This window comes from Chlorocebus sabaeus, chromosome 7 (assembly GCF_047675955.1).
Source record: "Chlorocebus sabaeus isolate Y175 chromosome 7, mChlSab1.0.hap1, whole genome shotgun sequence".
Lineage (NCBI taxonomy): Eukaryota > Metazoa > Chordata > Mammalia > Primates > Cercopithecidae > Chlorocebus > Chlorocebus sabaeus.
This window is the reverse complement of record NC_132910.1, coordinates 91,604,780-91,812,768: the sequence shown is the minus strand read 5'-3', so window position 1 is coordinate 91,812,768 and position 207,989 is coordinate 91,604,780. Positions and strand designations below refer to the sequence as shown.

The 207,989-nt window shown below is 41.3% G+C and overlaps 2 protein-coding genes and 1 pseudogene across 2 annotated transcripts; all 3 read left to right on the top strand.

The window, feature by feature from the left end:
- The first annotated feature begins 2,541 nt into the window (after window positions 1-2,541).
- On the top strand, window positions 2,542-141,595 carry TBC1D9 (TBC1 domain family member 9). Its single transcript, XM_007999858.3, has 21 exons — window positions 2,542-3,525; window positions 59,020-59,130; window positions 73,710-73,828; window positions 80,872-81,100; window positions 81,507-81,768; window positions 83,600-83,807; window positions 90,664-90,870; window positions 91,784-91,954; window positions 92,515-92,665; window positions 99,387-99,601; window positions 101,446-101,563; window positions 103,391-103,676; window positions 103,970-104,099; window positions 122,886-122,984; window positions 123,158-123,226; window positions 128,168-128,408; window positions 133,980-134,045; window positions 134,868-134,954; window positions 137,988-138,062; window positions 138,157-138,260; window positions 139,454-141,595. Exons 1-21 carry the CDS (start codon window positions 3,396-3,398, stop codon window positions 140,174-140,176), a joined length of 3,801 nt encoding a protein of 1,266 aa, XP_007998049.1. The 5' UTR covers window positions 2,542-3,395; the 3' UTR covers window positions 140,177-141,595.
- On the top strand, window positions 109,455-120,870 carry LOC103236298 (trinucleotide repeat-containing gene 18 protein pseudogene; annotated as a pseudogene).
- A 50,369-nt stretch (window positions 141,596-191,964) lies between the features above and the next one.
- UCP1 (uncoupling protein 1) lies at window positions 191,965-202,601 on the top strand. The gene is made up of 6 exons (XM_007999857.3): window positions 191,965-192,404; window positions 193,015-193,213; window positions 198,502-198,702; window positions 198,808-198,909; window positions 199,654-199,834; window positions 202,020-202,601. The coding sequence occupies exons 1-6, from the start codon at window positions 192,279-192,281 to the stop codon at window positions 202,132-202,134; spliced, it is 924 nt and encodes a 307-aa protein (XP_007998048.3). The 5' UTR covers window positions 191,965-192,278; the 3' UTR covers window positions 202,135-202,601.
- Window positions 202,602-207,989: the final 5,388 nt, after the last annotated feature.

Sequence of the window (207,989 nt, the reverse complement as noted above, 5' to 3'; positions counted from 1 at the left end):
ACCCGCCTCAGCCTCCCAAAGTGCTAAGATTACAGGCATGAGTCACCACGCCTGGCCTTGTTCACTTTTTATTCCAAGGCCTAGGGTATAGCAGGCATTCAATAATTATATGTTGAGTAAGTGAATAAATGAATGCATAAATTGTATAAGTAAATAGCATTTGGTACCAGTATATAAAAAAGGCCAAAGTAACTTACATTTTGGGGCTAGGGTATAGGTTTTGGTGTGAAACCACAACTTGAAGCAGCATGCCAAGGGAACGCCAAAAGATTGTTGTAGGCCAGGCATGGTGGCTTCAGGCACTTTGGGAGGCCCTGAGGCGGGCGGATCACTTGAGGTCAGGAGTTCACGACCAGCTTGGCCAACATGGTTAAACCCCGTCTCTCCTAAAAATACAACAATCAGCTGGGCGTTGTGGCTGGCACTTGTAGTCCCAGCTACTCAGGAGGCTGAGGTGGGAGAATCGCTTGAACTGGGAGGTGAAGGTTGTAGTGAGCTGAGATCGTGCCACTGCACTCCAACCTAGGTGACAGAGTGAGACTTTCTCCCAAACAAAACAAAAACAAAAGATTGTTGTAGGGGAAAAGGTGTGATATCTTTCCTTCCCATAAGGGTCATAGCCAACACACCTATAACAAAAGACAGGTTAACAATAGAAAAGCATAACACATTTGTTTAATCAAAGTTTTAGGTGACATGGGAACCTTCAGAAATGAAGACGGAAAGACCCAGGGAAACCTATTTTTTAAAACAGAGATAGGGTCTCTCTGGTTTAATAGAGATGGGGTTCTCCTGGCTCCGCCTACCAAAATGCTGGGGTTGCAGGCGTGAGCCACTGTGCCCAGCCTGTTTATTTTTTTGAGACAGAGTCTCGCTCTGTCCATTTTTGTGCTTAGGTTCAATGAAGAGTGGGCAGCCACGTAGATGTGGTTGGACAGAAGGGTAAGATCCAATGGTTCTCGACTGAGAACAGAGACCCAGCCTGTCTTTTCAGATTCTTCTTGGCCTCTCCATGTAACTTTCCCTCCTGCTGGGTTTAGAGCAGGACTCCTTTGGAAAGGAGACCTACTATCAGACAAGGTAGGGTAGATAATTTCTTTATTTCTCTATTCTTTATGCCTGTTCTTACACAGAAAAGTGAGGAATGGTAATATTTCTAGGTTTTGTAGCTTGCTTTGGGGAGAGGGATTTTAGTTTCTATGACTGACCTTCAGTTTCCATGACTCACTTTGGGGGAGAGAGGTGGGAGACAGGAGGGCAGGAGAAGGTCAGAGAGAAACTGCTTCTGAGGCCTTTCAATCTCCTTCAGTTCAAAGTACTCAGCATGCCAAAGCACCATGCTTTGTGGTATCATTTTCCAAACCCTGACATAGTATAAAGGCACTTAGTTTTTTAAAATACCAATTATATCAAGTAAAAGAATACCTATGGAAACACTTCAAAAATATAAAAGTTACATGATATATTAATTTTTACATATGTATGACTTGTAATCTTATTGTTTGCTTTTCATTTGCAGATTTTGTGACTGAAGGCACTGCACTGTGACCAAAAGTGCCAAATGACTTTTTTGAGTCTGTGTTAAATATATCAGGTTTCCACTGATGCCTGGAAGAGGTAGATCAGTCTGTGTGGTAACATCAAGGGAAACTTCCATTCCTTGAGAGCCCAAGGGGTAGGAAGCGAACAGATGCAATGGCAGTCTCATTAGAATGGCTGGTGATTTGCTCAGTCTACTATTTGAAGGAATTCAACAATTCAAGTCGGAGCTACAAAAGTCACAATTTTGAAGCCCACACAAGAAAGTCTCATTTGAATCTTTACTCATTTGGAAAGGGAAAAGTCCCTAGGATCGCCCAGCATCCACAACAAAGCAGGGTCTGCTAAATTCCCATCATTTGAGAAGAGGAGCCTTTTTTTTTTTTTTTTTTTTTTTTTTTTTTTTGCCTAAACTATCTTCCAGATCTCCTGGACGGGATGGCAAAAAAAAAAAAAAAAAAAAAAAAAAAAAAAGTCATCAGATATGCAGGCAGATGGGCTGTGATCACCACAGGAAGCTCGAAGTATTTGGGGAAACTGAAACTGTCTAGGGATAAAGCTGGCCTGCTTTGTGTGTTTCGGGTTTCACTGATTAAAAAAAAAAAATCCATCTACCAAGCGTGGATAAATTTTAAAATTCTGCCATGCCCAGTTTTCGAAGCCCCAAATGCGATATAGGAACAGCTGTGGTGTGAATTAGTTGGTCTAAGCTTTTGGGCCGCTTCCAACTTCGCTATTGCTCATGCCCTACAGGTCAAGGAAAGAAGTGATGTAATGCACTTAGCTAGGCCACTTTAATTACAATGGAATGGAGAGGGGGAGGGGTCACAAGCGGCGACAAGTTTAGCGCATGACTTGCCCTGGGGATGCAGGAAACAAAAACATCGACGACCATTGGCTGCGTTGGCTTCCGACCCGGGTCTCTAACCGAGCTCCAGGTCTGGAACCTTGAAACACGTTTCCTGGGAAAAGGGGTGGCGCTATCACACAGAGCGTCAACCTTAAACACAAACAGCACACACACACCCACGCAGGCTGGCGGCGTCCTCCCTGCTGGGATGGGCGTCGGGCCCAGTGCTTGGCACACGGTCCCCAGGAGCTTCCCCCGAAGGTTCCCCCGAAGCCAGCCACAGCTGCCCAGCTCGGCGCACAGAGCCCGCGGAGGTACCGAGTCCGCGGAAAACCGGACCCGCTCCAAGTGAGCCGCGTTGTCGTCATTCATTCGCAGTGTCCGGAGCGTCCTTCCAGCTGGGAGCTGGGCTTCGCTAGTGGCGCCACTGGTCCCGACACGGCGCGTTAAGGCGCGGCCACTTCGCTAGCTCCAGCAGGTAGAGACGGCAGGGGCCCTGGAGCTCCGGTCTGCGCCGCGGGAGCAGCAGCGCCCCAGCCCAGCTTGGCCCTGACCGCGGGGCCGAATCCACTCGGGTGGCCCGCAGCCCTGCCCGCCGCCGAGCCGCATCCCGGGACTGAGCTATACCACTTCCTCCTCCTCCCGCTCCCTTCCTCCTCCTCTTCCTCCTCCTCCAGCTCCTCCCGCCGCCGTGGGCCGGAGCCGGGCTGCAGAGCGCCAGGCCCGGGCGTCTGCGGCCGCGGGCTCTCGCGGGGCGGCGGCGCTGCGGGGAGGATGCTGCTCGCCGCGCCCGCGTCCTCGCCGTCCTCCCCGGCCTCCTCCTGGGGCTTTGTTGTGGCCCGGTCGCCGCAGGCCGCCCCCTGAAGTCGCCTGCCGCTGCCGCCGCACCTAGCGGTCGGGCGGGCGGTCGGGCGCGCGTGTGCCCAGGAGTGCGCGCCTGTCGCGGTGGTGGGTGCAGGACCCGACCCACGGGCCCATTGTGCGCCCGCCCGCGGCGTCCCGGACCATGTGGGTGAACCCCGAGGAGGTGTTGCTGGCCAACGCGCTGTGGATCACCGAGAGGGCCAACCCATACTTCATCCTACAGCGGAGGAAGGGCCACGCCGGCGATGGAGGCGGCGGCGGCGGACTGGCGGGTAAGGACCCTGGCCGATCCCTGCAGGAGGGGAGCCGGGAGCGCTGCGGCGCCGCCCGCGGCCCTGGGCTGCAGGCTCCGGAGACGCCGCCCGGTCCCCTGGGGCTGGGCGACTCGCCCTGCCTCGTTGTGTGCGAGGCTTCGAAAGTCGTGCTGTTCAGGTTGGGCAGAGATGCTTCTTTTTTGACTCTGTCAGGCTTTGGGGCCCTTAGGGTACTGAGCGATCTTTAAGTGGATGATGTTGAGGAGAATGGAAAAGAGTGAGTCTGGGGCGGAGGGAATGTATTATCCTCTATAAATTGAATGCAGCATTCCCTTCCCCTCCCCCCCTTAAAAATACTGTTTTCCAAATGGAGAAGACGGAAGGAAGAAGGTTAATTTTTACTCCACTTTCTTTACTGGCAACAGCAGGATCAGGTGTAAAATGCTCTTTTGTTTCCAGGGAAGCGATCAGTAAGGAACTGATGTGGTCGTTTCCTAGATGAGTTATGACCAAAGAGAATTGATAAGGAAACAGGAATTCTTTTGTTTCACCTGATTAAAAATAAAGCAAAGCAAGCTGTCTGGTTCTAGTAGTAAAAATAATTGGCTGTATAACTGCGTTTTAACTATTTTGGCTCAATCACATCTTCCCTAAACCCCCTTCCTTCAAGGTATTATTGTAATTGTTGCTGAAGCCATATCATATCATTCAGGATAATAAGATCAGTTAGACCCATATCCAAAGTAGTGCCATATTCGAAATAATCTTGAACTCATACCATACTAGAGAAATTGGACCTTCTCCCTCTTTGCGTTATTTAGAACGAACAGAACTGGAATACTTTGTACAGTGAAAAAGTTAGTAGAAGAAATAGTAGAAGTTTCACTAGGAAGGAGACTGCAAAAAAGAGATGAACTTTGACCTCCTCAGAGTTGAGCATTTATCAACCTCATATATCACCTGGGGTTTGCACACTAGGTAAATTGTTGCTTTCAAATGCTGTGCTATGAAATGAAGATTCTTGATATATGTATTTACTTATAATTATATTTATAAACTAATTTTCTCAAGATTAAAATTCAAGTGTCATGTGGTACAATATATACTGGTATGTTTGAAGGATCTTGCTTCTACCGGAAAAGATAAATGTGCAGAGCTCCAGGCCCCATTCTGGAAATACTGACTAGTGATCTGATACCAGGATTTTCCAGTTCACTTTGTAGAATTTATCTAACTCTAAATGTTAATGTGTAATTTACATGTCTAATATTGGAGTCAGCCTACATTGTCCTTTTTTTTTTTTTTGAAACAGAGTCTTGCTCTGTTGCCCAGGCTGGAGTGCAGTGGTACGATCTTGGCTCACTGCAACCTCCTCCTCCCGGGTTCAAGCGATTCTCCTGCCTCAGCCTCCTGAGTAGCTGGGACTACAGGCATGAACCACCATGCCCAGCTAATTTTTTTGTGTTTTTAATAGAGACGAGGTTTCACCATGTTGACCAGGCTGGTCTTGAACTCGTGATCTCAAATTAATTTGCCCACCTTGGCCTCCTGAAGTGCTGGGATTACAGGCGTGAGCCACCTCGACAGGCCCACGTAGTCCTTTAAGCCTAGGACAACAACATAGAGTAGATAATTTACTGTAGTAAAAAAGATCATTTCCTTCTGCAGTTAACCCTCCTACACCCTGTAAACATTAAGCATTCATTTACCTGTATCGTTTGCAATAGGATGTGAAAAATTCAGGGATTCAGAGCCTTCTTTTTCTGCTTAACATTTGTATTGTGTTCTTACCGGTTTTTAGAGCTATAACTGACTACAGTCCACTTGAAATCTCATCTTGTCATCAATGACTTATTTCACATAGGTAAAATTACATCTTGTAAATTGAGAAATCACAGCAATTACACTTACTAATGGAATCATTGAAATCATTGTCATGGAAAGATTAGCACAGAAAGCTGTAAAAAACAATGGGTCAAAGTTGAGGACACTTAACATTTTTTAAAAATTAAGATATTCTGGGTTCCTGATTCCAAGCAATATGTATAGGCATTGATGCAATGAAGTCCTTCTTCTATTGTGGATGCATTTGATTGATTTATTTAAGTCCCTTTGACAGATTTCATACATATACATAAAATTACAGACATCAGATGCAAAGTGCAGTGATCTAGTACAAAGTGAACACTTGGCAACCAACACCAGGATTAAAAAAATAGAACACTGCTATTGTGCCAAAAGCCCCCTTGTGATTCTCAGCCAATCATTGTCACCTCCCCCAAAGATAAAAACTGTCCTCATGTTTTTTTTGTAAATACTTCCTTGATTTTCTTTATAGTTTTTCCAAAGAACATATCCCTAAACTCTATATTTTGGTTTCGCCTTTTTTTTTTTTTTTGGCAAGAAATGAAATGGAATTATAGAGTATGTATTTGTTTGTGTCTGGATTCTTTTGCTCAGCCTTGTGCATGTGATATTCATTTTGTTGCTGGTGGTTGTAATTCATTCATTTTTCTGTTCTGTGTAGAAAACTATGATATGAGTATACCACAATTTATTTATGTGTTTATCAACTGTATTGTTGGTGGACCATTGGATGGTCCATTTGGGGGCATTATAGATCATGTGGCTGTGGCCATTTTGGGACATGTTTCTTGGTGCCTGTGGGCATACATTACTATTTGCTCTATAAACAGGAGAGGAATTGCTAGCTTATAATGTATTATCAACTTCAGTAGATGATACCAAACAGTTTTCCAGAGTAGTTGTACCAATATAATCCCACCAGCAGCATATGGAAGTTTCCCTTGTTCCATCACATATCCTTGTCAACACTGTCAGTCTTTGTAATTTTAGCCATTGTTGTGGTTTTGGAGTAATGTCACATCGCAGGGTTAATTTGCTTTTTCCTGACTGATGAAGTTGAGCATTTTTCCATATGTTTATTCGCCATTTGGAATATTTTGAGATATGATTGTTCAAGTCTCTTGTCCATTTTTCAACTGGATTGTCTTTTTTCTTACTAACTTGTAGAAATTTAAAAAATATATTCTGGGTATGAGCCCACTGTTACATGTGTGGCAAAATCTTCATTTGTTCCTTACCTATTTACTCTGTAAAGGATGAACAGAGATTCTTAATTTTTAAAATTCCTTAAGTCCTTTTTAGATACTATTTCCTTTTAGATACCATTTCCTTTATGGTTAATATTTTATTGTGTTCTGTTCAATAAGTCTTTTCCTGCTCTGTGGTTATAAAGACATTCTTCTATATTCTAGAAATGTAACAGTTTTAACCCCCACCTTAACATGTATAGATCACTGGGAATTAATTTTTGCATATTGTGTGAAGTAGGGGTTAAGTATTGTATTTTAAATTTTTTGTGGACATTCATTTGCCCCAGCGTGATTTGTTGGGAAGGCTATTCTGTCTTCACTGTTCTGTAGAGCTATGTTTGTCATAAATCAAGTACCCATATGTGTGGGTCTGTTTTGGGTTTTCTAGTCTATTTCTTTTGTTTATTAGTATATTCTTGCACCAACACCACACTGTAGTTTTAATTTTCTTTTAAATTCAGGGATTACATGCACAGTTACATGGGTAATTGTGTACTGTACTTTTATAGTAAGAGTTTATATGCAGTAGATAAAGTTGTATTATCTTGTTCTTTATTCTCTACAGGTTTCTTGACTATTCTTTGAGTACAATACAGATGCTCCTCTACTTACAGTGGAGTTATGTTTCAGTAAGTTGAAAATATTGATGCATTTTTTTAACTTAAAATATCCTCAATTTACAGTGAGTTTATCCAGATGTGACCTTATTGTAAGTCAAGGAGCAAACCGAATTTGTATAGTTTCTGCATCATTATAAACTAAAAAAAAATTTGTAAGTCGAACCATTGTAAGTTGGGACCCATCTGTATTTTAGAATCAGCTTGCAAAGTCTCACCAAAACAAAACAACAGCAGCAACAAAGATGTTAAAACTATTGAGATTTTGATTGACATTACATTGAGTCTATAAATAAATTTGGGCAAAATTTTTACTTTTCTAGTATCAAGTCTTCTGGTCCATGAACATGGTATATTCCTTTATTTATTTAGATCTTTAAAATTTTTTCTCAGTGTTATAGTGTTCTTTGTAGAGGTTTTAAGCTTCATTTATTATATTTATTCCTAGGTATTTCATATTTTTTTCACTCTGTTGTATATTCTGTCTTTTTAAAATTTTATTTTCTGCTTCTTTTTTGCTGGGATGTAGAAATAGAGTTGTTTTATATATTCACCTATATCCAGAATGTAGCTAACTTAAGAAATGAATTCTAGTAATTTATCTGTAAATTCTTTTTTTTTATTTCCTACATAGACAACCATATCACCTGCTAATATTGACAGTTTATTTCTTTTTTAATTCCTATGCTTTTAAAAATTGTCTTTGCCTTTCTTGACAGGCTAGGATCTCATATACAATTATGAATTGATGTGGCAATTGTACGTACTCTTATCCCTTCCCAGGTCTTAAAAGAAAGACTTTCAACATTTGTTCATTGTTAAGTATGGTAATTTTTGTAAAACTTTTTGTTTCTTTTTTTTTTTTTGTGCTCCTTGCCTGTTTTCATTTTATTTTATTTTGAGGGGTTCTTATTCCTAGTTTGCCAAGAGTTTTTGATTATATTTGGATGCTGAAGTTTTAAGAAATGCTTTTCCATTTTTATCAATGTAATCATGATTTTTCCTTTATCCTGTTAGTGTGGTAACTTATAGCAACTGATTTTCAAGTGTTTACCTGAACTTGCATTTATAAAGCAATCCTAATAATATAGCATTATTGCATTATAATTGTAATATATTCCTGGTGAATTGAGCATTTTATCATTATGAAATATTCACATATATTTCCAGAATTGCTTTTGTCTCATTCTTATGGTTGGAATAGATTTATTTGGTTAGTATTTTTATAGTATCTCTTTTTCATACTTTTACTTTCAACTCTTCTCTATCCTTATGTTTTAGATATGTCTTTTATAAATAGCAGATAGTTGATTTATTTCCTTTTTATAATGTTTAATAATTTAATTATTTTTTTATAAATAGAGATGGGGTCTTACTATATTGGCCAGGCTGGTCTCAAACTCCTGGCCTAAACCAATTCTCCTACCTTGACATCTCAAAGTGCTGGAATTACAGGTGTGAGCCCCCATACCCGGGCAGTTGACTTTTTCTTATTCAATTTTGAAATTTTTTCACTCTTAATTGTATTATTTAGTTAATGTCCATGTGACTTGCCTTTTGGTGGGATATGGGAATAATTTTTTTTAAGTTACAATTTTTGAGACTCTATTAGCTAGAAGTTCTATATTCATTTTATTATTCTTTAGTGGTTATTCTGGATATTACATATGCAGTTTTGACTCATCAAATTATATTGTTAACCAGTCCTTTTTTTTTTAACCTTTTTTTTTTTAAAGGAAAGCCAGGGTCTCACTATGTTGCCCAGGCTGGTCTCAAACTCCTGGCTTCAAGTGATTCTCGCACCTCAGCTTCCCCAATTGCTGGGATTAGAGGTGTCAGTCACTGCACCTGGCCATTATTTTTTATTTTTTAAATTGACATGTTAAATCTTTTCTCATGTAATGCAAAGACCATGGAATACTTTAACTCCCCACCCCCAATTTACATACCATTTTTGTTGTAATAGTGTATTTTAATTCTTAACATATTTTCAACCCAAGGATATGCAGTTATTACTAATTTTAAAGCTTATATTCAGTTGGATCTCTACATGTTTACCGTTTTTGTTTTACTTTCTTCTTCCCTCTCTGATGGTTTTTCTGGAATCCGTTTTCCACTGCCAGGAAAAACATCCTTTACTCTTTCCATTAGTCAGGACCTGCTTGTCACCGCTTTTCTCAGTTTTTGTATGTCTCCAAATGTCTTCATTATACTTTCTTTCTTGAAGGATATTTTTATTTTGAAAGGTTGGCACTTAATATGTTTTTAAAAAGCGTGGTTGAGACATTATTTCTTTTGAGTTAAACTGTCACTCTGAATTGTTGTTCTTTTGTGAGAAATATGTCTTTTTTCTCTAACTCTTTTTAGGGTTTTCTGTTTGACTTTGGTCTTCTGCAGTTTTAGTATGATCTAGATAATTTGTGGATGTTTAAAAATCCTGCTTAGGGGTAGTAGGTGTTCTTTAATATGTCTTTCCGTGAGTTAGTAGACTTCTCATCCACTGTCTCTTCAAATATTGCCTTTCTTTCATTCCCTCATCTCTCTTTCTGGCACTCCAATTACATATATGTTAGACATTCTCATCGTATCTTCTATGTCTGTTACCTTTTAAGTTTTACTTCATTTTGGCTACTTTTTTCTGATCTCTGTTCCAAGTTAATAACTATCTCCTTAACTACATTTAATCTGTTCAGCCCAACCGCTTTTAATTATTTTTTAAATCAAAAATTTCTATTTGATTCTATTTCTATTTGATTGTCTAATTTTCAGTTCTTACAATTCTCAATCTTATTTTTTTGGCTTTTTTGAGCAAGTATGGTTCTTGTAAGACTTCAATTAACTTAAGTATCTCGAGCTCTTATAAGCCTGTTCTATTGTCTGTTTTTCTCTCCTAGTTTTCATTCATGCTCTGATGTCATTTTTTATGTCTGGCTACTTTTGATTATGAACTGGACATTGTACTTCTACTTTGTGAAACGAATCTGAAGGAGAAGATAATATTATTTTCTATGAGAAATTTTTTTTTTGCCAGTTGCAAACTAAAATCACTAAATTTTGGTACTGATATATTTTCTTTTCTTTCTTTTTTTTTTTTTATTTTGAGACGGAGTCTCTCTCTGTCGCCCAGGCTGGAGTGCAGTGGCACGATCTCCGCTCACTGCAAGCTCCGCCTCCCAGGTTCACGCCATTCTCCTGCCTCAGCCTCCCGAGTAGCTGGGACTACAGGCGCCCGCCACCACGCCCAGCTAATTTTTTTGTATTTTATAGAGACGGGGTTTCACCGTGTTAGCCAGGATGGTCTTAATCTCCTGACCTCGTGATCCACCCTTCTCGGCCTCCCAAAGTGCTGGGATTACAGGCGTGAGCCACCGTGCCCAGTGGTACTGATATATTTTCAAGCTGAGCTCTCACTTGAGTGGATTTGCCTACTTAGAATTTACAGTTATGATTAGGTCATAGCCCTCCATCGTCCCAACCCAAAGAGGAAAAGGTGGCATCATTAGCTGCCCTACTTCTTTGATGGTACTAACTCCTATCCTGGTCCCCCTAGTCCAGGATTCTGTTAAAAGCACATCCAGACTCTCAGCTGCTCAGCAGCCCCTTATGGAAGAGGCACATGCCTCCCAAAATAACTGTCACTCTAAAATACAGAGCTCTCCCCCTTGAGCCTGTCTTTTCTTCGGGTATGGTAATTTGTTGCTTTTTAATTTTTTGATATTTTAAAATATATTTTGTCCAATTTGTATAGTTGTCCTGATTAGTTGATGTTGGTATAGATTATCTTCTCTGACATTATAAGGTAGATGCTATTATTATCCTCAGTATGTAGAAAAGAAAACTAAGGCTTTAAAGAGATTGAGTGATTTACCCTAGGTCCCACACCTAATAAGTGCGAGCCTATTTGATTTTGTATGTATTTATTCTTTTTTTTTTTTTTTTTTTTTGACACAGAGTCTCTCTCTGTCATCCAGGCTGGAGTGCAGTGGCACAATCTTGGCTCACTGCAACCTTCACCTCCTGAGTTCAAGCAATTCTCCTACCTCAGCCTCCCAAGTAGCTAGGACTACAGGTGCATGCCACCACGCCCAGCTAATTTTTTTGTATTTTTTTAGTAAAGGAGGGGTTTCACCACGATGGCCAGGCTGGTCTCAAACTTCTGACCTCAGATGATCTGCTTAGGCCTCACAAAGTGCTGGGATTACAGGCGTGAGCCACCACATCCAGCCTATTTAGTATTCTTCATTATATGCATTTATTTATTTATTTATTTATTTATTTATTTATTTATTTTTATTTAATAGAGATGAGGTTTCACTGTATTGCCCAGGCTGGTCTCAAAATCCTGAGCTTAGGTAGTCCTCCTGCCTCGGCCTCCCAAAGTGCTAGAATTATAGGCATGAGCCACTGCACCCGGCCTATTTAGTATTCTTTACAAGACTGATATAGTTTGGCTGTGTCCCCACTCAAATCTCATCTTGAGTTGTAGCTCCCATGGTTCCCACATGTTGTGGGAGGGACCCAGTGGAAATAATTGAATCATGGGGGCAATTTCCCCCATACTGTTCTCATGGTAGTGAATAAGTCTCACGAGATCTGATGGCTTTATAGGGGGAAACCCCTTTCCCTTGACTCTTATTTCTCTCTTTGCTGGATGCCATGTGAGATGTCCCTTTGCTCTTCCTTCATCTTCCACCATGATTGTGAGGCCTCCCCAGCCATGTGGAACTGTGAGTCAATTAAACCTCAGTCTTTTGTAAATTGTCCCCTCTCAGATATGTCTTTATCAGTAGCGTGAAAATGAACTAATAGATTAATTATAATGGTGTATGTTAATCTTATTTTCCTCTTATAACCGCCCCCCATTTGAAAATCTAATAAAAGCTATGGACTCTACCTTGAGAAAAATGAAAGCACTCCAAAAATTTGCCTGCAATTTTAGGAGCTTAATGGATCCCAGGTGAATTAGAACATAAGGGCTTCAAGTTAAAAGATCTCAAGAGATTGAGATTGTTTCTCGTTACACAAAATCAAATGTGTGATTTGCTCAATAAACTGTTGTCTCAGAAATGTGTTTGTGTATCAACTATGTTTAGGGTGCTGAACTTTACAAAGATGTAAAAGAAAGAAAAAGCCAGTTTTTGCTGGGTCACATTATTAACCTTGAGATGAAACATGGGTGAACAAATTTGGGAGATTTAAGAAGATAGGCATGGAGATGATAAGAGTGCAGACGAATTAAGTCCATATCAAATTGTTCCATCTGAGCTGGAGCATTGGACTGTCCAGGAATTCGGCATACTGCATTCAGGGGAGACCTCCACAACTAGGGAGACTTTCCATTTCGTAATCAAACAACCAGATAACTCCCAGAAATGTAGGAGAAATAACAAAGTGATATTCATGAAGCTCTGACTGGTTAGGAGGTGTTTGTTTGTTTTTAGGATAAATGCTTTCATCTTGCCAGCTTGTAAGTACTGTATTAGTAAAGTTGCAACTAGTAGTGCTTGTGTATTTATTTATACAGTTGACCCTTGAACAACTCAAGGGTTAGGGATGCCAATCCCCCATGCAGTCAAAAATCTGTGTATAATTGTTGACTCCCCCAAAACTTAACTACTGTTGACTGGAAGTCTTACCGATAACATTAACAGTAGATTACACATATTTTTTGTTATGTGTATTATATACTGCATTCTTTTTATAAAGTAAGCTAGAAAAGCAAGTGTTATTAAGAAAATCCTAAGGAAAAGAAAGTATATTTACTGTTCATTAAATGGAAGTGGTTCGTCATAAAGGTTTTTGTCCTCATCGTCTTCACAAGGTTGAATAGGCTGAGGAAGAGGAGGTGGAGGGGTTGGTATTGCTGTCTCAGGTGGCAGAGGCTGAATAGATCCAGGCAGTAGATCTAGGCAGTTCAAACCCATGTTGTTTAAAGGTCAACTGTAATATAAAAGCAGTTAAAATTTATGTTAGCTCCTAGTGGAACTTAATGTTGTAATTCGTGTCAATGAAAAGAATCAAACTCTGTAAAATATTTAAAGAAGCTTATTCTGAACCAAATATGAGTGACTATGGTCCAAGGCACATTCTCAAGAGGTCCTGAGAACATGTATCCAAGGTGGCTGGGTTATAGCTTGGGTTTATACTTTTTAGGGGGATGGATATAAGACAACAGTATATGTAAGGTATACATTGGTTTGGTCTGGGCAGGCAGGACTATTCGAAGAGGTGGGGGCTTCCAGGTAACAGGTGGATTCAAAGATTTTCTGATGGGCAATTGGTTTTATTAAAGAATTATTATCTATAGACCTGGAATCAATAGAAGAGTGACTGGGTTAAGATAGGAGTTGTGAATAGAAAGGAGTGACTGGGTTAAGATAAGGTGTTGTGAAGACTGAGATTCTTTTTTTTTTTTTAAACAAACAAACAAACAAACAAACAAAACAGTCTTGCTCTGTTGCCCAGGCAGGCTGGAGTGCAGTGGCGAGATTTCGGCCTACTGCAATCTCCACCTCCCAGGTTCAAGCGATTCTCCTGTCTCAGCCTCCCAAGTACCTGGGACTACAGGCGTGTGCCACCACACCCAGCTAATTTTGTATTTTTAGTAGAGATGGGGTTTCACCATGTTGGTCAGGCTGGTCTCCTGACCTCAGGTGATCCACCCGCCTTGGTCTCCTAAAGTGCTGGGATTACAGGCCTGAACCATAGCTCCAGGGCCCCAAGGTTCTTATGTAGTGAGGTTGCACAGGTGGATGCCATGGCAGATGTTTCCTACTCAAACCTTTAAAAGGTGCTAGACACCTAGCTAATCTCTTTAGGATCAGAAAAAAGACCTGATCTCTGTTTTAATGTTAACGCTGGTCAGTTGTGCCTGAATTCGAAAGGGGGAAGGGTATAATGAAGCATGTCTGAAAACCCCCCTTCCCATCATGGCCTGAACTAGTTTTTTGGTTTCTTTGAAGTTCCCTTGGCTGAGAGGAGGAGGTCCATTCAGTCAGTTGGGGGTTTAGAATTTTATTGTTGGTTTCTATTGGTGATTTCTATGTGTTGGGGTGGGCAGTAGTCTATAGCTGTGTGTGGAGCTGGCTCATAATACTTACATATTATTAATAGGAAAATGCTGCTGGCAGGAAGCGTGACTAGACAAAAGCAGATTTTGCTTGCTTGTTCCATGAATCACCCCCCTCCACCCCATTATTATTATCAACTTTAAGATAATTTTGTTCACAGAATTCCATCATCCATACCAATTTGTCTTGAGACTGCCTTATTCTACAAAGAAACCGTGGGAATGAATGCATATAATTTGTGTGGGATTTGACATGACATTTGACAACTTCTGGGTGTTTATAAACTGGCCACAAAAAGTAGGCAAGAAAACATTTACTCCAAGCCTCCCTCTAGAAATCTGAGGAATTTGAAAGGTTGAGTCAGACTTGCTGCTCTAGGGACACTGCATATCCTTTCTGCTTTGCCATCCTCATGCACAGAGAGGACCCACTTTATGAAGGGGTCAGATTGTGAATTGTGGTATGGTTCCCAGGCCTGACCACAAAAGCCTGTTTTGTAGTTATGTACAGACCAGGATTTGTAATTATTTGGACCTAGGCAGCTTATAATGCCAACAGCTGTGGTAGGTACCACCTTGAGTTCTGAGTCTTGGAGGTGGAAGCCCATGCCTGCTTCATGGCACAGCAGCGTGCAGGGAATGCCACAGACAAAAACCCTGAGGGTTGCTCTTTGCACAGCATCTTTGTTTTCTCTACCTCTCTCACTGACTTCTACTCTTTAGTCCTTCACTTAGTAAGCTGGCAACTGGATTCAAATCACAGCTCCACCTGTTGGACATGTGATTTGTAAAGTTTCTCTTCCTTTCTGAGCTTAATTTCCTTATTTAAAATGTGGCTTAATAACCTTTTAGCACCCGTTATGAAGAATCTGAGATAAGTTATGTAAAATACAGGAAACATAAAGAACCATTCATAGATGATTGTCCCATGATTGTCCTCCCTTGGTGATGATCTCATTTAGGTATTAGGAGGCAACTGGCTCTAATTCACAGCAATGTGTGAGTAATGGAAGAGTTCTGCAGTTTACAGAGACATTACATTTTCTGAAGGATGCTGTTAAAGCAAATGGATATCTGTCTGATATTTAGGCAGCTTGACAACGTTGAGTCAAATACTCAGGCTTTTTGCAGAAGATAATTTTTGATCAGCAACCTTAAATTGTTTCTACATCATTTCCTTCCATCTGTCCTTCCTTCTTTCTTTCTTCCTTCCTCCCTCCCTCCATCCCTTCCATCCTTCCTCTCTCCTTCATTCCCTTCCTTTTCCTCCCTTCCTGATACTGTGTGTACATTTTGAAAGCTCTACCAGTAAAAGGTAGTTTCTTTCTTTCTCTTTCTCCTCCCCCTCCTCTCTCCCCTGCCCCTGCACCTTCTTTCTTCTCTCTTTTCTCTTCTGTCTCCTTTTGCACAAATGGTCCTCTCTGAGAATGGTGAGCTGGAATCACCAGGGAGAGGACTGGAGTGGGAGAGAGAGGAGGAAGGGTTACCTTTTCTCTTTGCAGGTTTGTGGGGAGTGTGTGTATATATAGTTATTATGAATTGTAATTTGAAAACATCCTCTACTAGTGAAACTAGAGAACTGTGAAGAAGTCAATAACCCACCTTCTGCTTTTCTTTTTCTTTTCTTGTCAGATGTGCATTCTAAAAAGCCCAGTGGATGAGTCAGTCTTTTTTTTTTTGAGACAGAGTCTCCCTCTGTTGCCCAGGCTGGAATGCAGTGGTGCAATCTCGGCTCACTGCAACCTCCGCCTCCCATGTTCAAGCAGTCAGCCTGCCTCAGCCTCCTGAGTAGCTGGGACTACAGGTGCCCACCACCACGCTTGGCTAATTTTTGTATTTTTAATAGAGATGGGGTTTCACTGTTATTGGCCAGGCTGGTCTCAAACTCCTGACCTCAAGATCCACCTGCCTCGGCCTCCCAAAGTGCTGGGATTACAGGTGTGAGCCACTGTGCCCAGCAAGTCAGTCATTTTTTAAAGGTGTTCTGCAATTGCCACTGGCTTCTAGTTGGTTTCAAATGGCATGTCACAGTTTTGCTGTTAGCTTTGTTGATGAAAAATCCAAACTCTGTAAAATATTTAAGGAGATTTATTTAGCCAAATGTGAGGACCATGACCCATGACACAGCCTCTGGAGGTCCTGAGAACATGTTCCCCGGGGTAATTGGGTTATAGCTTGATTTTGTACCTTTTAGGGGTGCAAGTTATAGGCAGACATGAACCAATACATGTAAGGTGTGCATTGGTTTGGTCTGGAAAGGTAGGACAACTTAAAAAGGGGGGGAGCTTCCAGGTCATATGTGGATTCAAAGATTTTCTGATTGGCAATTGATTGGAAGAGTTAAGTTATTGTCTAAAGACTTGAAATCAATAGAAAGGAGTTTCTGGGTTAAGATAAGGGGTTACAGAGATCAAGGTTTTTATTATGTAGATGAAACCTCCAGATGGCAGGCTTTAGAGAGAAAGATGGTAAATGTCTCTGGTTGTTTTTTCCTTTTTTTTTTTTTTCCTGGACAAGGTCTGGCTCTGTCGCGTAGGCTAGAGTGCAGTGGCATGATCTCTGCTCACTGCAACCTCTGCCTCCTGGACTCAAGCCATACTCCCACCTCAGCCTCTCAAGTAGCTGGGGCTACAGGCTCATGCCACTACACCCAGCTAATTTTTGTATTTTTGTGTACAGATGGGGTTTCACCATGTTGCCCAGTCTGGTCTTGAATTCCTGATTCCTGAGCTCAAATCCGCCTGTCTCAGCCTATCAAAGTGCTGGGATTACAGGCGTGAGGCACCACACTTGGCCTGATAAATGTCTCTGATCAGACCTTAAAAGGTGCTAGATTCTTAATTAAACCTCTCCTGGATCCGGAGAACACTTGGAAAGGGACAGGGATTCTCTACAAAATGTAGATTTTCCCCAAAAGAGATAGCTTTGCAGGGCCATTATAAGTATGTCAAAGAAATGTGTTTTGGGGTAAAACACTTTAATTTCTTTCTTTAGGGCCTGCTATTTTGTCATGTGATGCTATGCTAGAGTCACATTGGAGTTTGGTATCTCTTGCTACAAGAATCTGTTTTGTAAGTCTTAAGATCTCTGTTTTAATGTTAATGCTGGTCAGTTTTTCTGGAATTCCAAAGGGAGGAGATTATAGTGAGGTATGACTGACAGCCCTCACCACCCCGCCCCCACTACTCTTCCCACCATGACCTGAACTAGTTTTTCAGTTTACTTTTGAAGTCCCTTGACTGAGAGGAGAGGTCCATTAAGTTGGTTGCAGGGCTTAGAATTTCATTTTTGGTTTATAGGTTATTTACATATTCTTTCAGGGAACATTGGATTACTAGGTTTTCTAGCTGTGAGATCCAGGAAATCCATTAAGATATTCCTTCTAACTTTCCACTGAAGATCTAAGGAACTTTCATTTTGATGAAATTGACAACCAAAATGAGTGATTGAGGTATAAGTCTCACTCCTCTATATTTATTAAATCAGCTTTAGGGCATGTCTGGGAAAAACATTAGCACAGACACATCTGTGGCTGTTTTTCCAAAGAGGTTTTCCAGAGGTTTATATATTTAATATTTATGTTTAATATTTAATTATTTTATTTATATATTTATATAATATTTAATTATTAATATGGTTAATATTTATACATTTCCTTAAAGCAGGGGAAGGCATGTAGGAAGAGGGGAAGGTATGATGTAAGGCAGTGGTTACATTCCTGGGACACTTTGGTTAGTGCCCAGTGAACCTACATTTTACATAAGATAAGGTGAATGTTTGAAGAGAAAAAGCGAGTAAAGGCGGAGTTCATTATGTAGACCCTTTCTAGGTAGGTGGAGGAAATGAACCTTGTCTTTCTCCTGCACCCAGGAAGATAAGATTGTAATTGAATATTACTGGTGTGGAAAACACTTTAGTTTTAGGAGCTAGACTCAGACTGTTGACCTCAAGTTAAAATTGTCTGTCCCTGTTTATGGAAGTCCAGAAAAGAATTTGCTTATTGAAGATCTTTTAGGACAGTCCTTCAGCAGATGCCTGAGGCCTCTTACCTTTCCATGGGAACCTGGCTGATACATAGTGTTAGGAACAACTATTCATTTGGAAGAGGCCTGTTGTATGACTCAGCCTCTAGACTGAAGTTCAGGGATTATTTTTCCAAAGAGGTTTTCCAGAGGTTTAATCAGGGAAGATTATTATTCAGAGGCCTTAAAATCAACTCTTCTACTTTATATCTGGGTCCAAGGAGGACAAAGCTAGATGAAGATCCATGAGATGGTGTCAGAAATGCACACCCATGACTGCACCTCCACTCCTACCTTTTCAGCTCCATTATTCTAAGGCTTGCTGGGCAGATACTTGCTAGAGTGAAGATCAAGCAGAACATTAAGGATTTGATCTCTGTTTACACTGAATAAACAAAAGGGAACTCTTATTTATCTAATTCTGTTTCTTCTAGATTACTTTTAATGCCTCTGTTAAAAAAAATTTGTTTTAATATGATAGGGTCTTGTTATTGCCTAGGCTGGTCTTGAACTCCTGGCCCCAAGTGATCCTCCTACCTCAGCTTCCCTAGTAGCTGGGACTATAAGCATGTACCGCTGTGCTCAGCTTTAATGCCTCTAAATAAGGACAATTCTACATTTCAGTAGTATGTACAAATGAATTTTTAAAAATTCATTTTATAATTAGCATAGACAATATATAGACAGAGGAGCTAAAATTTGCCAAAAATCTGTGATTCAGGCATCCTGCTGAGAACTTTTTCATTCTCTAATTTGATTGTCATAACAACCTTGTGGGTTAGCTATTATTCCCCTTTATATGTGAGGAAGCTGAGTTCTCATAGAAGTATTTACCTGAGGAAACCCTGGTAGCATAGGCAGAGCTTGGATTTGTACTCATTTTTGACTGAGTTTAGAAAGAGAAAAGGATTAAAAAGGGAGATTATTTTTACAAAAGGAGGGAGGAAGATAATCTTACAATGCATCCTCTAGAAAGCTAAAGGAAACTGGGGCAAAGTCAGTTCCAGTCTTAAAAATTCAGTCTTGAGTCGGGTGCGGTGGCTCAGCCTATAATCCCAGCACTTTGGGAGGCGGGCAAATCACCTGAGGTCGGGAGTTCGAGACCAGCCTGACCAACCTGAAGAAACCCTGTCTCTACTAATAATACAAAATTAGCTGGGCATGGTGGCACCTGCCTGTAATCCCAATAGCTTGGGAGGCTGAGGCAGGAGATTCGCTTGAACTCAGAAGGCAGAGGTTGCGGTGAGCCGAAGTCATGCTGTTGCATTCCAGCCTGGGCAACAACAGCAAAACTCCATCTCAAAAAAAAATTCAGTCTTGAGTGTGGAAATGAGGAAGCTAGTAGAGTGAGGCTGTACCTTCTCCCGTGTTTTGATGTCATTGGCTATTGGTTGTCATGGATTATAGTTATATAACATGTGCCAGGGGGAAGTGTGAAAACTATGTGGATTTTCTCAAAAAAGTTTTCCAATCTTTCCCCATTTCAAGGCTTCTAAGTCCAGCTGTCTTTGGGACAACAATATAGAGCCATTCCGAGATACAAAATTAAGAGGGCATTGGGCATTTGACTGGAAGACTAGACAAGGGAAAGACTTGTTTGTATGAATGTTCAACAAAGACAAATATTCATGTTTATTGTGAGGGTGGTCACTCTCAAAAAGTTTTGTAAACCAAAAAGTGTCTAAAGCAGGTCTCAATTTAGAGGTTTATTTTGCCAAGGTTGAGGATGTACCAGGGAAAAAGAAACACAAGTCACAGTAGGATCTGTGTCTTGTGCTTTTTCCAAAGATGGTTTTGGGAATTTCAACATTTAAAGGGGAAAGAGCAAGAAGGAGGGGAGGAAAAAAAGGAGTAAAAAGGGAGAGAGGGGAAGGCCATGAGGCCAGTGGTTACATTCTTATGAGGCTCTGATTAGTCCTTAGTGAATCTACATTTTACATGTGAAAAGAAAGTGGGGGGAGTCAATTATGCATTCATTTTATGCTCGGCAAGTCTACATTTTACATAAGATAAAGTAAGCATGTGAAATTACAGCTATCTGTTTGAGAACAAAAGGAAGGCAGTTTTTGCATGACTCAGTTCCCAAGCCTAACTTCTTCCTTTCAGCGTAGTTTGCGGTCCCAAGATTTTCCTTTTATAGTTTCTAGAGAACAAGAGAGGAGAATTGCACATTTGACATACTGTATTGATTTTCATTAATGTAATTTGTGTTAAATGTCATAAAGATATTCTTTGTTTAATATGTTTGTTTTTCCTTGTGGATATAAAATTATTATTAAAGTTTTCATAGGATCATTACAACCTTGGCTTCCGAATCTATCTTTCCTTTTAGTAGTACTTGAAACTGGTAGCAATTTCAGGAGGTCCTTGAAGAACATGAAATTATATACAAGATTGATGGAATTAAGTGTGAAGGTGTGTTTTTCCGGAACTGAGGCTCCACTTTTTGTCAGCTTCTTAAATTAGATTGTGAATCAAAGAATTAAGAACCGATATCCTAATGTCTGACATTCCTCAACTCCAAATTTTCCACCAAAGTGATTTTCAGGGATTTAGTATTGTGCTTGCAGCAGGATTACTATAAATTGTAAGACATCTTATATTATTTCCAGGAAATTCTTTTAGCCTTTCAATCAGTTGAAAATGTTCAGTTCACTATATATTGTTTAAGCAATAGGAATGTATCACTGTCTGTAACTACAAAATGGTAAACATGTTAGGGCTTCTCTCTTACTCTTATCCTGGTACCCAGATGTGGAGCCCTTCAACCACAGCACTTAATTTCTTATTGTGGGGAAGACCCTACGGATGTGAGTGTGAGTGTGTGTGTGTCGGGGGGGGGGGGGGGGGGGGTGGGGGAGAGAAGGGAGGGTGCGGGGAGAGAGAGAGATTCAGGCAGAGATAGACAGAGAGATAGAGTACAGAGGGAGAGAGGGAACAGGGCATGGAATAAGAAAATGGAGGGTCTTTCCTTAATCTAGGAACTCATGTTGCCCTGGCTGTCCCTCTTCCTGCAGATTTTCCGCTCAGGGGCCCCTCACTAGGATTCTCTGTAATGTAGAGCAGGGGTCCCCAGACCCTAAGCCACAAAGGCGAGCATTACTTCCTCAGCTCTGCCTCCTGTCAGATCAGTGGCAGCATTAGATTCTAATAGCTCCAGCCCTACTGTGCACTGCGCATGCAAGGGATCTAGGTTGTGGACTCCTTATGAGAATCTAATGCCTGGTGATCAGAGGTGGAACAGTTTCATCCCGAAACCATCCCCACCCCTGCTGCCCCAACACCCCCGGACATGGACAAATTGCCTTCCACGAAACTGCTCCCTGGTGCCAAAAAGATTGGGGACCGCTGATGTGGAGCATGCAGTTCTGACAAGTGACTCCACTGGTTGCCTCTTGCTAATTCTGCTTCCCTACAGGGGAATGGAGAAAAGAGTGGGGTCCAGATACAGCACAGTGTGTTGGCATTTCCTTTCTGCACTCTGCAATTCAGCTCTCAGCCTAATCATTGTACAGTTCTGATTGAATAGCATGGCTAACCCTACAGATCATACTCTGCTCTGCTTAACTGTCAGGAGGCTAATCTTGGTCATAAGAACTACAAACCCCTCTTTCTTCCTGTTCTCTGTTTTGCAGTGGGTTCACCTCTAGTTTCTCAAATATGGCTCTGCTTGAGTGTAACCACTGATCTTTAGGAAGAGGGTGCCATTTGCCCTTTGACTTTATTTATTTATTTATTTATTTTTTGAGACATGGTCTCACTCTGTCGCCCAGGGTGGATTGCAGTGGCACGATCTTGGCTCACTGCACCTCTGCCTCCCAGGTTCAAGCAATTCTCCTGTCTCAACCTCCCAAGTAGCTGGGATTACAGGTATGTACCAACATGCTCAGCTAATTTTTGTATTTTTAGTAGAGATGGGGTTTTGCCATGTTGTCCAGGCTGGTCTCAAACTCCTGACTTCAAGTGATCCGCCCACCTTGGCCTCCCAAAGTACTGGGATTACAGGTGTGAGCCATTGTGCCGGATGCCCTTTGATTTTAATCTGTTTATCTGCTCTCACCTGTTCCTCTGAACTCACTGTCTCCTTCCCCCTCACTCTTTCCCTAATAAAACCCAATTTTCCTTCCTGACAACCTCAGCTTCATGGCATATTCTAGGGAGGTATCAGGTAGCTTTCTTTTTGTAAATGATTTGTAAATTTGTGGGCCATTATTTTTCAGAAGCCTGCTAATCTTGTCAGTATCATTCCAGTTTCAGGGTGTGTTTACCCAGAAAAGCACTCAGTAACTTTTTCACAACGTAAGTAGCTTAGGTTGTGTCCTTGATAGAACTATGTATAATGAGTTGTGATCCATCCCCGCTTTCTTAGTGCCAGTGAACACTCTGGTTTCTAGCAAAAGACAACTCTTATCTCTTGTTTTTGTGGTCATTACAGTTTGTTACAGGGACTGTGTACAATTGGATGTTATTGTACGCCACTGTAGGTCTTGCTGTTTACCCTGTGTTAACTGTACTAAACTTTGACATGTGCACTTTTATTTTTATTTACTTATTTGTTTTAAGACAGGGTCTCGCTCTGTCATCTGGACTGGAGTGCAGTAGTGCAGTTATAGCTCACTGCAGCCTTGAACTCCTGGGCTCAAGTGATTCTCCTGCCTCAGTCCCCAGGTAGCTGGGACTACAGACACATACATGATGCCCGGCTAATTTTTTGTGATATTTAGTAGAGATGGGTCTCACTATGTTGCCCAGGCTTGTCTCCAACTCTTGGGCTCAAGTGATCCTCCTGCCTCGACGTCCCAAAGTATTGGAATTACAGGCGTGAGCTACCATGCCCAGCTGACATATATGCTTCTAAAAGTCACTTGCAGATTTTTATTTCCGATGTGCCTATAACCCATTTCATTAAAGTTTACATGAGCACAGGATTTTATAAAGTCCTTAGATAAATACTTTTTTTTCACTCTTATTCACCAGCCAGATCTTTGTCTTAGAGAGTCCATAGTGATTATACAGAATTGGCGATAGTATTTTCAAAAAGCTTAGCAAATGTAGGCAGTTTCTTTAGGGTTAATCATCTTTCAAAGGGCCTTAGGAATGTCCTTCAAACAGAATATAAATGTCAAAGAGAATATCTCTTTCTGTTTGAAATCATTTATGCAGGTTGAAAGAGTTTGATAAAAGGAAATTCTATAATATAAGGAAACCCAGCAGTGATGTCTGCTAAATATGTGACTGTAGTTCTTAACTTCTTTGAGACTGCTTCTTATCTGAAATTGGGAATGGTTCCTCCTACCACCTCATGTGTTTATTGTGAGGGTCAAATGAGATACTGAAAGCAAAAAGCGTTAATTAGGTTTTTCAAATTTGTATTTATTATTTTTGTTTTAGAGACAGGGTCTTGCTCTGTCACCTAGGCTGGAGTGCGTTTGAATTGATCATAGCTCATTGCAGCCTCAAATTCCTTGACTCAAACGTTCCTCCCATCTCAGCCTCCAGAGTAACTGGGACTACAAGTACACCCCACCACATCCTGATAATTTAAAAAACTTTTTCTTGTAGAGATGGGGGTCTCACTCTGTTGCCCAGACTGGTCTTGAACTGCTGGCCTCAAACAATCTTCCAATCTCAGCCTTCCAAAGCGCTGGGATTACAGGAGTGAGCCACCACACCTGGCCTGCGTTATGTTGGGCCTAATATAGTATTAGGATTCTGTGTTCCTCAATGTAGTTTTCTCTTATCATAGTATCCACCATCTGACTGGGTGTGGTGGCTCATACCTGTAATCCCAGCACTTTCGGAGGCCAAGGTGGGTGTAGCTTGAGCCCAGGAGTTCAAGACCAGCCTGGGATACATGGCAAAACCCCATCTCTACAACAAATATGAAAAATTCGCTGAGTGTGGTGGCATGTGCCAGCGGTTCCAGCTACTAGGGAGACTGAGATGGGAGGATTGCTTGAGTCCTGGGAGGCACAGGTTTCAGTGAGCCATGATTTCAGTGAGGCAGAGGTTGCAGGGAAGTGCTACTGCACTCCAGCCTAGGCGACAGAGTGAGACTGTGTCTCAAAAAAATAAATACAAATCCAAAAAACAAAGTATCCTCCATCTACTCAACAAAATCAGGATCAGTGACAATGGCAGTATCAAAAATCTACAAAGTGGCCATCAGCTCGGTGACAGCATTTAGCATGTAAGGATAGTATACTTGCCTTGTCTACATGGAGCAGAGGTTCATTAGAAGGAAGGAAAGAAGGGACAAAGGAAGAAACGAAGGAAGGAAGGGAGGGAGGGAGGGAGGAAGGAAGGAAGGAAGGAAGGAAGGAAAGAAGGGGGAGGAAGAGTGAAGGAGGGAAGGAGGGAGGAAAGGAAGAAGAAGAAAATAAAAGAAAAATGTTGGTTACAGTAACTATTTGGAATGGTAAGTTGTCAGCCCATTTTTTTTTTAATCTAGATGAAACGGAATGACTATTGCATATTTCTTTGGAAATGGTATAGTGCATTATTTTTATATCACATACATAGTTAAACAGAAAGCACAGGCAGTTCCATATACCCTGAATTTTCATGAACCTTTAGATTCCATATACCCTGTGAAGATTTCATCAAGGACACTTAAACTAGAAACAGGCAGAAAACCTACTTAATAGATATCTGGAGGCCATTTGTGCAGACTGCCCAGGTATAGTCAGTAAGAGTATGACTTCATGGAAATAAGTATGTAAACACACATAATAAGAATATAATGTTTAGTTTAACGTTGCAGGGGTATTTGTTGAAATTAATAGGGAAAATGGAGGTCTAGGCATTAAAGATAATCAAATTTTTGTCCCAGAAAAACCCTGACAGGTGTAGAAAACATCTCTCAGATTTCTCTTCAAAGACTTTTTCTTTTCCTGGGCAAGTCTGGTCCTGACATCAGCTAAACAAAGGAGGGATTAATATTGGGACATTTAATAACTCTTGGCATTTTTTAAAAATCGCATAATTATTTTCAAAGGGGAGTAAGGAAAGAGGTACATTGTCTGTATTGTAAAGGTCAAATTTTCAAAACTTTAAAAAATTAGGAATATTCTTTATTGCATAGATAGATACCTTTTCCTAAATATTTTAAAATATGTAGTTCTCTTTATTTTTCCACCATGGAGGGAGATACAGCTTATGGTTATAGAGATACATTTCTATGAACAATGCTTGTAGTTTTAATTTTAAGAGTACAAGGTGATAAATGGAAACTGACACTCAGCTCTAATATCAAGGAGACGGTCTGGAGTGATGAGTACTGGGGAAATTGGAGAGTCCATGCTGTGACTGAAATCAGTAGTCAGAAGCTATTTTTATAGTGGCGATTGTATTGGACAGTGTCACCATGATGTATATTATTATAATTTACATATATATGGTATCTGTTGGATTGTATCAATAGGAATTTTCATTTCCTTATTTGTTAAGCATCCTTGAAATTTGCCCCAGAGTGTCACTGATTCAAATAATCACCCTTTCCACCAAATAAAACCCTGGTTTCCTGTTAACAGTGAAGGAATTCTAGGGCTTGGTGGAGTGTTGTGTTCCTTGGTACCGACAGCTGTGGAGGACTTGAGTTCTATGTTGAAACTGGTTTTAACTTGTAGTGGTGTGGCTGATGTTACCCGACTAACACCAGATTTCATTTCAGTTAATTAAATAAGTACTTAATGAGAGGAAGAAAGAACTGAGCAGTGTTTTATTTAGAACTTGGAGAACATGGGCAAGTAAACAGTAACAATGTCCTAAATGGGAAAGGTGTTCTGATTTCCCAAAAGTCTTCTTGTAATTATATTTGAGACATCTTACAATAGTATCTGGCTATTAAGGCAGAATGTATTTGCAGATTTAAATATTTTGCAACTGCACAAAGATATCCATTAGTGTTGGGTTTTCTTTCTAAACAAGACCTGTGACATGTCTCTGACAAAGACAAGCCACTGTCCATGGAGACTTGATGTGTTGGAGGTCAACTGGAGAAGATTAAGGTATAATATCTCCCATACCTCTAAGTCTCATTCCCATTTAATAAATTAAAACCACTGCATATTATATGTTATTCATGTGTTTATCAACACTCCTTTGAATTTGCATTTTCAACTGGTACTACTTCTAGGGACAGCAGACTAGTGAGCATAGACTTATGGTTAAGAGCCTGACTTTGGAGCCGTTACCTGAGTAGGGTCTATGTGGGCATCGTGCACTTAGAAAAAGGTATCCTTTCTGAGCTATGTCACCAGAAAGGCACAGACTTCCAGGCAGGGCTGGGGCTAGATTTCAGCACCACCCATCCCTCTCATCCAGGTACGTTTATGCAATGTGCACATCACTCAGATGGAACACCAATGTACCAGTTAAGGCACATTTTCTCTTATGGTATGGTGGAAAGAAGAGAGGTTTTAGAATAAGAAGACTTCGCTTTGAGATCAAATTCCACCAGCATGTTTTTTCATAGAGCTGTAAAGTAAGAAAAATTGTATCTGCTCCTCAGGATTTTTTGTGAAGATCAGATTTGTCGTGAGTGCACTGAAGTCCCTGCAAATATTTGGGGGTGTGTGTGTGTGTGTGTGTGTTTTAAACCTATGGTGCCATTGTGTAGGATTTTAGACCAGGTGTTCATTCTATAAGACACGCAACAGCTTGGAAACCATTGACCCTTTTGTGAATCAATCATGTTGGTGGTTCTAGAAACCTTTATTTTTATAGAGACAGGTTTTCACTATGTTGGCCACGCTGGTCTCGAACTCCTGGCCTCAAGTAGTCCTACCACTTCAGCTTACCAAGTAGCTGGGATTATATGTGTGAGCCACCTCACCCAGCCCTTTTTCCTTCTTTAATGGGTGGTCAGGAGACAATTTCTGGATTTGGGCAGTGAGACTCCACATAATAATTAGTGATCCTAATAATATGCAATATTAATCGACTGTTTACTGAGAGCCTGACATTGTGCTGAGTGCCTTACACATGCTTTCTCCTTGACCAACACAACAGCCGGTAAGTAGCATTTACCATCATCGTTGTGCTGCAGAGGATGGCACTGAGTGAGAAGCTCCTCAGCAATAAGTGCTTGAGCTGGTGGTATGTAAACCCAGGCAGTCTTCCTTGAGTCTACCCACTTAAACACTCTGCAGCCTACCTGCCTTTCCCCCTTGCATTTCTAGAACCTCAAAAGCAAGTTTAAATGGTCCCATGGTCTGAGTAAGAATGTGGCTGACTGTCTTTGGGTAAAGGACGAGTATCATTTAACTTGAGTCCATTGATGACAAGCAATTACTCTCTGATTCTTCGGAATAGTAGCTCAAAGCATCTTCAAAATGGACAGTAGTAGTTCCAGTAGTAAGAAGGTGTATCTGCAGGATTCTCTGTTTTAGAGTGCAAGTACTCACGCTTCATACTTGTTGCCTGTGGGCCTCAGCTCCATACCATTGTTGTGCATCAGGGGCTTCCATGTGCAAGCAAATTCATGTCCTATTTCTTTTTTGTTGTTTGTTTTTGTGACGGAGTCTTGCTCTGTTGCCCAGGCCGGAGTGCAGTGGTGAGATCTAGGCTCATTGCAACCCAGCTTCCCAGGTTCAAGCAATTCTCCTTGTCTCATCCTTTTGAGTAGCTGGGATTATAGGCACCTGCTAGCATGCCTGGCTAATTTCTGTATTTTTAGTAGAGACGGGGTTTTGCCATGTTGGCCAGGCTGGTCTCGAACTCCTGGCCTCAGGTGATCCGCCCACCCCGGCCTCCCAAAGTGCTGGGATTATTACAGGCATGAGTCACCGTGCCTGGCCCATGTCCTGTTACTTGATGTTTCAGTTAGTGCCATCAGATCCATTATTTGTCAGGGTATCTTTGAAAGTCTTAGACAACATCTGACGTCCCCTGGTACCAAGAATGTAAGGCAGAGGCTTTTTCCTGACCAGGTGCCCTTTGTTCTCAGAGTGGCCAGCTGACACACACCAGGCTATGGGATAGACATTAATGTCAGAGTGACCTGATGAGGAAGAGCTACCCATGATGGTCCCATGCAGGCTCACTTATCATATCAAGGATTGAACGCTCAGAAAAAGCTTTTTAGTGCCTGGAAGGAGAGTGGGACTCAAGGGTTTAAGCTTTATGAAGTTACACAAAGAGACATGTAAAGTGGATGAAGACTTTTTTCTGCCTGATTTTCGGGAGTCTATGTGGGGGAAGGCATAATCCCTGGCTCTTGCTAAAATGGGGAATTTTGGCCCAGCAGAAACCACAACAAAATATATGGAAAAGTAGGTGGTGATAATACATTCAAAACAGTGCTTTCTCAGTGCTGGGTACCCCCTGGGGGAAAAGAAGACAAAAAATAGTGCTTGCTCAGATTCAATGAAATAACCACTCAAGGGGATTTTTTCTTTTCATTTTTTTTGAGACAGAGTCTTGCTCTGTCACCACGCTGGAGTGTAGTGGTGCAATCTCGGCTCATTGCAACCTCCGCCTCCCAGATTCAAGCGATTCTCCTGTCTCAGCCTCCCGAGAAGCTGGGACTAAAGGCACATGCCACCAGGCCTGGCCAATTTTTTTGTATTTTTAGTAGAGATGGGGTTTCACCATATTGACCAGAATGGTTTCGATCTCTTGACCTCATGCTCCTCCTGCCTTGGCCTTCCCAAAGGGGATTTTTACAAAGGAATATGGCAAAGGAGAAAACCCTATCATGTCATTATTTTTTATTCTATTTTGAAAACCAAAAGGAAGGGAAGTGCAGCCTGTTATATGGAACTGAAATTCTTATCTCCTTGGTGCCTCCATGGGGCCCTTTGCTGTTGTGATGGATAAGTTGCAGTTCGAGAATGTGTTTGCGTGCAATTTCATTTTCATATCAACAGAATCTTCTGGGATTAGTTAAATCTCGTTGAAACTGGGGATTTGTTTAAACTATGCATATCTCTCATATCTTATGAAAAGTAAATTATCTAGTATACACATTATGTCTGTGTAATTTTACTTTTACGTAGAGCTTCACATTCTGAGATCCAGTGAGGTGGTTTCACCCTGTTGTTATGGGAAACTTGAAATGTCAACCTTCAGAGAAGGTAACCAATTAATGGCTGTGGCAAATGAGAACTGCATGGCAGAGAGAAAATCCAAAGAGGGGAAAGAGTAAGAAGTAAGAATAGAAAGATGTTAAAGCATTGCCAAGAGGATCTAGCATGGGCCCCAGAATGACACTGAGAATTTATTTACCTTCCATGTGTCTCAGTTTTTCATCCAGAGAAGTAGATTTCAACCTGATGCAGTGGCTCATGCCTGTAATCCCAGCACTTTGGGAGGCTGAGTCAGGTGGATCACTTGAGGCCAGGAGTTTGAGACCAGCCTGGCCAACATGGTGAAACCCCATCTCTACTAAAAATACAAAAATTAGCCAGGTATGGGTGGCTCGCATCTGTAGTCCCAGCTACTTGGGAGGCTGAGGCAGGGGGATTGCTTGAACCTGAGAGGCAGAGGTCGCTGTGAGCCGAGATCAAGCCATTGCACTCCAGCCTGGGCGATGGAGCTAGTCTCCTCAAAAAAAAAAAAAAGCTGGGCGTGGTGGCATGCACCTATAATCCCAGCTTCCCAGCTACTCGGGAGGCTGAGGCACAAGAATCGCTTGAACCTGGGAGGTGAAGGTTTCCGTGAGCCGAGATTGCACCACTGCACTCTAGCCTGGGTGACAGAGTAAGACTGTCTCAAAAAAAAAAAAAAAAAAAAAGTAGGTTTCTACTTTTCTAAGATGGCTAACTTAAATTAATTGAAAGCTTTGTTAAAATTGTTACTTTTTTTTTTTTTGACCATTTAAAGTTAAAAATTTGAAAATATAACCCAGAAACACCTGACTTTGAGAGACAGAATTTTGTTTCTTTTCCCCTTACATTGGATTTTGGCCAGCATTCCTGACTGGTGCAGAATATGGTATCAAAAGAATGTCTGCAGTATGTAGCCAGTGACCTTTATAATGACTGTGTGCACTGCATTTGGTGGAACAGTGTTTACCATCTTACCTTCTTTATTAACTTTAGGCCAGTAGAACCTGCTTGTTTTAGCTTTAGCCATGGCAACAGGCCAAATATCAGAATGACTCCCTATACTACATCTGCAAATACTTTAAAAATAAATGTGTCCTTCCTGCTATAGAAGCTAGAGTTAAAAGTAAAAAAATAAAGTAAAATAAAATAAATGTGCATGGGAGCTCTACTATATTTTTCTGGTAGACTATGATTCTTAAAGAGAATTTTATCTGGAGAAAGAATTTAATTAGCAAAAGATAATAGTCCTTCTGTGCAATTAGAGAAATTATAGACAGCAAAGAAGGGCCAACTGACTGCTCAGGTGGAGTTTACCAGTGTGTAGTACTTTGATGGGTGCTTTGCCATTCCGTTTTGTTTTTCTTTTTTTAACTTCCTGGCTAATTCATCACTCATTCATTCATTCATTTATTCACTTGTTCACTCATGGAACAGATATTAGGTGTTTATCACAGGTAGGCATCAAGGATGCAGAAATATATGACAAATTTCCTTGCTTAAGAGACTGTATTCAGCAGGAATCTGCCGACTAGCACATTCTGAATCAGAAGAATAGATTTTTAATATGGAAATTAGTTTCTTGGTTTTTGATAAGACTTAATGAGAGGCTTTGAAATGCACACTGTAATATATGTGCCCTTTATGGAAAATAGTTATTTGTGCTAAATGGGGATTATAGCATCACAAAATATCCACCCTTCCGTCCTAGGCCATAGGTGGTTTGGGACTCTGCCCCAGGCTGGGCTTTGAGAGCTTGAATGTGGGCACCATAATGGGGCCTGGCCTGCCCCACTGCTGTGGGCAGTGTTGCAAAGAGAGAATCAAAGGTGAAAGTAGATGCAGGAGCCAGGAGAGAGCCAGATAGTCAGGAGTCTGACCCCTCAGAGGCTTGAGAATCAGATCCATGGCAGAGTCTTCCACTGGGGCAGTGAATAGGGGCAATCATTGCCTTTCAAACAAATTACAGATAATTAGATGATAACTCATTACGGCTGTGTTTTGCACACTAGGCTCTGTGAACTGCTGGGGATCTGTATACCACTCAGAGTCTAAGTTCTCTCTGTAATTTTTGTATTTGATATTTTCATTTTTGTTATGATATTAAGAATGCTAACAAGATAACCTTGATACAAGTTTATTTGGGGTTATCGGAATGACCACCCTTATGACTCACCACTGACACCCAACTTTAGTGTTTGAGTTGGCACTTGGATTTATGACTTGGTTGACCGCATATCAGTTGTTATGAGATATTGAGTAAATGACAGAGGCAGCTTGACTATGTAACAGATGCATTTGGGCAAAAGAAGGGCAAATGATTTCGCAGCACACTAAGCAAAGAATAGAGAAAAGTTGTGGTAGAGTAACTGCTTTGCGTTACAAAAGATAATGTAGTATGCTGAATTCAGGAGAACCTGGGCCATGTTACTCTGTACAGCATTTCTGATCAAATCATGATTTAGTTTTAACAAAACAGTCTCATCTTGCACGTAAGTAAATGTGGTTATTTCAGACTTTCATTAGTTTTATAATTTTACCGCATTTACTTTGTAAATATAGTTTGGTTTTATAATTATATTATAAATGAGCTTTGAACATAAGAAGTTTATACTTGGTTTTATGTTTGTGTGTATTTAAGTAACACCATTTTAAGACAAGGTAGTACTGGGGGTAGGGGTGTTGTGAGAACGTCTCTACCTTCAAGCCCCATAATTCACATTTAAGAAAAGATGTAAGAGGAGAAAAGTTTGTGCATGTTGACCCTGAGCAGCTCTCCCTCAAGCATCCCCTAATTATTGAGGTTAATAATTTATTAGTGTTCTCAACAAAGAATATATTTGACACAGGCACAAATATACTTTTTAAAATTTTTTTAATTTTTTTTTTTTCTGAGACGGAGTCTTACTCTGTCACCCAGGCTGGAATGCAGTGATGTAGTCTTGGCTTACTGCAGCCTCCATCTCCAAGGTTTGATGGATTCTCCTGCCTCAGCTTCCTGAGTAGCTGAGATTACAGGCATGCACCACCACGCCCAGCTAATTTTTGTATTTTTAGTAGAGATGGGTTTCGCCATATTGGCCGGGCTGGTCTTGAACTCCTGACCTCAAGTGATCAGGAGTTTGAGGTGATCAGGACCTCAAGTGATCAAGAGACCTGCCTTGACTTCCCAAAGTGCTGGATATAGGCATGAGCCACTGTGCCCAGCCAATTTTTTAAAGTTTTGAGTAATAATATATTTATATGGTTCGAAGATACAAAGATATTAAACAGCATACAGTGGAAAATTTCTCAGACCTATTACTCAACTACCCCATTGTCACCCATTGTAGGTTGCCACTGTATTTATTTTTTCATGCTCCCAGATTCTTTCTGCATGTACAAGCAAATTACAATATGTAATTTTATCCCACACTTCCCTGAAACCTTTGTACAAAAAGGTTTTTCCATACCGTGCTTTTTTCAGTGAACAATTGCTGTGCCTGACCCCTATTAACTCCAGGAGGGACAGCACCAGGCTTGAGAGGCCAAAGAAAAGATCTGCATCCAGCAAACGAGATATGGGGTTTTACTAGAGGGAACTTATTTCCAGAGTGGTCCAGTGTCAGTGGGCTGGACAGGAGAACTGCCACCAGTTGTAAAAAGCATGCACTTGATATCGCATTTTAACTTAGCACTCTCCCCATAACAACCTCCACCCGGCAACCTTCATTTAAACCAAAACAAAGGGCCCCCATCCACTGAGCAGCTCTTGTTCCACTGGACCTGACAGGGGTTCAGATGTTCCTCATAGATAAGGAATGAATCTCCAGGTTGGTTCCTCTTGGATTCCTTAGCTTGGAACTCTGAACACACAATCAGGTGCATAGGCCATACAGGGTCATTCTCAGGGTATGCTTAAGTTATTGCTGTCAGGTTCATCTACCGTACAATGGTATATCTTTCTGTATCAAAACATAGCATGTCATCGTTCTTTTGCTTTTTATTGTTTATGGTTGCATATTCCATTATATGGCAATGCCATCATTTTATTTACTCCCCTGTTAAGGGACATTTATTCTATTTTCAGGCATATACTATAAAACTGATGGAATAAATAGCCTTGTACATATGTTATTGGGCTAAATGTGAAATATATTTGTGGAATAAATTTCAACAAGTGGAATTCTAGGGCCATTGGGTATATGCTTTTTCAGTTTTGATAGGTATTGCCAAATTGCCCTCCCTAGGGGTTTTACCAAGTTGCATGCTCACAAACCATGTGTGAGGAATGTCTGTTTTCCCAGTCTTGCAAAACAGAATGTGTTATCATATTATGGATTTTTGCCATTCTGACAAGTGAAAATGATATTTCAGTGTACTTCTAATTTGCATTTTCTTTTAAGTGATGTTGAACATTTTTCATGTTTACGAGCCATTTATAGATTTTTTCCTATAAATTGTACTTGCTCTTTGCCCACTTTGTTTTTGGTGGTTGCTCCTTTTCTTATTGACCAATTTAGGAACTTTGTATATTAGGTACATGAACCTTTTGTGTGTGATCTGAGTGGCAAGTCTTTTTCTTTTTTTTTTTCCAATTTTTCTTAATTTAATGGTGTTTTTGACATGTAGAAGTTTGAATTTTTGTGTAGAAGAATATATTAGGTTTTTCATGGCTTTGGGATTGTGAGTCACAGTTAGAAAGCCTTCACCACTCTAAAATTCGAAGATAATTTTGAAGAAAACTTTCAAAAATTTGTACGTATCGGTGTTGGTTAGGCTGCCATTGAGAAAATGGCCACTGTGTGCCTGGGCCACATCACAGCTATGTGAGGCTGGAAATTTATGGCTCATTCTATATCATTCTTGTCTATAGCATAGCTTCAGGGAGCTGGTGCTGGGCAAAGCTATTTCCAGTTGCCTATTGAACTATTAACAGACCAGCTCCATCCTTAGCTTGTATCCCATTTCTTTTTCTTGGTACTTTTGAGTGGGTGGTAAGAAAGAAGAGGTAGAGTAGAAATGACCAGCTGGTCCGGGACACTGTGCCATGGCCTTGCATTAATCAGGCCTGTTTGGTCCCATTTACAAATATGCCATCATTTGTTATTTTTGTGACTTTTAGTATCTCAAATGTATTCAGAAAGCAATGCCACCTCAATAGTTGAGCTTTGATCTTTTAACTTGACATTTTTGGCTGGTTCACACCTGTAATCCCAGTGCTTTGGAAGGCTGAGGTGGGAGGATAACTTGAAGCAAGGAGTTTGAGACCAGCATAGGCAAAATAGCCAGACCTTGTCTCTATAATATAAAAATAAATTAGCTAGGCATGGTGGCTCACACCCATAGTCCTAGCTACTCAGGAGGCTAGGTGGAGTGTTTGAACCCAGGAGTTTGAGCTATGATTACACCATACACTCCAACCTGGGCAACAGAGCAGGACCTTGTTTCTAAAAATAAAATTGATAAATAAATACAAATTAAAAATAAATACATGGCAGTTTGTGGGGCTTATATGTTAAAATTTTTCTCATTTCAGTAATTCTAAGAGCCTGTCCCAATTTGAAGGAATCTATGTTAAAGACTGGGAAGTAGGTCGGGCATGGTGGCTCACGTCTGGAATTTCAACACTTCGGGAGGCTGAGGCAGGTGGATCACTTGAGGTCAGAAGTTTGAGACCAGCCTGATCACTATGGTGAAACCTGTCTCTACTAAAAATACAAAAATTAGCCATGCGTGGTGGCGCACATCTGTAGTCCCAGCTACTTGGGAGGCTGAGACAGGAGAATCACTTGAACCCAGGGGGCAGAGGTTTCAGTGAGCCCAGATCACGCCGTTGTACTCCAGCCTGGGCGACAGAGTGAGACCATGTCTCAAGAACAAAAAAAAATTCTGGGAATCAAGACCTGAAGCCAGATCTGTGGCTGACACTTTCTCATATTAAACCCTTCAAGGACACTGGTAGTTTGGTAACGCAAGTTGAAGCCATAATAATCATAAGTTGTGGAACATGGACATCCTTTGTATTCATGCAGGCTACCCAGGGTCCTGAGAATAGAAGCTGAGAGTACATAGCATGTAACAGTAATTACTAAACATTATTAGAGACACAGTAAGGCCTTTCTTATTTGGAAGAACTCTAATGAGTGGGTACTATGATTTCCATTATACAATGTAATTTGATAGCCTAAGAAAAGATTAAACGTTTACTCCCTCACAAAGAGGTTGAATCAAATAAAGAGTGGGGAAGGGACAGAAAAGAAAAAGAGGGATTGAGAGATGAGAGAGAACCCCAAAGAGTAATAAGCTATAACTCAATGGGGAGGAGAACTCCTGGTGTAATCCATGTTCTGAGAAGGAAAGGACAGGGCAGAATCAGAGGTATGTCCAGGAGGGAGTGAGAGTGACATTTCAGACAAAGTAGTGATGAGAATCTTTTCCAAGTAAAATTTAAAAAAGAAATAACACCAACCTGGAGCAGAAAATACTGTTTTAGTTGTTTTAATAAAAATTGAAGAGTAAAAAGATAGTTTACAAGGGTATCACTTTTAATAATTATCATTAGGTCAGAATTTTAGTGTTCTCTTTCATTGTGTGATTTGCCAGCCTTGCTACTCCCTACTCATCCCAAGGTTCCTTAAGATTTAACACGGCATTACCAAGACTCAGCCCAGTGCCAGACACATGGTAAGTCAGTTAGCAAATGTTTCCCAGATGAACAGATGATTGAATGATAAATGAATTTGCTGTTGGAGTATATTTAGACCTCTGACCCAAGTTTAGGCTGAATAAAAATATTTATGGTGTTGGCTTTAAGACATTGATTTACCTGTCTATTTGTAGTACCAGATGGAAAGGTTAAGGGGAAGGATTTCAACAACCACACTTGGATGCAGTTTACATTGCTGCTTCTCTTTATTTCTGAGCTTCCTCCCCTCCTTTCATTTATGGAAAATGAATGAGTGGAATTTAAAAGTGATCAGTGAAATTTCTCAGGCATGTTCCTTTCCTTGTTTTCATGCCATTTGAAGCTATTATGGTTGAAGCTTCGTCTGAGTAAACATTTTCTTACCCTCCACGGGCTCCCTGCTACTATGAATTGCACTTCAGTTACTACTTCTATTGATTAAAAAACAGACTCCTATAGGAGTCACAGGACAGGGGTGTAAAAATCCTGGTCTGGTGATGGGACAGGCCAGATGTGGGAGAATGGGCTAGGTGTATGTAAATTCACCGAGGCTAGGCATGGAATCTGGTAAGGGCTCAGCAGAAGGCAGTTGTTTGAGGTCTAGGCCGAGATGAGCAGATGTTAGCAGACAGAAGGGCTACGTGCTCAGGAGATATGGGGTGTTGGGCAAGTCATCAAGATGGGCATTCAGTCGCAGGAGAACAATTCTAGACACTGGGTCAAAATGATCCTGTTATTAATAAAACCAGCAGGAAGATGGGGGTTTGGAATCTATTAACATTCCAGAAGTTACACAAGTGGGGATTAAGGAGAATACTGAAATTGTTATACATTATCAGCTAAAAATAATGAAAATGGGAAGGATGCTATGGAATCTGAAGTAGGTAGTGATTGAAATAAGGTTGAATTTTCTGGAAGCTAGAGAAAGTCCAATTATTCCTCTTTGTATTTGTGCGACTTCCCTCTGAGCATCCTCAACTCCCTGGAACTTATCCTAGAAGCTGATGCATCAATGCTGCCACAGGTTCTGGGGTCCTGCCGCCCTGGCCCAATGACTGGAGCTGCCACTTAGCTGCCACCCGGTAACTGCATGCCCCAGTGTCCTCATCCATCAAATAGGGATAATAATTGCATGTATGTTTTAGGATTGTGAGGATTAAATTAGAAAATGCATATAAAGTGGTTAGGAGCGTACCTGGCATAAGGTCACCACTGTTAGCTATTACTGGTGATATTTGGTGGTTGTTTCAAGGGTTAATTGAAATAGTGTATGCGTAGCCTATCTAGTACATTTTAGTTTCACTTCTGCCTTTTTGTAACAAAGCCAACCAGAATATAAACAAGATTTACAGTGCAAATGGGGACCATGTTCCCCAGACCCCGCTGCACCCTCAGAGAGGGGCCCCCAGGATCTCCAGTCTTCCCCACCCTTCTAGGTCCACTTATGTGCTGGCAGTCAAGTTCGGCACAAGTCTGGGAACCTCCTTCAAAGGCTGGCTGAGCTGAGTGAGGGCTGTGACCTCGGAGAAAGAGCACTTTCCAGGAGCCAAGAAAGGAGCTGCATTTGCCGATTGGGCCACAGTGGCTCCCGTCTGGGCGCACACACAAAGATCTGGTCTGTGGTCTTACCTACAAGGGCCATGTTGTTCCCTTCCAGAGAACCAACAGAAAATATTAAACCTGCTGAGGTTGGAACTTGTCACCGAGGTTAGAAGCTTATGGGTCACCTTAGAAACCAGCTCTTCAAAGGTTACTCCTCCAGGAAGAGGGTAGATTAAGGAGCCTTTCCCCTAACAGAAATAATAACAGCAGAGAACTTGCCCTCTTCTCTGGAGTGGCCAATATTACCACCCAGGTAATATGCTGCTGTCCTCACTCCTCTTGACGGGCTGTGTGTGGGAAGCAGCGAAGTGGATTGACTTGGACAGTAGAGCAAATCATAGCTTTGCTCACTTAATGTCTCAGCTCCCATTTCCTCATCTGTGAAATGGAGATAATAATTAGCTGGGTTTTTGTGCAGATTAAAGAGATAATTCTGTATTAGAAAACCTCCTAGCCTAAAAGAAGGGGCTTAATCAATCTCTTCTTCCTCATAAGAAGTTTCCTAGCTGGTCTTCTGTTCCTGTTGTCTCTTTCCTAACTACCACACACTGTTGTTAGAGTGGTTTTTATACAACACATGTGACTCCTGGGCCCAGAAACTTTTTGTTTTATTGGTAAAGTTTAAGCAGTTTAGCATGGGGCTGCCCGCCACAATCTGATGTCTACCCCAAGCCCTCCCTTGCTATTGGAAGCACTCCCTTGCTATTGAGCTGATGGACTTACTGCTCCCCACACATTCCCATGTGCCTTTCCACCTTGGGGGCTGCCTTGCCACACTTTAGCAACCGCAATCAGTGCTGTTTATTAAACACCTACTAAGTGCCAGGCGCTGTGCAAAATTGGTTCATGTGCAGTATCTCCTTTAATCCTCATTACAACCTCTCGGGAAGATACTATTATCTTCACTAAATAGGTGAAGAAATTGTGGTTTTTATCAATTATATAGCTTGCCCCAAGGTCATGACCCTAGGAAGCAGTGGAACTAGGATTCCACCCAGGTTCTTAAATACAAAGCCTGTGGTTTTGAAAAGCTACCTTCTACCAAACCCAGCTCCAGGAGGCAGTTCAAAACAGTCTCCTGCATGAGTACGCCAGCCTTGGGTAAGTAACGTGTAACATCTTCTCTATTACCCTTGAGCTATGTACCCTTGAACTGACTGAGCAAATGACTACTTTAATGATTGCTATTGTGTGTGCTGCTTCTTTCTTTGCAGCCAGATCCTATACTCAGCGACATCAGTGATAGATTATATTTCCAGTGCCCAGCAAAGCGTCCTCTCCACAGGTGCTCAGTGTCTATTTCATGATGCTAAGGATGAAATCACATGCCTCCGGGACTAAGGCCGTATTTTTCCTTCACCTCCTCTAGACACTAAAAATCATGGTGACTACTTCCTGGGATTCGGAACATAACTTTAGCAAGCACTTCCATTCAGTGACCAGCTTCCTTCTCTGTAGAAAAAGAAGATGCAAGTTTATGTCTTGAAGCTCCTTCCCTGCTCCAAAATTAAGCATTAAAGAAAAATCCTAGTTAGATTACATGACCAAGAGATTCTACAGTTTTTGAAGCACTCCCATACACAGTATGTCATCTGTTTCTTAACAACCCTGGGAGACTGGCAGGGAAGATGAAATATCCCTGATATAGTGGCAGGAAACTGTGACTCAGAGAAGCTAAGTGACTTGTCTGAAGCCACACAGCTTGTGAGTGGGGAAATGAAGACTTGAATCCAATTTCTTTTCTTTTTTTGAGATGGAGTATTGCTCTGTCACCCAGGCTGGAGTGCTGTGGCATGATCTCAGCTTATCGTCACCTCCGTCTCCTGGGTTCAAGCGATTCTTCTGCCTCAGCCTCCAAGCAGCTGGAATTACAGTCACCTACCACCACTCCCAGCTAATTTTTGTATTTTTAGTACAGACTAAAAATACAAATTTTTTTTGTATTTTTACAAAACTAAGAACAGCCTCACCATGTTGGCCAGGCTGGTCTTGAACTCCTGACCTTAAGAGATCTATCCACCTTGGCCTCCCAAAGTGCTGGGATTACAGGTGTGAGCCACCACGCCCAGACTGAATCCATTTTCTCTGATTACTTTACACAACACTAGGTAGGAATGTCAGGGACATTCTTATTGCTGTCATAGAAATAGGCCAGAACAAACATCTAAATGTTTTTCCTTAGACTGCGGGGTGGTCTTTCGGATTTAAGTTCAGTGAACTTAGTTTTTCTGGGGGTTTCCCTGGTGATCTTCTGGAAATTATTTGAAAATAACCATGTTGGTAATTTCCTAATCATGTGGCTCGTTCATTGTAAAGTGTTCAGTCATTGTCGTTGCTTATTCATCGGACTGTCTGGGAAGAGCTAAGGAGGTATGGGGCCCTGGATTTATGTGGGGTAATTATTACGTGGAGGATTATATAGGGTAGCTCTGACTCTATTTTCCTCAGAGTTCGTTCAGAGGAGAGAGGAATGAAGACCAGAGATGCTCACACTTTTGCAAAGAGGGGATTGTTCTGTCTAAATAAAAATGTTCCAAGAATTAGCATAAAGATCAGGCGAATGTCCTGTGAGTCACCTCCCAATGTGCATAGCTGAATGTACTTTTTTTCCTTAAAAAAGGAACAGAAAAAAACTAGGTATATCACATTTAAATAAAATAAAGCATATTTCAGTTAACTTTTTAAAAGCAAATTATGGGGAAACTATATACTATTAACTCAATTGAATCCCATCAGTATGCATTGAAATTAAATGTCTAGAAATATTGTAGTGTAAAGCAGTATTATCTAAAAGGCTTTTAATGCTTTATTTATTCTAATACAGAGCTTTCTACCTATTTTCATGTCATAGAATACTTAGAAAATGACAGTGTTTGCAGGGCACAAAAGGTACCCTAAGAGCCAATACAATAGGTATATTGCTAGCTTGTCATCATTTTCCGGGGTACCACTGGGAAGTTGTGGCCTGTAGACATAGAGAAATAAGTTGGGGGGCTCCGGGGATACCATGGCTTTCCAGTCTGTCTTTCATGACTGCACTATGTTATACCCATTTGGGAACCTTGAGAACATGAAACGCGTGCTTCTCCCAATCACATAATCTTCACGCTGCAACTGAGCTGTAGAAAGAATCTGTTTCCCTGATCTGTGTCCTAGATTTCACAGAGGACCTGGGCTTTGACCAGCAAAGGAAAAGTTTTGAAGCCAGCAAGTTCTGAGATGAGATGCCTAGTGCTGCCCTTGCTCATTTTCAGCTGAAAATGAAGGTTTATTCTACCCAGTATATGGTTATAGCTAACATGCTGTAGAGAAATTAATTTGATAGTCATAAATGAAATATTGTTCCAACAGGAAAGCTGAGTCATGTCTAAAAGGATTATGGATGGTGAATTAGCCATCAACAAAGAATCATTGCCATTATTGAATCATTTATGTCATAGCTATTGAACAGGAAGCCCTGCACAGTTTGAAGAAGCAGCTTAAATATGGTTGTTTTTAGAACTGGAAATTTTAAACAACAACAACTTGGGCTTTTCCCCTCTCCTCTCTCTTTCCTGACCCCCCTCCCAACCCCAACTACAAAACAACACAGGAAAGTTGGGCAAAAGGTCCTGTCTGCATCTCCTGGTTCAGGGAACATATGTTGGTTCTCTACATAAGTCATAATAAGGATTATGACTTATTAAGGGTGATGTAACAGAATGTGAGGAAGAAAGGGAAACCTTTGTTTATTCAAAGAGGATATTCTTTGAGAAACACTGGCATAAAATAAATTCTTGCAGGTGACTGTCTTTTTAAAAAGTTTAAAAATATTTATTTTGGTATAACCCAAGTCTTTCATTGCGTTATTGTTTTATTAAATGCAAAGATAGACTGAGACCAAACCTGGAGGTGTTTTTTTTTTTTTTTTTTGGTGGTGGTGTTGTTTGGTTTTTATTTTTAGAGCCCCCATTACTCTAAACTCAGTTTAAATGAGCATGTTTTAAATCAGCATAGTGGATTGTAGAGGGTGTGGGGGTGTGTGTGATTTTTGCTTTAAGGAACTAGGTGTAGACAATATAATTACGGGTGAAAGAAACATAAGTTCTTCATTACTTTAAATTTCCCCATTAATTAATAATATAAAATAATTTCTCCCACCTTGTGTTTTTGCTCATCAGTTTCTAACTGAGGATGTAAGGAGTGAGTGGTATCGTTGGTATCGTACCCCTCTGTTGTGACAAGTTTATAGCATGAAAAGTGAATGGTTTCCTGGAAATGACTTTGTAATTACTTTGCAAAGAAGGGTCCCCCCACTCTAGTACACTACATTTTTTTTTTTTTTTTTTTGAGTGCCAATGATGATTTCTTCTCATCCATTATTGATTTTTTTTTTTTTTTTCTTTTTTGAGACAGGGTCTTGCTTTGTCACCCAGGCTGGAGTACAGGGACACAATCATGGCTCTCTGCAACTTCCATCTCCAGGTTCGAGGGATTCTCTCACCTCAGCCTCCCAAGTAGCTGGGACTATAGGCAAGCTCCACTACACCCAGCTGATTTTTAAAAAACTTTTGTAGACACGGGAGTCTCACTGTGTTGCCCTTGCTGTTCTCCAACTTCTGGGCTGAAGCAATCCTCCTTCCTTAGCTTCCCTGTGTTGGGATTATGGGCATGACCCACTGTGTCCAACCTGTTAATCAATGTTTTTCAAAACAGGTTGCAAGGCTATCTTCAGGCCATGACTAAACTAATTCTTAAGAAATTTCAGTTGGGCCTAATGTATTCTGTAAGGGACTTACCTACATTTACAGGTTATTTACATTTATCGAAAACACATCGTGTTACAATAGACATCTTGATAAAATAGGGGTGTTACTGGTTACCGTACCTATGGTTTTCACAGTCAAATCATCTGTGGTGAGCTTCTTCGTTTCGTTTCTCTCCCTTGTTGGTGACACAGTGTTTTCTTTATTTTCAGGTCCTCCAAGCTCAATTTTCTCTTTAAGGCTTTATCTAGACTTTAGCTGAAGATTACTGTCACATTATCCATCACAAAATGGAATTTCTCTGTGAAGTCCCTCAGTCTTATCCAGGTGAATAAAGGCTAAGATAGAAGTGGAATGCAGGTGGAGTTGCGTGCCCTCAAAGTGATGAGGTTCCACGAAACTCCCAGGAATCAAGCCAGGCTGCTACTGTATCTCTCCCTTGCAAATAGCATGATTGTTTTAGTTACAGTCTGTAGCCACTATTTTTGTCTGTGTTAGAATATTTGGATGCAAGACTGGAAAATATTATTGCTATTAATGCCTGTGCACCTTCTTATATAACTTGCTATAGTGTAGAAGGGAACATTTACTCTAACAGTCTGTCCGGATAGAGCCAAAGGAGTTAGTTAGGGTTTTAGTTGGGCACTTTGGGTTATAAGGAACAGGACTCATTCAAGGTACTGTGAATTCAACTTGCTGGGATTTGTTACCAGATTGCATGCAAACTGCAGCCAGTCTGAAAGACCAGAAGCAAGATAACTGGAGGGTATAAACTGAGAATTCTAAGCCCCCCATCTGACTGATTGGACCTCTCCTGCCAGCCAAGGGGATTCCAAAGTAAACCTGAAAAACTAGTTAAGGCCATGATGAGGAAGTGGGGTTAGACATGCCTCAATATACTCTCCTTCCTTTGGAATTCAGGCACAACTGACCACTATTAATATTAAAACAGAGATCTTAAGACTGACAAAACAGAGTTTTTGTTTGTTTGTTTGTTTGTTTTGAGACAGGGTCTCATTCTGTCACCCAGGTTGGAGTGCAGTGGTGGGGCTACTGCTGACTGCAGCCTCAATCTCTCCTGGGCTCAAAAAATCCTCCCACCTTAGCCTCCCTAGTAGCTAGGGCTGTAGGTGCACAACGCCACACCCGGCTAATTTTTAAATTTTTTTGAAGAGACAGGATCTCACTATGTTGCCCGAGCTGGTCTCCTGGGCTCAAACGATCTTCCTGCTTCAGCCTCCCAAAATGCTGGGATTACAGGCATGAGCCACTATGCCTGCTCCAAAACAGACTCTTTAGCAGTAAGATGCCAAATTCCAACTTGACTCTAGTATAGCATCACATGACAGACAGCAGACTCTGAAAAAATTATTTTACCCCAAAATTTATTTCTTTAGCATGTTTTAAAATGGTCCTAGAAAGCTATCTTTTATGGAGGAAATGTACATTTTGTAGAAAGTCTTCCCTTTCCAGGTCTTTTTCTGATCCTGAAGAGATTAGCTGAGAGCCTAGCACCTTGTGAAGGTCGGAAGAGAAAACATTTGCTATCTGTTGCCTCTCAGAGTGGCCACCTATGAGACATCATCTAAATAATAATAATTTTGGTCTCCATAGCCCCTTATCTTAATCCAACCACTTCTTTCTAATGATTAAAAGTCTTTAGATCATAACTTTCAATCAGTTGCCATTAAGAAAATCCTTGAATCCACCCAGGACCCAGAAGTCCCCACTTTGAGTGGTTCCTCCTGTCCAGACCAAATTGATATACACTTTATGTGTGTTGATTGATGTCTTATGTACCCGTAAAACATATAAAGCCAAGCTGTAACCCAGCCACCATGGGCATATGTTCTCAGGACCTCTTGAGATTGCCTCAGGCCTTGAACACTCATATTTGGCTCAGAATAAACCTCTTTAAATATTTTACAGAGCTTGACTCTTTTTTGCCAACAAGGGAAGTGGCTCATCTTTTCATCCTAGGCCATGTTTTAGCCTTGTGTGTTTGCACTAATCAAAGTCCCAGGTGAAAGGCTGCACAAGGCAGCTTTATTCTGTGTCATGTTGCATTCACCTCTTCAGCCCCCCAGGCGTTATGCCAAGGGTTACCGAATCTGATTTTTGCCAGTGACCTTTACAGAAAGCAGTAGGGGCTGATTGGTTATGTGATTTCATCATTTATAAACTATTATAGTAGGATCTTTAATGTTTCATTGTTCCTATAGTATTAAAAACTGCAATTACTTTTTTTTTTTTTTTGAGACGGAGTCTTGTTCTGTTGCCCAGGCCGCAGTGCAGTGGCGCAATCTCGGCTCACTGCAAGCTCCACCTCCCAGGTTCACGCCCTTCTCCTGCCTCAGCCTCCCAAGTAGCTGGGACTACAGGCACCTGCCACCATGCCCGGCTAGTTTTTTGTATTTTTAGTAGAGATGGGGTTTCCCCGTGTTAGCCAGGATGGTCTCGATCTCTTGACCTCGTGATCCGCCCACCTCGGCCTCCCAAAGTGCTGGGATTACAGGTGTGAGCCACCGTGCCCGGCTGCAATTACTTTTACACCAACCTACTGGTTCATTATTTGATTATAATACATGTGCATTGTAAAAATTATAAAGTACAATGTTTTATAGTGTATAGTTCTAATAGTATAAAAATTACTTCAAAAAATATAGTTCTTTTTTTAAAAAAATAATTCTTTTTCAGAGACAGGGTCTCACTGTGTCTCCTAGGCTGAAGTGCAGGGTGTGGTCTTAACTCACTGCAGCCTCTACCTTCTGGGCTCAAGTGATCCTCCTGCCTCAGTCTCCCAAGTAGCTGGAACTACAGGCATGCACCACTATACCTTGCTTAATTTTTAATATTTTTTTGTAGAGACAAGGTCTTAATTATTGTCCAGGCTGTCTCAGAATCCTGGGCTCAAGCGGTCTTCCCACCCTGGCTTCCCAAAGTGCTGGGATTACAGTCCACTGTTCCTGGCCTAAAAATATAGTTCAAATAATAAAAAAAGGTTTCTGATTTCTGCCATATCATTCTCATTCCCAAGAGGTAACCATTATTAAATTTAATATGCATCTTTCCTGGCATTTCCTTTGTTAATATAAGCACAGATAGCATTTTTCTTTGTCTTTCTTATATATAGCTGAAGGCAACGCCATGGGTACTTACAGATTTAATGAATACTTAGTGGAAGGCCCATGAGGCGACTCACACCTGTAATCCCAGTGCTTTGGGAGGCCAAAGTGGGAGGATCCCTTGAACCCAGGAGTTGTAGACCAGCCTGGGCAACATAGCAAGACCCCCATTTCTATAAAAAAAGCTTAAAAATTAACTTCAAGACTCAGACCTTAGTTGTAGATTAAAAGAAGTTAATCACTTACAAGGGATGTAAAGGACCTCTTCAAGGAGAACTACAAACCACTGCTCAGTGAAATAAAAGAGGACACAAACAAATGGAAGAACATACCATGCTCATGGATAGGAAGAATCAATATCGTGAAAATGGCCATACTGCCCAAGGTAATTTACAGATTCAATGCCACCCCCATCAAGCTACCAATGAGTTTCTTCACAGAATTCGAAAAAACTGCTTTAAAGTTCATATGGAACCAAAAAAGAGCCCACATCGCCAAGACAATCCTAAGTCAAAAGAACAAAGCTGGAGGCATCACGCAACCTGACTTCAAACTATACTACAAGGCTACAGTAACCAAAACAGCATAGTACTGGTACCAAAACAGAGATACAGATCAATGGAACAGAACAGAGTCCTCAGAAATATTACCACACATCTAGAGCCATCTGATCTTTGACAAACCTGAGAAAAACAAGAAATGAGGAAAGGATTCCCTATTTAATAAATGGTGCTGGGAAAATTGGCTAGCCATAAGTAGGAAAGCTGAAACTGGATCCTTTCCTTACTCCTTGTACGAAAATTAATTCAAGATGGATTAGAGACTTAAATGTTAGACCTAATACCATAAAAACCCTAGAAGAAAACCTAGGTAATACTATTCAGGACATAGGCATGGGCAAGGACTTCATGTCTAAAACACCAAAAGCAACGGCAACAAAAGCCAAAATTGACAAATGGGATCTCATTAAACTAAAGAGCTTCTGCACAGCAAAAGAAACTACCATCAGAGTGAACAGGCAACCTATAGAATGGGAGAAAATTTTTGCAATCTACTCATCTGACAAAGGGCTAATATCCAGAACCTACAAAGAACTCAAACAAATTTACAAGAAAAAAACAAACAACCCCATCAAAAAGTGGGCAAAGGATATGAACAGACAGTTCTCAAAAGAAGACATTCATACAGCCAACAGACACGTGAAAAAATGCTCATCATCACTGGCCATCAGAGAAATGCAAATCAAAACCACAATGAGATACCATCTCACACCAGTTAGAATGGCGATCATTAAAAAGTCAGGAAACAACAGGTGCTGGAGAGGATGTGGAGAAATAGGAACACTTTTACACTGTTGGTGGGATTGTAAACTAGTTCAAGCATTATGGAAAACAGTATGGCGATTCCTCAAGGATCTAGAACTAGAAGTACCTAATGACCCAGCCATCCCATTACTGGGTATATACCCAAAGGATTATAAATCAAGCTGCTATAAAGACACATGCACATGTATGTTTATTGTGGCACTATTCACAATAGCAAAGACTTGGAATCAACCCAAATGTCCATCAGTGACAGACTGGATTAAGAAAATGTGGCACATATACACCATGGAATACTATGCAGCCATAAAAAAGGATGAGTTTGTGTCCTTTGTAGGGGCATGGATGCAGCTGGAAACCATCATTCTCAGCAAACTATCGCAAGAACAGAAAACCAAACACCGCATGTTCTCACTCATAGGTGGGAACTGAACAATGAGATCACTTGGACTTGGGAAGGGGAACATCATACACCGGGGCCTATCATGGGGAGCGGGCAGGGGGAGGGATTGCATTGGGAGTTATACCTGATGTAAATGACGAGTTGATGGGTGCTGACGAGTTGATGGGTGCAGCACGCCAACAGGGCACAAGTATACATGTGTAACAAATCTGCGCATTATGCACATGTACCCTAGAACTTAAAGTATAAAAAAAAAAAAAAAAAGTTAATCACTATGTCTTTAGATGAATGCACATTTACATGTAATCATATAGCTGAGAAGGTATATAAGCTCTGGAAAACTTTGTAATTTTGAATTGGCCTGGTGATAATTTCCAGGCCTTCTCCCTATAACCGGTTGCAGAAATAAAAACTCTCTTCCTCCCCAGTTCATCTGCATCTTGTTATTAGGGCATGAGAAATAGCAACCTAACCCTCAGTTTGGTCCGGAAACCATCATGCCACTGCCTTCCAGCATGGGCAACAGAGCAAGACCCCATATATCTATCTATCTATCTATCTATCTATCTATCTATCTATCTATCTATTTTTTTTTGAGACAGAATCTCACTCTGTTGCCCAGGCTGGAGTGCAATGACGCAATCTCGGCTCACTGCAACCTCCACCTCCCAGGTTCAAGTGATTCTCCTGCCTCAGCCTCCTGACAGCTGGGACAACAGGCGCCCACCACTACGACCAGCTAATTTTTTGTATTTTTAGTAGAGATGGGGTTTCACCATGTTGGCTAGGCTGGTCTCAAACTCCTGACCTTGTGATTCGCCCACCTCGGCCTCCCAAAGTGCTGAGATTACAGGCCTGAGCCACCGCGCCCAGCGTGTATGTATGTGTGTGTGTGTGTGTGTATATATATATATATATTTTTTTTTAAAGAGCATACTCAGAGAATACTTGGTGATAAAAATGATGAAATCAATTGGATTCATCTTTGCACTGTAAACTTCCTGACTTGAGATAAACTAGTTATTAAACATCAAGTGCCTGCAACTGGAGTAAGGAATGTGGTTCAGTGTGTATGAATATGTACCAATTTGTAGCATTGATGAACTCTGTATACCAGAGGGAAAAAATGAACTTTAAAAAAAAAATTTCTAAAATGTAAAAATCAGGTCCTTCTCCAAGGCAGTGTGTTTTTGAGGGAGCTTCTCATTTAGATATTGACTCTTAACTAGAATGTTGCAACCTAGCAACAAGATTTCTAACCTGTAGTTTTCTGTTGTGAAGTAGCAGCTTTAGTATAACCATGGTTACTGTCTGTTTACTTGATGGCATGAGCTCTTTTTGAGTAAAAAAAGCCCAAAATAAAAGGTTGGAGGTAATTATATATTTTTTGTTTTCTCATCATAAATGTATTGAATGCACATTTGAGAAATTTTTGAAAACACAGAAGACCATAAAATAGCAGAATTGTCATCTCACCTACTAATGTTAATATTCGTAGTTAGTTTTGTATTCTTTAAAATTAATACATGTATTATAATTTGTAATATAGGTTATATTATACTTTTTTGGACAAATTCGGATCATACAGAACAGTAATTAGTTTTGTGCTATTTTTCATATACTAGGTGCATTTCACCATGTCATTAAATAATTATTTGAGGATATGATTTTAAATGTCTAAATATTATATCAATGTACTATAATTTATTTAGACATTCTAGGTCATTACCTAAATGTAATTTTTAATTCGGAATTATTTCTATTTCATATTATTTCATTGTCAAGTTGTTCTTTAGCTTATAGATGCTCTGTTATTTGCAGATGTACTACGTGAGAGGATACATGAATTAGAAGAAGGGTTGACAACTCAGGACAGTGAATGACTTCTGCAAATGTGGCCTTCCTAAGAGAAGGATCTGAGGGGCATTGCCCCCAGGTATCCAGGAGGGGATTGATATAGCTAATCTCTTAGAAACAGAGGTGGGCTTCATAGCAATGAATTCTTCCTACTAGCACCAAAAAGGCCCCTCCTTCCTACCTCTCAAGGTTGACCTTGGTCAGCCTTGACCTTTGAGTTTTAGGTTTTTCAAACCCGCCTCTACAGCCAAGATTAGAATCAGTATAACTTCCTGTTGCACATGGAAGCAGCTGTAAATCTAAGAAAATAGCATCCACTTTCCTATTACGAGGCATGAGGGGAAATTAAATTAAGCCCCCACCTGTTGAGGGACTTCTTTGAGGAATTAGATCACACAAGGCTTGGGGTGATTTTTTAATAAGTTCAGTCCCATTGTCTTCATTGGTCTGTATCAGAGCAGAGTTGAGTCCTGCACAAAAGTCTGAAAGCAGCAAGCTTGTTTGTGGGGAGAGAATGAGCCAACACTGCTAGGGTCAAGGCCAGCTTCCTAGGTATGCTTGTACACAGGAACCTACATTTAGAAAAGCGCTGGGCTTGGCTTAATATTCTACTGCTGCTGCCTTGAAATTCTGAAGAAGTTTTTAACAAGGAGACCTGAATATTCTTTTTGCACTGGGCCCCACAGATTATGTAGCTGGTCCTGATTAGGGTGTAGAGTAAGGTATTGCATTAATAAAGTATTTGAATCATTCCTTCCTCAGACCCCTGCCCCAAGGGGATGGAAAAATCCATTCCAGCTGTTCTGACTTTATGCAGGAGCACGTGCTTGTGACTTTAAGAGATGGGCCTGCAGGGGAAATGGAACAGCTCCTGGAAGACATGGCCTTTTGAGGGTGCTTGGGAGATTTGAGCAGCACATACTAATTGGATACAGATAAAATGCTCTTCAGATTTCAGTTTTCTGCTCTGTTTGCTTAGTTGTAACCCAGCCTGTGTTTTATCTTTTGAGGTGGAAAATATGAAAGTCACAGCTTCTCTCTCCCTCTTGTTGAGCATTTATTTTGTGAGTACTTATATAAGCATGTATATCAAAGACCCTGTGATCCAGAATTACTGTTTGAAATTCTACAGAGTGGGTGCTCCACCTCTCTTAGCTTTGTCATTCTTTCCCCTGTAGCTCACTCCCCTCTTGGTAAGAAATGAGGCAGGGGTCTCTCGGGGATCACCTAATACACTAGTTTATATTCCCAGCACTTTTTAACCAGTGCCCCTTGGGATAAACATACAACAAAACCCTCACGCCTCCTTCATTCACGTATGTTGAGTTGTATGTTAGTTTGTTGAGTTTTATGTTAGTTTGCATTGTGAAAACAGTCATTTTTTCCCAAATGAAAGTTACAGAATTGCATGTACTCTGTAAAGCTATATAAATGATTCTAAGAAACACAATCTCAAGAACATGACTGCCCTAGAGCCTCCCCTCCCCTAATTTAACACTGTTTAAAGCAAAGGTTCCTAACTGTCAGGCTGCAGACAAGTACCCATCAGTCTGTGGCCTTTTAGGAACTGGGCTGCACAGCAGGGGGTGAGCGGCAGGTGAGGGAGCATTTGAGCTCCACCTCCTTTCAGATCAGCTGCAGCATTAGGTTCTCACAGGCACAAGAACCCTATTGCGAACTGCACATGCAAGGGATCTAGGTTGCATGCTCCTTAAGACAATCTAATGCCTGATGATCTGAGGTGGAACAGTTTCATCCTCAAACCATCCCCCGACCACCCCATCCCCCACCTCTGGTCCATGCAAAAATTATCTTCTATAAAACCAGTCCCTGGTGCCAAAAGGTTGGGGACTGCTGACTTAAAGTACCAAATTTTAAACTGTTACCAGTCTGCCTCCAGCTAAGAACAGATATTGAGATTAAGCATTTAGGAACCTAGAACAATTGTTAATTTTAATCAAAAAATTGGAAGCTTGTATTTTTTTATGTCATTTTTTTTTTTAGTATTCCATATGCATCATATTTTTACAAAAGTGTCAGTCTGTAAAAGATTGAAAACTAAAAAACAAAGAAAAACTGATTTTTTTCAGCCCTGTCCCCAAGTTGGCAAACTGATTCTTAACCACAGATGTTTGAGAAGCACTCTCCTCATTAAGAGTCAACAATATATTTCTTAGACTTCTTAATTCATCTTTCAACGAACAGTGAGGAGTTGGGGTGTGTGTGTGCGTGTGTGTGTGTGTGTGTGCAAGAGAGAGAGAGAGATTAGACTGGTTCCTTCCCCCCAGGTAACGGTGTCATCCTTGAAGGCAGCATGATACAGGGGCAGCTAGAATGGGGTTATGAGAAGCAGCTATTGAAATTGAGAGGAAAGAGTTGTAGATGGCCTGTTTAAAACAACAACATTGCATAGTAGGCTTGTTGAGAACCATTTTTATCTAGAGATGCTAAAGAATGGAAGAATGTATGGTACTTATGAAAATAAAATTACTCCCACCATTCGACACTGAAGGTAGCATCCAAGTATTGGGATTGGTTACATGTCTATCCATGCCCTTCTAATCTTTTTCCCCTATTGCCAATAATACCTGTGCCTGACAATAACTATAATACTCTTTGAGGTTATGGAACAGAGAACAATGCGTTGTACCTATTTCCTGTCCCAGCCACCTTCCTTGACAAACCTCCCACATCCTCCACCTCCTTACCCAGAGAACAGCCTCTGCCTATATTCCCCTTTCATACATAATGTGACTGGCCAACATTAGCCCATGTGTACCTTCACATTGGTTATGGTGCCTCTAGGAACTCTGGCGCATTTATACTTATGGAGATGACCCTCACCTGGCCATTTCAGCATTCTTCACACTTGCACACAGAGCCATTTTCCTAATCCCTCTCTTGGTCCCCTGGCCAGTATGGTGTGCAAACCGTATTTACCAATCTGTGTGTTGGGCACAAGGGTTTCAATTGGTTAATTAAACCTTTGAATTATCTTTGTTTTTTGTTTTTGACAACTGCCAATCTCTGAGCTCCTTTCCAAAAGTGGAATAGAGGCTTGTCTTTTCCCTGAATATCTCTGCTTTTGATCTAACTTAATTTCAGATAAATTTCAATACTGATTAAAAAGTGACAAATTACTTCTGAAACTGGAGAAATTGATTTCCCAAGGTAAGCAGTTCCAGATATGAGTTTGGTTTGCATTATTACCTCACAGTCTTTGAAATGGGATTTTTAGCCGCCTTCTCAAGTCTTGGTCTCCTTTGTAAGATTCATAGACAATTTTAATTATTTAAGGCAGATTTGCTAGAACTTGTAATATTGGAAACTATGGTACAAAGATGAATTAGTTCTTAAAATAATTCTTGGTTTCTCCCAATGTTCATCAAATTGAGAATTTTGTGGTCCACATTATAAATATTCAGCATAATGTGCTGAACATTATTGTAGGCTTTGAGACTCCCAAGATAAATATGGCAGTGCTTGTCCTCAAATTGCCCAGGGTCTGGTGGGAAGAAACCGTACTTTTTAATTTTTGAAGTAGAAAACAATGTAGTAATTATCTTAGTGTAATATAAGTCAAGATGGTTGGCAAAACCCAAAAAAGCGAAGTTAATTGCCAGGAGATTTGGGGGCTTGAGTGTTGAGAGCGTTGGTTGGGAGCACGCCGGAGAAAACAGGGACACATGCATTAGGTGACCTTGACTTGGATGTTGAGGGAAAGAGAAGTTTGCCAGAATGAGAAACACTTGTGCAAAACCTTGGAGGCTTTAAAAAGTAACAAGCAAACAAACAAGGCTCATTAAAGAAGTGTAAAAGTTATGGTATGGCTAGAGAGTTTATAGGTATGTCAGCAGCTGCTTCTGAATGTTTCCATGTAATTACTTTCTGCCCAGTATCATGTAAGTGTTAAGACTTCTAGAGAATGTAGCACTTACATCTAAGGAGCAGCAGCCAGAAGAACAGGTGGCAGCAGGTGGCCTACAGAAACCTACCATCTTCCCAGATAGTAAGCCAGGCATGGAAGTGATGTGCGGGAGAGCAAGTACTGAGCCAAAAGTCTTGCATGTGTATAGAAGATATATAAAGAAGTAAATCCAAGGATACTGCATCTCTGGCTTTGGGGAGATCGGTGAATATTTGCTGAAATGAATGGAAATCCAGTATGTATGTAAATGGAAGCTTCTAGATGGTGAATTCTGTCTAACTGTACCTCTTAGCAAATGTCACCACAATGGGAAAGGCAAATAACTCACAGAAAAGGAAATTGGAATGGCCAACAAACAGGAAAATCAATTAATAATCAGAGGAATACAAATTTAAATCACAAGTAGATACCATTTCTCACTCTAGAAATTGGTGAAAATAAAATTTAAAAACCTGGTAATGCTAAGTGTTGGAGATATTATGGAGAAACAGGTATTCCCACACTTTCTTGAGTGCTTTAGAGAGCAATTTTGTAATATCTAATGAGGTTTAGAAATGCATTTACTCTGGGACCTGACAATTCCATTCTAAAGAAATATGCTCAAGTGCTTAAGGATTTATGCAAACAGAATATGATTACAGTTGCATAATAGAGCAAAAACTGTGGATAAATCCAATGTCCTTTACTAGGAAAACAGATAAGTTGTAATATACTTACATAGTGGGATATTGCACAATGTTTTAAAATGAATGCATCAGATTTACAAGTATATTCTGGATAAATTTTACAAACATATTGATTGAAAAAAAATAAGCTGCAGTGTAACTTACAGCAAATTTGTAAAATACTCATCAGTTTTAAGTATCTTATATGAAAAACATATGAGTCAGTAAAAGTATAAGGACCTGGATAGGAAGAATACAAAACAATTTAAGAATGGTTAATGGAGAGAGGGAAATGGGATTAAGGGAGTGCAAAGGGAACCTCACTGTGTCTGTTACCTTTTCTTTCTGTTAAAAAAAAAAAAAAAAAAAAAAAGACCTGAAGCAGGTAAGGCAAAATGTTAAAAACAAACAAACAAATGAAACAGAGTAGTGGTACATGTATTTTGTAATTTCCTATACTTTTCTATTGTTTTGAATAATTCATCACACAATAGTGCTTAGTGCATACTAGGCACTTTCTAGGGTAGGTACTATTATTTCTTTATCAGGAAGCAGGGGCACAAAGAGATTAAGGGACTGACTGGTATGTGAGCTGAGGCTGAGCCCGCTCCCCTGACCACTCTGCCATGTACTTCCTGGATCTCTGCTTCATTTCAGACCAGCTTCAGGACTAATGGAGTAGGGGAAGCCAAGTAATCTTTAGGATCCTGTCCAGTTTACTTAGCCCTGATCACCAGTAGATGGATCGATCATTTCCATGAGCACATTTCTCCATGGCAGCACTCTCCTGACACAGCCCTGCCTGCAGAGGGCTGACGGGGGTTTCTCTGCAGCACTGTGGACCTGCCACCTGTACCAGCTCCCAGCCAGGCTGCAGCTGTGCAGTGGTGACTGTGCATCACACATCTTCCAGTGCCCACAACCAAATGGGAAGCGAATATGGAACAATTTTGCCAAGTGTTTTCTGAATCTCCTTGAAAACAGCACTTTTGCATTATAAGATGCCACTGTACTAATGTAATAGGTAGATGCAGATAAGAGTTATTTTGAGGGCTGTAATTTGATTTCGTTATCTTAGGCAATCAAGATTGTTTAACACCAGGAATAGCTGACTAGAACAGCTGCTAAAACAGCGCTTTGTGTGGGAAATGAAGAAAAGGTTCAGTATTTTGACAGCCATTTCAAAGGTATGAGTAATAAGACTTTTAAGAAAATCCTAATTGTTGCTCCTTTTGTAGGAGGGCGGGGGCGAGGGGATTCTCTAGACCAGATTTCCCATCTCCTAGTATTCTACATCGATAGAGGACAAAGGAGGGGTATTTCCTTTTTCCCAGGGTCTTGACTTCATGCACCAATAGAGTTTAGATAGCATGGTGATAATTTATTATTTGGATTTTTTCTTTTTTTTAAACACACACACACACCTAACTTGTCCATTTATCATCAAACATGTGTTTAGTGCTTACTGGGCTACAAAGTGCAGGGCCTGTGGATCCAAAATAATCAATTAGACCCTGCCCTCAAGGAACTCTCAGTCTGGAGAGAAGAGGAAAAAATGGGACAAGGCAAAATGTGCAAGTAATCTTAAACAAATGTAATAGGCATTATAGAGGCAGAACTGGGAGGAAGAGTACAGTAGGAAAAAGGTGGCATTCAAAGATTAGGAGTTTGCTGTTTGAGGTCGGGGGGGGGACAAGAGCAGACAGACAAGCACAACATTTCGAGTGATCGGTGTTATCCAGGCGGGAAAGGACTCAACACTTCTGGGTTAATATGGAAAGAGTCTATTTCTTGATTTGACTGGCCAACTGCGTACCTCAGTTCACAATATTACTTTCTGTTTGGATATCCAGTGCCTTAAATGTTCAGGGAATTTTCACAGAAATTTTCTCATTCAAATGTACCTAATGTGAATATCCTGATATACTTTCTGTAATTTACTTGAAAATATTTCAGCATGTACCTGTGCTACGTACATGTATATCTGTTAGTTTTCATCCAAGTCTTAGTGGAAGTTGGTGGCGCCAGTTGTGAATGCAGAGGTAGGGTTGGTGAACTTGCATCTAATGAGAAACCCTCACTCCAGGGGGCCTTGCTTTAAGCAACTCGGTCTTCTTTATCTCTAATTGACACCAGAGGCTTTGTTAATTAGAATGGTTTATGTTGAGGTTGGATTTTAATTGGGAACATTGTGGTGATGAAGATATGTGGATTGGGTTGGACCTTTTCAGAGGTCTTCCTTCTTTTGTGTTACAGAGGACAAAAGTTCAGTGAGCCATAAAGGATGATAAAACTGAGGCTCCAGGAGGAAGTGGCAGAGCCAGGATTGAAGCATTCCAGAACCAGGACTGCCCCTGTCCGCTGCTCTGCCTTGCCCAGTCAATTATGCTTGTCCTTGAAAGAGTCTTGGTCTGTGATCACACTCAGAGGCTTATTAAACCACACAGGCTGATTCTTTTGTTTGTTTGTTTGTTTGAGACAGAGTCTTGCTCTGTTGCCCAGGCTGGAGTGTAGGGGCATGATCTCGGCTCACTGCAACCTCCACCTCCCAGGTTCAAGGAATTCTCCTGCCTCAGCCTCCCTTACTGGGATTACAGGTGCACACCATTGTGCCTGGCTAATTTTTTTTGGATTTTTAATAGAGAAGGGTTTTCACCATGTTGACCAGGCTCTTCTTGAACTTCTGGCCTCAAGTGATCCACCCGCCGCAGCCTCCTGAAGTGCTGGGATTACAGGTGTGAGCCACCGCACCCAGCCCACAAGCTGATTCTGGATTGCAACCCTGTAAACCCAGACTAAAGTTCGTATGCCTTAGAACCAATATATATGACACTTGTTGTAGTTTCAGCATTTTATTTCTTATTTTGATTCAAGATGTGAGAGGTATTACAAACAATTATGGGTGATGCATTTGTGTGTCTAGTTAACAGAGAAGGAAATTTAGTGTTCTCGTCTAGCACTATTTCACTATTTTCTGCTTTTCGTATTATATTCTTCCATCTGTAGATAACTGAAAAGTCATTTAAGAAATTAGAGGTCTCTGTAGCAAATCCAAGTCACAGTAAAGCAAACAAAAATGTATATGTGTGTGATATAATGTGGAAATCTACCCCCTTGGAAGACTTTGCAGGCTGTAAAAATTTCATTTTTAATGTATTTCATACAGGCCAGAGCTAACAAGTTAATTTCTACTGAGCAAAAGTTTTTTTGTTTGTTTTTATCCTGGTATGTTGAGGTCAGCTAATGGTCACTGTGGTTTGGAGTGAATCTAAATGGATTTTTTGCCATTGGACAAAGACCAAGGACAACTGTAGGACTTCTGCATGGTCTACCTTACTTAGGCTTCTTGATTAATAACCCTAGTTCAGGAAGGCAAGGGTGATTATGACCACTTTAAAGCTGAGGAAATCAAAGCAACGAGAAGTTAAATGTCCTGTCCCACTCCACAGAACTGATTATAACAGAGTCAGAGATAGAATTGAGCTCTTCCGAACATGAGTTGACTAGATCATAGCTCCTTCCATGACACCAGGATGCCAGAGCAGAGGGAAGTGAATTTCAATGGCATTGTGCATATCAGGGTCTTATTTGGTATGGCCAGAACCAAACCTCAAGACATTATTACAAAATAACACAACAAGAGGTACCGGTGGCAACATTTTCAGAATTTGTGCCTCAGATTCAGCGAAACTTCAGGAAAAGCCTGCAATCTGGCACTGAGCTTTGCTGCTTTCAGTATCAACAGTTGCAAAGCAAGGGAGGCTGGGGGCCTTCAGCCTCCATCTCCCAGCTTCAAATACCATTAGTTCTATCCCAAAGTCATCCTCTATAAACGTGCAATCTAAATAGAGGTAAACTTAGATAAAAGTATCTTAGCAGGTTTTTTTCAGGTGGCTTAACCCCTCATTCCAAACAGCCTATTACCCCTAAGTCTTATTACCTTCAGTCTTCAAAAACAATCCTGGGGTAGTAATGATGTCTCCATCTGGCAATTGAGAAAAGCGAGATTTTGGAAATAAAATGTCTTGGGCTAATATTGTCAACTGTTCTGGGTTCCTAATTGGTCCTTCTGAGTCCAAGCCCTGCTATATACTGGGTTCCATGTAGCTTTAGAATAACTATGGGCATTTACATTATGGGAATCTTTTGGATTCATCTTTCCAATTAAGGGATCTAGTTTATTATACCTTGGAGAATGTGTGTGTGTAATCCGTGTTATTTTAAAATGCTGTAGAAAATGTTTGGTGTCTAATCCCGCTTAAGTGTGGTTCAAAGGTGGTTAAAAGAGAAATTTGCACTGATGACAGGCTCCAAGTTTGAAGCTGTCAGAATCCTTGTACTGCCACCACCACACCTGACAAGTTGTCTGGGAACACTGGAAAAGGATTGCTGAGTGAGAAACAGGGTTGTGCATTCTCCGCGTGGCTGGAGTACCTCAGCCGGGTCATCTGGGCAGACTTCGCCTTCAAGGCACCTTCCACCTTTGCTCACTAAGCTGCCTTCTGCTCTTAATTTCCTTTTCCTTGTCAGTTTTCCTCCTAGAAAGAGAAGGTACAGCCTGTTCTTAAGTGAGCATTGGTATACTGGGCATTTGTATTCCTTCCAAATAAATTGCTAAATTCATTTGCTGAACATTCAGGCTTGTCTGGACTTGACGATGTGAACAAGTTTTCACATGGGCCTGGTAAACCCTGGATAAGCGGGTCACTGGGGTTCTTGACTCAAAGAACTAAACTTTGTGCTAAAAATGCAGACCCTGATCCTCAACCTTATTCCTGCATCATTTCATAGCATAGACCAACTCTGGTTTGCCCTGGTTATCATGACTGATGTCACAAATGGCAGAGGACTCTGCTGTTGAAATGGGAAGATCCCTCTGTTTCCCGGCCCTGGCTCATCCTAAACACGGTGCCAAAGCACTGCCTGACCTTCTCCTCCACTCGATGATAAATGCCCTGGGGATGCTGTCTTATTCAGTTTTGTGCCCACAGGGTTTGTCTTGCACATAGTAGGAATTTAATTAGTGTTTGCTGAGCTGAATTGTACTAATTTTTTAAACATAAATGGAAAGTGGAGCAGATGAAAATAACATGTGGGGCAGCCTGGCAGACTGAATCGGATAAGCACGACTGGTTCTCGTGACCTTGTCAAGTTGTGCAGCTTGTGCAGAGCCAGCATCATCTTAAATGAAATTTTCCAAGGCGTGGTGCAATGGGAGATGGGGTTGTTGGGAGAGCTCATGAAAGGGCATGTTCACGCTGCCCCTGGGAATTTGTGAAAGTACTAAGGCAATTCTTACCTGTTTCTCCCCATGTTCCACCCTCAGGCCTGCTGGTGGGTACCCTTGATGTTGTGTTGGACTCCAGTGCCCGGGTCGCTCCTTACCGAATCTTGTACCAGACTCCAGACTCCCTGGTCTACTGGACCATCGCCTGTGGTAAGCAAATGCATCCTGAAATACGCAAGTTTTAAAAGAGACATTAGGGATAACAGCTTTTTATCAGAAGGAAAGGAGTGTGTACTTGCTGAATGCAATCACTGGTATTTTAGGGTGATTAACCTTAGCCATTTCAACACATGAACCCAGAGGCTCAGTGGTTTAACACAACGAAAGTTTCTTTCTCCCTCGAGTAGAGTCGTGTTGGGATTATGTGGCCTCCTCCATGTGTAGTGACACTCTGGAACACAAGGCCTCCAAGGTCAGCATACAAGGGAAGAGTGCGAGGGTGGAGCACATCTGTGTTTAACTTCCTTGGCCCAAAAGTGGCACACTCCGCCTTCCTTTCTACTCACACTTAGTGGCCAAGACTAGTCATGTGGGCCCAACCTCACTGCAGAGGAAGCTGGGAAATGAAGAAGGATGTGTGGAATACTTGGGTGTACTAAGTAATATTTGGTATATCCTAGCATAGTACTTCCTACTGAGTAGGGATTCTTTAGTTCTCCTAATGATAATCAGTAATGCTGTGCTGTGCTTAAAATAGTAGTCAACAGTCTTGCTTTGGCTGGTCCGATGGTCGTGAGCTATTTCCATTCATCACAGTCAGTTGCAGATGGAACTCGTTTTCTACTCTGTCCCCACTTCTCACTACTGCACTTGACTAGTCTTAAATTTTTTTGTTGTTGTTTTTTCAGATGAAGTCTCACTCTGTTGCCCAGGCTGGAGTGCAGTGGCATGATCCCAGCTCACCACAATCTCTACCTCCCGGGTTCAAGCAATTCTCCTACCTCAGCCACCCAAGTAGCTGGGATTACAGGCGCCTACCACCATGCCAGCTAATTTTTGTGTTTTTACTAGAGATGGGGTTTCACCATGTTGGCCAGGCTGGTCTTGAACTCCTGACCTCAAGCGATCTGCCCACCTCAGCCTCCTAAAGTGCTGGGATTACAGGTGTGAGCCACTGCACCCAGCCAAAAAAAATTTTTAATCTTGCTTTTATTGGATCTCTCATAAGAACTTCTAGTCCAAATCGGCCAAGTTTTTTGTTGTTGTTGTTTTTGAGACCGAGTCCTGCTTTGTTGCCCAGGCTAGAGTGCAGTCGCACGATCTTGGCTCACTGCAACGTCTGCCTCCCAGGTTCAAGCGATTCTCCCGTCTCAGCCTCCCAAGTAGCTGGGATTACAGGCTCGTGCCACCACACCCAGCTAATTTTTGTATTTTTAGTAGAGATGAGGTTTCACCATGTTGGTCAGGCTGGTCTTGAACACCTGACCTCAGGTGATCCACCCCCCTCAAGCTCCCAAAGGGCTGGGATTATAGGCATGAACCACTGTGCCCAGACTTTTTTTTTTTTTTTTCCCTACAATTTCTTTTTTTGTAGAGATGGTACCTCTCTGGGTTGCCCAGCCTGGTCTTGAACTCCTGCTTTGGCCTCCCAAAGTGCTGGGATTCCAAGCATGAGCCACTGCAATTGGCCCAAAATGGCCAAGTTTTTGTTTGCATGTGGTTTTTAAAACAGCCATAAGAAAAATAAGGTCACTATATGAACACTTTTTTTAACTTTTATTTTTTCACCTCTACTTGATTTATAGGAAAGTTGAGCAGATTGTTCAGAGAACTCTTATCTGTACCACCCCCCATGCAGAGTTTCCGCTATTATTAACATCTTACTGTGGTGCATTTGTTATAATTAATGAATCAGTGTTGATACATTATTTGTAAGTAAAGTCTGTTGTTCAGATTTCCCTCATTTTCTTTTTCTGTTTCAGTATTCCATCTGGTATAACATTATAGTTAGTCGGTCATATCCCGTTAGGCTCCTCTTGGCTGTGGAATTTTCTCTGATTTTCCTGGGCTTGGATGATCTTGACAGTTTTGAAAGATACTGATCCAGTATGTTTTGGCATGCTCCTCAATTGGAATTTGTTTGATATTTTTCTCATGATTAGACAGGGGCGGTAGATTTAGATCACAGAGATAAAGGGCCATTTTGTTTCATGGTGCCAAGTGTACATTTTATCAACATGATTTATGACTGTGGGCCTCCTTGATCACCTCCCTAAAATAGTGTTTTTTTAGGTTTCTCCACTGTAAAGTTACTCTGTTCTTCCCCTTTTCAAACTATTCTCTTTGGAGGGAAATCACTATGTGCAGTCCATACTTAAGGAGCAAGGATTTTTCTCTCCTTTAGGGTAGACTGTCTACATAATTTGTGGAGAATTGTTTTGCACAGTAAATTTATCTCTTCTCCCTCATTTATTTAATTATTTATGTCACTATAGACTCATGCCTATTTATTTCATCTTCTGGGTTATAATCCAACACTACTTTATTCTTTGCTCAAATTGTTCCGGCTTCGGCCATTGGGAGCTTTTTCGGTTGACTTCATTCATTTTTAAAATTGATGTTTACTTGGTAGGAGGTGCTGTGCTGGGATCTAAAAATATAAAGACAATTATATATGGTCTCTGCTCTTGAGAAACGTACAGTCTAGTGAGGATACAAGTAAATAGTCAATTACAGCCCAGTGTGAACCAGTGCCTTACGGTTCCATTGAATTTCTGGGCATCCAACTAAACAGAGGAATATAGCTGGCCTCCTACAGAATTAGAAGAGGTTATCTAGGTGTGATTTCAGGCTGCTGGCAAGCTCCATTGCCTGGGTAATTCTCCCTCAGGGATCTAGTAGTACCTGAAATTCTAACATTGTAATTATGTCTGTCCCACTCCCTGCCGGAGACGGAGTCTTGCTCTGTTGCCCAGGCTGGAGTGTAGTGGCACAATCTCAGCTCACTGCTACATCTGCCTCCTGGGTTCAAGCGATTCTCTTGCCTCAGCCTCCTGAGTAGCTAGGATTACAGGCACGCGCCACCCTGCCCAGCCAATTTTTGTATTTTTAGTAGACATGGGGTTTTACTATGTTGGTCAGGCTGGTCTCGAACTCCTGACCTTGTGATCCGCCCGCCTTGGCCTCCCAGGTGCTGGGATTACAGGCATGAGCCACCGTACCAGATCATAATTATGTCTTTTTAAATGTATTCTGAGATGCCAACAGCCCAATGAGAGACAATTAACTGTAACCATTGTTTACACACCCCATGAACGAAGGCATGGCTTCAAGGTTCAGAGCAGTGGGAAAACTCACCTAGAAGTGAAGAATGGGGATTGAGTGAGAGGAAGGTGATAAAGGATTAAGGAAGAGGAAGCTGGGACTCTGACCTGGACACACTTACCAGTGTAACCCAGGGTCCTGGAAGACAGTGTTCCAGTCTTCTCTGCACGTTTACCCACCACAGAGGGAGCCCGTAGAAGGGAAAGTACCATCTGGCCTGCCATAGTTGATTGAGTAAGCATCACATTTAGTTGGCAAACAATCTAGAATCATGTTTCGTAGCCAGCAGATGAAGAACTAAAAAGAAAGAAGTTAAAAGCCAGGGAAAGCCACCACCTCATGAGGGTGTAGAAAGGACGCCGCCGCCTCCTTCTCGCACACTTTCCAGCAATCCTGCTGCAAGTGCCCAACTGCTTGCGAGATCCTTTTGCAGGCAGGAAGTCTTCAGAGCCCTCAGATCTCTCGTTACAGCCCTCCAGCCTCCTGGTCTTCCCACCTCAATTTCTGGTGATTAAGGAACTGGTTTGTGTCTCCTGTGACTTTTCCTCTGACTCTGAGCCATCACCTTTGTTGTCACTGACATTTATAATGTCATTGCCTGATGTTACTACTCCTCAGTCTGATTCTGGGGCTTTGCCATGGTATTGCTATGAAACAGATCTTTCTGTGAATACTCCTATGGGATAGAATTGGGTGTTACAAATCTGAGTTATTCCTGAATTATTTGCTGAGCCAAGGCTAAGGAACACTAAGCTCTAAATGCTGATGGCATAATTTATTGTCCAAAGTGATGTGTAGTTTTCTTTTCCCAGTGGTACCTGTCACAATGAAATCACTGCATGATTTCATTATAATAAACCCAGAATGGTTTTAGTTTTTGTATATATTGATTATCCATAGAGATAGCTCCAGAATTTCTTTATGGAAGCCTGAGCGACAGAGCGAGACAAGTGTTGTGAAAGTGGTTTTGTGTTGTTGTTGTGTTTTGTTGCATTTTGTATTTTTTTTTTAGGCAATGTCTTACTCTGCCCCCCAGGCTGGAGTTCAGTGGCGTGATCTCGGCTCACTGCAACCTCTGCCTCCCAGGCTCAAGTGATCCTCCCACCTCTGCCTCCCAAGTAGGTGGGACTACAGGCAGGCACCACCGTTCCCTGCTAACTTATTTATTTATTTTTTTGTAGAGACAGGGTTTTGCCATGTTGCACAGCCTGATCTTAAACTCCTGTGCTCAAGCCGTCCATCTGCCTCAGCTTCCCAAAGTGCTAGGATTACAGGTGCGAGCCACCGCGACAGGCCACCATTAATTGTTCTTTCTTACTGATTTCCATTTAAAATCCAAGTTACTGGCTCCCTTTTGTAAGATTTTAAGAGCGGAAGCTACTCCCTTAAGATTTTTAAAATGTATCTGTACCTTATTGTTTGTAAATTTAATGTTATTTTTCATAAACTACAAAGTTAGTATGGGGTAGGAAAATATATTAAAAACTTCTGATTTGCTAGGATTTTATGAAATATTGCTATAAAAGAAACTTCTGCAGACAATTGGGTAAGTCTAACTCACTGCCTTGTGGAATTCGTGGGATTATAAAACCTTTTTCTGTAAATCTTGATCTTGTCATGTGTTTTGTAAATCTTTAATAAGCATAAATTGAATTAAAGGGAGCATCTGCCACCAATGTCTTGACATAGACCACATAGAGCAATAGTAGTGTTACTGGTAAATCCTAGCTGTATGATTTGCCTTAGACTTGACCCACATGAAATCAGGCAGGAGGACTCTTTCTGACCATCTTACTGCCACTATAATAAGCACCTGGCCCTGGGCAATATGAATCATACAGAAAGCGGGGTGGAGGTACCACGAATTATTTGATGAGACATTATTTTCACATGCCTCCTCTTTTTATCTTTTTTATTTTTTTGAGACAGACTCTTGCCTTGTCACCCAGGCTAGAGTACAGTGGCACAATCTCGGCTCATTGCAACTTCTGCCTCCTGGATTCAAGTGATTCTCCTGCCTCAGCCTCCCGAGTAGCTGGGATTACATGTGCCTGCCACCACGCCTGGGTAATTTTTGTGTTTTTAACAGAGATGGAGTTTCACCGTGTTGGCCAGGCTGGTCTTGAACTTCTGACTCAGGTGATCCGCCCATCTCAGCCTCCCAAAGTGCTGGGATTACAGGCATGAGCCACCATGCCCGGCTCGCCTCATACTTACTAACAAATAATCTTCTGTTAGTTTATCCAGACTGGTCTGAAGAAGTTGATCATTTACATTTCCTTGACATGGAGAAATTTAATTGGGAAAGGGAGCCAGAAAACTTTCCTAAACGATGACCATTTCATTTCACTAGTACCCAAAATGCAGTTTTTGTTCTTTTTGGCTAATATGCCATTATGTCAACAATTCTAGCCTACAGAAGGGCATTTTGTTTAGTGGTTTGTACAGTAAATTCTACGTTTTATCCAGCCAGTTTTGTTGAGCTGGTTATACTGTACTCTGACAATTGTGTCTCTCATGGTTTACCAGTGAATTGACTATTTTGCACCTGGGGCTCACATGAGAATACTAAATAGGTACAGGTATGCCCCCAGCAGCTCTTGTTTTGGATATGGTGTTCCACAGGCAGAAGAGAGCCCAGTCCATTGTCTTCCTTGGCCTTCGGTTGGCAGAGGTAGAAAGCCATTTGGCTTTCTCCCCATTATAAGGACCAGAAGGTTCTAACAGTAAAAAGGGTTGATTATGTGATCTCCATGGGAATATGGACACATAGGAATGTAGGTCATTCCAAGGATACAATCTCAAGAAAGGAGTTCTGGGACACCTCAGGAGAATTAGAAACAAAGATACAGAAGAGCTGCTGGCAGTTCCTTCTGGATGCATCTGACCTTCAAAAAGGGCTAATAAAGTAAAGCGTGGAGGGGATGTGTTTGACGGACACCTCACTGATGACAATGCTGAACAGTGCCTTGATTTGGCTGTGTATTGGTTTAGTATCCCTTCCATTCCAGAATGTCATCTGGGCCTAGATGGTCATTGTGTTTCAGAAATGAAAGATAGATCAGCCACCGTCTTGCTTGCCCCTCTTATTGTAGTAGGATGCAGAGGCAAGGTGAATTGTCCAAGTTCACATTCCTGGTTATAACTAGTTATGTGGTGCTCAGACCAAGTTCTCAGGTCTCCCCACTCCCATCCAGGACTTCTTAAGCGGCCCCATGGCTTTTATGATTAAATATTCTTTTAGTTAGCAAATGGTAAGACCCAGAGTTTAATTAAAGATTGCTAATTGGTTCTGCTCTTATTCTCTACTGTAAATAAATAAAGTGTTGGGTAATTTAGTTGCCTTCTGCATGAAGCAGACGTAATGTGAAAGTTGATAGATATTTTTGTAATTCTTTCTTGGTCTGTGTAAGTCAAGGACTATTCTCGTATCCTTAGAAACACAGTGAGTTAAGAAAGCAAACAAAAATAATTTCTCCTTTTTCTTCAAGCAATACATGTTTATTGCAAAAATTACAAAATATAGATACGTAAAATGAATAAAAAGAAAACAAAATACCATATCATAAATCATCACTTTCTAGACTTTAAAAAATCTCCAGTATACTTTATATACCTATATATACAAATATATAGCTGGGGCTACAGGTGCACGCCACCACTCCTGGCTAATTTTTGTATTTTTAGTAGACATGAGGTTTCATCATGCTATCCAGGCTGATCTCAAACTCCTGACCTCAATTAATACACCCACCTCGGCCTCCCCAAGTGCTAGGATTACCAGTGTGAGCCACTGCGCCTGACCTATCAATTTTAATAAGTAGATATTTTATGTGAATGTAACATAAATGATCTACTCAGTATGTTATTGGAAATCTAGGGTTTTTTCCCCGAATGTTACTGTATTTTGAACAATCTTAGTGAATATTCTCCTAAAAAAATCTTTGCATATTCTCTTAATTATCACCTTAGGATAAATTTATGGAAGTAGATATGTTGAATCAAAGAATATACATATAATTAAAATAGCAAAAATTAAAAAGTTAAAAAGAGGATATGCAGGTAATTAATATCTCTAGCCTGATTGCCCTCCAGAAAGATAGACATTTGTGTTCCCACTATCCAGTAAAATAAGGATGTTAATACTGATTCTTACTGCCAAGGCTGAATGAGTTACCTGGGACTCTCTGTTCTCAAAGTGATTATAAAGCTATGAGCATATTATTATGCCCATAAGAGATTATAAGCAGAGTTATGTCAGAATCTTATCATAGTTACACAAGGGCATCTAGGCATATAATATGTACCCTTTGCAGTCAAACATAAGAGTTCCAGGGCCCGAGAGGTTTGTGCTAAATGTATGTTAGTCGAGCAGTAGTTAAGCAGCTAGTTTCTTTTCTTGACATCAGAAGACAGAAATATTTTCTGAATCACATTTAAAGATGAGGTCTTTGTGTTCTGCTGCTTAAGATAATTCCAAAAGTAATTATTTGGTGTTTTCTGTGTTCTAGGCCTATGCTAAGGACTTGAAGTGTATTACCTGACTTAATCTGTAGCACAAACCAATGTGTTAAGTGTTGTTTCTTACATATTACAGGCAAGAAATCTGAAGGACAAAGAGGTTAAAGTAACTTACCCATGGCCCCAGAGTTAGCGTGTGACATTGTAGAAGTTTGAAACCAGGTGTACTTTTTTGACATGGTCTGAGGCATTAAGTAAAATTGCCTCACTCATAACCAGGCTTCTTCTTATTTCAGATAATTTAACCTTTATTCCTACTCGCTGCACTTGTAAAACATGATAGAAGGCAGCAAAGTGTAGCAATTTAGAGTGTGGACTTTGGATGTGCACAGTGGCTCATGCCTGTAATCCCCGCACTTTGGGAAGCTGAGTTGGGAAGATCACGTGAGCCCAGGAGTTCGAGACCAGACTGGCCAACATAGTGAGACTCTGTCTCTATTAAAATAAATAAATAAATGAAAAAAGATTATTAAAAAAAAAAAAAAGAATGTAGGCTTCAGAGCCAGAAAAATCTGGATATGTTTGACAGTTTTGTTGTTGTTGTTGTTGTTTTGAAACAGGATCTCACTCTGTAGTGGAGTGAGCAAGGCTGGAATGCAGTGGCACAGTCACAGCTCACTGCAGCCTTGATCTCCCGTTCTTAGGTGACCCCCTACCTCAGCCTCCTGAGTAGCTGGCACACACCATCACACCCTGGTAATTTTTGTAATTTTTGTAGAGATAGGGTTTCACCATGTTGCCCATGCTGGTCTCGAACTCCTAAGCTCAAGTGATCCACCTGCCTTGGCCCCTCAAAGTGCTGGGATTACAGGTGTGAGCCACCGTGCCCGGCCTGTTTGACATTTTAGTAGTTAAGTGTGATGCCTATTCTTGGTAAGCACAAATAATAGAGGACATTATCATTATCATCTTACTTAACCTAATTATAATTATAACTTTAGTTAGATGCGGATTTTGAAAAAGTATATTTTCATTTTTTCTAAAAATGTTTCAAATCACCATGTTATTTTTGGGTTTTGTCTTTTGCCCTCTCTGAATATAAGTTTGCAATTTTTCTGGGTGTAGAAAGTACAAGGTGGCTTGGTAAATACAGGGACAGGTTAAATTTTGCTCCTATGTGTGGAGTAGTACTCTTGCCTTCATTTGATATGGAAACTTCAAAATTATCATCTTTGTGGATAAGATTATATTGGAAAAGGCCATAATACAGATGATTTCTTCATTTGGTTCCCTTTATTTAATTAGCTTCAAGTGCTATTCATGTGAGCTCGGTGATCCACATAGCCTGCTCTGAATCTGAAAATACTAGGTCAGTTGCTTTTTAATCCTTTGGAGGCTTATTGGGTTTTTGGTTTTGTTTTCTGCTATGTGATGAGTGGTTTTTATTTTTATATGCACATACAAGTGTACCTACACATGTGCATACATACACTTATGATCAATGAGAATTTACCATTTTAGTTATTCTACAATACAGGTTTTTCTCAAGATCTGCAGTCCCAGAAACAAAATGTATTATTCCTAGGAGATAGAAAGGAAAAAAATGCATTATGAATCATGCATCATGCAAAAAATATCTGCCGAATATCTATCAATGGAGCCTTAAACCTTTGTTCTTAATCCTCAGAGGCCAGATGTGATGGAATCATTTTGGAGGTCCATCTTCTATTTATTTCAAGTACACTTCATGACTTTAAGATAGATTTCAAACTAGATGAATAATTAGACTAGGATGATTTCGTGTTTTTCTTCATTGCAGACAACATTAAAAAGTTTGCCCAGGTGTATATTTAGGGCCTCTGGCCATTACCCTAAAAACTACTCTAAATGATGAAGATTCTTATTTTTTAGAAATCAATGTCTAAACCTTAAGCCTATCAAGCGTTCTAGTTTTTAGCCAGAGTAGAATGCTTTAACTTGCATTTCCTGAAGGATTCTCATACCCAACCTCAGGGTTCTTTGTTATTCCAGCTGATTGCACAGTCGGGTCAGCTTGTTTTTCCTGCTGCATCTCTGTAAATGGGGCCTGTCCAGAAAATCTACAGCCAAGCCATTCCTTTCTCTTCTGAGTGTCCTAACACAGTTTCTTCAAGCTGCTGGATAAACAGATTAGTTCCTTGTCAGGGTCATGACAAAGGAGCTTCATACTATCTCATTTTAACAACAAGTTTTTAGACTTGAATTATTGCAGCACGTATACTTACTTACTTGAGAAATGGAAGAGCCATTTATAAGCAACATTTGGGATTCAAACACGTTTCCTTTGGAGTCTCACAGGTTACTAAGGAGTGGTCCAGAAAAAGTGGCATTTGCTCTGATATTGCTGAGAGGTAACTTGGACCCTTTTTTCTGGGGTGAGAAGTGACAGAAGTGGCCACCTGCTTCCAAAAGTATTTTTACTGGATTGGCATTTTCAGACGATAGTGGTGAATTCAGTCCTGGCTTTAGGTATCCTTATAGTTTTAGTGACCAGAACCTGGAGCTGGAACACCTGTCCTCACTGCTTCTTTGTGCATTTAGGAAAGCGTTCAGAGAATATGGTGCATTTGTGCAGTAAATATAAATTTAAAAACATACTTTGACATTATTCTCCCCAGAAAGTATCTGTTGGGTCTAGACAGGAATCCATAGTTTAATTCCTAAAGCTGCTGTTTACTGATGCTGTTTGTCTTTTTCGTTTCTAAAATAGCATATGATGATAATGGATTCATACAATGATATACAAAGTTCTTCTGACTCTTGAGTGGTGCTCTCACCATGTTCTGTCCTTTACCAAGTCATCACACCAGGACCTTTACTTTTAGAGTTCCGGCTACACTGGTCATAGAATCCAGTCTTCTGAAACTTCTTAGGCTTAGATGTAGCCAGAAGAAACCTCCAAAACCTCTTTTGGCAGTACTGAAACAGCCACAAAGCACTGAGCATGCCGAAAGGCTTGAAGATCCTGGGACTTATGGTCCCAGTACCTCTCCTGTACATGGGAGTAGTGAGTGGCTGGCGATGACTCCAAAAGGCCAGCCTTTTCATGTGACACAAGTATGGGAGGAAGGACAGGAGACAGAGGACAGAACAAAAACAGTACAAGCAGAAGCAATAGGTTTGGGGCTAGTGCTGGTAAAGGAAGATAGACATGTAGGCATTACCTACCTCATAGCGAGCAGTAGAGAAAAGAGCCAGTGGTGAGAACAATGTTGGAGGTGGATGGTGGGGATTATGGAAATGATGGACAGTGGGCAGTGTGGAACAGCAGATCCTGGGGCAGCAACGGAGGCAACAGATGGGGAAACAATGACAGTAAACCTGAACTTCAGTGCAAGATTACTCAGATGACTATTTGAAGATGGGGTGGGAAAGATACATTAACCATGTGGACCTTCATATAATGTCAGTGACGGTTAGAGGTACAAGTAGATGTTTAGTGAATGAGTGCATTCATATGGGCATATACCATTTCTGCTATGGAAGTATGTGTGTGGTGGGGATGTACATATAGAAATGTGTGCATAAAGAAACCTTCATCCTTTCTTTATGCATAAAGCACACAGGCCAGGCATGGTGGCTCATGCCTGTAATCCCAGCACTTCAGGAGGCCAAGGCTGGCGGATTACTTGAGGCCAGGAGTTTGAGACCTACTGGAAATATAAAAACAATTAGCAGGGTGTGGTGAGATGCACCAGTAGTCCCAGCTGCTGGGGATGCTGAGGTGATAGGATCTCCTGAGCCCCAGGAGGTTGAGGATGCAGTGAGCCAAGATCATGCCACTGTACTCTGGCCTGGGCAACAGAGCGTGACTCTGTCCCCCGCCAAAAAAAAAAAAAAAGGGGAGGAAGGGAAGGGGAGGGAAGGGAAGGGAAGGGAGGGAGAAGGGAGGAGGAAGGGAGGGGAAGAAGGGGGAAGGGAGGAGGAAGGGAAGGGAGGGGAGGAAGAGGGAAGGGGAGGGGGAAGGGGGAGGGAAGGGAAGGGAGGAAGGGGGAAGGGGAGGGTGGAAGGGGGAAGGGGAAGAAGGGGGAAGGGAAGGGCAAAGGGGGAAAGGAGGAAGGGAAGAGTAGAGGGAAGGGAAGGGAAGGGGGAAGGGAAGGGAAGGGGAGAAGGAAGGAGGAAGGGAAGCTTTGAAAGCAGCGTGTGCAAAACTGATAGGTCTTGTGGCTGACGGGGGCTTTTCTATCCATGACAACCAAGGAATAGTGTTGGATTCCATGGGATTCTGAAAGTAAAGTACCTGGTGTGATAACTTGGTAAAGCACAGAGCATAGTGAGATACCAGTCAAGAGCCAGATTATCCTGGCTGAGCCAAGGCTCAGACTCTACAAGGCACATCTGTGACCAATGTAGGCAGGGACAGATGAGAGGCAAAACAGAGACAAATTATGCCTCCTGGGTCTGCAGAAGTCAGTTCTGTGGTTCCCAGGAATACCTCTGTCCTAAGGTGCAGTCCATCTGACAGTGCCAACAAGCACAGATGGAAGAGCCGGGTGGAGGATTCATGGCCGGCCTTTATTCTGCACAGGGCTCTCTGTGTCTGCCGCATGTCACAGCTGGTGATGGTGATGACCTGGTTACAGACAAGGAAGCGCTCTGTATGTCTGAAAAAATGTTCCAATTAGTATTTAAAATGTTTAAGTTTAAAATATTTTAAAGCACTCAAACTCCAAAATGACTCATTCCCTAAATATTTCAAATAGGCATTGTACTTTGCATTTGAACAGTGTTTTTACTGTCCACAATGTATCTACAGACATTAGCCCTTGTGATTTTCATAGTATTTCTCTGAGACGGGTAAAGGTGGTTGTTGTTTTATTGGAGTCTCTCTGTCTCCACAGGGTCTCACTCTGTTGCCCAGGCTGAAGTGCAGTATCACCATCATGGCTCACTGCAACCTCAAACTCTTGGGTTCAAACTGTCCTCCCACATCAGCCTCTGGCGTAGCTAGGAGCTACGGGTGTGTGCCACCACTCCCGGCTAATTTTTTTGTTTTTTGTAGAGATGAGGGTCTCACTGTGTTCCCCAGGCTGGTCTCAAACTCCTGGCCTCAAGTGAGCCCCTCACCTCCCAAAGCACTGGGATGAGAGGAGTGTGCCACTGCCCCCAGCCAGTTTTGTGTTTTTAATTGATCTCAATTTTACAGAATTTGAGACAGAGATTAAGTACCTGTCTATAGTCACCCAGCTGACTGTTGGCAAAGAAGGAGGGGGTACCCGGGTGTCCTGATTTCAGAGTCTTGCCATGACATTGTAGGACAGTTATCCCACTACTTTTACACGTGGTAATCTATGGCCCTGAAAGAGCAAGTATGGAAAATACCCAAGAGGAGGAGCAATGTATTCTTCAGTGTTTTCACTGGACTCTTCTCCACTAAGAGACCTGCTTTTTTTTTTTCTTTTAGACAGGGTCTCAATGTGTCCCTGTCAAAGCTGGAGTACCGTGGTGTGATCATGGCTCACTGCAACCTCAACTTCCTAGGTTCATGTGGTCCTCTCACCTCCGCCTCCCAAGTAGCTGGAATACAGGCACACGCCACCACGTCTGACTAATTTTTCTTATTATTATTTGTAGAGACTGGGTCTCCCCATGTTACCCAGGCTGGTCTTGAACTCCTGGGCTCTAGTGATCCTCCTGCTTTAGCTTCCCGAAGTGCCAGGATTACAGGCATGAACCAGTGCACTCAGCCGATACCTGCTTTTTATTCTTCACATAAGCATCCCTTGTAGGCAATTTTAATGTTTAGTCTCAAAGTAAAAGAAAGTAAATGTGGGTTTTGTTTTGCCTTTCCTCAGTGTATCTGAAATTTGTCATTCTCTCTCTCTCATGAATTTCTTTCTCTCATTCTCTCAGAGATTTTAGTTCTGCCACAGTTCTGAGTATAATTGCAGATGCACTGTGTCTCCTGTCTTTCTTTGTCAAGAATCAGATTCTGAGATCTCACTGACAAAGAACAGAGAGAAAAGGCACTTTAAAGAAATCAAGTAAAATATAACTTGGAAATCGAAGGAGAATCCTGAGGGGTGAATCAATGGAATCACAAAATCCTTCTTTAGTTCTGGAATGAGCAGTGCATACTATATATATACACACACACATATATATATGACACACATACACACACATATATATGATATATGGACAAATTATAAAAAGCCATTTTTCTATAAGATCATTAACAGTCACTAAGGGAATTTAGTCCAGTATCTTTATACCCCCACCCTGATGGCATACCTGTTATGCCCTGCAGCTGTGAACAAAAACAGAGTAGTGATTACATATGCTGCAAAGCTGATTGTTTAAGTTTGGAGGTTGCCAGAAGAGGTATCTTAAATGCTTCTTATTATTGACCAGAATGTGGTGACTTGGTTGAGGCTACAAGGATGACCTCATCCCATTACATTTCAAGGCAACCATGCTAATGAGAGCCAGGCTGCTGTTCCCTAGTGATAGTCCATTTTCACATCTCATTCATAATTGAAGTGAGTGAGAGTAATTTTTTGGCCATTATAGAAGGTGGTTACATCAGTTCTCCAGTGGCATACCAAAGATCTCATATTGTTGCAGCTTAACAACTGTAACCTGGTATCATAAGATCTATGTTACTCTGTAAAGTGCAAATTCTAGAAGGGAGGAAAGGGGAGGGATGTGCTAAACTCTAGTCTAGAAAAGTGAATTTGAGAAGTGTTGCTGCCTTCTGATCTGAAACAGTGTCCTCAAAGCCTCTGCACTTACCTAATCAAACTTGATTATCACACAACTTGATTATAATATTACTCTTGCGTTTCCACATCCTTAAATGTCTTGTGTGTGTGTCTCCTCTGGAGGAGAGAAAGCATTTAAAAGCAGAGCTCTTGGTCCGATAGTCTCCTTTGATGGTATAGACTATATTGACAAAGTGAGCCTGGTTTTTAAAATATCTTTGGCATGAAATCTGACATGAATTATTATTTTCATTTGTACAGGTGGTTCCAGGAAAGAAATCACTGAACACTGGGAATGGCTTGAGCAAAATCTCTTGCAGACACTCTCCATCTTTGAAAATGAGAATGATATCACCACATTCGTGAGAGGAAAAATACAGGTAGTGGGATAAAAGAAAAACCTTTTTAATTGGAAATAATTTCAAATTTATAGAAATGTTGTAAAAATAAGAATTGAATAAAACATACCTGTATCCCTTTACCCAAATTCACCTGATAACATTTTACACCATTTGCTTTGTTGTGTGTGTTTGCCTCCTTCAGTGTGTATTTTCTAAGAATAGGGCTATTCTTTTTTTTTTCTTTTATTGATACATGATATTTTACATATTTATGGGGTACATGTAAGTGTTTTTTATATCATAGAATGTGGAATGATCAAGTCAAGGTATTTGGGGTATTCATCATCTGGAGTATTTATTATTTCTATGTGTTGGTAACATTTCAAGTCCTCTCTTCTAGGTACTTTGAAATAGACAATATATTGTTGCTAACTATAGTCACCTAGTCACTATGAAACATTAGAACTTATTTATTCTGTCTAACTGTAAGTTTGTACCATTCACAAGCCTCTTTGTTCCCCTTCCCACCTTCACAACTTTCCTAGCCTCTGGAATCTATCATTCTACTCTGTCTCCATGTGACCAAGTTTTTAAGCTCCCACATGTGAATGAGAACATGCAGGATGTTCTGTTAAATGACAACACTATATTTATCACCTGCAGTATTTAACATTATATGTACGTTTAACATTAATACTAGAATATTTGACACACATTCTAATTTCATTAACTGGCCCACTTAATGCCCTTTATAGCCTTCGCTACCCCCACTCCAGTACAGGTTATAATCTAGGAAGACATTGCATTCAGTTTTCATTTTTTAGTCTCCTTCAGCCTGGAATATTTCCATAGCCTTTCCTTGTCTTGTATGACATTGAGGTTTTTAAAGTATAAAATTCTGGTTTTCTTACTAGAATGTTTTCATTATGCATTTCATCAGATATTATGAATCGATTCAGATGTTGCATTCCTGGATAGAATACTGTATAGGTGATCCTATGTCCTCCTCAAGGTATTATTTCTTGAGGCACATGACACTCATTTACCCTTCTTTGGCATTATAAGCCCAAGGTGTTATATCCAATTTCTCCACTGTAGAGTTACTAATTTTGGCTTTGCAGATAATAAACAGTTTTCTGTAAGAAAACATTTTCAGGCCACACAAATATGTCACTCCTTGTCAAAATTTCCCTCTTGATTTAGGATCGATCCATTGATGATTTTTCATCTGAACCACTCTTTACTGTGATAGTTGACAAGATGGCAATTTTATAAAATAATGCTTGTCCAATTCCAGGCCTCTCCCACATTTACTATTTGGCAACTATTGTTCTACTATAAGTAAGAGCCTTCCCTCCATTTATTTATTATTTATTGATGATTGATATGGACTCATGGATTCCTATATTTTCCAGTTGCTTATGTTTCGTTACTGGACTTAATTATTCTGGTGCTCACACTACCCCAGATTTAGAGGGAGCCCCTACAAATTGCCTCCTTTGTCCTTGTCATAGTCCCCATTTATTTATTTATTTATTGAGACAGAGTTTCGCTCTTGTTGCCCAGGCTAGAGTGCAGTGGTGCGATGTGTGCTTACTGCAACCTCTGCCTCCTGGGTTCAAGCGATTCCCCTTCCTCAGGAGATCAAACCTGCAGTGAGCCATGACTGCACCACTGCACTCCAGCCTGGGCAACAGAGTGAGACTCTGTCTCAAAAAAGCAAAAAAAGAGCTGTAGGAAGAAACTAAAGCTTAGAAGTGACATTAGCCAGGAGAAATAAGTAAAACAAACAAGGACCAATTATGTCAAACAGGCATTTTCCTTTTTGTTTGTATTATACCAAAAATGTCAGATTTAATTCCCCTGAAACCAATTATGAGGAGTGATTTGCTATTAATGCAGTTATGTGTGAAAGAATGTCATTCATGTGCAAATGAATGGTTTAAGCTTTCACATATTGTCCAATAATCAAGGGAACCAACAAAGTTGTTTGTTTTAAGACCTAATTAACTTTTATAAATTATAAATGTAATAGTTAACTACAGATGCAACCTTAATCCAAACAACTTATGTAGCATTTTGCATATTTCTAACCAGACCCCCTTTTTCTTAACTATTTGTTTTATTTTTTTATTAGAGACAGAGTCTCACTACGTTGCCCAGGCTGGTCTTGAACTCCTAGGCTCAAGCAATCCACCCACCTCAGCTTCCCAAAGTGATGGAAGTACAGGCCTGAGCCACCATGCCCGGCCTCCCCACTTCTTATATGCGTATTGTCATAATAGTAGTCTCATGTACATATAATTTTGTTCTCTTCTTTTTTTCTTGATCAGTATCTACAATATTGTTATATAATTTTTAGTTATTATTCCATAATTGACTTTACCATTTCTGTCTTTCTAGAAGTCACCTTAGCTTCTAGACTAGTGGATGGCAGGTACAAATAAAACTCCAGTTAATACTTTTGTTCAAACAGTATAACTTTACCCACAGGCTGTGTTTTTCCCCCTTTGGGATAGATTACAAAATTTGAATGAATGGGTTAAGTAGTTTAAGTATTTTTAATAGACCTTAGTAGATATTGTCAGTATATTAAAATCTCTGTGTGATTACACCGTTGCTTGCTTTCGGCATTTTGGTTGTTTAAATTGTTTTTCAAATATAATAGGTAGAAGTTAAGGCCTTAATGTTTTAGTTTTGTCTTTGGTTATTATGGGGTTGAATAGTTTTTCATGTTTGCTAAGTTAAATTTCTCCTCTCTGTAAATTACCTGTCAATGTTCTTTTACATATTTAAATTTGTATTGAATATCTGATATAATAGGATTTTCCAAAGTCATAAGAAGCTGTTGCCTAGAACTGGAATGACCTATTTTATATTATGTGAAACCTGTAGAAAGACCTGTAGAACCTGGGAAGGAGCTATTCTATCCTTTGTTCCATATTCTAGTCTACCTGGCTAAAAAATTATAGCCAACTAAGAAAAGGTTCTACATTCTGGATTATTTCCTTTCTTAGAGTTGAGAAAGTTGGGATATTAGCCTTATGGAGACTATTAGCCTCACTGTTGAAATGAGCTGGCAAGGCCTTGTCTGTTGATACTAGTATATTAGACCCTGGAGTGTTTCTGAGTGATGGTTCTTGGCTGTATTTACTCTCATATATAAAAGCATTTTCTCTTTAAAATTTCGATGAGCGGGCTGGGCGCGGTGGCTCTTGCCTGTAATCCTAGCATTTTTAGGAGGCCATGGTGGGCAGATCACCTGAGGTCAGGAGTTCGAGACCAGCCTGATCAACGTGCAGAAACCCCATCTCTACTAAAAATACAAAAAAAATTAGCCAGGCGTGGTAGTGCATGCCCGTAATCCTAGGTACTTGGGAGGCTGAGGCAGGAGAATCACTTGAACCCAGGAGGCGAGGAGGTGGAGGTTGCAGTGAGCTGAGATCAAGCTATTGCCCTCCGGCCTGGGCAACAAGAGCAAAACTCCATCTCAAAAAAAAAAAAAAAAAAAAAAAAAATTTCAATGAGCATTCTAGAAATGTGGTATTTAATAGATCTTTAGATAGCATAGTTCTGCTCAAAATGTGTAGCTTTCATTTGGTTTGTTATGTGTCACTCATTCTCAAATTCTGCTCATTTTGACTTTAGATAAGAGTGCTACTGCAGCGAGCCAGGAGAATAGCATGTTAGCCCTCTTGAGGGTTTGCAGGCTTACCCTGAGTTGTTAGCCTTTGATGATTCCCTGGAGGCCCAGCTGCTGCTTTCTGTTAGCGGGTTCTCATTCAGTTATTTTTATGTACTCATTCATTTATTTAATCTTTCATTCGTAGATGTTTTTTGATCCTTCTCTAAAGGCACTGACAACTTTGAAATGTCACATAGGCCATAGGTGTGTTTGCCAACTGCGAAAGGCATTTTTCATCCCTCTTCCCTTCTGAATTGACTTCTCCTTCCCACCCACAGGTCCCATGCCCTCATGCTGCCTTCAGTTGTCTGAATTTCTTAAAGTAACACTACCAATGCCTGTTTGTCCCTAGAATAGTCTGGGTCCAAAATTGAGCTCCCTCCTGACCTTCATTGAGCTTAATGTCTTTGTTCTCTTGGTGGAGTGATATCAATAGTAATTAGAGGAAAATATCCTTATTTTAGATATTTTTCCAGGGAAGCACATCGCTACTTCTATTGCTATCCTTAATGCCCTCCAGTATGACCAAGGAACAGAAGTTAGCAACTTGGTACCTAATTTCTCAGGCATTGCTAACTCCAAAACAATTTTAGATTTAGAAATCTATGACGCTAGATTATACAATAAAGACTAAGATATGACCCTTTAAGATACCTTTTAATTTGGAAAAACAACATGGATTCATTTAATAATTTTGAACATCTTTTAGGTGCTAGATATTGGTGATTAAAATGATCAAGACACTCTTTTTATCTTTGGAATTCATATTTAGTTGTAGAAGGACACATAAACACGCTATTTTCAGCCAGCATGTAAATTAAGACAGCATAGATGTGAGAATGCGCAGAACCCATTTGGAATTGGGCTGGTTTCACAGGGAAGGTGGTATTTATGCTGGACCTGGAAAGGTTGACTTGGGAAGGTTGAGAGCAGATTTTATGGGTTAAGATTCAGTGCAGACTTCTTTTCTCTTTCACTGAGAGCCTGTGGAAGATTTTAAGGTGGGAATGCTATAGTCAGATCTCTGTTTCAGAAAAGTGGCCATATAAAGTAAATTAGAGTGTGGAGAGTATTGTCAGGATGCCATTTGAGAAGCTATTATATAGTAATTCCTGGACTGTGTAGAGGGACTTTGGGATGGTTTTGTTAGAATAGGATGAAGACTTGTCTTGGGGCTGTGCTTGCATAGTAAGCCCACCATTTGCTGTTACGGTTGTTGTTTACTAAGTAAACAACATGTTTGCTAAGTTAAATTTCTCCTTTCTGTAAATTACCCGTCAATGTTCTTTTGCATATTTACATTTGTATTGAATATCTGATATAATAGGATTTTCCAAAGTCATAAGAAGCTGTTGCCTAGAACTGGAATGACCTATTTTATATTATGTGAAACCTGTAGAAAGACCTGTAGAACCTGGGAAGGAGCTATTCTATCCTTTTTTTTTTTTTTTTTTTTTTTTTGAGACGGAGTCTTGCTCTGTCGCCCAGTCTGGAGTGCAGTGGCCGGATCTCAGCTCACTGCAAGCTCCGCCTCCTGGGTTCACGCCATTCTCCTGCCTCAGCCTCCCGAGTAGCTGGGACTACAGGCGCCCGCCACCGCGCCCGGCTAGTTTTTTGTATTTTTTAGTAGAGACGGGGTTTCACCATGTTAGTCAGGATGGTCTCGATCTCCTGACCTCGTGATCCACCCGTCTCGGCCTCCCAAAGTGTTGGGATTACAGGCTTGAGCCACCGCGCCTGGCCTATTCTATCCTTTTAACTAAAATTGAGCAGTGACAGAGATTACAGAAGACTGAAGCCCTTTCTCCTGCCGTCTACTTGGCAGCATCACAACTACTAGCAACAGGGTAAAAGGTCTGCAGTGGAAATAAGACTCAGGAAATGATTTCAATACATAATGCAGAGAGAATCAACATCATGTGGGGGGAAAAGAATGATAGTTGAGAAAAGGCTCACAGGAGACTTTGGGACTTGGTAGGATTCATGAAACAGAACAGTCCGATTCCAGATTTTAGGCATGTAGAATGGGAGGACCACAGGCAGGAAGGTGGGAAAGTGCAGAAATGACATGTTCAGGCCCCAAGGGTGCCTCAGGCTGGCTGGAGCACAGTTCCTAATGGGACATTTGGGTCAGATGTAGTACAATGAGAAAAAGTTGCAGCATTGGTTGGAATCAAAAATGTACATGGATTTAGGCTACTCTGGGCACATTGCCTGTGGATTACTCTGCTTCACAAGGAGCAGCCAGTCTGCAATAAAAATTAAAATTAAAACATTAAAACAAACAAAGTGTACATGATCTAGATTTTCGGACTTTATGCTGGTTGTGGTTGGAAACCGCTCAGGATTTTGGTAAGAATTTTGTGGTCAGATCCATTTTAGGAAGACAAATTTTTAGGGAGCATCAAGGATGCACTAGAAGCTTTAAGAACCGAAAAGCAGGAATTCTAGGTATGAGGAGGCAATTGCAATTTTCTGTCCTTGGGCTACAGAGGGCTTAGTCCTGTCAATGAGAATCTGAGAAGTTGGCCAAGGCTACACAGATAGAGTGATGCAGTGGGAACACGAACCCAAGACTTACATGCTCTAAAGCTCATACATTTTCAGTTCTACCTTGAGATCAGAGAAAATGAAGATGAGGCGGGAGTGATTTGAGGATTACAAAGTCAAAGGTGGATTTCAAGGGAACATTTTCTGTCAAGATATATGTAGAAGCCAATTTTCAGGGAATTACAGAGGAACTGGGTAACAGTGAAATGGCTTCTCAAGTTATTATAACGATTGAATGGTAGATTAACCTGGTCACTTGCTAGGCAGATGTTTCATTTCCTGTCTAACTGTCCAAAAATCCTGTGTCTAATATAATTTTTGCTCTCATATCTACCCCTTTTCTGCTCAGATGATTACTTGTTTTTCCGTATAGGCTCCCCAGTGTTATTCATGGCCCTGAGACAGTGAGTGTGGAGCTGAGTGTCAGTTAGTGACATGTGTTTGGTCTTTCTTTCCTCGCTTGCTCATTCATGATGAATTTTTATCGATCTTGGAGAAAGGCAGAAGTTGACTTTTGAGACTACTCTACCATAATAAGCTCAGTAAAAGCACTAGGACTAGCAAAATCTTTGTATCTCTTCATTTGTAAAGTAAAACTATAGGCTTCATTCCTAGTAAACTTAACAAAATTAGCACCAATAAAAGTATAATAAAATCTATATTATGTGAAAATATTTTAGTACACAAATACTACTTGTTAATTGGCTTAGAATTTGGGGGTTGCCATTGAAGAGCATTCCTCATTTTTTTTTTTTAATTCTAGCCTTAGAAATTTTTTCTTCTGGAAAATGTACATCTCTAGTCGTATTAATACCAGTTGTGTGCTTTGTGTTTTGTCCCTTATTAGGGCATCATTGCAGAATACAACAAAATCAATGATGTAAAGGAAGATGATGACACGGAGAAGTTTAAAGAAGCCATTGTGAAATTTCACAGGCTGTTTGGGATGCCGGAGGAAGAGAAACTTGTGAACTATTACTCTTGCAGCTACTGGAAGGGGAAGGTCCCCCGTCAGGGTTGGATGTACCTCAGCATTAACCACCTTTGCTTTTATTCTTTTCTTATGGGAAGGGAAGGTAAGTCATCTCAAATTTCAGTAGGAAACTTTGGAAAGTCTACTGAGGTTTGCCCTGAACTCATAAACTGCATCAAAATATCAGAAATAAATCTATAGTTATAACTAAGTCAATACTAATTTTTTTTTACTACTTAAGTGAATTTAATTATTTTTCAGTTCAAAATGGTCACTAAGTAATAAAGATTCACTAAAGGTGTAATTAATTAAGTAGACCTGGATTAAATCTATAATTCTGACCTCAGAATTCACATGGCCCAGATTTACCTCTTAAACAAGCAAAACAAATATGGTATTATAAATTCAAAGGAGTTCAGTGGGATGGGGGAGTGGGGTTGTGAGACTGCAGTATCTTGAAAGGATTTTCCGGAATCAGATGTTGACCCAGGTTTGTTCCTTGTGCTCAGCAAAACTGGTCATCCGGTGGGTAGACATCACTCAACTCGAGAAGAATGCCACCCTGCTTCTGCCTGATGTGATCAAAGTGAGCACACGGTCCAGTGAGCATTTCTTCTCTGTATTCCTCAACATCAACGAGACCTTCAAGTTAATGGAGCAGCTCGCCAACATAGCCATGAGGCAACTCTTAGACAACGAGGGATTTGAACAAGATAGATCCCTGCCCAAACTCAAAAGGAAATCTCCTAAAAAAGTGTCTGCTCTAAAACGGTATGTGATGGAGACTTTGAGTCTTCCAAACTTTAGAAATGAGAAACTCACCCATTCATTTATTTAGTGTAATCTTTTCTGACCAACTTCAAGGGTTCTGAACACTTTTCTGTGTATAGATACAAAACTAAAAAAGACTAGCTGAGGTGCTCCAGTTCAGAAAGTGAGACAGACATGACCTGCTCCAACACAAGGCAGCAGGCACTCTTCTGGTCCTATGAACAGAGTGCTGTGGGTGTACACATGGGGAGTGTTAGCCTCAGCCCAGGTGGGGAAGAGTGTGTAAGAAAGGCCTCTCACTGGAGGGTGCTTTGAGCTGGGCTCTGAAGAGGCGATAGAAGTTAGCTGTGCAGGTACATATCCATACCTGGATAGTTCAGCCAGAGGGAAGATGATGATGGGGGAAGCACAAGGGAAAACACAGAGCAAAGTAACTTTGTCACATGGCTAGGAGGTGGCAGGGCATGGGATGAGGAGAGGCTGCAGAGAAGCCTCAAAGTCTGAATGTGAGAGCAGAGCTAGAGAGAGGGTGATAGAAAGTTGATGCCCTGTATGCCTGGAATTACCCTTCGTCAACACAGGGAATGAGAGAAGGAAGAGCATGTCCAAGGGATACTATAGGTCAGTTTTGATTATGTTGAATTGAGGTGCCTGCAGCTCATCTAATTGGAGATCAGTCCAGTAAGATATACGAAATTGGAAATCATTGATGTACATTTGGTAGTTGAAATCTGACCAGAGTTCTTTGTAATTAAGATGTCCTTGGTGATTTGAGGCATGTTTCAAAAGAGCAGTGTAAGATAGATGCTGCTACTGCAGCGGATCAAATAAAAAAAGACAAGGAAAGGGAATTAGGCAAATATAGACTTCTTTTTCAAGAAATTCAGTGGTAAAGGAGGGGAGGATTGCTTTTTTTTTTAGAATGAAAAAGATTGGACATAGAATCAAATGAAGGAGGCAGATGAGAAGAGTATTTTGGTGAGGGTAGGTGTGGGGACAGGAAGGGACATAGAGATAAAGCTGTAAGAAAATTGATAATTTAAAAAGTGATATTTTGTAGAGAAAGCATGGAAAGGATGCTTGTGTGTCCTGATATACTACCTCTTCCTTTGGAACAGAGAGGAAGTAACAGTAGGTGAGGATGGAGGTGACTTTGGAGACAGAAGGGAGGGAATTGGAGGGAGCTTCTGCATCATGGCCCTTTGCTCTATGAAGTCAGAAACTAGAGCCTGATGTCAGGTAGAAGCTTGAGGGGAGAGGTTTAAATAACTGACATGATAAGCAAGAACAAAGAACTCATTAGAGACAAGATACTAGTTAAGAGAAGACCCAGCTAAGGTCAGAAGCCATAGTTGCCCAAGGTGAGTTGTTTCTGTGTCTTTTCATGCAGTTTTGTTATTGATCTGGGGTGAACAGTGAGGCCTGGTGGATTCATATGGCTGGTTTGCATTCTCATTAGGTCTTAAAAGATAAGGTCCCCCGACAAAGTGCTTGGATAAGAGGAAATGCAGTGACCTCTTTAGAGTGTATTGCATTTCTTTAGAAAGAGGAGGAGTTTCCTGTTGAGGCTTATTTTTGCTATGATTGTTTAACATTTACAGACATTGATGGTAAGTGACTATGCAAGGGGCTGAAATATGGTAAGATAATTTTATGATGCTTTTGGGTCATTAGGCTGGGGTTAACTCCAGTATGAAGAAAGCTGAGAAGGCAGGGATGAGTCTAACAAGACTGAGGAGGGGAAAAATGGGCCAGGGGAACTTCCGCTGCTGCATAATTTAGAAGGTATGGAAACATTTTTCTTATGTGAATAATAATTATTGCTTTCCAGTGATCTTGATGCCAGGGCAAAGAGTGAGAGATACCGTGCACTTTTCCGGCTGCCCAAAGATGAAAAATTAGATGGCCACACAGACTGCACCCTCTGGACTCCATTTAACAAAATGCACATTTTGGGGCAGATGTTTGTGTCCACAAATTACATCTGTTTTACCAGCAAGGAGGAGAACTTATGTAGCCTCATTATCCCTCTCCGTGAGGTAAGTGTCTGATAAAAATTGGTATTTTAAGTTTCATTTGTAATACTTTTCTGGGTGGACCAGGAGTAATTTTTCACCAACAATTGGTTGGCTTTTGAACACAGGAGAATGTTCGTGTGTCTTTGGTGGCAGCTGCACTCTTTATTGTTTGTTGTCACTGCTGTGACTCTGGGACCTATGAGATCGCTTCTTCCAGAAGCAGCGTGGGGTTTTTTAATGTAGGTTTTGTTTTTATTTTATTTTATTAGAGACAGTCTTGCTCTGTCACCCAGGCTGGAGAGCAGTGGCATGATCTCAGCTCACTGCAACCTCCACCCCCCAGGTTCAAGTGATTCTCCTGCCTCAGCCTCCTGAGTAGCTGGAATTACAGGCTCGTGCCACCATGCACAGCTAATTTTTGTATTTTTAGTAGAGATGGAGTTTCACCATGTTGGACAGGCTGGTCTCGAACCCCTGGCCTCAGGTGATCCACCCACCTTGGCCTCCCAAAGTACTGGGATTACAAACATGAGCCACTGTGCCTGGCCTAAATGTAGGTTTTATTACAATTCAGGCTTGATGAGGCCAGCAATCAGGGGGTGAGTGCTGTAGAAATAGCTTGTTTTATACACAGATCCTGAGAGGCAAGGGCATGCCACACTATGTGCTGGGCCACACATGGAAGCACCATGGTCAGAGGAGGCAAGAGGGAAAGAAAATGTGGGCAAGATCCTTATGGGATTTCAAGGGAAGAAATGGGCCACACCAAGTAAACAGGCTTAGGCTTGGATAGTTGGAACAATTTTGGTGGGCTCTGGGGCATAGGGGATGTCCCTAATTGTCCCTGGGTTAAAAAGGGCAGGGAAATAGTAGTCTTGAGTGTGAGCATTCAGTAAAGGAAGTGGTTGAGGTGTGGGCTCCAGGTTGGTTGATTTGCTTTGAAAGCAATTTTCTAGAAATTGGCTAGCTCTGGGAAGGGTAATCCCTCCAGGGTCAGCAAGGCCCCCAAGATGTCAAAGGATCAAATACAGAAACTAGGAAACGTGTTTACTGTACCTGGCTCACAGTCTGAGGGCACCCTGGTCTAAAGGAGACAGTCTAGGTTGTGAGTCTGAAAGCCATATGTTTGTTCGGCTCTGCTCCGCTGATTTCCCGTGTTAGAACCATCGTGCTGCTACTCACAATGGCAGCTCCCTGAGTCCATCCCAGGTCTTCTGAATCTGTATCTCTGCAAGCTTTAATAAATTTACAGGCCAATTCTTATGCACAGTAAAGTCTAAGAAACATTATTATCGTTCTGGGGTGGAGGTGGGTTCCGTCCTAACTCCAGGATGATAGCTTACTCTGGTACTTGTCTGGAAGCTTTGCCATGAGGCTTGCAGTTGACAAAGACCCCAGGTTAGGATATCAGAGAAAGGGCAATGCAGGGGCCAGCAGCCCTGCAGTTTCTAACCTGACCTCTTCCAACCTACCCTGGTCCTTTAGGGAAGCTAAGGTGGCCGGAAGCTTTGGATATTTGATCAGGATTGTCCCCTTGCTAACATCCCTTTAGCAAAGGATTCAGGTTTCTCTCTGCCTTCTTTTTCTTTTTCTTTTTTTTTATTTAGGCGTAGTTTCTTCTTATTTTCTTGTTTTAAGAGTAATATGTCTTTATCCCAGAATTTGTAAAAGTACAGACAAATAAAAAGAAAAAAGTCCCCCCTAGTTCCCCTATTCAGAGAAGACCACTGTTAACATTCTATTACACAGCTTTCTAGTTTTTTCTCTGCATTGCTGTGTGTATGTCATTTATGTAATTTAGAGGTAAAACTTTATAGGGAATTTTTATTTTTACTTATTTCCTTTAACATTGAGTATATCTTAAAGTGTCCTTCAAATCATTAAATATTCTTCGATAGGCCAGATGTGATGGCTCATACCTGTAATCCCAGAACTTTGAGAAGCCGGGGCAGGAGGACTGCTTGAGGCTGGGAGTTCAAAGACCAGCCTAGGCAATATTGCAAGGTCCCATCTCTACAAAAAATTAAAACTTTTAAAAAAGTAGCTGGGGATGGTGATGTGTGCCTATAGTCCTAGCTACTTGGGAGGCTGAAGTGGGAGGAACACTTGAACCCAGGAGTTTGAGATCACAGTGAGCTATGATCCAAGCACTGCATTCCAGCCTGGGTGACAGAGCAAGACCTTAACTCTAAAAAATAAAAGATTAAATATATATATATATTTTTATATAAATATATAAATATTTGTATGTATATATATTCTTCTACAATGTAATTTTTTTAAGAGATAGGGGGCCTTGCTCTATTACACAGACTAGACAACTCCTAGGCTCAAATGAGCCTCCTGCCTTAGTCCTATGAGTAGCTGAGATTACAGGCATACACCATCACATCCATATCACAATTAAATTTTAAATCCTGCAGTTTATTCCATAAAGTATATACATAATTTATTCATTCAGTTACCTATGATTGGACCTTTTCATTGCTTCTAGTTTTCTCCCAAACGTAGATATAATTTTCCTTAAGTTATAAATTGCAAACAGAAGTCAAACTGTGAATCAGAAAGAATGAAAAATGTTAGGCAACTGACAAATCTAGTTCTCCTTATCATAAGGTCAACTAACTGGGGTTATAACACATTTGAGGCCAAGATATGTTGTGGGTAAATTCTGACAGGAAAAATGTAACAGTTTTACATTTGACTGTGAAATGTATTTTGTAATTTTTTCTACCAAATTTACCTTCATTTTTTGTTTGTTTGAGATGGAGTCTCGCTCTGTCGCCCAGGCTGGAGTGCAGGCGCAATCTCGGCTCACTGCAGGGTTCACGCCATTCTCCTGCCACAGCCTCCCAAGTAGCTGGGACTACAGGCACCTGCCACCACGCCCGGCTAATTTTTTGTGTTTTTAGTAGAGACGGGGTTTTTCACCATGTTAGCCAGGATGGTCTCGATCTCCTGACCTTGTGATCCGCCCACCTCGGCCTCCCAAAGTGCTGGGACTACAGGTGTGAGCCACCACGCCTGGCCCAAATTTACCTTCTTAGTAGTTTTTGCTATAGGATGTTACTAAACATAATTTTCTTCACCTAATTCTGAATGTAATTTTCTTCATCAAGTGCTACCCAAATGTAGTAAAGCAGCATTACCTGTACTGGCTAGGGAAACCAATTCTGGGATTAAGAATACCATGAATGTGCTATTTATGACCTGAATGAGTCATCACTCTAAGTTTATCCAAAGGGAAATGAGGAGCAGAAAGGGTCTGGAAGCCGCTATGAAGACATCTGCTGTCCTGCTGGTCCTTCTGGTCACCACCTCCAGGGTGTTGGAGCCAGCTTGCTCTGTTTACGTTTTAGTGTGATTTAGAATACACTGTTGAAATCTTGGAGGAATTGAGAGAATGGTGATTAATATTCTCACCCTCTCTTCTGCTTGCTAGTTTTCTCTAGTAGAGCAGAGATAATAATAAATATGACTATATTTCAGGGTAAATCAGAAGAGAGGCAATCTGCAGAGGTAGAATTTAGAAATCAAGCTTGTTGTGGTTGGAAGACGCAGCTTTAAAGAAGCGCTCAGTGAGACAGCAGTGCCTTTTCTTTGAACTGATGACTGAGATGTATTAATGGTAGAGCCCCACCCCAACTAACGGAAGAAGCAAAAGACTTAATGTAATTTTTATTACCTTTAGGTAACAATAGTGTCAGAAGAGCAATGGGGGCGTCTCCACCATCCACGTGGGGTCTGAGTGGAGAGTGCCCTCCATGTGAGCTGGGTACCTTTCAGAACCAAGTCAGGCTGCTTGACATCCCTGGGAACATTACATCCTACACGGAATGTCCACTTTTAGGATTGTGTAGACCGAGAATTGTTTCACTTAATTTTTTTAAATAAATAAGCTGAAATATTGACTGAAGGTTTTTGTTTTGTTTTGTTTTTTTGAGACAGTCAGGCTGGAGTGCAGTGGCTCGATCTCGGCTCACTGCAAGCTCCGCCTCCCGGGTTCACGCCTTTCTCCTGCCTCAGCCTCCCGAGTGGCTGGGACTACAGGCGTATGCTGCCACGCCCGGCTAATTTTTTTTGTATTTTTAGTAGAGACGGGGTTTCACCATATTAGCCAGGATGGTCTCGATCTTCTGACCTCGTGATCCACCCGCCTCGGCCTCCCAAAATGCTGGGATTACAGGCATGAGCCACTGCGCCCAGCCAGCTGGAGGTTTTTAACATACATTCTACATATTGATTTTAGGTAGATCCAGTCAACAGATGCTAAGCATTTATCCAGGATCATGTTGCTATAGATTTTGAAGAAATTACTGAGCCAGCAAGAGAAGGATTTTTTTTTTCTTTTTTTTTTTTTGATACAGGGTCTCACACAGTCATCCAAGCTGGAGTGCAGTGGCACAATCTTGGCTCACTACAGCCTCCTCTTCCACCTCCTGGGATCAAACGATTCTCCTGCCTCAGCCAGCTGAGTAGCTGGAATTACGGGCATGTGCTACCACTCATGGCTAATTTTTGTATTTTTAGTAGAGATGGGATTTCATCATGTTGGCCAGGCTGGTCTTGAACTCCTGAGCTCAAGTGATCTGACCGCTTAGGCCTCCCAAAGTGCTGGGATTACAGGTGTGAGCCACATGTCGGGCCTTTGTTTTCATTCAAAAATTACTTTCCGGTATTCCATATTAAACATCAAGACTTGATTAAGTTGCAGTCTCTTTTAAGACTCAAATTGGTCATGAAAATATGTCTCATTATATTGTAGAACACTCTGATGTAACTGTTCTCCTTTCCTGGTGGCGGGGAGCTTTTGTGATAGAGTTCTGCCAGAATTCATTTATCAGTGAGAAACATTTTGTAAGCCGTGTGAGCATTTATGTGTTTTATGTGGAAGCTTTGTTTTTGCTGTATACATGCTCCAGCTAGACGAAGGAATTTTTCACTTTGACTTTATCAAGATTCACATAGCTATCTGCGTTTTAGACACATAATTTAACCTTTCATCTCCTTGGCATTTTCCATTTATCCCAGACACCTCATAACCAAAAGAGCTAGTAAAAATTTGATGTGAGAAGAGGGGCTTTTGTGGATTTTTAAAAAATGAGTATTCTTTAATACATGCCGTAAGTGTTATGGGAAAATTCTTTTCATGAAAAGGAGGTATTTCCCTCTGTTATCTAGCATTTATTTCATTAGAAAGAAAATCCTTATGTACAACTTCAGGTGTCTCAGAAGATTCCTTTAATATATATTTTAATATTCTATAATGTATGTTTAATATATAATGTATATTATATATGTCATATATTAATATGTATATTTAATATAGATATTAAGGGAATCTTGTATATACTCTAACATATATATTCTGAAAACAGAAGTCAGACGCTACACTTTTTCCGTCTATGGACCCCAAGCAGACCTGTTTTTTTAGGCATGCAAGAGTTTTTAGACAACTTCAATAGGTTACTTAGTCTTCAGTAGGGAAAACATTTCTAAAGTTGTGCTTTGGAGGAAATATATTTCACATGAAAAGGCTAATGAACAGCTTAAAGTTTAACCTGTCTAGACTACTTGCAGGCAGAAATGAAGAAGGGGAAAAAATCTTAGCTTTAAGTATATTGTCAGAGCTGCTGCAAGTAAACCATTTTTCTAGTGCTTGCCTTGAGATTTGTTTTCTAATGTGCTAAAGAGAAAAGTTCTAATACATTTATCCCAGTTTCCAGTTTATGAAAATCCTATTATAAATCACCCATATATATGTCTTCAGTTTAGAGCTAAAACAGATGTCTTCCTTTCCTTTCATTTCCCCAATGTGGTAGGCACACACATGTGCACATGCGCACACACACGGTCTGGTAGTTCAGATGGGGTTGCAATTAAGCTGTTTACATTCTTTACATGTCTGTTCAGAACAGAACCTTTAAAACTTTGCAGCGGTCAAAGGTGAAGGATGAAAAGCCCTGGAGTCTACATGAAACATTTGAAGGATTGGTGGTGTTTTGAAAACCATTCCAACATTAAGCTTGGTAAAAGGAACCAGTATCCTGGGTTGTTTTCTGTCTCTTATGGCTGATGAAGCAGCTAGGAGCCTTCTCTCTTACAGCTCCATGAAATTTTAATGAAAATCAAATAATTCCTTTATAGCAAGGTTTCTCAACCTGGGAGCTATTGACATTTTGGGACGGGCTTTCACTGGGGTGGAGTGGGATGGCAGGGGCTGTCCTGCGTTCCGTAGGATGGGGGTGGAGTGGGATGGCAGGGGCTGTCCTGTGTGTACCATAGGATGGGGGTGGAGTGGGATGGCAGGGGCTGTCCTGCGTGTACCATAGGATGGGGGTGGAGTGGGATGGCAGGGACTGTCCTGTGTACCGTAGGACGGGGGTGGAGTGGGATGGCAGGGGCTGTCCTGTGTACTGTAGGATGGGGGTGGAGTGGGATGGCAGGGGCTGTCCTGTGTACCGTAGGACGGGGGTGGAGTGGGATGGCAGGGGCTGTCCTGTGTACTGTAGGATGTTTAGCAGCATCCCTGGGACTCTACTACCAGATGCCAGTAGTTTCCCTCCGCTTGTGACAACCCAGAATGCCTCCAGATATTGCCAGATGTCTCCTGAGAGGAAAAAAGTCCCAGTTTTGAACCACTGATTTGGAAAAACCAGCAAGACAATTCCAGTTTCTGCTATAAGCTCCAGTTTGATTGTTTTGAACTGTTTTATTTTACTGGAACAGAGTCAAAGAGTCTCAGTTTTGCCTCAATAAAATATAGGTGGTTCCTACAGAACAATGAAAGTGCTGCCTTCCTCCTTTAGTGCTGCTCATAGGCTGCTGTTGGGTAATTCTTGGAAAATAATGCTCTTTGTTTCCCACTTCTTTTCAGGTGACAATTGTAGAAAAGGCAGACAGCTCCAGTGTGCTCCCCAGTCCCTTATCCATCAGCACCCGAAACAGGATGACCTTCCTATTTGCCAACTTGAAAGATAGAGACTTTCTAGTGCAAAGGATCTCAGATTTCCTACAACAGACTACTTCCAAAATATATTCTGACAAGGAGTTTGCAGGAAGCTACAACAGTTCAGATGATGAGGTCTGTGGAAGACACCTGAAAGCATTTTTGGTTTATCCTCTTCCTGTGCCCACGTGTGTTCCTTCCTTGCCCATTTTGTTTGATCTTCCAGCTTTGCATCTGATGCCCAGAGTGATATCTCAGCAATATCTCATTTAAATCTCAAGGACTTTGTATTTGGGGGTCATAGATTTGGAAGGAACCTTATAAATCACCTGGAATAACACTTTTATTTTATACTTGAAGAAATTCTTAAGTAATCTGTTCTAGTTACATAGCAAGTGACTTGGGTCCATATAGTGACATTGTTGAGAATGGTACAGAGGTCACTAAATAAAGTCTCAAATCTGAAATACAAATCATTATGATGATTTTATTATGATAAAATATATATTGGGTCCCTGTGGAATTCTTCCCTGGACCAACATTCAGGAAAACCGGAGGCCTGAAAAGACAGGCAACTAGCTGAATGGTTAGAGGAAGTTACTGGCAGGTAAAACATGTTTTGAAGGTGGTAAGCTCACACATAACATCCCTGTCTCCGTTCACCTGCTCCAAGCTTATATGGGCATTTTTGAGGCACCAGAAACTCAATGGGGTGATGAGGCAGCCATAGCTGCTGATTCAACCATGAATGCTTTGCATACATGCAAATCAGATAAACAAACGGGCAAGCACTTTGTTGCAAATATACATCTAAAACATGAAGATTCAGAAACCTGTTGTGAGCATTGAAGTGCTGCAACCTGGGACCCAGCCACCTGTCTAATCCCTGCCTGAATGATAGCTGGCTGCTTTTCTCCTCTTTCTTCACATAACAAGAAACATCCTGGGAAAAAATGATGGAGCTTTTGATAACCATACAGAAGACACTTAAGAAGTAGGTTATATTGCCCGTGTCCTCCCAATGTCTTGTTCCTCTCTGTATTGACAGGTGTACTCTCGACCCAGCAGCCTCGTCTCCTCCAGCCCCCAGAGAAGCACGAGCTCTGATGCTGATGGAGAGCGTCAGTTTAACTTAAATGGCAACAGCGTCCCCACAGCCACACAGACCCTGATGACCATGTATCGGCGGCGGTCTCCCGAGGAGTTCAACCCAAAATTGGTGGGTGCCTCTCACTTTTCCATGAAACTTTGTAGATTTGAACAATGCCACTAACACTATTTTTTACTATAAGTAAATTCACACATGCCTGTGTAAATGGAGATTTTCCTACTAAGCAGATTTTGGTCTAAATATATTATAACTTTCACAGTGGGTTCCTGGAAGGAGGTGAGTTACAGAAGGTACTGGTGACTTCTTTTGGTCTTGTTTGGTTTTTCACTCTTGCTTAAGTTAAACCAACAAATAAATACCTGATTTCTCAGCCCATATTTGAACATCATTAACTTACCTTCACTTGGGGATGTAGACATAAAACCATAAATACAATCTCAGGTAAGTAGGATTCTGACTCTGGGCCCAAAAGCTTTGTGGCAGAGCTGCAGGCCATGATAGATGTGTAAAATTAGAGAACTCCAGAAAATCTGACTTCCTTTTTCTCATGAGTTCTTTCTGGAACTTGTCACTCCATTCAGCAGGGAACATGTTCTGACCTTCCATCACTCTTCTCTTACCATCCTCAGGGTACTTTGGATGTCGTAATGTTTCATTATCCCTTTCAGGCCAAAGAGTTTCTGAAAGAGCAAGCCTGGAAGATTCACTTTGCTGAGTATGGGCAAGGGATCTGCATGTACCGCACAGAGAAAACGCGGGAGCTGGTGTTGAAGGGCATCCCAGAGAGCATGCGTGGGGAGCTCTGGCTGCTGCTGTCAGGTACGGCCGCTGGGCTGGGAGTGCTGGCGTCAGAGTCTGTGGGACTCCACGCCAGGGCCTCTCTGTGCCTTCAGTCATGCCTCAGGGGTTCTTTCAAATATGCATTCCCCAGTTGAAAGCTACGTCATGTTTCCTCACCAGAATATTGAAGTCCCTCAGTTATTGTTCCCTTTATAAAATTATAGGACCCATAGGAAGTAGACCAGTTGTTGAAGCCACCATCCTTCGAGTCTTTATAAGTACTTCCGTTTCTTCAGTGAGGCTATTTAGGAATAAAGGAGAACCTGAAGTAAAAGAGCAGAATAATTTGTGACTTGGATAGTTCTTTTTTCCTTTCCCAGCTACGTCAACTTCATTGAGAATGTTTAAGTGTGACACATCCTCAGAGCAGTCACCGGGTGGGGAAGTGGGAGGAAAGAAATGAGAGGAATGAAAAGGCCCAGGTGTTTGATTTTTGCCACCTCTTGAAGTCTTTGGTCGTCACTGGAACCATAAAGGTGAGGCCAGAGTCTGCACTGGAAATAAAAGCCTACTCAGATCAAACCTTGTACTTCAAGCCAGAGATGCCAGGAAGGACAGAAGGGGACACGTCCATGGACCAGTGGTGAAGAGGCATCCATCTTTATTGGTCCACAGAACTGGCTCTTGTGACTATCCATCGTTCTGTCACATCAGATCTTTGAGCCCTGCTACAGAAACCAGAGATCCTTCAGGCTAAGCCCACACTGCTTCCTCCCATCCGAAGCACTGAGTGTGTCTCGGGGATCTTTAGTATCTCAGACATCAGAGCACTCCTTAGTTTCACTAACTTTACTTTCACATGTAAATCAGTTGCTCTATCTAGATTGAAGCCTGAAATATAATCATTCTAAATAGGCTTATGTGAATATTTTTATTTGAACCTAAGATGGTCTGACACAAATGCTGTTATTAAAAGCTTTTATTCTTAGAAAGTGATATTAAAATTAATAATTACCAGACTCACAGGAAAGCCTTTAAAGAAACCTATAGCTCTTTGTAAAAGTAGATGTAAATGCCCATAATGAGATGTATAAATGTCTCAGAAATAGGAACATATAATCCTGAAAAATAATTGGTTTTGTCTATTTCATGTAAAACTAGTTTGTTCTATATTTATTTAATACATGTCTTATTTTTCATTTTTCTTTCCTTCTTTCTTTTTGTAGAAATAGACATCTTGCTGTGTTGCCCAGGCTGGTCTCAAACTTGTAGGCTCAATCAATCCCCTACCTCAGCCTCCCAAAGTGCTGGGATGACAGTCATGAGCCACTGTGCCTGGCCTCATTTTCCCTAAGTAGACCAGCCATAGCTCCTCATTTAGAAACCTAAATTTGAGTCAACTCATCTCTAATTATAATTCAAACCCAAGAAGATCATTACCATCCAGTCTTCTCTTGTCTTCCCTGTGTTTGGTGAACTAGTCACCTTGACAACCAGATTCACATCACTGACAGAGTAAACAGAGTTCCATTTTCATCTTCCTTGTTCAAATTAGAAGTTATTTATAGCTGTGTTTTAAGTGAAAATGAAACTCAAGACAAGTACTGGGAAACTAGTATATACAACAATAGTACACAGCCCTATCTCAGAGATAATGTTGAGAGTTAGACCCAGCGTTTCCTTTAATGGCAGCATTTCCTTTAATGGCAGCCCTCTTTTGGGGCGATAACTGAGCCCGTATTTCCACATCCAGGAATGGGGTTTACCTGAGGGCCAGCCTGTCATGAAGAGAGCACAGCTCCAGGCCAGAGCCCAACTTGGGTCTCACCTGCTCCCTGTGACCCTTAGGGCGACGGCCTCATGACCTGAATTCTGTACCCACTGACATGAAATGCAGGTGAGATGACAAGAAATCACAGTATCTCTCCCACAGCAACAGAGCAAAAGCCAGCGTTATGTCCCTGTCAGCCGGGTTGGCTTTTCCAGGGCAAGTGTGAGTGGTGAGGCCAGCTCTCTCAGTGACCGTCAGAGACAAGGCCTGGGCCAGTCCAGGAATCTTGGGACTCCAATTTTCTGAATTATGAAATGTGAGTGTATACCCTGTCAATATAGATATCATTTATATATTTTTATGATATCTTTATTGAGATACAATTCACAACTTACCTGTTAAGGTGTACAATTCAGTGGCTTTTTTTTTTTTTTTTAGTATATTCACAGAATTGTACAATGATCACAATTATAGAACATTTGTCATCTCCCAAAAATACCCCATACCTTTTATCCATTTAGAAAATAGATATAAACTGTTTGGAAATACAGACTGGTAGTTCCATTCCCCTCAAGCCCCCTCCCAGCCCCAGGCAACCACCAGACTACTTTCTGTTGCTAGACATTTTGTGTAAATGGAATCATATAATATGTAGTTTTTTGTGACTGGTTTCTTTCACATAGCATACTGTGTTCAAGGTTCCATCATGCTGTAGCATGTATCAGCATTTCATTCCTTTTTATGGCCAAATATTATATCATTGTATGGATATACTACACTTTGTTCATTCGTTTTTCAGTTGATAAACATTTAGGTTGTTTCTATTTTGTGGTTCCTATGAATAATGCTGCTATGAATGTTCATCTACGTGTTTTTGTGTGGGCTGGGCACGGTGACCCATGCCTGTAATCCCAGTACTTTGCGAGGCCAAGGCGGGAGGATCACTTGAGCCCAGGAGTTTGAGACCAACCCAGGCAACATAGGGAGACCCCATCTCTACAAAACAAATTTTTTTAAAACTAGCTGGGTGTGGTGGCATTTACATGGAGTCCCAGCTACTCAAGAATCTGAGATGGGAGGATCGTCTGAGCCTGGGAGGTTGAGGCTGCAGTGAGCCATGATCAGACCTCTGCACCCCAGCTTGGGTGACTCAGCAAGACCCTCTCTCAAAAAATAAAATACAGATTTAAAATTTAGAAAATTAGAAAGTTTAAAATTTTTTTAAATACAGGTTTTTGTATGGACACCTGCTTCTATTTCTCTTGAATGTATGAATGAAGTGGAATTTCTGGTTCGTATGGTAACTCTATGTTTAACCTTTTATTTTTCTTTTTTTTCTTTTTTTTTTTTTTTTTTCTCCATGAGACATTTTATTACAGGCAAAATACAGGGGAAACAAGATCCAAGTTATGGAAGAATTTCCTTTTAAATACAACTTTTTGAGTACAATAATTAACCTTTTAAAGGTTAAACATTATTTTGATTTGCATTCTCCTGAAGGATAATGATGTTGAGCATTTTTTCATGCACTTACTGACCACTTCTATATCTTCTTTGTAGAAATATGTACTCAGATCCTTTGCCTGCTCTTAATTGGGTTATCTTTTCATTATTGAGTTGTAAAAGTTTTAAACATATTTGAGATACAAATTGATTATCAGATTTTTTCTAAAAAATGCTCCCATTCTGTGCATTGTCTTTTCACTGTCTTAATGGTATCCTTCGAAGCACAAAAAAATTTAATTTTAATGAAATAACAATTTGTCTATTTTTTCTTTTGTCACTCTGCTCTGATGACATGAAGATTTACACCTATACTTTCTTCTAAGAGTTTATGGTTTTAGCTCTTACAGTTAGGTCATTTTGAGTTAATTTTTTTTTTTTTTCCTGGAGACTGAGTCTCACTCTGTCGCCCAGGCTGGAGTGCAATGGCATGATCTCGGCTCACTGAAACCTCCATCTCCTGGTTCAAGTGATTCTCCTGCTTCAGCCTCCTGAGTAGCTGGGATTACAGGCATGCACCACCATGCCTGGCTAATTTTTGTATTTTTAGTAGAGACGGGGTTTCACCATGTTCGTCAGGCTGGTCTCAAACTCCTGACCTCGTCGTGATACACCCGCCTAGGCCTCCCAAAGTGCTGAGATTATAGGCATAAGCCACTGCACCCGACCTTGAGTTAATTTTTTATGTGGTGTGAGATGAAGGTGATAGTCTAATTCATTCTCTTCCGTATGAATATCCAGTTGTCCTAGCACCGTTTGTTGAAAATACTATTCTTTCCCCCATTGAATTATCTTAGCACCCTTGTTAAAAATTAATAGACCTTAAATGTTAGGATTTATTTCTGGACTCCTAAATCTAGTCCATTGATCTGTATGTCTGTCTTTATGCCAGTACTTCACTGTCTTGCTTACTGTAGCTTTGCAGTAAGCTAAAATTGGGAAGTGTGAGTCCTCCAATTTTCTTGTTCTTTTTTGAGTCTCTTGAAGTGGCATATGAATTTCAGGACCAGCTAGCCAATTTTTGCAAAACGGACAGCTGGGATTTTGATAGGTATTGTGTTGAATCTGTAGATCAATTTGGGAGTTTTTCTATCTTAACAACATTAAGTCTTCCAACCCATAAACACAGAATGTCTTTTATTTAAGTCTTTGTCAATTTCTTTGAGCAATATTTTTAGTTTGCCGTGTGCAACTCTTACATGTGTTTTGTTATATTTATTCCGAAATATTTTATTCTTTTTGATGCTGTAGTAAAGGGAATTCTTTTCTTACTTTCATTTTCAGATTATTCATTGCTAGCCTATAGGTTTTGTGTATTGATCTTGTATCCTGAAGCCTTCATGAACTCATTCGTTTTTTCCAGCATTGTTGAGGTATAATTGACAAATACAAATTATATATATTTAAGGTGTATTAATTTGACGATTTGATATACATTGTGAAATGATTACTGTAATCAAGCTAATTTAACATACCTATTACCTCACATTGTTACTATGTTTTTTCTTTTTGTCTTTTTTCCTTGTTTTTTTTTGGTGGGGAGAGTTTGGTGAGAGAATACTTAAGATCTACCCTCTAGCAAATTTCAAGTGTACAATACAGTATTACATGAGATCTTCAGAACATTTTCATTTCTTATAACTGAAGCTCTATACCCTTTAACCAACATCTCTCCATTTTCCCCCTTCCTTAGCTCCTGGTAATCACCATTCTACTCTCTGTTTCTATGAGTTTGACTATATTAGATTCCATATATAACTGAGAACATGTATTACTTGTCTTTCTGTGCCTGGTTTATTTCACTTAACATAATGTCCTCCGGGTTCAACCACGTTATCAAAAATGACAGAACTTCCCCTCTTATAGGCTGAATATAGTATCCCATTTTGTATATATGCCCCATTTTCTTTATCCATTCATCTCTTAACGGGCATTTAGATTGTTTCTATATCTTGGCTGTTGTGAAAATGCTACAATAAACACGGGAGTGCAGATCTTTCTTCAGGATACTGATTTCACTTATTTTGGATATATGCTTAGAGTGGAATTACTGGACCATAAGGTAGCTCTATTTTTAGTTTAGGGAGTGTCTATACTGTTTTCTATAATGGCTGTAGCAATTTACATTCCCACCACAGGGTACAAGGGTTCCCTTTTTCTCCACATCCTTGCCAACACTTGTTATCTTTTGTCTTTTTGATCATAGCCATTCTGACAGGTATGAGGTGGTATTTCATTGTAGTTTTGATTTGCATGTCCCTGATGATTAGTGATGTTGAGCACTTTTAAATCACCTGTTGGTGATTTGTATACCTTCTTTTGAGAACTGTCTATTCATTTCCTTTGCCCATTTTAAAATCAGGTTGTTTGGTTTAGACTATTGAGTTCTGTGAATTCTTTATATATTTTGTATATTGACCCCTTATCAGACATATGGTTTGCAGATATTTTCTGCCATTAAGTTGCTTTTTGATTGCTTCCTTTGCTGTGCAGAGCTTTTTAGTTTGATGCCATCCCACTTGTCTGATTTTTGCTTTTGCTGCCTGTGCTATTGGTGTCACATCCAAAAAATAATTGCCATATCAGTGTCAAGAAGCATTTTCTCTCTATATTTTCTTCTACCAGTTTTATGGTTTCAGGAACTGTGTTAAAACTTTAATCCATTTTGCATTAATTTTGGTACATGGTATTAAAAAAAGGGTTCATTTTCATTCTTCTGCATGTGAATATTCAGTCTTCCCAACAGTAATGTAATTAAAATTTAGATTGAGAAGTAGATACGTGCATATAGGGCTTTTCTGTCTTAAAGAATCTTAAAGTGTAAGTATCTCAAGTGGATGAGGTTTAGTATAATTCTCCATCCTCATCCCCACCACCCAAGGAACTTCCATCACTAATGATGACTCACCACTGCTAGGAATACTCTTACCACTCTCTGCAATTTGAAAAACCCCACCAAGTATCTCCACCTTCTCCTCAATATGGCTGTTAAACGCTTCAGAACTAACAGGTTAGCAGGCAGTTTTCAAACTTATTTTGAGAGGCAGACCCTCCTTTTTCAAGTGAAATCTTAATGAAAACCACAATAAAATAAAAGCAAAGCTGCTGGGGTTGAAGAGAGCGATGAGAAGGTGAAGCCTCAGCCTGGCTTGTTATGATGAACTCCCCACCTGTGTTCCTAAGCGGCCTCTTGGGACTGACTATCTGTGGGCATTCCGCGGTGCATGGTTTTGTAGCTTGGGAACCTCTACCTTAGGAAAGTTTTTAAGTAGCCAGCCTACTATGGAACTGAAAGAGGGAAGGAGGCCACAGGAAAATTCACCAGTCTAGCCACGATTGCAACATACCACATCTGTGATTTCACCTTCTCTTGCAAGTTTCCTTTGAGAGGTAGGGAAGTAAAGCAGTTCAAGCGTAAGCTGTAGTTGCAAACCAAAGGGCAGAGTGCTCACATTTTTGATATTGTATCTTTTGGATATATCTCAGGTGCCATCAATGAAAAGGCCACACATCCTGGGTACTATGAAGACTTAGTGGAGAAGTCCATGGGGAAGTATAATCTTGCCACGGAGGAGATTGAGAGGGATTTACACCGCTCCCTTCCAGAACACCCAGCTTTTCAAAATGAAATGGGCATTGCTGCACTAAGGAGAGTCTTAACAGCTTATGCTTTTCGAAATCCCAACATAGGGTATTGCCAGGTAAATGTCACAGGTGGTTTATGCTAAAAAGTAAAATAAAATTTCTATTTATTTGCCAACACATAGTGGGAAGGAAGGTTTACGGTTAACAGAACTATGACTTCACCAGGCCCTCTCAACCTTGGCACTGTTGACACTCTGGACTGGTTAATTCTTTGTTGTATGGGCTGTCCTGTTCTTTGTAGGATGTTTAGTAACATCACTGGCCTCTACCCACTAGATGCTGGTAGAAAATCCCCAGTTGTAACAACCAAAAATGTCTCTAGATATTGCCAAGTGTCTGAGAGGCAGAATCATCCTGGGTTGAGAACCACTGCACTGAGCGGAGGAGCCCTTTCTGGATTCACCACTGTCTAGCTAGGTGACCTGGAGAAGATCCTTCTGATCACTCTCTGCCTCAACCCTCATCCCACCCTGGAGTAAGAGAGAGCATCCTGAGCACCAGGCCTGTCACTGTGGTTTGCCACAGTGTTCCTACTTTGCATCCTCTTAAGTAATAATGTCCTTAAATAGAGCTTTTATATGCTAGGGTTATGTCTTAATACACACTAAAATAAATGCTTAACTTAGTATTAAGAAAGGTGCCTACATACCAACAAAAGTCATCTCTTGTACTGGTATAGATGCCAAAATTTGGGAAGCTCCAAAATAACGTGACCTTAGAATCAAAGGCTATATCGTCATAGAGGCCTTCCCTGACCATCCAGCAAAAGCTAAGAGAGGCTGAACTACTTCAACACGCAAGTGCACGTGCCTGCACATGTTAGTCTCCCTCTACTGCATTAGTTTACCTTTTTATAACTTTCCATTTAAATAACCCCCCACACAGACTAGTTAACCTTTTCATCTTTGTTTTAGCTAACACCAGCATTTAGGACCTGCAAGATATCACCACTGTGTCCCTCATCTTCCAATACCTAGTCCAGAGCCTGTTTCAAGGTAGACCCCAAAAAAACCTATCTCCACTGAACTGGCAGGGACCATCATCATGTACTAGGATCAGCAGGTTAATTCTCAAGTGGAATTTCCATGATGATGTCACTTGGGAACAAAATGAGTAAGACTTACAAAAAAGAGCCTATTAAACCAAAATACCTTTTTTGAAATTATATTGTAGAAGCCTGATGAACAGTTACTGGTTTCTAGGAGATCAAAAGCATAGGAGGTAATTGGCCTCTAATATAATGAAGTTCATATTTATCTTTTAATCTTCCTCTTTTTAATTAAGAAGACTATTAAAGTAGTTGGGTCTAGAGTGGTTATGAGGTATCTGATAATATCTTTTAATAAAGTACAGTTACTTTAGAATTTAAATCACTCTCAGTTATCACTACCATCTCGCTCCAGATGGAAATATTGGGTGAGGACTCCAAGTCTGAAAGGTTTCATTGTTCTCTGAGGAAAGCCTGGAGCCATGTGTACCTGATTATAGAAACCATTATGGAAAGTTACAAAGGAAATGTTTACCTCACTGAATTAAGAACATTGAGAGATTTTAGCAGGTTAAAAGCTTTGTGAAATAGCCTTTTGGCAAATTTTTGGAATAGGGGTTTGCCAGTAGGAGTTCAGGCTCTGTCTGGTGCATATTGGTGCTGAGGAAGACTCTGCACACTTACTGGTTCAAGGACTCAGGATTTTACATTTATTTAAAAGGTCATAAAACAAAACTCAGGAGAATATGTGACAGAGACTGTGTATAGCCTCCAAAGCCTAAACATGTTTATCTGGCCTTTCACAGAAAAGGTTTGCCAGTCCCTGTGAGAATAACTGAGTAATTTTAATATGCTAACAGAATTTCTTATATTTTAAACTGTATTTGTTGACATCCTCTTTCACTTTTCTAGGCCATGAATATTGTCACTTCAGTGCTGCTGCTTTATGCCAAAGAGGAGGAAGCTTTCTGGCTGCTCGTGGCTTTGTGTGAGCGCATGCTCCCAGATTACTACAACACCAGAGTTGTGGGTAGGTGGAGATGCATTTAACATTTCAACCTATGTCTTGTCAAAAAGATGTTTTTAGAGAGGTACCAGCCGGAACACTATTTCTGGTCACCATAAGCCAGAAGAGTTTCAGACTACTCCAGTTTTTCAAAATGGAAATGAGAGAGGTGGAATAAATATAGGTTGTATACAAAGGAGCCCCATGGAGTTTAAGGGACTACACACATATCACTGCTCCAGAAATTATTTTAGAAAATATTTGATGTGTGTGTCACTCTGACATGTGAGAGCTACTCCAGGTATACGTACCATCAACACAAAGAGATTTGATAAGAAAATTAATAAAGAGGATGGAAACCTATGAAATACAGAGGTATTCAAAAAAAAAAAAAAAAAAAAAAAAGGCTATCTGGGGTGGAAAAAATAGAATATAGAGGTTTATTGAAAACTAGGTTTCTAAGGTATTTTTCAGGACTGGTTTTATTGCAGAGCAAACACCTGTTTTGAGGATTTAAATTATTGCTGTAACTCCTTGTAATTCTCTCAAATATCAGTGATTCATTTTAGCAGGACAAACTTTTCATTGCTAGGGTCATACAGTATATTGTTTATGCTTCTCGCTTGCGTTCTTTCTATATTTCTAAACATTTGCACATGAATTTGATTATTGAAAATATTATCAAAAATGTCCGTAAGTTGATCATGAATGTGTACAACAGGAATACTTTTAAGTTTTAAAAGAAGTAATTTTTTAAAAAAATGATTAATATATGGGCACCACGCATCCAGAAGTGTGATTTTTTTTTTTTGTTTTTTTTTGAGACAAAGTCTCGCTCTATCGCCCGGGCTGGAGTGCAGTGGCGTGAACTTGGCTCACTGCAACCTCTGCCTCCCGGGTTCAAGCGATTCTCCTGCCTCAGTCCCTGAGTAGCTGGGACTATACAGACTCCTGCCACCATGCCTGGCTAATTTTTGTATTTTCAGTAGAGACAAGGTTTCACCATGTTAGCCAGGCTGGTCTTGAACTCCTGACCTCAGGTGATCCACCTGCCTGAGCCTCCCAAAGTGCTGGGATTATTATTATTAATATTATTTTGATAAATAAAAGTTTGCCAGCTAAGCTGCTTAGATGTACATTTGGAACTGTAGTCATGTGTTGATGTTCTGGCTGATGATGGACTGCATATACAACGGATGTCCCATTAGATTATAATACTGTATATTTACTGTTTCATTTCTATGTTTTGATACACAACTATTTACCATTATGTTATAGTTGCCTACAGTATTTAGTACAGTAATGTACTATACAGGTTTGGAGCCTAGGAGCAATAGGCTATGCCATATAGCCTAGGTGTGTAGTAAGGCTCTACCGCCTAGGTTTGTGTGAGTACTTTCTAAGATGTTGACATGACAGATTCACCTGACAACCCATTTCTCAGAACATGTCTCCATTGTTAAGTGATGCATGACTAGACATGGATGTACATTTCATGCCAAACCAAACATTATGTTGCCAACACAATAACTAATTGTATGTCATGAAAACTTTATAAACTGGCCTTCTTAACAACCCTTATAATTGTCATGTGATTGTTCTTTTTTGGAAGGGAAAACGGGGCAGGAAGAGCCCCGAAAAAGAAGATGCAGCCAGAACTAATCTGGTGACTGAGCTGTGTTGACGCCTTGGTCTAGTAACAGTCACAGCAGAACAGTTAGCAGAAAGGAACAGAGTCCTGTGCTAGCAGTCATTGTGAACTGGATTATTAGTCAAGGTGTTTGAATGGATTCTTTAGTTACACTGTGTAGTTGGCTAAGCTGTGCCTTTTTGTGTACCTCGCTGCCACAGGTGCACTGGTGGACCAAGGTGTCTTTGAGGAGCTAGCACGAGACTACGTCCCACAGCTGTATGACTGCATGCAAGACCTGGGCGTGATTTCCACCATCTCCCTGTCTTGGTTCCTCACACTATTTCTCAGTGTGATGCCTTTTGAGAGTGCAGTTGTGGTTGTTGACTGTTTCTTCTATGAAGGAATTAAAGTGATATTCCAGTTGGCCCTAGCTGTGCTGGATGCAAATGTGGACAAACTGTTGAACTGCAAGGATGATGGGGAGGCCATGACCGTTTTGGGAAGGTATCGTACTAAGCCTCACTTTGAAAACCACCTCCGATTTTCTTCCTCATGCTTTCTCTTCATTTCGTGAGTCTTAACTGATTTGATGGTGGTCATAATACCGTCTTCTTCCTGTGGCTGATGATTTATTTTCATATGCTTTTTCTTTAGAAATTAACAGAATTTCTTTCTATCTTTAAAGAAACTCTAGTCCTTTGTTTTAAAATGTAGAACTTGCAGAAAACGATTGGAGAATTATAATGGGAGGATTCCAGTTTCTTCTCCCTGTGACTTCTGATGCATTCTTCTTCCAGGTATTTAGACAGTGTGACCAATAAAGACAGCACATTGCCTCCCATTCCTCACCTCCACTCCTTGCTCAGTGATGATGTGGAACCTTACCCTGAGGTAGACATCTTCAGACTCATCAGAACTTCCTATGAGGTAGGTCTTGTTTCCTAGCTGAGCAGAGCTTGACCATGCATTCCACACTTCCATTGCTGCCTGTTTTGTGCTGATGTAACAGAATACCACAGACTGGGCAAAGAACAAATATTTATTTCTCAATTCTAGACTTTGGGACACCCCAAATCAAGGCATTGGCAGGTTAGGGCCTGGACTTTCTGCTTCCAAGATGGCACCTTGCATGCGGTGTCCTCCGGAGGGGAGGAATACCACGTCTTCACTAGCAGAAGAGAGAGAACCCATGCTCATAAGACCTTTTTATAGTGACGTTAATCCATTTGTGAAGGCAGAGTCTTCATGACCTAAATGTTGCAGGTGATTGGCAACTATCTGAGGCTGGTATCATGTGGACAGTAGGAAGAATTTACCAAGGCAGTTATAAGTAAAGAAAAGCAGATTTATTAAGGAAAGCATGAAAATAAATTTCAAGGATGCAATGGGCAAGTTAGCAAGAGAGGAGTTAACTGCAAAGAGACAAAGACTTGCTGGGGATTTTATAGGATGGTTCTTGTGCTGTGTGCTGGAGAGGGCTTTGTGCAGTACTGAGAACGCCGAAGTTGTAGTGAGCTAACTTGCATTTTTCTGTCAGCTGAGGGTCTGGTGATAGCTGGGCACAGGAAGATTATGAGTTATTTGTACAGGAGAGCTATGTGTCCTTGATCATGAAGAAGGGTAGACTTATAGCTTATTTGTTTTGTTTATTTATTTATATATATATTTATTTTGCTTTCCCTAGCCCAATTCCCTTTCCCTAATTAGGACTCCACACTAAATACCTCCTATGAGACCCCACTTTCCAACACTGCTGCGATGGGGATTAATTTTCAACATGCGTTTTAGGGAGAATAAAAACATTGAGACCATAGGCTTACCTGCTTCCTTCTACATTGTGAGAACTACTGGTCAGAAGTAAGTAGTTCTGTGCTAGCTGACAGCTTTGACCTCCAGAGATGGACACTGAATGGAGCCTGGATGTCTTGATGATTACATAGTAGCACATGGCAAGACAAGCTGTGGCTCTCCAGCGCTTTACCATTCCCATCCTGAAGCCTGATCTAGTAGCAGCTCAGTTTCAACTCTTTGTAGATTAAGGAGGGGCTGTTGAGAGTGGGCATGGGGAGGCTGACCTTCACAAATCAATTTGCTTTCTGTTCCCATGCTAAGTACTTAGGGCTTCTTTGAAGTAGACAGTCTGAGACACTTAGAATAGCCTGTATAGCCCAGAGTCGACCAGAGTCCTAGGATTCCTCTAAAATTGCTTGGCCTGGGTGGAGGAGGATGCTTTCTTGTCCATCATGACCCTGGAATCAGCCTGATCTGCTGCTCAATCTCACAACAGAACTAATACGCTTCTTGGGGTGAAGGAACCACAGTGCCACTTGCCCCTTAAGCACCTGGTGGTTTGTGAGGCCCCAAGTGCTCATAACACTTGATGGTTTCTTCATTTCCTGATCCTTGATTCTCTAAACTTTTATAGAAATGATCGCTAAGAAAGAGAAAGCGTGAGTATTCTGCTGAGCACACTGTGCTCTCTACAGATGTTTGTGATTTTGACTGGTGATTGTCAGTATTCCAGCTAGCAACAAAGTGGATAAGAGAGAAATAGTGAGGAATGGAGTGAGATCAGAAAGTCTCTCTTAAAGTAAAAAATTTAGTGCTTTAATAAAATTGCTATGGATATAGAAATCTTTTCAGAAATGTTTGTCCTTAACTCACAATGAGACAGACTGGTAATTATTTTTTTAAATCTTCATTGAAACTCCATATATATTGAAATCAAAATATTTTGTTTTAGAATCATAAAAGCAATACATGTTTATTTTAGAAATTGTAGGGAAATAGGAAGAAAAAAATAAACTGTATCCTATAAGCATTTTACATTTCCCTTAAGTATGTTTTTATACTTAGAACATACACTTTTTTAAAAAAGGTCCTTCTAAATACTGCTTTGTCATTTTCTATGTATACCATGAGCATTCCCTAATATATTAAATATTATTTGAAGGCATGATTTTACTAAATTGTATTCTGCTTTAATGAGGTAACAAAATTTATTTACCTAGTTCCCTTTTGTTAGACACTTACTTCGATTTCTTCCAAATTTTCAGTATTATATAGCATTCTGAGATAAACTTGTACCCAAATATCACATCTCTGATTATTGTCTTAGAATCCTAGAAATGAATTTAAATTAAAAGTTTGGGTTAAAAAAAATTAGATTAAAAAAAAAAGAATGATCAAGCTATTGGCACCCACTGTCAAATTTCCATAAAGTATGTTTCAATTTATGTTTCCACTATTAGATATAAAGAATGACTATTTCACCTTACTGTCTCCAAAACTATTTCCATATGCATTTAAAAAAATCATTGTCCCAGGACTTTGGAATAGTACTGTATGATGTAAGCAAGAGCTTTTCTATCTGTGGGTTGCTTTTCTAAAGGAATCCTCAGACCTTTATTGTTAAAAGAATTCTGCACCAAAGTATTGTGGGATATAATGGGGTTTCTCTTCCAATTATCTGATCAATCTTTTATTCTTTAATTCATAGTACGCCCCGCCTTTTTCTTCTTTTTCTCCTTTTTCTTTTTGCCTTTGTTAGATGCCTAGTGCTGCCTCAGTACCAAGCGTTATCAGTACCAGCTCACATTCCTTTCCTTATTTGGAAGGAGGACTCACTTTCTTGTTCATTACCGACACCCGCTTCCTTGTTCTCTCCACTTTCTTTTACGTTCCCACCCTATCTAAAAAAATCAAATGTTTGGCCAACCGGGATTAGTTTAGATTGTATGACCCAACCCCAGCCAATGGGGAAAGGGTACAGGGGCAGGTTCTGCATCAGGAATAAAGGCTCTCATGCCCTTTGTTCAGATGTGCTCTCATGGCAACTGGCCAAGGAGGCACAGAAGTAAAATTCTTCTTCTCTGAGCAGAAGTAAAATTGTTTTGCTAAGAATCTTTTGTTCAAGTGTTCAATTTCCTTAGGATTTTGAGCATTATTCCTAAAAATTAAAGGTTAGTATGTGGCAACTCAGCTTTATTCTCAACAGCAGATAAGCTAGCTTCATGCTGAAGTCAGCACTTTGCCCCTTTTTAAAGGGAAAGCAAAGAAATTGAGACAAGGCCAAGGGCTGATTTCCATTTACATCCTCTTGGGCTGATCCCTAATGGTGGCCCTCAGGCTGCCAAACATCCTATGGTAACAGGACAAAGCTGCAGTTCCTCCTCTGCCTGGAAAGACAATCCTTTTAATTTATATCAGTGCCTATATTACCAGGTCTTTTGGTGCATGGTAACTGGGTTTTTGTTTTCTCTTCTCTGCTTAAGTGTCACTACTCTGCTCATGTTTCCAGTGGCTCTCTAATGCCTTGTAGATCAACTTTAAGAGAACACCACGAACTCTTGCTGATCGTTTTCTCCCTCCTAACCAGTAAATTGGTGGTTTTCAATCCTGCCTGTGCATTAAATCACTTAATTTTTTTTTTTTTAAGCTAAGCTTTTAAAAACAAACTCCTAGGCTCCATCCCAGGCCAATTAAATCTGAATCTAGGCATGAAGCCCAAGAGTATGTATTTTTTAAAAAATTTCCCAGGTGATTCCAAATGTCCAGTGAGGGTTGAGATTCACTGCACTGGCAGAATGGGGCTAATCACTGATGTGGATAAGAATCTGGTTTGGGCTCAGGCATGACACCTGAATGTTCTCAGGTACACAATGCATTTCTTTCTGTTCCTCAAGATAATTAGCTGTGACAATTGAAACATAGGAAAGAAATCCTGAAAGCACATTCATCTTTTGAGATTTAGTTAAGGGCTCCCGAGGTTGCTAGAAATCAGTCTGATATTGATAAGTTCACTTCATAAATACCTCGTGGGGAAAATCTTACCCATTATAAGTTCCCCTAAGCCTCTGTTGAAAGGAATTGTACAGGTGGTATGAGACTCCAGTTTTCTTCTGCGTAGACCCTTGTGTGAAGCCCTGCACTTTGGGCAGAGTAATATAGAAGTAAAAGACAAAGTCCCAATCTTTAAGTTTGATTCATAGACTGAGATGCCCCTCCTGGAAGGCACAAGAGGATGTTAATAGGCCTTAAAGTGGGTACACAGCTGTCACAGAGCCACTTCATGTTCGAGATGACCCAGCCCAATGTGTTTAGTCTGAAAAGTGTTAACCAGGGAAAGGATGTGGCTAATAAAACAGAAGGCACAATCTGTGAAGATGGATAGGCATTTGTGAAAGCTTAGAGTAATGTGTCTCTGGCTTATTAATGATTACTATAATAGCTATTACTCATCGAGAGCCTGCCATGTGTGGGGCAAGGTGCTGGGTGCCTTGTAGGCAGCCCTGCCATGTAAATGTTAACGCATTTCAAGGTGAAAATGTAAGTTAAGAGAGGTTGAGCTAGTTTTTCGCACAGCTAGAAAGCAGCAGCCAGTATCCAAGTAAGAGCTCCCTTGCATTAAAGTCAGGACCAAGGGAGTTTATCTGGATTAGAAGAGAGATGGAATTATGGATGTACCGATGGTCATGAGGTCAACTGGTCCAGTGAAGCTGGTTAGTAGGGAGTCTTGAAATCACTAATTGACTTGGAAGGCATCCAACAGCCACTGGAGACTGAAGAGCATTCTTCTTGAAGTACGTTATCTCTGCTTTCTGTGCAACACATTGGAGGAGGGGGAGAGCTGAAGGAACAGACAAGCAAAAAAGATAGTGTGGTTATATATGGGAAAGACCCAAGAGATGCAAGAAACAGCGTGTGTCTATTCATGTAGTAACAAAATCTTTTTTTTTTTTTTTTTTTAAATTTGAGACAGGGTCTCCCTCCGTCACCCAGGCTGGAGTGCAGTGGCTTGATCTTGGCTCACTGCAACCTCCACCTCCCGTGTTCATGCGATTCTCATGCCGCAGCGTCCCAAGTAGCTGAAACTACAGGCGTGCACCACCACATCTGGCTAATTTTTTGGTATTTTTAGTAGAGATGGAGCTTCATCAAGTTGGCTAGGTTGTTCTCAAACTCCTGACCTTAAGTGATCCATCCACCTCAGCCTCCCAATGTGCTAAGATTATGGGCATAAGCCACTGTGCCCAACCAAGGAAATTTTTATTTAAGATTGTATAGGCACCTTTCTTATACCAGGTATGATGCTCAGCCCTGGGGATACATTATCAGCACTAGATATTTTCTTTTTTTTTTGAAATGGAGTCTCGCTCTGTCGCCCATGCTGGAGTGCAGTGGCACGAACTCAGCTCACTGCAAGCTTCGCCTCCCGGGTTCAGGCCATTCTCCTGCCTCCGCCTCCGGAGTAGCTGGGACTACGGGCGCTTGCCACCAAGCCCGGCTAAATTTTTTATATTTTTTAGTAGAGACGGGGTTTCACTGTGTTAGCCAGGATGGTCTCGATCTCCTGACCTCATGATCCGCCTGCCTCGGCCTCCCAAAATGCTGGGATTACAGGCGTGAGCCACCGCGCCCGGCCAGCACTAGATATTTTCAAGCACAGTACAAGTCAAAAGGATAACATAATACATTTCCTTTAACCCATCATCCAGTCCCAACAATTATCAACATTTTTCTGATCTTTGTTTTATTATTCCTTCCCACCGTTTTTTCTTTTTTTCCTTGAGTAACTTAAAGCAAACTCTAGACAGTATGTTATTTCACTGTAAAATAATGTATCTCTAACAGATAAATTCTTCATTATGTGTCTCTAACGATAAGGTGAGTTTGGGCGTGGCATATTTTGCTAATCCATGACTTTGAATTTTAAGTTTAGTTTTTAAAAGTTTGTTTATACCTCAAAAGAAAATGTGGACTTATAAGTTAGTTCTCACCAGTTGTTGATGGAACCTCACTTATAACATTAGCAAGTTTTGCGATTTTTTTGTTGTTATTGAGACAAAGTCTGGCCTATCACCGAGGCTGGAGTGCAGTGGTGCCATCTCGGCTCACTCCAACCTCTACCTCCCAGGCTCGAGCCATCCTCCCAGCTCAGCCTCCTGAGTAGCTGGGACTGCAGGTGTGCACCACTACACCTCGCTAATCTTTGTCTTTCTTGTGAAGATGGCGTTTCACCATGTTGGCCAGGCTCGTCTGATGAGCTCAAGTGACCTGCCCTCCTTGGCCTCCCAAAGTGCTGGGATTACAGGCGTGAGCCACTGTGCCTGGCCGGGTTTTGCTGATTTTAAAACGTGTTTTTTGTCTTCTCTTCATCTGTCTCTTTCTCTTATCAACAATGCTAGGAATAATAAAAGCTACCATACTAATTGCTTTACCTATGTGTGCATAAAATTCTTACACTATTCCAAAGAGGTAGGAATTATTTTCCCTATATTGCTGATGAAGAACATGAGGCCATCAGTTTTTATAAAATTTCTGTGAAATCTGGGACTTGCTATGTGTCCCACTTGCTACATGTGACTATGAAACTGTGCCCTTTCTACAATGCCCAGGTGTCAAAAGCATGTCTCCTTTATAGAGGCCGAACTTTACATTATTGGTGTATATGTAAAGAAAATAGAGGCCAGGCGTAGTGGCTCACTCCTATAATCCCAGCACTTTGGGAGGCCAGGGTGGGTGGATCACCTGTGGTCAGGAGTTTGATGCCAACCTGGCCAACATAGCAAAACCACGTCTCTACTAAAAATACAAAAAATCAGCTAGGCGTGGTGGCGGGTACCTGTAATCCCAGCTACTCGGGAGGCTGAAGCAGGAGAATCGATTGAACCCGGGAGGTGGAGATTGCAGTGAGCCAAGATCTTGCCATTGCACTCCAGCTTGGGCAACAAGAGCGAAACTCCATCTCAAAAAAAAGAAAACGTAAAAGAAAATACTCTAGAGCAGAATTACAAATTCACGTGACTGTGGCGTCACTCAGCAAGGCACTTAACAATGGGGCAGGGAGTGGAGGTGGTAGGAAAGGGTGGGCTTATGGAACTAGACAGCTGGGACCTGCTAGAGTTGACAGTCTCTTTAGCACCTGAGGCAAGGAACCATTACTGCCAAAACTTTTTATTTTTCAAGAGAAGTTGGAACTCTTTTTTTTTTTTTTTTTTTTTTTGAGACGGGGTCTCGCGCTCTCGCCCAGGCTGGAGTGCAGTGGCCGGATCTCAGCTCACTGCAAGCTCCGCCTCCCGGGTTTACGCCATTCTCCCGCCTCAGCCTCCCGAGTAGCTGGGACTACAGGCCCCCGCCACCTCGCCCGGCTAGTTTTTTGTATTTTTTTAGTAGAGACGGGGTTTCATCGTGTTAGCCAGGATGGTCTCGATCTCCTGACCTCGTGATCCGCCCATCTCGGCCTCCCAAAGTGCTGGGATTACAGGCTTGAGCCACCGCGCCCGGCCGGAACTCTTTATTTTACTTGAAAGTTCCTGTTTTTTATAATACTCCCTGGGCCAAACAATATTCATCATGAACTTTCTAGCCTACTGGCTGCCTGTTCATGACTTCTGCTTTACAGCAACTTTCAAAATAAATTCTAGGTAAAAACATAGTGATACTGGACACTGTGCTTAGAGTTATTTTTTGTAATTTAATCAGCAGCATGTTCACACTAGAGCTAATAGTTCACATGGAATATTGAAACGAAATGTTTTTTGTAATTTCCATATTTATGTGACAGCTGTTTCTCTAACCCTTTCTGGTGGACAAAAGATCTCAAAAGACATGGCACCTAAAGAAGCATAAAATATTAAATGATATATTTTTACAGAAAATATAAATACTGTATTCAAATATAAAATATGCACCCACTTCTGGCAGAGTTATGAGGGTGTTCCCGGATGGGAATATAGTCAGGGGTGGAGTCTCTTCAGAGATCAGAGTACCCTATAAAGGGCCGCCCATTCAATGAACATGGGACTCCACCAGAGTTCTGTTCACCTGAATTCATATCCCTGTTTCTTCTTATCATCTCCTGCCTCCTCTGCCGCCCTCACCCTCCTCTTCTGCCCTCCTGAACATCTACTCTCCACCAAACACAGAAGTACACAGGTGCAGACAGACGCCACCCCCGTAGAAGTCAAGGTAGAGCGCGTGGGGCTGTTTCTTCGCGGCCCCCTGTGTGTGAGAACCCCTCTCTCATCTCTTGGGCTCTGCCTCCTGTAATGTTAGGCTTTTCTATACCCTAAAGCCTCACATTCCATCAATTTCTCCTCTCTCTCACCCAGTCATCCAAGGCAGAGCCTCGTTTCCTATCTTAAGTATTTGGAGTTTTTTTCTGATCAAGGAATGTCTCTCAGATGTCACTGGTGCTCAGCCTTCTGCTAACAGTAGTGAACCCCATTCTGCATAATGGGAAAATAAGAACCCCACAAATTCAGAAACACCGAAGAGGCATTTTGAGCATCATTTGATGACCTAGTTTTATTTTAAAATAGAAATAAACCATAGACTTCGCATATTAGAAACAATGCCTTCTTTTTATTTCAGTGAATTTCACTGTGGTGGGCAGACTCATTCACATCATTCCATGGCCCTCTGGCCTACATTGAGCTTTGTTGTTGTTTTGTTTTGCTGGGTGTTTTTTAAGCTGTAGCATTTAAATATTTCAAGTTCTCTTTGGAGGATTTAGATAGGAAGGGCTGATTGAACTTGATTGAGCTTGACCTTGTGGTCAGTCTCTTTTAAAAATCTGTATCTGTTCTTCATCCATCCTTGTCTTCCCAGTAACACAGGGTAAGCTTTGAAGGATAAAGTAAATCACAGAAACACTGCCCAGCGTGGGCAGGGGAACGCTTGTTCCGCTTAGGAATGATGGTGGGGTGGGAGGAGCCAGAGAACATAAACTTGAGACAGACTCATCTCCACCTCGTTCCTTTATCTGAGCTACTTGCTCCTTGTTCTAAGTCTGGGGGAGAGAAAGGGAACATCTGCAGACAGGATGGAGGAAAGTGGTGTTAAATGAAGGGCCACACACCTATTTGTTGGTTGGTATCAGGACCTACAGGGGCAAAGCAACAAAAAGAAGTACCGTCTGCTTTGAAAATTACCTTTCTGGCCAGGTGCCATGGCTCACATCTATAATCTCAGCACTTTGGGAGGCCAAGGCAGGCAGACCACTTAAGCTCAGGAGTTTGAGACATGCCTGGGCGACATAGGGAGACTCCATCTCTACAAAAAAATACAACAATTAGCCAGGCGTAGTGGCACATGCCTATAGTCCCAGCTACTCGGGAGGCTGAGGTGGGAGGATCATCTGAGCCTAGGAGGTTGAGGCTGCAGTGAGTCGTGATCATGCCACTACACTCCATCTTGGACACTAGAGTAAGACCCTGTCTCAAAAAAAGTAATAAATTGCCTTTCTGCCAATAAAGATGTTAGAAATTAAACTGAAAATATTAGAAACAGGCCACAGAAACATTCAGATAAGAATTGAGTTGTATTACATCAAAACAAAATTTTCAAAATAGTTGAGTTGGAGAAGAGACATAAACAAAGATGGATAATTTTGTTTATTGTTCAAGGAAGGGAAATTTTAGAAAATTAAAATAATTGTGCCAGGCGCTGTGGCTCACACCTGTAATCCCAGCACTCTGGGAGGCTGAGGCAGGCGGATCACAAGGTCAGGAGACCGAGACCATCCTGGTTAACATGGTGAAACCCCGTCTCTTTTAAAAAAAGAAATACAAAAAATTACCCAGGCATGGTGGCGGGCACCTGTAGTCCCAGCTACTCAGGAGCCTGAGGCAGGAGAATGGCGTGAACCTGGGATACGGAGCTTGCAGTGAGCCGAAATCGCACCACTGCCTTCCAGCCTGGGCAACAGAGCAAGACTCCATCTCAAAATAACAACAAATAATAATAATAATAATAATAATTGTAGGCTCTCTTACCTCCAGCACAAATTCTGTTTGGAACAAGTATTACTGTTACATTAGTAAACTAGCGCTTCTCAAGGAACTGGAATATGCGATGCCTGGGAGAAGGTATTATATGTTATATCCACACCTGTATCTTTGTTTTGGGTAATGGGAAATGTTGGCTGCAGCATTTACTGAGCCAAGTTTTGTTTGTCCTGTTTTTAGCATTTAATTCTGGCAGAGCCCCGCCCAAAGTCAGGGGAGGGAGAGAGATCCCCATGTCATTCTAATTGCTCGCATTCCTTTACAAATCCTCCAGAAATAGCCAAGCAGAAACTTGGAGTCCGTGGTTTCCTTTTAGGTTGGGACCATTTGCACCAGAGGGAAGAGCCATTGTGTTCGGTCTCTGGCTAGTTGCAGAGTCCTGGCTGAGGAAGGAGCCCTACCTAACAAATAGCAGAATCCATTTCTAGTTGATATTAATTAGATATAAGACACACCGGGCTGTTTGAATGTCAGGCTTGTGAGGAAGCCAATGTTTAATATTAGTTACTATTATTGGTACTTTATATTAATGTATCTTTATCTCCAACACAGTTTTACAAGGACAGCTTTGGGGTCTCATTTTATAGAGGAAGAAACAGGGTCAGAAGACTCAACTGAGTTGCTCACTCACGTAGCTAATTAGTCAAAGAACAATAATTGGAATCAGATTTTGTCTAGCTCCATAATTTATGTTCTTTTTAACCCAGAGACAAGGAAGAACTTACTGCCTATGATAGAATGGTAGTTGGTGGAGTTACAAAGCTATTTATCTGGGTCTCAGACCACTTGCAGGTCAACCACTGTGGAACTCTGGGGGACTTAATTAACCTCTCCAAGCCTTGGTTTGCCCATTCATAAAACAGAGGTAGTGGTCTAGACTCACTAAAGTTATTGTAAGGTGCAGATGAGATGGCATGTTAATGTCCCTGACAGTTGTAGATACAATAAAGCTATCTTTCCTTCTGTCTCACAGCTAGTGTTTTTTATTGATCACAGGCATACTATGGCCCAGTTTGAAGTAATAAATTCCCAGTTCTTCATCATTAGGCATGTAATTTGCAATGGTTGCTCACTGCTTTTCTGTTTGGATCAAAAGACTTACCTTCCTTGAAAGTTTTTCTTTCCTAGCCAAAGATAAAACCCCATAGTGAATTAAATATAATTGCTTTTCATCATTAATGGCAGCCCCTACTAACTCTTGAATTCCAGCTTTTCAGTGCAAATATGTATTGCATCTTCATTGTTGAGAAGAATCCGATTCCACCTTTGGAAGGCACTTCTTTGGAGATAAGAAGTTTCTTCCATAAATCCTGCTTTCGTAAGGTTGAGACCCACCTCACCACATCACTGGTGGAAAATGGACTGGGCAGATTCAGAGATGTCAGTGTACTCTTCTGCTCTGATCATCTGAAAGGAATGCCTGGGTCAAAACCGAATTCCCTGGATTAGTCCTTTCAAAACAGAAAGTAAAAGGTACTAGAAAGGCATAGTCTTTTTTGCTGTAAACTCCAACTTAGGAAATATAATAGTTCAGATTCCACTACACGGACTGATCTATAGAGAGGTGCTATTTATAGGGATGTCAGAAAAAATACAGGATTAATTAATATTGGTTGGGATATACTTATAGTAAAAAAGTATTCATTGTTTTCCTGAAATTCAAATTTAACTGGGCATCCTGTATTTTCTATATTTTTATTCATTGAATCTGGCATCCCTAGCCAGTTATTGGGTGCCTGCTGTGCTGTGCAGCAAGTCAGAGAGGTAAGGCGCTAGGAAGTTTCCCCTGGATGGAGCTAAGAGCACGAGTTCTTGAATCTGACGACCTGGATTCAAACTTAGCTTTGCTGCTTACCAGCTGTGTAGACTTGGGCAAGTTAATGATTTTTGCTAAACTTCAATTTCTTTGTCTCTGAAATGGGGATAGGAAGAGCACTTACTTCCTGGGATGATCGTGAGGACCCCCTAAGTTCAGCACATATTTTTTGAGCACTTACATGTGAATCAGCACTGTCCTCAGCTCATGTCCTGGTCACACAGTCTCTGCCACAGAGTAAGTGGTGATAGATTTACTAAGCAAAAACAAACAAACAAAAAAAACAAATGCAAGGTGGTGCTAAAGGCAAGTAAGAAGGAACACAGCACAGTGAAGGGTGGGGACACACTGTTTCTGTGAGCATTTATTGTTCTGGTGAGATGACAATTAGCAGAGACACAGGTGCCATGGAGGAGCGAACATGGTGCTGTCTGAGAGAAGCACAGAGGGGGCAGCCAGCAGCCGGTGCTCAGGCTGTGGCTGGCAGGGAGTCTGCATGATGCACTTGGGGAACAAGAAGAGGCCACTAGAACTGATGAGTAAGAAGAGGTTGGTGGTGGCTGGCCAGAGAGGGCATTGTGAAAGGTGGAAAGAGCATGAAGGGCGTAGAGGCCTTGGAATTTTATCCCGAGAGAGGATGAAAAATCACTGGAATTTTAAACAAAGGAAGAGCGTTGTCTGATATTCTTACTACTGGGGGAGGATAATGATGCATTGCCTGGAGGAAGCGCAGAGATGTATTTAGAGGCTCTTGCAAGAGAGGATAGTGGCTTCGGGGTAGTTAAAAGTGGAGGCCGGCAGCTGAAGCGGGCCTGGAAAGGCCAGAGAGCGCCAAGGCTTTTGGGTGCGAGGGCTCTGGTGCCCAGGGTGAGGCAGAAGTGTGACACCCGCCGGTGGGCATTGCAGTGGCCGTGGCCTGGCAGAAGGATAGCGGCAGCAGTGGCCAGCTGGGGCCTGGGCTGGCAGACCAGGAGTGCCGTCTGTCACTGAGTAATGTGAAAGGGCACAGCCTAGCAAATGAGGACTGTGTGAACCCTGGGCCAGACACCAGGAGTAATGGCTGCTGGGGGCCTGGCTGGACTGAGATCAGGAGAAGCTGCTCAGAGAGAGTAAGGAGCTGATTGACCTGGCCCGCCTGCACCCTACCAGCTGTGCTCCTAAGGGCCTGAACTCCAACGTCCTGGTGACCCGGGCCCGGGGTTGGCAGGCTTGGGTTGCTAGTCTGTGGACCTCGCAGCCCATCGGGCCACAACCCCTGGTTGTCCCGCTGAGGCAGCACGTCCATGTAGCTTGCCGGACACCTCTAGGGCTTGGGCCCCCCATCTCTGCACTAGGGCATGGCCCCTGCGTTCCCACCCACCGTGGGGGCTCCCTGCCGTCGGCCTACCAGTTTGTCAGGGACTCCCAGTAGGGCCAGCTGTTGGTCATTTCCAGCGATCACCTGCCTCACATTGCGGAGCTGATGGAGCGGGCCACCTTGCCACCCCTTTGCCCCGCCCTGTACTCTCTGGGCCGCAGCCCCCTGCACCACACCCAGCAGTTGCAGCTCTTTTTGCTGCAGCACTTCCTGCAGCCGCAGGAGTTCCTGTACCTGCAGCAGTGGGTGGCCCAGGCCCTGGAACTGCAAAGGAGCGCCCAGCTGGAGTGGCTGAAGGTGTAGGAGTACCCGGCAGAGATGGAGGAGAAGGGGAGCAACAGGGGCCTGGAGGCCGCGGGCAAGGCTGGCCTGGCCACCGCTGGCCCCGGGATGCTGCTGTGGAAGCCCCTGGCCTGGCCGCCGGCCCTGCGAGCATCTGTGCCAAGGCGGTAAGCCTGCCACCATCGCCCCGCGCGTCCCCCGTGGCCTCCCTAAAGACCAAGGTCATCCAGCAGCTGGAGGACGTGTCCAAGCCACCTGCCTACACCTACCCTGCTACCCCCAGCTCCCACCCCACCAGCCCACCACCCCCCTCCCTGCTGCCCACCCCGGGTATCACCCGCAAGGAAGAGTCCCCCGAGAATGTGTTCAAGAAGGAAGACTTGGAGATGTAGAAGGAAGCCCCATTATCTTCCAGACCTTGTTCTCAGATATGCCGCCCACGTACCTGTTCCAAACCTTGCCACCACACTACACGAGGCCCTACCTTTTCCTGGGGCAGCCCACAGCGGCCGCCAATGCGGATGGCCTGGTCCCTGATGTGCTGTTCCCAGCTGATGGGCCCAGGTGCCTGACACTCTCGTCTGAAGACAAGGCCATCCGCCTATCCCCTTCCAAGATCCCAGAGCCGCTGCGGGAGGGCCTGGAGGAAGAGCCTCTGGCCAAGCAGGAGGCAAAGTGGAGATGGAGGACATGGACGAGCACCCCGCAGAGCTGCCACCTCTGGAGTTGCCGCTGCCACTGCCCGCCACGGAAACCATGGCTACCCTGAGCCCTGCAGGCGGTTGCGGAGGTGGCCTGTTGGAGGCCCAGGCGCCGAGTGCCACCGGGCAGGGCTTCACCAAGCCCTCCAAGTACCCAGACTGCAGAGGGGCCTGAAGCACGCCTGGATTCCCCGGGCCGGACAGAACCCTGCATGGCCGCCCTGGACCTGGGATGGCAGCTGACACCGAGACGCTGGTGGAGGCCAAGGAGGAGCCGGTGGAGGTGCCCGTGGCGGTGCCCGTGGCGGAGGCAGCACCGGAGGAAGGCCTGGCCCAGGCGGCCCCAAGCGAGCCTCAGCCCTGCCTGGAAATGTCAGACTGTGACGTGCCCGCCGGGGAGGGACAGTGCCTGAGACTGGAGCCCCAGGAGGCCAGTGCCTGTGCCCAGCAGCACCTGATTACCTGGAAGAGGCAAGCTCTGAGCTGTTCCTGCCCAGCCTGGAAGACCCACTGGCTGGCATGAACGCCCTGGAGGCAGCCGTGGAGCTGCCCCAGGCCAGGCCTCTGCCCTCCCCAGGTGCTGCTGGAGTCCAGGCCTTGGAGAAGCTGGAAGCTGCAGAGAGCCTTGTCTTGGAGAAGAGCTTTCTGCACGGCATCACCCTGCTGAGCAGATCGCAGAGCTGGAACTGGAGAGGAGGAGCCAGAAGGTGGGAGGTGCAGAGCGGGCCCTGGTGGCGTGACCCTCACTGGAGAGCCTGCTGGCAGCCTGCAGCCACATGCTGAGGGAGATGCTGGATGGGCCAGTGGTGGGACCCGCTCAAGAACCTGCGGCTCCCACGGGAGCTGAAGCCCACAAGAAGTACAACTGGATGTGCAAGAAGGAGGAGCGGATGTACCCCATAAAGTCCTCCCTGGAGGACATGGACGCCCTGGAGCTGGACTTCCGGATGCGGCCAGCCCAGGTCCAGCGCCAGTACAAGGAGAAGCAGCGCGAGCTGGTGAAGCTGCGGCGGCGCCGGGGCTCCGAGAACAGGAACGAGGAGTCCCATGGAAGCTTGGCACGCAGGCCACGTAAACAGACTCGCCCCCGAGCACCCTGTTGCCCCCTGCAAGAGGGAGAAGAGCTGCAACAGTAGCGGAAAGCTGAGCAGCAAGTCTCTGCTGACATCAGATGACTATGAGCTGGGAGCAGGAATAAGGAAGAGACACAAAGGGCCGGAGGAGGAACACAATGCCCTCACTGGAATGGGGAAAGCCAGGGGGAGGAACCAGACTTGGTATGAGTGTGAGGCCTCGTCTGACTTCATAAGTCAAATAAAGATTAAGAAGAAGATGGCCAGCGACCAGGAACAGTTGGCTGGCAAGCTCGACAAAGGCCCTGTCCTTCACCAAGCAGAACAAATTGAAGTCACCCTTCAAGTTTTCGAACAGTGCTGGGGGAAATCGAAAACTGGCCGGGGCTGCAGCAGGTACTTAACTCCTTATGACAGCCTGCTGGGCAAGGACAGGAAGGTGCTGGCCAAGGGCCTCGACCTGTCTCTGAAATCTTCCAGAGAAGGTAAACACAAAAGGGCCGCCAAAGCCAGGAGGATAGGGGTGGGGTTCAAGGCCAGAGGCCAGCCCAAGTCAGCCCATTCCGCGTTTGCCTCTGAAGTGAGCAGCTACTCTTACAATACAATACGCACTCAGAGGAAGAGGAAGAATTCCTGAAGGAGAGTGGCCTGCCCAAGGCCCCTCCAGCTAGATCCAAACTGACACCTTCCCTCCTGTGTGGCATGGTGGCAAAGAACAGCAAGGCAGCTGGCAGCCCCTAGCTGACCAAGAGGGCCTGGCGCCCCTCTCTGAAACCCAAGCCGGCCACCAGCCGGAAGCGGCCATTTTGTTCCTCCTTCAGTGACTCTTCGGAGGACTCATTTGACTAAGGTTACTAGCTCCAAACACAAAATACTTTCCGTGTTTTCTAGCGAGAGAGTGCCTGCAAGTGAGCGAGAGGGAAGCGAGTGGGCACACGGGAGAGAGGGTGGGTGAGAAGGCCCGTGCGGATGGCCGCAGGAAGGCCGCCATCTGGGTTCTTGGCAGTGTAGCCTGCTGTATCAGCCAAATTATTTTTATTTTTTCTTTGATTTGTACCGTATCATTGTGATACTATTACTGGCTAGCTCTTTTTGAGCTGTTATATGGACTGCTTGTGAGTCTGCATTTTTCTCCCCTTTCCCTCCTCTCTGCCCTCCTCCCCCTACCCGCCCTCCTCCCCCTACCCCGAGTTCCCCCCTGACCCCCATACTCACCTTTTCTGCCCACCCAGAGACCCCAGGCTTGGGTCGGGCTCTCTTTGGGCATGGGCCCAGTGGGGGCTTCCCAAGAAACATTTTATAAATTGAATTCTGTCTTGTGGGCGTGTGACTTGATGTTTGTACTGCGATTTTGGTAATACCAAGCTTTAAAACATATTGAGGGCCGGGCGCGGTGGCTCAAGCCTGTAATCCCAGCACTTTGGGAGGCCGAGACGGGCGGATCACGAGGTCAGGAGATCGAGACCATCCTGGCTAACACGGTGAAACCCCGTCTCTACTAAAAAATACAAAAAAAACTAGCCGGGCGTGGTGGCGGCACCTGTAGTCCCAGCTACTCGGGAGGCTGAGGCAGGAGAATGGCGTAAACCCGGGAGGCGGAGCTTGCAGTGAGCTGAGATCCGGCCACTGCACTCCAGCCTGGGCGACAGAGCCAGACTCCGTCTCAAAAAAAAAAAAAAAAAAACATATTGAGTTCATTTTTAACAACAACATCGAAAAAGTGGAGGTGATAGAAATGGTTGCAAATTCCTGGGGAGTAGGTATTGATAAAGAGGTCAAAGGCTCACAAAGGCACTCTTTTTAAAGACTCTGTTTTAATATACTCAATGTAACTATTTACCCAGATCAAAAATAGAACATACTAGCAACACGGAAGTGCCCCTTGTGCCCCTTTCATGTCACTGTCCATCCAACCGTGGTTAATACGTCTCCAGACTTCTAAAAGCATAGATTATCTTTGATTTCTTTTGAACTTGATGCAAATGGAATCTCATGGAATATGCTCTTTTCTGTTTTTTTTCTTTGTATTATGATTGTAAGATTTAAATACATTGTTCTTTTTATAGCTGCAAAATAGTTGATTATGTGATGATATTGCCATTTATCCATTCTGTGCATGAGCATTTGAGTGGTTACTGACTTTTGGTTAATAGTGTCACTATTAATATTCTAGCACATGTCTTTTGGTAAAAAAGTAAAATTATATATATATAGCATATATGTATACACACACATATATATGCCTTTTTTGGGGGGTACATACTTAGTAGCAGAATATGAGAATCATAAGAATGTTCACTCAGTAGATACTGCCAGACAGATTTCCTGAACAGTTGTACCAACTGATACTCCAACCAGCAGTATATAAGCGTTTTGGTTGCACCATATCTTTACCAACACTCGATGCTGTTTGTCAGCTTTTTCTTTATCCTTTAACTATGCGAAAGGAAAACAAAATCTCAGGACCCCAAACTCACGTTGCCAAAGGGAAAAGTTATGCTTGGAAACTGAGTCTTGTAAAAAGCTGCCTTTCCTTTTGTTACTAGACACATAGCTGCAAGAAAGAAGGCCTCATGTCTCCCAAGGGGGCCTCCCTCACCCTGACAATGTAAATTAACAGCTCTTCACAGGTACAAGACCACCGAAGACTAGAATCACCCCTACCTACTCCCCCCCCACCCTAAGATAAGGTCATATTTGTCATCTTCCCCTACTGTATGTTTACTTTATCTTATGTAAAGTGCAGATTTACTGAGCGCCAGACAAATACATAGTTGACTGTTCCCTCTACCCCACCTTTTTGCACAACATGTGATACCCTCCCTCTTTTTTTTCCTTTCCCCTTTCTTCCCCCTCTTGCCCCTTTTCTCCTTTAAATATTGAAGCCCTAAAAACCCTCCCTGGAAAAAGTGCAAGCCACATAGCCTACTGTGACTTGCATCTCTTTCCCAGGCATTTCCTCAACCTTGGCAAAATAAACCTCTAAACTGATTGAGACCTGTCTCAGATACTTTTTTGATTTCCAAATATATTTAACTATTGCAGTCACTGCTTCCATGGGTTAAGCTTCAGACTTTAAGTGGGGTTTCTTTGTCTTTCTTTTGCATCCCTAAGAGATATAAAATCTTACACATTCTTTCTCTGCCTTCAGATAGACTGGTTTGGCTTTTGACAACAAACATTTAGCGGGTACTAGGGAGCTTGAAGAGATGGCTAGCTCACAGTGTCTGCCATCAGGGGACACACAGCATGCATTTCTGGGTCAGATGGACAAATGCTCTTGAACGTACTGGTCAGGAGCAGGGAGCCTCACACAGGGTTGGAGGTTTCTTCCAATCTTCTAGTCTAATGGTTAGCCTTAGACTTTTCTGCTAGTTGAGAAGATTCTTTCTTTGAAGCATTTGTTCATACACAAGTAGCCTTATTTAGCGCTTCTTGACAAAATCGATGACTTAAGGAAAATACATTTGACTCTGAAATTTAATTCAACTGCTGAGCTGCCTGAGAATTTCCAGATATTTATTTCTAATTGCTCGGTGGCTTTAAAACAGTAACTAAAGGTGTACTGTAGGATGCCTGCCATATGAAAGGTCATTTCTTTCATGTGTCAAGAGTGTGTTGCAGGCATTCTGCAGACAGGATATTGTGTGCTGTATGAGATTTTTTCAGAGACATCATTATTGCTCCTTTCCAGAAATTTGGAACTATCCGGGCAGATTTGATTGAACAGATGAGATTCAAACAGAGACTGAAAGTGATCCAGACACTGGAGGATACTACGAAACGCAACGTGGTAAGTCCTTTGAGAAGTAGCAGGCAGCCTTTGTTGTCTTCCTTCTTCACACTCCTGCTGGCTGTGAATTCTGCCTGACAGAACTGAAAACAATTTGAAAGGGGAAAATTAGGGATTTTTCCAGCATGACATTTTTGAGTTTGTGAAATTCATTGTGCTTAATATTTTTATAGGTACGAACCATTGTGACAGAAACTTCCTTTACCATTGATGAGCTGGAAGAACTTTATGCTCTTTTCAAGGTGAGTTTCAAAGTAAATTTATGCCCATTCAGAGGAGTAAAGGAGTTCACCGTAATAATTCAGTTAGTTCTTGATTTTTCTGTTAAATTAAGGGATAATATAAATAGGAAGCTAGAGCTGAGAGTGCGAAACTCGAGTATTTAATATGAAAATAAACATTCTTATAACCAATTTAAGTTGATGTTTTAGTTCCCTTGCACTCCTTATAATATTCTAGTTGTGTACTTGAACCTAAAAAAAAGATTATTGCTTCATAATACTTATTAAAAACAATGGTGATCAAGTTTAAATTCTGCTTGAATTCCTGCAAATTGTGATTTCCTGTGTTAAGCTGTAAAAACACCCTTGTGTAGTTAGAATAAAGTTGTTTAAATGCCCAAGGAAAAGCATAATTGGTTAAATTTCTGTGATTTTCCTTTTATAATTCCGCCTCTACCAATCTTGATTTTTTTGTTTGTTTGTTTTTGAGGCGGAGTCTGTCTCTCACTCTGTTGCCCAGGGACAGCTGGGATTACAGGCACACACCACCACACCCAACTAACTTTTGTATTTTTATTTTTTCTTTCTTTCTTTTTTTTTTTTTTTTTTTTTAGTAGAGACAGGGTTTCACCATGTTGGTCAAGCTGGTCTTGAACTCCTGACCTCCGCCTCAACCTCCCAAAGTGCTGAGATTACAGGTGTGAGCCACCACACTTGGCCCCAGTCTTGATTCTTAATAAGAAAGTAAAGTATTATGGTCATAAATAAAGCAAAGTATAATTTTTTCTTTTGGAAAAAAATATTTTTGTCATAGGTATCATCAGCATCAGAGGTTAAAACGTGATAATCAACAGGAAAAAAAGTTTAAAATGTGCCTTTTATGCAGGTGCCAATTTCATCACAGTTTCTAATTACCATCAGAACTAAATCTGGCTGTTTTGAGAATTGCAAAGATAGTACAGGAGGAAATAGAAACAAACATAAAAACCAGAGTTGAACACTGGTATTCTCCTTCTTACAGTCAGAAAATGTGGTTGCTTAGGACTGCTCTTGCTGGTGTCGCCCACTGCCTGTTTGCCACTGGAGGGTACCACCATTTTATTTATGTTGGTGTCACCAGTGCCTGGTAAAGTGCACTAGTACTAATACTAGAGTCTTTGCCTTCGTAGGTGTTCCAAACATGTGTGTTGAATTAATAGATAAATTAGTGATCAGTTCTCCATATAACACAGTCCCTGCATTTTTCTGATGAGGAAACCGAAGCCCAGAAGGATGGAGGCACTCTGGGTGTCCAGGCTGCTTGGTGGTGCGCTTGGTGCAGCATCAGCATTATCAACAGAGTGGACAGCGGCGCACCCGCCAGCCTGCCTCCAGCACTTGAGGGTGCAGTCTCTGTGGTGTGCCAGCTCATGAATATTTTATTTGTACATGTTAAGCACCTGTAGCTAATTGTTCCATGTAGTGTAAGTTGGAGATTCGTAAGGCAGGAGAAAACAATGATGCAACTGAGATCAGGTTTTTAAGGGATGCTGAGGGCCAGAAGTCTTCACAGGGCATGGGGGCAGGGCCAGGATTCTTGTGGGGAGCTAAATGGAAGTGGAAGTAGCAGCTGGAGGCAGTAAGAGCCTGGACAGGTAAGAGAAAGGACTGTGACAGCGTATAGAGGAGGCTGACTCGGGGAAAAGGAGGAGGACCAGGGATGGCTGTACAGAAGTCCTGGATCTGGAAGTCATTGAAATCACATCTTTTTTTTTTTTTTTTTTTTTTCTTCTTCTTCTTCTTTGAGACGGAGTCTCGTTCTGTCGCCCAGGCTGGAGTGCAGTGGCACGATCTCAACTCACTGCAGCCTCTGCCTCCAGGTTTCAAGCGATTCTCCTGCCTCAGGCTCCTGAGTAGCTGGCAGTACAGGTGCCTGCCACCACATCCGGCTAATTTTTGTATTTTTAGTAGAGACGGGATTTCACCATATTGGCCAGGCTGGTCTCGAACTCCTGACCTTGTGATCTGCCTGCCTTGGCCCCCCAAAGTACTGGGATTACAGGCATGAGCCACCAAACTCGGCCGAAGCCACGTCTTAACCTGGGCGCTGCTGCGCTCTCTGGTCTGTGTACCTTCAGATAACAACTGTGTCATTTGAACCCTGAGAATATGCTGAGGAAAGCACTTTTCTTTTACTCAAAACCCTCTCCTAAAGGTATGTTGACAACACAAGTTCCCCAGCTCTGTTGAGGACCCAGAAGAACCTGAGATTTGGTTGGTGTCAGGGATGGGACAGAGTCTCTTCTACTAAAGAATCCAATATAAAACTTCAGTTATGGACACTTTATGGAATCATTGTAACACTTTAATTGGCTTTCATTCATTTTCTCAAACATTTATTGAGTCATCACGATGTGTTAGTCACCCTGTCAGACTTTTTAGTACTTAAAAAGCCAATTTCTAGAGCCAGTACAGTAGCTCATGTCTGTAATCCCAGGTACTTGGGAGGCTGAGGTGGGAGGGAGGAGTGCTAGAGCCCAGGAGTTCTAGACCAGCCTGGGCAACATAGCAAGACCCATCACTAAAAAAATATATATTTTTTACATTAGCCAGGCATGGTGGCACACATTTGTAGCACAGAGGCTGACTGACTTAGGAGGATTGCTTGAGCCCAGGAGGTCGAGACTGCAGTGAGCCAGGATCACACCACTGCACTCCAGCCTGGGCAACAGAGTGAGACCCTGTCCTTAAATTTTTTTTAAGAAAGCCCATTTCTGAGTATTTTTTTGGAGATACAAAGGATTGATGCAGTCCTCCTCCCAAGGAGCTGACTGCACAGGCTTTTAGGTAGAACTTGAGGAGAAAAGGTTAAAGAATGCACCCTAAGGCAGATATCATGGAAAATGTGGTTCAGGGGCCCTTTGCCCTGGTTTCTCTTGAACTCTTTCCAAATTAGCCCTTCTGTTTCAGTCTCTGGGCCCATAGTCCCCAAATGATGGTCTGTGGGTTCTCACCAAGGAACAAGGGAGATGATCTGAAGGGCATGTTTTATCTTAATGGTTGTGAGCACCATGAAAGTGCCTGCACTCATGTTCAGGCCAGGTTCAGAGCAACTTGGGATGCTTAGTTAGGAGGAAATGCTTTGGGTAACCTTTGTCAACCGATGTAGCTCAGGTTAAGGGGTTCCTTCCCGGAGTATATCACCAACACCATGCTGCCCACAGAGAGGCTGCTGGGCTCCACTAATGCTCATTCAGAGTACAGCTTAACCCAGCAGGCCACTCTGACCTCAGCATCTGCCTTCCTGCCTTCCTGCCTCTGACACATACTGCCTCCACCCTGCAGCCAGGAATGCAGTCCCAGGAATGCAGTCCCAAAGCCCTGTGGAACTTTGACACAGTTTCCTTTATTCTCTCAAGGTCGCCTTGCAAAAAACCTGACTGGTTCTCCTCACCGCCTCTCCTTCCTCCTCTCTTCCCTACTCCCACTCCTCTTTTTAGCTTTTTCACTACAATTCCCAATAAACAATTGTGAAAAGACATTGTTCTTCTCTGCTCCTTTTCTAAGGGAGAGCAAAATAGAAATACAACATACTCACAGTTGACTCTCCTCTTTTTCAGACCCCTGCAGAAAAGAGAAAGATTTTCAAAAGTGCTTTTTTTCCCTTCTTTTTATTATTTTTTTTAAGACAGGGTCTCTGTCGTCCAGGCTACAGTGCAGTGGCACTATCCCGGATCACTGCAGACTTGACCTCATGGGCTCAAGCTATCCTCCCACCTCAGCCTCCCAAGTAGCTGGGACTACAGGCACGTGCCACCATGCCCAGCTACTTTTTAAACTTTTTTTTTTTTTTTTTTTGTAGAGACAGGGTCTCAGTATGTTGCCCAGGCTGTTCTCAAATTCCTGGGCTCAAGTGATCCCCCCCCGGCCTCCCACAGTGCTGGGATTATAGGAATGAGCTACTGCACCTGGCCAAAGGTGTTTTTTTTTTTTTTCTATTACCATATTTATTCATGCTTATAGTGAAATATTCAGACAATACAATAAGGAAAAAGTAAAAACGAAGTCCTGCTTTTTGTGCTGCTCCTTTCTCCCCCACCTGCCACCCAGAGTTAACTATAAATGCTGTGTGGGGTTGAGGGCGTTCTTTCAGAACTTTCTAGTGCATGCTTTTTTGTGTGGTCTTCCTAAAAGGAGTGGATATTTCTACCAGAGTCACCATGACCTCATGAATAAAGAGGCTGCCTTTTTTCCAAGGGCAGCAACAGGAAGCCCTTTGCTGGGTCCGGATCTCTATTCTGCTCACCGGAGTGGTTCCTATGCTGATAGTTTTTCTAGAGCTATTTACAGATGTGTGAAATTGGATGACCATGCACTTGTAGGTTGAATACTGTGTGACTGTAATTTTATTTATGTGATTTTGGTGAGCAGGGAAGCAGGGGGTTATGTATGTTACATGGGACATTACAGCAGGCATTAAGAAACCCAAAATCTCATCATGATTCTGCTTTAACTAACTGGTTGGTTGACCTCATGGGAGCCACATAAAGTCCGGACTTTACTATTGTCATCTAGAAAACAAGGTGGTCACATTACCTAAATTTCTGTCTTTTTCAAGTAGCATTCTATTTAAGCTAAAAAATTTCTTTCTTTTTGGGAGTTAGTTCTAAAATGTATGCGAGTGTGTAGGTAAGAGGGAAGAGAATGTGGTGGGGGAGAGTTCCCTTTCTTTCTTCACCTACACCCAGTAATTGCAGACCTTCCAGGTGTAAATTGCAGAAATGGTTGGTGTGGAGGCGGTGAAGGGCTGGTCAAGTGGAGGCGTGTGTAGAACTAAGAGACCAAGGGGGCCCTGAGGCTACAGCCCTGCCCCAGGGGATGCACACAGATTGACTTAAAGCCCTTTGCAAACTGGAGGACGGCCTTTTCTTTCTGGTATTTGCTGCAAAAGAAGATCCCCAGTGATCATCCATTCTTTTTCAGGCAGAACATCTCACCAGCTGCTACTGGGGCGGGAGCAGCAACGCGCTGGACCGGCACGACCCCAGCCTGCCCTACCTCGAACAGTATCGCATTGACTTCGAGCAGTTCAAGGGGATGTTTGCTCTTCTCTTTCCTTGGGCATGTGGAACTCACTCTGACGTTCTGGCCTCCCGCTTGTTCCAGTTATTAGATGAAAATGGAGACTCTTTGATTAACTTCCGGGAGTTTGTCTCTGGGCTAAGTAAGGACGTGGTACTATTGCATGAGTTGGGATGGGATGACAGAGCTGTGCCCAGTGTCGCCAATGCTGCCCTCGGGGCTACAGAAGCACAAGGGGAAGTTTGCAAACTGATTATAAAATGTGTTTTTCACAAACATCGTATATGGATAAATTATTGCCTCTACATCAGACAGCCCTCAACACTATTTAAAAATAAATTGTTAGAGAAGTCACAAGACAATGAAATGTCAACATAATCACTGAAACCACAGACTGAGATAGTTTTACAAGAGACAAATGTTTGGGTTGGTGGATTACTTTTATTTGGCAAAAAAAAACCCAGAATATTTTATTGAATATATTATATGTAATTGCATAAAACATCTATTTCATAATAAATTTTATATGTAATTTCATAGTTTCATAAAACATTATGAAATGTTTTTAATAAAGTAGCACCACAGCAGCCTTGCAGCCTAAATGGAAGTCTTTTCTCTCCTTTTTGCTGGGAGGAGGGACCTTCCAGCAGGAGCAGGCCCAGCCTCACCCCACACCTCACCACAGCATGAGGGCAGCTACCCCTCAGCTCCCTGTCTGACTTGCTCACTGCCCTACATATGACTGCCTTTTTGGACTCTTGTTCCTTTTATAACTGGGCACAAAAGCTGCATGGTAGTGGAGCCTGGCCCACCTGACGTAAGGTTGAGAGTATAGCAGGCATTATGCCAGAATGAGGTAAGAACAATTTTTTTTAAATTCTAATTGTGCTACTCTATGACCTTGGGCCATATGCTTTAAAAAGAAGTACCCAAGGAAGGAGAAAATGTCAGGCATAGAGCCAGCATTTCTAAAGAACATCTTTAATCTGTAAGAGTTGTATCTAGAAGACATAAAGGCCAGAGGAAGCTGATGGTTTTTTATTAAAAAGGGAAGGGATGTAGGTAAGGTTCTTTGAGGTTAAAACAAAAGTTGTGTAAAGCGCTCATCTATACGCCTAAAAGAGGAGACATGGGAGAACTCAACGTATTTAGAGTGCAGATACTGTTGTGATACTTTAGAACTTTTGCTATATTAATCCAAACAGCAGCTCTTAGGTGTAATAATGATAGTGATAACTGACATTTATACAGCATTTATTCCATGCCTGGCACTACCCTAAATGCTTTTTATGTGCACAATTCATGTGCATTTAATTTGTCTAAGGGCATGCAACTATAAAGTTTGTGTTTGATACCAAGTACCCAAGAGGTACAGTTTGTGCTGTTACTCTTATGCTTCATTACCTACCTGCTTGCTACTATTATCTCCATATTTAGCTAAAGAAATAGATGCTCAGAAAAGTTAAAGTAACTTGTTGGAACATTAATTTTTAGCAAACCAGTAAATATCTGTTATTGAACTGAATTGAGAGGCACAGCTAATACATGCTGGACCCAGGATTCAGCCAAGGGCTATCTCTCCTGAAAGCTTATCCTTTTCTCACTACTCTGTACTGAAGATAATAAAAGGGCATTTTTTAGGAAGAAGGAGGCATAATTAATTTTTAATTACACAAGTGATATATAAGTACAGTGTGCTTTTTTTTAAAATGGCACAAATCAGATAATGCTAAAGACCTCTTCAACCCTATGCTAATCTTTTTTACTTCCAAGGTAATTACTGATTGTCATATAGGTATCCGTCAAAAGAGATATTAAAAAAAAATACCTTTGGGCAAAAATAAAGAGGAGAAAAAAGAGACAGGTTCTACATGTAGAAAGTGACAGAAATAAACAAAAATATTTAATTTACTTAAATTTAGTCAACTCCAGTAAGGAGAATACTTTTTAAAATCTTCGAGAAGGAAAAAGCGGTTTGAAGTCCAGCATAGAGAAAACATTGGAAAAGAATATTTAGACTTCAAAATGCAGTTGAGTTCCTGGGCAAAGTAAACTATACCCCAGATTAGTGGGAGAACTCTCAGATGTGATTGCAGAGCTGTTGTCAGTTACTTTGGTCAGTTATAGTTATGGAGATGGGCAAGTCAAGCAGAAATTAGAAATTCTGTCTGTGTTTAAAGAAACTAAAGAATGGGCCGGGTCCTGTGGCTCATACCTGTAATCCCAGCACTTCAGGAGGCCGAGGTGGGCGGATCACTTGAGGTCAGGAGTTCAAGACTCTCCTGGCCAACATGGTGAAACCCTGTCTCTACTGAAAATACAAAAATTAGTCAGGTGTGGTGGCAGGTCCCTATAATCCCAGCTACTTAGGAGGCTGAGGCGTGAGAATCACTTGAACCTGGGAGGCAGAGGTTGCAGTGAGCAGACATCATGCCACAGCACCCCAGCCTAGACGACAGAGTAAGACTCCATCTCAAAAAAAAAAGAAAAACTAAAAAATGAATTCTGAAAAGCATGTATCAATAATTTTATATCAATCCCCAGAGAGATCCCTCTAGAAATTACTGAACAGATAGATGGTCTTTGTGGAATTAGAAATGAGGGGTTTCAGGCCAAGGCAGGCAGATCACAATGTCAGGAGATCGAGACCATCCTGGCTAACACGGTGAAACCTGTCTCTACTAAAAATACAAAAAATTAGCTGGGCGTACTGGCAGGCACCTGTAGTCCCAACTAATTGGGAGGCTGAGGCAAGAGAATTGCTTGAACCCGGAAGGCAGAGGTTGCAGTGAGCTGAGATCGCGCCACTGCACTCCAGCCTGGGCGACAGAGCAAGACTCCCATCTCAAACAAACAAACAAGAAATGAGTTTCTGTCAGAAGCCATAAATTAGCTGTATCTCTTTTTTCCAACAGTGTGGCTGAAACTTAGTGTCTAATAAACATAGCATAATGAGTTGTGATGCAGCGGGTCATTGGATAAATAATTCATTATCAATGGAAAAGGCGAAAGTATATGGAAATTGGTGATTGTGTAACTGGCCGAACATTGCACCCAAAAGTGGGATGGGTAATAAGTTCATTTCAACTGAGCAAGCATTCACTAGTACCGTTGGGCCCAGTATTTGGATTCTTTGTGCTTGCATCCTTATTTGCACGATAGAGTTAACCATCAAAACTAAATGAAACAATTCAAGTAAAGTTCCTAGAAGAGTGTCTGGCTAAAAAAATGTCGGTTATGATTGTCACTATGATTGTTACTCATTCTCCTCTACCACACTCAGCAGGCACCTTGAACCATGAAGGCAGAGAACACTTACTTACTGAATGGGTGCGGCCACATGAAGGCAGAAGAGAGAGCCAATATGTTAGGTGACCAAAGTAGGTTTTTTAAAATTATGATAGCCAGAAATTGTAACTGAACCCAGGTTTGGCTGCTCACCGCTCGAAAAGCAAACTCAGGAGATGAGAGTTTTTTGGGCGGGAGGAAAAGCAGGTTTATTCTGAGAGCCAGCAAATTGCGAAAATGGCAGACTAGCATCCTAAACTACCATCTTAAGTCAGTACAGATTTTAGGCTCTTTCTGTGTTAAGGGCAGGGGAATGAGAAGCAGTTGGGATCAAGAGGTGACAGACAGCACAGACATCTGGGCATCTGCAGGGGTCCGAGAAGGCTGGGAACTTCTTTGTCTTCAGTCAGATTATAATGCTACTATGACTCTTTAACAAAACCGTTTTTTGCATACTTCTCCTTCAATTTCAGAGTTAAATTTTTAAAACTACATGATTGCTGTTTTTGCACATTATCTTAGTGCTCTAAAATTATCCTATCCTACATGCAGGTAAAGGTCCCTTAAACAAAACTTGAATTAGTTATGTTCTTTTGCTGTTTCACTGTTGCAAAATGATTGGCGGAAAAAAAAAATTTGGTAAGGATAAATGTAAGTTCTACATTTAAAGAAATAATTGTTAAAAGGACTAGCTAGGATGTCTGCATGTAGTATAATAATAGTTTCCAGCATGGAATCTAGAGTCAGACAAATCCTCGTTCAAATCCTGGACCCGTCGCTTACTTATGACCTTAAACAAATTACTTAACCTCATTAAGCCCAATTTTTCTTATCTGTAAAATAGGAATAATAATTATGCCCATTTTATAGAATTGTTATAAGATATAAGTGGGATTATACATATGAAGTAATTGGCACAGGGCTTAACACAGAATGGATGGTTAATGTCTGTCATTATTTTCATGATTAGTTTTATTAATCATGCAAACATCTGGGGGTTTAGTTAACCATGTGATCATTAAGAGTGTGAACAGTTGAATTCACACTTAGGCTATACTAATGGAAGAGTCAGGAACAGTTCCCCTATTTCCTGGAGTGGCCAAGAGGCTTCTGAACTCATTCCAGAGGGATATTGATTGAGAAATTAACACATAAAGTAGATGTGGATAATAATAGGGATGGATATACATGTCACATCAGATGAGAAAACTGAAAAAATGGGAGAGATCTAATCTGAGAAGATAAAGTTGCCCCAAAAAGATAAGCTTATGGAAGACAGGACAGCTGTTCTTAAAATCTGAAGGATTGTTGTGTGGAAGAGATGAGACACCCATTCTGTTTGGCTTTAAAGAGTGGGATAAGAGAAAGAGGAGTAGTTCTAAACCATTTTTGAGTCATGGGCTCTTTGAGATCTGATAAAGACTATGAACATTTTCTTTCCCCAAAGTAACATATGCACATAAATAAAATTTTGCATTTTGAGGGGTTCATGGACTTCATAAAGTTGAGACTACAGGTTTTAAGGGTCATTAGACTAAAAATTACAGAACTTTCAGTATTTAAAGAATACAGCTTGGAATTGAATGCCTCTGGTTGTACTGAGTTCCCCATCTTTGAGAATGTTTCAGCAGATGCTGGAGTCCTGTCTCACAGGGGTGTGTGAGAGGAGATCCTACATTAAGTGGAAGGTCGGACAAGATAACCCCTAAGGTCCCTTCCAACCCAGATTCTATGATTCCTATTTTTCTTCTTTTTCCAAATCTCATTTATCTTTAGGCACTCTGAGAATATATATTTACAAAGGATTTTCTGGTTCTAACAATAAATATGGACTTTGAGGGGAAAAGCAACAGGATTCTTCTGATTGAAGCTATGGTGATATAATGACAGATAGGTTCAGATAAATTAAGGAAATACTTAGGAGCTCAAAAACAATTAAAAAGGATTTCTGGAATGAGTAATTTGGAGTGATATCAAACACATCTTGAAATTATTTCTAAACTCTTAATAGTTATTTAAGATGTTGTGGCCCAATCACATGACCTTTCTCATTGCTAAAGCTAGTTTGTTAGGTGTCAGGCACTCTTCTAGGTCCTTTATATGTTTTAACACTTTTAGTTCTGACATTTCATGGAGTCCTGACATCAAGATCACTGGTAGAATCTTCTAGTATCATCTCACCTTACAGAGGGGAAACCGAGGTACAGAGAGTTTAACTCTCTCAAGAGTACATAGTACATGCAGAGGATTTGAAACTAACCATCCTGGTTCCTGAGCTCTTAACCCAAATAGGTCCTGGCCAGGCCTTTCACCATGCAGTGTCTTGGTTGCAATGTGTATGAAGTAGACTTTTTAGGGGAATACTAGGCCTGGAGATTACTAGCACATGTGATACATTTCACATTGGTACTTATGTGACTTCTAGGTGCTGCATGCCATGGGGATCTCACAGAGAAGCTCAAACTCCTGTACAAAATGCATGTCTTGCCTGGTGAGTGAGCTACATGGAGCAGTACATGTGTCTGTAACCATGACCTGGCTTGAAGTCTCTTTTTTAGGTGTAACCTGATTGTCCTCTTTTTGATATACACAGTCATTCATGAGTCACTAAGAACTAATGGAACCATGACAATTTCCATAAGTTCTTGAATCAGCATGTACTTGATTGTGTGGTCATTTACCTGTGTGAAGAGTGAGTTTTGGTAACAGAAAAGAGCAGGCAGGCATCTACAAGAGAAAGAATAAATAGCACTTGGTAACACCTGGGATACAAGGATTGTGAGAGGGAAAAGGAACGTAGGAACATTGACAGGAACAAGTGGTCAAAACGGTGAGGTTTTGAGTTCAATTTTAAACAAGGTTGGTACCAGCTGGGATCTATCTAGCAAATACTTTTTAAAATGAGATGAAATTGGCACTAACAGTAGAGGTAGGATAAAACTAGATTTGGGAATTCTCTTTGTAGCATACGGTTTCCTAAAATTTTGTTGATAAAGCGTTATTCCATACAACTTGGAAAATTCTCCATACCACAGAAAATATGAAGGAACACTTTGGTGTGGGGTTGTTAAAAGGGAAGATGGAGTTAGAAAGGGAGTGACCCCTTCCACTAAGGTTTAGAGACAGTAGCCACTCAAGGCCCCCCAGTGATGTGACCACTAAGGTTTAGAGGCAGTAGGCACTCAACACCCCATCCCACCTTTGTAACTTTAGCTTTTCATCCCCACCTATGTCATTTCATTTAATAATTAAGCATACTTTCACTGGTTCATGGCCCTACCAATATGAGAATTATGTTTCCTCCCCTCCCTAGAGCCATCCTCTGATCAAGATGAGCCAGATTCTGCTTTTGAAGCAACTCAGTACTTCTTTGAAGATATCACCCCAGAGTGCACACATGGTAAGTGACTTTTCTCACCAAAGATACTATATTTGTTTTCTACGGAGCCCTCCATTATTGGAAAAAGACTTTCCTCCAAAGCTAGTCAATCAAAGACGTATGTAAATATGGTTGCCTAATTGGTTACTTTCCTTTCCAATTTTTGAGATTAGGCAACTGTTGGGCAGCAGGTACCTCGGCCCACTGAAGGAACCATGTACATTATTTCCCAGTAGATTAGGACACTTGTGTCCTGTAGAGCTATATACTTTGCTGCCCTCTCTCTGCTAGGATCAGCCTCATTAATAATATTATCCTGTTAGGCAGCCATCCAGAATTGGAACTAGCATTTCTGTCAGAAAGCATTCTCTTATATCTGTGTTTGCTCTGTAGCAGAAGTTAGCAAACTATGGGCCGGGGGCCAAATCCAGCCCACCACCTAGTTTTTACAGCCTGTGAACTAAGAATGGTTTTTTACATTTTTAAATGGTTTTTAAAAATCAAAAGTAAAATATTTTTGCCACATGAAAAGTATATGAAATAGAAACTTCAGTGCCTATAAATAGTTTTGTTGGAAGGCAGCCAAGCTCATTTATATATGTATTGCCTATGGCTGTTTTCATGCTGCAGAATTGAATGGCTAAAACAGAGACAGTATGACCTACAAAGCTTAAAAGTATTCACTGTCTGGTCCTTTACAGAAGACGCATGCTGAACCCTGCTCTCTGTGGATGATAGGTCTACAAAGATGTGATTCAACTCATACATGTCTCCAAATTTATATATTAAGTCATATACTATTTTGTCTTACATTAATCTAGCATTGTCTTTTGGCTTGCTACTGTAGTAAGTTACTCACCTTCTAATTCATCATTAGGTCAACTTTATCAACTCACCTAAGTCCAAAAGTAAATGTAGGTTTCTCTTGGGTTCTTTTGCCTCTTAAGTTTTGCCATCCCCAATTAAGCACAATATAGACTTGCTTTTAGACTGTAAGCACCAAAGTGATTTTTGTAGAGGGAGTAAGCCAGGCTCAGTCTTATGACTGGCAATACAAGTTGAGGGTAGGAGCTTTGGACAGAACACTAGCTATGTATATTGTTATCTAGGTGAGTATAGGGAGGTTCCTATGTGAGCCTCAGTTTTCTTGTGTGGAGAATGGAGATGACAGCTATCATATTGGGTGTAATTGGTACCTAATAAGATAATGTAATAAGACTTTTTGCATAGTGCCTTAGTGCATCGTATGTAGTCTTAATATTATATATTGAAAGTAATGGCAAAAACTGCAATTACTTTTCACCAACCTAATATCATTAGCAGTCACATTCTGGCTACAAAATGTTCAGCACACATTTCTTAGTAGACATTCATCTCAGAAAGGGAGTCTCTTGTTTTAGAAATGCTTCAGGAATGGTCACATGCCGATAGAGTGTAATATCATTGAAAGATGCCTTTTGAAGAAGGTTTTCCAATGCCAAGAGTACTATTGCTTTGCGTGAAAATGTTTAAGATACAGGTAAAATAAGTAAGCCAAAGCTGTGTTAAAATCTTACCATAGAAAGACAACTAATAACTAACCTTGAAATATTTCAATTTTGTATTCAAATTACACACAAATTATATGTATATATAACTGGAATCAAACTACCTATACAGTTTTGTATCCTGCTTTTTTTTTTACTTAAAATCCAGTGAGAATATTACTTTGTCATTAAAATTTCTTTGAAAACGTGGTTTTTAGATGGCTATATAGTATCCACTGCATGGACTCATCATACATTAAATATTTTTTTAAATATCTACTTGTTTCCTACATCATTTGCAACATTAAGAGGGGAGGAATTTCCCAATGATATATAGTACACTTTCTTCACTGTATCTTAAAAGCTGCTGAGATTACTTTGACCCATAGTACAGTGAAGGCCACATATCTGGCTGACCAGCCAGCTTTGGGTGGTTGAAGAAGTGCTGGAATGCACCCTAACAGCCGACAAAGTGCATGGGAAACTGAGGGCATTGTACACCTCTCTGTTTTGAAGTCCCTGTGTGCCCTGTAATGTCTTGTTTTAAGAAGACAAAACAGTTATAAGTGGGTTCCTTAAAAGTCATATTTTTGAAGTACCAAATTATAAATCTGAAGTAGTTTTATAGCATATAACATTTTAGCAAAAAAAATTTTTTTCTCTCTTCTACCAACATAGATTTTAATTTCCTTGAAAGAATGAGTTACTGATCTTTTGCAGGGTCTGGCAAAAAAATCAGTCTCATATATGCAAAGTTAAATGATAATGTAGAAAAGACAGGAGAGAAATCAACATTCATGGGGGCAAGCACTACCATTTTTTAAGTGCTGAAGTCTATGTGGCATTATCCCATTAATTTTTTTTTTTGAGATGGAGTTTTGCTCTGGTTGCCCAGGCTGGAGTGCAATGGCACCATCTCGACCCACTGCAACCTCTGCCTCCTGGGTTTAAGTAATTCTCCTGCCTCAGTCTCCCGAGTAGCTGGGATTACAGGCACATGCCACCACATCTGGCTAATTTTTGTATTTTTAGTAGAAACAAGGTTTTACCATGTTGGCCAGGATGGTCTCAAACCCCTGACCTCAAGTGATCTGCCCACCTCAGCCTTCCAAAGTGTTGGGATTACAGGCATGAACCACAGTAGTTGGCCCTCCATTAATTTTTTATTGTACACTGAACCCAAGCTGTGAGAAAGAATTGTGCAGAGGTCCTTTATCTGGAGATAGTGCTGTCAAATAAAATAATGGCACATGTAGTAAAATTTGAATCTCAGATATAAAATAATTTTCCTAATATAAGTATGTCCCCTCTAATGACAGGGTCACACTTATCCCCGAAAAAAATTTGTTGTTTATATGAAATCGAAATTTAACTGAATGTTTTATTTTGTTTTGGGGAGTTTTTTGTTTGTTTGTTTGCTAAATCGGGCAACCCTAGCTAGAGAGTCTTCTGTTTTCCACTACAAATGCTAATTCTATGGTCATATTATATAACATTCTACTTTTTCTTCTAAACTATTTCTTGGTAGTTGTTGGATTGGATAGCAGAAGCAAACAGGGTGCAGATGATGGCTTCGTTACAGTGAGCCTAAAGCCGGACAAAGGTACGGATACTCTCTTCTATATGTTTACCTTCTTGCTGGTTGTACGCTTGTTTTTTGGCCTGTAAGCACTTACTTCTTGACATTTGGGTTGTAGGGAAGAGAGCAAATTCCCAAGAAAATCGTAATTATTTGAGACTGTGGACTCCAGAAAATAAATCTAAGTCAAAGAATGCAAAGGATTTACCCAAATTAAATCAGGTAAGTGCTTAAAGTTCAAATCATTCACTTCAAACCTGGTTGCTCTTTTTTCTATGACTGAAAAGTCATCCATAAATGTGGACTCAGTGCCCCTCAAAAATAATAACTTTGGGGCAGTTAATTAGTATCTGGACCTATTTTGTGCATCTGTATTTATGCATCAAAAATATGCTCCATTGTGAGAGAATGGCTTCCTCAGAGGAAATGTGAACCACAACATATTCCATTTTGAGAGTAAACGCATCTTATTCCAATCATTAAAAATACCCTCAGATACTCGAAAGACAAACACATGCTGTTTTCAGATCACTGTGCTTAGCTATAAAGGCATCTGCACATTTTCCTTAAAAACCTGGTGAAATGAGGAGGAAAAAAACAATATAAATAATTATAGGCTGAAAATACTAAGTTTTGTAATCAGAGAACAGAAATCACCTGGGTGGAGACTGTAAGCATTAAAGCATTACTTCTGTCCAGGGAGATGGGGCATGTGTCGTGGGAGGAGGGATTGGAGCTAACCTTGGAAAAATTGAGGTGCATACTAAAGTGTGTAGACGTGGAAAGAGATGAGTCTCAGATTTCTTTAAGATGTTTCGAAAGGAAAAAGAGAACAAGAAAAATGTTACTGAGACAAATGTATGACGTAATCCTTCTTGACTCTAGGTGAGCTGTACATGGATGTTTACTTTTTCATTCTGACTTTCATAGATGTTTGAAATTTTTCAAATTAAAAAAATGGGAAAATAAGCTGGGTGTGGTGGCTCATGCCTGTAATTCCAGCACTTTGGGAGGCCAAGGCAGAAGGATCACTTAGCCCAGGAGTACAAGACCAGCCTGGGTAAAATGGCGAAACCCTATCTCTACAAAAAATGCAAAGATTAGCGGAGCATAGGCTGAGGTGGGAGGATCACGTGAGCCCAGGAGGTTGAAGCTGCAGTGAACCGTGATTGCACCACTGTACTCCAGCCTGGGTGACAAAGAGAGACCCTGTCTCAAAAAGAAATAAAAATTAAAAATTAAAAATTAAAAATGGAAACATCAATAAGAGACTTTAAACATGTCCATCCAGCCTAGGTGGAGGACTTTCCAGGGATCTTTAGGCGTTCCCATGTAAATGGCTTTTCAGTCCACTTCAGTCCTGCCTCTCTACTCCCTGAAGATTTCACATTGTGTTTTTCCAAATCTTTTTTCAGGGGCAGTTCATTGAACTGTGTAAGACAATGTATAACATGTTCAGCGAAGACCCCAATGAGCAGGAGCTGTACCATGCCACGGCAGCAGTGACCAGCCTCCTGCTGGAGATTGGCGAGGTCGGCAAGCTGTTCGTGGCCCAGCCTGCAAAGGAGGGCGGGAGCGGAGGCAGTGGGCCGTCCTGCCACCAGGGCATCCCAGGCGTGCTCTTCCCCAAGAAGGGGCCAGGCCAGCCTTACGTAGTGGAGTCTGTTGAGCCCCTGCCAGCCAGCCTGGCCCCCGACAGCGAGGAACACTCCCTGGGAGGACAGATGGAGGACATCAAGCTGGAGGACTCCTCGCCCCGGGACAACGGGGCCTGCTCCTCCATGCTAATCTCTGACGATGACACCAAGGACGACAGCTCCATGTCCTCGTACTCGGTGCTGAGTGCCGGCTCTCACGAGGAGGACAAGCTGCACTGCGAGGACATCGGAGAGGACACGGTCCTGGTGCGGAGCGGCCAGGGCACAGCGGCACTGCCCCGCAGCACCAGCCTGGACCGGGACTGGGCCATCACCTTCGAGCAGTTCCTGGCCTCCCTCTTAACTGAGCCTGCCCTGGTCAAGTACTTTGACAAGCCCGTGTGCATGATGGCCAGGATTACCAGTGCAAAAAACATCCGGATGATGGGCAAGCCCCTCACCTCGGCCAGTGACTATGAAATCTCTGCCATGTCCGGCTGACACGGGCGCCTTCCCGGGGGAGTGGGAGGGCAGGGAGGGGAGGGACTTTTTTATGTTCTTCTGTGTTGAGTTTTTTTCTTTCTTTCTTTCTTTTAAATTAAATATTTATTAGTACCTGGCTTGAAGCCTAGTGTTTTCATAATGTAATACAATGAAAACTGTTGGAGAAATATTTAAACACCTCAATGTAGGTACAGTACACTCTTGTTTCGGGGAGGGGATTTACCAGAATACAGTTTATTTAGTGAATTCTAAAAAACAAAAAGATGAATCTGTCAGTGATATGTGTGTATTATAACTTATTAATCTTGCTGTTGAGCTGTATACATGGTTTAAAAAATAGTACCGTTTAATGCTAAGTAAGGCAGCAGTCATTTGTGTATTCAGGCTTTTAAAATAAAATTAGAGCTATAAGGAAAATGAAAAGCCACAAATACAAGACTGTTCTTAAATGGAAGGCATCGTCAGCGAGGGTAAATCCTGTACCACTTTAGGAAGTATTAAAAATATTTTTAAGATTTGAAATATATTTCATAAAAGTCCTCTATTCAAAATCATATTCCACAGATGTTCCCCTTCAAAGGGAAAACATTTGGGGTTCTAAACAGTTATGAAAGTAAGTGATTTTTACATGATTCCAGAATAACACTTGTATTTGATCAATTTAGACAGATACCAGACCAATTTTGCATTTAAGAAATTGTTCTGATTATTTACATCAACTCATTGGAATTCAGTGAAAAGTAACAGTCTTTTGTCACAGAGAATCTGAAAGTAGCAGCAAAGACAGAGGGCTCACGACAGGTTTTTGCTTTTGCTTTGCTTTTGTTTTTGAAAGAGTAAAAGTACTGATGCTTCTGATACTGGATGTTTAGCTTCTTACTGCAAAAAGAAAGCGTAAGTAAAACAGTCAACTTTACCATTTCCGTATTCTCCGTAGATTGAAGAAATTTATACCACATATCGCATATGACCATCTTTCCATTAAATCAATGTAGAGATAATGTAAACTGAAAAAAATCTGCAAGATAATGTAACTGAATGTTTTAAAAACAGAACTTGTCACTTTATATAAAAGAATAGTATGCTCTATTTCCTGAATGGATGTGGAAATGAAAACTAGCGCACCTGCACTTTGAATTCTTGCTTCTTTTTTATTACTGTTATGATTTTGCTTTTTACAGATGTTGGACGATTTTTTCTTCCGATTGTTGAATTCATAATCATGGTCTCATTTCCTTTGCTTCTTTGGAATATTCCTTTCAACACATTCCTTTATTTTATTATACATTGTGTCCCTGTTTTAGCTATTGCTGCTGTTTTTTATTCTGTTTACAGGATGATTTTTAAACTGTCAAATGAAGTAGTGCTAACCTCAAATAGGCTAAATGTGAACAAATAAAATACATCAAATACTCAGATACAGCTTTTTATCTTTGTGTTTGAGTTCCTGCCTAAGACAATAACATTATTATTTTGACAACTTTTGCAGGGGAAATTGTATTCGGCAACCATTTTGATTAAATAAATTTTGTAGGCAAACATATAGAGACAAATACAATTTGTAGTATATCAATGACTATATTTAAAATAAGGAATATAATTGTTATCAGTTACCTAACTTAAAACGCTTATCCCTAATGATCAGTGATATTGAGCTTTTTAAAATATGCTTGTTGGTTGCATGTCTGTCTTCAAAACCACAATGAGATACCATCTCACACCAGTCAAAATGGCTATCATTAAAAAGTCAAAAAAGAACAGATGTTGACAAGGTTGCAAAGAAAACAACACAAATACACTGTTGGTGGGAGTGTACATTAGTTCAACCGTTGCAAAAAGCAATGTGGCAATTTTTGAAAGAGCTAAAAACAACTAGCATTCGACCCAGCAATGCCATTACTGGGAATATACCCAAAGGAGTATAAATCATTCTGCTATAAGGACACATGCACATGAATGTTCATTACAGCAGTGTTCACAATGGCAAAGACATGGAATCAGTCTAAATGCCCATCAATGACAAATTGAATAAAGAAAAGGTGGTACATATACACCACAGAATACTATGCAGCCATAAAAATCAAGATCATGTATTTTATGGGAACATGGATGGAGCTGGAGGCCATTATCCTTAGCAAATTAATGCAGGAACAGAAAACCAAATACCGCATGTTCTCACTTGTAAGTGGGAGCTAAGTGATGAGAACACATGGACACAGAGAAGGGAACAACACACACTGAGGTCTCCTTGAGGGTGGAGGGTGGAGGGTGGGTGGAGGGAGAGGAGCAGAAAGAGATAACTATTGGTTAATAGGCTTAGTACCTGGGTGACAAAATAATCTGTACAACAAACCCCCATGACACTAGTTTACCTATATAACAAACCTTCACATGTACCCCTCAACCAAAATAAAAGTTAACAAAAAAAAAATACTCATTCCACATAAGTAATAACAGTGAAAATTCCTCTGTTTAATCCTTAATAGCATGCTATAATGCCATTTGGCTTAATCAAGTAGCTAGTCATTTATTGAACTCTGATTGTTACACGTGACTCGATGTGTTTTTACCTTTGAGGTCTTAAATATGCCTCAAGAAATAACTGCAAAATCTAATACTCTCGCCCATCCGTACTTTGCCAAAATCAAAGATAGGATTGAGTGGGAAATAAGAGTGTGTTTAAATGTGTAGCCCTGGATAAAGAAGAGGGGCCAGCATTTTCCATTATCATTAAGAAAGACAGTAAATGAGCAGCAAGTCCCTCTGAAAGCCTATGTCTCTTATTAATATGCTGAGATTTCTGTTGCAGGCTTGTCCTTATTCGTTCAAGCACATTATAGTGCTTTTCATCACAGCAGCAATATACTGCATAATGGCAGGTTCTAGTCTATGTTTACTTCTAAAGGATGCACAGGGAGGAGCCTGAACCCTTGAGTTGAAATTTCCAGCTTAGTCTATGAGACAAATATGCTCATCAGCTCATTGGCTACATCAGAAGAACACCCTGGGGGAATCATTTTGCCCTCAGCTTCCAGAAGGCAAGTGATACATTTCTAGTTGTTCATGGTTGTGTTATGTACTTTTCGTGTCTCCATGGATTATTCTCTTTGATTTCAACTTGTGATTCACCATCTTCTCTGTTTTTTTTGGGGGGGGGGGGTGGGGGTGTTTGTTTTGTGGGGTTTTTGGTTTTGTTTTGTTTCGTTTTTTGGTTTTGTTTTTGTTTTTGAGATGGAGTTTTGCTTTTGTCACCCAGGCTGGAGTGTGATGGCACAGTCTCTGCTCACTGCAACTTCTACCTCTGGGTTCAAGCAATTCTCCTGCTTCAGCCTCTGAGTAGCTGGGATTACAGGTACCCGCCACCATGCCCAGCTAATTTTTGTATTTTTAGTAGAGACGAGTATCTCACCATGTTGGCCAGGCTGGTCTCAAACTCCTGACCTCAAGTGATCCACCCACCTTGGCCTCTCAAAGTGCTGGGATTACAGACATGAGCCACCGCGCCCAGCCTTTATCATCTTCTCTGGCCACTTTACCCCCAGCTCTGTCAGTCCTTCCCATGCTAATATGATAATGATGACACCAGTGCAGATGAAGTGTTCAGTGTCTATATCCCAGTGAGGTTCCTGCTCCAGAGCACTGGGTCCTGGCCTCAATGGAGCTTTCACATAAGAACAAGCAAAAGAGAAAGCTACTGCTACAGAAAAGGAACAAAGCAAACCATGCAGTGTGTGGATGCAGGGAAGGGATGATGCTAGAGAAACCACAGATCTAAGGATATCACTGCTTCAGCACCACTTCGAAGCTGATTGTAGAGAGGAGCAGGATAAGCTATGTGGTAGTACCACAAAGAGAGCCACGGGCAATAAGGAGGCCCATGTTCCAACAGCATCCTCACCCCCACCAAGGTGGTGCAGGCCGAGTACCCTGGCTTCTGGGCACAGGGCAAATCCCGCAGCCTGCCCTCTTCAGGGCAAACCTCTTTAGGAAGGGTGGTGAGGCTTCTCTTCCTCACTTTCCTGGCCACAGAGACTCTATAGGAACCTCCCGATCTCGGTAGAGTAACTTTGGTCTGGTCTCCAGCTGAAGCTTTGTCTAGGAACCTGAACTTAAAGAGATTCTGCTTCTTGAGCCTAGCAGGGAAACTGAAGTGGAGGTGTTGGCAGCTGCTTTATTTCCACTTCCGGTTAAGGGCTCCTCTGGTTGTGTATTCATCATTACCCATCCTGTAAAAAGGCTCTTTTGTTACATATTCAACTTCTAACCTGAAAAGAATAACAATTGATGTGTGGAGTAGAAAGCGTTTCATACTCTTTTCTGCTTTAAAATGACTCCTTTACATAATGTTTAGGGCCCTGTGCCTTTTGTTTAACGTGCTCTTGACAATCTAATTCTTTAAAAGGAAAGCATAGGAGTCAGACAAGGGAGTTTATCGTTAGACACAAGTGAGTAGAGTAGGCTAAGACTAGGATTCTCTTTATGTGGGGCAGATGGCAGAGGGCCCACCTGTAGATTGTTAGGGCTTCCTGGGTTCATAACTACTTCCTCCCCTCACCCTTCACAGAGAAACCAGAAGAATTCTGCAAAGCTAAATCCTGTAGCTCTTAGAATACCTAAAGGAGAAAGTATCAGCTAGATTCATGGCACCTCCTAGGATTGGCCTGGAAATAATCTTTTGAGTCCTAGAATAGGTCTGGTGAATTCATGCATTTCATGACTATTGACCACCTACTATGTGAGATATTGTTTTAGGCACTGAGAGTACAGCAGCAAATGACAATGACCAAAAACAATCCTTGTCCTTAAGGGAAATTCTATTTTAATAAGGGAGACAGACTATAAGCAAGGTAAGTACCATATCTGTTATGTTGGTGGCATATGCAATAAAACAAACACAGCAGGGAACCACGGTTAGAAATGCTGGGCTTGGCAAGGTGGTGAAATTTTAGATGGGGTGATTCGTGAAGACCTTTCACAGAAGATGACTGTTTAGTAAAAGCCGAAGGAGTGAGCCATGCAGATGAGATGACTGGAGGAAGAGCTTCGCAGACAGAAGAAACTGCAAACGCAAAGGCCCGGAGGTGTGAGTGCGCCTGGTAAGTTTGAGGGACATCAAGGAAGCTGTGGATGGAGCCGAGTGAGTGAGGTGAGGTGGTGGGCAATGACGGTAGAGAGGTAATAAGGAACCAACGACAAGATGGTCCTCAACTCTGAGGGAGATGGCAGCCACTGAAGGGTTCTGAGCAGAGGAGAGACATGACCCAACGAAGGCTTTAACAATAATTCTGGCCACTATCATGACAATAAGTAGAAGCACAAGGATAGAAGCAGGCAGACCACTTAGGAGGTCACTGCAGGAACTCAAGTAAGAGTTAGTGATGACTTTTTCATGTACCCTCACTTCTGAGGCCTGAAAGGAGCAGAGGGGCACATCCATCATATCCTAATGGTCAAAGCAGGCACAGGCCAGGTAAGACTCAGAAAGGGGGATGGATCCTACTTCTCAATGAGAGACATGTCAAAGAATTGTTGTCCTCCCCTATTCTGCCACATCGACCATCCTTCTGGGTTTTCCTGGGCCTTCTTGGATGTTCACTAAATATTTTAGCATCTAGCTCATAAATTTCCTTTCTGCCCCAGTTTTTTCTACCATTCAGGGAACTTCTACATCTAAACCAAAAACCCAGAAAACACTTTAACCTTGATTTCCTGGATTCCTGTGATTTTTCCATCCCCTGCTGTGTCTTAGAAATATGAACTCATACCTTTTCAGCTCTGTCATTCCCAGGACACTTGTCTCAGCACTTCTAGTCCTTCAACTCCTCTATTAAACCATGAGGTCTCACACTGATTTTCCTATTGAGATATGATCCTGTGGTCATCTCTTCCACCAGTATCTTTTCAGCTCTTGCAACTCAATTTGCCTAGATCCCCTCTATCTGCCATCTGTCCTCTGTGATGGTTACTCTGTAGACCCCAAATCAGGAATTGTTATAAGCATCTGCCTTCTGCACTCACATCTGGGTTGCTGAGTAGCAGACACTGCTAGAGGTGAAAAAATTTACGTGATATAGATTTGTACTACTCCAGTTTTATGATTTTTATCTTCAGATCGGTTCTGAATGCCAATTAGCAATCCATGATTGTTTCATGTCTCTGATCCAATCTTCCTAATCCCCCAAATAACTATTTTAATTCTTTACTAGTCTCATCGAATCCCCTAATCCCACACCTGCTTCCTCTTAGATGAAAATTTGATTCTCGGTTAACAGAAATAATTGGAGCTATCAGTTGCAACTCTCAACTCTGAGCCCGTCAAGTGCAAATGTGTCTGCACCTGCAATCTACTTTTCTCGTTCCTCCGTGTTGGAGGAAAATTCAGCACTCTTATCTTCAACGTCTTCTTCACAATAGCCTCAGGTTGTAAGAATATCTGCTCAATCCCTTAACTTTGTAACATACTAGTTATTGACTTATCTAACTGCATCACAGCCAAACATGAAAGAGTGGTCTTATCTTACTACCTCTATTTCTTCCAGTCTAACTTCAATGCACTTCAGCATGGATTTACCATTGCACTGAAACTACTCTTGCTGAGGGCAACAATGATTTCCTAATTGCTAACTCCAGTAGATCCTGATTCTTAACTTACTTCTGCTTTCTGTGGTGTTTAGATCTTTTGACACTCCCTCATTAAAATTATCTCCTCCTTTTCAAGGTGTCTGTGACACCAATATCTTTGCAATTCCCCTTTGTTTCTCTAATAAATTCACCATGAACTTTCCTGGGCTGCTTTCCTTTGCCTACCTCTTACATGATGGGCACCGCAAGGATCTTCCCAAGGTGCTCCTTTCTCATTGCTTGCCCTGAAAGAATGCACCCACTTCAATAACTTCAGCCCCTACCTGTCTACTAGTGACTCCCAAATACTGAGTCAGCTCAGGCTTCTCTCTGGAACTGTTTCATTTAGTCTACATGTGTTGGGTGCCTTGGGTGTTCCAGGCTCTGTGTCATGGGCTAATAACAGCACTGACAATGAACAAGAGGCACAACAATGCTCTCACTTCCTGAACTTATATGCACTTCAAAAACTGGACCCTTCTCTCCCCATAACGTTTCCCTTTATTATTCCTTAGTTAATTAATAACAGCAATATCCCTGTAGAACTGAAGCCAGAAATGTATGTCATTCTTGATTCCTCCCAATTGCTTATGACCCCTATTCTTTTTTTTTTTTTTGAGATGGAGTCTCACTCTGTCACCCAGGCTGGAGTGCATTGGCATGAGCTCAGCTGACTGCAGCCTCCACCTCTGGGATTCAAGTGATTCTCCTGCGTCAGCCTCCCGAGTAGCTGGGACTACAGGTGCACGCCACCACACCTGGCTAAGTTTTGTATTTTTAGTAGAGACAGGGTTTTGCCATGTTGACCAGACTAGTCTCAAACTCCTGACCTCAGATGATCTGCCCACCTCAGCCTCCCAAAGTGCTGGGATTGCAGGCATGAGCCACTGTGCCCAGCCCTTATCAATTATTTTCTATTATTTTTTAGTTTTTATTTTATTTATTTTTATTTATTTATTTATTTTGAGATGGAATCTCGCTCTGTCACCCAGGCTGGAGTGCAGTGGTGTGATCTTGGCTCATTGCAAACTCTGCCTCCCAGATTCATGCCATTCTCCTGCCTCAGCCTCCCTAGTAGCAGGGACTACAGGTGGCCACCACCACGCCCAGCTAAGTTTTTGTATTTTTAGTAGAGACGGGGTTTCACCACGTTAGCCAGGATGGTCTTGATCTCCTGACCTTGTGATCTGCCCGCCTCGGCCTCCCAAAGTGCTGGGAGTACAGGCGTGAGCCACCGCGCCCGGCCCCATTATTTTTTATAAACACCATTCAGTCTCTGCCCCTCAGTCTATTCTCAGTTATACTGACAGTCCAGCTTTGTATGTGGCGATAGGTTCAGGAAGGTTTTATTAGGTTTGTATATTAATATTTGATCTATCTCTTCAGTTCAGACTGTATTTGTATAGGTTATCCTTAAGCAAAAGTATCAATCCTATTACCTTCACACAGCAAAAGGAGATTGATTGCTTTTTACTTAAAACAAAACAAAACATTTATTGGCTTGTTGTGGATTGAGCAGGCTCTCAGCATCTTGCTTCTTCTTGACACCTTTGCCCAATATCTGATGATCCAACTGCCCCAAAGTGTGACCCAAAGGGAGAACTCAGAGGTTGGTGCTCTGATGGAAGCTCACATATGCATTCATAGTCCCTGACCTCGGCAACTTAAGTTTTCTTAATTGGGTCTGCTTTCAGTAATTGGAAGGCACTCATTCATTTTTTCTTTCTTTTTTTTAACTTTTATTTTTATTTTAAGTTCAGTGGTACATGTGCAGGTTTGTTACGTAGGTAAACGTGTGTCATGGAGGTTCGTTGTACAGGTTATTTCGTCACCCAGATATTAACCCTGGTACCCATTAGTTATTTTTCCTGATCCTCTCCTTCTTCCCTACCTCCACCCTCCAATAGGCCTCAATGTGTGTTGTTCCCTTCTATGTGTCCATGTGTTCTCATCATTTAGCTCCCACTTATAAGTGAGAACATGCAGTATTTGGTTTTCTGGTCCTGTGTAAGTTTGCTAAGGATTATGGGCTCAAGCTCCATCTATATCCCTGCAAAGACATGATCTCATTCTCTTTATGGCTGCATAGTATTCCATGATGCATATGTGTCATATTTTCTTCATCCAGCCTATTCACAATAGCAAAGACATGGAATCAACCTAACTGCATCAGTGATAGGCTGAAAAGCAGTCATTGAAAATGGCCCTTTGGCTATTTGTCAGTCTGTGTGTGACATAATTACTCTTCTAATCATTGGCAAGCAAGATAGAAATGGGCAAGTCTGTAAATTCAGCATGTCACACTTTCCTATGTGTACATGAATGTTTGTAGCAAGTGTCTGAAACAAACTTTTCGGATCACAACAAAGATTGCTGGATTGTTGCCATTTTATTGTTTGCCCCTAGTCCTCCCTCTCACACTCCTCAGTTATTCTTTTAAACTACTGCTTACGTGATCTGTTGAAAACTTTAATGTAATCATGTTTTCCTCTGTTTCAAGCCTCTCAAGATCCCATCTTCCTACAGGATAATAGACAAGCATATTCAAAGTTTATGATCAGTCACTACCTTTACTCTATATACTATTTCTCAACACTGGTTGGTATTCTAACAAGTAAAGGACCAAAAATATCCAAGGTATTACAGTATACTCATTTTCCCCTTTTGGTTCATATTTTACAGCATCCTTTGTCATGCTGTCAAATTCTATGAGTCAGGTGCAATATTTCAATCCCTCCTTCAATTCCTGCTGCAAATTTAGACCTTGGAGTGGGAAACGGGGAAGAGTATTTACTTTTGAAGTTTCGAAAGTGAAAGAAAGTTTGGTATAAACCAGTAAGTGATCAGTATGACATTTCAAAAGCCAAAAATGAAAACTTAGCATCAGAATTTGGATAATACACCTCTATAATTTGCATTGAATTGTCCAGTATTTTCAGTGTAATGCAACACAGTGTCTCTTCTCACTGTGAGAAATAAAGAACTGTGCTGAATAATGAGGAATAAATCAGGAAGTAATACCTGAACTTGCCAGGTATTAAATGCTTCTTAAATGCTCGTATAAACTGAGAAGATATTTGGAAGAGTCTAGGAAAAGATAAAAGCACAAAATCTTTTGAGATAGGACACTGGGTTACTTCAACAGTTTGTCTCATAAAGAAGAGAATTTGTAAATACCTGCTGCTACGGAGTTAACCTGGGTATATTGATTTTCTAAAATACTTAAGCAACCTATGAAATTATAAACATTTTTGAAAATGAGTAAGATGAAATAGCTTTAATGGTATACACAGGTTGACACGAATATTTCAGAATCTTCTTTGGAATTTGACCTTTGCTCCAAATGGGAAGGGGCAAAAAATACCATTTTAGAGCAAATTGTCTCTTGGGTGGCTTGCCCATGTCCAGGTGTTTGCTGTGAAGAGACATAGCAGTTGGAGTCCTCGGGCTACACCATCACTCCCTGCAACTCTTACCACCTGGTTCACCATGGCTCACTCTAGGGGCCCTGAGTACACAATGCTGACTCTGGCAATGATGAAGCCACGAGGCCAGAAGAAGATTCTGACTATCTGGGAAATTACAGAACCACTCATTTCTCCAGCACAATGTTTACCCATGTGTTGAGATTTCTTGGGGAAAAAAAAAAAAAAAAAGACAATTGATGAAGGACTTGTCTCTGGGCTTAGCCTTGCTGCTATGCTAAATTTAAACTCTCTTTATCTTATAGTAGAGAAATTTCCATTGAAACATCATGCATCTGTATGAATATCACATAATAGTGTTTATTTTTGCTTACTTTTTTCTGTACGAGTAATACACAGACACAGCAAAATGAATTCCCATATTGACCAATAAGAAGTTATGTAGAAAGAAAGTCTTCCTTTATTAACATCTGTACTCCTACTTCTCTCCTTGGAGGTAAGTATTATTAATAGATTGAATTTCATTTGTTCTAGAAATGTCTATACATGTCTACATACACATATGCATTTTTGGTTTTTGTTTGTTTGAGACGGAGTCTCACTCTGTCGCCCAGGCTGGAGTGCAGTGGCGTGATCTTGACTCACTGCAAGCTCTGCCTCTCCCGGGTTCACGCCATTCTCCTACCTCAGCCTCCTGAGTAGCTGGGACTACAGGCGCCCGCCAGCACGCCAAGCTAATTTTTTGTATTTTTTAGTAGAGCTGGGGTTTCACCGTGTTAACCAGGATGGTCTCCATCTCCTGACCTTGTGATCCACCTGCTTCAGCTTCCCAAAGTGCTGGGATTACAGGAGTGAGTCACCGCACCCGGCCACATACACACAAAAATGGAATCAAACTAAAACATACACACAAAATGTTTTTAAAACATACACACAAAAATTGAATCAAACTAAAAGTTATTCTGTGATTTCATTTTTCACCTAAGGGTCATGGAGATTTTTTCCACAGATGTATATGGAGTTCTGTCTCATTTATGTTAATGTCAGCACAGTATTCTGTGAAAAGGAAACGTTCCATAATTTATTTAATTACACCTCTGCTGCCCCATGCTCTGTCTCAGTTGATGGACTTTTACTTATATGTAGGCTTTTCTTATCATAAACATTGTGGCAAGAAATATTATTGTAAAGAGATCTTTGACATATATAAGAATATCTTTGGGGGATAGAACTGAAAAGATAAACTTTCTACATCAAAGCATATGTCCATTTAAAGTCATAACGGAACCTGACAAATGGCCTTCCAAAGTCCTTCACTTGTTTACGTTCCCATCAACAGCTAGTGCTCCCTTCTTACAAACCTCCGGCAACATTTGAAATTAACACTTTCTAGTTTTGCTAATCTGATGGATAAAAGATGATATTTCATTTTAATTCAAATTCCTTTCACAGTGAAGAAGATAAATTTTTTAAACTGATATATAATATTTTACATATTTATGGGCTACTTTAAACAATGTTTACTGCTCCTTTAGGTGTCTTTTGAATTTGCCTTCTAACTTTTGGTGTCTTGCATTACACGATAGTGTGCATGTTTTATGAAATCAAATCTGTCACACTTTTTACATATGACTTCTGTGTTTTGTTTCTCCAGCTCTTAAATGCCACTCACTATGACAACAATGAGAGAATAAAGTGAAAGAGAAAGAGGAGGTTATTAAGCAGAATGAATTGCTCCATGCTCACTGAAGGCCAGTGGCTTTCCAAAGAGCTAGGAAGATGCATTTTTCCATGAGGCCTTAACAGCCACTTGTATCTGTCACAAAGCAGGCCCAAGCCAGAGCATCTAGTTACACCCATTCAAAGGCATCCCACAGAACCTCATTAATTTCTATTCTATTTTATCCCACTAGGGGGTAATGTTGGGCTAAAGACCGTTCCTGGTGACTAAATTTGAAGCCAGCATTCAACATGTTCTGATTAAAGTTTTATTTCTGTGGTCAAAACTAAAAGGATCCATTCCTCCCTTAATGCTAGAGACATTTAGGGGGGAATAAAAAAGAGGGCAGAGCTTTGAATTCAAGTGTAACTGAAATGATATTATCAAGAAGAGCCTGACAAAAGCCTCTGCTCCAGACAGCACTCAGTGGAGACAATGCATTTTATTCCATTACAGACACAGGAAGCCACGGACAAAAAGAGGAAAAGATTAAATGGAAGGGAGATGATGTCCTTCATGATGCAAACATTACCTAGCATTAAATATTTCCACAGGATTTTATTTCTGCTTAAAATCTAATTTCCCCTTGGCTTCATGGCCTTAAGCTGGCAAAATCCCCTCCTAAAACCCTGCCAACGTCATATTCCTGCAGTGTCAGTGTCTCCTGGGTCACAGAGCCCTCCTCCGTGGCCTGCCTAACTGGCACTCTTCCATCAGAGCGCCAACCTGTGGGAACAGGTGACTCCCCGGTGGCCTCACTCAGTCATAGCTCATGGAGAAACACGATGGGTGGAGGCCATTTTTTTTCTTTGCCCCCTCTACAATCACATACAAAAGCACCTTCTAGGTAAGATCACCCTTCAACCTTCCAAAGACCTCCCCCTCTCTAACAGCACTCAGTGTCATGGCACACTTTCAGTTTTCTCTGCAAAGGAGGCAAACTCAATTCCTCTTCTAACAGCTCCTGTAAAAACATCAAAGTTCTGAATAAAGAAACTTAAAGGTCAAAATGATCCAAATTAAATGACACAACCATTTAAGGATTCAAGGGCGTTACCTTTTTTTCTTTTTTCTTTTTCTTTTTCTTTTCTTTTCTTTTCTTTTCTTTTCTTTTCTTTTCTTTTCTTTTTTTTTTTTTTTTTTTTTTTTTTTTTGAGACGGTGTCTTGCTTTGCTGCCAGGCTGGAGTGCAGTGGCGTGATCTTGGCTCACTGCAAACTCCACCTCCCTGGTTCAAGTAATTCTCCTGCCTCAACCTCCCAATGCCTGGTTCAGGTAGCTTGGCCCTGTTGCTCTTCTCAATACGTTGGAGTCAGTCAGAGCCAAAGGTGACAATCAGAAATAGAATGTGTAGGCTGGGTGCAGTCAGCAGGTAATGCGATCACTAGAGATTACAGTCCCGAGTAGCTGGGACTACAGGCACATGCCACCATGCCTGGCTAATTTTTTTTTTTTTTTAATAATTTTAGTAGAGATGAGTTTCACCGTGTTAGCCGTGATGGTCTCGATCTCCTGACGTCGGCCTCCCAAAGTGCTGGGATTACAGGCCTGAGCCACCGCGCCCAGCCAAGGGCGTTACTTTTAAAACAATGCAGCCTGGACCTTGTCAGAGAGGTGCAAGCAGGTTGGGCCTTCCAGTATTCCACTAAGAAGCTCACAGACACCACCACCAGCACACAAAGTGGGGCAATTTTCTTTTCTAGATTTGTGAGACAAAGAGAAAGAGAGAGGAGAGAGAGAGAACTGTACGCGTGTGGGATAAAGACCTAATGAGCTCACTAAGTAAAAGAGCTAGGCTGAATTTCAAGAACATCAAGAAGAAAGGAGGCCAGCCCCCTTAGAGACTTTTACATTCTGTTCCTTTTCTTTTCCTTTTTTTAAGAGATGGGGTTGTGCTATGTTGTCCAGAATGGCCTTGAACTCTCGCTCTCCCAAGTAGCTGGGATTATAGGTGTGAGCCACAGCACCTAGCTACACATTCTATATCTTTTTTTTTTTAGACAGAGTTCCACTCTTGTTGCTCAGGCTGGAGTGCAGTGGCACGATTTTGGCCCACTGTGACCTCTGTCACCTGGGTTCAAGCAATTCTCCTGCCTCAGTTCCCATGTATCTGAGTTTACAGGTGCCCCCCACCATGCCTTTTAGTAGAGATGGGGTTTCACCATGTTAGCCAGGCTGGTCTTGAACTCCTGACCTCAAGTGATCCACCTGCCGCAGCCTCCCAAAGTGCTGGGATTACGGGCATGACCCACTGCGCCCAGCCTACACATTCTATTTCTGATTGTCACCTTTGGTTCTGACTGACCCCAAGGTATTGAGAAGAGCAACAGGGCCAAGCTACCCGAACCAGGCGTCAGCAGGTAACACAGTCACTTGTTTACACTTCCACAGATATTTTCTACGATTTCCCTTCCCCGTCTACGACAGACAGTTTGGAAATGGGAAGACATGCTATGACCAGTTTAAAGTCTGTAATTTGAGAGCCTGGGAAGGGGGTAGAAAGGGAAGAGTGGCGAAGAGTCAGCAAAGTGGAGTGCAGATCTCTGGAGCCCTCTCCTGGGAATAAATGTTCTCTCCCCACACAAATCTCTGCCCTTTCTAAATGGACTCCCATCTCTGTCTTCTTTCCCTCCCTCCTCACTGACTGCAGCTGCCAATCTGAAAGTCTTGTGAGTCAAAAAAACAAGCCTGGAGATTTCTGTGAGCTCTCTGATTCCCAAGAAGAAGAAAGGAAGAAAATTAGTAAAATGGCTTAGTGAAGCTAAGCCTGTGGGCAGACTACCCTGAGTTACCTGTTTTTCACTCTGCCTGTATTTTTCAATATCTATTTATTATACAGACTGAAATGCCACTAGTCAGAGCCATTTGGGTTTAGTACTGTCCTCAGACATGCGCAGTTGGTGTCCGGCCTTGGGCCTCAGGCTTTAGTGGGCCTTGCCTGGTCCACCCACTCTGACTATGCTGCCCCCTGATGCACTGCTCTGGAAGGACCAAGGAGACTGTCGTCAGGGGGACTATGCCACTCACCTTGTCTAGACCACATTCTGGTAACTCTGCCCAAACAGCTCTGAGCCCCTCCTAGGACCTGCCCAGTCTTCTTCTCATGTTGGGGAGAGCAGAGCCATGTACCCAGGCATGGCACCCTGGGCAGAAGGGTGCCTAGGAGTTGCCTGTTGGGAGGATCATTTATAGACCCTCGATATATAAGCTGGGGTGCCACATCCACATGCACAACACCATCCACAATGAGATACAGAATGCTGGGGGGTGGGTCTAGGGCCTCCACGTGTACTTTTCCCCGACCCAAACATGCTTTGGGTAGGCCAGCTTGGGTTAGCGATATTTCTTCAAAAAGGGACTACAATACTAACTCATTAGTATGAAATCAGTTTACAGACTCACCACTGGACTCTACCACTATACGTAATGTCAGCAAAAAGGGTCAAACTTTGTAAAATATTTGAAGAGATTTATTCTGAGCCAAATATGAGTGAGCAACAGCCTGTGACACAGCCCTCAGGAGTCCTGAGAACATGCACCCAAGAGGGTCAGGCTACAGGTTGGTTTTACGCAATTTAGGAAGACATAAGCTATCAGTCAATACATGTTAAGATGTGTATTGGTTCAGTCTGGAAAGGTGGAACAACTGGAAGTTGTGGGTAGGGGAGTGCTTTCAGGTCATAGGTGGGTTCGAAGATTTTCTGATTGGCATTTGGTTGAGTTATTATCTAAAGACTTGGAATCAATAGAAAGGAACGTCCAGGTTGAGATAAGGGATCATAGAGACCAAAGTTCTATCATGCAGGTGAAGTCTCCAGGTAGCAAGGCCTCAGGGAGAAAAGAAGGTAAATGTTTCTTATCAGACTTAATGAATCTGTTCCATCAGTAATTCTGAAAGGGAGGAGGTTTAATGAGGCATGTCCAACACCCCCTTCCCATCAAGGCCCAAACTAGTTTTTCAGGTTAACTTTGGAATGCCCTTGGTGGAGAGAAAGGATCCATTCAGATGATTGGGGGACCTGGAATTTTATTTTTCACTTACAATAAGCAGGATCAAGAAGAGATGGAGAAGACACTGAGTTATATGACTGGGTCCTGTAGCAATTCTGTGCACAACCAGACATCTAATCAATGACTCTAGCCTTGGCCTGGCACCCTAAATGACATTACTCTTCACCTCGTGACAAGTACCCCAATTGCAAGCCTAATGCCGAAGACAGGCACGTCTGACAGGTTTCACTGTGTAAGCCAAGTCCTGGCTTGTGTGTTTTGTTGGTAAGGATTCTAACACATTTTCTGGAGTCACAGAAAAAGTGTGCCATGATCACTTAGCCAGAACCACCATTGGAACCGGATAGAAAAATAGCCACACATGTGCCAGGTGTTTGCCACCCTTCGTCAAACAGAAGTACTTGAAAATTTCCTATGGGTATTACTCTTTAAACTCAATCCTATCTTAGACTGGAAACATCCTACAGAGGCTAGAATAAAGACTGGAATCCTAACAAAATATCTGGGTTTTTATTCTCTGAAAACCAGAGTTACCTCCTTTCTGCTAAATCTAAGTCAAGCAGATGGTTTTGGGTCATGTATTCATTGTCTTATTCTGAACCCCCTACCTTATACTAGGAGAAGTTTGGCTCTCTGTCCTCATCACCCTTCTTTCACATGGAATCCCTTACTGCCACAATGCCTCCTCCTTTAGTCTGTATGAGCAACTTCAGGCACTTGAGACATATTGGCTAACAACAAAGGAATCCCCAAATTCCAGACCGTCCTGCTTCAGCCCAAATGGATAGAGTAACATACAAAGTGACCAGGATCACTGAGGGACACCTGAATGGCTGTCAGGTGGCAATGGTGGCAATAATGTTCTTTGACCCTCATATGGCACAACCGATATTCACGGAATAACATTTTGGTATTTAAAAAGATCTTGAAGATTATCAGTCCAAATACCCTAATTTTACAGAGAAAGAAATTGAGACTCTAAATGTTTAAACTGTATTCAATTTAATGGAATAAAAGTGAATTTGGATTTGGCAATCTTTAGTTTCAAACCTGTCTGATTGCCAGTATTTCACAGTGCTTTTCTAGACAGCGCTGACAGGAGGCACACACGTAGCCTTTCTCCAGGGGTGTTTCTGTCCCGAGGGCTTTTTCCTAGCACGCTCTAGAAGATGAGGGGAGAAAGTGGATCATCCTTCACCCCCACCAAAAATCAGAATTAACTTAATAACAGAAATACAAACTTGTATGCTGCTTCTCACTATTTACAGTAAAAATAACACCCCTTGGTTTTAATTGGCAGTAAAAATTGCTCAATTTGCACAACTGCCATTAAAATGTGAGCTTATGACTGCAGAGTACAGTATGGCCTGATTGTTTTCACATAGATTTTGATTTAGCATGTCTCTTATATGCAAATAAAAATATTGAGAGGATGTGTATCTCTCAATTTTTCAGATCATTTTATATTCTTAGGGATTTTCAGTACCAATTGATTTTTTAAGTCAAAGTAAACTAGTTTATGTTTAAATGTAATAGTCTATTTTATTATAGTTTTATTATAAGCATTTATAATACTTTAAAGATCAAGCATCAGCTCACCCCTCTTTACTCTTCTTAAAAAATATGTTATCAAGTACTTCTGCTTCTAAGTATGATAAACTGTCTTGTATCAGACTAACAGTATCACAAGAAGAACTTAAAAGCTGGATAAAATAACAAAACAAACAAACTCTAGCATGAGAAAGCTACCAAGGAAGCTAGGACTTCAAGGACCAAGGTCCTAGAACAAAGCAATATGCATAAAGGTGATTGCCACGTTCTTCTCAACTTTTCCTCTTAAGGAATTCGTCAACTATTCATCAGTGCAGGAGCAAGAGGCTCGGAAACCAAGCAAAAAGGGTCTCAAAGAGGCGAAGATGCTGAAGAGATTTTGGTAGTCTCTTGAAGTTAGAGAAATAAAAGTTGTAGTTTGAGAATGAAAAGGGAGCAAGGATGCGAGAAGCCAAAATCCTGGAGAGAATGTAAATACAGAGAAAAGTTAATTCTGTATGGGTACCCCTTTCCCTTCAAGGCATTTTCTGACTCTTGGGCAACACGCAAAGCAACAGGTTAGGAAGCTGAGTCGAACTTCAGGTATTCTCATGGAACAGGGAGATAAAAATATTTCAGAGTCTGCCAAGGAGTTGAGATCCTAGAAGGCACCCCAAACTATTAGTTGGGACTCCTGAAAATCTATATCTTAAAAGTACATGTGGGTCAGGTGTGGTGGCTCATTCCTGTAATCCCAGCACTGCCTGCCAAGGCGGGCAGATCACGAGGTCAAGAGCTCGAGACCATCCTGGCCAACATGGTGAAACCTCATCTCCACTAGAAATACAAAAATTAGCTGGGCATGGTGGCAGGTGCCTGTAGTCCCAGCTACTCAGAAGGCTGAGGCAGGAGAATCACTTGAACCCAGGAGGCAGATGTTGCAGTGAGCCAAGATGGCACCACTGCACTCCAGCCTGGTGACTGAGCGAGACTCCGTCTCAAAAAAAAAAAGCACATGTGAATAAAAAATAGTCTTTATCAAAACTGAAACCCAGAAGCCAGTTTAATCACAAAGATAAAGAGAGCTGTGCCTATTTTCACTGCATGGCAGAAAGAAGCTACATCCTCTCTGGATGAATATAATATTATCCAGATCCTACATAATTTTTCATATATATGTATGACATTTAATTTTAAAAGTATCAAGTGTACTATGGGACATGACTAGAGAAAAAATCAGAAATAAAATCAAACCCAGAGATGATCCAGATATTGGCATTATCAGATACACACAGGCTTTTAAAAGATTGCATTTAATTTAAGAATATAAATTAGATGGAGAATTTCATGAGAGGAATGGAATAAAAATTGAATGCAAATTTCATAACAGATAAAAATAATAACTGAAGTTAAAAACTCAATGGATGAGCTGTGTAGAAAACTAGACATAGCTAAAAATTTTTAAAAAAAGAAAATTAGACATAGCCAAAAAAGATATTGATGAGCTGAAAAAAATAGGTCAACAAAAAATATCCACACAGAAGTATGGAGAGAAAAAATAATGGAATAGAAAACAGTATAGGATAAATATAGGACTTAGGGGAAGGTCTAAAATACATTTTTGGCAGCCTAAAAGAGGAGAGGAGAGAGAATGGACAGAGCGATGTTTGAAGATAAAATGGCTAATAATATTACAAATTTACAAAAGGCATTAAGCTACAGATTGCAGAAGTGCAAGCTATCCCAAGCAGGAAAGATACAAGGAAAACTACATTTAGACCTTGTAAAATTGTTTAAAACTCATGATATAGACAAACCTCAAAAGTATTAGGGAAATCACTTTTCAAAGGAACAACAAAGAGACTGACAGTTACTTCTTCAGTCATGATGGAAGCCAGAAAAAAGCAGAATAAGCATTTTAAAGTTCTAAAAGAAAAATAACTGACATACTAAAGCTCTATACTCAATGAAAATATCTTTCAAAAATAAAAGTGAAGTATTGAAATTATGATTTTTTTCAGACAAATAAAAAGTCAGGATATTTAATTACCAACAGACATGCACTAAAGGAACTATCAAAGAGAATTCTTTAAACAGAAGAAAAATGATCCTAAATGGAAATGCAAAAATGCCAGGAGGTAAGATGAGCACCAGGAAGGGTAAATATTTGACCAAATTGAAATAAATATTGACTGTAGAGAACAATTATAATAATGCCTTGTAGGGTTCATAGAATTGAAATGTGTGGCAACAATATACAAAAGATAAGAGAGGGGAAGTGAAGTGAATGTGTTCTAAGGGAGTTGCATATTTTGGAGAGTAGGAAAAGTACTGTTATTATCATTAAGCTTTAAATACTCGATGCATGCTACAAGCTCTATAAAAGAATAAACTAAATTTAAAAATACATAAATAATATATAATATATAAAATAACAATATAATTATATAATATATAATAAAGCTAATAAAAATAGCAAAATAATGTATAACAAGCTAACAGAAAATGAAGGATGAGTTATAATAATAGTAATACCTTGATTAATTGAAAAGAAGGTAAGAAAAAAGGCATCAAAGAATAGATGAGACAAAAAATCATAAAATGATGAATGTGATTCTAAATCTATTCCTAATTACATTGATTATAAAATGGACTGAACACCAAAATATGAAAATTTTCAAACTACATAACAAGCAAATCTTGATTGGGCGCGATGGCTCAAGCCTGTAATCCCAGCACTTTGGGAGGCCAAGGCGGGCAGATCACGAGGTCAGGAGATCGAGACCAGCCTGGCCAACATGGTGAAACCCTGTCTCTACTAAAAATACAAAAAATTAGCTGGGCATAGTGGCGGGCACCTGTAGTTCCAGCTACTCAGGAGGCCGAGGCAGGAGAATCGCTTGAACCTGGGAGATGGAGGTTGCAGTGAGCCGAGATCACACCACTGCACTCCAGCCCAGGTGACAGAGTAAGACTCCATCTAAAAACAAAACAAAACAAAAAAACACTATATGCTGCTTATTTTTACATTTTAAATAGATAGGCCCAGAAATGTTGAAATAAGAAAATGGAGGAAAAATAAGCCATGCAAATAATAACCCAAAAAATGTTGGTGTGGCTGTAAAAATAAATTCTACTTCAAGTAAAGCAAAAGCATTGCTATTGATAAAGAAGCATATTTTACAATAAAAAGATGGTCAATCCCTCAGGATTTAGAACAATTTTAAACGTACATGTGCCTAATAAAGATAGTTTCATATATGAAGCAAAAGTTGTCAGAAGTAAAAGGAAAACCCACAATTAAAGGAGGATATTTTCGGAACTTCTCTCAATTACTAATAGAACAAGCAGAAAACAACAGCCGTAAGCATCTGGAAAATTTGGAAATTGTGATTTAAAAGCTTGACTGGGGGGGATTGTAGAAAGCTGACTAGAAGGAGATGGTGCCTACCCTCTCTCACAGACAGGAATCAAAGTAGCAAGTAACTACTAGCTCTTCAAGTGGATCATATAAGAGATCATGGCGGGATTCACCAAGGAACTGACAAGATCCACAGAGAACAGAGAGAAGCGAAGCCAGGCAGCCACCCACCCAGGACCAGGGTGGAGCCAGGGGAAGCTCCCTAATGTGAGGAGAGGGTGAATAGTGAGAGTCCCGGGGACGCACACTTCTGCCACAGACCTTTGCAATCCTGGGCACAGGACAGCCTCCCTGACCCCCACCTGGCCTCCAGACTGACACAGAGAAGTGCCTGGAGTCTTTGCAGAGGCGCCACTCAAGTCCACATGGAGCCCCACAGGCCTTGGATCTACCCAGTGCCAGCCGCCATAGCCCCAATAAAGGTCATATCCACAGTGCTGAGGAGTGGCCAGACTGCCCTCCTGCTCCTCGCCAGGCAGGGCTCAGCTTGGGCTTCCAGAGCAGCAACCCGCCTGAATACTGTGGGTGGTCCCTATACTTCTCTGGGAAGTGCCCAGACTGTAGACCGTGGAAAATCTTATTTCCATCGCTCCTTGCCAGGCACAGCTTGCTGGCCTGGGCTCCCAGAGCAGCTGCTTTGTTCCAGCTTGAATACTATGGTTGTTCATGGCTCTGTGTTCCTCTGGGGTGAAACTCCCAGAGACAACAGACAAAGCTTGACACCTTTGCATGCCCCAACAGCAAAGCCCAGCTTTGCTTGGTTGGGAGGGAAGTGTGAATGTGTAACATACCACACAGCCACCAGTCTCCACTGCCACAGCTCAGGGGTCCAGCCCTTCCCAGTGAAAGGTGAAAGGCCCACCACAGCACAGCTGCCCTGCCCCCACCTGAACATTTCACTTGCCACCCAGAGCCCTTCTCATAACCCAGCCCCCACAGGCCTTTGATATTTCCTCAGGCTCCTGCCACCTAAGTGTTCCACCTGCGAGTTTGGCTGGTGACTCAGGGACTAGCCCACCCATCCACATCACAGCCAGTACCTGAACTCTGGGCTAGCCCAACCCTCGTCCAGCCCCTTCAGGACTCTTATACGCTGTCCACCAGGTTATCTAGGAGCCTGGGAACTGGGGAACTGCCAATCCCATTCCAACTCTGCTGGCACCTGACCACTTCCTCCAGGGCCTGAGGTCAGACCAACCCACCCACCAAATACCACCACAATGAACACCCACTCACACGGAACCAAAGGTGGGGTCCCCACTTTGCAAGAATCAGAAATACTGCCACATCAGAGAACAGGAGAGTCACAAAGCTATCTGTATCAGTTTGAGTGATGGGGTTATGTCTGAAACCACGTCCTTTGAGAGTCACAAAACAGGCATTTCCCATGGCTCTCAACCACATTGTGGTCTGGAGATAGACTACAATGTGCGTTTAAACTAGGAGTCAGGAGAAGAGCTTCAGAAGATGGCAGATAGGAGACAGGGTTAACATGCATCTCCCACTTGGATGGACAGAACAGTGTGTGGAGATTCACACTGTGAACTTCTATTCCAAGAACCACACGTGAATGTGCTAGGAGAACTGAAAGAATTCAGAGATCTTTGAAAGAAATGGCACACTGCTGCAAACTCAGGGAGACAGGTCGATATGGTTGGCTGTGTCCACACCCAAACCTTATCTTGAATTATAGTTCCCATAATCCCTACATGTTATGGGAGGGAGCCGCTGGGAGATAATGTGATCATGGGGGCAGTTACCTTCATGTTGTTCTCATGATAGTGAGTTCTCATGCGATCTGATGGTTTCATAAGGGGCTTTTCCCCCTTTTTGCTGGGCACTTCTTTTTGATCCCACCATGTGAAGAAGGATGTGCTTGCTTCCCCTCTACCATGACTGTAAGTTTCTTGAGGTCTCCCCAGCCATGGTGAACTGTGAGTCAATTAAACCTCATTCCTTTATAAATTACCCAGTCTCAGGTATGTCTTTATTAGCAACTTGAGAACAGGCAGAATACACAGGTGAAAAGCTGTGAGTTCCCAAAGTGTGAGCAGGGGAAACCTGCCTCTGAACACACATCCCCACTTGGGAATCTGAAAACCCAGATCATGGGAGAAGGACTTCACCTTACTTACAGCTTGAATGGATTTAGAGAGCTGCACAAAATATAAAAGCAGAAACAGCAGTGGGAAGAGACTTGCAGGCACTCCCAGTCTCCAGATCAAGCTAGGGGAAACCATTGCTGATTCACAGGGGCCCTTAGGGAAGGCAGCCAGCAGATTTAGGGAGAGGTCACAGGGTGAAAGAAGCTTCCAACTGAATTTCGTGATAATCTCTATTGGGCATGGACTTCCTTGAGTAGAATCCGGGTTGGAGACTGCTAGGGGAGTGAACGGGAACTGCTGCAGATACAAGTGGAGAAGCTGCCACCATTGTGAGTGGATGGGGAGGGGCAAGGCCTGAAGGCCCTGCTTGCTTTCTCAACAGGGAAGCTTATGGCCTGGGGCAAGTCTGAGTTCTCTGTGCAGGTTGCCTGGATATAAACTCAGTGCCACTAGCGGGGCACTGTGGGAGTGAGATTGGCTTTGCCAACTGCATAGGAGCTGGGTAAGGCCTTTCACTACCAGCTATCCCCCACTTCCCTGGTGAACAATACTGCTAAGTAGAGGCCACCAAACTTTCCCCTGGAACATAACTCCATTGGCTTGAGAACTACCCCTCCTTCCCCCATGGTGGCCATGGCAAACCCGGTCCAAAAAGAGTGAGCTCAGACCTGCCTAACCCTCGCCCCACTTGATGGTATTTCTCTACCCACTCTGGTAGCCAAACACAAAAGACAAATTTAAAGGGGGAATTGTAGGATATGATGAAATTCTCTGAGTTTCTCTTCAAAAGTTTAGCCTGCTAACTTCCTTGTCGTTTGTTCTCAAACCTAACTTTCTTGTTCTACGTGCCTCCTTGCCCCTAGTTACTGTGAACAGCCTACCCCCTTCCCGTCAGCTCTAATCAATAACTCACATCTTTTCTCTTAGTTACCTGCACCCATTGTTCCCCCAAAACTGTACGTCTTGCATGCGGCACCACTGTACCTCATGTCCCCCTTCCCTTCCATGTTTAGAAAAATATTTACAAGTAGCCAAACGGGTCAGTTTAGATTCTGCGGTCCAACCCCAGCCCATGGGGCAGTGACACAGAGGTAAGAATTGTGTTAAGAATAAAAACTCCCGCTTTCCTTTGTTCCCTGTGCTCTTGCAATCCTGAATGACATGAGCAGCACTCTTCTGCAGAAGTAAATTGCCCTACAGAGAAAACTTTTGCCTGAGTGCTGGTTTCACTTTGCAGTGCTGAGCATTTATTTCTAGAGCACTTTTGTCTGCAACTGTCTGCACCTCTACCCCAACAGGCAGACAGCCTTTGTGTTTGCGAAGGGCCTTGGAGAAGGGGTCCTTGTTCCACTCGGCACTTTGCCACAAGCACAGCTGGGGCTTCCCCCACAGGACGCCGTGTGAAGGCACCTATAGACATCCTTCCTGGGACAATTCAGGGTGATTACAGCCCCACAAGAGGAGCACCTCCCAGATTCAGGCCTGCATAAGAGGCAGAGTCACGATTCCTCTCTACTTGGAACATTAACATTTCTAGAGATGAAAAGATGTGCCTCTCTGATCTGAATGGCTGAAACACTAGGATAGGAGTGAAGCTGTGAGGTGAATAGCTTTCCTGCTAATCTGGCAGGGAAGCTGAGGTAGCTCCCACTCTTCACCCTGATAAAACCCTAGCACATGAAATTGAGATTTCCCCCAGCCACCCTCATAAAGGTTTGGACCTCAGCCCCTCACTGGGTATTACACCTACTCACCTGCCTTAACCACAACCAGTACCTACCTGGGGATACCTCCCCTATTGCCCTGAAGCTGAACCATCAACTCAGTAAATAAAACTCTGGGAAAAATATTAAATAAATAAATAAATAAAGTGTACACCATGAGAGATTGAGATAAACTTCAAAAGATCCATGTCATTCCAACCCCATAGTATAAAGATAGGCACATAGAATGATGGAAAAGAATAGAGAGCCCAGAAATAAACCTGAATACTTATAGCCAACTATTCAACAAAGCGTACAAAAACATAAAGCGGAAAAAAGACCCCTATTCAACAAATGGTGCTGGGATGATTGGCAAGTCACTTGTAGAATAATGAAATTGAATCCTCATCTCTCATCTTACACAAAACTCAACTCAAGAAGGATCAAAGACTTAAATCCAAGACATGAAACTCTAAAAATTCTAGAAGATAATATCAGAAAAACTCTTCTAGACATCGGCTTATGCAAAGAATTCATGACCAAGAACCCAAAAGCAAATTCAACAAAAACAAAAATAAATAAATGGAACCTAATTAAACTAAAAAGTTTCTGCACAGCAAAAGAAATAGTCAGCAGAGTAAATAGACAATTCATAGAGTGGAAGAAAATATTCACAAACAATGCATTCGACAAAGACTAAAATCTAGAATCTATAAGGAACTCAAACAAATCAGCAAGAAAAAAACAATTCCATCAAAAAGTGGGAAAAGGACATAGACACTTCTCAAAAGAAGATATACAAGTGGCCAACAAACATATGAAAAACTGCTTGACATCACTAACTATCAGAGAAATGCAAATTAAAATCACAATGAGATACCACCTTACTCCTACAAGAATGACCATAATTTAAAAATCAAAAAATAATAGATGCTGGTGTAAATATGCCCATGCATATTTACAGCAGCACAATTTGTAATTGCAAAAATATGGAACCAACCTAAAGGTCCATCAATCAATGAGTGGATAAATAAAATGTGGTATATATACACTATAAAATACTACTCAGCCATAAAAAGAAATGAAATAATGACAATTGCAGCAACTTCAGTGGATTTGGAGACCATTATTCTAAGTAGAGTAACTAAAAAATGGAAAATCAAATATCATGTGCTCTCGTTTATAAGTAGGAACTAAACTATGAGGATGCAAAGACATAAGAATGATATAATGGACCTTGGAGACTCAAGGAGAAGGGTGGGGGAGGATGAGGCATAAAAGACTAAACATTGGCACAATGTACACTGTTCGGGTGACAAGTGCCCCCAAATCTCAGAAATCACCACTTAAGAACTTCTCCATGTAATAAAAAATCACCTATTCCCCAACAACTATTAAAATAACAAAATTTTAATATAAATAAACTATGAATCAGAAGCCCTGGAACAGGGGTGTGATAGGGAAACGAATGAAGTTTCTCTCTATCTAAGGTGGGGAGCAGGTGCACCGCCCTTACCCCCTCTCAGAGGCTCCAGGCACTTCACCAGGAGCTTCTCCCAGTCATCCTCATCAGGGCTGGTGCTTGCACTTGCCACTGGGGTGTTCATGGGCAAATCAGGGCCTCTATCTCTGCCTGGCTGTGTTTCCCCACTCCCACAGAACAGGAAGCTCCGAGCACCAGACACTCCACTGTCTAGCCCTTCATCTGAAACAACAGAGAGCACCTCACAGTAAACAAAGAACAGGTACACACCTACCTGCTTGTGCTGCAGCTGGCTCTTAGCCACAAGCACCATCTACTGGCCTGTAGGTCGAACCACACAGCCCAATATAAAATCTGCCAACAGAAGGGCTATAGAAACAAAGCCGAAAGACTCTACCCAATCCACTCTTCTTCAAATGAGAAGGAACCAGTATAAGAATTCTGGCATCATGAAAAACCTGAACGTTGCGGTACCACTTAAATATCACTAGCTCTCCAGCAACGACCCCTAACCAAAATGAAAACTCTGAAACGACAGATGACGAGTTCAAAGTGTGGATTGCAAGGAAGCTCAACAAGATCCAAGATGAGACTGAAAATCAACACAAAGAAATTTCAAAAGCAATGCAGGAAATGAAAGAAGAGATAAACATCTTAAAAAGAAATCGATCAGAGCTACTGGAATCAAAAAACTCATTTAAAGAATTTCAAAATATAATGGAAAGCGTTAATAATAGGCTACATGAAGCAGAAGAAAGAACTTCAGAGCATGAAGACTGGTCTTTCAAACTAACCCAAAAATGGACAAAATGAAGAAAAAAGAACATTAAAAAATTAACCAGATCTCCAAGAAAGGTGGGAGTATGTAAAGCAATGAAACCTGCAAATTATTGGCATTCCTATGAGAGGAGAAAAAATAACCTGGAAAATATATTTGAGGAAATAATTCAAGAAAATTTCCCTAATCTTGTTAGAGATGTAGACATCCAGATACAAGAAATCCAGAGGACACCTGTCAGATAATATACAAAATGAGCATCACCAAGGCACATAGACGGAAACTGTCTAAGGTCAACCCTAAAGAAAAAATCTTTAAGGCAGCTAGAGCAAAAGGTCAGATCACGTACAATGGGAACCTCATCAGGCTAAAAGAGGATTTCTCAGAAGAAACCTTACAAGCCAGAAGAGATTGGGGGCCTTATTTTCAGCATTCTCAAAGAAAAGAAATTCCAATCAAGAATTTCATATTCCACCAAACTCAGCTTAATAAGCAAGGGAGAAATACAATCCTTTCCAGATAAGTTAACTCTAAGGGAATTTGTTAACATTAAACTAGCCTTATGAGAGGTCCTTAAGAAAGTTCTAAACTTGGTAATGAAAGAATAATATCTGCTACCACAAAAGCACATTTAAGTATAAAACCACAGAACCTATGAAGCAACTACACAATCAAGTCTACAAAACAACCAGCTAACAACACGATGACAGGATTAAAACCACACTTATCAGCTGGGTACGGTGGCTCATGACTGTAATTCCAGCACTTTGTGAGGCCGAGGTAGGTGGATCATTTGAGGTCAGGAGTTTGAGACCAGCCTGGCCAACATGGTGAAACCCCGTCTCTACTAAAAATACAAAAATTAGCCACGCATGGTAGTGGGCGCCTATAATTCCAGCTACTTGGGGGGACTGAGGCAAGAGAATTGCTTGAGTCTGGGAGGTACAGGTTGTAGTGAGCCAAGATCACGCCACTGCACTCCAGCCTGGGTGACAGAGTGAGGCTCCATCTCAAGAAACAAATAAATAAATAAACAAACAAAAAACCTTTATTTATCAATATTACCCTTAAATGTAAATGGTCTTAACATCCCACTTAAAAGGCACAGAGTGGCAAGTTAGATAAACGAGGCTCATGTGTCTTCAAGAGATCCATCTCACATGTAACGACACCCAGGGCTCAAAGTAAAGGGTTAAAGAAAGATCTCTCTCTCTCTCTCTCTCTCTCTCTCTCTCTCACACACACACACACACACACACACACACACACACACAGAGCAGAGGCTGTCATTCTTATATTGATAAAACAGACTTTAAACAAGCAATGATCAAAAAGGACAACAAAGGGCATTAAATAATGATAAAGAGTTCAATTCTATAGAAGACATACATAACCATCCTAAACATATATGCACCCAACATTGGAGCACCCAGATTCATAAAACAAGTACCTTTAGGCCTATGAAAAGATATAGACAACCACACGACAATAGTGGGGGACTTCAACACACCACTGACAGTGTTAGACAGATCATTGAGGCAGAAAACTACAGAAATTCTGGACTTAATTTTGACACTTGAACAACAGGACTTAACAGACATCTACAGAATACACCACCCATCAATCACAGAATATACGTTCTTCTCATCTGCACACAGAACATACTCTAAGATCAACCACATGATCAACCATAAAGCAAGTCTCAATAGATTCAAAAAAGTTGGAATTAAACCAACCATACTTTCAGATCACAGTGGAATAATAATACTAATCAATAACAAGAAGGTCTCTCAAAACTACACAGTTACATGGAAATTAAATGACTTACTCATGAATGACTTTTGGGTAAACAATGAAATTAAGGCAGAAATCAAAAAATGCTTTCAAATAAATGGAAACAGAAGCATAACATACCAACATCTCTGAGACACAGCAAAAGCAGTGTTAGAAGGAAAATTTGTAGCTATAAAGGTCTGCATCAAGGAGTTAGAAAGATTTCAAATTAACAATGTAACATTGAACCTAGAGGAACTGGAAGAGTAAGAAGTAACCCCAAAGCTAGTAGAAGAAAATAAATCACTAAAATCAGAGCAGAACTGAGTACAGTTGAGATCCCAAAATCTATACAAAGGATCAACAAAACTAAAAGCTTGTTATTTGAAGGGATAAACAAGATCAATAGACCACTAGCTAGATTATCAAATAAAAAAGAGAGAAGATCCAAATATGCACAATCAGAAATGACAAAGGTGTCATTATTACTGATCCTACAGAAATACAAAAGATACTCAGAGGCTATTATGACCACCTTTCTGCACACAAATTAGAAAATTTAGGGGAAGTGGATAAATTCCTGGAAACATACAACCTCCCAAAGCTGAATCAGGAAGAAATCAAAACCCTGAACATATCAACACTGAGTTCTGAAATTGAATCAAATAAAAAACCCAGCAACCAAAAAGAGCCTTGGACCAGATGAATTCACAGCTGAATTCTACCAGACCTACAAAGAAGAGCTGGTACTAATCCTACTAATGCTATACCAAATACTTGAGAAGAGACTCCTCCTCAACTCATTCTACAAAGCCACCACGACTCTGATACTAAAATATGCCAAAGACACAGCTAAAAAAGAAAAATACAGGCCAATATCTCTGCTGAACACAGATGCAAAAATCCTCAACCAAATCCAGAAACACATCAAAACATTAATTCACCATAATCAAGTGGGCTTTATTCCTAGGATGCAGGGTTAGTTCAACACATATGCAAATCAATAACTGTGTTTCACCACATAAACAGAATCAAAACCAAAAACCATATGATCATCTCAATAGATACAGAAACAGCTTTTGATAACATCTGACATCCATTCATGATAAAACCCTCAACAAACTAGGCTTCCAGGGAACATACCTCAAACTAATGGGCCATCTATGACAAACACAGCCAACATTATACTGAATAAGCAAAAACTGGAAGCATTCTCCTTGAGAACTGGAACAAGACAAGGATACCCGCTCTCTCTACTTCTGCTTAACGTGGTACTGGAAGTCCTAGCCAGAGCAATCAGGCAAGAGAAAGAAAGAAAAGGCATCCAAATAGGAAAAGAAGAAGCCAATTTTCTCTTTGCTAATGATATGATTGTATACATATGAAACTCTAAAGATACTGCCAAAAGCGTCCTAAAATTGATAAATGACTTCAGTAAAGTTTCAAGATACAAAATCAATGCACAAAAATCAGTTGTATTTCTATACATCAATGACATTCAAGTTGAGAGCCAAATCAAAATGCAATCCCATTTACAGTAGATACACACACACACACACACAATACCTAGGAATACAGATAACTAAGGAGGTGTACAGATAACCAAGGCATATGTACCCTCTGAACCTAAAAGTTGGAAATAAAAAAAATTTTCATTAAAATAAAAGCTTGACCTAATTGACTTATGTAGAACCTCACCTCCATCACCTGGTGAAATATTAAACACCTTTCTCCTAAGATCAGGACATAGACAAGGATGACCTCTATCGTCACTTCTCTTTAATATTATTAGGTTGGTGCAAAAGTAATTGAGGCTCTGGACTGTGAATTTTAAATCCTTATAACTAGGCTGAAACACATCTTTATTAATCAGAATAGAAACCATTACAAACAACATATTTTTGCCAGCGAGAAACTTGGTTATTCCTGTAGCATAAAAAGTCTGTGCTTCAGGATTCGGCAAACTCTTGGAAAGCATTTCCTGCATCATGCTGGTCGTGGAAGCATTTTCCCTGCAAAAAGTTGAGATGCTTGAAGAAGTGGTAGTCAGTTGGTGAGAAATCAGGTGAATAAGGCAGATCTGGCAAAACTTCATAGCCCAATTCGTTCAACTTTTGAAGCGTTGGTTGTGTGTTGTGTGGTCGGACTTTGTCCTGGGGAAGAATTGGGTCTTTTCTGTTGACCAATGCTGGCTGCAATTGTTGCAGTTTTCAGTGCATCTCACTGAGGCACCCTCTTACCGAGCTTTTTCACCTTTCCAATTTGCTTCAAATGCTGAACCACCATAGAATGGTCAACATTGCGTTCTTTGGCAACTTCTGGTGTAGTTGTAAGAGGATCAGCTTCGATGATTGCTCTCAATTGGTTATTGTTAACTTTCGATGGCTGGCCGCTATGCTCCCTATCTTCAAGTCTCTCTTCTCCTTTGCAAAACTTCTTGAGCCACCACTGCGCTGTAAGTTCGTTAGCAGTTCCAAATGCATTGTTGATGTTGCGAGTTGTCTCTGCTGCTTTATGACCATTTTGAGCTCAAATAACAAAATCACTTGAATTTGCTTTTTGCATAGCATCACTTCCATAGTTTAAAATAAACATAAAATAAACAGCAAGTAATAAGTCATTAGCAAAACAACATAAAGTGAGACATGCACATTAAAATGACATATAACATAACCCCATTTATTTAAGAATTATTCCAATATCAAATGGCAAATTTCAACAATGCAAAAACTGCAATTATGTTTGCACAAACTTACTAAAGGTCCTAGCTGGAGCAAGAATTCAAGAAAAACAAATAACATTGTAAGGATTAAAAAAGAAGGAGAAACAAAACTGTCACTCTTTGTAGATGATATGATGCTGTAGCCAAATAATCTGAAAGCTATTGAAATTAACAAGTGGATTCAGATGGTGGCAGAATATAGTCAATACACAAAAATGTATTTTAGTTATTTACATCAGAAACTAACAAACTAGCAAAGAAACTTTGAAAGCCATACCATCTACAGTAGCATCCACAAACATCATAAATCTCAAAATAAATTTAACAAAATATGTGTTAAGACACTCCCAGACAAGTTGGGAGGATTGCTTGAACCCAGCAGTTCAAGACTAGCCTGGGAAACATGGCATCTCTACAAAAAATGCAAAATTAGCCGGGGTTGGTGGTGCACACCTGTCATCCCAGCTACTTTGTAGACTGGGAGGATCACCCAAGCCTAGCAGGTGGAGGTTGCAGTGAGCTGTGATCACCACCACTGCATTCCAACCTGGGCAACAGAGTGAGACCTTGTCTCAAAAAAACCCCAAAAAACCAAAACCTCTACACTGATAATTACAAAATGGCTTTGAAAGTAAAGAAAACTTAAACAAATGGGAGAATATATGTAAGGAACATGGCTGTGCTTTGGTCAAGGAATAGGCCGACATGGACACCTGGGCCAGAGTTACTCAGAGAGTTTAGAGCACAGGCGTATAACTCCACTTGTTATCACAGCCATGTAGCTATAACATGGGAAGGCCATCTCTCGACCCTATACCACTATTGTCTGTAAGAGGTATAATTGCCCTGCTGACACTGTACACGCGCTGGTGCCAAGAGAAAGAGAGAGCCAAAGCTGTCAGTCTTTGCCGATGCACATAGGGAAGTCAGAACGCAGCTCTGCTCACTCATGCCCAAAGAGAGAAAGAGTTAAGCTGCTGACCCTGAAGGCAGGGGAGAGCTGGCCACGCACACAGCTGTGTGTGGGAGCTGTTGGACTAAGCAGCTGAGACAGGGCAGACAGTGTGAGAAAGCTGTTGATGAGAGCTACTGCTGAATAAATTCATCTTTCACCTGCCCACAGCTTCTTGAGTGTTCTTTCTGCTCATCCACCCACTCCCTTTAGACCTCAACATGACATTTGGCATATTCGTGAACCTGACAATATATGACATTCATGGATTGGAAGGCTTGATGTTATGAAGATGTCCATTTTCTCCAAATGAATCTATAGACAAAACTCCAGTCAAACTTCTGGGTTTTGTTTTGTTTTGTTTTGTTTTAGTGGAAATAAACCTGGTTCTAAAATTAATAGGGCAATAGCCTAGAATAGCCGAGGCAGTGTTAAAGAGCAGAGTTCTAGAACTACTGAGTACTAAACCTTATATTAAAGCTGTAATGATTAAGACAATGTGGAATTGGCACAGGGGAAACAAACAGACCAATAGAATAGATTGAAGAGCTTGTAAACAGACACATACATAAAACGTTTGATTTAGTACAAAGGTTGCAATGAAGAGCACTGGAGAAAGTGCAGTTTTCCCAACAAATGGTGATGGTCAATCCATATGAAAACAGACTTTTCCTCATTCTCTCAAGGTCAATATTGGTTGTGCTGATTTAGCAAGTTCAAGTAGAAATCCCAAAAGGATTTTTTTTAAACTTTGCCATAGTTGCCACACCATTTGGAGCCTATCAGGGCCTCTCACGTACCATCCTCCCTGATGAGATTCAGAAACAGCTGGACAGCCCTTCGCCTTGAGGAGACAGACTTGTAGAGCTAGCACTCATGAAGGTCAGGCAGTTCCACTGACAAGTGTCCTCATCCAGTAAGGTCAGGTGTCCCAAGAGGCAGCAGGATCACTGCTAGGAAGCCTCTGAGAAAGCCTTCTGTAGGTTTCCAGGAAGATAAGAAGAGTAAGGGGCCAATAATCCCCTAAATTGTGTTAGTATTTGAGTTTTCCTGGGCTTTAGTTTGTCCCGATGTTTCACTACTAGAGTTTTCACTGATTATTCATATCGATCTTGTCTACCTCTTTGTTCATTTCCCTCCATAGTTCTAGCAGAAAGCTTTGTATTTGATAATAGTCCTTACTTCCTGTCTATAGTCATAATAATACTTTCCATTTAGTGTGTTTACAATGTGCATCAAGAGTATTATGTTCAATATATTATTTATTATTCTTGTAACAATCCTCCTAGGCTAATATTTATTATTTCCATTTGGCAAAGGGGGAAAAGTAAGGAACTTGCCCAATCTCATCTAGCAAGCAGGCAGTAAAGCCAAGGTTCAAGGTTCAAATTAAAACCTTTTTGACTCCAAAGCCCAAGACTTTCCACTGTAACATACTGCCTCCCATGTCATTGATATGCCAGAGCTGAGACCCTAGGGATTTGCCTGGCCTGGGGTGAAGGTGGTACTTACTGACTGCAGAACCCCTTCACTGCATACTTCTGAGCTCAGCGGGGCAGTCCTCACCCACAGGAGGAGGGACCCTTGCAAGGTGGGTGAGCTGACACGCTGGGAAGGCAAAGGTCCCAGGGTATGCAGCAACACACACAGGATACCTGTTTGGTTACTTTATTCTCTTAACTAGTTTCTTTGAATCAGGTCTACCCTTCTGATCACCTCCTGAATTTATAAGCACCTACTCAAAACTTTATGAACAGCTGTTTGAAACAAACCCCTTGGCAACAGAGACATCGTTCTCTGTTTCTCCACCTAGTACCTTGCTGGTCACTCCTGTTCAAGTCTCTTTTGCTGATTCCTCATCATCATCTTGATTTCCAGTGTTGAAGTGCCCAGGTCTAGGTCCTTGGTCCTCTTTTTTTCTCCATTTGCGCTCACTAGATGATCTCATTCAGTCCCATGCATTAAATACCATCTGTATGTTGATGACATTCCCCTGATCCCAGAATCACACGCCCACTTGCTTGATTGAAATTATGACTTGGACATCTAATAGACATAGTAAATCTAATGTTCCAAAGTTGAATTCTTTATTTCACCCACTCCGTTAAACCTGCTCCTCCCTGATCTATTCTAACTACCTCCACTGCTACTCCCCTAGTCCCAACCACCATCACATCTTACTTGTATTTGGCAAATACCTCCTAATTGGTCTATCTGCTAGGATCGTATCCCCCTACAGTTATTATTTTTATTTTTTATTATATATGTATACATATATATATATGTACACACACACACACACATATATATACACACACACATTTTTTTTAGACAGAATCTTGCTCTGTTGCCCAGGCTGGAGTGCAGTGGCACAATCTTGGCTCACTGCAACTTCTGTCTCCTGGGCTCAAAAGATTCTCCTGCCTCAGCCTCCTGAGTAGCTGGGATTATAGGCACCTGCCACCATGCCTGGCTAATTTTTGTATTTTTAATAGAGCGGGGTTTCACCATATTGGCCAGGCAGGTCTCGAACTCCTGACTTCAAGTGATCTGCCTGCATCAGCCTCCCATAATGCTAGGATTACAGGCGTGAGCCACTGAACCCAGCTTACAGTTATTCTTTTTAAAAATGTAAGCCAGATCATACACTTCTCTGCCCAAATGTCCAGTAACTTCCTATCACACTAATAATCAAATCCAAAGTCTTCGTCATGGCCCAGATGATCTAGCTCTGGCGGCTGCTCTAACTGGTCACTTACTGCTCTGACACATCCCCGTTGTCCCTCTGGTCTCTTTGTTGTTACTTGGACATTCAAGCACATTCTTGCCACAGAGTCTTGGTGATTGTAGTTCCTTATGCATGGACTACACTTCTCTAAGCTACAAGCATGGCTTGTTGTGTCACTTCATTCTGGTCTCTGTTCAAATGCCACTATATTAGTGAGGGCTTCCCGAGTAATGCATCAAAAACAACAGCCCCCAATTGCTGTCTCTTTTATTTTTTTTATAGCACTTATTTATTGCCTGAAATGTTACCAGTGTATTTATTATCTTTTTTACCCTTTCCCTTACCCCTAGTGTAATTCCATGAAAGCAAATATTCTGCCATGTCCTGAAGGCCTAGAACAGTGCTTAAAGCATAGTGAGTACCAAATAATGTTTGTTCAATAAGTGAAACTTATATTGAGCTCCTACATGTATAAAGCACTACGCTAAAGGGTGAAATAAACATGAAGTAAACACAGTTAACAAAAATCCTGTTTTAAATGAGGAAAGGATTATATACTCAATCATAAATTAGATTAACCCTAATCATAACTAAACAGAGGGACGGAGGAGATCCCCTTTTTAAAAGCAGGGGATTCAATACAGGGGATTGAAAACAGTAAGTGATTCTAAGTCATTATATTTGTTTATATTATGTAAAGTTTTAGAATCCAACCTCAGAGGATGACCAAAATCTAGAGGTGCCTTAACTGGCTCTGGGGACAGGACAGCAGGCTGGGTGAGGGGCTAGTCTAAATTTTCATCCCAGGAGCATGGTGGAGGGAAGAGAGTATCTTCAGGCCCAACAGAGATATGCAACATTTCAATCATCTTCTCCCACCCTTCTTTCAGCTTCTGTGAGACACTGTTCTCATGGACAGTGACAACGCCTCATGTTGAAAATTCACTATTTGATTTTTTTTAGTTGAATTTTCACTAGAAGAAGCAAACTTAAATTCTCAAAGAGAACAGCTATGTATAACTCTTGTGAAACTCAGAACATAAAATGTAGAGGGCAGAGGATTCCTTTGGAGAAACTTGGAGCTTGATAATCTGGAGTTTAAAAAAGGTACTAGCAAAGGAATGTTTTCTCCTACTTTCCTTAGCCTAGAGTTTTCTGTTCCTTTTCATTATAGCCATATTCATAGACACTTCTATAGGTAATAAATGTCTATATAGTAGCAACTCTAAGTACTCATTTCCAGACCAGCACTCCCAAACCATGAAAAATTATATACTGGTAAAAGTTTTGGTCAGTACTTAAAGGACTGGTTGAAATTTAAGGGCCTAAATTATTTAGCTGATTAAAATTAAGACCATATATGACAAAGTATACAAGTCACAATATGGATTCCAAAGCAACTTATGAAATAAAATGAATCTAATGTGCTGAACAGGATTGCAACCAAGAATCTCTGAAACAGTGGCTGCCAGTTGTTAAGGACATGCCTGGAACATTTGATCTAAGGGAGAAAGGGCACTTAGTTGTCCTGCCAGCTGGCCCCAATCAAGTTAGTTATGCACAGAAATTAGTTCATTTAAAGTATACATTGTGTTTATGTGTGTCAGACAAGTGGAAGGCCCAGGAAATACGATGATGTAGCATTCTGATCCTCCAAGATCTCCCAATCTATCAGAGGACATAAATGCAAAAATAACCAATTACAAAACAGTGGGCGAGTGCAATAGTAGGGACTTGTGCAGGAAATTTGGAATCACTGAAAAAGTGTCTAACCACCCTGGGGGCAGGGTAAGGAGGAATGGTTAGGGAGGAAGAATGGGGGAGGCAACACCTCCTCTGAGTCTCAGGGGTGAATAGGAGCTGGCCAAACACAGAGGAGAGAAGGGCATTGCGCGCAGAGAGAACAGCATAAGTGAGGCAGACAAGAGAGAACATTTAGGACAGACAGAAATCAGTTTAGTTTTGCTAGGATGTAAAAAAATGTTTCTGCTTTTGCTCCCTGACTGTCTCTTTTAACTTTATCTATCTATCTATCTATCTATCTATCTATCTATCTATCTGTCTATCTATCTATCTATCATCTACCATCTACCTATCTATATTTACCTATCTATCTGTCATCTATCATCTACCTATCTATATTTATCTATCTATCATGACTTTTCATTCAGAAGTTTTAAATTTTGATCCAATAGAATTTCTCAATAGTTTCCTTTATTTCTTTTACCAGCTTTGTCTGATTCAAGTATGCTTTTCCTATTCCAAATTAATAAAAATAATCTTGTATATTTTTGTAGTGCTTTTATTATAGTTTTTTTCTTTAATAGTTAGGACTTTAATTCATGTATTTTTGTGAATGAGATTTAAAAGAGATTTCCCCCCCAAGTTGGAAGTGCCATTGTTTTTAATATATAAAATTAAGAGTAGACAGTAGCCAAATTATACAGTGTCCTAGAGGATATAATAAAGACCTTTAATTTTGTTCTAAGTCTGATGACAATAGATTTGAGGGGATTTTTTATTATTTTAAATTGATTTTGTATCCAGATATAGTAAAACACAGCCTTTTTGGTGTATAGTTCTATGAGTTTTAACAAATTCATAGAGTCCCATAACTACCATTGCCATGATTATGATACAGGAGAGTTTCATCACTCTCCAAAAACTCAGCCCCTTTGTAGTCAAACCCTTCCCCGCCCCTGAGAACCATTGGTCTGTTCTCCTTCTCTATAGCATGGCCTTTTCCAAAATGTTGTACAAATGGAGTCATACAGTGTGTAGCCTTTTGAGTCTGGCTTCTTCCACTTAGCATAACTCATTTGAGATTCCTCCATGTTGCAAGTGTCAGTATCTAATTCCTTTTCATTGCTGAGTAGTATGTCACTGTTCTACAAACATGTCACAGCTTGTTATCCATTCACCAATTGACTTTCCGAGGCCCTCCCAATTTCCAGTCTCTGAAAATTGGGGTTTAGGGACTAAGGCTATTATATTTTTGCATTTCATGTTTTCTCTTTTAAAAATTATGTTCGTGCTGTTTTATAAACATGTTGATGGCAACATGTAAATTTGTTTAACTGGTTTCAATGCTCACTGCCTGTCCTTTTGTATTCCAACTTCTTCATTTTTTTATTTGGCTAAAATGTTTAAGTTTTTATAATTTCAAAATCATTAGTAAATCTCAGGTTAACATAACCAATGGGTATTCAATAAATTTTTGATTAACATAAACCTTAATATGGCTAAATATTCTCAACTTTATTCTGTGTTTTGTCTTAAGAACAAATTTTGGTGAATAACTTTCCTGGACAAGTGTAGAACTTTTCTTGGAATTATTTGTTTTGCTTTATACTATTTTACAAACAAAATCACAATCCCAAATGGTATTTTTTGAATAGATGGAAGTTGCAAAGGGAACTTAGGTTCAAATTTCAGTTCTTAAAATTTAAGTGTAAAAACTCCAATCCCCACTGTACCATGAATATTGACTAATTCATCTAAGGAAGCCTTTTTTTTTTCTTTTTTCTTTTTTTTTTTTTTAGCTATACTTTAAGTTCTGGGATATATGTGCAGAACATGCAGGTTTGTTACATAGGTATACACGTGCCATGGTGGTTTGCTGCACCCATCAACCTATCGTCTGCATTAGGTATTTCTCCTAATGCTATCCCTCCCCTAGCCCCTCACCCCCTGACAGGCCCCAGTGTGTGATGTTCCCCTCCCGTGTCCATGTGTTCTCATTGTTCACCTCCCACTAACGAGTGAGAACATGCAGTGTTTGGTTTTCTAAGCATTTTTATATGCTTTGAACCATCATTCTCAGGAAAGTGTAGATTTTTACAAAATCTTTGAGTGTAAAATATTTAAGGTTACTCTCCAACTATTTAGATATAACAAACCCTTTTACTTCATTTTAACATGGCAATTCATTAGCAGATTATTTTTTATCTAAGTTTTTCCAATTATTCATGATCATGGAATTTAAATAAAATAAAGCTGCATTTTTGAGCTGATAAGTGGATTCACAGGTGATACTTTGCCTATTAAAATTAGCTTGTAGGCCAGGCACGGTGGCTCACTCCTGTAATCCCAGCACTTTGAGAGGCCAAGGCAGGCAGATCACTTGAGGTCAGGAATTCAAGACCAGCCTGGCCAACATGGTAAAACTCTGCCTCTACTAAAAATACAAAAATTAGCCAGACATAGTGGCGCACCCCTGTAATCCCAGCTACAAGGAAGGCTGAGGCAGGAGAATCTCTTGAACCTGGGAGGCGGAGGTTGTAGTGAGTTGAGATAGCACCACTACACTCCAGCCTGAGCATCAGAGTGAAACTCTGTCTCAAAAATAATAATAAAGAAAATTTAAAAAATAAATGAGCTTGTAGCACCTTAACTAGTCAACTGTAAAAAGAAGAAAACTATTGATAGAGATGTTTATCTCAATAAAGGCTGCAATCTATACTACTAGAAAAATGGTTATTATTGAAACAGTAAATACAGTGTCCAGTTTCAAAAAGACACAAATAATAAACTAGGGTCTGATCACATCCAAAATGAAAAGATGAATAGACTCATTCACATTGAAAACTATCTGTTAAGCAGAGCCCTGGGCACCAGTCATCAGTCCCAGGGAAGCAAAACATCATTCTCTGGTTACCAGTTCCAGGGAAGGACTCTAAACACTTCTGCCCTTTGCATATTGACATCAGAGTAGGCAAGGGAAACAACACAGTCAAGTGCTGGATGGAGCAACGTGTTAGCTTTAAGAGAAGAGACAGAGCTTCAGTATGTGTGGTGATCTCCCACGGCCAGAGGGTCCCTTCTGGCAGCTGAAGTAGGGCAGTAGGCTACATGTGCCCCTCTCCTGGGGTAGATGAAGGACCCCAACCTCTCTCCCCAGTGGAGCTGGAAATACTGAAAGCTGGGGGCATGCCTAAGGGCCACTGACACATATGCTTATGCAGACCAAAGGAGTACACATTGAGTCTCAAACAGGGAAAGATATTCCCGTGCAAGGTAATAAGCCCAGCACAGGCTATGTGGGCTCTTGGTAAGCAAGTGTGCCAGGCCCAAGGCTCATTCTTCTGTGGCTAAGCAGGAATGGAGAGGTGGCATGCACAATGGCTTTCCTAACACTATCTTTTTTTTTTTTTTTTTTTTTTTGAGACAGTCTCACTCTGTCACCCAGGCTGGAGTGCAGTGGTGGGAACTCAGCTCACTGCAGCCTCCGCCTCCTGGGTTCAAGTGATTCTCCTGTCTCAGTCTCCTGAGTAGCTGGAATGCCAGGCATGTGCCACCACACCCGGCTAATTCTGTATTTTTAGTGGAGACAGGGTTTCATCATGTTGGCCAGGATTGTCTCGAACTCCTGATCTCAGGTGATCCACCCGCCTCAGTCTCCCAAAGTATTGGGATTACAGGCGTAAGCCACTGCACCCCGCCACCCAACACTATCCTAACCAGCTGTACCCGGGTGACAACTTCTGCTCAACAAGACCATAACTCTGGGTACCTCTGTGGTTTAACCCTTGACCCTTTTTCTTTTAAAAGCCAGACACTTGAAAGTCATCACATAATTGTAAAAAAGATATGTGCAAAAATAAAACTTCTGTGAATTCAGACTGTGATATGTAGCTGCATCTCCCAGAACAAATATGGAGGTCATAAAACAAATTGAAGTTACTGTAGGAAAATGAAATATCTATCAATCATATATAGACACTTGATGGGTTTAGGTAAATTTAGGTAATAAGTCAAACAATTTACTAATGTAGAAAGCCACAAATAAAGGACATAATTTGAACAGACAGCTATTTAATAACTCACTGAAGAAATATGCACAATCTTGAAACGTTTACCAAAAGTTAAAGGTTGACGAATGCTATTGAAATGCAGAATATTCCATAATATTCTGACATGCTTTGTTGTGCATTCCTATCACAAAGTTTTCCGTTATGTGTTCCCAAGTATAATCTCGAGAACACCGGGCAGCTCTCACCCAGAGGCTGATTGGGTTGACGGCTTTGGTGCGGAAAAGAACACTTCTCTCAGGAAACGGTAGTCACACCCCTCTGGTTAAATTTCAGACGTTCTGCTGAAATACATAGAGCTATAATCTTGCATTGCTTTATTTTATTTGTTCTGACTTTTCCAGCAGGTATTTCGAACGCAGATGACATTTCTAGGTTAATTATGACGTTATTTCTGTTCTTCCGCTTATTCTCTTGTCTCCATACAATTCAACTTTCCCATGCCTAGTGTAGATGGTAAGGCTCCTAACCTAGTGGGCTCCTCTCCTCGAACAACTTGGGGACGGTCTCCCTGAGCAGAGATCGCGTGGGAGTCCCCGGCGTGGCCAGCAGCGGGGCAGCCGGGAGCTGGGGCGCAAGGGGGTGTTTGCTCTCCCACCTGCCCCGCAGGTGTTGAGGCAGGAAGGGAGCGCCGCCCGCCTGGTCTTGCACCCTGCAGGGATAGGATGCTTGGCAGGAGCTGACGCCGACGCTGAAGGACTCGGTGCGGTACCACCAAGCCCGCGCGCTTACCCTGGATCCCTTCAAGCCGAAGCCCCGCTGCAGCAGCCAGCCCAGGTCCGGGGAGCCCCCTGCCGGCTGGAGCGGCCCCTCCAAGCCTGCAGCAGTGCGCCTCCTGCAGCCTCTTGGGCTCTTGCTTCTGATCCATGAACTAGCCTGCTCCATGAACTAGCCTGCATGTTCAGGTGATTTTTACCAAGTTCTGAGCTTTGCAATATCTTAAAATTGGATCACTAATCTCTTTTTCATATTTATCATTTCTCTAACCAGTTTTCTTGTCCAATGTCCTTCACATTTGGGAAGTTTTCTGGTCTGTTCTCCAATCACTGATTTAAATTCCATTAGCCCCTCTAAGACAATGGCAAGTTCAGGAATGCAACTTCATTTCTGATTCAGAGTGCCTTTCTGCAGGTTTGGCATGCATTTATTCTTAGTTATTCCTATGCTTTCTGCATCCTGGGGTCGTGCCATTCATCTTGCACAGTGCCAAGGGTGGAAAGAGGGTCTTCAAGCAGCCTGTCTCTGCTGCTTTCATGCCACGTGTAGGGCCGGAGAAACTACTCTGTAGCTGCCTTTCTTTCCCCGGGACCTAGAGGGCAGGGAGGAGGAAGAGGACAGGGCATGTCTGTTGTGGAAGTCATTTTACCCCTCTCTGGGAACTCTCTCCCTTTCTGGACTTAGGTTTTGGGAAATAAAACATAGAAAGAAAGAGTTTTCGGGGCAATATACCTTTCCATCCTATCTCATATCTCCTAAAACAATAGGCATAAACCCAACTACCTGCGTGAATGAGACAAATGGAAAGGGGGAAAATAGGGAGGAAAAAACCCTCACTGTATTACTTTTGAATAAAGTAATATTTCAAAATGCTGAGTAGCCCTCTGCAAATTGTGTATGTCTTCCACCAAAGCCCAAGTCAGATTTCCATTTGGCTATTGAAATTTTGATTTACCTGCATTTCTTTCTTATCTCTCCACATCCATTTTCTTCTCAACTTGTCTGCATCTTATCTTCTCTTAATTTTCACTGAAGCATGATTTCTCTTTGGGCTTTCTGCTCCATTTTTCAAAAATTGTGTCTTCTTTACATCACTTTTAATACACTACACAATTTTTCTGAAATTTTCCTCTGGCTCCTGAAAAAAGAAGTTATTTGTTACCATGCTTCTTTTTTTGTTTATTCATTCTTTTGTTGTTGTGTTTTAGAGACGGGGTGTTGCTATGCTGCCCAGGCTGGCATGCAGTGACTATGCACAGGTGCGATCCCTCTACCGATTAGCAGGGCAGATTTTACCTGCTCCATGTCTGATCTGAGCCAATTCACCCCTCCTTAGGCAACCTGGTAGTCCCATGCTCCCAGGAGGTCACCATTTGGTGCCTAACTTACTGCAGACACCCGATCGGCATAGCACACTGTAGTCCACAACTCCTGGGCTCAAGTGATCCTCCTGCCTCAGCCTCCCAAGTAACTGGGACAATAGGCATGCACCACCACACCTGGCTTATTCATTCTTAACCCAAGGGTGACAGACTCAAGTCTTGCCAAAAGAGGCCTACGCAGCTTGTCTCTGGCACTTGCTATGGGTTGAATTGTGTCTCCCCCACCCCCAAATTCATATGTTGGAGTAATAACCGCCAGTACCCTAGAATGTGACCTCATTTGGGCACAGGGTTGTTGCAGGTATAAAGATGAGATCATTAGGGTGAGCACTATTCCAGTATGGCTGGTGTCCTCACAAAAAGGGGAAATTTAGACACAGCAGACACCCAGGGAGAACATCATGGAAAGATGAAGAAGATGGACACAGAGACTGGGGTGATGCTGCTACAAGCCAAGGAACTCAAAGCTTGCCAGCAAACCACCAGAAGCCTAGGGAGAGACATGCAACAGGGTCTTCTCAAAGCCCTCGGGACTTCAATCCCAAAGCCACCCAGATCTATCTACAACATAAAATTATCTTTGTCACTTCCGGATTTAAAATCTCCTCATTATTTATGAGATAGGAGGATCAAAGCCTCTCGATTTGCTCTGCCTCCTCAGGCTCAAGTCCAATCTCTTGCTTTCCCCTGCTTTGACTTTTATGGTCCAGAAATACCAATGAGCTTTTGTTTATCCAAACTTACCATGGTGTTCCTTGATTCCCTGTCTTGGCTGTGCCATCTCATCTGTCTTGCATGACCTCACTCCCACTTTCCATGCCCGTCTCTTGTCTGGGTGACTCCTACTCACTCTTCAAGATTTGGATCCATTCGCACCGCATTTGGGAAGCCCCCCAAATGCTCACAGCCAGGGTCAGGAACTCTTCTTGTCTGATCCCAATTCTTCTGGAGACATTTTTAACATTGTATTTGCCATGTTATATCATAATCATCTACCAATGTGTCAGTCTCTCCAGACTTTAGCACAGGGTATGCAGGGGGTGCTCAATAAATGTGTGTGGAATTAGACATTCGTTGAATAAACAGTTGCTCCAAGAATGTTAGAACAGCTCTGCCCAATGGATAGATACCTCAAAGGCTGATCCCCTTCATACCCTACCAAGAAATGTTGAATAAGAATGTTTCTAGCAAAGGATCTAAACACAAAGGATGCACCTCAAAAGGACAAAGACCCAAAAACATGAGGTGGAGATCATGCCAAAGGATGGCTTCTAAGGTGAACTAAACTCCAAGTACTATACTTCATTATGAAATTCAGCTGGGCAGAGAAACCCTCCTGGAGAGTGATCATAAGGTCATTCTACAGATCATAGGAAAATAATAGAAAGTTTACTCTTTTGTCTGTGAGACTGAGACATTCTAAAACCAGTCACATATGTGTTTCCAAGTAATAATTGTAACCACATGAGTAAATGTAAAAGAGTGAGCTTTTGCCCAGGCAGGTGTCTCATGCCTGTAACCCCAGCACTTTGGGAAGCCGAGGTGGGCAAATCACTTGAGGCCAAAAGTTCAAGACCAGCCTGGGCAACATGGCAAAACCCTGTCTCTACTAAAAATACAAAAATTAGCTGGGCGTGGTGGTGCGTGCCTGTAATCCCAGCTACTGAGGGATTGAGGCGGGAGGATCACTTGAATACATGAGCCCTGATTGTGCCACTGCGCTCACCTGGGCGACAGAGTGAGACCCTGTATCAAAAAAAAAAAAAAAAAAAAAAAAAAAAAAGTGAGCTTTTATGGACTTTTAGGCACACAAGTATATTTGTACACCTAGGTGTTTTCTCCCTCTGCTTTTCCTTCAGACGAAGCACCCTGGGCAGCTCAGATGTGTGAATTCCCTGCGGGAGGTTCCCCATTACCTGCTCACCATATAATGCATTTCACGTGCTGTATAATAGCTCAAACAACAAAGTGAAAACTGTTGAGGGTAGTGATTTCTTTTCTGTATTTTGCCCTGTTCCATCATGCTGTAGATGAAATAAAACCCTTCTTTGTCCTGGTGTAGGAGCTTCATCTTTCCCAGACACTCAGGATCAATAGACGGCCACAGGAGGGCCTGCAGGGGTTTGTTCATAGAGGCAGGGCGCTGGCTGAGAAGGCCTCCTGGCTTGTTCCCCGGCTTCCACATAGTGCTGGAAATAGGCAGACGACCGCAGACATCACAAAGAATGCTTCCAGTGTAACCTCAGTTCGTCTTTGCTCCTTCCCCCACTGTCTGCCCCACATTCACTCTAGGGCTACAGTTCTTCACCTTTAACCAAGTCCTTTCTGCCAGGCAGGACACACCACTCTGCAGCACTCTGCAATTTCCATTTCTCCGGGAGATTAGAAAGAGGAGGGACGATGGAAGGAGAGGGCCCTGTCACTGGGCTGTGACCTCTCACCTGGCAGCCATGTCCTCATCTGTACAGAGGCCCTGTAGTCTCTGCATACCAGGAGTCTTGAGGCTTAGTCTTAGCTGGAACGTTCCCATTTCACCCTCAGACCGTTTCTAAAGGGATCTGGGAGCCAGTCCTGCCTCACCTCCCTGCATAGAAACTGTGTCCCAGCGTGGGCCACAGAATCCTGGACTCGTAGGATCTCAGGATGTACAGGGCCTTTTCATGTTTTTTAGTAAAACCCTTAGTTCAATCTTTTGGTTCCCTGCAACAGCCTACAAAGTGGTCATCCAAACTGTATCAGTAGAAAATGTAATTATAACTATCACTTATTATGCCCTTTCCAGGTTGCCACTCCAGTTACCATGCTAAGATCTTTACCAGCATTCTTTAATTATGTTTTCACAATATCTCCATAACTATAATTACTGCCCCCATTTTATAGACAGGAAAACAGGAACTTTAAAAGATTAAAGAAGTTGCCTGAGGTCACATAGCAAATGGCATACTCAAATCTATATCTTTCTGACAATAAATCTAATGCCCTGAATGAATACTATATCAAACTGCCTAAAATTTAATGCCTGTATTGATAAAGAACTCATTACCCCAAATAGCATCACATTCTATCTCTGGATCACCATTTTTACACTTATCTAGAATTTGCCCACCTGTAGTTTCCACTCTTTGGCACTAATTCTTTTGCTTAATTGCATACAGAACAAATCTACCCCTGTCCACTGGCTATGCCTTCAAGTATCTGAGAACAGTAATGTTCTGTTCTGTAAGACATTTTCTCCTTTTCACTCTCTGGTCCTTCCACGGGGCTTCAATCCTCATACATCTCATTTTTCTGAATCTCATAGGTCACTTTTCCTATCTCTTCTACCAGGTTCTACTGAAGATGAAAAAAAGTGCTTTTTGTTTATTTTTGTCTTTGTAAGTTCCTTAGTAATATATGCAAATCAAGGATATATATTGCATGCGATATTTTAACTTTTGATATGATTTATTGAGAAATATATAAGGATACATAGCCATTACGTGTCTTCAAATCATAGGAAAGTATCAGGTCACAAATGTATTGGGAAGGCAGTTGGGGTATCACATAGTAGTTGAGAGTTAGGGGGTCAGGCAGGTCCTCAGGGTACCATCTACTGGTTCCGTGACCTAGGAGAAGTTATTTTACTTCTCTGAGCCTCTGAGTTTCCTCATCCATGAAGTGGGAATAATAATAATATATGCCTCCAAAGGCTACAAGGAGGACTAACTGTGTTAAGTTTTGCAAAATGCTTAAAATATTATAGTGTCTGGCACTAGTTCAATGCTATATATTTGTTAAATACATGACATGAATAAATCTTTCACTGAGTTATGAGGATTAGGTACATCAGGTGCTTAGCATAAAGAGTGACTTATTAATAAGAATAGGCTCATGATGCAGGAATATTCATCACATACGTAAAGAATCTAAAGTTCAGAGAAGTTAAGTAATTTGGCCATGCTTACCCAGTCAATATCTTAGCGAGAATTTGAACATCCTCCTGGTCTCTTAATCACCATGCTATACCACCTGAATCAGCATGGATATGGAGTATTTTCTCCTTAACATGGAGTTTGATAGTCTTTGTCTCTTGGTGTTGGGCTGGACCAAGAAAACCCAATCCTGTCCTCTTTCTACTTTTTCTCTATTCCTAAGAGCACTCTCCTTTCTCACGTGTGTATCAGTTCCTAACAGTAGACACTTGAGCACCACTATTCTGGACAGCTCTTCAGACAATCCCACATCTAGATGCCAAGCTGAGGTTGGCACTCTCACTAATTTGCTGTTATAAATATTAAGCTATCATAAACATTAGCCTACATATGACTCTTTCATATTTTAGTTAATTATTTTAGGGTAGAAATTCAGAAGTGGAATTACCAGAAGTGGATATAGACATTCTGGTGTGATGGCTCATGCTTGTAATCCCAGCACTTTGGGAGGCAGAGGCAGGCAGATCACTTGAGGCCAGGAGTTCGAGATCAGCCTGGGCCAACACAGCGAAATCCCATCTCTACTAAAAACACCAAAACTATCCAGGCATAGTGGCACATGCCTGTACTCCCAGTTACATGGGAGGCTAAGGTACAGGAATCTCTTGAACCCAGGAGGCGTAGGTTTCAGTGAGCTGAGATTGTGCCACTGTATTACACAGCCTGGGTGAGACAGCTAGACTCTGTTTCAAAAAAAAAAATAGACATTCTCTTGGCTCAGTGTATACCGCCAAATTGTTTTCCAAAAGAATTGTGTGAATGTATAATGCCATCATTAATATAGTATTGATATTATGGTTATTACATTTTAACATTCATAATTTATAATTATAACATTCATAATTTATTAATATTTATAATATTAAATTTAATGTATAGTATATATAAAGTTATAGTAATTATAATTTTGGTAGTGACACAGTATTAATTTATTAGGTGAAGTATATACATTTCTTTATTAGTGATAATAAATATATCCTCTCTCCCATTTTAAAAGTTTGTATTTCTTCTTCTATAAATTGATTTTTCTGTCATTTGCACATTTATCTGTATAACTGTAACAGGATATTTCCCAATGGTGGCTAATGAGAGAATTATGGGAAAGTATAGAACACTATTCAAGTGCAAAGCGCTGTATGATTTTTATTTAACAGGAAGACATTTTGTGCAGCGATTTCTGATTGACCACAGTTCGATCAAGTGCATTTGTTAATGTTTTCTAAATTTTAAAAAAGGAGAGGAGAATTTGGTACATTCAGAGCTTGCTGCCATTCCTTTGCTACGTCATTAAGGGTCAGTTGCCCTTGCTCACACTGACCTATTCTTTACCTCTCTGCTTCTTCTTTGTGCCAGAAGAGCAGAAATCTGACCCTTTGGGGATACCACCCTTTCCCCTACTGCTCTCTCCAACCTGAGGCAAACTTTCTCCTACTTCCCAGAGCCTCTCAGAAGTGGTGAGGCCAGCCTGCTGGTTGGAATCCAGAATCATTTTCAGAATCTTGAACTTCTGTGACCTCTCAGGGTCTCCTTGTGTGAAGTTTTTGACGTCAGCTTCTCCTGTAACCCTTAGAAGTCACTATTGTGCCTCGCACATCTCAGGTGCTCAGTCACCATTGAATTACAGTCATACTATCTCCTGGCAAAGGCTCTTAACTGTCCATCTTAGTCTGATGTTAATATCCCGGAAGCTTGTACTGTCGTTCTTCCTTCCAGGCTCAAATAAAGCAACCCCTTTATCTTGTCAGGGGTTCTCTGTCCCTACCTGTCCTTACCTGTTTTTGGATAACAACTTTTCTTATTTTCTAATAGATTTATTTCTCACATTTCCTTCCCTTTTCATAGTTTTCCTGTCACTTTCTCCTCCAGTTTGTCATACTTTGGCTTTAAAACATGCAAACATGTGCCTTATGGGGAAAAAAAGACAATTTTAATTTACCTTGCTTTTTCTTTACAAATGTATTATGGCTTCTTCTTATAGTCCAAATCCAAAACTCTATACCCATCCACTGCCTTGAACTCCTCATTGTGAAAGTAGGATGGGGCAAAGAGAGAATGCATGCCCCTTCCAACTGCTCAAACAAGTAAAGGTGCTGTTACAGTTATCTTTTGCTACCTTACTACAATAATTATTTTATTGTATCTCACAATTGAATAGATCAGGAATTTAGACAGAGCTCAGCTAGGTGATTCTTCTGTTTTACTGACATCATTGGAGATCACTTGGTGGTATTCAACTGGCAAGTAGGCTTATCTGGAGGGTCCAAGATAGCTGTACTCTGGTGCCTGGCGCCTTGGTAAAGAGGGATGACGATGTGGGGCCTCTCCAGCATGACAGCTCAGAGAAGTTTGCTTTCTTACATGCCAACCCAAGGCTCCAAGAGCAAATGTTGCAGTGAGTAAAGCAGAAGATACAAGGACTTTTATAATCTGGTCTCAGAAGCCACATGGCATCAGTTCTGTATTATTCTATTGGTCAAAGCATTCATAAGCCTGCCAGATGCAAGGGGAAGGCACATGGACCCTCATCTTTTGATGGGAGAATGTGATGGATTTGCAATTATGTTTTAAAACTACTACAGATAGAACCACTGAGAAAGATTCATGGGTAGCTTTGGGGTGAGGATTGGGAATGAATCCGTTGATGCAGAGTTTCACTAGAGTCAGCAAGGAGTAAGGCCTCCTCATGGACATTTTAGTCATACTCTACCAACATTCTTAGCCACTGCTTAGCCATCAGCCTCACAACCTAACAACTCCATCACAGTTGTACTCCCTAAGATCACCGACAATCTTAGAGTCAAATCCAGTAGGTTTTTCTTTGTTTTTGTCCTCTTGACATTTTTTCTAAACTTGACACTGGTCAAGACCCAATCTTCATTTAATCATGTTCTTAAATACTAGCTTTATCACTGGATATCACTTGTTCTCACTCTACCTTTGACAAGGCCATTCTTTCCAGACTATAACTCTGGGTCTGGGTCCCCCTATCATTTGGCCCTTGAACTCTTTTCCTAGTCCTATTGGACTAGTCCCATTTTCCCATGTAAAGCATGCCCCTTTCATTGCATCCATATCATGACCACCAAATACCTCCCAGCTCTGTTTCTTGCTCTTTTAGCATGTTAGATGCAGCTTCCTAGGCTCCCTATCTAGATATCAACAGTATTCTCTCCAAATAATTCTAAGACTTTAAAAACTGGTTTAATCTTCTTACCCCTAAAATCTGCCCCCTTACCAACTGCCTCATGACAATCTGTTGGTACCATCACTAAGCTTGCAACCCATGTTCTTAAACAGAGTCATCTTTGACTCCACATCTAATCATTCATAAAGCTGTATTGTCTATCATACTAAATGTGACATTTATGTGAGAGCACTTCATAGTCCATAAAGCACTACACAGGTGATAACATGAATCTACACTCATAATGGATTTGCAGGCTTTGCTTCTCATTTGGCTTCTACAGCCTCATCCCTCACCAACTTCTTGCCCTACCTCTCTCTTTCTTCCCCATCACCCAATTTCCCAGTCAGGCCAACAGAACGCACTCTATATATGCAACGTGCTTTCCTCAACATCTTTGCCTGCACGCATGCCACTTATTTGCCTCAGTTGATCTTTATTTCAACAAGTGTTTGCAGAGGGGAAACCTCGCTCGCTCCTTCTTCTTTCTAATTTTTTCAGAGGCTACCATGTCAAGTCAACATTGCCTTTTTTAGGGAAGCTCCGTAAGCCTGACCTCCCTTGGACGTGCCTTAGGACTGGCTTCTTGCACAGTACACAACCTTTACTTAGAAAGGGATTGGAGATTCTTTATTCATATCTTATTTCCGCTGCTCCTGGAGGAGATGACTCTGACTTCCACTGACTCTTTTGGGGGGCTTAAGTCAGGGTTGAGTACCTGAGCCCTAGATAGCTGGATGTGGATTCTGGTAATATCAAATGGATCTTTGGCTCATCTGAGAGATTCTGGAAGCTGGGACCTGACCTTGCCCATTTCCCTCTTTCTCCTGTTTCCTATTATTTCCCACTGTTTTTTAAAAGTTTTTTTTTTTAATTTTCACAAGAATAAACATTGAAAATAAAATTTGCACAACGATTGAACTAAGAAAGGCCACACAACCAACATACATTACATCATTATAGGTGAGTTAGCAGGAAGATTTCAGACCTGGGCTAGCTCTGGAACCACATTTCACACTGCTGAAAATAAAAGCTGGAGTACAGATGACTTTCCCGGGTTCACAGAGTTGGTAAGCTGGAGAGCTGCACCAGCAGCCAAGCAACCTGCCCTGTCCTTTCCACTGCACCCTCCAAGAAATGTAATTAGAAGGAACAAGTGGTATCTCATTTTGTATTTGCTTTAGCAATGTACTGTTTGCTTTCTAGTGTGTCTATTGCCTCGTTTGACATCTTCTCTCAAAAAGTGATGAAACGAAACGCTTTCTTTGACAAGTTCAGAGTGCTCTTGGTTCCTGTGTGGGATTCCTCCAAGTCTGAATTGGTAGTGGGAAGAGAAGGAATCCGGAGGAAGGAGGATGAGAAGTTTAAAGGAGAGGAAGGGGAAGCAGAGAAGGCTGCAAGGTGCCTGCAAGATGTCTGAGGAGTAGGAGGAGTGGGAGAGTGCCTCGCTCTTCCTCCTGGGAGAGCTCCAGCTTGGCAGGACCTTTTACCAAGGTCTCTGGTATCGTGCTGGTTTCCGAAAGCCCCAGCCGAAGGTGCGCAGCAGAGGGTGACAGAAGGTGAGGCGCGTGCGGGGGGCGCGGGTGCTGACCGCCGCGGTGCGCCCTCCCTCCGACGCGCGGAGTGCCGGGCGCAGACAACCAGGGACCGGCTTAGGGCTTTTGGGGAGAGAAGCGGGGCTCCTGAGGCGCCGGGCGAGGATGGGAATGGGAGGGAGCCAGTGCTCCCGGACACGCCCCCGCCAGGTCCCACGCCCGGGTCTTCTGAGACCTCGCGCGGCCCAGCCCCGGAGCGACCCAGCTATATAAGTCCCAGCGGAAGACCGGGGCGCAGAGGGTCCTGCTGGCGCTAGGGTGAGGAGGAGGGGACGCGGGGACTCGGCCCCCAACGCCGCGCTTCGTCTGGAGCCGCCGCCTCTGCACCTTAGCTGCCAGGTGGGGGGTTCAAAAAACAGAAAGCGGGTTTTGCTGCCCGGGAGACAGGCGTGAAGAGCAAGGGAAAGAAACTTCCCACACCTTCGGGGCTGGAACCCTTTTCCTCTGCATCTCCAGTCTCTGAGTGAAGATGGGGGGCCTGACAGCCTCGGACGTGCACCCAACCCTGGGGATCCAGCTCTTCTCAGCTGGAATAGCGGCGTGCTTAGCGGACGTGATCACCTTCCCGCTGGACACGGCCAAAGTCCGGCTCCAGGTAGCCAGCCAGAGGGGTATGACCAGGGCTCTCAGGCCAGAGGGGGCGCTGTTGAGTGCATTCCGTTTATTCTCTGCTTTGGGTTAACCACTGCTTCTAGGTAGGGTAAGTGCCCTTCCAAAGCAGTCTGGCCTTGTCCCAGGGCTGGTGCTTTAGGATGGGAAACTGGAACTTTTTCTAGGATTAGTTGAAGAACCACGAGGGCCACAGAGGATGGGTTGACCATGACTACTACCAAATTCTTCTAAAATTTAGGGTGCACTTAGTATTCTGAACTGAGAATATTGGCCTCTCCTGAGTTTACTAGTCAGGTGCTTTTTCCTTTCTTTGATTCTGTCCTATCCTGCTGCCCTAGGGGTTCTGGAGAGTTCACGGGGAGGCGAATGTTCAAAATGTGCATTGTAGCCAGCCTCCCCCAATCTGCGCGCTCGCGAACACACACACACACACACACACACACACACACACACACACGGAGTAGAGGGAGGTGGATGGAAGGGGGATGTTGCTGAGAAAAGAAACGGAAAATAGGAACACGGTGGGGGAAATCTTGGCTTAAGAGTGAACTCAATGTTCGCTCCCTTCTGATCTGCACCTTTCTTATTTCCAGATCCAAGGCGAACGCCCGACGTCCAGTGCTATTAGGTATAAAGGTGTCCTGGGAACAATCACCACTCTGGTCAAAACAGAAGGGCGGATGAAACTCTACAGCGGGCTGCCTGCGGGGCTTCAGAGACAGATCAGCTCCACCTCTCTCAGGATCGGCCTCTATGACACGGTCCAGGAGTTCCTCTCCGCAGGCAAAGAAAGTAAGCCGAGAACGTTCCTGGGAGGGGCAGAAACACCTTGGGCTCTGCTCTGTTCCAAAAAATGTAACACATTAAGGAGTGGTTTTCATAACAAATTGGCGAGAAAACATTCATATTTGAACTCTCTCCCTTCCCCAAATATTAGTTCATTGTTCATAGAAAGAAAAAAGTATGCAAAATTGACATTTTAGATGCAGATTTATACTTTTAAAAAGTCACCCAGTCATGAAAGTTGTGTGCCTAATTTGGATCTCCATCTGGAGAATATGAATGAGCTACAGAATAATGTTTAACTTAAAGTTCTCCAAACAGGGAAATATATCAGAAACATCTATGGAGCTTGTCAGAAATCCAGACGAGGACTACCATGGTCCTCTGAGTCTGAATCCTCAGGCTAGAGACCAGAGTATCTGTGTTTCCACAAGCTTCCCTCATCATTTGGGTATGCAACAAAGTTCAAAACCTTCTGTTTGAAGCAAAGAAAGCCAGACTTGGTGAGTAGATTTGAAAGGACAGGAAAAGACATATTTCCTTTTAAGAGGTTCCTCATAAGGTCCAGGGAAGACCAGACCAGAAAAAATGGACGAATGCTGTAGGGAGTTTGTTTATGGGAAAAGGAAAAAGAAACATATTTCCTGAATGCAAGTGCACTCTAAGAATTCCTGTCACCCTAACTAGTATTTATTTGAGGGCTTACTATGAATGAGACACTGTTCTAAGTGCTTCAGGTACATTACAACGGGAAGGGTACTAGTATCATTATCCCTTGGCAGATGGGAAAACTGAACACAGAGCAATTCATCACTTGCCCAAGGTCACACAGCTGGGAGGGGGCAGAGCCAGGGTTCAAACCCAGGCAGTCTGGCCTCGGACTCCAGGCTCTTAACCCTGTTCTCTACTGCCTTCTGCACTTCGCATATGATTCTGTCCATCATTCAAACCGCACAACAATGCTGTGAGTGAAAACTGTTAGCCGAGTATCAGGGCAGTTAAGTAACATGCACAAAATCACACAGCTAATCAACATCAGAGGCACTTTCATGTCCTCTGATGAGACAAGCTGGAGAGAAGATGTGCTGATGACAAAATGAATATATTAAGTGAAATCCATCTTGTAGATTTCATCAATTCTGCTGTGAGTAACCTTCAATACTGTAGCTTTATGGGATAATTTATAAATATTGTCTATACAAATATGTAAATTATACTTATCCACACAAGTACTTTCAAAGTGAAGATAAAGTCTGTATGTTACTAGATCAAAACTGCATTTTGATATTTATAGATGTACAAGAGAGGAAACACAAAGGAGGTCAAGTGCTCGTTCAGGTGGTTTTCTTCACAGATTGACTGTCCTATCAATTGTTGTGGACTTTGGGCACCAAATTAATAGGATATATGTTGGCAGCGTTCTATGTTATATAGATTCCATTTATTTAGTAGGCTTTATTGAACTGCCATGTGCCAGTAACTATGTTAGATATTTAGATGGCAGATGTTTACAGAGTTTACAGTTGACAGTAAGGGGTGTGTGGGGAGAAGTGAATAGATGACTATATTCCATGATATTGGGGGAACCCACCCCCAGTATTTCAACTTTCTATTTTCCCTAAGTGTCGGCCAGTCTGAGAAATAAAGAGAAAGAGTAGAAAGAGGAATTTTACAGCTGGGCCACCAGGGGTGACATATATTGGTAGGTCCGTGATGCCCACCTGAGCCGTAAAACCAGAGGTTTTTATTCAGGACTTCAAAAGGGGAGGGGGTGTACAAACAGGGAGTAGGTCACAAAGATCACATGCTTCTGAGGCCAACAAAGAGCACAAGGTAAAGGGCAAAGCAAAGATCACAAGGCAAAGGGCAAAATTAGAATTACTGATGAGGGTCTATGTTCAGCTGTGCACGTATTGTCTTGATAAACATCTTAAACAACAGAAAACAGGGTTCGAGAGCAGAGAACCGGTCTGACCTCAAATTCACCAGGGTGGGGTTTTTCCCCACCCTAGTGAACCTGAGGGTACTGCAGGAGACCAGGGCGTATTTCAGTCCTTATCTCAACTGCACAGGACAGACACTCCCCGAGTGGCCGTTTATAGACCTCCCCCAAGTAATGCAATTCTTTTCCTAGGGTCTTAATAGTATATTCCTTGCTATGAAAAGAATTTAGTGATATCTCTCCTACTTGCAGGTCCATTTATAGGTTCTCTGCAAGAAGAAAAATATGGCTCTTTTTGCCTGACCCCACAGGCAGTCAGACCTTATGGTTGTCTTGCCTTGTTCCCTAAAATTGCTGTTATTCTGTTCTTTTTCAAGGTGCACTGATTTCATATTGTTCAAACACACGTTTTACAATCAGATTTCATATTGTTCGAACATACATGTCTCACAATCAGATTGTATGGTTAACGCAATCACAGGGTCCTGAAGATAACAGGATTAAGAGATTAAAGTAAGACAGGCATAAGAAATTATAGGAGTATTATTTGGGAACTGATAAATGTTCATGAAATCTTCACAATTTATGTTCCTCTGCTGTGGCTCCAGCCAGTCCCTCCGTTTGGGGTCCCTGACTTCCAGCAACACCATGACACATGCTGTATTACAATACAGTCCTACTTCGCTTAACGATGGGGATACATTCTCAGAAATGAGTTAGGAGGCAAATTGGTTGTTGTATGAACATCACAGAGAGCACTTACACAAACTTAGATGGCATAGCCACACCTAGTGTATATGGTATAATCTATTGCTCCTAGGCTACAAACCTGTGCAGACTATTGGTATTGAATACTACAGGCAATTGTTGTATAACAGTTAAGTGTTTGTGTACCTAAAAATATAAAAGGTAATGCATTACATGGCAACCTTATGGTGCCTGGGATGTCACTAGATGATAGGAATTTTCCAGTTCCGTTCTAGTCTTATGGGACCACCATCACATATGCAGCACATGACTAACTGTAATTACAAGATGGTGGCCATATTAAACATAACTATTTAACCTAGCCATGGAGGCATGGTCCTGTGAGATTTTCCTGAAGAGTTAATGTCCGGATCAATTCTGAAAGGGCCAGCAGGAGTGATCCAGGTAAAGGGGTGAGAAAGACCTTCCAAGTAGAGTGAAGGTCATGTACAAAGACTCAGTGAGGAGTAGAGTGAACATAGCACAGGGAGGACATGTTGGTGAGGAAGGAAGCGTGAAACCACAGAGGCAGGAAGGAGCCAGATCACAGAAGGCCTTGCAGGCAATGCTAAGGAGTTTGGATTTTATCCTTACCCTGATGGGAAGTCACTGTAAAAATGTTAAGCAGGGGAGTGGCATAAACAATTTACATTTTCAAAAGATCACTTTGGCAGCAGATAGAGTATATATGTAAAAGGAGTAAGAAAGAGGTAAGTTAGAAAGCAAGAAATGATCAGGGTATGCCCTAAAGCACTGGCAATAGGGAAAAAGAGATGTCAATCAGAAAGACTGAGAAAGTATAATCGAATTGAATTGGTGAACAAATAGAAGTAAGGCATAAGGGACAGGTAGAAATACAAGATGACTTCCAAGTTTCTGGTTAAAGATACCCTTTATTGAGGGAGGATGTATAGAAGCCGTCTTAGGGGGAAGACAAGAAATTTAGTTTAGGCCATGTCAACAGGTAATGTCCAGTAGGCACATGAGTTTAGGAGAAAAGTCTGGGCTAGATTCCAGGAAGTCACAGCAGGGACTATCAATAGGGTCAAACAGCAGAGAGTGTGGAAAGGACTGAAAAGTGATCATCGTACATAACAAATAGAAACTCACTGATTTTCTAGTAAAAACATCTTCAGCAGAGTAGTGGGGTATAAGCTGTATTGTAGGGGACTGAGGAAGAAATGGGTCTGAGAAGTAAAGACAAACAATATATTTTGTAAATAAATTTCTTTTAGTTCTTGAAAAAAAAATACATAGCCTCTTTTCCAGGAAGCTTGACTGGGAAGTGAAGAGAGGGATTTGAAAGTTGGAGATTGGAGGATAGGATGAGTACATCAAGATACACTACATTGTAGTGCAATGCATTACAAATGTGAGCTAAAAGTGAAGGCATTTGTAATCATACGATATTGCCAATTAAAAGACAGCTGTCAATCAAATGCCCAGCTCCTGCTAAAGCATGATGAGAAGAGTACAATCACGATAGTGATTTAAAAATTGCTGCCAGTTTTGTGGATTTTCTTTGTGCTAGACAGTGTAAGCTCTTTATCAGTATTATTTAACTCACACAACTCGAGGAGGTAGATATTATTATCCCTGTTTGACAGATTAGGAAACTGAATTAGAATGACTGAGAAAGTCTTTGCTGAGTAAATGTTGCTGAACCATAATTTTATATTTACTTAATGATAGAAATGAATATTGGGCTTCAAGACTATTTATATTTAATGATATCTTTCTTGAGCAACATAAGCTAATTTTTTCAAAATTTTAAGACAAAAATCACTTTCTTCTCGCCTGTCTTCTTATTTTTGTTCCCTTCACATGTTGTAGCCTAACACTAGTTGATGGCCTATATTGGTGCAGCTTGTCCACTGGGCTTCTTCTAAAGCCACCAAGTCCCATAATTAACATTATCCTTCATGGGAAAAGATCAAGCCTCATTGGTGACGGGTGCCTCCTTACAGTTGGATAATACTAAAAAGAGAGCTAAATATAAGAAAGAACCAAGCTGAACACAGGAAAAAATCAGACCACTGTGAAAATAAGCGTTGTGTTTTCTTGTTCCTTGAAAGTCTTCATTTTTAAAAAATTTCAGACACCTGAAGTCTTCTAGCCTTACTCTGAGTTGGTACACATTTAGTACTTGATCAACACATGAACATGCATTAGAGGAGTAGAAAAGCTGTAAGAATACAAAAATATGGGCCAGGTGTGGTGGCTAATACCTGTAATCCTAGCACTTTGGGAGGCCAAGGCAGGAGGATCACCTGAGGTCTCAGGAGTTCAAGACCAGCCTGGCCAATACAGTGAAACCCTGTCTCTACTAAAAATACACAAATTAGCAGGGTGTGGTGGCATATGCCTATAATCCCAGCTACTTGGGAGGCTGAGGCAGGAGAATTGCTTGAACCTAGGAGGTGGAGTTTGCAGGGAGCCAAGATTGCACCACTGCACTCTAGCCTAGATAACAGAGCAAGACTCCATATCAAAAAAAAAAAAAAAAAAAAAAAACCAACAACTATGAACCACTGAAAATTAAAAAGACATGCATGCATTCTAGGTCTTTAATTTTTTTTTCTTAATAATTTTTTTTCTCTCTGGATAGCAACACCTAGTTTAGGAAGCAAGATCTTAGCTGGTCTAATGACTGGAGGGGTGGCAGTATTCATCGGACAACCCACAGAGGTTGTGAAAGTCAGACTTCAAGCGCAGAGCCATCTCCACGGTATCAAACCTCGCTACACGGGGACTTATAACGCGTACAGAATAATAGCAACAACGGAAGGTTTGACGGGTCTTTGGAAAGGTAACTAACTTCAAAGTGGGTTTTAGAACCACTAAAGCACATACATACAATTATCAACTTATTATAAAGTAGAGTTAGTAAACATTTTCTTTTTTTTTCCCCCAGGGACTACCCCCAATCTGATGAGAAGTGTCATCATCAATTGTACAGAGCTGGTAACATATGATCTAATGAAGGAGGCCTTTGTGAAAAACAACATATTAGCAGGTAACTTCCCATTTCATATAACAAACAGGTCTGCACCTTTAGAATTTCCTCTTGGAGCTTCTGCAGCCATCTTATACTGAATTCCTTAACTCTAATAGTTTTCTCTTTTTAAAAATAAGTAATTTTGAACTATATATAACTTCGTGAGCAGCAGGAAAAGACCAAAATATTAAGTTTAAGAAGTTTTGCCACAACAGAAATGTTTTGCAACAAACTAACAGGCAATTTCATCTTAGGTCAGCATTATTCTCATTTAACCCTAATATATGGGACTTTTGTTAGAATCTTTTTCTTTATACAGCAGAATTCAGGAGGTAAGTCCATCCTGCACTATATCCAAAAGATCTAGTTATACAAGGAGTTTATCAGTGGTCTCATCCAAAAAGTAATTCCATAAGATAGGTTCTTAAAAATAATATTCTAACAACTTCTAGAGACATTAAAATTTCCCTTGTACTTTATTTCAGTAAAAAAGTATTAGATGCTCATATATTAGGCATTATTGCAGGCCTTAAAGGCACAGAGGAAACTAACAGGTTATTTTCCTAAAGTGTTAACAATCTATTAAGCCATTTACTCTTTACCTTCTTTTTCTAGTGCAATACCTTTCTTGTTTTATTTTATTTATTTATAAGACATCTTCACTGAGCTACTGTTATCAACAGGTTTATAAAGATATAACAGATAACTAAATTGCAAGCCCCCAAAAGTCTGATGTTGACCTGTTTCACCGATCCATTTTAGATGAAGTCCCCTGCCACTTGGTGTCAGCTCTTATTGCTGGATTTTGCGCAACAGCTATGTCCTCCCCGGTGGATGTAGTAAAAACCAGATTTGTTAATTCTCCACCAGGACAGTATAGAAGTGTGCCCAACTGTGCAATGAAAATGTTCACTAATGAAGGACTAACGGCTTTTTTCAAGGGGTAAGATGTGGTCTTGTGTATCTGTAATGTGTTCTGGCTGTCTATGTGCTTTGGGACATGCTCATGTCAAACAACTGACATTTAGTTTACAAGCCTTAGTATATTCATATACTTAGTATTGACTTTTCCTTACCACAGATTTCTTGAATCCACCAATTCCACTGTGCCAGAAAGTAAAAAGTCATTATATTAAAATTTTCTCAACTTTGATCAAAGGCTCATTCAAGATCAGTGCCTTTTCCATTGGTCCCAATCTATTGGAAATGTAGACAGTATTTTGCCTTCTCTGGGAAAGAGAGCTATAAAGTAGAGGGAAATCATAATAGAGAGCTATGAGAGAACAAGATTTGATTTGATTTAATTTGATGGACTCAAGTTTTAAAATTGTAAAACTAGAAAGAAGACATCACCACCAAACTAGAAAAGTGATGCAGAAAATTATGTGATTTGGGTAATTATTACACTCACCTAGAAACAAGTATTGTGTAATAGATTACATATTTCCATAATGCAATGTTGTATTGGAAACTACCTTCCTAAGAAAATATAGTATGGGCTCGGCGTGGTGGCTCACATCTGTAATCCCAGCACTTTGGGAGATGGAGGCAGGAGGATCACTTGAGCCCAGACTGGGCAACAAAGCAAGACCCTGTCTCAACAAAAAATTGAAAAATTAGCTGAGTGTGGTGGCATGCACTGATAGTCCCCTCTACTTGGGAAGCTAAGGCAAGAGGATCTCCTGAGCCTAGGAGTTCAAGGTTTCAGTGAGCTATGATTGTGCCATTGCACTCCAGCCTGGGAGACAGAGCAAGGCCCTGTCTCAAAAAAGAAGAAGAAGAAGGAGAAGAAAATACAGTATTAAGTAATCTGTCAATATATTCCACAAGGATTACACTAGTGGTTAAACGATAAAATACTATTACCTTTTTAAACTGTAAGGCCATTCCTCAAGTCTTATAAATTAAGCATGAATGTATCATACACATTTTATAAAAAGTTCCAACTCATCATAATCTGTACTTATGATACATTAATACAAATGAAGTTCTTTATAAAATTAACTTAAAATGGATATACCAGTTATTAAACCATTAACCATTTAATAATTTTATTTTTTTCAAATTTAAAAATCTTTTGGGGGAGAAATACTACATGGATGAACCTTGAAAACATTATGCTAAGTGAAATAAGCCAGACACAAAATGACAAATACTGTATGATTACACTTAAATGAGGTACCTAGAGTAGTCAAATTCATAGAGACAGAAAGAATAGAAGTTACAAGGGGCTGGAGGTAGGAAAAAAATGGGGAGCTGCTTAATGGATACTTACTTTCTGGGGTGACAAAAAGGTTCTAGAGATGGATAGTGGTGATGGTTACACACAATGTGTATGTACTTAATGCTACTGAAATGTAATTTTATGGGGTTTTTTGGGCAATAAAATACCCCACATTGAGAAGTGAAGAGAAACATGTTAAGAGACTTGAAGGAAAAAAATTGGGGCAGAGGGGTGTTTTTTATAAGTTAAACATAAAAGCCATTTAAACATTTAACAATTTCTGTAAGGACAAGAATTGTCAAGATTGAGACAGCATTGATTTCTTGACTCTGCTCAATACTTCTTTGGTTTCTCTTCTTCCTTCTCCCTTCTAAGTTTCCTACCTCCCATTCAGAAAGCAAAGCAAAACAAGCAAAAATTCCCCCTTCCCTCAAACAAGGAAAGAGTTTTTGAAAAAGTTCATGTCAGAGAAGAGAAGACATGTTTTGGGAGTGAAGGATATTTGTGGATTTGTATAGATGTGATCATTAGGGCTGTGTTGTTTTGAAGTAATATAGGACATCTAAAGGAAAATTTATTTTCAGCAGAGGAGAGAAAGACGAAGAATATGTACTTTTAAGCATCTTCACTTGAGGAGTGGCAAAATGAGAAGCATAACCTGCTATAATCACTTAAAGAATTTCAGGCTGAGTGTGGTGGTGCAGTCTCTAGTCCCAGTTACTCCAGGAGGCTGAGGTGGGAGGATCACTTAAGCCCAGGAGTTCGAGGTTGCAGTGAGTATGATTGTGCTACTGCATTCCAGCCTGGGTGACAGGGTGAAGCCTCATCTCAAAAAAATAAAAATTAAAAAAAAAAAAAAAGAATCTCAAACAAACTAATCGAACGATGACATGCACTTTTCTAGGTTGGTACCTTCCTTCTTGCGACTCGGATCCTGGAACATCATTATGTTTGTGTGCTTTGAACAACTGAAACGAGAACTGTCAAAGTCAAGGCAGACTATGGACTGTACCACATAATCAGCTTCAAGAAAATGATGTGACATACCAGTGGGAATCTTGCTGACTGGATCATAAAAACAAACAAAACTTGCTCACTTATTTTAACCTAAAATGATAAAGGAATTTTGGTAGAGAATTTTGGACTTTTCTATATAAAAAAGAGGAAAACTAATGCCTATTTCATGTTAACTTTTTTTTCTCAGTGTCTTAAGAAGGGGGAAGCAACACATTCAGCATATACCCTGGCAAATGTCATGCAGATAAGCTACTGCATTTGACCATCTCTGGAGTGCAATTGTGTGAATGAATGTGAAGAACTTTAACATGTTTTAATTACAATTCCAACTGGTAGAAAAGAAACTGAGTGAAATGCAGTTTATATTTATAAATACTTAAAAATGAAGTTATTAAAAATATTAGTTTTTATTTATTAACCACAGTTGTCAGTTAATATATTCAATAAAGTATTGCTAATACCTTTTAAAGTTTGTCTTTTGAGATCTATACCTGGGTGTAGGAGTCAAGTTCACCTAGAATACAATACTGCCCAATAGGAAGTGCAGGTCTTTAGAATCATAGGCATGAACCTACTCTGAATGTTTTTAGTATACATTTTTAATGTTTAGAGTCCAGATTTGATGATATCTTTAACAACTTCTAATCTAAGACACTATATTCATTTTAGCAGGATTGTTACTAGAGTCCTGCCACCTGTGCTAGCATCACGTAATTTTAGAGCTGGAGGATACTTCTGGGAAGACAGAGGAACAGTTTGAGATTCCTACTGAGATGAAAATGAATCTTCATGGAATCTTTCAGCAAAGCCAAATTCAAATTCATCATTAGCACCTGTAGTAACCTTTTTAATGCCTACAAACTGCATGCAGAAGAGATAGGGAAACAGTAAAACATATTAAAAAGAAGTTTTTAAGACAAAGCCCAGTCTGATTTTAAGCCAAATACAAGGATTGGCAGCTTGGACGACCAGGAAGGTTACAGGTTGCCAAACATCATTCTAGTTCTGTTTTAATCAACTCCACATTACATTTACTATTGAGGATCCTCAGCTTGCCCTCATGCATATCTTACCCATTCATTACCTGCAAAAGGGTCTTGTAGCAGGTATCTTCTATGTCCCACACATACCATTTTGCTCTTTAGTGCTTGCTGACCTGACTTCCTATTGTCATGTCAGCACCTGCCCTTTTTAGGGTCTTCTGGCCACCAGAGCCAGCTTTACTCACCTGTGCATGGCATTCTAGAAGAGCAGGGAAAATAACACAGCCCCAGTGCAGCCCTTAACCAATAACTGGTAGTAGTTGGTATACAAATATCTCAGTTCCCTCAACTGTCAGGTGGAGTACTGCTGAGGGATCAAACTCTAGTAACACACAGTAGTGTTTTGCTTATTATGGCTAACTAAAAAATCACAGGGTCTTCATGCATTTGGAAAGGAGACTTTATTTCTTACAAAGGGTTACAGCCTTCAAGGTGTTCATTCTGCAGGTTAGAAAGCGTATCCTCCAGCAAAGACCAGAGGCAGGCACTTCTAGGGAAGGAAGAGTAAGACAGGAATTTAAGTTGAATGGGTTGGTCAAGTATACGTATTCAACAGGCTACAGATGGATCCATGAATATTCATGAAGGCAGTCCTGATGCATGTATGTTAAACAAACATGCATGTTACACCTTGGGGTGGGGACTTAACATTTAAATGCATTACAGTTAGGCCCTATACATGACAAGGTGAAGCAGGGACACAAAGGCACACAATGCACCATCTCTGTAAATGGGCCAGAGCCAGTCCACAGTGGTTGGTCTCTTATCAGGAGAAAGCTACTAGAATCCTCTTGTCCAGTTAAAACTGTAGTCATGGCTGGTGGAAAATGGGCTGGAGCCAGTCAACACTTGGTGAAGCTGCAATTGCTTCAGACACTCAAGGCCAGTGTTTGTTTAGCTGCTCGAGAAAAAGAAAAATCTTGTGGCAGTTAGAACATAGTTTATTCTTTTAAGTGTAGGAGTGCGTAACTTAATCCTGCCTGGCATGGACTTAGGTCCTGTTTATAATTTGGCATCTTACAGCTCACAAGTGATATGAATGTATACACAGAAAATCCAAAAGAATTGGCATACATAATAGAAGTTTGGCAAAGTGGCTAATAAAATCAATATTTAAAAGACTAGATACCTACATTTCTATATACCAGCAAAAGGAAGTAAGAAAATAAAGCTGTAAAAATGTATAACAGCATTTAAAAATAGTACCTGGGAATAAATTTAACAAAAGATGTGTCATATCACTATGGAGAAGACTACAATGCTACAAAGAATATTGCCACAAAGTGTCTGTTCCCTCAGTCTGTGATCTCTATTTTAACATTCATGCTGGTCAGTTGTGTCTAAACCATCCAACGGAGGGGGTATAACAAAGCATGTCTGACCTTCCATTCTATCACGGCTGGGAATTCAGTTTTGAGGGTTTCTCTGGGGTCCCCTTGGCCAAGAGGGGGTTCTTTAGTCAGTGGGAAGCTTTAGATTTTATTTTAAGCTTACAACATTTGTGGGCTGACTTCTATTCCCTATCTCGGTTCCCTACTCCGTTACCAGCGTTTCCTTGGATCACCTCCGAAATGAACTGCAAATCCTTTCCTCAAGGTCTGATTCACAGGGAATTCAAACTAGGACAAATCACAACCTTAAAATAGCATGTTTCTTTCAAGAATAAGGAATAAAACATGTAACTATTTCTGTGCCTGGGACCCTGGTCAGGCAATGGGAAGTTGCAAATGGAGGGAAGCAAGTTGGCCAATTCCTGGTACAGAGAAACGCCAGTCATCGGAAGATATTTGAGGATCTGCTATGCTCTAGACATTGTGTATACTACACAGTGGTACATAAAACAAGCATAGGCCCTGCCCCCATACAGAAGGAAATATAAGGGAATCCATCTGTTATCAGAAGGTACCTGGGGATTTACCAAGTGCTTTGATAGCAGCCTCAGTGATCTCATCTGATAGGGAACACAACTGCCGGGGTGGGGGAAAGCCCCTACAGGCCTGAGAATCACCACAAAGTTTTTCTTTTTCATGCAAAGTAAGTGGCAATAATCACCCTCTGTTCTTTGTTTAACAAGGCAAGCCATTACTTGAAACAAGGTAAGATATAAAGTCTGCAAATCATTCTTGCTTCTTGTCTTCATTTGTTAAAATGGGAAATTTTTCATTGTGGAATATAACACATATACATAAAAGTGCATAAAGCAAATGAATATTTTAATGTATTATTACAAAGTGAACTAACAGGTAACCAAAGTGAAGCCCAAGAAACAGAAAATTGCAAGCACCGCAGAACCACCTCCACCCACGGGATCACAACTTGAGACCATCTTAACTTTGCTTTCATGGTAAATGGTTTTCCGTGTGTTTTTATATAGATTCACTATTTAAGTATACATCCCTAAATTACATGGCTCATTTGTCTATTTTTAAACTTCATATAAATGGAATCTTCCAGTATGTTTTATGTGCGCATCTTTTGACCAATATTACAAATTTAGAATTCACACAACAGTAGGCTAGCTAGGCAGCTCTGCTAATCTTAGCTGAATTCAGTTGGCCTTTAAATTCAGGCCATGGGTTTATGACCAGTTCTGATCAACTCCATTTGGCTCTGATTCATCTGGTACCCATGGACAAACCAAGGCGTGCTCTTTTTCGTGGTGATGGCAGAGGCGCAAGAATAAGCCCAATTGCTCAAACCTATTTCAATCCTTTGCTTATGTCCACTAACATTCCACTGATCTTGGCAAGTCACATGGTCAAGCCTAACATCAAGGAGCAAGGAAATGCACTCCTTATTGGGAAATAGAGAGGACTGAATATTTGCTGAATAAATCCAAACTGGCACAGCACATCTGTTCAACATGGTACTAGAAGTCCCAGCTAGTGCAGTAAGACAAATAAATGGATGGAAAGAAATAAAAGTTACTGCTCACGAGTGATATGAATGTGTACACAGAAAATCCAAAAGAATTGGCACATATAAGAGTTTGGCAAAGTGGCTAATAAAATCAATATTAAAAATGTTTTATATAAAAGCATTTTAGGCCGGGCGTGGTGGGTCACACCTGTAATCCCAGCACTTTGGGAGACCAAGGCAGGTGAATCACCTGAGGTCAGGAGTTCGAGACCAGCCTGGCCAACATGATCAAACCCTGTCTCTACTAAAAATACAAAAAAATTAGCTGCTCATGGTGGCAGGCACCTGTAATCCCACTTACTCAGGAGGCTGAGGCAGGAGAATCACTTGAACCCGGGAGGCAGAGGTTACAGTGAGCCGAGATGGCACCATTGCACTCCAGCCTGGGTGACAGAGCGAGACTCTGTCTCAAAAAAAAAAAAAAAGCATTTTAAAATAGTACCTGGGAATAAATACAACAAAAGATGTCTGGTATCACTATAAAGGATACAATTCTATTGAAATATGTTTTTTAAAACTATATAGGTATACAACATACTCTTGGATTGGGAAAAACTGTTTTTATATTTATCTTACACATTTAATGCAATCTATAAAGCATTTATTTTTATCATTAATAGTCTGTCCCTAGAGGGAAATGATCTGCATCAAACTGTTCCATAGTTCTCCAGTCTTTCTAAATTTCATTCCAATATTTTACTGTTTAAAGTGTATTTGTTGTAGTTTATAAGGATACACTTTATAAAATTAATCACTTTTTATTTCTCATTTATTTTTTAAACATAAATGAATTTTTATCAAATGTTTTTTCTGCATGTAAGACTATCATATGATTTTCAAATGTTAATATGAAAACTTGCATTAGTTTTATTCTGGTGATCAACTGAGCCATAACTGATCACATATTAAAGCAATATTATCTATAAATGCAGGTCATTAATATATTAAAATTAGTAAGCTTCCGGATTAGTATGCTAACATTTTGTATATAATTATTGCATCTAAAGTGACATTGGCATACAATTTTTTTTCATACTGTTCTTGTGGAGTTTTAGTCATCAAGGTTATGACAGTCTCATGAATTGCAGTCTATACTCTTTATCATTTGCAAGCGTTTGTGAAAAGTGATTTTACTCTTAAATGTGTCATTCAGCTCACTGATGCAAGTCATATAGAACTGCAGTTTTTAGCAGAAAGGGTTTTAATTGCTAATTCAGTTTAATAGGGCTGACTTTCCCCCTTTCTTGTACAGTTTGGGTAAGCTGTATTTTTCTAGAAATTTTTGTATTTCATTAAAATTTTCAAATTTTTGAAAAAATTAATTTTTTTCACCATCTGTATAATTTGTAGGGATGTCCCATATTTCATTGACATTATTTGTTTTCTCTTTTATTCTTAAATAGTATCATCAAGTTTATCAATATTAGTCTTTTCAAGCAAAAACTTATTTCTGTTGATCTTATATGCTTGTTTCCTATTTTATGCATTTTAAGCACTTATCTTTAATATTTCCTTGTCTATTTTCTTTACATTTATTGTGTTCATCAAACTCCTTAAGATGGATGTTTTGTCTTTAATTTCCAGCCTTTCTATTTTCAAATATATACATATATTTAAAATTATAATTAGTACTAACTTTAATAAAGTTAGTACTAATATACTAACTTAACCTTATCCAACCAGATCTACCTGTAATATTTTTATTTCAAAGTAAGATATACACACATACACACACATACACACAGAAATGCTGTGCAGCTGTAAAAAATGATGTATTTATGTGAAAATAGATCCATTTTATGATGGATAATAGAACTTTTATGTAAAGTTAAGAATAAAACAGTGCAGTTTAGCATGAATTATTCCTACTGTTTGTAAGAACAGGCGGGTGGAGG

Excerpts from the sequence above, each read along its gene's own strand:
- TBC1D9 (XM_007999858.3), top strand. The coding sequence starts at position 3,396 with ATGTGGGTGAACCCCGAGGAGGTGTTGCTGGCCAACGCGCTGTGGATC. Across the intron at positions 81,769-83,599 it reads AAAGTGTCTGCTCTAAAACG|TGATCTTGATGCCAGGGCAA; the intron begins GTATGTGATGGA and ends ATTGCTTTCCAG. Across the intron at positions 138,261-139,453 it reads ATTTACCCAAATTAAATCAG|GGGCAGTTCATTGAACTGTG; the intron begins GTAAGTGCTTAA and ends ATCTTTTTTCAG.
- UCP1 (XM_007999857.3), top strand. The coding sequence starts at position 192,279 with ATGGGGGGCCTGACAGCCTCGGACGTGCACCCAACCCTGGGGATCCAG. Across the intron at positions 192,405-193,014 it reads CGGCCAAAGTCCGGCTCCAG|ATCCAAGGCGAACGCCCGAC; the intron begins GTAGCCAGCCAG and ends TCTTATTTCCAG. Across the intron at positions 193,214-198,501 it reads CCTCTCCGCAGGCAAAGAAA|CAACACCTAGTTTAGGAAGC; the intron begins GTAAGCCGAGAA and ends CTCTCTGGATAG.